This window comes from Stegodyphus dumicola, chromosome 2, assembly GCF_044657685.1.
Source record: "Stegodyphus dumicola isolate Sdum_Otavi_A_Nest chromosome 2, ASM4465768v1".
NCBI classification, from domain to species: domain Eukaryota; kingdom Metazoa; phylum Arthropoda; class Arachnida; order Araneae; family Eresidae; genus Stegodyphus; species Stegodyphus dumicola.
This window is the reverse complement of record NC_140769.1, coordinates 114,490,562-114,767,427: the sequence shown is the minus strand read 5'-3', so window position 1 is coordinate 114,767,427 and position 276,866 is coordinate 114,490,562. Positions and strand designations below refer to the sequence as shown.

The 276,866-nt window shown below is 33.4% G+C and overlaps 2 protein-coding genes across 2 annotated transcripts; one reads left to right on the top strand and one right to left on the bottom strand.

The window, feature by feature from the left end:
- Positions 1 to 53,582: 53,582 nt before the first annotated feature.
- LOC118198431 (uncharacterized) lies at positions 53,583 to 253,350 on the top strand. Its single transcript, XM_085811041.1, has 6 exons — positions 53,583 to 53,649; positions 161,408 to 167,766; positions 218,141 to 218,338; positions 222,326 to 222,546; positions 226,073 to 226,151; positions 245,320 to 253,350. The coding sequence occupies exons 2-6, from the start codon at positions 161,410 to 161,412 to the stop codon at positions 245,512 to 245,514; spliced, it is 7,050 nt and encodes a 2,349-aa protein (XP_085667167.1). The 5' UTR covers positions 53,583 to 53,649; positions 161,408 to 161,409; the 3' UTR covers positions 245,515 to 253,350.
- LOC118201383 (uncharacterized) lies at positions 75,870 to 85,915 on the bottom strand. Its single transcript, XM_085811043.1, has 5 exons — positions 85,282 to 85,915; positions 85,116 to 85,184; positions 83,680 to 83,757; positions 83,377 to 83,442; positions 75,870 to 76,044 (listed from the first exon to the last, which is right to left on the bottom strand). Exons 1-5 carry the CDS (start codon positions 85,425 to 85,427, stop codon positions 76,041 to 76,043), a joined length of 363 nt encoding a protein of 120 aa, XP_085667169.1. The 5' UTR covers positions 85,428 to 85,915; the 3' UTR covers positions 75,870 to 76,040.
- Positions 253,351 to 276,866: the final 23,516 nt, after the last annotated feature.

Below are 276,866 nucleotides of genomic sequence, written 5' to 3'. Positions count from 1 at the left end.
CAACATCATTCAAATGCTACAAAATCTAAAATAATGAAATTTTTGAAAAGATCTTTGATATCACTAGAAGGGAAAAGAATTTCCAGTGGCTGTTATTAGAACTTGTTAATGTTATCTATGATGTGTATGAAAGTTGCCAGATAAAACATTTAACAAAAGAGTGCAGAACAAACAAAAGATGTTTCAGGATTTTTATTTTTTGGAAATTTTTGATAGTGAGACAGAACTTTGGCATAAATTTGGGTATAGTAAGTAAAGATTGAAAACATAAAAGAGGTAACATTGGAAGTCTTCGTAAAAGGAGCAGTGATTTTTTCTTCCTTAAACAAGGCATGTTGTTCTTATTTCTTTGTCTGAACCGTGCACCACGAATATTAAGTGCCTTAAACAGGGCTTGAACAGAATAAAACTGTGGTTGCACTCTACTGTGACTCATGTTCATTTGGATGACTATATAATATATATATGTGTACTGGATATGGATATCGAAGATATTTCAGGAAAGAAAACCGAAATATGTAAGGAAGTCCTAAAGTGGTCTTATCTCAGGCAGAATTGAAATTATTGTGTAATTTGAAAGATGAATATTATTATACCTGTTTATTCAGTTGGAGGTAAAACATGCAATTGTTCGATTACAGCTGTCGCCTTAAGAGAAGAGATTTTTTGTTTTCATGAAGGATTTCTAATACTTACTGTCTCATATTTATTTTCACGGATAGTCGCAAGAATGAATGAAAATGCTTATGCAGCTTGCCATTTTGCCATGATTCAAACTCTTGAGGCAAATTACTAATGCTCAGCTGACTTTCCCACTTCGTCCACTAGTGGGCATATTCCAATCCAATTTAACTTCTGTATCTGAAGTTATTTGCCCCCCCCCCCACGGGCTCGGATCCTGGTTACGCTCATTGTTTCATAAGAATTTAATCTGCACCTTGGTTTGACCTACTTAAAAAAAAAAAAAAAAAAAAAAAGGCATTATATATGATCTTCCGATATTTAAACCTTCAAAGCATTTCAATGTAGTTGTAATTAAAACAAATGATACCTTACTATTTTATGTAGAATTGAATAATTTCTTACAAAATGATAAAAGTAAGTTGTAATATTAGTTGATGCTCTTAAGTCAATTTCAGAAAACAGTTTCTGTACTGTCCTTTAATATGAGGTGATTTTTTTTCTTCAAAGTATTTTCTGAATGCAATATTCATATTTATGTGCACAGATGTATTAAAAAAAAGTTTTTTTTTTTTTTTTTTTTTTTTTTTTTTTTTTTTAAGATAGTGTCTAATTTATTTCTTCACTTTTACATTTGAAGAAATTCATATTTACTAATTTTTTTTAAGTACGAGTATATGATCCTTAGAGATTAATTAATTTTCTTTCTCGTTCGCAATTCAACACTGAAAGTTCATGTATATGAGACTTTCTTAAAACCCTACTTTATTATTGTAAGAATCTTTAAAAAATGGAGAATCATTACATATATGAGGTTATCTTATATTCCTATACGATATATTTTTAAAGAAGTATAAAACGTTTGGTTCGTAATATGAAAATTTTGTGAATAGTACAAGATAATCTGTGGTATGTACATATGTATGTTTACAAAAGCACGTATTACAGCTTAACATATGTGTGGATATGGATAGGGAGAAATGTGTACACCCATTGTTTAACCATTGGCAATGTATATTGGCAATGTATTGGGTATTGTCCAGCTACACTAGATATCCAGATAAAAATTACACCTCACAGGAGTTACAGGAGATCCTGCCAGGCGTTGCTTGCAATGATTTGTATTTTACCACACCGCGGGCAGTGCCTTTCTTTTCCCCTTAAATATACATTTGCTTAATTCATGACCATTATAAATTTGTGATTGAAACGTGGTATTCTAAATGGGTATATACTACTAGAAAGCCCGGCGGTCATACGAAATGACCGCTGTTCTAGATATTATAAATTGTAATTAAAACGATTTGTGAAAAGGTGTCTGCTAATTCAAACTGAATTACTCAGTGCAGGCGGCGAGGACGCCCCTTTGCTTACTGCTCTACGGGGTTTCTCCCTTCTACTTGCTTAATCGCTTAGAGTGCAATGAAGGAAACCACTGGCGGTGCATTTCTTAAGAGCCACCGCTAGCTCAATAAATAAAGGTAATTTAATTAATAAAATGCTAATTCACATGTCAAAGATCTCTTTGCACACAACATTTCTTGTGTAGATCTTTCCATCATTTTTAAGCTCGCCTTGCAGAGGACCATCAATCATTTTTATTTTCACGTCCATTTTTTCACGAACTCTTGAACAGGAACTCACGAACTCTTGCGTTCAGTTGTAAACCGTTTCAAAAACAGATGATTGCCAATGTAAACAAATGTTCACGTTCTCCCTGACACGCTCAATTTGCATTCAGCTGAAAATTCATTTTAAAATACAAAAACAGATTTAATAATTTTAAAGGAAAATACATTTATTGGCAAAGATTTATTTCATATCTAGTTTTGGCAACAATAAAAGAAAATTCTGAACTTGAATTTGAAAACCAAATGTATGAGAAACCATTGGCTAGTACAGTTAAGCAAGCAACCAATAAACTATCGGCGACAAGCACTTAAGAGCATGTATAAGCTAATATACATAGATATAGCTGATGTGAAATAAAATATCAGAAAAGATAACTGTTTCATATTTCGTTTATAAAATTATAAGAAATCTCAGAGTTACAGAAAATTTCAGAAACAACGTTTCCTCAGTGTACCACTTAGCAAGCTGTTTCATTTAAAATAAAACTAAAGAAATTTTTGTTAAGTACAAAAATATGTACAGATTTTGGATTAAGATATAACATGGAGATTTTATGCTGTTTAAACATTTGTTATGCGGGTAACTATTCTAAAGTTTTACCTGAATTAAAAAAAACAGCATTGACGTAAAAAAATTCATTGATATGTTTTGCATTAGAAATACCGTGAATGCTGCTCGACAGTAGATACGTATATTATAATATGATAAAGCATAGGGAAGAAAAATTGTTTCTCTAAATATGTATTCTTGCATTCCCATATTGAAATGTTCTACGGTATATTCTTTTCCCATGCCAATTTTCAATGAATAATATAAGCAGTGCAAGTTTTTGATGATGGAAATGTTGTAAAATAAATAATTAATTTTTTATGAAGTTCCCAACATATATGTAAAAAGAATTAAAGAAAAAGAATTTTAGTAGGAGGTTGTGACATTTCTATATCGATGTGCAGCAGCAGCATTTAACTTCAGAGTGATATTTTCAAAGGAAATTAATTCATTAGTTTAAAAATTCTTACATTAAAAATGTAATTCTTTTAAAATTTAGAATTCTTTAATAGGCTTCACAAAAATTATTTTCAGATGCATTTATTGGACGTGCATATATTGATGCATGAAATATAACGGGAACACTTGGTATGTAACAATATTATTACAGATTAAGATCAATGTCTTTTTCTCATATTCTTTAAATAGAGAATATTTTTAATTTAAAAATCACATTATTCAGAAAAAAATAATTTGAAATTTAATGATTTAGCTTTTAAAATTATACAGAATTGATTATAGTTTTAGGTTCTTTAATCTTCAAACTAATACGAATTATCCCCTTTCCAAGTATTATAGGAAAAATTCTTTCGTCCTCACATTTAAAAATATTTTTGAAGTGTTTTGAAGGTTTTCCTACAAGTTTCTTGGGATATATGGGTAAGGGAAGAAATGAAATAATTACTTTGGAAAAAATATTAACTTCTGCCTCTTATACACAAATTGTCATTACATTTGATTTCTAGAAGTTTATTCCTCTCTTTCCTCAACTAAATATTCCAAAACGACAGATTTTGAAAAATGACATTACTAACGAGAAGTTTTTTATAGCATATTGAAAAATATATATGTGATAAAAAATTTGTAATGGACAAAGTTATTTTACAAGTTGTAAGTAATATCTGTTATTAAGAATTCTTGTGGTTGCTTAAAATAGAGAAGGGTCTTTTAACAAAGGTTTGAAAACTCGTTCAAAGACAGGTAAAAAAACACTGTATAAAATTTTTCGTATCCAAATTTTTAATCTTTTACTGTTTCTGGAGTCTGAAAGGTTATGCATCTTTAATAAGGGAAAATTTAGAGGAGTGTACTTGTGAAGCTTCACATCGATTTCTGGTATTATTGCAAATAACATTTGAATACATTCTCACACGATTGTGAGAATATATTCAAAGCTATTGTTTTGTTGTATTAAATTAAAAGTGTAAAAGTGATGGCATATTCGATAATTGAAATTAATAAGTAATGTGATTTGAATTGCTCATTAAACCTTCAGAAATGTAATTTAAAAGTTCCAAGTTAGAAATTTTGAAATAGATTTTATTTTCCAATGTAATTTTTGTGCGATTTAATTTCGTCAACCAATAGATGTCGCCACCAATAAGAACTCAAGAATTCCAAAACTGAAAATCACTGTTTTGATCATCGCAAATTGTTGAGACCAGAGTATAAAGGAGGTGAAACTTGTATTACCACTTTTTCCAAAATTTCCCATTATACTCCGTGACTGAGATATAATTTTTATTTATAAGTGAGAGGAACAGTAGTTTTTTTTTTTTTTTTTTTTTTTTTTTTTTTTTTTTTTTTTAAGTGAATGGCAACTATAATTGATGTTTAGTGTTCTAGTGCTATTTTAGTACCTTAGAAAAGTATTTTGACTCTGCATTTTGTGATGTTATTACGTAAAGCATATAAAGCTAAGTATGCTTTTCCATTTATTACAAAATTCTTAAATCTGTAGCTGTAGTCTGGAACTCAGACAGCTTAAATGAGTTTATTAGATCGACTCAAACAGTGTTATAGAGAGGTGCAAAAGATGAAACCATTTACTTACTCAACAGGATTAATACGAAGAAAAATATTTTTTGTTTCAAATTAAATTCTTAAACAAGAGAGCAAAAGAAAATATCCAGCCGTCCGAAAACGTACCGAGTGTTATTACTCGTACATGTATCTACAACGCGATAAAACAGACATATAAGTAGGTCAGTCAGAAAGTTTGTTGCACTACGGCGTAAACATGTTCCGTCTAAAACTATTTGGATGACACTGTGTGGCAATAGTTCAGATATGTACCTTTATCGCATGACGTAGCGGCTTCCCCGATGCAAGTTTAGTTTTTCTGAAAATCAGTCGCAAACATGTCTCGACAGCTGCAAATAGCGTCCAAATTGGAAATGCGTACACTGATTCGTTTTTTTGTGGGCAAAAAGGTGCAATTGCATTGAAATTTATGGGCAGTTGCAAGAAGTGTATGGTGAAAATGCAATGTCACTTCAAGCTATCGCGAAATGGTGCAACATGTTTGAGAATGGACGTACAGATATTGACGACGCTGAGTGCGAGGGAAGACCATCAACTGCAACAAATTCGGAAATCGCTGCTCGCGTGAATGAATACGAGGAACATAGAGGAAAGCGTGTTGAAAGTGCATTTGCATTTCTGCAACGTTACCAAGCGGAAGGAAATGAGTATTTGGACAAAATTGTGACTGAAGATGAAACTTGGATTCACCACTTCTCACCTAAAACGAAACGCAGTTTGCTCGAGTGGAAACATTGCAGTTCCCCGACATGAACAAAGTGTCGAACTGTTCCATCTGCAGGAAAGGTGATGATGACGCTGTGTTTCGACAGAGAAGGCGTGGTGCATACAGAGTTCATGCCGAAGGGTGCCACAATTAATGCATCTTCTTATTATGAAACACTAAAACGATTGCGACAAACACTTAAAAATCGACGGCTAGGTAAACTGTCGAACGGCAATGTGCTCCTGCATGACAATGCAACACCGCATGCAACGAAACAAACGTGTGACCTTCTGAAAAAGTTTAGGTAGGAAGTGTGGAATCACCTTCCATATAGCCCAAACCTTTCACCTCCTGACTTCCATTTGTTTGGTCCCATGAAACAAGAACTTTCAAAGCGACGGTACCATTCGGATGCCGAAGTGAATCTGCAACCCAAAAATGGTTATCGGACATTGAACGGGTTTCTTTGCAGAAGGCCTCGAAAAACTTGTACCACGCCTCGACAAATGCTTAAATAACGGAGGTAATTACGTTGAAACGTAGATTTTGAATGGAACTTTAAGATATAAATAAATTTATTATAAAATTTTGCTCCTCTTTGGTTTTCTTAGGCAATGCAACTAACTTTTTGACTGGCCCTGCGGACTGCAAGTCTTTCTGTCCGCAGGACGGAAAATCAATCTTGCGAAGGAAAGGCAAATAGAAAGAGGGCAGTTTTGTTTGAAAGAAAAATAATTTTGTAGTAAATTCGTTCAAATTTTTTGAAGCCAGGTAAAAACGAAGATTCAGAAAAAATACGACATAGACTATAAATAAAAAAAGTAATAGTTCTATAACTATTGCTATTAAATAAATAAAATAGAAAATCGCGAAATCACGAATGCAGCCTAATGTATAATGAACAATATGTCAAAAACTGGAGAAGTCCATGTCACCTAATAATGAAGGCCCTAATGGTACTTTTCTAAATATATACTAGTATGTTGAGTGAGGTCTTGAAAATACTAACCTAATCTAAATGAAAAAGGGGCAATGCTTCCTTCCAGTAACTGAGCGCTCCTGAAAATTTGTTTCTCTCTTATCAGAGGAAAAATCAAAGCTAAAAACGTCTGATCAAGAGTGTGGCGCTCTGAAAACTCTAAGTGTGCTTGAGCTAGTTGAAAGCACCTGCAAAGACAAAGAAAAAAAAAAGATCGAGGAGGGGGGTCCAATTTGATAACAATTTAAAATCTAGGAAGATAACTTCATGCTAAGACAGGAAAGCAAATATTAAAAAAAAAGGGGGGGTGGAATTTCAAACACGGATCTTCCAACGTGAGACACAGAGCAACAAGCGAACACAGCAAAAGACAAAAGTTAATTTTAATGCATTTTCTAGAGTGTTCAAAAGTCTGGCCACTCTAGAAATGCATTTTCTAGAGTGGGTAGAATCCATACACGATTCGGGACCGCATCAGTAAAGAGGAGAAAAGATATCTATGCATGGCTGCATTAGAAATAAATAGCAGCAATTTAGAAAGAACAGTAAAGCTTCAGATAAAATTATTCAATATTTAGTGAAATTCGAGAAAGTTATGAAGTAATAATAATCCTAAATAACGAAATCTTTATAGCTACAAAGATTCCTAAGAGTTAGAATTAAAAAAAAAAAAAAAAAAAAAAAAAAAGCAGCATATGATCAAGAAAAACCAGATGAAACAGTTCTGTGTAAGACGTCAAAAAATCAAAGAAAAAGTTTCCTGGCAATAAATCTAAATGAAAAAGTATCACGATTTTCAAAAGTTAAGCTTTAGAAACGGTTCTAATTCTTGCGGAGCAAACAATCATCCCTGCGAGTAAATTTAAGTACTGAAATTTTTATAACCAAATTAAATGAATAAGTAAAAGAAAAAAATCGCTTCATTTTCCTACAGGTTCCTAATTTCAAGAAGGAAAAAATTCTCTCTTTTCCCCTCTTGCAGCAAGTACTGAAGAATAACGAAATACGGTCTCTACCAAGAAAGAGTCTTTCTTCCCATTTCAAGACGGTGGTGAGGGGGAGTGATGGAGAAATATAGGAAAAGCTCCGATAGCATGGTTACGGACGTTATATAAAAAGGAGATATACGCATACAAAAAGCTTAAAAAAAAAATATTAAGATTATAAATGTTGAAGGAAATTAAAAAATCTCATCTTGACCGTGGGATCATATCAAGCATATCAGCATATCAGCATATGATCAAGAAAAACCAGATGAAACAGTTCTGTGTAAGACGTCAAAAAATCAAAGAAAAAGTTTCCTGGCAATAAATCTAAATGAAAAAGTATCACGATTTTCAAAAGTTAAGCTTTAGAAACGGTTCTAATTCTTGCGGAGCAAACAATCATCCCTGCGAGTAAATTTAAGTACTGAAATTTTTATAACCAAATTAAATGAATAAGTAAAAGAAAAAAATCGCTTCATTTTCCTACAGATTCCTAATTTCAAGAAGGAAAAAATTCTCTCTTTTCCCCTCTTGCAGCAAGTACTGAAGAATAACGAAATACGGTCTCTACCAAGAAAGAGTCTTTCTTCCCATTTCAAGACGGTGGTGAGGGGGAGTGATGGAGAAATATAGGAAAAGCTCCGATAGCATGGTTACGGACGTTATATAAAAAGGAGATATACGCATACAAAAAGTTTAAAAAAAATATTAAGATTATAAATGTTGAAGGAAATTAAAAAATCTCATATTGACCGTGGGATCTCTGTTTATATCCATAAAGGAATATTTTAAATTTTTGGAAGGAACAAAGACGTAAACAAAAGATTATCTTATTCTACAACTACTGGAGAATAATAATGCTTGTCAACGTTCATAAAATAATTAAATAAATAAATAATAAACTCCGATCTTAACTTCCAAGTAAGAAAGTTAAGAAAAGGCAAACTGAGGAACGACTCCAAAACCAAGGAGTTTAGAGTAGTGTCCAAGACACGTCCACACACTTTGCTATACTCGCCAGATCCGGTAAAACAGAAATCCACATAGACACATACTTTTTGTAGGGAATGATACAGCTACATATCACATATGGAAAATATTAAAACTGAAAATAAATTTAGTTTAAAAATAAATTCACATTATTAAAGCTATCAATTGTGAACAAAAACTATTTTAGTTATTTTTCTTAATTTAAATTTTTGCTAATTCCTCATGTCACTCATGCAAGGTTCAAATCTGGTGTGCTCAACTGGTGCAGCCATTTAGTGGCATTTGGCAATATTTATGTGCTAACATTACTTCTTTACCAGTAATTAAATTATGATATAAAGAAAATGTGGTAAGTAAGTCACTAGTAAATAAATTTCATCTTAATAATTGATATTACTATTTAACAGACACGGATTATAGATATGAAATCTGTATAATACTCAAAAACTTTATCATACTATTCTTAATTATCAGCGAGCATATGCAGCAGACTTATACTGTAAAAGCCCGAAGTCCGGTTAAGTCAAGTTTTACCGGTAAAACCTAGCTTTTACCAAAGTAGCTTGGTAAAAGTCCGAAGTATGCTTTAGTATGATTCCATTTCGGCTTTTTACCAAGCCTTTGCGGTAAAACCTAGGAGTTACCAACGCCTTCCGGTAAAAGCCCGAAACGAGGGATTTAAATCGACCCTGAATAAGCCTACGCCATGCAGTTTCCGTTGCGACACTGCAGTGTAGCTTCGAGAAAATTCAAACAAGTGTAACCGGTTCTGACCTAAACTAGAAGCAGTTTGTTTCCATTTTAACATATTTTGCGTTTTTTATTTTGCTGAAAGGAAATGAGTGATGTTATGCGGAAAAACGTTTTACATTTGTCTGAACCTGTAAAAAATAAGCACGATAACAGCTTTTGTTTAACAAATGAGAAATGCACTTCATCAATAAATGAAGTGAAAGAAGCAAAATGTGTGAAGGAAAAAAAAGTTCATTACAGAAGGTTGAAATTCTCAATATTGGAGGAGAGGACAAACTTATACCACCACTATCTGCAGGAAAAGCAGAAATCCTGTATTATGTTACAACTGATGAAGTCTTCAACGTCATTACACGACGCTCATATTGGAGTTGTCTATGGTGGAAGAACCCTTATGATTAAGGAACTTAGTCACAAGTACAACAATGTAACAGTAAAATCTATCGTCACGTATTTGAGACTATGTGAACCATGCCAGAAGAAACAGAAAATGTGAAAAAGGGAATTATAATTAAACCAATTGTGCACAGCGAAATGAATTCTCGGTGTTAAGTTGACCTAATAGATATGCAGTCCGATCGTAATATGAAAGTCACTTTAGTGTACCAAGATCATCTTGCGAAATTCGTCCTATTCCAAAGTTTACACAGTAAAAGAGCTGATGAAGTAGCATATCACCTTATGGAGATTTTCACAACTTTTGGAGACCCGAACATTCTCCATTCTGAAAATGGGAGGGAATTTTGCAACCAAATCATAAACAGTTTATGTGAAATGTGGAGTGATATAAAAATAGTTCAACGAGACCGAGTCAATCGCAAGGTTCTGTCGAACGGGCGAACCAAGACTTTAAGAACATGTTGGCAACATGGATGGAAACAAATAAGACAGAAAAGTGGTCGGAAGTGGGATTCTATATCCTCCCACCTTGAGTTGCGAGACTTCAAAAGTCAACAATCGCGTTACAAATCAAGTCTTTCTGGTATTTTGATACCTCTTCCAGATCGAGTTGTTACAATTCGTGTAATGAATTCTGCACGGTCTGCTACTCATGCCTAGGATACTTCAGAATGAGATACTTGCTTTATTTGAATTTTAGCTTGAACATCCTTAGCCATTTAACAAGTATTCTCTAACGGAAACAACCGTTGTAGAGGACTCATTATTTCTCCATGAGCTGTTCGAAGTTTCACGAGTCTGGTGATTCTTTCTTTTCCAGACAGAAACGTTCCCTCAGTTCCCACATTTTGAGTTCCCCCATGTCCATGTATGAAAAGAGAATATTAAAAGTTTAGAACCTGGTGGTTGAAAAGAGAGAATCGCAGGTCTCGTAAAAGAATGGATGTCTTCTCGACAGACAAATTTTGTTCTTAATCTGACGAGATCATTTTCATCTTTATAAACTTAAAGTGGTCTCAGTTTTTTTATCTTTCTTGTATAAGAATGCTTCTGATCTTTATTACTCTTTTCTCAGCTTCTGAGAATTCCTCTGTATACAGACCTTGTTTTCTCAATTCTTTTGATTTTCTCCAATTTTCCAAAAATCTCAAAAAATAGCCAATCAGGTGTACAATTTTCTCATACTCTGAAAAATAACGATAGTACTAGTCAGTATAGACATTTTTTATCTGAGTAGCCAAGCAGCTAGTTGAGCTAGTTGAAGATCAAACAACAGTTTTCTCCCGTTCCTTAAGAACTTCATCTTCATTCACAACAAAATCTGAAGAAGGCCATTTCTCAGTAGATACAAATAACCAAACAAGGCCCTTCCACCATTTCGACTTCTTCGCAGAACAGCCTCTGCTTACAACATCAGAAGAGTTTAATGCTCCTGGCCCATGTCTCCATTTCTCCTTGGAAGTCGAAGTCCTGATTTCAGATATTCGATTTTGAACAAAGGTTCCCCACGCTCCTTCTCTTTTAATCCATGTAAGTACAGTATTGGAGTCCGTCCAAAAGTAAACTTCTCCATGTGGAACCTCGCACACAATTGTAGAAGCAAGGCGAGAATTGTGTTTGCTAATAACTCTAATCTAGCAATAGTTGTTTTTATCTTTCCATTGGTGAAACTCTGGATGTAGCACTTAGCAACTGTACTTTAACATATTTACTATTTTCAACTCGAAAAAAGGCTAGAGTCGCATAGGCAAACATGCTTGCGTCACAGAAGAAATGTAAAGAATATTTTTCACTGTCATCACAGATTTTCAAATAGTGAGGAATGCCCACCTTTCCTAAATAAAAAGTATTTCTCATCCACTTCAGAACTTCTACTTTAATTTCAGAGTCAACCCCTTCCTCCTAATTCAAATTTCTCTCCCAAGTTCTCTGTAATAATAGTTTAGGTAACAATACAACAGGGCAAGTCACACCAATGGGATCGAAGATTCGATGAACAGCAGAAAGTATAATTTTCTTCGTAACCTTTTCCACACAAAGCTCCCTCAAACTAGTCACATTGGTACCCAACGTATCTGCATCTTTATTCCATTGCATCCCCAACTCATTTATAACGTGAGTGATTTCATCGGTGAAATTTGTACATTCCTAGCCTTTTAAGTCAAATTTTCGTTCAGCCATAACATCGGTTGCAACTTAAATGAAAAGCTTTAATTCTTGTTCCTTCGGCACACTTGTTACACAGTTATCCACATAGAAACTTTTCATCAAAACTTTTTAACACATTTTCTGGATATTCCACATCTTTACGGTCTTAAACACTTTGCAGATGATGTAGAATCACAAGCAAAATAGGGCTACACGACACACCAAACACCACACGGCGATGTCGAAATTGCTTGAGTTGGTCATTTTCTCCAATCCACAAAAACCGCAAATAATCTTTAGCTGAACATGAAATGCAAATTTGTAGAAAAACTTTGCGAATATCGGCAATATCACCAATTTTTTCCAATCGGAGACGATACAAAATATTTGGTATCAGCTCAATCAAATTTACTCCACGCTCTAAACAATCATTGAGACTCAGTGTACCTTTCTGTTTTGCCGAAGCATCAAAAACGGGTCGGATTTTAGTTGTGCTATTCTCCTTTAAAAGAGGGTGGTGAGGTAAATGATGTGCAGGGAGTCCCAATTCACCTTTGAGGACTTCTATAATATTTTCTTTTAACCATTCTTCAAACACCTTTCCGTATGAATAAAACAGTCCTTCTGTTTTAAGAATCTTTACAACTTTGTCTTTGTTCTTCACAACTTTGTCAACTAGTCTTTTCTCAGAAAGCTCGAAGTTATCAGGAAATGGGTGATGACCTTCAATACAAGATAAGTTCACTAAAAACCTTTCATTTTCTATCTAAACTGTGCCCAAGAAATGTTGTTTCGCTGCTTCTTGTAATTCAATCGCTGTGCTCTTTTCAGATTGTAAATTCTCAGTCAAAATTCTAAAGGCAAAAAGAAATCTCTTAATTTCTTACCTTTTGTACTTTCCGGGTGGCCGAGATTACGCCATTCTGAAAGAAATCCTAATTCAAAGATTCTTCAAAATACTGACACTTCTGTGAAATATAAACAGATTATATTTATATACAATTATAAGATTACATTTACATGAACATTACACGCTTTCCTTCATAAAATCTTTCTAGTTCTTTTTCTAGTTCTAATTCAAAGCAAATCAGAGTTTTGTTTACAGTTTTGTTAAGATTATTCTGGAGCTTGGATGTAACGGCGCTGATAGTCCAGAGTTTAGATGTAACATCTCATCCCACCATTGAGGTCCGACGGTGCGGTGGAACTCAATACACACAGGTCCAGTCGATGAGGGGGGCCAGAAACTCGTTCATCTCTGGTCATCACGTGAGGACTTGAGGCAGGTTCTGGAACACAAGCAGCTTGATCAGCCTGACTAGTCATAGGGTTGTTTCTATTTCAAGGTGTTCTGTCGGGGAACAGAGGACCAGTAGGTTCGAGAGTAGAGATCTCCAACGGGAAAAGCCGGGGCACTGGACGAAGCAGAGTTCCATTTCTTGTCTTGACCCTCGCTAGTCTAACTTTTCCGTCTTTACTGGGGAAAAGCTCGATTATCTTGGCTAAAGGCCAATGAAGCGTCGTCTCTGGCTGTCTTCCAACAAACCGACATCGCCTACTTGCAGCTGTTGAAACTTTTCCTTCTTTATCGCCTTTTGTCTTAACTGACCAAGATATTCACTACGAAATCTGTTTCATAGATCATGTCTTATTCTCTGCCGATATTTGGCTCGGTGGTTTAGTTCTTTGGAGTCTACGCAGTCAATATCAGGAACTTCTGATGACGGCAATTCTTGGAGGAACATATACGTATACGACTATCCAAGCTTTCGATACATCACGAAAATACAGAGGACCCGCTAGATCTACACCGACGACTTCAAAAATGGACTCTTCTGTAACTCTGCCTTCGGGTGGAAATCCTGACTCCTTTGTGTAACAAATCTTTTACATCTTACACATTTCCTGATAATATTTCAAATACTTTTCCTGGATTTTAATATCCATAATTTTTCTCTAAGATTTGTCATGAAAGTGACACCAGCATGATGGAGCTCTAGAAGTTTCTCATAAATTAGTATCTGAACAAGAGGGTGTTTTGAAGATAAATTGATAGGATGAGAGGACACTCCACCCGCCTAGCCACGAAGTGGCTTTATGAAATGACAGGATATCGAAAATTTTTTTCATCTTGACGCTGTAGGACGTTTGTTTCGGCTCTGAAAATTCCACTTCGGTCTACGATTAGTCTCAACGCACGAATAGTGGGGTCTTTTATGCCTGTAAATGATTCTTTCTATACCGATCTACATAGTATCTTTTTAGCGTTTTCAAATTCATCAACTGAGATATCAGGGGATAGGTTTTTCTCTTCGTTCTTCAAATTATGATAAAATCTGAAAATCCAAGCGATCCTTCTCAGGGTTTTCTATATGAAGAGAAGTACTTGTAGTAACAGTCCAAATCGTCTTCATGGTCCAGAAAAATCAAACTCGTTTTTCTTTTTTCTTTGTTCATAAGTTCTTCATCAGGCTTTTCTTCGACATAGGGCCACTCGTCTTCTGGAAGGTAAAGCCATCCTGGCTTAACCTTCCATAGCTATTACCTTACAGAAGCATCGGCATGGTGCATCGGCTTTACCCCCCACCATGCCGATTTCTGTAATTGCTCAATAGTACATCAGTAGTGTGAAACGGACAGTTCAACAACAGGAGGCGGTGCGCAGTGCAAGCTCGCAGGCAAATCACGCAGGCGAAGGGCGGAGCAAGTCCAGGGCCCGAAGGCCCAGCTAACGGATAAGAGGGAATGTTTATTGATTCTTCATTTAGCTGATAAGATGACGTCACAATTTGATAAGAGATTATCTTTTATTGATTTACTGGAGGTTTGTTAATCAATTTTTAGCCTTTGTATTTTTCTTATTATTCCAACTATTTTACTACCTATATGTTGTTATTTCCTAGATCCTCATAAGGGCGCTTATTTTCCAATTTAATGATTGATTCAGAAGGTCTTAATTTTAGATGTAAATGTTTAATTTTTCCTTATATTTTAAGCTTTCTAATTTCCTATATACTCAGAATTTTACCTTATTTCTTAAATCTTCTGTTCAAAACACCACATTTACTTTTCGTAATCTTAATTGCATTTTTATTATTAAATTCATTTTACCCAAAATTTTTTTCATACCTGTTAGCTAGTACTTTTAATGTTAACTTACTTGTTATATTTTGCGAATGTAATTACTAAAATGCACGTTTTTATTTATCATATGATTCTTTAGATATAATTTTTAACATTTTTTTATACTTTTTAACGTTTGTGATCTTCAACATATTCTGTATTTTAACTTATTTCTTATATTTTCTGATCATACATACTCATGACCTTTACTTAATTTTAGATGTAAATTTTTAGCCTGTTTTGTACATTTTTAACCTTCATAATATTTAATGTAACCTAATTTTTAACTAGTTTATATTTTCACGCTATATACATGACTTCTATTTGATTTCTTTCATACATTTTAACCTTCATAATTGGCAATAAAGTGCTAATTTTAACGTAATTCCTATTAAAAATAAAATTATTTTCAGATTATATACCTGCCTAATATTTAATTTTAAATGTAAACTTCAACTTCTTTTCTACTTTTTAATGTTTTTTGTTTCCAAAATACTCTGAATTTTAATTAATTTATTATATTTTCGCACTATGTACATGACTTTTATTTAATTTGTAACTAATTTCATACGTTTGAACTTTCGCAATTTCAAACATACTCTTAATTTTAGCTTAATTTCTCTATTTTCTGACCATATATATGAACTTTACTTAATTTTAGATGTTAATTAACTTGTTTCGTACATTTTAGACCTTCAAAGTTTTTAAAGTACTCTAATTTTGAACTTGTTTATTACATTTCCCCACCATACACATCAACTTTATTTAATTTTAGATGTAATTTTTATACTTTTTGACAATTTTTCTTTCTAATCTCAGACATACTCTAAATTTTAACACTTTTTTTTTATAATTTTTAATTATAATCATGCTTTTGGTTTTACTATTTCAGCTAAATTTACATATTTGAATTTCTTAAACATGCAGATAGTTTTCAATTAAGCATTTCATTTTATAACCGTTAACTATTATTCATATCCAATTCGTTAAATAGCCCTTACGTAGCCTATATTTTATAGTGCTATTTTAATTTACCAATTCTACAATTCATCATTCTGCAGCAGACTCACCATGAGGATTTACTATTTTACTTCATTACTAACTTCATTCGAATTTTCAAACTTAAAAACATTTCCTGCATATTCAGGCATTTCCTTTTAATTGCTAATATGGTTTATGTCTGAATACATGTTTTTAAGCTCTTCATTGTTACCAGTGTTCAGTTTAGAGGCTTGATTGCCATTAAGATAGCTCGATAAATTTCGAATTTTTAGAATGAAATCTCAATTTTCATTCATAATTTTAGAATCATGTTCACTGTTTCATGTACTCATACAGAAAGCTTTCTTATTATTTTGGACTCTTAATACCTTTTAATTCAGTATTTTTTGCTAATTGACAGTATCCTACACTTTAAATGTCTCGACTATGCAAATTTTCACTTTGTTACCTTTTTCCTGCACTAAGTACAGATATTTCTACCTTCATGGGAAACTTTCATGTGAAACTAACGATTATTTACAAAAGAACAAAACATGTACAAAGAAACAAAAATCATGAACAAATAAAAAACATGTATATGTGCAAAAGAAATTCCTAAGATGAACATTTCCAGTATCAGATATGAACGACCCAGCTTTCAATGATTTTACCCATCGGTTATCATTTCATCTCTTGAAATTTTGTTTTATTGATATAATTTTATTTCTAGCGAATAATTTAACACATTTCTTCGAATTTAGTTCAGTTCCAACTTAATTCACTAGGCAATTTCATATATAGTCTATTTTTTAATTTCTTATACTAGTATTTTCTTTCGTGAATGTCACTTTGTAGAGACATTAGATATTTTCTTTGGAAGCAAGAGAGATTGAAAAATTAGCAATCGCCTTCGCCGGGAATCGAACCACGGACCTCTGGAATACCGACCCAGTGTGCAGAACCACTACACCACGAAGGCACGCTAGGAAAGAGGGAGAAATACCTCATAAGTTTTCATTAATTTATTTACCAATTTATTCTGTTATAAACCAAATCTTGTAAAACATTGCCATACCTTTACACAACATGCATCATTACCACTATACACATATTTACAGAAGGAAATAAAGAAAGAAACAGTAAGAAACATTTTACCAAATTCTTCCCCATACTTTCTAAAATTTTAATTTTCATTCATCTCGACTACAGACATTTCTTCATAAAATACTCATTATATCAGTTAAATATCCCTTACCGATACCCATTTAATAAGGAATAACCCCTTTTCAATACAATATTACACCCAAATAATTATTCCATTTCCTTATAATTGTACGTGTAAGTTTGCATTATAGGAACTTTCTATGCATTTTCGAGAACTGTAATTTAATTTAATATTGCTAAATATTATTTTTTTCTAGAACGAAACATACAAAGACTATATAAATCATTTAACTTTTCCTGCAGAATTTCCTCAGTATAGAATACCTATCTTAGAACTATTTTCTTAATCTTAGAAACTAAATACAAAATAAGCATGCTCCACTGCAGAATATTACTCTTTTATCCAAAATGAGGTTAGAACCTTTACCAAATTTAAGTTATTTACCCAAAATTCCCAACAAGTTTTAGAAAATGTGCTATAGAAAATAACTTATTTACCTAAAAATGAGTCAAGAACAGATTCTTGTGGGCTTCAGATTTACTATCAGTGGGAAAAATCTGTTCACTATATCTAGCCTTCTCACTATACGCATAAAACCAGGAATCATTATGTAGTACAATCAGCATTTTAGATGCATTTAATACGGATTCAACTAATTGTAATTAACTTTCAGTTAGGATTTTTAAAAGATGAGCATATTTAGGCTAAATATTATTATATTAGTCAAGAACATTATTGGAGGAAAATGCAATTAAATATCCAAGACGCACATACCCACTAAGAACATCACACTCATTAGGAATAGTAAAATGTTTCCATATTTCCGCGAAATGTGAAATCTTGTAGTGCATCAGTATAAAACCTGAGTAACAAATATTTCCTATAAGCAGTATACGGTTAAAAAGAGTATTTTTATGATAACATATCAATCCTTAAGAAGTAAGGGTAAAGTAATGAAAAAATGTTTTTAGGGATTTTCTTTCATTTTCTAAATCTACTCTTTCATATGAAAAAGAAAGTTCAGTGGAACTCTCGTTTTTTTTTTTTTTTTTTTTCCCTATGAAAGCAGTCCCATTTCCCCTAACAGACGAAAACATGAATATTTCACTTTTCTATAGATTTTGCTTTAAACTTACTTTCATCGCAAAACGAAAATTATTGTACTTAAAACACAGGATATCTTCCAAAAAAAAACCTTGAAACAATCACGATCAGATCTATCTTCTTCACTCAGTGGTTTAGGTTCAAACCAAATTTTGATATTTTTTAATCATGCATGTAACGGTTTTTATATCCGAGTTAAATTTTATGATTGCAACAGATATTTCAGTGGCTATCGTACACACATTGTGTAAAAGACTTCTAATTTTGACTATTTTAGTTTACATTATTGATTTACACATTCATTATTCACAGAAAAATTCGTTTCAGAATCATATTTTACCACTCTGGAACTTTGGAAGAAAACACTCTCTACCATAACGACAACCAGATACCAGATTATTGTTTACAAAAATGGGAAAATCATTTCCGATTCCTGTTCTAGCGATACTAATAAATTCTGCTACAGAAAGAAGATTCAATTCCTATTATAACTTTAGATACTATTTGCAGTAAGGCGAATTATCTGCAGAGTTTTCAAATACAGATACATTTCTGAAAGAAACTACCCAACATGCTGCTCTTTTACTTCTAAATCATTTAAAAAAACCTAAAATTAATAAAGTATTTGAATTTTCAATAAACTTTAGTACATCTATACAGTTATTTGATTCATAAAATACCAAATATTGAAAATCATGAGAGTAAAAATATCATTATTTCAGAGTTGAGGAAGAGATTTTCAGTAATGAAAGTGAACATATACTGATCTTCATGCAAGATTTTTCTATCGTTTCATACCAAACATTTCACTATTTCGTAGGTTTATGGCTTTTGTCTATGGATGCCATTTTCGGGTAGCTACAGATAAAACGATGATAACCTAGCTCGATGATTTTTAACATTTTTATTTAACACTAGAAAAAGGTATATATTTTAACACAGTCACAATGATTACAGTTCGTACGATAAGCATTTTTATAGTTAGTAAGTCCACATAGGTGAAAAATCATGAAAGTGAAGCGGAAGAGAGGTGAGCGCATGCTCCACCGACGACAGCCAGGAACAGTATCCAGTCCGCATTTTCCCCTAGTGGAGAAGAGGGAGAAAGCTGGTAGCGCCCTCTCTTAGGACAGTGGACAAATAATAATAATAATAACAATGATAAAGAGTTCTCCACAGGTTCATAGAACATATCCCAATCTTTTTCAAAAGGATATATATTAATTCACATTAATTAGGGAGTGCCCTGAGAGTTTAACTGCAGGTTTTTACTGAATGATGCTAAAACTTTATCAATTCCCATAGAAAATTTTAGATATTCTTATCACTTATTTTATATATAGAATAGAAATATATTATAGAAAATATTAGATATTCTTATCATATATCTTATATCACTTCAGTCGAATTTGAAAACCAACCAGACTTATCACAGGATTGGATACATTTCGAGTATTTTTACCGAAAATAGAAATTTACATTTTTATATGCAAACTAGTACAACGAATCAATGACATTTTATACCCATATTACTTAACTTTTTTTTTTTTTTTTTTTTTTTTTTTTTTTTTTTACCGTACAAAACTATTACATTCTTATCATATATCTTATATCACTTCAGTCGAATTTGAAAACCAACCAGACTTATCACAGGATTGGATACATTTCGAGTATTTTTACCGAAAATAGAAATTTACATTTTTATATGCAAACTAGTACAACGAATCAATGACATTTTATAATACCCATATTACTTAACTTTTTTTTTTTTTTTTTTTTTTTTTTTTTTTTACCGTACAAAACTATTATAAGTGCCATATTCGAAGCTTAACATTCATAAATTTCACACAATACTACAGTTATACATTGCAAACTAGAAGAAAAGAACAAAGACTAGAATGCTCAAGGACCTATTTAAGGAATGCATTAAACTGTTAAAAAATTAATCACATTTTATATAATTCTATGCATATTTCATATATTAAACACATTTGACGTTTTTATAAATATAGCATCACGTTTTTCGAGACGATGTCAATGTATCCAACCTTATCAGAATGAATCATCTAAGGTAGGATACGGCCTGTAAAATTACCATAACTAGGATATGCACATATCCTAGCTTAACAAGTCCTCACTTCCCTAATCACTTGTTTACCATTAAAATTTTAGAAAATAGGAAATAAACAATAAAATAAATTCAAAATTCTGGTTTCCAGGTGTACATTTTAGGGTGGAGAACTATGTTATTTAAAATTTGATGGCTACCGATGCCGAACACGATGCAACGAACATATAAGATGTTCATGAAAACTTCCCCGTTATGTAAACCCCTAGCAGCTTATCCGCTCAACTAATATCAAAATGAAAATTCAGATATTATTTGAAGGTATGTACTCGACATTGTTATCTGGAGAGTTTTAGTAGATTTTTCACTTAAACAATTGGTTTATTATTGTTGTTGTTCATTTTATTATTATGTTGGTATTGTTATTTCTTTTATTATTATTGTTGTTATTGTTGCTGCTTTTACTATTATTATTATCATTATTTATTATTGTCATTATTCTTATTGTTGTTTTTACTATTATTAAATTATTATCTTATTGTTGGTTTTACTATTATTATTATTATTATTATTATTATTACTATTATTATTAGCATATTTAACCCAAAAGGGATGTTAGTCCCGAGTAAGATATTAGTCTCGAAACGGCATTTTACGTCGAAACACTTACATGCGTTCCATCACTTTTCATGTTTTTGCCACCACATAATATCGCGTTGTATTATATTTTTAAAAAATTAAATAATGAAGTATCTTCATTGAATGTATGTATGTTTCTTCCATTGTGAAAACACAACGGTACCTACAGCCATCAGATTTTGAATAACTGAAACCTCCAGCGGAAGATAGGCACATGGAAGCCCTAATTTTGAATTTCGAATTTGCTTTATTATATATGTCATATTTTGTAAAACTTAAATGAATTTTTGATTAGCAAAATCAAGTGAGCGGTGGCAACACTGCACGAACACTTTTATCCCCAGCGCGAGACTGTCTATCGGAAATTCTAAAGACATGCTGTTTTTAAATATTTTGTAATTTTGCTGAATCGAATTTAATGTGGCATAAGCGCTAAGAACGTCATATTTAATAAATAAAATAAACACAATAAACGTTAATAATAAAATGACAAAAAAAAAAGTTTTGTAAAGTTATCTCAGTAGGAAAACTGAACACTGATACAAAGAATTAAGAAAAGACTGAAAGAAACAAAAAAAAAAAAAAAAAAAAAAAAAAAAATATGTGCCAGCATATAAAGCTGAATTGGGAATATACTGCTATGCGACCTTTAAAATTTGTGTAATTTTGTTGTTGAATTATATACGGCGTAAGTTCGAAGAAAATGTTTAATAATAAAGCTAAAAAGACAAAAATATGGGTTAGTAGGAGGGAGTGTAACAGCAGACTTGTAGACTGAGAGGACATTGAGAGTGTAAGAAACGTTAACAAACCCTTTTGGGCGAACGTTGAAATCTGAAATCCTTCATATTTTTTTGTTGTTGTTGCTGTTGTTGGTTTACCCTTTATTATTATTATTATTTATTTAATAGACTACGTCGTAACATTTGATTGTTTCTCTACGTTTACCAAAACGATCAGTGTTTTTGATCCATATTCTCAAATAGCCTTGGATTTAATTTAGAAAATGCTTTAGATAATTCTTTTTTTTTTTCTATTGTAATTTTTTTTGATATTGATCCACTTCACCTTATTCGTTATTCCTTTACTGTAAGTGATATTAACCGCTAGATTAAACTTTCTTGAAATTTTAACATTTTGTTCTTGGTTCATCACATTAACGTGTTCCATCAAATGATTTGACAACAACTTTGTCTATCACATTTTAATGATTTGAAGGGCTTTTCAGCTAAGTCAGCACCTGCACCAACTACTCACCTTCAAACATTACCACAACTGTGGCGGCGAGTCATCGCCCTTAGCTTAATGTGGAGGCAACAAATACACAAAGGATATAAAAATTAACTTAACTTTCCTCACTACCCGTCAGTTAAATTAAAATAATGCAAACAAAATAGGGGAAAAAATTGAAAATTTCAGATTTTAAATTACGTCCAAGGAGGCGTTTTTTAATGTTTCGTGTGTTACCTTTATTTATTGAATATTTATGTTCTACGTACTCAAAACATAAAATTTAGTTCAACAGCAATATCGCAAAATAATTTTAAAATGAGCATATCTTTAGAATTTCCGATACACAGTCTCGCGCGCTAGAGATAAAACTTTTTTTTTTTTTTCCAGTACAGTGTTGCCATTGCTCGTTTTGAAACTTTTAAGTTTGTAAATCAAAAATTCGTTGAAATGTTACAAACTATGAAACCAATAATAAAACAAATTTAAAATTCAAATTAGGGCTTCCACATGGAAGCCCTAATTTTGGGAAGCTAATTCTAGCCTAATTCTGGGAATCTTACGTTATTCAATTTTTGATGGCTCTAGGTACCGTTGTTTTATCACAGTGCGAGAAGCATACATATATTCATACAGATTCTTCATTAATTAATTTCCTTAAATATAATACAGGGCGATAATATTTAGTGGCAATAATTCGAAACGTGAAACAACGCTTATCGTGAATCGACGCAAAATGCCAAAACAAAATTAATATTCCATCTGGGCAAATTGCCCCTTTGGACTAAGAAGTCGAAGTTTCCTGGACTTACAGGCAGTTACTGGTTGAAACGCAAAAATTTGATTGACTAGAATACCAGTATTTCTTCTTCAAGGCTTCAAATAATACTGTTGTCAAACAACCTAACTTAAATTAAAATAACAATTGCTACCCGTGAGTATTATCTAACGATTATTTTTAGTCCAACAGCGGTTTCTGAGCAAAGCAAGTAGGTGGCCATAGCAACAGCAAAACGTCTGTAATATAAGTCGTGGTTATGATTCTTCCTCTCAATTTAAAATGCAGTGGAACCTTGAGATACGAGTTTAATTTGTTCCAGCATTGACCTCGTATAGCGAATTTCTTGTATCTAGAAACAAACTTCCCCGTTGAAAATAATGGAAATCTAGTTAATGCGTTCCGCATAGCAAAAATATCAACATAAAAATAATTTGTTCTAATAAATAGCACTGGTAAATAATTATAACCGTAGTTCACCTGTATGATAGCTTCCGACACAGGCCTTTTAACTACTTCTCGTTAATCCACAGCAACAACAGCTTCTAGGAGTTTTAGACAGTGCTTGGAAGTAACGGTAACTCCTTTGGCTACATCAAGTTTCTTAATTTCTTCCTTCTTCTTTATCAGAATAGTGCAAAACGTCGATGCCGAAAGGCCGAAAGTCTTCTCCAATTCCGTTACTCTTATACCACGCTTATGTTTATCTGTGATTTCTTTCTTAATTTCAAAGGCCATGGCTTCCTTATTTTTCTTTGTAGCACAATTTGAGGCAACAATCTTCTTGGCGTCGTGAAATAATTATTTTCACGTTAAATGTAAAAAACAATTAACTCACAAGCGCACAAACACGTAGATCAAAGAACACTAACTGATCTGACGAAGAGATTCCTCGAGTCGAGCCGGATCGGGAAATGGCGCCACGCATACCAACAGCCTGGCTCATTGTTCGTTATTCGAGTTAATGCTCGTATTTAGAGACAAATGTTCCGCTCATACTTTCCTCGTATCTCGAATGTTTCGTATATAGATGCTCGTATCTCGAAGTTCCACTGTATACTGCTTGCCCATAAAATCTGTAAAAACCTCTGTACTGAGCGACTACGTGACAAAACGAAGCATAAAGGAAAGACGAAAAATTAACGTTTAACTGTTAGTTCCACTTAAATTAAATGTGGCAAGCACTATTACTATTTCAGCATTCTTCGAACTCTTCTGCCGGTATTAGCTTGTTCCAGATAAGTCGTACTCTATATCGCTCTGACATTTCTTTCATTTTGAGTTTCAGCATTCAGAAAATATTGGTGAAAATCGTAACTTTAAAGAGTTTAAAGAGGCCCTTTAATGGGTTGTTATCGTTGTTGCTAATGGTCTCTTGTAAGCCCAAGCCCCCGAAACTCCTCGTGGCAAAGAGCGCAAGTTTTTACGCTTGTCGTTGGCAACAGCTTTGAGTACCGTACAGGTGACAGGGCGATTTAGCTCAGTTCCGCCCCAAATTTTGATGCAGAACACCCCGGGGGACGGGTCCGAGGGTGTCCCATCCTTCTTCGCCTACCACCAATTTATCGAGATGACTTTCGGCTCGCCGCATATTTAGAGTACCCCATGTCGCGCGGACACTATGCATTTACTAAGATCCATGCCTTCTCCGGGATTCGAACTCGGGGCCTTCGGTACAACAGTCAGCGACGCTAACCGGTTACACCGGTTGGGCAGCCCTTTAATATGTGATCGGCCTTGTAAATCTCACCTATTTAAGCATTTTGCTGAACTGTAAAATTATTTATTCCGTCATTTCACTAAAAAATAAAGTATATAGGATTCAATATTTGAACATTTACTACAGGTCAAAAATATTCTCTCAAAAATAAGGGAAGTAAAAGAAATGTGATACAAAAATAACAAAACAACTCAGTTAAAATAACGCATACTTAGATGAAAAACCTAATCACGGTAATTTGGACAGCAAGAGAAAACTTTGGTTCCCGTTTTAAAAAGATATATTCTAACTTCTGTTTAAGAAAAAAAAAAAAAAAAAAAAACGAAAAGAAAGAATGAAAAGACGAGTATAATAATAAAAAAAAGTACGTAAAATAAAATTAATGGATCATATTTCAAATATCAAGAAGCAAAAAATGCATCACAGCATCAACAGCGGAGGGTGAAGAAGCAATAATTAGTGGCACACAAATTTTCTGCGTCTAATCAAGCATCGAGTGGCATCCATCTTTTAACGTAAGATTGTCGTTTGTACGTGGTACTCAGCTTCTGAAGTGAAGTTCCCTGTCTGGTGAAAATAAGCAGTAGTCGCGGTTGGACTGCAGTTGCTGTATTCGCTTTTGTGAAACATTTGCCTTGGAGCAATGCCAAGTTGCAATAAAAATGAAGATTTAAAACCAATATGTGAAAGGGCTATGCTGGAGCACTATTCGGCAGCAGTAAGATTTGAAAAGGAACTATTTTCGAGATTAATCGACCCTTGAATACTAAATCATGTATTGGAATGAAAACATTTTCAAACCCAATCTTTGAATATCAATTTCCAAGTTTCAAAATTAGACCTATAGTAAAGCGTAATCGTTTCCGTTGATATTTTCAGAAATCTAGGGTCTGAAGTTCGTTGAACAATAAAGCCCCCCAAAAGTTAGCGTCATCATTTCCTCCTGGCATGCTCTTCCAGACGAGCGTGGTTACTTCTGCGCTAAAAATGCCTCTGGCGAAGTTCCATCTTCACTTTTTATTATCCATTTTAAGATCTTCCTTGAAATTTTAAATAATTTTGAAAGTAAAACTAGCAGATTCTATCATTATTTATATATAGTGTAAAGTAAATCAGCGGTAAGAACTATAAAATATTCAAGCTTTTGTAACATTAAATGTTTGCTTATGTTTTTCCTTAAGATATCAGTTAAGCTACTTGATTTGAGAGGAAAGTTCTTATTCCTTTGCTAATTTATTCAAAGAACTTTTGCATTTCAAGTAGCGGTCTCCTTGTTCCTTCTTATAACTTCTTTAACAGCATCTACCCTTCTTGATTTAATTATTTTTGGGATATTTGAATACTATAGTCCTTTTTCATGTTACTTCTCCAGCGTTTTTCGCTTTGATGATTGTTTCTCTAAAGATCGTTTCAACATTCACGCTTAAAACTATCTCCGTCTTCCGATTCGTAATCGCGAAAAATTTCGGGTATCATATTTCAAAGGAAATATCCATTTTGACAGCTCCCGAATTCTTGTTCAGTCCAACGGCTATTAGTCTCGAAATGGCATTTTATGTCGAATCACTACAAAGGGCTGTATCACTTTTCAAACTATTGCCATCGAATATTATTGCCTTGCATTATATTTAACGAATATAAATAACGAAAAATCTGCATGAATGTATGCAATGCTTCTCGCACTGTGAAAAAACAACGATACCTAAAGCCATCAAATTTTGAATAACGTAGTCCTCCACCCGAATATGGGCAACAGGAAGCCCAAATCTTGAATTTCCAATTTGTTTTATTATTAGTCCTAAGGAACAATTTGCCCGGAAGCGCGATTAATTTCGTTTTGGCATTTTGCGTCGTCCGCTATAAGACGGCGTTTCACTTTTCAGATTGTAGCCACCAAATATTAGAGCCCTGCATTATATATAAAGAAATCAAATAATGAGGAATCTGCATGAATATATGTATGCTTCTCCCAATGTGAAAAAACAACGGTACCTAAAGACATCAAATTTTGGATAACACAGTTCTCCACTCGAATATGGGCGTCTGGAAGCCTAAATTTGGCATTTGGAATTTGTTTTATTCTCTATTTCACATTTTGAAAAACTTTAATAAATTTTGATTAACCAGCTCAAAGATTTTAAAGCGATCCATGGCAACACTGATCGAAAAAAAAAATATATCTCCAGCGTGCGAGACTGTGTATCGGAAATTCTAAAGATATGCTCCTTTTAAATATTTCGTGATATTGTTGTTATATTGAATTTTATGGTTTAAGTGCGAAGAACTTGATGTTTAATAAATAAATATAACACAGAAAATGTTAGAAAAATGCCCTTTAGGCGTAATGCAAAAGCTGAAAAGCTTTCAGATTTTTTTTCCTTATTTCATATTTTTTAAACTTTAAGGAATTTTTGATTAACAAGCTCAACGATTTCAAATTGAGCAGTGGCAAAACACTATACGGAATAATATATTTTTATTCCAATGTGCAAGACTGTCTATCGGAAATTCTAAAGCTATGCTGCTTTTAAAAATTTTTACCCCAAAGGGGCATTAAACCAAAATGTTCTCGAAACGTGTATGTTTGTTATGCAAAATCCCTTTGTGTGTGATATAAAATCTGAAAGCTTTCAGATTTTTTTCCGTTCTAATGTTGAGTGATGAATTCTTTTGTTTACATGTCTGCAGTCAAATGCCCGGTCGCAATTTAACCAAAACTAGCCTTTTTTGTTTGTGATAATCATTTTAGAAATTTTTTTCACAAGACACTTAATGTATGTACAGATAGAATAAAGGTTTTTTTTCCTAAACAGATTGTAAAGTGTGTTCCAGATATAATTTTTCGTGACTGTGTATGTACGTACTTATGTATCTCGCATAACACAATAACGATTAGTCGTAGAAAGTTAGCTGTTCGCCTCCTTTCTTTTTTATTGCAATCAGTAGTATCAAAAGTATATATACATGTAAGAAAAATAAAGAATATGTAAAAGATAAATTATAATTTAAAGTAGCAACGCAAATTAATTTCCCTTCTCTCTTCTAAAAATAGTAATCTCTCTTTACACTGTGTTATTGCGAGACTAATCCACGTCATATGACTCTTACATAATTCTGATGATGTAAATGGAACTAAAACTCGAACAGCTAATAATATTTTTACAGCAGTATTAATTATCCAATCAAAAGGCTTTGAGAACCAAAACTAACTCAGTCTGAATTAAGATAACATCCTGAACATAACTTGCTACTCTTCGGCTAGCTGGAAAGCTGTCTGCTGTTGTCTTTCTAAGTGCAAAGTTTCTGTCGCCAATCCTCTTTCTCTTTGAAGAGAGATATTTAACATAAAATTGTAAATCACTTTTATTATTTAATTTAACAGTAGCCTCTTAATTGCTCATCTTTAATTTGGGTATTTTGTCTCTCTATTCCAAAGATACTAACAACACTCCTGGATTTCGCCATTTATAGATTAATCTATGCCACAGATATTGCGCGACGCATGGACCTTATAGGAAGTTATACCTCTTATAAGGTCCATGGCTTGACGCTGATGACGTAGTTAATTCGAAACCTAAATTCTGAGAACTGAAACCTCTTTAACGTAAACCAAAACTTTTCTCTTAAACAGACTCCCATATTGGATAAAAGCGCACTTTAGCTTCACCCTCTGCGCTGCTTGTACGCAGTTTCGCAGTGCTCTCTTTCTATACAATAGTATTAAAAAAATATGTGTACACCACATGACTTCCTTCTACAGAATATTAAATTATACGCATTTTTTCTTGCATTTTATTTAAACTTATTAGATTGAATTAAACCTACTTCGCCGACAGCGCATAAACCACAATAGAATAAATGTATTCTTTAAAATTCACTTTGTTTACCATAGCGACACTCTGCCGCTAGGTTTACTTAACAGTATTATATTTCATTCATATTATAACTCAGAATGCACAAAATGTATATCATTTAAAGAATTATATAATCGTTGCCACATGATCTATTCAAATACTATAATTAAGCTAGAACTATGTATAAAAGAAATTAAGCAAGCAAAACAAAAAAGAAACAGTTTTTCACAGACGATTGAGTATTTCTCATTTAATTAATTCAGTTCTCACCTCGCGAGAAGGCAAAAATACATAAAAACTCAAAATATCTATATTAAAAATTACTAAGTAAATCTCAAACGCTTATTTCCTCGAAAAAATTCCAGAAAGAATTAAGCATGATTTAATTGACAATAATAAATGAATGCGTTATCTTTGTTGTTGCGAAGCTAAGTTTCTCTAGATTGGCAACAAATCCACTTGTCTCCTGCTTCAAATGTAAACATCAATGGCCGCCATTAAAAAAAGGCTTAGCGGCAATTAAACAACTTTAAAATTGCTGATAATTCTAAAAATATTGCACACAGATTTACTAAAGGCATAAAATCCTTAACCGGAAGATAAAAACAACATAATTCAATCATTTTTAAAGCAAAAAATGTGCAATTTACAAACATATAAGAGTAAAGAAACTGAGATCACTGAGCCGGGTAACAGAGTGGATATATATATAAATATATTTATATACGTTTGGTGCTGCCGATTGCAACCAAAATACGAGGTGCACATCTACATGTTATAGCAGTCCTATATACAAAATTTCAACGTTCTGAGGCTACTCGTTTTTGAGTTATGCGAGATACGTACGTACGCACGTACGTACATACGTTCGTTCAGACGCCACGAAAAATTCTCTTCAGAATTAATTTTAAAGCAGTTTTGTAATTTTTTTGAAGGAAAAGAGTATTTTATTCTGTCCTTACGTACAGATATCACGCAAAAACATCGTTAAATTGCATTCGATAGCGGTCAAAATGGATATTTTTGTTGAAATATGCTGCCTGAAACTTTTCGCGATTACAATAGTTCCTTTTTACTTCGTACAAGGAAGTAAAAATGTAAATATTCTGGAAATAGGCACGATTAGAGTACCAAGTGAATTGTGGCCACAAATATCAATTTAAATAAAATTCTGACGTGTACACCACGACTTCCTTGTACGGAATACTCCTTGAAGTAGATTCCCCTTTAAATTTTTGTTTTTTCCCCTAATTTCCTTCTTTACTTCTACATTTGTTTTCGGTGCTGATACAAGAAAATTAAGATTTTTCCATTGTTCAATAAATTTTGCATTCTTGTCAAATTTTTTAAAATATCAGTTGCATCAAATGCGTTTCAGCTGAAAACAACATTTCATTTTCTAGACATTTTAATTATAAATAAAGTTTAAAGCAAAGTCCAAAGCATAAATATTTAAATTAAAAGATTTTTGTTAAATGAGAAAGAAATAAACCATTCCAGCAGCGCTTATCCTGTACCACTGAGTAACCCGGTTCTTATATCTGGTGCAAACGATCTAAATCAGATTATTTAGAGTTTTTAAGCATAATAATTGCTATATTAAAGAACATGTTTTTTATATAATCTTCAACGCGAGAGAAAATTATTACTTAAAACATTCTTTCTAAGAGAATTAATGTAAAAATTTATATTTATACATATATACGAGCTCGTATTTTTTAAGCTGGGACATGACACAAACTGTCAACGTCCTGTTTGCTTAAAAAAATTGTGAAAATTAACATCAAACGAACTTTCTCGGTTTTAGGCAATTCAATTTAAATGAAATTAAAGTAAAGTAGGAGACGATAATACGGCGGAGGTAAAAATTTACTCTTACAAATATTATTTTTTTTTAAAAAAAAGGAAGAAAGAAAGGATTTTTTTTTAAGTAAAAAATTTCAATAATATCATCTGTAATTTAAAAAAATCTGGTGTGTACACCACATGACTTCCTTGTACGGAATATTAAATTATACGCATTTTTTCTTGCATTTCATTTAAACTTATTGGATTGAATTAAATCTACTTCGCCGACAGCGCATAAACCACAATAGAATAAATGCATTCTTTAAAATTCACTCTAGTATTTGTTTACCACAGCGATACTCCGGCGCTAGATTCACTTAACAGTATTAATAATTATATAACAGTTAACTTATATAATAATTATATAACGGAACTAAGTTAACTGTTATATAATACAATAATATTTCGTTCATATTATAACTCATAATGCAAAAAATTTACATCATTTAAAGAATAGAATTATCTAATCGTTGCCACATGTTCTATTAAAATACTATAATAAAGCTAGAATGATGTATAAAAGAAATTAAGCAAACAAAACAAAAAAGAAACAGTTTTTCACAGACGATTGAGTATTTCTCATTTAATTAATTCAGTTCTCACTTCGCGAGAAGGCAAAAATACATAAAAACTCAAAATATCTATATTAAAAATTACGAAGTAAATCTCAAACGCTTATTTCCTCGAAAAAATTCCAAAAAGAATTAAGCATGATTTAATTGGCAATAATAAATGAATGCGTTATCTTTGTTGTTGCGAAGCTAAGTTTCTCTAGATTGGCAACAAATCCACTAGTCTCCTGTTTCAAATGTAAACATTAATGGCCGTCATAAAAAAAAGGCTTAGCGGCACTTAGGCAACTTTAAAATTGTTGATAATTCTAAAAATATTGCATACAGATTTACTAAAGGCATAAAAACCTTAAACGGAAGATTAAAACAACATAATACAATCATTTTTAAAGCAAAAAAATGTACAATTTAAAAACATATAAGAGTAAAGAAACTGAGATCACTGAGCCGGGTAACAGAGTGGATATATATATAAATATATTTATATACGTTTGGTGCGGCCGATCGCAACCAAAATACGAGGTGCAACATCTACATGTTATAGCAGTCCTATATACAAAATTTCAACGTTTTTGAGTTATGCGAGATACGTACGTACATACGTTCGTACAGACGCCACGAAAAATTCTCTTCGGAATTAATTTTAAAGCAGTTTTATAATTTTTTTGAAGGAAAAGAGTATTTTATTCTGTCCTTACGTACAGATATCACGCAAAAACATCGTTAAATTGTATTCGATAGCGGTCAAAATGGATATTTTCGTTGAAATATGCTGCCTGAAACTTTTCGCGATTACAACACTTCCTTTTTACTTCGTACAAGGACGTAAAAATACCAACACGCTTAAGCGTTTGGCCCTCAGACTTATGGATGCTCATAGCAAAAGCAAGTTTTACAGGAAATTGTCTACGTCTCAATTGAAACGGCAACCCTGTGCCGTGGCAACTTCACCCCATTGGCTAGTACAGTTACGCAAGCAACCAATAAACTATCGACGACAGACACTTAAGCCGCATGTAATAAAGATACTTATTTGTTTCTCCATCCGGTTGCATATTTCCGAATTCTATTATATATAGATGATAAATTTATTTTCTAAACGTTAAATGCACGTGCTCTTGTATTTTTAATTTTTCCGGCTGAGCTTTCTCATAATATTCGTCACGCGCTGCACTGCACGGGGAATGAAACAATTTACAGTTACACAAGCAACCAATAAAATATCGACGACAAACACTTAAGCAGCATATTCATAAGATAAATATTTATTACACATCATTGAGGGGAAAAATTTCATATAATTAATTCTCCGTAAAAATTTACTTGATATTTAAGGCTAAAAATAGCTGTGGCAATTCAGTGTAACAAAATTCATACACCACATTTGGCGTTATTATCGCCCGCCCTCCCCCCAAAAAAAGACGCCAAATTTGAAAACGCGAAAATATGTATATTCGTGTATATCTTAGGAAATTTTGAATAAAAACTCTACTTTTTTGCAGGTATGCTTAGAAATATATCTACTTTAAGATGATGGTAAACAATTTGTAGGTTATTATTCAAAATTTTTTTCGAAAAAATTATAAAAATTATTTAAAAATACAAGTTTTAAAAATAAATCATAAAAAATGAGTGAATTTTATTTGGAATGAACTTAAATTTCGAAATACGAAAGGAAGAATCAAAAATGTTTCATAAAAAAGAGATATTAATAAATATATACCAGATTCAATTAACGTTGAGGAGCTAAAATTTTGAAAGCTAATATTTTAAAAACTACTCATGCGATTTTTACAAAACTTGGCAGTCTGGCATAATTTGAGCCGCAGAATCGAAATGTGTAAAAATATTTTTATGTTATTTCAGAAAAAGCCCGATTTTGTGTCAAAATACCTATATTAGAATGATGCTATATATAAACCTAATATATATCATAAGTCGCGCTTTCGAGACATGAAAAACGCAATTTGAATTTCGTCAATCGCCCCAGTAAAATGGGAAATATAGAACTGTCCTCTTTTTTTTTTTTTTTTTTTTTTTTTTTTTTTTTTTTTTGTGCAGTGTACCTTTCTTAGCCAGTGTAGTAGCGTTTTCATTGCCCATAATTTCACAGCTAGTTGGAATCCATTGGAAATAAATTAATTTTTATTAATTATATGTTTAAGCACATATGCAAACGCCCTTGTTTGACCACGCGAAAAACCTCATATTCTGCATTAATAAATTCCACTCCTGAGGACTCTCTGGGGCCGATTGAGACACAGTTGCGAACGGCCACCACAGACCGTGTTCAAGCAAAGGTAGCCTCAATCCTTGCGAACCCTGTTACCCTGCATGTAGTGGTAGCCTTGATCCTTGTGGACCGTGTTACCCTGCATGTAGTGTTATCCTTGTAGACCGTGTTAGCCAACGATTTCGTTCTTCAGTCCCTTAAGGTTGACCGAAGGAACTGCGCCCCTTTGGATCGCCACTAGAGGCGGATAATTAACTATGTATGGACGTAAGAATGCTTGAGTCTGGATCTACCGTCTAGTGAGATGTGAGCAACAATTATTCAAAAATCTGGTATAACTATATTTAGAATTATGAGTTAACTTGAAACGCTATGCACAATTTTACACACACTGTGATTATTCTTCCCAATTTTTTAGATATTTTGGCGAATTTGGGTGTTTTTAAATACAATGGAGCATTAGCTATGCAGTGGAGTAGTGAGCATAACTGGCCGGCGCCCGGGGCAAAATACCTTTTTGGCGCCCCCCCTCCCCCCGAACAAAACACAGTGATGTGATGAAAATCTTGTTTTGAGCATAGAGCTGTAATGTACTAGAGAGAGAAACGGCAACCCTGAAGGGGAACAGGAATGGGAACCACGTGACATTTGGAACATTTCCCAGATCGTATTTCCCGCGGATCTTCCTTACCATTACAGTTCTATGGAGAATTTGTGAGAAGCAAGTGTTTTGCGTGTACGCGCATTGTTTCGGACTTCAAAAATGGTACTTTCGTGCTCCGTATATGGATGTAATTCCAGATACGTGAAAGGTGGAGGAGTAACATTTCACAGGAGAGCTTTTTCTAATGTTTAAAAACCTAATTTTATAAAATGTAGAGGTTTTTTTTATCCACTCTACTTGCCGCTTTCTAATAAAAAATAGATTTTCTAATTTTATATAATATATGCATACTTGAAATAACATTTAAATAAAAGTAGCTTAATATATATGTATGTTTCTAATAACTGTGTTCTGAAAAAAATGTTAAAATTTTAGTAATATAATATAATTTTAATTAGTCTAGTATTCTGCTTTGGCGACATTTTTCCTACGCCAACAGACTGCTTTGAATGCGTTTGTTTAAATATTCTTTGTATGCGTTTGCTTATGCGGACATGTGCGAAGTAGTAATGTATGTATTTAATACTTGGTAATGTTCATGTAACACTGTGTAAGAACTGCATAAAATTATGTTTTTTTTTTTGGGGGGGACATGAATGACTTTATTTTATCCCCTTTTCTTGCATCCAAATATAACAAATATGTTTACTTTCAATCACTTATTTTCTTTCTTATATCATGTTTCTGGCATTTATTCAAATATTAAGAATTTGTTAAGTATTAAGAAAATAGTAATTATATAGCAGTTAAATTTCAAAACTTTAATAGTTTTAAGTTTCTTTTTAAAAATAATGAACATTATTTAAATTTTACCTTCTAAAATTATTTAAAATAAGTGCAATTACATTGTGCAACGTGCATAATATATATATATATATATATTTGCTAGTAAAAGGAAGTCTTAATTTACCACTTTTTTGTTTCATAATTTAATTATTTACCTCTCTCTCAATTCCTTTTAACTTATATCTGCTATATTGACATTCATTTTTAGTTCATTTAATTTAATATCTCACTTTGATTGGCCTACTCTGTAGTTCTCTGTAATACACCGTATTAACATTAAATTTCCTTTTCGTATAAATATTAAATTTCCTTTTTGTACAATTTTCTGTTTTCACTCATTTTTCTTATGTTATCTATTTTTTTTCTTTTTTATTCTGTCCTAAGTACTAAAAAAAAACCTTCTTTTTATTTATTTATTTTTTTCCTGACCCTTTTTTTTCCTTTTAGGTTTATAATTTTCCTGTTTTATTTTAATCCCTTTTTCATTTAAAATCATTTCTTAAATTATCTTTGCTCCTTGTTTATGCATTACAGTAAGTATATATATATATGAATTTTATTTATTTTTAATTTTTTAATTATTTTATTTTTCATCCACTATCTTTAGTATGTATTAATACTTTGCCTAAATCCCTTTTTATTTATTTATTTATTTTTAAATGAAAGAAATCTTTTTTTATATTTATTTTATTTGTATTTTATTTATTCCTATTACCATTTTTCCGATATATTGTATTTATTGCACACTGCTTCGTCTCATTCTGTTTTTGTCTTTTTTCTCTTTGTCTACCTTTGTGCTGCTAAGCTAGTATGACTATTTGTCTGGCTTAAATTTTAAAATAAAGTGTCCAATTTTAGGGAAATTATTAATTTTGGCTGGTGTTTATCCATCTAACCTCTTCTGCAAATTCAGCGGCAATGACAATGCGAAATGACATCTTTCCAAGTTCGCATTTCGAACTGAAAGAAAAGAGGGGGAAAAAATCACCAGCCATGGCGATAGTACGCCAAAGTCTGGGTTCAGTTCCATTTCATGCCCAAACTCCTGCAGCTCATTCCTGTGCCGCTTTTTCACCCGGTTTTGAATGGCGATGCTCCGTCTAGTATATAACAGGTCTATGGTTTTGAGGCCATTTGGCGCCCCTCTGGGCATCATACACACCCTTGCCCCCCCCCTGCTACGCATGGAGGTAGGAAGTAAGCCCTAACAAGTTTCTCCGTACCCTGCTCTGAAGCACCGGCGATCCCTACGTGGTGACCAAAACATTGGGTCATTTACCATTGAGTTCTATGGGATTTGACGCGTTCGGGTGTAAATATTTTGTAATTACGTCGCAAATCTACATATAAATGTATATATTTTCTTTTTCTACAACACTTCAGAGTCCTAAGTATGTGAAAACAACATATTTTTAAACAACATTTCATTCTGAACGGAATTAAATGCTATACTTTTCACAGGACAGTTTTCTCAGAATGGTTTAATTTGAATGAAATATTTTCACAAGTTTTCGTTAATTACATTAGAAAAAAAAATGAAGGTAATTCGATTTTATTCGGTTAAGGTACAAAAATTAAGATCAAAGTTTATTGTATTATTAATATTAAAATTATGCATTATTTCTTTTCTATTTATAGAGCTTCTTCCTAAAATACTTTCTTAAATATGACATGATTTCTTGGCTTCTTTTAAATCGAAAAATGTAAGTCAATTTATAATTAATGCTCTATTCGGTTCATTTTAAATTAGAGAATTATTAGGAAAATAGTATTTGACTTTCTCTGAACATTTCTGAAAGGGGATAAAATAAGTTTTTTTTTTTTTTTTTTTTTTTTTTTTTTTAAGTATTATTTAAAACTTGTAACTGAGTTATGAAATATAAAGGGAATAATTCTTTTAATTATACTTATCAGATTTTTTTTTACCCTTCATTTCAACAATACATATTCCAAAACTCTTTATTACGTTCTTAAGTGCGCATCTCATAGCATTTGCTTCACAATACCTTTTAACAGATTGCTTTCCAATACGAACAATTCTTGCTTAAATAGTTTTATAACGTATTTGTCAACAGGATTTTTTCAATTTATGTTTACAATTCAATATTAAGGTTATTATATATTTAGAGAACATTTATAATCATTATAAATTAGATACATTTAATCATTAGATTTCTTCACAGTACTATCACAGTTGTTTATAAGTGAATAAATTCTTCATTTCAAATACATTTATAAATAATTTAATGAATATTTAAGTATTTTGTCAAAGGCAGATACATGCTTTTTGCAAGCACATGCATAAATAAATACCCATACATATTTCCTATTTATCATTTCCGGCATGTGCAAATCTTTAATTTCTGTGCATTTTCGTGTAAAGTAATTTACACTAATTTAGCATACACCCGAAAGTTTTACATAAAAAATATATATGAATATAATTTGAATGAAAGTTATAAGTATTATTTTTAGTACCCACTCAAAGGTCAGTTTTTCTTCAAAATTCCCCCACGATGGCATCTCTCTCTTTAGGCAGATAGCCCTTGCATGCGTTACTCTATTTAATAAAAACTTAATCTGACCTATGTGCCTAATTACAAATATTTTAACATACATAATTTTATATTTACATTTAGCCATCAAGTTTCAAACTTTTCAAATCTTCTAGAAAATAAATTTTGGCAGATCTCTTTTAGCAATTTTCTTAAAATCTATATTTTTGTAGTGCAACAGCTTAGAATTTTATAAAACAAATTCATAATCAAAATCGCTGTTGTTAGTTATCGAAAAATAACCAAGATGTGATTTTTGCGTAAATGTCAGTAAACTATACAAATTGCTATTATCCATCACACTATGAATGTTTCTTTCATGCGAGAGTGTCCCTTTTTCGATTTCTATGGAACTATCGTGTGTCGAAATACTATCAGAATTTTGTCAAGCGAGCTTCTGAATGTAAACAAAAAAACACCCCGTCTGGTGACCCAAGCTTCAAAGCAGTGCTTCACTTCTAGCGCGGAATGGCCCCTCCTCCCTTTCCTACCTCCATGTTGCTACGCCACTGTGTGATCCAAAGAATAGTTCTCTCTGTAATACTGATCATACAGTAGCTGCGCCTGTGTATGGATCCAAAGAATCTTCAAACTTGTAGCTTTCTTTGCTGAGTCTTTGCTGCAATACCTCAAAACTTGCATAAATTAAAATACGTTTGATTTTGGTAATATAAATTATATACACGAACAGGCTTGTGTAGGGTTGCTTACGCTTAGTCGCCAATATTTTCTCCCAAGCCAACGGTACACCACTGAGCATGCGCAATAAGCGAAATTTGTTAACATTGTTCAACTCAATGTGCGGTTTACCATTTAGCTTCCGGGGTCAACTTAGATAAAACCTGAAAAGCTACTGATTAGGATCTGTACCTAATCAGTAGCTTCCCAGGTCACGGGTATTTAAAATCAGTCTCTACAGGACTGGAGTCATCACTGGCAATGGCTGTTTCAGACTCGGCAGGGACCCTATGGTACTGTCTTGTCCGTTCCGTTGGTTGTGGTAGAGCTATACAGTCAGATATCTATGGTTGTCCGAGGCGAAAAACCCCCGTCAATGGAGTTGGTGAATTCAGGGAGCCTTTAAACTGTTTGAGGTTATAAGGTATCTCTCCCGCTTTCCTAGCGTGCCTTCATGGTGTAGTGAGAACCACTACACCACGAAGGCACTACACCACGCTGGGCCGGTATTCCAGAGGTCCGTGGTTCGATTGCCGGCGAAGGCGTAGCTAATTTTTCATCTCTCGGGCTTCCAAAAAATACCTAATGTCTCTACAAGGTTTCCAGTGCGACTGGAGCTTCAAAACTGCATGTTCATGTCCTTCCTTGGTTTCCCCCCGGGGGCGCCTAAAGCCGACATCTGTATACCATGACGTAGTATTAGCAGGCCGAATCGGTGGCACGGTTTGTCTGACAGTGTTTAAGTGACTTCGTTCTGCTGTCCGGGGTTGGGGCTCCTGTTGATGACAGATGTTTTTACCATACCTCCAGAACAGGGACGTGGAATGTGAGTTGCTGAGTATTCCTGTCGAATCAGCATAGTCTTAGCTCGTCTGCTCGACCGAGAGCTTAGCAGCCTCTTGGATCGCCTTTAGGGGTTGGGGCGCTAAACTGTGTTAGGGCAGCCTCGAGCTTGCCAGCTCTAAGTGCCCTTTCCTCCTAGCACACTGTCTTATTTGACCGATAGTTATAACCAGGGCAAGAGTTCGTCTCTGGTGTTCTCTTCTGTCTTATTTGAACGTGCAAATACTTGATGCCGATGCGTATGTAAGGGTAGACGCATTCAACAAATTGCTTAATCCTTATTTTGTGTCTGCTGTTGCAAACATAGTAATTTGTGCAATATTTCTCTTTTTTTTTTTGTGATTGCTTGTTGTTTTTCTAAATAAAAAAAAAAAAAAAAAAAAAAAAAAGATAAGTGCAGTTACATATTATGTTAAACTTAGGTTAACTTTTCAATTCAGAGAAGCAGCGATTTGAGCATAATTACTCGAAAACTGTTTTACTCTCATGTTTGAACCATTGTCGTATTCTCGGCCGCGTAAATTTACTAGTATCTAAACCATTTTCCTCTAACGTCTTTGATAAGAACGTTGTTCGTCTTCCACCGGTCGTATCTGTTGTAATGCAACATACTAAAAATGTTTCTTCAATACTCATGTCTGTATTTTCTAAATTAAGATACCTCATACAAATTGATATCTGCTCTTGATGTCTGGCATCAGGGTTACAATCAAGTAAAATAGAAAAATGCTTTGACCTTTTGTTTGACCTTATTTAAAATAATTTGCTTTGTATTATTCCCCAATAAGCTAATAATTTTATTTCGAATTTTATCTCCAAGGTAATGATGCATATTTTTTTTAGGTTGAATTTTTTTAATATATACAGACATGATAGGGTCAAATATTGTGATCATTTCCATACACTTTAGAAAATTATTATTTCTTTCGAATAATTTCTTATTGGAACTACGGAAGGCTAAGTTTTGTTTGGCTAAAAACTGAATGCCATAGATAATTCTTTCAATAACATCACATCAATGCTTAGCCTCTTTGTTTTTTAAATAAAATTTGAAATTCCGAATTAACAGGTTTATTCTTTCGTAATCGTTCTATGAAATCGGATTAACTCTTTCATTCTTTGGTAAGATTCGACATGAGTGCATCCCAGGGCTTAATTTCTAAATTAATTAATAGCTATTTACTAATTAATGTTTATAAATTGTTATTTAATCAGTAATTATTATATAATTAAATAATTAAAATTAAATTAAATGTAAAGAGGTAAATTAAAATTTAATAAGCGATTTTTAATATAATTTTATTGCGAAAAATAAAATTTTCGAGATAAAATTTCTACTGAAATTGTTATTCAATTATATAAAAGAAGTGCCGCAACTTTCTTATTTAGGGCTCCGGTGCGCTCTGGCTAGAATTATGATTTATTACAAAAACTAAGAAGCATCGGAGCCGGAATCCCGTGGGCTCTGGCGCAATTTAAGCTCTGATCGTGTAGGGGGAAAAAGTTCTCTTATCATCACAAAAATTAAATATACTTGTAGAGTCATTAGGTTAATTGGAAGCAGAAAAGATGAAAAATATGCAACCGCCTTCGCCGGGAATCGAACCATGGACCTCTGGAATACCGGCCCAGCGTGCTACCGTTACACCACGAAGGCACGCTAGGGAAGTGGGAGAAATACCATATATACTTAAAACATAGCTGATGAAAATTCAGATAATTCTAAAAAGAGGGCGAAACTGAATGAGAGGGTGAAGGTATGAGTGGATGGAAACAAAAAATGAAGGAAATCTTAGTGAGAGAGAACGTTCTCTTTGACCGCGGCTCTCTGCTGACATAATTACAGGCATCATGCGGATGTGTGGCAGGGGTAAAATGAGTTCTGAATCTGACTCCTAAGGATGAATGCAAAGTTGCTGGTTACGATTTCCCCCCCCATATTGGGTTACATTAGTGAATACTCTGGGAAGACGATGTATAGGATGTGCTTGAGCAGTTTATCTCAGTATTTCACTCTTACTGCACTCGCTGTCACTTGACGCACATTTAAGAACACAAATTTTTCTTTCTGCGAGGATAACTAACTGTAAGCATCGATAACAATACACTAGATACGATGGCATGGCGAGAAATTTTACGCGTTCCTAAACAAACTCCCCCAAATTTATTGCCCTTTTTAAAGGGAAAGGTTTCCGCATGGGAGTGAGGGGACTTTACTGGAACGTCTCATGTTCTCATTAGCTCGTGTTTCTAGAGAAATAGAGTATTGCAAAGTCTGCGTATTGTTAAACTAAAACGTTAGGAATTCTAAATTTTATTTAAATTTATTTGAATTTATTTGAAACTGTGGCTCAGTTTTATAAAAAGAAGTACCGGAGCTCATCTTATTTAGGGCTCCGGTGCCCTCGGCTAAAACTGTAATTTATTTTAAAAATTCAGAAGTACCGGTGTTGGCGCAATTTAAGCACTGGTACATCCAAAAAAAATTACGTCCATTTTTGTCTTTTGGGAGACTGAAACTCGAAACCAAATTTGGGTAATAACGAAATAATTTCCTTCGGTTTTCCGCATAGCTAAAAATCGTAAAATGGCCAATTTTTGATTTCAGATATTGATACCTTGTATATTTTTACTTGACTCAAAATTTCAAATAGGTATATATTTTTAAATTCAGTGGTACTCCGTAAATATGTCAATCCTTTCTTCTCGAAAGATAATAGTTTTTAGTTTAATAAACAAATAGTTCATGTTAAAAAAAAAAAAAAAAAAAAATTCGAGTAATCATGCTCAAATCGCCGCTTTTCTGAATTAAAAAGCTAACCTAAGTTTGACATAATATGTAACTGCACGTAGCTTTTTCTACGTAGACAAGCAGTTCACCAATAACAGTAACAACAAGCAATTCACAAAAATAAAAATAATAAAAAACAAAATCTGAAATGTTTCAGATTTTAAATTACGTCCAAAGGGGCGTTTTTAAACATTTTGTGTGTTACCTTTCTTTATTAAATATCATGTTCCTCGCACTTAAACCATAAGATCCAGTGCAACAGCAATATCGCAAAATAGTTTTAAAACGAGCATATCTTTAGAATTTCCGATACAGAGACTCACGCGCTGGAGATAAAAATGTTTTTTTCTGCACAACGTTGCCATTGCTCGCTTTGAAATCCTTGAGTTTGTTAATCAAAAATTCGTCAAAGTTTTAAAAAATAGGAAATCGATCATAAAACAAATTTCAAATTTCAAATTTGGTCTTCCACATGCTCATATTCGTTGGAGGATTACGTTATTCAAAATTCGATGACTCTATGTACCGTTGTTTTATCACAATACGAGGAATATACATACATTTATGCAGATTTTTCATTATTTAATTTCTTCAAATATAATGCAGGACTCTAACATTTTGTGGCAACAGTTTGAAAAGTGAACCGACATTTATGAGACCGACGCAAAATGTCAAAACGAAACTAATAGTCCTTCGGGATTCAAATCCTTTTGGACTAATAATAATAAAAAAAAAGATAAATGTTGCCCAAATTACTACGATTGCAACAGCAGAACAAAATAAGGACTCAGCAATTTGTAGAACGCGTCTACGGCGCCCTCTGTACCCTTATATACGCATCGGCATCACATATTTTCGTTCACTTATATATACAAAATTAGCTCAAATTATGTCAAAAACTGCAAAAAGCATTAACTGATAAAAATCAAAGCGATATAAATAGTATAGATCTTATGCATGAACTGCAGTTTTTGCAAACCTTTTGGAGGAAATTAAGATAATAAATAGTGTTCAGCAATATATTTGCTATGCAATGCATTTAGTATATTATTTCGCTTCGCTTGCAGTGTTACTTTCTTATAACATATTGTTGTTAACTAATGCTCACTTGTTTGGCCTATACAGCCCAAGCCCTCGAAATTCTTCGCGGCAAGGAGCGCAAGATACGCCTGTCGTTTACCGGTTGGGAGGCTTTTTAGAACATAAATGAATGTATGAAATGAATATGTCTGAATGTGGTTTTTAACAAAGCACAAAATGTTTGCATATTTTGACAAAAGATAAAGTATACTTTTTTGGGGGAAGCTCATATTGTTATGTTAATAATGCTTCATTTTAAATGTTCATCATAAGCAACGTCTCTTTAATATCGTCACTATATAAAGGCGCTCGCTAGTCATTTACACGACGGCGCCGATTAGGCTAGGGGCGGGCCTGCTCATCAACGGTCTTTTTCATTTATAGCGATAACAAGATAAGCATTTTATTGACGCGTATATTCCTATACGTTTGCAGCTGTTGAGAAAACGCAACTGCTACATCTATTTGCTTTTAATCATTGGCGGAGCGTGCTTTATAACAGTTCTTTGATAAATTCGGATAGGGCATTTTGTGCTATGTTCTTCGGATTGTTTTCTGGAACTGAAGGTCTTTTTACAGTAAAGTAAAGAGAAAAAAAAAAAAAAAAGAAAGTAAGAAAAGTTATATTCCTAAATTATTTCCCTTTTTAATACAAATAACATAACGCATTTGAAGCTTCAGATATAAACAAACAATAAGGAAAATCTTTATAATACCTTTAAGAAATAAATTATTTTATTTTGTGAGCGATGTTGATAAAAGGTCTGCTTCTGGATTTATAATCTGAGAAGTGAGTATGAGTTTAATTTATTTATTTTGTAATATATACTTATTCTTTTGTCTTTGTAACAGAAAAAGTTTGAATATGTAACATAAAGAAAACCAGTACTTTGCCGTTATGCACCTGCCACGCCTTCTGGGGCCTTGGAAACAGAAAACAAACACATGCCGGAACCCAAAGATAAAGCCATCATTGAGCGGGACCGAATATTTAATTATATGTTTGCAATTAAAAAAAACCCACCAAAAAGCGTAGCAAATGCATAACGGAAAAGTACCAGGAAACCTTTGCAGAGGAAAAAGAGGACATCTAATATTTTAAGTTGTGAATTTAAATTCTGATAACATTTCCAGATTATATATTTATTTTGTATTCCAGATTAGGGAATGTGTAAAAAATATGCATTTGAAATTTTAGGATTCATTTACTATACTCCTAGATTTATCTACACATCTGGTTAAATACATGAACAAATTTAAAGAATATTGTGTTATAAAACGGCCACTTACATAATTAAACTAACACACCAAAAGTACAAATGTTAAATTTACAATAGCAATAAGAATCATTGGGGACTAAATTCGAAGATTTTAAAAATTTCATTCTTTGGCTGCAAGAGTGAACAAGACTAAAGGGAAGCAATATGCTCACGCAAAAATAAGAGGTAAAAAATTCGAAAATGTTTTCTGCTAAGGAAGAGAAAACACACCACATCTCATGATAACAAGTGAAAGAGTTATGGAATAATTTCTTTAAGAATAAAAGGTAAACACGAATTAAACTAAGGATAATTAACTAGAACTGAAAAACTTTTATGTATATGAAACGCTTCTAGGATATGTAATTCATCAACGGAAGATATTTTTTGAGTAATTTTGGCTTCAGACTGTAGGGATTTATATTTATTTTAAATAAGCAAGTTAATTTAATTTTATGTTTTTTTCCTGTAAGCCTTCATTCCCCTAAATGCCAATGCCAGAATATTTAAATTTGGTAGCGCGCGTGAAGGAATGCAAATTCTACGATGAGGGGGAAAATTTAAATACCGAGTTTTAGAAGGAAAGAGAGAGTTTGGGCTATTCCGCCGTCGCCTCTGTAGCGCGAGCCTCTGTTTCTGCTTGCTTGCTTAAATGCTAATTGCTTATGCTTATATTATCCCAGTTGAGCTTTAATAAGCTGTGTTGATCTAATCACCTAAGGACAATCAGAGTGTCAACTATCAGCTAGTTCTCAGCCTGGAAATCGGAGCAGGTAAGGAAAAGAGGCCCCATCGGTCATAGTGACAAAAGTCCAATCATCAAAGTAACTTAACTCTCACCCCTGAGACAAGAGTAATAATCACGTCTATGGAGCTACGAAGATGCAAAAGAAATGAAAATACATGAAATGTGCATATGATACAGTGTTAAACATGTAGTAAACCAATGAAAGTGAAGTAATGCACACATGAAAATGCGTTATTTATATATTTAAAAATGAGTGGGCTAAGAGACAAAATTGTGATCCCTCACTCTGGTGAGCCGTAAAAGGCCTGATATTGTAGTCCTCAGGAATACAGACATAGTTCAGTACAGCATTAAAGTTTCCTTTACTGCAATTCAAACCTTTGTCAAAGAACTTGCTGTTAAAGTTTTTGCAGATATTCTCAATATATTCAACTTGTAAATCATCGTGCAGGAGTTTGTTACGGATGTAAAAATGCGTTCCTGTAATGGTGCGTAAGATTGTGTTTTGAGTCTCCTGCAATTTGTTGATATCTGAGCTCGTACCAGTCGCCCAGACAGGGGACGCATAACACATTATTGGTCGTAAAATAGAAATATAAATCTGCCTTTTCCTTCTCAGATCTAACTGCGAGCTGCGCCCTAGCAGTACTTGTAATTGTTGAGCAACTCCTCTGGTCTTGTTTGCAATGTAATTGACATGCGTACTCCACGTGAGTCTTTGATTCAAGTAAACACTTAAATACTCGGCCTTGTTTACCATCGGGACACGTTGGCCGAATAGGTAAAGTGGCTGAACTGAGACCAGTATTTTCTTCCTTCTAACAAGAAGTAGCTGTGATTTAGTCGAATCGATGGAAATCTTCCACTTGAAGCACCACTCCTCAATGTCCATAATAATATCCTGCATAACAGAAATTGCCTTGTTAGGCTGAATAGATCTGACCGCTACAGCGGTGTCATCTGCGTAGCAAGCCAGCAATGTATTTCTGTTGAGTTTATCCCGCGGATAATCAGCCACATATAAAAGATAGAGTACTGGGCCAAGACAGGACCCTTGGGGAACGCCTGCAGCGATAGTTTTGTATCCAGAATGACTCTGCTTGCAGCTAACTGTAAAGTAACGATTTGCAATATAAGATCGGGTAAGTAAGATCAGTTCTCTAGGCAAATTCATCATTATCAATTTATATATTAAGTTCTCATGCCAGACGAGATCAAATGCTTTGGCCACGTCCAGCATGAGCCCTGCAGTACAACTCTTATGATGCAGAGCAAAGCCGATAAATTCCACAAGCGTAATCAGTTGTTTAGATGTGCAAAGTTCGCTCCTAAATCCGTACTAATCTTCCGGAAGTAACTGTAAATAAGGCTGGAATTTCCTTAAAATTATTCGTTCAAAGATCTTGCCTATATTAGAGAGCAAGCTTATGGTCCTGTGATTCTCCGCCATAGTGATGTCCTTTGCAGGCTTCGGTAGTAGGAAAACTTTTGTGTACTTCCAGCAGTCTGGGAAGTAGCATGACGTAATGCAAATATTAAAAATGATGGTGAGTCTTGTGATCCCACCGCGCGGAAGGTTCCTGATCATTAAGTTCGTAACTCCGTCAATACCCGGGGCTTTCTTGGGGTTCTGTTTCTGCAGTTGTTGCTGGTTTACATAGCATAACAGCTTTTACTTTCCTGCCACTAGTTTTCGACTAGTTACAGGAATTTGCTGGGCCCTGTAGAAAATTTCTACTACTTGTTAACATCTTTGAATTTTAGTTATTTCAGTTACCACCCAAATGAGGCGTAGTGTGTTAGCGTCAAGTCGACGCACTGTGAATTTTAAACACTGTAATAAAGGGTTCTTTTAACCCTTCTCCTGTGTAATTCCTGCACGCACTAACTACACGTGCAGGTCTCACTTAGACAAGTGGACCCTACAGGACAAAGGGAAAATGGGATTTTTGCAATATTGGGCAATAAAGAATTAATGTGTTTCTATTTTTCTAACGTTTGCCTTATGCTTCTCTGAGCGAAATTTCAAGCCTCTCTTACAAGGAAGGTCTTCGAACCTTGAATTCATAAATTTTCTAATATTATATATAGAATACAATATATATCTATATATAATATTATAGAGAATATATGTAATTATATATAGATAGAATATTATAATTATATATAGATAGAATATAGATATAGAATATTATAATTATATATAGATATAGATAAAGAATACTACAGAATTTTTTTTACAACAAAAATACCCCAAATCATTTTCGTTCAAATATTGCTGAAAAATTTACAAAATGAAATACAGAAATGCTGCTGAAATATTATAAGATTCTGGCTCAATTAAATTTACTTTGAAGGCTAGATCTTACTTGAACTGTGAAGCAACTATTCGCTAAATTCAGCTGTATCAGCAACAAGACGTGAGAAGGGGTAAGAACATTTTTGTTCAACTCAAGAAACGCATATACAGTTGGCACTCCTGGCGCTACAGAATTCGGCTAAAACTTGGCGGCAACTCAAAAAATAGAAATGTAAAATTAAAACTAAACCTGAGTTGAATAATCAGCCTAAAGTTGAACAGAGGTATTTCACGCGTAGTTGGCTCTTGCCCCTACCATGCATATTAATTACCTAACCAGCAATTAATATGCATGGCTGTAAAACAGCAAACTTAACTAGTAGAGAAAAACGTGGCCGAAAGGCAGAACATGCTCTGTCTGAAGTAACTCAGAAACCAGATTAAACAGTAGCTTTGTACCCTACTTTGCGTAATGCGCGAAACTGAAATCTTATTCTGGCAAGGAAACGGGGATTGAAAACGGTTGAAAGCGTACTCTGAAAACGGAATATTGAATAAGAAGAAAGGCTGCTCCCAACATAAAATTAACTGTTGGGAAAATTAAATAAATCCCCACATCTTTTCCTGCCAGAATTTAAATAATTGAAGGTTATAGAGTTCCTCACTCACTCTAAAAGAAAAGTATTTTTAAGGTCTCATTCAGTATTCTGCAGAGTTCTCCATACTTCACTGTAAGTCAGTAATGTATACAAGGATGTACATGGTACTAGAATGGAAATAAATTATATAGGATGTGAAAAGTTTTGAGGTTAAAATCCCATTTAACTTATTTACTATATCGATTTATTAGTCCAAAGGCACTTGAGTCCCGAAGGACTATTACTTTCGTTTTGGCATTTTGCGTCGGACGGATAAATGTCGGTTCACTTTTCAAACTGTTGCCATAAAATGTTAGAGTCCTGCATTATATTTGAAGAAATTAAATAATGAAAATCTGCGTAAATGTATGTATATTTCTCACATTGTCATAAAATAACGGTACATAGAGTCATCGAATTTTGAATAACGTAATCCTTCAACGAATATGAGCATGTGGAAGACCAAATTTGAAATTTGAAATTTGTTTTATGATCGATTTCCTATTTTTTAAAACTTTGACGAATTTTTGATTAACAAACTCAAGGATTTCAAAGCGAGCAATGGCAACGTTGTGCAGAAAAAACATTTTTATCACCAGCGCGTGAGTCTCTGTATCGGAAATTCTAAAGATATGCTCGTTTTAAAACTATTTTGCGATATTGCTGTTGCATTGGATCTTATGGTTTAAGTGCGAGGAAGATGATATTTAATAAAGAAAGGTAACACACAAAATGTTAAAAAACGCCCCTTTGGACGTAATTTAAAATCTGAAACATTTCAGATTTTTTTTTTTTTTTTTTTTTTTTTTTTTTTTTTTTTTTTTTTTTTTACTAATTATAATGGATTGAAATATTTGAATATGAATTAACTGAATATTTAAGAAAAATATTATGACTGCGAGAATATGTAAAACATTTTTTTGAATATTTGCTTTCTTATAGAATGCAGATGAATTCATTTTTACTCAATGAATATCAAAATTTAATAGCTAATTAATCTGTCCTCTACTGAGCACCTTAGTTCAGTGATCCGTAATAATGTGCCCGTTTTTTTTTAATTTAAATGCTTCAAGAATAATTAGAAAAGGACTTAATTCTCTTCTTATCCTTAAATTTTTCTCTAAAAAAACTGCATTTTCAGCTATAATCAGATGAAATAATTCTCTAAATATATTCAAAGCATAAAAAATAAGGTAGATAAACGGCTTGGAAATGGAACTAGCATTGAGATTCCCTTTAAGAAATATGGTGAAGCTTATAAAAAGTCTACGAAGCGAAGTAATTCCGAGAAATATTTTCTGACTCTTTATGATTAAATTGCACTCAATTATACTTTATAAACGATATGTAAATATGATTTAATGTGTATGTATGGACGTGTGAGTGGCTCACTAGCGGCTGAGCGGTAAAGTCGTTGAACCCTGGTAGGTCGATCCGGGGTTCAACTCCCGATGAACGGGATGGCTGTATTGGCGTTTTCGTGGTTTTCCGAATGTGTAACGTGCATGTTCTCCATGTAAGTTCTCCACGAGGCATCCTTACCCTTAGGCAAATAGCCTTCGAATGCTTTGCTATAATCAAACAAAGCAGACCTAACAAAATATATGTAGCTTAACAAACTGCTATATTTTATGTATACTTATAAAATAGTCTATAAATATATATGATTATTAAAAGAAAGGAAAAGTCGGATCTTAATTGATTGTATATAATTTAATCCCTATGAAGGCCCTAACAATTCTTTCTCACTTAAAGCCGTACCCAAAAGGAGAACAAATAAAATTAAACTTCAGATACGTATACAATACTGAATATAATACAAAAAATACAAAATATAAAAATAAATTATATATGTACGAAACCTAACTAATTATTTATATTGATATTACGTAAATATACGTAGAGTAATGAATATTGTATAATAAAGATATTTTTCTTTGATATTTTATACCTTGTTCTATATTTTCTCCCATTTATATATACCTATATATAGATATATATAATTTAAGGATTCCTTATTAACTACTACATATAAAACTCAACAGTGCATCAATAATGTATTTTTCAGTATTATTTAACTTCATTCTGAAGAATTTTCCGCAGTCTACTTTGCCTTATTTTATTCATAAGTCTCAAATAAAAACAATTATTGTTTATATGTCATTAGATAATTAACGAAAAAGCAGCGACCACAATGTAATTGAAAAACGGTCCTTAGACGTGAAAAGGTCAAAAGCCATTTGGGTTATGATTGTTTTCTCAGATACTCAGTTACTTCGCATACATGTAACATAGTATTCGAAACGAAAAACTCAATATTTACTACAAATTCATTGATGTAATAAATATCTGTCTTTCTGTTCCTATGGCTTTAAAAAAAAGATGTTATTTGCCTTACATTTTATCGTTCAATAATACATTTTCATCGTACAAAATTGCATGCATTCGAAGAATTCAATTTGTATTTTCCTCTGTATAAAACTGAATGTAGAGAAGTTAGATGTTTAAACGACCCCCATATTTTCTCAAGATTCCGAGCAAGATTATCCTTCCTTTTCAGTTCCCCCCGTGAAAAAAGGGGTTGTAAATCTACAATTTGACCGCATATAGGCTCATTTCAAAACAAGTGATGAAGTGAGAAAAGGCTTAAAATTGTAATTTTTCCCCTGTTTCTAAAAAAGATAATCAAGACGATCCTTAACCCCTTTCTTTAGTTTAACAGAAGGATAAAATATTGTTGCGAATGGCCCAGGTGTGGCAACACAGCTTCCCCGCAAAGACAGGTTGTGGCAAAGGGTTGCCAGAAAGAAACAAGGAAAGCCAGCGTTGACATATTTGGCGTGAAATACCCCATTTGGCGACAAAATTTGCGATATGCCATAGACGGAGCGAGAACATTCTAGAATTCTTATAGGTTTTCCCTGTATTGTGCTTGAAGGCAGGTCAAAAGCTATATATACTCTGCCTGACGCGGGGTAGTTGCTGTTGTTGAGTTCAGTAGTAGTGTCTTGAAATCAGAGATTAGCTCGAGAGCGATGGACTAAGTCGGGAGCTGTACTTTAGTGCTTTGCCGTGAAGCTGTCTTTCCCTTTATAGCCTGATAGCCTAAAGGCTGTGCTGCTGATATTTTCAGCGTGCTTGTCGTAGTTTTTTGACGACTGTAACGCGTCTTTGGAATTGTCTTGTGTAATACTGACGAATAAATTGTTTTGATTCTTCATCAAATGTTGTCATCAGTCACTCCAACTCCTACACTAAGGCCTAATTTTTAACATTTAGAAGTGCGGATCCCTATATGACAGATTAATTACAGATTATTACCCATAATTACAGATATCGCTGAATACCAGAGTAATTTAATATCTTTTTCAAATGTAAAATTTTTTTATCGTATGTCGCATATCTTTCTTTGTAAAATTTGCAACCACACTTTTTTTGTTGCTTTGTTCGAATAAGAAAAAGTTCTATTTCCTACCTTAATCTCTTGAAAAGTTTATTATACCACACAGAAGAGAAACTGTTTTTCTTGATTTCTGACTCGTATTTTACCAATCAGTTTTTTTTATTTTAACAGCCCTTATTTAACGCACCGCAGCGAGAGACATCATATACATTTACATGTTATATTATTTGTTTGGTTTATTTGTTCATGGAAAAGCATGTGAGAGCTATCTGCCTAATATGGATGTCTTCATGCAAAGCTTTTTAAGGGGCCCACCAGCGGCCGAGCGGTAAAATCGCTGAACACTGGTAGTTTGGTCAGAGGCTCGAATCCCGCGAACGGGCTGGCTGCATGGGCGTTTTCGTGGTTTTCCCCATGTGTAACGTGTATACTTGCCAGTTTCCCTGAGAAGGTCCTCCACGAAGGCAGATAGCCCTAGTGTGCTTTGCCATATTCTCAATTACACATACACACACCAAAACTTTTTAAGAAAAATTAGCTCATATTCACTTTACACATGGGAAAACCTGGGAAACGCTTGTGCAGCCAGTGCGTTTGCCTTAAATCGAACCCACGTTGAACTATCAGGGAGTTTACCGCTCGGCCGTTATCTTTTAGAAGACTTTCAAAAAGATGGGAGAAAATAAATAAGAACTAATAATTAAAATAATTAAAAATAAAAAAAATAAATAAAATATGAAAGGTTTCAGGTTTTAAATTACGTCCAACGGGACTTTTTTTGTAACATTTTGTCTGTTACCTTTATTTATTAAATATCACGTTCTTCGCACTTAAACCATAAAATTCAGTTCAAGAGCGATATCGCAAAATAGTTTTAAATTGATCATATTTTTAGAATTTCCGATACACAGTTCCGCGCGCTGGAGATGAAAAGTTTTTTTTCTTTTTTTTTCTGCGTAGAGTGTTGCCATTGCTCTCTTTGAAATCTTTGAGTTTGTTAATCAAAAATTCGTTAAAGTTTTACAAAATATGAAATACATAATAAAACAAATTTCAAATTTCAAATTTGGTCTTCCACATGCCCATATTCGTAGGAGGATTACGTCATTCAAAATTCGAGGGCTCTGTGTATCTTTGTTTTATCACAATGCAAGAAATATAGATACATTTATGCAGAATTTTCATTATTTAATTTCTTCAAATATAATTCCGGACTCTAACATTTTGTGGCAACAGTTTGAAAAGTGAAAAGGACATTTATAGTAAACCAACGCAAAATCGTAAAACGAAAATAATAGTCCTTCAGGGACAAAGCCCTTTAGACTAATATTTAAATTTAAATTAAAAGAAATATAAAGACATATATAAAAATTTAATAAATTATTAAAATAATTATAAATAGTTAAGTAAAAGCAATAAAATATCGGACCTCGTCTTACTTGGGGCTCCGACTGGAAATACAGTTTCCCTCAGAAAGTAACAGCTCAGCCGGCCTTCGGTGACATTTAAATATACGGTATAATGTACTGTTTCAAGGGATGATATGCCCCAAAATAATGCTTTTCCAACGTAGCTATGAAAAAAAGGAAAAACAATTAAATCATCACTAATGAGAACTCTTTCTGATCACGATGCCTTGCCGGTATCATTCCAGCAATTAAGCAGAAATTTCCTTTGAATCCGACCCGATAAACCTTAAATTCCCGAACGTGGAAACAAACGCAAGTCTGCTCTGTTTAAGTGACAATTGTCATCCCATGTGTTTGGTATCTGCAGTGGGAAGTCACTAGCATTGCATATGTAGGACGAGGGTGATGACTTTTAGCACTTTCAAGAACGAAAGATTTAGCCGCTGTGATAAATTCATTGCACTTCCTGTAGAATAAATCTTTGACATGAGGATCGAGGCTTTTCTTTCTTTTAATAAAGTTTCAACCTCTGTCCAATGTTTGTGTCCGATGGAAAGGCAAGCCTGCATTAAGTAGATATAATATATTTTTTAAGGCCTATTTATTTTTGAAATGAAATCTGTCTGCAAAAATTGTGGTTTACTTTGATAACAGAAGTGCTAATCTTTTTATTTAGGGTTCCTGTACATTCCGGCTAAAATTACGATTTATTTCAAAAACTGAGAAGCCCTGGAGCAATTTAAGCTCTGATAATACTGCATATGAAATAATATAGTGTATTTTATTACTACTTATTACTATCAATAATATTATACTATGCCAAATTCATTAGAAGTTGCACCAAATGTATGTTACACAAATATTCTGTTTTGAGTGTACTATTATATATGATTTCACGCATCTGCATGTCCTGCAACGGGGATGTTACTGTCCTTTTACTCGCGAGTACGGCGGTCGTAATTTAAAATCAACGGTTAGTCTAAGCAATAGTAAGAATTAACAGAGCGAAAAAAAAAAGAAAATAAAGAAGAAGAAACATTTTCAAGCAGGGCTAGTTCAAAGATACTGTCAACAGCTAAAGCGACAACAAAGTAAAATTACAATTTGCTTTGAATTATTTATGTTTAATTTACATGGGGTGCAAATTGTGCGGGCCACTTACAGTACCGAAAATTGCTGGAGCTGAGCCTGTGTCCATGGGATTCCAGCCTGGAAACACCCCAACTTTACGTCCGAGGAAGGGGGGAAGAGAGAGATGTATGCGCATGCGTTCTGTTCAGAAAGAGCAGCCTGCGCGAAGTTCCTTTTCGCAAAGGTAAGGGGAATTCCCTTTCTCTTAGTGGTAAAGCTGTGAAACGAAACCGAAACTTTTGTAGGTATGTAATATACCTGATATTTAATTCTTTATCAAAATCAGTTTCTTATAATTTCTAATAAAATTAGTGGTGGGAACGCAATGACATTCTGTGTTTGTGGTTTCTCTTTCTAAATTGCAATTGATGTAATATGCTGCGCAGGTAAACAAGTGTTCTGCGAGCATATGACAATCTTCTGTTTCCCACCTTCTTCTGAAAATCTGAATTTTCAGTAACTTCCGTTTGAGGAATCACATTCGGTATGTTTTAAACAGTTTAATTTTGATGTATCTGTACATTATTTAAAAGAGAGTGAAATGTCGAAGTTCAGCTCCATGATGATCGGCTGAAACCTTTTTCTCTCAAAACGTATTATGATTGTAATCGGAAATTCGAAATTCAGTAGGACGTATGGCGAAGTTGATGCTAGAAAAAAATTTTGAATGTAGCGTTAAGTGAATTTCGATTTTGATTTATGATTCGTAATGATGTATTAGCAGTGTATTCTTAATAGCGTATTTAAACAGATTCCATATTTTTGATAGTTTGCCATCTCTGTTAAAGTAATATGACAAATAGCATTATAATTCTACCCAGTATTTTATTTCACCTTTTAGATCACCAATATTCTAGGACATTGTTAGAGAATGTTTTTTTTTTTTTAAATTTTAATTCTTCATAAAAGTAACAGCATAGGAAAAGCATTAAAAAAAGAATGAATTAAAAGAATCTAAAATTTAATATGTTACTAATAATTTTATTGGTACTTTTCTGTTATCAGGGCCGGATTTAGAAATATATTTATGTATGCATATATGTAAGTACGAATGTGTGTGTGTACTTACACTAGTTTATCTAAACAGGTTATACCGTAACATATATATATATATATGTTACGGTGAAACACCGAAATCTGGAGAATGTCGACTTTCACCGGTGAATATCAACATTCACATAGTCGCTTGGTGTATCTCCGAAATATTTTCCAAATACTCTTATTTCTGACTTACACCGGTGAATGTCGACATTCACCACGTATTAATGGTGAATGTTGAACATATAAGAATATTATATTTCCTTTTCCGCACTTGAGACTCCGAATAAGAACTTAAAACACACAGTATATTCAAAATGAGAAAGGAAAATAATAGAAGTTATAAACTTACAAATTATGTGATTCAAATCTTATTTATTGCAACAACTTAAACTATTATGACACTTTGAATTGCACAAGAAGCCCTTGCTTTTACAACTGCATTTATTTGTGGAACACTTCCTTTTGGAATAGCAGCGTGTACATATACTCCTCTCTTTTCGACCTACACCAGAGCATATCTGTGATTGTCGACATACGCCTGCGAGGGTCTGAATGTACAAGAATGTAAAGAAATATTCAATCTTTCACCAACGTATTTGGTGAAAGTCGACATTCTCCAATTTCGGTCTTTCACAGTAACATATACATACATACACGCATGCATACATTCATAAATCCCGTCCCGATAACAGAACAGTACCATTTTACTATTGGCTGAATAATTTAAGTCATTTTTTATAAATGCTTTTCAGCTTAAATTAGAATAGCTGAACACCATATGTTTTTAATAAAAATAACTGTTGCTCACATTTGTTTTCAGTCACTTATATTTTCCAGTTTTTACTTGCAAATATCAATACAAAGTGCTAGCAAAATGACTTCTATTTTTTTTTCCATATATACTATGATCATCTTTTTATAAACCAGCTTGTTTTGCAAAAAATATTCGAAGTGTTTTGATAAAAAATAATTTATTCAAAACATTCTGAAAATGAACTCGCACCAGTATTTTCACTTTCAACAAACAGGTTATATTTAATAAAAACACATAAATAACAGGGCACTCAATATCTTTCTTAGATAGCCTTTAATTAAGATTATACTTATCATGCACTTTGGCATGGGTTCAGCTAATTTGTTTCCCTTAAGAATGTTCTGCTTTGCACTAAACCTTTGTAAAAATTGCATATAGTAGAGCATTCATAGAAATGCAGTCTTTCCGTGTTCCTTCTGCTACTCATTATGTTATGTTCATTAGATACAGTCAAAAATCATTAATTCGGACACCCATAATCCGGAATGATCTATAATCCGGACCTCAAAGCTACAAACTTTCTGCGCATGCGTCGCATTGACGCATGTGCTTAAGACCTTTACGGCTGCCAATATGCATGTACGCGTGCGCAAAATACGTTTACGAATGCGCATTTAATGTATATCAAACGGTATAAGCTAAGCTAAAATTGGCTGATCTTTGGAATATGGTAACTGGTAGTTTGGCGACATTTTGGAGGCGATAAAGGTTACTACCTAGGACTTTGGTAATAATGTGAGAAGCACTCAGTTCTGATTACGCATTATTTTGTGTGAGGGAAATGAGAGATCATGAGATATGTCATGTGACATTAATGGACGAATTACAGTTGTTTAATCGGAAAACGGGTGAAATCTGGAAATTTCATATTTAGCTATATTCTGTGTTGTGTGAAACGTGACATTAATGGACAAATTACAGTTCTTTAATCGGAAAAGGGGGTTAATTTGGAAAAGCTTCATTGTGTGTTGTGTGAAATAGTGTTGATTAATTTTCAGATTTCATGGCTCTATGTAAAGTGAATTCTAAATTTTTAATATGTTTATCTGATAATAATAATAAGTTGAGATTGTGTGAAAGGAAGGATATTACAAGTTTAAATGGCGGTGCAAGAAATATGGTGAAAATGGACATTTTGTGAAAAGGAGTGTAAGGAAGGGTACGTGGTTTGCTGAAAGTAGTCTGAGTATAGGTGAAATTTTATTAATTTCTTATTACTTGGTGAATAGACTTCCAGTTGACTACTGGATTTAGGATTTAGAAATTAGCAGTAGTACTGCAGCGACGTAATGAAGATTCTGAAGAGAATTAGGTAAGTTAGTACTTTTAATCATTTGAGAATATTATTTTTATACATTGTTCTAAATGTAAGGAGTAAATAAATTAAAATGGTATTATTTAAAAATTGTTATTAGCAATGATTTAGTTTAAAGTAATTATGATCGTAATCTAATTTTTATTCATTTAATGTATGTGCTTATTTATATTTTAAGTAGTGTTTTTTAATTTAATTATATTTTAATTTAATGATCGTGATTTTGTGAGTTATAGGTTTGTAGTATTTTGGAATATGTTTGACTAGTATATGTTGAGTATTTTCATGCATTTTCGTGAAATTTTTCTAATATATGAGAAAAAAGCAGTGTACATGGATATAGTGAAGAGTGTGCACAATGCCATTTTTGTGCAATTCTGGGATGTTTTTTTAAGTAAAAATAAGTCGACGTTTACATGGTTTAGTGATATTTTAATTAAATGATAGTTATTTTGTGAATTTTATTTGTGTAGGAATTTGGTATACGTTTTAGTTGAAGTAAACGTGCTTGGAAATAATTTAAATATTTGACACTAAGTATTTGTAGTGTTTGTGGTATGAATTCGTTGGTGACGTTTATAATATAATAGATAATTTAGAGGTAAAAGTTTTTGGATATTTTATTTATTTTATACGTGGAAATTTTCATATTTGGAAAGGGTATATACTTTTTCGTGATAAGGTAATTTCATATGTGTTCTTTTTACCGCGTTTAAAGATTCAGAAAATTGTCATGCATTTTCGTGAAATTTTTCTAATTTATGAGAAAAAAGCAGTGTACATGGATATAGTGAAGAGTGTGCGCAATGCCATTTTTGTGCAATTCTGGGATGTTTTTTTAAGTAAAAATAAGTCGACGTGTACATGGTTTATATGTATGTGTTATTGTGAAAAACGCGCAAGGAGTTTGCGATTGTGCACTTTTTCCCAATTTTGCAGTGAATATTTGTCATGATTAAGCAGTTTTGTTAGATAAAATTTCTAGTATAAGTGTAATTTGGCTAGTAGATTGTTGGAAAAAGTGTTCAGTAAATAAAAAGAAAAGAAACATGTCTTTACTTTGTGAAGACGAAATGGCGGCGGAAAAAAAAATAGAGGGTTGCTGTAGCAGAGTTGGTCGCCAAATTTTCGCCAAGAAATCGCCAAGTTACCATAATCCAAAGATCAACCCTAAAATTATCTAATTCAGTTAATGTTGCAGATTGCGTTGTTCCTTAATCTTTGAATTGGATTCGGCTTATTATTTTTTGCAGACTGTTAGAGCAATTTTATAAAAGTAAGCTTGAACTTTCGATTGTGTCAAATTGAATTTCTGATACAGTCAAAAGTCGTTAATTCGGACACCCATTATCTGGAATGATCTATAATCCGGACCTCAAAGCTACAAACTTCCTGAGCATGCGTCGCGTTGACACCTTTACGGCTGCGAATATGCGTGTGCGCATGCGCAAAATACGTCTACAAATGCACGTTTAATGTATAACGAACGGTATAAGCTAAGCTAAAATTATCTAATTCAGTTAATGTTGCAGATTGCGTTTTTCCTTAATCTTCGAATTGGGTCCGGCTTATTATTTTTTGCAGACTGTTAGAGCAATTTTATAAAAGTAAGCTTGAACTTTCGATTATGTCAAATGTAAATATTTTTGTATATAGGACTTGTGTATTAAGATATTTATCTCATTTATCCATATATATTCAAGAATATTGTGTATATCCAGGAAACTATGTATACAGCCATAATACAGAATTTTTTCATTCTTATACAAACACTTCTACTCATTTTCATGCTTCACTGCAATGCTCGCTTAGTCGCACTTTTAAAAGTTCTGCCGATGCAGTGTTCCACCTCATAGAACACCCACAGAATTAAAACGGTAAGTGTAATTTTTACAAAATTTTACCTGTATACTCCTTTAGGACTAAATAGACTGCATACAACTGTTTTTGCTGAAATTCCGATGTTAACGTATAGTGTGCCGCAGAGGGTTAATAAAGAGATTTTCCAATCTGGGGTGCTTGTCATTCTAATTTTGAACAGACTGCATTAAATTTCTGGAATAGAATCATTCTTCGCTTGTTTTGGTTTAGCCTGTTCAATCCAGATGGGAAAGTGACCCCCCCCCAAAAAAAAGTCCATTGATTGCTTTGCTGCGAACTGTAACGGTTTCAATATTCGCGATTTTGCGGAGAAAGGGGAGAACTCCCAACTTCCGTAATGTATAATGCATTGGGGTGGGGGGAAGAAAAGAAAAAAAAAATTATTTTGACTATTCGATTACTTTCACTTTATTTATGCCATTCTGAATATTATTCCTTTGAAAACTAATTTGTGTTAAAACACACCCATTTTTGAAGTTTATCTATACTTCAGCAGTTACTGCAAATGTAATATTATAAATATTCATACATAGACCGCTGTTCTAGATATTATAAATTGTAATTAAAATTATTTGTGCAAAGGTGTCTGCTAATTGAAACTGAATTATCCAGGGCAGATGGCGAGGACGCCCCTTTGCTTACTGCCCCACGGGGTTTCCCCCTCCTACTTGCTTAAAGTAGAGTGCAATGAAGGAAATCACTAGCAATGTATTTCTTAAGAGCCACCCCTTGCTTATTCAATAAAGGTGATTTAAATAATGAAATGTTAATTCACATGTCAAAGATCTCTTTGTACACAACATTTCTTGTGTAGATCTTTCCATCTTTTTTAAACTCGCCTTGCAGAAGACCATCCATTATTTTTAATTTTACGTCCGTTCTTTCAGGAACTCTTGAACAGGCAACATAAAGTTGACCATGTTCAAATGCAGGCTCAGGTAAAAAAATGCCAACATGCTTAAGCGTTTGGCCCTGAGACTTATGGATGGTCATAGCAAAGGCAAGTTTTACAGGAAATTGTGTACATCTCAATTGAAACGGCAAACCTGTGCCGTGGCAACGTGCCATTGGCTAGTACAGTTACGCAAGCAACCAATAAACTATCAGCGACAGACAGACACTTAAGCTGCATATATATGTATGGGGTGAAGTAACATCATCTCCTCTAAAACGGCTGACTCCCGGGCTTAGCGAAGTACACCGTTGCATTCCGCAGGTCCGTTGCACGCCATTTTGACCATTTGCGTCTTCTTGGGGCTTTAATTAGCCGAGATATTAATTAAAAACTAATTTTCCCCTACGTTTTCCCTGCATTTTCCACTTTCTTTCTTGGGTTTTCCCTATTACAGGGATTTGGCTACGTGCCAAATTCTTTTTTCTCGAATATCTATGAAACGGCGGCAAGTTGAAATTCGAGACGCATATCCTCATTCCAAAAAATTCTCCGAATCCATCAATACCGTTCTCATCTTCGTACGACTTTAATCGGCTGAGATATTAATTAAAAACTGTGGAAACGTTAATTTCGGAGCCCATTATTCCGAGTGGCAACAGTAAACTATTGGTGACACACATTTTAGCCGCTTATACATAAAGATATAAGCATACTGATCATAATGCAGACGAGAGTTGGAAGTGCTGGCATGAGGTGTTGATGTTGATGATTAGAGAAATTGTTCTTTCTGTCTATGGCATTGCTTTATTCCTGCGATTTTGTGAAGTAAGGGGAAAAGACATTGCTCTCACTGCTGAAGCTTATCCTGAGTTGCTGTCATCTCTTCTTGGTGTTCACGATAAGTATGTTTTCATTATTCTTTTCGCCATTAGGTTAAAAGTTAGGATTCATGCATATCATGGACAAGGAGGTGATCGAAAACCATATCAAATCTGTGTGTAATTACAGAAATCTGGAAGTTACCAGCGATAATTTAGAAAAACTTAAGCAACTTATGCTTTCTGAGTTTCATGCTTATCAAAATTCACTTAATCCAAATAATGCGACTGAAGTTCACTTAGCTCACGTCAATGCTATGGAAAAGGATATACAAATCTTAGAATTATACATTAGTGAAATGAAACAAAAAGAAACCCTAAATAATCCAACACAGGAAACAAGTCAATCTGATATTACTGCTAGTCAAAAATCTAGAACCAAAAAGAAAACCACAATAGATAAAGAAGGATACATAACCCCTAGAATAACTCATAAGAGAACTCTATCGAATTCTGAAATAGAAGAACCAGCTCAAAAAATAAATTCGAGGAACTAAACCCTGAAGACAATATGGAAGCTGAGGAAGGTGAATTTATTACACCCAACAAAAAAGCAGGACACATTCCCCCTATAGTCTTAGCAGACTCCACGGGGATTGGGATAAGATGAAAGATGATTTTGAAGAGCAATTAAATATAAAAAAATATCGTGGAAACCTAAGTGGAGGTACACTGACCATAAGAGTTTATGACTCAGACCACTACCGCACAGTTACTGAATACCTAACTAAACTGCATATTCCTTTTCATAATTTTAAACTCAACAGTGAAAAGCCTATCAAGGCAGTAATTAAAAAACTTCCAAAAACAGCTAATATGGAACTAATAAAAAAATTGCCCAAGAAGGTATCCCAATTCAAAAAATTCGACAAGTAATTCACACTATTGAAGGAAAGCAAGTTCATCTTCCTGTTTTTATAGCAGAATGTACTAGAAATAAAGAAGGTAAAAGAATATATGATCTAAAGAAACTCGGAGGTCTGTATGTCTTTTGCGAGCCTTTTAAAGCTTACCCTGGACCCGTGCAGTGCCGTAAGTGTCAAAGGTACGGGCACACACAGGACAAATGTCACTATAAACCTCGCTGTTTAAAATGAGCCTTATGAAACATTCACTTGTAAACAAACAAAAAAAATGACAAAAAGCCCCCTGTCTGTGCCCTCTGTGGGCAAAATCACGTTTCTTCCTTCAAAGGTTGCAGTAAACATCCTTATAATGTTCAGAAGCAAATCGAAGAATTTAAAGCTTTAAAAGAAGAAAAGAAAAAAGAACAATTTAAATTTAATAAAAAAAAAAAAATGATTTTCCTTCACTCCCTGAGAACAAACCAAAAAATGCATGGAAAATGAAAACAATAATAAAACAGAAGACACAAACAAACTCATAGTCAAATAAATTTTATCTCAGCTACAAATAGCTTCTTAAAGATTTACTACAATGCAAACGGCATCAGATACTAACAAGTGGAAATTTCAAATTTTCTTACTGAACATAACATTGATGTTATGCTAGTAAATGAAATGCATCTCCGGTCTTGCGACAAATTTAAAATGCAAGGCTACTGCATCTACAGAAAAGACAGAAGACATAATAGAGGTGGAGGAAACGCATTTCTCATTAAAAACCATATGAAAACAGCCAAATATGATTTACTCTGCTTATACTATAGAAAATACTGCAGTACTTATCTATAGTGGATTTAGATAACCTTTTCTTTTTATCTCCATCTACAATCCCCCCTCAAGTACTCTTGATCTTAATAATCTGAAACTACTTACTGAAAATAACTACCCCACCTTAATAGCAGGTGATTTAAATGCTAAACATTCCTCTTGGAACAATAGAGTCACAAATAGAAATGAAGAAAATTTAAACAACTTCATCCACAATAGTAACATCAATCTCATTGCTCCCAGTCACCCAACAAACTATATGCACAATGGACTCAGAGATATTTTAGATATAGTTTTGATGAAAAACCTTCCTAATATTCCTAATCTTGATGTTCTCCCAGAACTTTCGTCTGACCATCTCACTATAGGCTTCAATTTCTATGGATTTTATCCCCCTCTCCCTAAAGCTCATACAAAAGTTAATTGGTATATGGTTACTGAACAGCTAAATTCTGTAAACTGCAGAGCCAGACTTCGTTATGACTGTGATATTGAGCTGGAAATCACGAGATTAAACTCCAAAATTCAAAATGCTATCAATAATGCTACCTATACAGTCAAGAATAAAAGCGTTTGGTAAAGTTTTCGAACGAGTACTTAGTGCTCGGCTCACCAATCATCTAGAACGCCTTAATCTAATAGACAAGCATCAATTTGGATTCTGCAAAGGCCACAGTACCACACATCAAATATTAAATTTAGATCAATTTATTGCCCAAGAATTTACGAAAAGGAACGGAGTAGTGGCGTGCTTCCTTGATTTCGAAAAGCTTTCGATTGAGTGTGGCATGCTGGCTTACTTCATAAGCTATCTAACTTTCTTTTACCAAACAGCTTTATCAAGCTTATGCATTCTTATTTTAAACATCGTACTTTTCAAGTGCGCTGTGGTGAAGCAATCTGTTCAAAAAAAGTGATTTACAGTTGAGTAGCGTAGGGCAGTGTTTTAGGACCGAAGCTTTTTACAATATTCATAAATGATATGCCTCTACCTTTTCATTCTAATATACTCAAATATGCTGACGACACAGTCATCCTCACCAGTTCACGAAGTCCAAATAATGCTTTAGAGAAACTTCAGCTCCAAGTCAACATTATTAACAAATTTTGTCAAGACTGGAAAATCAAACTAAATACTGATAAATGCTGCATAGTTCTCTTCCGCAGATACTGGAAAAATATCTCAGTGAATATAAATATCCGACTCAATAATCAAGATATTCCTGTTGCCAACTCCTATAAGTACTTAGGTGTCTATATTGACAAAACCCTAAATTTCAAAGATCATATTCAATATGTTACAAATAAGGCTAACGCTGCTTTCATTGCTCTCTACTCATTAATTGGAAGAAACTCTAAGTTAAACCTCCGTACCAAGAAAAATATCTACATCTCACTTATTCGCCCAATAATCCTGTATGCAGTTCCAGCCTGGGCTGCTGCCCGAAAAATAGACAAACAAAAATTAAATGTTCTTCAGAACAAAATCTTACATAGCATAATGAACGCACCCTGGTTCGTGTGAAATTCTCAAATTCACAAAGACCTGGATATCAACCTAATTCACGACCAAATCCTAATTTCTGCACACAACTTCTTTGAAGATACGAGAAATTCTCCCTATGAAGCTATTAAATCGCTTACAGACTATGACCCTACTATTGAGCATGTAGTGAAAAGACCTCGAACGATCCACCACAATTCTAAGTGGTGCTAGTGTATATATTGTAAAAATATTTTTATTTTACTATTACTCTTCAGTTACTATTCAAGAAAGATGAACTTTAAAGTTAGGACTTTATTTTTCATCAATGAATTCTTCGTTTTACTACTTATTTAACCAAGATTTTTACTTTTACTTTTTATTTTTACTATTTCGTATCGTTTGTTTTAAAATCAAAATTCGTGGTCAACACCAAGTGCTTACTCTCACTCGTTAGCCCTAGTGAGCCACATGACCTCATTTTTGCCTCTTACAGTTTCTTATTCATTTAATGATTATATCGCAAGTTTAGATGATTTTCAAGCGTTTCAGAAAGACATAGAACTCTTAAATTCACAGATAAATGTTGCTTTTACTATATTCGAACTTCATTTATTTCCAAAAACTACAAAAAACATCATTTTTCGAACTCTTGACTCCTCGACAAATCTTAATGCCGGACGCTGATCACGTGTTTCTGCTCTTCTAGACTCACACAGAAGCTTAGACTTTCATTTCGTCTCTCGCCGCCATTGATATAATCCCCCATGATATGCTATGATATGCAATTTAGCAAAACTTATTTTATGAGTTTTCTCATTTACTGATCTCGCCTTCGAGCACAGTGTATTTTTAAATACAAAATTTTTAACTTTATGGCCTATGGTATAATGATAATATACTGGTAAGAAAGAGCTCCCAGTAGCTAAAGCCAGCAGTAAAGATATAATCCAAGATCCAAGACCGATCATAATAAACGCAAATATGAACTCACCACACGGAACAAGAATGTAAATTATTAAAATCTTGATAGAAATTCAAACGTGTGTAGTATTGGGTGGGAGCAAAAGAATATGGAATGTACCAGAATTTTCTACCGCTTTCGCAATTCTTTGACCAATAGAGCGACATGCACGTTATGTTAATGCAGAGAAAGGGGTGGAAAGCTATTTCTGGATCATGATTCACCATCTGACATTCCATATAAGTAAGAAAAGTTGTTTATTTAGTTTCGGCTTTGGTACGGAGAAAAAATGTACATTCGGTTAAAAAAAAAAGCTTTAAAAGCAAAATATAAGCACTAAAAAGAAAAAGTAAGTACTTTAGAGAAAAATAAGCACCTATAAGGGCTTTTATACTTTATTTTCAAATATAAGGTCTAATAAGCACTTGCAAGAACCGCTATGAATTCTGTAGTATAATTTCGGAGCCACTACTTGAAGTGTCAGAATTATAATTAACATTGTCTTCCACAATATCCTCTAACAATGAAAAATTAAGCACATCTTCACTATCACTCAATTCTATATTCTCATCACAATAATTATTTTTCTCCATGTTGCTAACCATAAAATGGGTCAAATAATGTTTCAATCGTAACAGTATCGAGACTAAGCACGTTTTAACTACAGATAACAATTGCCAACGCCGACAATTCCGTAACATCTTAAGCCTAATCATGCTAAAAACATTGGGCTCCGCAGCGGAGTCTATGGAGTTAAGGAACCAATGACGGACCACTCCGTAGCGGAGCCAACGGAGCGCTAAGGGTTAAATTTATTATGTAGTTGTTCCTTAATATCATTAATTACCTGACTATCTTTGCAACATATCAACAAATCATCAACAAATAAAAGAGTATATACAAATATATCATTTTCAAATTTTACATAAAAACAATAATCATATTTACTTCTACAAAATTGTAAACTCTCAATATACTCATTAGAACACTCATACCAAGCATATGGGCTTTCTTTCAACCCATACAGTGCTTTCTTTAATTTATACACTCTATTCAAATTATCATTATAACCTTGTGGTTGTTTAACATAAACCTCAGATACAACATAACCATTTAAAAAAGCAGTCTCAACATCCATTTGATGAATATTTAAATTATACTGACAAGAATATGAAAGTAGCAATTTTAAGGTTTGCATCTTAATGACAAGGGAGTAAGTATCGTCAATACTATCTTTTTGCTGGAAACCTCGAACCACTAATAAAACCTTGAACCATTAATAAAACATTACACTTTAAAAACATTACCTGGTTTTCTTTTGAATACCCCACTTCACATCTAGAATTGCTTTATCCTCTGGTTTAGTCACTAGTGTCCAGGTGTCGTTTTTAACAAGACTGCTCATTTCACTGTCCATTGCCTCTTTCCAATGTCCAGCCTCGCTGCATGTTGTCGCCTCTTTAAAGTTACCTGGAACTCTAGCATCACAAAAATTTGCACTAACACAATAGTACCCTAATTCTTCATGAAATCGAACTGGTGGAGTGATTTGCCTTCTTGTTCTCATTCCACTTTTTGTTTCATCTTCATTTATCACACTGTCCTTGGAGTTATCATTACTTAATTCATATGACACTTCTTAAGGTTCATTCTTATCTGTATCATCATTCTCATCTTCATCATCACAACCTACACACGTTATATCTTCTTTAATGATGTCAACATGCCTGGCAACTATTATTCTGTTATTCATCAAACCTGTATATCCAACTTCTCTATATCCAAGTAAAATTCCAAATTCAGCCTTTTTATCCCACTTAGACTTTCTCTTTCCTTCTAGTATTCTTACATACACTCTACTTTCATATGATTTCAATTCATTTGCAGATGGTTTCCCTATTAAAAAATATTTTATATGGTGTCTTCTTTGCAACAGTATTTGTTTATGTCCTGTTTCAAATAAGCAGCAGCTTTAATTACTTCAGGCCTGTAACATCTGTCAACTTTTGCTTCAGTTAAAAGACATCTTGCCATATCCATTATAGTTCTGTTGTAACGCTCAGTAGTACCATCTAATTCATATACATGTGGTGGGCATGACTTTATCTTGATACCTTTTTCTCTTGCAGATTTGTATGCATATCTTTCTATTCATATATTCACTGCCATTATCACATCTTAGTTCTTTGATCATCTTCCCTGTTAAATTTTTAATTTCATTTACATATTCAATTAAGCAATCAGAGACTTGATCCTTAGATATGATACAGTAAGATTTTGCCAACTTGCTATAATCATCAATAAAACTCACAAAGTATTTCTCACCATTACATTCACTTATTCTGTGAGGTCTATTTACGTCTCTATGTATAATCTCCAGAATATCTTCTGCTTTTCTTCTATTATTCTTGAATGGTAAATTGTGCATTTTATTTTCAATATTTCGTTTCTATTTCTTAAGGGATTCTTTCTAATTGTTGATCTTTGCACATAATATCCAGATATTTAAAATTTACATGTCCAAGTGAACGGTGCAATTTTTCCTTTAACGTTAACTTACTGTTGGCCAAATTTGCAAATATTTTACTATTTTTAACATAACACTTTATTTAATCTTTCTTCGTTATTGCTACTAATGAACCATTGACATCATAAATTTTAGAGAACTTTTCTTTTGAAATTATTTTATGATTATCAGTAATCTTCAAATAACTTAATAAACTTGCTTTCAATTCTTTTACGTAAAATAAGTTCTTCAATGTTACAACAAATTCAGAGTTATATACAGAAAAAGAAACTATTATATTGCTAACCTTTGTAGCTTTCAAAATCTTTCCATCACCGACTTTCACTTGAATAAGATCCTTCAAAGTGACTTGCTCTTTGGTCTGTGCATCCGCTATCCAGTAACCAACTGATTTCATTTTTATTCATCACAGTATTTGCACTGGAACTTGACGTTACTTTCGATAACAGTGGTGTGAAAACTTATCTTGATGACTGTTTATTCTGTGGTTAGAGTATGCTCCGTGTCCACGATGTCTACTAAAACCACGACTACGTTCTTCAACTTAATAAACTTGCTTTCAATTCTTTTACGTAAAATAAGTTCTTCAATGTTACAACAAATTCAGAGTTATATACAGAAAAAGAAACTATTATATTGCTAACCTTTGTAGCCTTCAAAATCCTTCCGTCACCGACTTTCACTTGAATAGGATCCTTCAAAGTGACTTGCTCTTTGGTCTGTGCATCCGCTATCCAGTAACCAACTGATTTCATTTTTATTCATCACAGTATTTGCACTGGAACTTGACATGTTACTTTCGATAACAGTTCGTAAACTTATCTTGATGACTGTTTATTCTGTGGTTCTGTGTGATGACTGTTTATTCTACGTTCTTCATTGTTTGAGGCACTTCAACCACGATAATTAGTGGAGCCATTACCACGATAGTTCCCTTGATGGACATGCCAACAGTTCTTTTTAATGTGACCAAATTTTCCACAATTATAACAGACATTCCCTTGTGGACCCGATTTGCTTGTTTCAGTTTTGAATGCATTTGATTTTTCTGTTGATGCACAATCTTCATAATCATTTTTCTCTTCAAGTAATTTTGATTTTCCTCTTTAGGTAATCGATTGTTCTGTTCTTTTCTGGTAATACATCTATTAAGTCACCGATGTGACTGTAATTTGAAGCATATAGTTCAATCTCTTAGCGTATAGTTCAATTTTTCTTGTTCCATCACAGTAGCTCCAGCATGTTTCAGCTCGTTCACATACTTCTCAGAATCATCGAAAAATATATTTACATCAGGAAAATTTTTCAGTTTTACACATTCTAAATTATTTTGACAAACAATTTGGAGAGAGAGATGTTGAAGTTTTTAAATACTTTGCATCAAATTTCATAATTATATCAAATGCAGTCTCACACTTGTGAATATATTCCAATTGCTTGTTTGTTAAGATGCCGTAAATGCAATTTGTAGCTTGGATATCCTTTTCTTTCCGTTTTTCCACGTCATCATTTTCACTAACTTTTCACTGAACTTTACATTTTTTAACTTAGAGAAATTTCATCATATGCACTTTCCAGTTAAAATAGTCCGATCCATCGAATAGCTGTCTGATATCACTGCTCCTTGCACATGCCATTTTTACGCTAGTACAGGTAACTTTTTAAACAAATTATAAATACTAAATTTTTCATTCATATTCACAAACGAGAACTGCTACCATGTTTAAAAAAACCAATATCATATCAAGAAGCAAGTCAAAAATTAAGAAACGTATGTTTTCGCATTTTTTATTGAAACTTAACAACACATGCACAACATTACACTAAGAAGCAAGTCGAAAATTAAGAAACATATCTTTTCACATCTTTTATTGAAACGTAACAACACGTGCACAACATTACACTACAACATCCAACATCGCACGGTTGGTGTTGCCAACAAGGTAATGATAAAAGAATTAAATTAACAATTAACAAATAAATTTTGTGGAAAGTTCAAAAAATAATCTCTCACAATTTCTTGCAAAACGTTTTGGAGCCACAATACGTTTTGTGCTGCGTGGCACAGCGTTAAGTAATCAGCTTCAACTGTTGACAATGCAGTCATCTGTTGCTTCTTAACTGCTCCACGAGACAGCACCACCTGCTAGCAATACATCATAGACTCTAAATGCTCTATCAGTCTTATCACCATCCCAATCGGAATCACAGAATACTTCCAAATCCTTTCCAGTCTTTTAGAAAGTCAGTTTTAAATCTTCGGTCTGCTGGACATTACAAGGAGGTAATCCATGTGAATACTTATGATTAACTCCTTTTCTTTATAAAATGCAAGTAAATGCAAGGGTCTGCTCTGGACCCTGCTCTGCAAGGGTTTTAAGTTAGCTGACTTCAGAAATTTATCAAAGCAGATGTTCCACTCTGTCCCTGACTGATGCTCTTTAACAAGTGAACTTCTCTATAGTTTCTCATGCAGATTGCTTGTGGCTGTTCCGTGACAATTGCCTCACTTGTTTCCCTTTTAAATAGGCTTCAGTAATGTCCAACTGATGAAATGCCAGTCTTGCTCAACTGAAAAAAGTTGTAGTTGACTTTGTTTTTATTTTAAGAGCGTTTAATACCCCTTTCTCATGTCGATTTTTAATAACAGATGGCGCTACGAACGTTGAGCGATAAAGACTCAAATCTGTAAGACTACCTACAGCCTGGTTACTATGGCAACGACGCTTCCTTCCTCTGTACTTGTTTGGCGGGAAAGTGAGTAAGCCATAAAACACATCCCCTCAGTTGAACAAAAGACCTGCTGTCATTTCTTCCGTCTGTGACTCAGACTGCAGGGTATGTTTTGAACAGGAATAGAACTTTTTCACCTTTGTGTTGAATGAAAGATATCTGTGAGATACGTGCAGCAGTCGCTATTTCTTTTCGCAAAATTTGTTCATCACGCTTTTCAATGTTGCGTAATGTTTCATAATTTGCCGTTATTTTGCGGAAGAAAACAAATTTCATCGCGACATAAAAATTATATATAAATGATTTTATACTTGATGATATGTGTATACATATATAGCATGCACATAATATTCCATTTACTCATCCATCCATAATATTTCATAAATTACCATCCATAATATTCCATAAATATGTGTTAGCACTTTCCAGAGCTTTATATATATTTTTTACTTGTATTATAAAATCGTATAACACTCCTAACTATTATTTTTTTACTTCAAAAGTGGATAAATCATTATCAAATTTTTCTAGTACACGGAGAAATGGTCTATGTATCCACACACATAAACGTAGTAAAAGATACTATTGTTGATTGAATATCTTTTGGCAGCAATATCAAGATGCAACGAAAATTCGAAATCAATTAATAACATGCATTTTATTACAAAAACACTAGCAGGACGTATTATTTGCACAAAAAACTTAGTGTGGAAATAATTTGCGGCACATTATCTGAGATCCGCTTCGAATGAATACATAAAGTGTTATAATGAACAATCAGTTTTAATATTTCACTTGATACTGAAATGCATAAAATCAAATTGCGTTTCTATGTTTCAGGTTTATAAAATACAGCTGATAATTGCAGGGGTATCAGGTTTAGCTGATAAAGTACAAGCTGATAATACATGATAAGGGAGAAGAAATTCCTAAATTACAAAATTGAATATTATATTTTAATAAAGTAAAATGATACATATTATAGATACATCCTAAAAAACGATAATATATATATATATTGTATATCGTTGTATACCGTATATATATATTATGTATTTATATGTATATCTACTCTTTTCCGGATGTAACTGTAATTACGTACTGTGCTGGTTTATCATCTTCCTGTAGCGATGCATTTGGATTTGCTGTGTATGAATCTGTTTCATTGAACAGGAACAAATAGGAAACAGAATATTGAAAATTGAATTTTTTTAAAGCATTAGTAATTTATATATATTAGATTGACTAAAAAGAGTATATTCATGCATAACGTATAAATATGCGAAGTGAATACTTTTTGGCAATCACCTTTCTAGGATGATCATTTTTAAAAATAACCAGTACTGTTGATAAAATAAACACCGGTACGATCTATCTGCCTAAGGGAAAGGATGCCTTTGTGGAAGACTTTCTAAGGGAAATTGGCTCCTAGACACGTTACACAGGGTAAAACCACGAAAGCGCAACCAGTCCCTTCGCGGGATTCGAAACTCGGACCGAAATACTGGTGTTCAGCTACTTTACCGCTTCATGCCTCATTTCAGAGCGGATTCGCTATATATGAAACAGAGTAATGTGCTGTTACCGTATTTAGCAGCCTGCCTTTTTCCTTGACCTACCATAAAAAAATAAAATAGCAAAATTATAACAGCATCTCTAAAAAGATGCTTTGCTATATTCTCATTAAATCTTTATCATTCTGCGCTACTAAAAACGAAGTACGATTATTTCAAATTCAAAATTTTATAACATTACTTTACAGAAAGCGATCTCATGTCTTCTAAAAATAAAACCCAACATCTGTTTCTACTCAAGCGCTTACTTTCTAGACAAAGTAATTTCAGTGTAACGTACGTTCAGTTTTATCTAACTTTGAACGAAAAAAAAAAAAAAAAAAAAAAAAAAAAACTATGTACATAACAGGCAAAGATATTAACAGCACATAAATTTAATCAATTATATTGGATTACCAGAGGAGAAAAAAATAATTCGATGAGATAATTCTCTGAGAATTCATAAACGCTAAATTAAGAATAAATTTTATAAAATGTTTACTAATGAATACCTGTATTTGCATAGTAAGTTTCCTTTTTTAAAAAATTTTTCATCTTTATCACGTTTATCGGAGTGTCGTATTTAACTTCACAATTATGCTCCGAAATTTCATTGCTGTAGATTGGATTATTACCAATATATAATTCTACTAGTAACCAGAGCCAGTATTAGAGGTTTTTGCTGCTCACTACAATATCTGTGGCTCTTACTTCTGCCACGCGCCGCCAGTGGCTGAGTGATTAAGAATATTGATTACTGGAAGTTCGACCTGGTTTCGGTTCGATCCCAGGCGAACCAGCTGGCTGCATGGTTTGTTTTCCTGTTGTGCAACATGAATACGACCCAGTTTCCTTCAGCAATTAGGCTCACCCGCGGCCGAGCAGTTAAATCGCTGAACACTGGTAGTTCCAACCTGGGTTCGAATCAAGGCGAACGGGCTGGCTACATGGGCGTTTTCATAATCTTCCCTGTGTGTAACATGTATGGGGAGCTTTGCCATAAACTAAACTAAGCCTTCAGAAACTTCCTCCACGAAAGCATCTGCTATCTGCCACCTCGTGGCTTTGCTATATTCAAAGAGCCTAACCCAATTCTAGCACTCAGTTCCTCTCTAAATTCTAGCGGGCGAGCGCTAAAGTCGCCTATTACTGGTAGTTCAACCTCGGAACATTATCTGAGTTCAGCTTTGAATGAAAACAACATAAAGTGTTATAATGAACGATTAGTTTAAAGATTTCACTTGATACTGAAATGCATAAAATCAAATTGCGTTTCTACATATCAGATTTATAAAGTACAGCTGATAATTGTAGGAATATCAGGTTCATAAAGAACAGTTGATAAATACATGAGAAGTGGGAAGGAATTCATAAATTACAGAATTTAATGGTTGTAACGAAAATTTTAAGCACGAACGTTCTTCATAAAGTTATGAAAAAAAGCAGTCAGTACCTTTAGTGCGGATAGTAATCACTACCAAAAATCTATGCTTTTCTGCCAATTTTTTGGTAGTTTTTCAAAACCTTCGGCTCGGAAACTTGGTGGCCCGAGTCCAAACACAGGTCAACCTCATTTCGGACGTCTTGTGCAGAAGTGAAGATAGGACCAGCAAGATGTAGCTGAAAGTCCGAACATGCGATGTCGGGGTTATATGGTGGATGTGGTGAAAGATCCCTTTCGAGTCCGTACAGAGGCTAGCCGGTGAATGCAGACACGTATGGTATTATCTTGATGGAACGTTACCTTTCTGCGCCGGAACTCAATTCGACTCTTTTCCTTGATAGCAGCGTCAACATGCACTAGCATCTCGTTGTATCCTTTACTGTCAAGGGTTTTACCTTTTTCCATATACTATTTGTGATTAATACCACGGCAATCCCACCAAATACAAAAGAATGATCTTTTTGTTAGTCAAATTACGCTTTACGATGCTGCCGACGGACTCACGGGTGCAGATCAACTAAATTTTTGGCCTATGTTGTTGAAATAAATTTATTTTTCAACACAAGTGACTATCCAGATCACCAGATCCAAAGCATGATCTTTTCGTTAGTCAAATTACGCTTTGCGACGCTGCCGACAGGCTCACCGGGCGCAGACCAGCTCCCTTTTCGACCTATATTGTTTGTGTAAACTTGTCTAACTTTGAAAGAAAAAAAAAAAAAAAAACTATGTATATAACACGCAAAGATATTACAGAACATAAATTTACTCAATTTTATTGGATTACCAAAGGAGGAAAAAATACTCAGATAACTCTCTTAGAATTCTTAAACGCTAAATTAAGAATAAATTTTATAAAATGTTTACTAATAAATACAAGTATTTTAAATAATAAATTTTTCCATCTCTACATATACCACGTTTATCGGAGTGTCGCATTTGACTTTACAATTAAGTTCCGAAATTTCCTTGCTGTAGATTGGATGATTACCAATATACTTACAATCCTACTAGTAACCAGGGCCACTATTAGGGATTTTTGCTACTCAGTACATTATCTGTGGCTCCTACCACACGCCACCAGTGGCCGAGTGGTTAAAACTACTGAATACTGGAAGTTCGAACTGGTTTGGGTTCGATGCCAGACGAATCAGCTGGTTGCATTGTTTGTTTTCACCGTGTGTAACATGAATACAAGCCAGTTCCCTTCAGCAATTAGGCCCTCCCGCGGTAGAGGAATTAAATCGCTGAACACTGGTAGTTTCAACCTGGATTCGAATAAAGGCTAACGGGCCGGCTGCATGGACGTTTTCATAATTTTCTGTATGTGTAACGTGTATGGGTTGTCAATTTCTCTAAGAAAGTTCAACATGAAGGCATCCTACTGTGCTTTGCCATAATAACCTAATCTAAGCCTTCAGAAAATGACTCCACGAAGACCTGCCATCTTAAGAAGGTAACCCTCGTGGCTTTGCTACATTCAAAGAGCCTAACGCAGTTCTAGCAAGCGAGCCGCCGAACACTGGTAGTTCATCCGGAGTTCAAGCCTCGATAACGAGTTGGATGCATGACCGATTTTGGTGTTTTCCAAATTCACCTGCTTTGGCGTAATCAAACTCTATAATTCTAAACAAACTGACGTTCGGTTCGGCTCCAACGGCTCTAGCACCACGTTCTAAATTATAACTACAGTTCAACAAATAAATGTCTGGCGTATACATTCGAATAACCTAAGTAAAAAAAAAAAGGGGGGGGGCTTTTTAATTTCTTCCACAACCAAGCATGCATGCATGCACATAAAGCGAATAAAGAAAAACTTATGGAGTGCAATAGGGTTCTAATCCATAACATATTTAGTTAGTGATCGCCATCATTGGGAGCTATAAATATGCTATATTGACGGGAAGGAGAAAATTTTACTTCCTGAGTTAGCTAATTCAGAACTAGTCATTATTTCATCTGTCATCTTAAATTTAGGATGTCAAATTACGTGACTAACAAAAACCTAGTATTTATATGAAGCTTGATAAAAATCAAAGTTTTGAAGACGGTATATGTGATCATGTTCGGTTGATTACCATTATGATCAGCAAATAACAACAGCAATTTACTGATGTCTTTCTTATCTTTATATTCAGATGTAGTTTTCAGGGCAACTAGAGAAAATTTATTAATTACTTTTATTATTTTTGATACTTTATACGTACGAAGATACATACTTGTAGGAAGAGAGATATAAATATCATATTCGAACAAATAAAAACAAATCGTGACTTGAAGACCCTAGAGATACGGCTTCTGATTGCTTTTCAAATTTTTACCATATTAGTAATGATATAATCGAATAATCTTTCAAAGATTATTGTTTACCGATTTTAGGTAACAACTAGAAAACATTTTTTCGAACTTATCCTCAAACAAGTTTGCTATTGGTAATGAATACTGCTGTATCATGAATCAGGTACGGCGCTATGCATTTTGCTGACTTTGTACGCAATAAATTCTGTTGTCAAGTGCCCTTCCCACAAAATTCTAAAATTTTATTGCTTGATGCTTCGCTGAATTTTACAATTTTGCTGTACGTAAATTCTGCTGTACCGGCAGTGATCATGATTTCAAATTCCCCCTCCCCGAGATTTACTGTGTTATCTGAAAAACAGCTCACAAGTTGCTAAAAATAGCTATAAAACTGGTTCCACAGCTTTTAGCAACGGCCTCCCGTTGTGCGTTTGGAAACTCAGCTTTTGAAAGAAAAGGAAGGGGAATAATTTCTCTCTGACTACAGTATAGATGAGGTCCGTGACTTTGTTTGAGCTACTGCAGAATGTTCTGAAGTACACTTTTTTCTGTTTCGGCAACATTCATCTTGAGAATTCAACACTTGTTCATTAGCCCTTAGTAATTGACAGAAATGCTTTTAGAAAGTAGTGGGTTCATTGATACCAACAAAATGGTTGGTATCAATAAACTGGGGATACGTTAGTTTCAGTTGTTGGGTTCAAATGAACCTTTCAAATACTAAAAAAGTCCTTTTGCATAATCGAATCCTTTTGCATAAAGAATTTCATCTGAGAATAATTTTTCTACTTAAAAATGAGTTTTGCAGTACTTTTTAAATACTACTTGTATTTTTATTTTCGAAAATTTTCATAAATATTGTAATTAATTATTTCCAATTTTAATAACTCGCAGAAAAAACACAATTTTCAAGAAATTTTTTTATTATGGTTATTCAAACTTATACTAATATACAGCATCTTTTATATTCCTTATACATTTGACACTGCATCCTTCAACCTGCATGTAAGTTTCTCTTCCTTAGTAACTCCTGACCCAGAGACGTCTCAATGAAAGCCAAATCATGCACAAAATTTTCACCTGAAAAGAAAAAAAAAAAGAAAGTGATAAAATATTTTTAACACCATATTCTCGACCCCCCCCCCAAAAAAAAGAAATTGCAAGAAATACAAATTTCTAACAGAAAAATGCATTTTCAAGCAGCTGAAATTGTTTCACAAATTAATAATGCAGATAGCAAATGTAACATATGGCACTATTGCCACTCAGTGCAATCTCTGCATATCCTAAATTCTGCTGACTGATGTCTTCGTAAGTTCTGAACATTTTTTTGCCTCTAAATTTTGCTGCTCAGTGCCCTCTGCTAAATTATAAAATTTTGACTACCACTGGTTGCACAGGCCCTGATCAAAGCAAAGAGGCAAGATGCTACCTGCTATTGATAAACTGCCTTATAAATACCACAAATCTAAATAAATATCAGTTTTATTTCCAAAACAGAATTATCTCACAGCTAAAGCATTGCCTTTGCAGAAAATCTTCTAAATGGAAATAGAATTGCATCCACATTACATGTGCAGAATCCCAATAATTCATTATAAACAGTTCCAAACCATAGTTAGGCTTAGAACTCACAACAGTATTCTTCTTGGAAGTCTTCCTAAGGAAATGGTAGTATATTCAGGGAACATGTGGGCAAAATCATGACAGTATATCACAAGCCTAATTCTTGACCATACATACTAGAAAGATCACAGAAATTCCTCACAGGAAGCTAGATTCATATAACAAAATTTCATGCAACATATGGCATATGGGAAAAAGCAAGGACATTATAATCACTAGCATAGTTTATACCCAAATGAGTTGCAGATGGTGCACTATGTGCTCACAGCTGATTATCACTAATGCAGATATATATTTACTAATATTTAGAAGATGATGAAGTATAGCAAAATATACAAAACATTAGTCCTTAAATCCAACACATTTTCTGATTTTCATACCATCTAGAATAATAGATTTGACGTTAGGTACAATATCAGAATTTTGGGTACATGAAATGTGAAATGGTTTTTTATTTTTAGTCACTGTTTCTAGTAATTTGTTCGAAAGTAACAAATAAGCTGGTTTCAGTCTGTCAATGAAATGTTAACTTGTCTGTCCTTAATTAAGACTCGGAAATATTTATCATATTTTTTCACCACAAAAAAATGGTCCCTCAATAAGCAAATTCAAGTGCTTTTTTCACACGATCAGTTCTCACAAACACATGAGAACATGATCTCAAGTCTTTATGCATAAATATTTTATGTTTGTTAGCAGTTGATAAACTGGTGCTGATCCATAAAAGACAGTAAATTTGTTACAAATGGTTCAGGTTTAGTTTTAGTGGTAGGTAGTCGAAAAACTCACATGGTAACCTTATTTGCATAAAATATACCATTTGAGCTACAGAGTGATTAGTATCAGGACATATTGCAACTCTGAATCCTAGAAGGATTTCTGTCCATCTGATGTTGCTGTGAGCCTTTATTGCATTTTTTTAAGTTCTGAGAAACTGCTCAATTTTCCCACTGCAATGTGGGTGGTATGGAGTGGAACGTAAAACTTTAGCACCACATACTTTTGCAAGGCTCTTGAAAGGCTGCGACTCAAACTGTCTTCCTTGATCTGAGATTATGGAACTAGGCACAACAAATCTGCTAATCCAATGATTGTAAAATGCTTTGACAACCATTTCTCTTGTGATATCTGGTAAAGAAACTACTTCTCCCTAACAGGAAAAATGGTCAATAAATGTCAGATAATACGTCCTACCAGCAGATGGTGGTAATGGCCCAATCAGGTCAACTTGCACAATACTTAATCTAGCATGAGGTGCTTGGAACTCGGCTATTTTAGATTTTGTATGCCTGTTGACTTTGCTCCTTTGACAATTAACAGGACTTTAAGTCTATTCGTGAATTTCTTTCTTTATATTTGGAAAGATAAATTTTTCAGTCATCTCGTTGACAGTTGTCCTGATACCAGAGGAGCAAAATTATGAATTTGATGAAACATTTGTTGTCTAAATTGCTTTGAAATAAAAGGCCTGATACTGGTTGTTGAGCTGTCACATCTTAATGTTTTCCAAAATGCTAATGTAGATGATTTAAATTTCAGTGAAGCACTACCTGTCATTAAATGTTGCAATTCTTCATTATATTCTTGAGCATCTGCTACTGCTTCATAGCCAGTAACTGAGACTACTTCAACTGCAACTAAATTTTCTTTGGCATCAATATGCTGAATATCAGTTGAAAATTCCGATATATACTGAAGTTGGTGTTGTTGTCTGGGTTATGCCTTCCCATTCTTTTGCTTCTATGCATATGACAGTGGCTTGTGATCAGTAAGTATGATGAATTTGCGTCCTTCCGATACATGTTTAAAATGCTTGACAGAAAGATATATTCCTAAGAATTCTCTGTCATAGGTACTATAAACCTTCTGTGCATTATTTAATGTTTTAGAGTAGAACACAATAGGTTTTCAGTCTTGTTCTTGTTCTTCCAATTGCTGCAATACTGATCCTATAGGAAAGTCTGATGTATCTGCACACAAAGGGTAATCCATTGGGAAACACAAAAGGGCACCATTGACTAAATCAGATTTGCACTTCTCAAACTGGTGAATTCCTTCATCTGTGCAGGCCTACCAGCGGCAGAGCGGTAAAATCGCTGAACACTGGTAGTTCGGTCCGAGGTTCGAATCCCGCGAACGTACTGGCTGCATGGGCGTTTTCGTGGTTTTCCCCATGTGTAACGTGTATATGAGCCAGTTTCCCTTAGAAAGTCCTCCACGAAGGCATCCCTTCTCTTAGGCAGATAGCCGTAGTGTGCTTTGCCATAATTAAATACACTAAACACCTTCATCTGTGCATGGAACTTTACAATGATCTTTTTTTTATCACCCTTTAACATTTCGTGTATGACTCCTTGAGTTTCTGCAGCATTTTTCAAAAAGCATCGATAAAATTTTATCATGCCCATAAATGAACAAAGCTCATGTATTGTCGGTAATTTACATTGCAGATTACTTCAACCTTTTCTGGCAGCGAACAGGAACCTTCTGTAGTTATGAGGTAACCCATAACTTATGTTTAATATGTAATACATAATGTAATATCCCACCACATTACCCATTTCCAATCCTCAGATGTCCAGTGTCTTTTCTCGACACCACTGAAAATGAAGTCTTGCATGTCGGCAGAACTGAGTGATTTTCTTACAGGCACCAAAACTATGCATTCCTATCCCTCTGCAATTCGCTGCGCATAGTTCTAGCTGAAATTTGTTGGGAAGAGCCTTGGTTGACGATTTGTGATAGTTGAATCCGTGTTCTGCCGTACAATTCATCGGAGATACCGCCGATCACTGTCTTTGAAAACTATGCTCGAACTGCAGTTACATTTTTTAGAGAAGGATTCGAAATCGATGCCCCCACTAAATGTGCACCAACAATAAGCCCCTTTTTCAAATGGTGAACGATCTGCCGCCTTTTTTCCCCATTTTACTTCATTCATCATGAAAAGCACTCTTACACCTTACTTATACTGGCATTTTAACCAAGTATAATCCACATCATAGAAAAAATTTGGATATTTCATCCCTAGCATGCATTCAGATGAAAATCTGAAAGGTTTCTTATTGATTGGCCAGTGTGTGTATTATTATATTATGCAACATGAGGCAGCATTAACATGTGGAGCTGGGAAGGCTTCTAATGATCACCTTTCTCTCTTGTGAGAGCAGGATGCACTGAAATTTGATGTCCTTATTTTTTAGAATGGTTATGAGTTTTGTAGACAAGTGGATCATCCACGTTCAAGATATAAGCAATCATCTTTCCACAATACTCAATTTTGTATGTCTTCTTCTCAAATATCATTGTATGGATGTCCTTCCAGCTGAATCAGGAGTCCTGAATTGTGATAGGATTAATGCAAGCCACTTGTTTGGTGTAGCAGAATCCGAGACTGCCTAGATACAGATCCTAGCCAGTAGCTTCGCAGAGTTCTCTACGTCAACCCCCGGGGGGGGGGAATGTCAGGCTGGGTACTGGCATTTCTATTTCCATCAGCTTTTTTGCAGCATCAAAAACCTTCATTCTCATGTTAGCAGACACTTTCCTTACTCTTTCTGGCTGGTGACAAATAGTTTTATTTCTTCTTGGCTCATTGCCGGAATCTGAACTTCCGCCGATCGGCTTATAGCAGCTATCATCATTTAAATTTTCTTGCCTGTCGGGTCACCAGATTTTATGACTTTCATCATCCCCAGGTTGCTGTTCAATGCTATCCGCTTGCTTTGAAGAGTTTGGAAACTTTCATCTCTGGATGCTCATTTTTGCTTCTGCAGGAAATCGTTATGAGCAAGCATTTTAAGGTGTTTGAAGAAATCAAGGTCACATTCTTCAGCAGCAGTGAGAGGAACCACTACTTTCGAATATATATTCCAAGTTTGTGATCTCAGAAACAATAAACTGGAAAAAATTGCTCATTAATAATGCAGAAATCAGTAAAAAATTCAATAAAACCATATGGCATACACGATATCAGTACTCTTCCCACTTCTGCTTCAATAGCTTGCAACATACCCGAGGAAAAAATTTCATTGTATGTGCTGTCCAACTCTGCACCTTTCTTTGCACAAAAAGCACTACAAGCATCATGCTTGCCAAATATATGATGTGGCCCATTTCTCAAGTCAGATACTAATGCATTAATAGCTTCTTGTGTGTGCTGATAATGGCTAGGTAAAGCATGAGCTTTTATAGCTACTCTAGCACCTCTGACTAACAGTGGCATTTTAATTTTCAGCAATTTACGGGCAGCAATTCCTTTAGCCCCGGGGAAGCGCGCAGTATTTTGCTGAAGTTTCTCAAGAGCTCTGCGATATCTTCGAACAGCATGGTTAGCACATTCTACTTTGATCACCCGTCCTCCATATGAAACGCTTTCTTTCACTTTGGCCATTGTGTTAGCATCTCCATCTCCAACAAGTCGAGTACAACGTATTTTGTGAACACACTGGAGATAATTCAGACCTTCCACAATGGCACTGCTTTCCATACCTGTAGAAGGCCCATTCCAATTTCGCCAACAAAGGTGCACTTTATTTGGCATCTTGCCATCTTCAATAGCACTGCATATAAGGCACACTTTGTTGCGAATTCCAACAAACAAAATTTTCTGGGTGACCATGCCTATAATAACAGATATGCCACTTGAAGCATTGTAACCATGCCCATAGCTTCTTTTACACCAACCTCCATCAACAATGACAGTTATACAGTGATAACCATCATTATCTTTATCATTGCGAAGTTCTGCCTGCCTTTTCTCCTCTTCTATAGCAGCACACATAGTTTCCTGTGCACATCCCTGTATTATTTTGCCAATAGTTCGCTCACAAGAAGCAAAGGTCGAGTTGCTCATATACGGAATTTCCATGATGCTAAACTTTTCCTCCTCTTGTGAAAATCCACTGCCAGTAGATAACGCACCTAATACTGCAAGCTGATTTAGGCTGCTTTTCTCCATATCAGAACAAATTGTTGCCATTTCCCCACATAAAATTTTATCACATACATAGTTATATGTAGTGACAAGACCACGTCGAATCACTTTGTTAAAAATAAATGATCCTCCAAATTTACAATTTAGGGAATGTTGCTCTAATGTCCTAGCCTGCACTATTACAAAAGACATATTGCAAATTGTTCTGCCAGATGGTAATGGATTTGCCTTTCGTCGATCTTCCCTTTCGATAATTAAAGGTCAATCAGGACACAGAAATTCATCATTAAGGTTCTCCTGAAGAGGCTCAGACTCCAAGCTAAAATATATATATATACAATATATATACATATATATAATTAATATATATAAATATTACAAATTAGGTTTAAATTTGGCTTATTTGATGACAGCAAAGCACTTGATCTTCCTAAGAGGAGGAATGCTTTCATGGAGGACTTTCTAAGGGAAATGGCTCATATACACGGGGAAAACCATGAAAACGCCCATGCAGGCAGCCCATTCGCAATTAGGTTTAGGAAATTTAGGCAACAGATAGCAAATAAATTAACAATAATAATACACTGGATTACCAGTATATTACTACAAGAAGATGAGTCATCTTCACAACTGCTGCTTCCATGCTCGCAGTGTCATTTGCTCGTGCAATATTAGTCACTACTTTGTGTGCCGGAGGTTTCACATGAAGGGCCTCTACACCTGAGTATAAAATGTTCGTGTTCCAGTAAACACTGAATTCAGAGGGGCAAGAATAACTCTTTCATGGTGGATAACTCAGTTACCAAATGGCTTTCTAAGGCTCTATTCAAGCCGTTGTATAAATGTCATAATTCCCAACTAACAACGCTTTGTAGTCAGACCTTGCTATGTCACAAAAACTAGTTTGGGCATTAAGCTTGAAGTTTTCAACTTTGTGCCGACTTGATATAAGAGTCGGCCAATCAGAGCATATACATAAAACCTATTGAGAGAGAAAGCTGTAGACACATACATGCATGCACAAATTTAGCTTCTCTAATTGGCTATGGCTTAGACCCTCTCTCGCAGGTGTGAATGGAACTCCCACATTTTGTGCCTTATGATTATGCGTCTATGACATTTATACCATCATGTGAACTGAGCCTTAGGATGGCATACTAAAAAGATGCACTGTCTTGTGGGGATAAGCAATTTATACTCCTAAGCCTAAAAAAAAAAAACTTGGAAAAAAAAGATCACGACTTAAATTTGTTGTCTAATTGCTCTAATTTGAGGCACATTATGAGAGGAAAGCAAAGGTAGTAATCAGAATTATTTAAAAAAATTTTATCCTTATATTTTTCTTAAAAATTCTGTAAAATAATAAAATTTGTGGTTTTCCTCAAATAAATATATATGGAAAAAATAACAGCCACATAATCACAGATTTCATTTTGTTATATTTTATTAACAAAATTTAAATTATTAAAAATCTCTTTCATGAAGGGAACATAAAACATCATGAAAACAATGAAAAAGAAGCAATATTTAAAAAAGATAGTAGGCTTATTGATGAGGCTCCCATCAAAAGAATCAAACCCCAAAATATTTTCATTTGCTTCAGTGTCCCGACTGAAAATTTCACTGATTTCAATGAATATATTTTTAAAAAAATCTTTTATTTTCAAGTTCTTTCATGCAAAACGTCCAAATTTGGTACAAATCAAATTCATCCCCCTCTTTTTGATAGCTACAATATTATATTTAACAGTTTTAATAGCTATCAGTATGTAAACAACATAATGTAACACCATAAAAGAAAAACATAAATGATGACATTTTAATTTTGGCATAGAGAAATACATATTTACCCCAAAAGAGAGCTTGTATTTCTACCTTCTACGTCAGAGTCAATAACTGAAATGTCCAGATCAGAACTGAGAAGAAAAGAACCATAATTAGTTTAATTAAGATACAATAACACACCGACCAAGTATTAATTTGAGAGTCAAGCAACAAAAATCAGCATCATATTTTGAAATATTCACTATTTGAAAATATAACGCTGATTTTGGTTGCTTGACTTCTAAATTAATACATAATTAGTTAACCATAATTAAGTAACTGTAATATCATGCACAGCTAATATCTATTTTAAAAATAAACCAACTTACCTCAGGAAAGCCTGGTTTGTCTTAGGAACATTAGCTGTAACTTCTGGCGTAGAAAAGTCAAATTTTTCACTTCCGGACCTAAGAATGAAAGAAATAAACTGCTATAACATAATTTAAAAAAAAAAAAAAAAAAACATGAATAAATAAATAACACATAACAAATTTAAGCATTAAGCTATGTATGACTACCACCCATCTCAGACAGTGCGACAGATATTGCTGTATACTGTTTCGCCATACCCTGTGTAGCTATTATATCATGCTGTATAACCACAGTTTAGAAAAATTACAAAATGTGTTATTTATATCTATCTAAAATGGTACATTACTACATGATTTGTAAGAATAAATTAGAGGGCTCTGCGAATGAAATTCCTTCCAATTAAAAAATGTAGGAATAAAGAAAATGCAGGAATTGCAAATGCAGAAATGAAAAAGGGGATTATATTTTTTGTACAGAATCCAGATGACATATTTTTCAACATTTTAGAAATTTCAATATTAATTTTAGGGGCATAAAATATTAAGCCCCTAAAAGCAGAATATAGTTTTTAAATGTTCAGATAATCTTCCTATGAGAAGAATTCCTTTGAGAAGTACACATCTGAACCACAATTAAAAAACATGTACAAGAACAGAGCTGAGGACTTCTGTTTGCAGAAAGTCTGTCACATAACATATGAAAAGTTTCTTATTGGTAGATTTTTGATCAGACGGATATTTTAATGTTATACAGAGAAAGCATTCACTCCCTTTATACTGGAGATAATTCAATTTGGACAATGGCAAAAAGGCTAAGCAAGCCTGAGCGTATTGGTCCCATTCTTGGCACTAGTTTGGTTTACGCTCAAAATACACAGCAGATATTTTCTAATTACCTGCATCCCAATATCAATTCAATTCAGCTTTTGGTGGAATTTAACATTTGTGACATATTTTTCAAAAACTACACTTCACAACATGCATACATGACAAATACACAGAACCATAAATAAACAAGCAATAATATATATTTATATATAAATTTTACTAAATGATCATAAAATGTTCCAACGCTAAAAGAAAGTTTTAACATCCAAGTAAATGACATAATAAAAAAAAGCAAGTTGAACAGCGAGCACATGAATAAATGTGCATACACCTGTTAAAATATACCATAGGTAACTGACAAAGCATTTCGTAGCAAACATATGACTATAAAATTTCCAATAATACATGTAATGATGGTGAATTCAATTTAGATCGCAAGAACATGCTCATACTTTTGAAAAGATTCAATTATTTCAGCAATTCCTTGTGAATTGGAATTTACCCTTTCAATATTTCCCAACAATTTAGTGTGAATGGAGGAATAAATTCTTATAACAGAATTGAACAATTATTAGCATCCCCTCATACACACACATACAAAAAAAAAAAAAAAAAAAAAAAAAAACTTTGTAAAAAAATCATCCGGGCAATGATTCTCCTTTGACACAGATGCAGTTGTATCAATAATTTCTGACCTTCAATAAAAAAAATACGCATATTTTACTTCGGAATTAACTTACTACGAAATCATAAACACGGGGTAGTCGATATAAAGAATAAATTATTTCTCACCTTTCGAAAACATCCGCTTGTTCGGAATCTTCCACATCTCGGGAATTTAATTTCATATTTTTTTCTTGAGCTCGACGTTTACGCTGAATTCTGGATCTTTTATTAAAACCAGGATGTTTTTTCGGTCGTCCTTGATATTTTCGCATATTTTTTGCAAACTGACCACAGTACAAATAAATGTAAACAAAACGAGTGCGGAATAGCAATGCAATAGGGTTGCCGTAAACGTCATTCTGCTGACAGCTGACAATGTTTAGTGAAAACTGTGTATAAAGGAATATATGAAACGCTTCTAAATATTATTTAGAAAAAAATATGATTTATAACTGATATCAAAATCAATTACTTCGTGAATTTTTGCAGAAATAAGATTACAATGTTAAATTTTAACTCGTAGCGCCATCTATTGATGGCTTTCCAAACTACACATTAAAATTACGTATTTCAAACTAATTTTTTTAAAATATAATATTTAAGTAAATTTCATTTCAAACCTGATTCTAACATTGTGATTCGAAAACTGACCTATTGCTTTATATTTCTGCCAAATTGCACGCAACATAGTTTCTTAATTAGCGATTCTGCGTGTAAAAAAATTTTTAGTATTGTAATGCTGCTGTAGTAGACCACCTTAAATGAAAACGTTTTCTTCAATTAGTCAATTCCTTCAACTTGGGTGTAGCCATGAGCAACTGAACAAGATTTATGTCCTTATTTTCTCTTAAAGACCCACTTGCATTTCACAACTTTCTTTTGACCTAGGCATTAATGACCCAAGTTTCATTTTCTTTTAAATTTTCCAACATTTCTGCCATGGCTAACTTCCATTTTTCTGCATCATTTGAGATTTCTCACCATTTTGAGAACTGTTCTGTTCAGCACTGCCATTTTGCTGTGGTGTATATGGAGCTGTCAGCCTCTGGGAGATTCTGTGCTTGTTGAAGATCTTTCAGCTTGCTTGGTTGTCAAACTTTCTACCATTGTCACTGGGAATTTCTTTAACTTAATGCTCTAAATTCCTAGCAAGAGCTATGAAATTTTCATGCACATTCTTTACTTCTCATTTGTGCTTTAAGGAAAAAACAGTATTGAAATTTGGTGTAGGCATCTTTGAAGACTGTGAAGTATCAAAAGTTCTTAAATGTTTCATCAAATGTCCCACAAATGATTGTTGAGAACAATTCTCCAGCTTTTGCAACCTCTTTTCTGTTTCCAAACTTTAAACAGTAACCTTTTCCCTATACACAGGCTTCACATAATTTCATATCATAATATTTGGTTTTGTTTCTCAACAATAGCCTTTACATGCTTTTTATCTTGGTGATCCTATTGTTCATGATAAAGTTGAAGAATTTGTTCATTGTTCTCAGTCACATTTAGATCAGTGTGAGTTTATGGAACTAAGGTCTTCATCATGGCTTTGAAGACAGTCAGCATTTTTTGTACCAAATAGCATTTATTGTACCATGCAGAACTATTCCTTCATCTGTTTTTAAATAGAATTCCTTAAATGCTGATTCAGATGTCCTGTTCTGTTTTTGTCTTGAGTTCCTAATACAGAAAATAGATTTTTACTTATTTCTGGAACATACTAAATATTTTCAAGATTTTTGATTTGATTCATCCCATTTACAATGGTCATTATCTCGATAGTACCTTTTTCAATTGCTGATAATGACTTCCTATTTGCTATATTGATGCCATTAGCAAACTCAAATTTTTCAAATCTATAAAAAATAGTGACCATTATTGACAATGTGTTTTGAGGCGCCATTGCCAATCAACCAGTCATCAGAATTTATTTCAGCAGAAAATGTTGCCTTATCTACTGCTAGGACTGTCTTATTTGCAGTAACATTATTCTTACTTGCTGTGTTTGGCCTTGTACGTGGACCAGGTTTTGGTGGTTTTCCATCAGCAATCCACTTTTTGCATGTTCTGACCCACTATCCTGTCTGGTGGCAATAATTACATTTGCTGTTTTCTTTCTTGTTAGGGGCTGATTTCAGCTTAAATTCCTAATTTACTATCAATGTTCCCTGATCTAAACTTTCTACAGAATTTGGATCTTTATATAATTCTTTTTCATGGGTGTATAGCAGTGTCGTTAATTCTTTTAGAGTTTTCTTTTCATTCCTAAGAAGTAACCAACTCGATTTGAAAGTACGGTAACTGGGGAGGGGGAATACTCAATATTTTCTAGAGCAATAGCATTTCTGGGAACCTTATTTTCTAGTTCACTGTTCAGTTCATTCCATAAATTTCTCAATTTTGGTAAATGAGCTGCTATGTCATTATTTGAAAAATTGAATTTGAAGAATTGTAAGCATATGGTGTAAAGTTGGTTATCGGTCAAATCTTCGAATATTTCATGAAGTTCGAGCCAAATATCTCTTGTACTGTCATCATAGGGCAATTATTAACTTTATATGAAACATTCATGTCATCTGTGCCTCTTTTGAATCTCTTCTGTGGCTGCTTGACCAGGGTCCACTGGCTTTTTCAGTTTACCTTCCATGTCTTCTAAAGCAGCTTTTTAGCAGCTTCATTTTTGCGAACGTATTTGCCAACTCATGTTAGGCTGAAGAATTTCCATGAACTGCCGCTAACTTTAATCTCCACTTTGCTTCTAATTTTTTTCTGTGCAGTTAGAGCATCCTGAGCCTATAGTCTGTTAGTCTAATGTTATGAATGGAGACAAATAAATAAGCAGAGATTCGTCTGGATTACTATATATTAAACAGAAAAATAATTATGAATATGGTAAGCATGGTAAAGTAAACACAGTGACAACTACTGAAAACGTTGCTGGAAACAGAAAAGTAAAAACCATGTTGTCACGCCAATTGCAAAATACAATGGGAAATGCACTCATAAATTAAAAGTTATTTGCAAGAAATATCACTGTGCTTCTTATGGACACTACATGCCAAATACTCATTCTTGAATCTTTACCTCATATCTTTTTTTATAATTTTTGTAAATATTCATATTTTTACGTCAAGCTATCAATGAATTTAAAATCTGCAACTTTGCTGTTAGAAACACCTTGCAGAACTACTACCGCGGCAGTAAATGTTTGCATCATTAGACACATAATTCAAAGTACGTCTAGAATCAATGACATTCTGATCTTTTATTCCTACCAGTTGCCTTACCATGTGGCAGAAGGGGGGGGATAAATTTCCACAGTATTTATTTAATGCTAGAAAAAGCTGTAATTTCATTGCAGCCTAATGACTACACAACATTATCTGTACGAATGAAAATAAAAAGTAGATACTGTTCCTCTGTCAGAGTAAAAAATAGATACTCTTCCTCTTCTAGAGATAAATCTTATAAGATTCTGTATAGCACAACTGAAGAAAGAGGATTGTGTCCTAAATGTGCTGCATGGTCAACACCATGATTTTATAACACTTTTCATGCCTCTTCATCAGAATTCGGATAAAGTCGACCTGCATAATCTGCCCTAGAAAGTTCAAAGGCATGTGTATGACCAATACAGTCTTTATGCAGAGGTGTGAATGGGACTTTAGATAAAGTAGTTTTATATCTTTTACATACAGCACAGTTTGAAATCACTTGCATCACTAGTTTGCTCATTTTCATTATCCAATAATCTTCTGTTAATCTTGCAAGCATGATAGGTAAGCCTGCATGAATAGCCGAATAATACACTTTTAAAATCATTCATGAAACTACATTTATGTTCATACAGTAGTAAAACTGGAGTTTTAAATTCTCTTTTTTTATTGCATTTTCATTGCTAGATATTTTATTTGGATTCTTAAGAAGTCATTTTTATCTTGAAAATTTGCATATTTGCAAAGGTTTCATTTTCTTCAAAAATGTTTTGACTGTACAGTTATTTTAAGCAATATAATGCTTAAAATAACTGAGGGTATTTGAGTTGACCTTTATGTTTACTCTTTAACATTTGTGATAGAACTAGTAGAGCCACCCAGTTGTCTACTTATTGTGTTGTAATTAAAAAAATTAAGCAGTCTAGCTGTAAATTCTTTTATCATGATGAATGACACTTATACTTTTAGCTAGTTTTCTTTTTTCTTTTTTCCTAAGGCGAATTCATCTTCAGAGACTTCAGAATCATCTTAAAACCACTATGTGGGATCTTCCTTAAGCCACTGGGGACCCTCTCCACAATTTGCTGAAGAAAAGAGCTTTAGGATTGCATCCACTCATCGGCAGATCAGTTGGATTTAAAATCCGAGGTAGTGATGATGCTGATTATCAGGATTACTATGCTAGTGTAATTCATTGTTATTAACAAAGGTATTCTATTCAGTTCTGCTTTTAATCTAGGTTAATACAGCTCACTCCAAATTGTGTTTAGTATTCTCTAAGTTCCATATCTTCTTTCATATAAGTGGACAGGACACCAGAATTTTACCATTGGCAGTATAGGTATAATCCTCGGCCAGTTTTGAGGAATAGCATCTTGAGGGATACCCTGAGGTCTTCCACCCCTATTCTTCTACAATCAGCGTCTTCTACAGTCAGCATATTCATGCTCCTGTAAGAGTTGCTAATAATTTTAATCTTGGAGTAGTTAAAGGTCTGATTAAAGCTATTCTAGTTCTTACTTGCAGAAGTTGAAAATAAACTTACCATCCTTCTCTGTCCTCAGAAAGATACAAGTAGCATATGCGTTTTTGCTTGAGTTGCAGAAAACTGAAGACAGACTCAAGTCAGCTGCTTTTAGATTATCAGGGGCAAGTCATCTTGAGATTTGACATCTGCTTACCTATTGAATCTCTTTCTGTCTCTATTTGCTATACAGATATTTCATCTCATATGTGCTTTTCCTTCCAAATTTCTTTAAGCAATTACTTTTTATGCGTAATGTTGGTGGGCAGGTAAATTCAATAGGAGTGAATATTTTTATTGGTATTGAAAGTGTCTTTTAATTACTAGACACTTTGATTACTTGGCATTGCAGTTAGGTTTATATCATAAAATATTTCATATAAGGAAACGTCTTGTAGCAAGCCTAAAATTTGAATATTTCCTTTCCCTGAAGATTCTGTCTTAGAATGTTCTTAGACCTGTTGATCCATCCTTCAAATGCAGGCTGTGGCATATGTATCACTTGCTCAGCTTCTGCGAATTTCTCCAGTTTTTTTTTTTTTTTTTCCATTTTCTACAATAGTGATAAGCTTAGCTAAATAAAATGGTTACAATATTGAAATCATTCTCCTAACATAAAAATCACAAATAATCTGACTTCTTTAGATAATTTAATTCATAGAAAAGCCTCTTTATGTTAAATACAGTCAAAAGTCGTTAATCCGGACTCGTCGGGACTTCGGCGATTCCGGATTATAGATCATCAGTTTAAATCTCGTAAGATGGCATGCAGAAATTCTAAAATTAAAAATATGAAACCGTAATGTATGAAATAAGGAACAATTATGATCTAAAGGGTATCAAAATTTGCCTAAAGAAAAAGCTTAATATTTATTTGTTTACTTTATTAAACATTTCTTTCAATGTAAGTTGTTTAAGTTTTGCTTCGTTTCATGTGATAATACTTTCTCTTTAATTCTATTAAACAGACATAATTTCTTGTTCAGTTACAAAGTTCCGCTGTTCAAGTCCTATAATTGCTGTGTCTAGAACACCGATTAATTTGTCAATCGAAATTTTTTCGTTTTCAATAACCTCTGTCACTTTCTTCGCTATCGAAAGCGAATTATAATGACGAGGAACTTGTTTTAAATCATATCAAAGACGGAGCATATCGAGATGAAATACTACATTTGGTAAGGAATTATAAGCCAAATAAAATAAAAACATCTGCGCTGAAGATAAGGATAGTGTTGACAGATCAACTTCCAATTCATTACGCGCCCGCCGCGGCGATCCCCCCCGCCGAGCAGCGTGAAATTGATAAACAGATTTCGGGTTTCAAAACATACTTTCGCTTTAGATCCTTTACATATTAACGAATATATATCGGAAATTCTATTTGATATAATCGAAAGTTTAAGCTTACTTTTATAAAATTGGTCTTACAGTCTGCAAAAAATAATAAGCCGGATCCAATTCGAAAATTAAGGAACCACGCAATCATCAACATTAACTGAAATAGATAATTAGATAATTTTAGCTTATACGTCCATTATACATAAAACGCGCACGCGAAAACGTATTCTGCACTTGCGCACACTCATATGCGCAGTCGTAAAAGGTCTTACGCGCACGCGTAAACGCCTATGCGCATGTGTCAACGCGGCGCATGCGCAGAAAGTTTTTAGTTTTGAGGTCCGGATTATAGATCATTCCGAATTATGGGTGTCCGAATTAACGACTTTTGACTGTATAACATTGGATCTTTCTGGAGCAAATTCTTCCCAGATTACGAGCCCACCAGCGGCCGAGCGGTAAGATCGCTGAACACTGGTAGTTCGGTCCGAGGTTCGAATCCCGCGAACGGGCTGGCTGCATGGGAGTTTTTGTGGATTTCCCCATATGTAACGTGTATACAAGCCAGTTTCCCTTAGAAAGTCCTCCACGAAGGCATCCCTCCTTTAGGCAGATAGCCCTAGTGTGCTTTGCCGTATTCTCAATACACATTTTTCTTCCCAGCTTACTTGATGTTGTTCCAGAAATGTGAAGTACAACATGAAGTTCCAACAGCATGGGGTGCCTGGTCATTTTGAACAGGCTATTCATAGGCATTTTAGCAGGCCATTGCAACATTGATGGATTGGCCGTGATGGACCCTGGCCCCACGTTCACCTGATTTATCACCTTGATTTCTTTCTGTGAGGAGCTCTTAAAGCTATCTAATGAAGTCTAGTGTTAGGAATAAAGACAAATAAATAAGCAGAGATTCATCTGGATTAACATATATTGAAATACAATATCACAGTAAATTTTACATCGTAAGTAAACCAGTGACAACAACTGAAAACATTGCCAAAAAGAAGAAATCAAAATCGTGTTGCCACACATGTTGCAAAATACAAATGGGAAATATAATCACAAATTAAAAGTTATTTGCAACACTCCCCCTTGATTAAATTTCTCTGAGTCCTACACTGAACCTTTGATTGAACAAGGCTTTCTTTCGCACACTCTTTGTCAACATGTCTGCTGCATTTGAACTAGAAGACACATAGGTAAAGTTCAACGACTTCTCTTCAACCTTCTCTCTGAAGAAAAAATGCCCGAGTTCAATATGTTTGTTATGCTCTGAAATGACATGGTTTTTAGCTAAAGAAATGGCATCCTGATCATCAACAAATAAGTTTTGGGGAAGGTTTAAAAAATGTTCTCCCACAATACAAAATGTTCTTCCACAATGTGCCCCTGCATGGCACATTGAGAGGTACTCAATATCAACTGTTGACAGTGCAGTCATCTGTTATTTCTTACTGCTAATTTTATCACTAGCCCAATCAGAATTACAGAAAACTTCCAAATCCTTTCCAGTCTTTTGGAAAGTCAGCTTTAACTCGAAATGTCTGTGTTAGGTAAAGAAGGATATGTTGTATGTCAGCCCAATGTTCCTTGCATGGGCAATTATTGAATTGGCTCACGTAAGTAGTAGCAAAAGCTAAATCCGGATTTGATCCTCCTGCTAGGTACAAGAGCCCTCCAACAGCCTGCCTATATTTTAATGCTCCTTCAGCATTCAACATGTTATCCTTAGTGGCTGTTGCATATCTCATACCTGTATCTAATGGTGTTGCTGTTCCTTTAACATCTTGCATATTAGTTTTTTCCAAGAGCTCACTAGCATAGATGCTTTGGTCAAAAGTCGCACAGCCGTCTTCCTTTCTGTTTAATCTAATTGAAAGAAGGTGATGTATTTCTCCCAAGTCCTTGATTTTAAATGTGGCTGCAATATTGTCCTTAAATTCCTGAATGATGAAATCTTTGCTGGACATACAAGGAAATCATCCACGTACACACCTACAATTAACTCCTTTTCTTTATCTAAGTAAACACAAGGATTTGCTCTGGACCTTGTTAGGTTTGCTGATTTCAGAAATTTATCTAGGCAGATATTCCACTCTTTCCCAGACTGATGAAGTCCATAAAGGCTTCTCTTTAGCAAGCAAACTTCTCTATGTGTTTTCTCGTGCAGACTCGTGGGTGGCTATTCTATGAAAATTGTCTCACTCAATTTTCCATATAAATAGGCTGAAGTAATATCCTGTTGATGAACCTGGCAGTCTTGCTCAACTGAGAATGCTAATAAAGTTCTAATTGATTTTGTTTTTATTACAGGAGAAAACGTCTCTGTGTAGTCAATTCCCTCGAATTGGGTGTAGCCACGAGCAAATAGACGAGCTTTATATCTTTCCACTTGTCCATCTTTTCTTGGTAATGTCCATCCTTAAGCATGTTCTGATAATTGACAGCAGATAGTGAATGAAATGTTGTGCTTTTTTACTTTATGTAACTGATGTACCAGATGAATCGCTCATTTAACATAACATCCAAATACCTTACCTTTTTAACAAAGGGGACTAGTTCGTTAAAGATGTAAAGTTGTCTGGTCACTGGACACTTTTTCTTGGATTGTTTGAGAATTAAAAGTTGGAACTTTTGTGCATTAATGCAGACCTGACATTTACAGCACCAGTCTTCCAGAACTGAGGGAAGTACGAATGAGGGATGCATTCTTACAATTTGTGCATTGCATGATTTACATTTGTGGACTTGCAGCTGTAGTTGTATTGTATTGTCTGTCTAGTACGCAAGTGTGGAATTTGCAGAGCAGTGAGTGTGGGGGGAATCAGAGACATAGAATAGGAAGATGATCGGTCTTAAGATGCTACCCTGCAGTTGCACGAAAAGGAGATTCTAAGATTTTTAATGGTAGTACAGAATTTATTGTCCATGGGGTCAAGACTTCGAATCTTATCCTTCTAGAGCTCACGTTTATACTGTTTTTATGCAGATTTAATAGCTCTGTTGAGACAATTTATGAAATGTTTCAGTTCCGGGTTCTAGCTTAGATAATAAAGCTTTCATTTCTTGTTTCTGTCTTGGATGAAGTCTCTGATGTGTCGAAGGAATTTAAACAGTCAGTCACTAATATTTACATAGCCAGATGAGTCGTACATAGCTTTCTTAATGCAACATGTGAGGTTCTTGATTGCCCAATCAATTCCGTGCTGGAAATTAAGGTAATGCAGAGAGTCATTCTCCATGAAATTCTGGAATAATCTCCAGTCAGTGATAGTTTTATGTGCGGGGATTACGTAGTTCGCTATTCCTAGGACTGCAATAAAGGGGAAATGCTCGTTAGATATGAGTTTAGCTCATGTTTCACACCAGTAGCTATGGGCAAGGACAAGGTGGTGAGCATGAGTTCAAGAATATCAGGATAATGGATGCTCACTGGTCGATAAGTATATTCTCTTGGAGCAGGACTATTCAGGACATAGCTGTGTAATGCTATTCCATTACAGTTGCTTTTGCAACAGCTCCAGTCAATATGTAGTTGGGTATGCTTAGATTAATCCCCGTGAAGGCATGGTTCTCAATGACAAAACCCACATTGATGTCATGATTGTACAGGAAAAGTTGTAGTTCATCTAACCTACTGTGAAGCCCACAGGCACTCCAGCATAAATGTGAATAGGAGTGCTGATGATGTTGTAGTTATCAATGTAAATTTACTTTATTGGCTTCTTCACGTATGATTTTATTATCTTGGTTCAGAGAGAGCAGGGGTATACCTGATGCTTTAATTAGATAGATATAGGTCTGAGAGATTTTTTTTGATTGAGAGATTTGGTCATCTGCCTGACAGATTCAACTTGGAAACGAAGTTCTGTAAGCTAATGTCGTCAGGTTTAATAAAAAACGTCATACTATGAATGACCAATTTTAAGTGTTTACTTTCAGGCAGCATGTAGCTATTAAAGCACACACCTTCATCTTTGAAAATTTTTGCCTTTTGGCTGTAGATGGTTAAATTTGAGACAGAGATCTTCGTACTATCTTTAACCTCTTAACGATTAATTTTCAAGAAAACGGTCATAAAGTGCCTATTTTTTTTATTCAAGAAATTTGTATAAAATTAAGTGTATGCACAATATATGTATTCATTTTTAATTTTTGGATTTTTTTTAAGATTGAAATTTAAAAAAAAAATTAATTTTTTAGTAAAAGCCAACGTTCAGGGTTATTGTGGTATTTGTTTTCCAGTAAGCTGGGAAAATTTAAGAAATATTTGTTTTAAACATTAAAAGAGAATTTTATTAAACTTACTCATAATATAAACAAAGATTAGTAATTTTTTCTTGTGTGATAAATTTCATAGCATGAGATGAAAAGGCCTAATGTCACAATCTGGACAGTAGTACCAAGTTTCCTTCCTGCATCTCTTATTGTCTTCATCTCTTCTGGGGCAACAAACTTTGCATTCTATTGATGGTTGCCTTTCTTATCAGTTGGAGGTATCTGTCTAATAAAATGCCTTAAAGGCCGGCCGAGCTTAGAGAATAATCCAATCAAACGGTTTGGATTATCTTGGCCTAATCTATCTAAGCTTGGCCGTCCTCTTTCTGGAATTGTGTCTGATGACTGATACATTTCAATAAGTTCATCTAATAAAGATAAACGAACCATCAAATGAGATTTTTTTCCCCACTTTTGTAAATAAGATACCAGTTCAAAATAGTTTGATCTAACAAATGAAAAAATATTTTCTTATATTTCTTTCCTCTTTTTCGAGCAATAGGGTAATCTCCAAGATATTGGTCTACAATAGCTACTGCTCCCATATTTTTACTGTAATCTGTGACAATTGTAGGTTTTTTGACAACTTTATTATGACACTCTACATCTACCATGTCATTTGTGTGGACTGTAGATAGCATGGTAACACTCTTTTATCTTTCCACTTCATGGCAAGAACTCTACCTCGACAAAAAAGTAACAATTTCATCTTTTGCGATTCTCTATTTATTGCCAGTTCATGAGATATTTCTTTTCGCCTTACTTTTACAATTCCATAAATGTCTGCTTGAAATTTTAAAAGCATGTTTGCCAATTCTGTTGAGGTATAAAAATTGTATGTTATCAGAAAATATCCTTGTTTTAGCAGGGGCTTAGTAAGTGAAATCACAACTTGAATTGACTGGGGCAGATCTTTATATTTTGCATAAAAAACCGTACCTTTTCCAGTATATGTAATTTGTCACCATATGTACTCTGAACTTGATTAACATAAGAAATACGATTTTACTCCAAAACGGGATCTCTTTTTTGGCATACATTGTCGCCATCCTAAACGACCTTTGAAGAGCATGAGGTTTTCAATCAGTTACAATATGACATCCAAGAGTTACAGCTCTTTGAAACAATTCTGGCCAGAGGTAGAGCACCTGAATGGTTTTATACAGCTTGGGATTTGGATGTGTGTTACTATCAAATGTTTCATTATCTGCAAAATATTGAAACTTGTGTATTTCAGAAAGTCTATTACAAGGCATTATGCTTCTGAAAAAAGATGTTGAAATTGAATTTTTTTTTTTTTGCTCCAATAGATTTTTGTATTTGGTTTTCCTACAATACCTTGTAAATTAACTATACTGAGAAATTTAAGAATTTCTTCCTTTGTGACAGGTATTCAAGGTTTTCTGTTGTTGGATAGGTGGAGTCATGGGGAATTTTGGCACTCTTCGGCTTGTCTATTTGTTTCCGAAACGATGAGATTCCATTTTGTAAATTGTCATTTACAAAATACTTAAAATACTGTAAGATGCCAGAACCTGGATCAAAATTTATGTCTACTTTTTGTGTTTAAAACATGTTTAAAATGTTGGGATGCATGATGTACTAAATTAGATACAATTTTAATCCAGGCAACAGTACAGATCCATCATCACTGCTCTCAGATTCACAAAAAAGAACTTTCATAAAAATCAGTTACTTCAGAATCACTCTCTGATACATTTATACTAAAATCAGAATCCAATTCATTATCTGAGTCTGACTGCGTAGTGCACAGAATATTAAAAAATAAGTATATTTTATCACACAACAGAAACCACCATGGTTGGGCTATGGTGTAAAACGAGACATATGCTGCCACACCACCAAACCGAGAACCCTATGAAGGAATTGGAATTTTGGAAATCTTTTTGCACCAAAATTCTTCAGTTAGCTTCAGAATGATGATACAACTCGTAAAATTTTAAGATTTCTTTTATTTAAGAAGTCCACAATTTGCAAGGAAGGTGAGGACGCTATATGCACACATCCTCTTTTGCTTGCATAAATAAACACAGCTGTGGGATTGTCCTCTTTTGATTGTATGAATAAAGACGAATGTGTGTATTTTTATGCCCTCTTTTGATTGTATGAATAAAGACGAATGTGTGTATTCTTATGTCCCCTTTTGATTGTATGAATAAAGATGAATGTGTGTATTCTTATGTCCTCTTTTGTCTGTACATATAAACACAACTATCATTAACAGTTCTTTTTTATTGCAAGAATAAACACAAAATATAACATGTTTAAAACCTTTATAACGCATTCCTTTAAATCACCTTGAGATGCAGGATTTACTGATTAATGTAATTAAAGGAGTAATTTATAATAGCGATTTTGAGAATCATCGGCCATTTAATTCTTCAAAATTCATCAGTTATTAAATAAAGACTAGTCCTTAGTGATAAATGTGAGTAATACTAAAATATACTAAAAGACTTAATCATTAGTTCCAATTATAGTTTCATATGATGTTAAAAAATCATATTAAACCGCAAAGATTAATAAGATTTTAGAGTAATAAGATTTTAGAGAAGATTTCACAATAATTAGATATTTTGCACTTTTAGAAAGTAATTTGAGGACTTAAACTTTTTTCCCATACTAATCTCTCCTATTGAATAAATACCTACCGGGAGAATAATTTTCCAATCTTTTGGAGTTACAAAGAGAAAAGCATAACACGAGCAGAGTAAAGTGACAAGACTTTCTTGAGTTTTAGGAACAATTCCTGCATTGCAGAGCTCCGATTTCGGATGCCTCAGAAAATGTATTTATAAAATATTCAGGCATTTTGCGAATATTTTGAATTTTTAAATGTAATTGACACAAATTTCGTATGCTCCTCCAAACGGTCATCCTGATGTTTTTGTGAGATTTTGAAATATCTACTAAAAATCAAGTAATCGTGGTTTCTACACATAACGTGTTCAGAACTTAAGTAATTTGATTGAATTCTATGCCATAGTCTATTTTACTTCTCATTCTTAACTTCAATGGAGACAGCTTCCACGCATAAAGAGAAATGTAACCTTATCATACTTTTATAAACATTTCCCTTCATAGACATTCGGTTACGCGTATGCGCAGAACGAAAAATTATTTGATTATTGAATTTATTTCTATTGTGATTTCAGAAAATAGTTACGTAATTATACGAAAGCGAATTCATGTCTTTTGTTTTCCCAAATCCAGAAAAATATGCAGCAATTTTCGGATGCAATCCTAAATGGAAACATTGTATTAAGGGTTTCAAGGTTATTCTTTATGTGATATTTTTTTTCGTGTACGAAGTAAAGGGAATATTGTAATGGAGAATAATTTCGGCTATCTTATTTCAACAACAATATCAATTTTGACCTCTTTCAAACCCATATGAATGAATTTTTTTTGTATGACATAGGTATACATACGGACAGAATAAAGCACTATTTTTTCCAATATGGATTATAAAATAGATTCTAAATGGATCCAGAAGGAATTTTGTCATAACGTCACTACGTATATATGTATGTATCTCTCTTGCCCAACTCAAAAACGATTAGCCGTAAAACGTTGAAATTTTGTATACAGGACTGCTATAACATCCAGTTATACACCTCATTTTTTGTTGTAATCGACCGCACCAAGCGTATCCCACTCTTTTACGCAGCTCGGATGAGCTCAATTTTTTATTCCATATGTTGGTAAATTGAGCATTTTTTGTTTGAAAGAGATAGAATTAGGTTGTTCTAATATTCCGGTTAAGGTTTTTATGCTTTTAGTTAATCCACATGAGATAGTTCTGGAATTATCAACAAATTAAAAGAGTAAGTGGCTGTCGACTATTTGTTTACATTTGAAACTCATAGTAGTATAGTGAATTCAGTCAGCTGGTGCTTCAACTTCAATGTCTTTTGGGACCAAAAGTTTAAATTTTTGTGCATCGAAAATATTGTTCTTCTCCACGCTGGATGAATTGATTAATTTTGCGTAGAAACTTAAATTTTAAGTGCAAAAATTATTTTTGAAACGGTTTTTAACTGTATTTTTTATTTTAGGTTTTTCTGTATTTTACTGTTTTTAATGACGATGTTTTGAATTTATTTATTTTTGCTTTGCCGCGAAGTGAGAACTGAATCAATTGAACGAGAAATATTATCTCTAATGAAATTCTAGGAAATAATAAGTTTAAATGAAGAGCAGCAAAAAATGTCTACACTTTAATAGGCAGTACAAGGAAGTTATGTGGTGCCCATATGAGATTTTTATTTTTAAAATTAATTTTCCACTAGATAATAAAAATGTCGACCTACTTAAAATGATACATATAGTAATAATCAACTATCAAAGAAATCTGAGAAGTTATATTTATGATGGAGAGAAAAACTGTCTAGTTTTCTAGTACTTGACGATTTGGAACAGAACACGAAATCATTCATTATCCAAAGCCTGAAGCACTCGCAGAATGCAGAATCAACTACATGTACTTCGCTTTCAGACTGTTTTGTCTAACACTCGCAAAGAGCATAAATGCAACATACCCCGCTGACCTACCCTATTAAACTGTTTTGATGCTATCCTAAACAAATTGTCAATTAAAATAACTCGCTTTTTTATCTGGAATAAAACTTGATTCGATGATTCATGTAGTAAAAGTCGAAATAACCAATATTGTGCGCTGGGAGAGTCGCTGTATTAGTATGTTCGCCGTCCGAATCTCAAGAGAAAGAACATTTAACACTAATGTAATAAAATTTACATCTTTTACATTAAAATGCAATTACGTTATTATTGGATATGAAGTGTATGTTGTTTATTGATATTCATTATAGTGTGTTAATCTAAATTAAATATAATATAATAATTATACGCTAGTATTTGCAGATCTTACTAGTTGTAATGATGTTTTAAACATTTAGATGTTAATGTTACTTTGATTACTTTGATCAAGTTCACAATTCATTCAGATTCGCTCTGTCTCTATAAAACTCTGAAAAACATTGATCTTGTAATCGTATTTCGATGCTTTAGAAATAGAATATTGTCAGTTTATTTGATAGTTCAGATATTTCTCAATTGTTTCAGGAAATATACTTCTAATTATTACGAAAACTACTTTCATTGTTGAAAATGCTTTAGCAGACAGCATAAGGGCTTTGGTTTTACTTTATTATGGCAAAGCAGACTAGGACTATCTGCCTGAGGAAATGACGCCTTCGTGGAGCGTATCTAAGGGAAACAGTCTCGTATACATATTATATGCTGGCAAAATCACGAAATGCCCGTGCAGCCCGTTCATCGGAATTCGAAACTGGGACCGAACTATCAGTGTTCAGCGATTTTAGCACTCGATTTCAAGAATATTTCAAGTGATGCTTCGTAAAATGTGTTACACGGAAGGAAAGTAAAATCGTTGCTTTTCATAATTTTGTTCCGTAAAGACGCTAAATGAATCGCTTTTGGTCTAATTTTAGTAGAGAATTCAATTAATATCCAAATGAGATTTATTAAAGAAACTGATATTATATTATGAAGCAGATTTACTAGAAAATTGCATACATATTTGATGATAACAAAATTTTTACCCATTTTTAAATAGAAAAGTTAGAATACCATGCATTAATGTAATTGCGGTAGTGTAGCAGCTTTAGGCATTTGCTTTGCAGTAAATCAATCCCTCGCTGATGAAACTATTCTGATTTATAGTTAAACAAATTTGTAATGAAGTTTTTACATCTTAGACATAATAAACAACAAAGGAACTCTGTAGTAATCGAAAAAATGAGAGTCCATATGAGCAAGGTCTGATGAGCACGCTGTGTATGGTAAAACGTCCAAATCAGTGTCAGCAAGCGTTACATTTAAGCATGGCCACTTACGTAAGCATGGCCACTAATGTAACACGAGTACCGTATTCTATCCAGCTATTGGCATTACATGTCAACCAGCATTAATCTACCCAGTTTAAAAAAATCTTTTTGGGATGCAATCATTTTGGGGAGAAAGATGGAGCAAATTCTGCGACATGACATGAAGTCCCAACCAGCTTGATATCACTTTAGATAAATAGCGTTTCCGCTGATTCCTCAACAGCTGGACGTTAGGCATTTGAACTAGATTTTCCTGAAACTACTGAGAAACTATCGATAGACATGAATCAAACTATTGACAGACAGTTTGTGGCTGGATTTTGTAGCTTCTGTCTTCGTCCCTATATTTTCAAAATTAGCGAAGGCATCTGTTATCGTAAACTCCCGGCATACTTGACGAAAATTTTGGTTTGCTAGGGCTGTAGAACTGCTTCTATCAAACTAGCACAGTCTGTCTAATATTTATTATTTAAATGCTAAATATCAGAGAGACTTGTCTTATTTATTATTATTTTTTTTTTTGTTACACACATGTTTATTAGTCAGACCTTCCACTCATCATAATGTCATGTATGTCTTTAAATCCACTTGTAATCTGCATTTTCAAAAATGGGTAGAATTGTTTAGCTCACGTAATTTATCTGTCTGGTGTCCAATATTCTGGAACAGAGACTTAAATTATAACTGTACAGAAAAGTGATGTTCACGATAATTACAGAAAATTACGTGTTTCACAGCAATGCATAGATTCGAATCATTGTAGATTTCTAAACTGGTCATCTTAGCACCTTTTTAAATAATTTCAGATACGTTTCAAATTCGAATACGTTGTCTATAGATTAAAACGCGGTTTATAGAATATTGAATACAGTCAATATATTGAAATCAGTACATTTATTCATTTGGATTATAAGAGCTTAAGTTAAGCAAAGCTTGCTTCTCTTCTTCGGATATGTTTTATTTTGTTTGTACCAATAGCATTTTACAGAATATCATGCCACCAGATCATATTCCAATCTGACTATTCATAAGAGTTTCTTCTTTTGAGATTTATTTAGCTAAGTTTAAAGGATGCATTTGTTTTTCTCGTTCATATAAACTGTAGCTCCGATTTCACTGCATACGTTTGCAATATTCTGCCGCCACAATTAATCTCAGAACTTTTACTTTTCTAAGACTGTTTGTTTACTTTTATGGCAGTCTTTAACTTTTCTTTAATTTATACCATGCATTACACTATGTAACTCATATACCTGATGCAAAGTGAATAAGATTTAAGGCTGAAACTCTTTGGCTCTATTGAAACTCTTTGGCTCTATATAATTCTTCAAGTATATTTCCGTCGTTACGTCGAATTACATAAATGAATAAATGGATTCCTAATATCACATTGCTCTCCTTTAACGTAAGTTAACAAATTATTCTTTTCTCCTAGGATAATTAAGTAATTACTTATCCTGCTTGCCAGCAACCAAATGAATGAGATTGCCGAATACTGTTACTTCAACACAAACCCGATTGTTTAAAAATGCTTATCTGTGAAAGGGCTAGTGTATGGGTTTTTTCGTAGATTTCTTTATGAAAAAGAGAATTTTGTTTAGGAAGTAATACAGAAAAGCTTCCTTAGAACTTCCTTAGAAAGTTCTTCACGAAATCATTCTTCTCAAATAGATAGTACTTACATACTTTTAAGCATTAAAATAAACTTTCTGGAGATATTTCAATTTTGAACACTTTTTCTAACAACTAAACAAAGCCTTTCTCTATTATTGTATTCGTATTCTTCTGTAGCCACGTGAGTAACACCCTCGAATACTGGTAGCTAGCCCTACATTCGGTTGTCTCTGAACAGGCTAATTTCAGGTGATTTTAGTTATGGATAAAATGATCAGACATCTTCGGATTGCATAAGACTGCCATGCATTTAAATGCAGTGTCTCATTTCGAGATATGTCCTAATAAATATCCATAGTGTGTAAACATTATCAGATTTTGTAAATAGCGTTGACATGATTTTGCTATTGCTGCTGTATATATATTCGATGCTTTTGTAGGATAAGAAATATAGTCAATGATCAAATAATTGTACTGTCTCGATGTTAGAAAATTCGCGACGTGCACAAAAAGTAAATGAATTTTTTATGAAAACAAATCGTGACTTTATATTTAAACTGCGTTTTATACTTCGAAAATGAACAATGAAATTAAATAAGTGAAGTAGTTTCAGTTGAATACTCACTGTAAATACTGGAAAATATAAAACTTGGAAGAGTATGGAGTTCTAATAACTTTCGGAAGTTAAAATTTCGACGAAACGTATTCATCTAATGACACATTCCTTTTTTTCAAAACATACAAAATGTTAAAGAATTCCTCAGAAATAAAACAAGAAAAAGTTTTCTTATAATCAGAGCACTCTTCAAATTTGTAACCGAACACCGCAGATACAAAAAAAATTGCAAAAGCAGAGCGTGTATTTCAGTAATGAGCATTGAAGTGAAACACATCGAAACCTCTAACGACAGATATCAACATTATTTCTCGTCTTTTAACATCTTCAACTGACATATTGTCTAAGGTGATGACCTACACAGAAAGCAGAAATAATTTGAAGCTATGAAGTCTGTGGTTCCACTATCATGTGTGACCAACTAAAGGAAACCAAACTCCGAAAGTTAATAGCCAGCTTCTACAAGAGATTTCTCAAACTAATATTATGTAGTTAAATTTGTTATGAGTAATGCTCTAAAATATCTTGTAAATTAATTATTTGTGATCAAGCTCAATGTCCATTACATGAAATGTGTCCTCAAATTCAAAAGTTGTGAGAACTGCTATTTTAATGCATCTAGAGAACTCATTTTGAAAACGGTCATTATACACGTTTATTTTTAGGTATATTTTCCTGGCATTCATTTGAATGAAAATTTGCATTTAATGTATTATTGTACAATTTCTTTCATATTCATACTAAAACTAAAATTAAACTCGACGGCACAAACAGCCTTTAGAGAGCCATGGCTGGCAGTTTCCTGTTATCTGCTTTCTAGAACGAGAGCCCCGAGCTGGTTGAGCATTTTGCCTGGACAAGTGGTCAGTTTGTCGCAGGCCCCCCCCCCGGTGTTTAGTCCCTAAGCGAACTTGGTACTCATTTTATCGACCCTCTCAAAGTCTGAGTCAACCTTGCTCAGCCCAGGATCGAACCCCGAACCTGTGCTGATGCTGCACGATACTCTAATATTCATACTAGGAATATCAAATTTCTTTGCGTGAGCTGGAGAGAAAATTATTTAGTAGGATAAGGACTATAATACGTAAATACATGGAATATTGCTACTGCGTTTATAGTATAAGGTATTTCTCCCACTTTCCTAGCGTCCTTCGTGGTGTAGTGGTTCTGCACGCTGGGACGGTATTCCAGAGGTCCGTGGTTCGATTCCCGGCGAAGGCGTTTGCTATTTTTCATCTTTTCTGCCCCTAAAAAAATCCTAATGACTCTACAAGTGGCGCCCGAACTAAAAGGGTTGTGGATGATAATTCTCCGCAGCCAAGATTTGGCGACGAGGTCCCCTAAATCCCTAGTCGCCCTTTAAAAAGTGGAGTATATAAGGTATTTCTCCCACTTTCCTAGCGTCCTTCCTTGTGTAGTTGTTCTGCTATGACTCTAAACTGGACTAAGTTGGTTCTTTTCAAAATGTGCAGTTTGTTTTAATCAGAGGTCTCATTTCGTGCTCTGCCTCAAATTACTGAGAAACCGCGTTTTAGATAGAGGATTTGTTTTAGAAGATGTAACTTTTAAATTTTGATATTATTAAAGAGGTTTTTAAATAGAGATTGAGAAGAAATCAAATTGTGTCACAAACTAAAACCAAATTATTTAATGGTCAAGGGAAACAAGAGACAAAAATTCGCTCCAGAGAAAACATTATTTTCAAAAAGTACCGCAAAAGGTATACTCTACCCCACAGGAAATCAGAAAGCATCTGACTTCTACGAGTTAATTGATAATATCTTCGGTATTATGAATAGTACCAAAATAATACCAACAAGAATAACAAGTATTTAACAAACTAATTTTGTTAAGTACTTGTTAAAGTTATTCTTATTGTATCCTTTGTAACTAATTATTGATTAGATTTTGTGCTAGATTAGCATTCTAGATAAAATATAATAGTATAAAACATCATAGTAATTGGCATATAAAGACCTGCTTCCTTTACTCACACTTTTGAAAAATTAAATAACTGTTTTAGGTACTCTGAATAAAGCTATTTTGTCAAAATTAAGGTAACAATCTTATATACATTTATTTAATTGTAATATAGATAATATCTGTTATATTGAATCGGAAGAGAATTATAACAATGTAAAATTTACAATTAGGCAAAAAATCAAACGTAGGTTAGCAGAAATGTTGCCATATATGTCATGTATGTTTAAACCTATGTCAATGTAAAGTTGTTTTTTGAGTAAATTTTAATAGCTGCTATTATAGTTATCTTAGAAGCAGTATAAAAATTCTCTCAGTTAGCATGCAAATAAAGAAATGATTAGAAATAAATGTGCATTAAATAAAAAAAAAAAACCTGCAAATAAAAATTAAAAAAAAACCACTGAACTTTATGTTAAAAAGAGTAGCACATTTTATCTATTATTTTAAAATTGAGTAAGCATTATTAAATTTTTTAATGGTTCAGTCTAAAATGCATAAAGCCTCTTCCAAATTATAGCTATCTTTCACACACCTCATTTTAAACGCTGGTTCAAAAACGCTAATTTCCAAGCTGTGAATTATATTGGCGCGCTCAGTGTCATTATGGCTACGTCATCACTTCTCACTTTCTGCTTCAGGGGGAAAAGCTCTATGAGCTAGCCCTTGGCTGTCAGTCAGTGAAATGGGAAGCAACGATCAGACGCTGAGTAATCCATGTTCAACCATCATCTTGGAGGAGGAATTAAAGCAGCAACTTGTCTCCCAAGGTAGTCAGTCCCAAAGGTGCTCTATTGGATTGAGATGGAGATTCCATCCGCTCCATACCACCCTCAAGATAATGTTCAGCAACCCGAGCTCGGTGCGGTCGCACACTGTCATTCATCAAAAGAAATCCAGGACCAATAGCAGAGGCATATGGGAGGCCATATTGATCAAGGATCTCATCTCGATATCTCACACCGATCAAAGTTTCTCCATGGAACACATGCAAGCCCAGCCCAAACCATTATTTCATCATCTCTGTAACTGTGTCTTTCCACAGTGTGGGATTAGTTATATCTGGTGCGTTGTTTGCTCCAGATCAGCTGACGACCTGAATCAGTGTTCAATGTGAACCTGGACTTGTCTGTGAAGAGACTCCCATTGTTGACTGGAGGAGACGTGTTCTCTTGACCAACATAAAAGGGCACCTCTGTGTCTTCGGGTCAAGGAAGGAACACAAACTACTGGTCGTCTTGCATACAGACCTGTATTGTGCAAGCGTCTGTGCGCTGTAGTAGCTGAGATTCTTGTTCCCATTGCTACCAAATGATCTACCATTAGCTCAGGCACAGTAACGTTACACTTCGTTTGGGACAAATGAACTAAATAACGGTCTCCCGCAGGAGTTATAACTCTAGGTCTGCCTGAAACATGTCTTCTAGAGACATTTCTCGGATTCAAACTGATTCCATAGTTGGTGGACCATACTACGAGAGACATTGAGACGTCTAGCAGCATCAGCTTGTGCCATCCCCATTTCCATCCGTCCGATCGACCGCCACATCATAGACTCTCCTGGATATTGTCCACGAAACTGTAATAGCAAATGAAGATCAACACTCGTGAACAAAAATTACAATCTTCGCATTTTTCTCCAACTCCTATATAAGATTCATTTCTATAAAATAAAAGTTGTAGCTATATTGTTTTTGCATATATTTTCTTAAACTTTTACTGTAATGCATATGAATTGTGAATTTTAAAATTACTGACATTTCTGTAGCGGTGAGCTTTGAAAAACATGCTGTTGCTTAACGTTTGGAGGGCAGTGTATTATTGATTGTCAGACTATAGGCATTCCAGAGAGTGTAAATGGAGATCTAACTTCATACGCAAGATTGCATCTTGTTGTAACATGTAACTTACTGTTTTCAAGTAGCCATTTTATGTAGTTAAAAGGATTTTCTACTGACGCGAGTTTACAGATATAATGTACTCTCTGATGACCTTGAACATGCTAATCGTGAGCTAAATGCAGTTGCCTTCGGTATGCTTTACTTCAGGTTTTTAATGCGAAGGACTGTCTTACGAAATAAAGTTCGAAGTGAGGGACATTTCTAAATATTTCTTTTTTCGAAGTGATGTACATATTTTCCAAACGGCATTTTACAGAAAAGAATTCGAGTTGTATCATGAATAAAATTATATTTCGTAATTATTAAATTAATCCTTACCATTTCAAAATTCATGGTTATTCTCAGGACCCAAACAAAGATTTATCTAACTGAATATTTCATTTAAACTCTACTTAATTTAAAAAATATGGCACTGAATTTAGGAAACAAGTGCTGCTTTTAAACATGTTACTGAATTTTGTGCTACATTTTAAAGTTGTACTAACTTAAAAAAGGGCAAAGCAGTTTAGACTAATGTTTTTTTTTTTTTTTTTTGGGCGCCATTGTTTCCGAAGATTTATTTGAGGATTTTCAATTTCTTTAAAAATAATACAGGGTCATAGCATTTCGCGGCAACAATCTGAGAAGTGATACAGGCGCTTGTAGTGGGCGACGTATAATCCCGTTTCGAGAATAATATCCCATTTGGCTAACGCCCTTTAGACTAAAAAGAGTTAGCTGATAACAGACTGTACAATTAAATTACTGCATTTGGGAAACAATGTAATTCAAATAGCGGTCAAACTATCCTAAAGCTGAAACCTGAGACAAAATAAATCGGAATGTTTTTTTTTTTTTTTTTTTTTTTATAATCACATTGTAGAGACATTAGTTTATTTCAAAGCGGGAGAGATGAAAAGTGAGCAATGCCTTCACCGGGACTCGAACAAAGGACCTCTCGAATACGCGCCGAGCGTGCTGACCATTACACCACAAAAGCATGCTAATAAGGCAGGAGAAATACAATTTATACTTTACCTTTTAAAGGGTGACTGAGGATTAGGTGACCGAATCGCCATATCTTGGTGGTGGAGAATCATTATCCAACACCTACGTTTTCAGTTCCGGCGCCACTATTTAGTACCGGCGACATTAGGTTATTTCGAAGCAGGAGAAATTAAAAATGAGCAATGCCCTCACCAGGACTCGAACCTCGGACCTCTCGAATACGTGCCGAGCATGCTGAGTATTACACCAGGAAGACCTTGCTAAGAAGACGGGAGAAATACCTTATATCTTTGAAATATGCGTCATTAATAAAGGGACTATGTTTAAATACAGAAAGAAAATGTGTATTTCGATAACAAAGTATACGCAGGAAACTGCAAGACCCAACAAAAGTTCAAATCTCTAAATTTTGCATAACAATCACGAAATTTAATACTGCTGAACTATGTAAAGTGTTCAGACTATCGATAACAAAAGAAAGAAATATTTTTGAAAAAGGCTCGCAGTGGATAAATTTTAAATGAAACCTTTAAATGTACAATGACGTTTTTAATGCCATGCTATTTTCTTATTTCTTTATAATGGAATTTGGGGGCATAAGAATTTTTAGTTATTGTTAAAAATTATAGTATTATGCTTCAAACACCTTTGTTTTTTCTTTAAAGTCACCAAAATTCTTTGTTTCCGAATCGCTTCGAAAACGTGTAATCATTTCTTCATAAAATAAAGTTCAATGAAACGGACAAGTATCGACTCGACTTTTTTAGAAGCATATATTTGCAACAAATATTAAATTGAGCAAAAAAACAAACTGAACAAATTCGCATTCAGTGTCATAGAATACCCAAGATGCATCCCTGACAACGTAAACATTATATGATATGGTAATAAAACGCCTCTTAACATATGCTATTGTACAGTTTCCTGTCTGAGAGCTAACCAAAGCTGGTTCGTCTTGAAATTAAAAACAAACAACAGCAACAACAACAAAATAAACAATTATATGACAACTAAATGTGGCATCAGGTACTTATCTGTGCACTGTGATCTTAGTAGTTCTGCATACTGATTTTGCTATACTGATTTTGCCAACTAAGTATCATAAAACGAACCTGAGATTGAAGAAATCCCGAACCACTCAGTAATTATGAGCCTATAATGTTTGTTTATAATCCTTTTTTCATAATAAAGCTTGCATTTTCATAAATCGTTATCGGTGGAAGCTAGGCTTTGTAGTACCACGTGTGATTGCGGTATTGCTGAACCTAGCTAACCGCCCTGCAACACGGGGAAGGTCTGAGGATCTCCCACACATCTTTCCACACTAGCTTCTCGCTAGGACTTCCAGCTCGCAGTATATTTTCAGTGTCCCTTACCGCACAGACCCTATGCGCTTACAAACATTCATGTCTTCTCCGAGATTTGAACCGGGGCCCATCGGTACGGCAACCAGCGTCAGTAACCAATATTATAAGGCCTGAGGCAGCTGTTATTATAGACATTATTACATCGGGTGCAGTACCACAAAACTGTAACGGAATTCTTGAGAACACTTAACAAACAGGGTTTGTTCGCAGCTGACTAAGTAAGAACATGAAACTTTGTATGATTTCGCTACCTCTGTTTATCATATAATAATAGATCCGTAATGCATGAGGCTAATATTTTTTTCGTTGATATATCTGAGTACTTTGGGAAAGAATATTTAGCAGTTATGTTATGTGTGAGTATTGCAACGGTATGTACACATACACAAAATCCTGTATCCGTATTTTTCAGAACATAAATTCGGATAAAAATGGATACAGGTTTTTAAAATTAAACTGTTGAACATAAACTTCAAATTAATTTTTTTTAAAGTAAGGCATAAAATTTTCTGAAACAAATTTCAGCTTTAGTCAGAAAACAATAATGTATTATATTTACAAAATATTTTATTTAAAATTCAACTTTGTGTCTCCGTAAACAAAATTTCTCGTTGGTGGAATGTTCATTTTCCTGAGTTAAACTGCATTTCTTTCCTATCTTCTTCACGAAGAAATTTGGAAAAGAAGTTGTTTCAGAGTCTATTACTGAGTAATTCTGAATGCATTGCATTTCAGATTTAGGGACAAATTGGAGATTGTTTTCGTACTGAAGTTTTTTGGTTCAATATTGGGTAAACAGCACTGGTTATGGTTAGTAAATAATGCTTAAAATTAATATTAGGATGTAGAAATGAAATGCGCACGTATCTCCATATCCATGATCTTGCGGAACATTGACTACAACTACATGCATTTGCCTTTTCGAGCTGTTTTTATTAAGCAGTGGAATGTCCATTACGACTATATTTGTTTTGAAGTAAAGATTATTTAAAACAAACTGTCTGTTAAAATAGCTCCTTTTTTTTCGCCGATCCATTTAGTGGGAAATGAGTCGAAAAGGTTTTGCCATGACATGGATGTAACTCAGCATACTCAAAGATTCACAGAAAGCTGCTTCTGTCAAAGATTTCCTTAACGTTTACGTATTAAAACATATTACGCGTTATTATTATTAATAATATGCGTACTGTACATCTTAATTACATAAAAAACATATTAATAAATTATTATTATCAATAAGTATGTGTACTGCGCATTTTCATCATCTATACATTTTTAATATATATTAAGTGTGTACTTAATATAAATAGTAATTACATAATAATGTATACAATATGTATTATTTGCTATGTTATCCGTAATATTTAGATATTAATGCTAAGCTATGGAACTCTGAATAATCATTCACATTTTATGCGTATTTGTTCAAACTCTAATGAAAGAATTCAAATAATGAAACCATTTATCGTATAATCTTCTTAAACTTCGTCAAAAGTGTTTTCTCAACCATAGAACGAATCTCATTTACTGACAGTTCGGAATATTTTTCGTTGTTTCAGGAAGGCTATTTCTTAATGTTAAAAAAACGCAGTAAAATCTATTGTAACGAGAACCAATTATCAGAAATATTAAAGTAATGGCCCTTTTAAAGGTTTAAATGCAAATCCTCAATTTAGGCCTAGGAAATAAAAAAATATGTATAGCCCTCCTTCTTGTCATGCCTTCGTGGTTTGGTGGTCTGCACGCTCAACGCGTAATTGAAAGGTCCGTGGTTCGATTCCCGGCGAAGGCGTTGTTATTTTTCATCTCTGCTTCTTCCGAAAAAATACCTAATATCTCAACAGATTAGCAATAAAATTATGTAATGGCCTAATAATCTAAAAATTTAAATGTATACACATTTATGTTATATTTTTACTGTCCAGTGTAACAAGTCCTATCTAACTAATTAATTATCCAGATTATAAAGATGAATAACTGCTCCCTTTTTATGCATCGATGTGTGAACTTTGAAGGAAGTGCCCATAAGTTTTAGAACTAATTCAACTGAAAAACACCATATTCCCTTTGGCTCTTGCTTGAAAAAATGTAAAAGACGTTGCTTTACATAGCTGTTATATATATCATTAAATAACTATAAACGCTTTCTAAATAATTTTTTTGCATATATTAGCAAAATTCCTAATTGATATAAGTTTTTGTTATCGGATATAATTTGGAATTTAAACTTAAATTTAAAATTCGGTGGCACGAACATCCTTTTAAATTTGAAAGTCAATGTTAATGCTTTTTTTAAGATTATATGATAAACGTTTTCCTCAAGTATGACATATATCTGAAGAAAGTGTACTGTTAATAGCTTGTGAGAAAACACTGAAACGGAGATAAACACGGAATATTTAAATGCATGCGATGAGACCATGCCATAAGATTTGTGTAGGTGTGAACTCATCATCAATGAGTTAAAAATTGTATCACATTTCCATATAAATATGCTTCTAACAAACATAGTTTTTAGTCGAATTACAGTTACACTTAATGTAACAATTTATTTTAATCACTGAATAAGTCGTATGCAATGCTACGAATTACTTTAGTGGTACAAAAATGGCCGAGAATGAAAAAAATGATCATTTCCGTTCCAAGCGCCCGTCGATCTCATCTGATGAAACGGATTTCGTTCCCGAAATCAGACCTCGAAGTCGGCGACTGGTTGTACTGGAAGGTTTCGATAATTGAAATATTTTAGCTGGATAGTATCATAACATTGTAACTGCGAAATTAAAAATGAATTGAAATATTGCAAAATTTATCTCACATAAGCTGAATGATTAGAAGAAATTTTCTTTGTAGTTTGCCAGAAATGATTCATCGTCTAAATGGGGACGAAAATTTCATAAAAAGATGGTTATGAGATGCAAGTTTACGACTTTTCAGCACTTTCGTTGTGCAGCTTCTAGTAGCTATGTAGAGAAGACATCTAAATTTTCCGGCATATGAAAGTAGGAAGTGTTCTGATTTCATACGTCGGTCTATGTGGCCTTTATGAATCCATTAATTGCTAATACTCATAACAGTCATTTATTCTGGACCAGCAAGTGCGCAGTACGATAATCAGCAGTCCCAACCGGTTGCAATTCCAGGTTAACAAATTTATCGTGAGCTTCGGTCGTTGTGCAGCAATTTTAATAGCTACTAGAATATTAAATACAATATGCAGCTCCTTGGTATATATTTGCCGATTGAATAGGCCTGTACAACACAATTTTAGCGGGGCCGAGGTAACTTGACATGTAGAAACTTCTAAAGGTTTGACATTCTTATTTTAAACTGCATCCACAGGACAGAGATTATAAACATTTATTTATTTTTTTTTAAAATTCGTTTTAAATTATTTTCAGTGTGATGAGATTACCCGTATAAAATACATTCAACTTATAATATTATTTTTTCTTACGTCTTCCATGCATTTACCGTATTTTCCTGCGTGCGTTTCCTCCAACTTCTTAAGTGACAGGTTCTGAAAATTAAAAAAAATATTCGCATCATTTTTGCCTTCCTCAAGCTTCCCTAAATTTTAAAATGAGTTCATCCATTTAGTTACAGTATTCGTCTTACTAACAAAGACAAATCCTCGCAAAATAACTGCGAAGGTCATGCCGAAAATTTCCCTTCTAACTGTTTAAACTTATGCTAGGCTAATACAAGAACCGACCAGTTCGAGCGAAGCAAACACTAACAGACATTCAATCTACTACTTTGCTCAGTCAGCTGCATATTCAACTTCTGTAATCCTTTATAGACGTTCTGAGGCATAACGAGTAGCAGAGACAACAATAACAATGGACGAGATTCATGTTACAAGAAAGTAGAAATGAAGATATCATATTAAATTATCTAATGTTAATATTACTATGCATTCTTGATGAAAAGTAGATTTCTTTAAAATATAATATTGTGATAGTTACCCGTAGTTTATCCAATGAATACTTTTATTTGTTATGTTTTTTCTGTAACCGCGTCCTTCAGAAATTAAAATATTCACATTATTTTCCGCTCTCGATTTCAGGACGGAAAATTTAATAAAAATGGGGGAAGTGCGAGAGGTAACATGGTATGCCTTTCAACGGCCAACACCTCTCAGTTCCAAATCTTCTAAACTGGAGTTTAATTTGCCATTAAAAATGGTTTTGACTGAATGAACACTGAGCTTAAACTCTGAATTTTTAAACTTTATTCAAAGCAGCTGTCATTCCATTTGACTACGTCGTAATTTTATTCAGACTCTCAGAAATAGATTGATCAAGTTGTACTGGATGAAAAACTATTACTTTAGCTTTCTTCTAATTGCGTGAAAAATTAATATAAATATAAATATAAAATTATATATATATTATTATTAGTTTTATTAATTTTCGACAAAAACGTATTTTATCTGCCTATCACATTTTCATCATTATTACGGTTTACTGTGCCTTAGAAGATCGGTACAGCTTTAGTTTAGACATAAAGCCTGTGTTAATACATAATAATATATTTTTTAGTAACAAAATTGGTCATAATCCGTATTTAATCCTGAAGAAAAAACACTACATATCTGTAAAAATGCGGTCATCGTTATACGCCTTTTAATAATCTAGTAATAATAAAATATTGAATGGTTTGTTTTGTTTCATTACTGCAATGCATATGAGGGCTATCTGTATGAGTAGTTTAGACATAAAGCCTGTGTTAATACATAATAATATATTTTTTAGTAACAAAATTGGTCATAATCCGTATTTAATCCTGAAGAAAAAAGACTACATATCTGTAAAAATGCGGTCATCGTTATACGCCTTTTAATAATCTAGTAATAATAAAATATTGAATGGTTTGTTTTGTTTCATTACTGCAATGCATATGAGGGCTATCTGTATGAGTAGTTTAGACATAAAGCCTGTGTTAATACATAATAATATATTTTTTAGTAACAAAATTGGTCATAATCCGTATTTAATCCTGAAAAAAAAAAAAAAAAAAAAAGACTACATATCTGTAAAAATGCGGTCATCGTTATACGCCTTTTAATAATCTAGTAATAATAAAATATTGAATGGTTTGTTTTGTTTCATTACTGCAATACATATGAGGGCTATCTGTATGAGTAGTTTAGACATAAAGCCTGTGTTAATACATAATAATATATTTTTAGTAACAAAATTGGTCATAATCCGTATTTAATCCTGAAGAAAAAAGACTACATATCTGTAAAAATGCGGTCATCGTTATACGCCTTTTAATAATCTAGTAATAATAAAATATTGAATGGTTTGTTTTGTTTCATTACTGCAATGCATATGAGGGCTATCTGTATGAGGGAAGCTTTCTTGGAGGTTTTTCTAAGGAAACCTTTCTCGTATACAAGTTACACATGGGGATAAAGATAAATCGACCATGATGTCAGCCCGTTACCCAGGATTCAAATTCCAGACTGAATGGCAAGCATTCAGCAACTTTACAGCCCGGCCGCTTGTGATCCCACCCCCTCAAAAAATATTTAGAATGAAAAACTTTACTACTTGCGATAAATTTGAAAAGAAAGAATAATAAACATTGTCAGAAGAACAAAAAATGGGAAATAATTTGTAGAGTAAATAGGATTTTTGAAGCAAGAAACACGAAAAAAGCCCTCACTGGGACTCGAACCTGGATCTCTCGAATACGGGCCGAGTGTGCTAATGCTACACCAAGAAAGGGGGGAGAACTAATATATACTAATTCAGAAAAAAGTATATTATTATATATACTTATATAAGTATAATTATATACCCATTTAAGAAAAATAGTGAGAAATGCACACTTGTAGTACTTTGAAAAACTGTATTTGTATGTTATTATTTTTTATTAACTGTTATGTAAAATCATATATATTATAGCTTTCAAGCTTTTTAGATGATAAATGTTATATTCAGCTTTTTAGATGATAAATGCTTAAGATTAATTAATTAAGATTACTAATTCATAATATTACAGAACTCTCCTTCAGATAATCCCCTCATGAGTATGAAATGAAAGAAACATGCTAATTCAGAAGCCAAACAACAAAAATCAGCGTTATACCTACAAAATTTTCACAGGACTAGTTTCGATGGTTTTACCGAACCATCATCTTCAGCTGCAAAACCACAAATGAACAAGATAGGAAATAATGATTAGATAAGATAAGAAAGCCTGGACAAGAATAAGCAAGTGGCGCCATCTGTTGGCGAAACCAGAACTAAAACATAATTTCTCTAAAAGCCGAAGGCAAATTTGGATTGGAATTAGGATCGTTAACTAGAACAGAAAGATTTTTATGAATGTGAAATGCATCTAGAAAATCCAGTTCTCCAATGGAAGATGTTTTTTGAATAATTTTGGCAGCAGAAAAATTGAAAGTGTGATTTTCGGACCAACAATGTTGAGCAACAGAAGACCTCTGTGTTTCCTTTTTTCTAACATATACCTCATGTTCTTTGACGCGAAATTTTAGGGCTCTCTTAGTTTGGCCAATGTAAATTAAACCACACTGGCAAGGAATCCTATAAATACCCCAGGAATTCATATCCGGAATGGGGTCCTTGAGTATAGAAGTTGGAATTTTATTGATGGGAGAAAAAACAACCCGAAAGTTAAATTTCTGCAAAATATGTGCAACTTTATAGCTAATTGATGGAAAGAAGGGAATGACAACAGAATTTTTATAATCTCCTAAAATAAGAGTGTGGCTTTTAGTGTGTTGAGATGAGAATTTTTTAACTGCTTGATTAATAATGTTGGGTGAAAAGCCCCTGTCAATAGCTATTTCTTTTAAATAATTTAGTTCTTCATCAAGGGCTAGTTTGGAAGAGCAAACTTGAAGAGCACGGAAAACATAGGAATAAAATGAAGCTAACTTTTGTTTAGTCGGATGACATGATTTAAAGTGTGGTGGAAGGCAAACCGATGAAGGTTTACGGTAAACTGTAGTACTGAAGTTGGATGTGTTACATGTGACCAGAATGTCGAGAAACGGAAGAGAATTGCAAGTCTCAAGTTCAAAAGTGAACTGAATAGCAGGATCAATAGAATTCATTGTTGAAAGAACTTTATTTAAATCATCTTTATTACCTTCAAACAGGGTAAAAGTATCGTCTACGTAGCGGAACCATGCCGGGAAGTTTAAAGTTTCAAACAATTTTGATTCATAATAATGCATGTAGATATCAGCCAGGATGGGACTGAGGGGACTTCCCATGGCTAATCCCTCAGTTTGCTTGTAATATTTATTTTGGAAAACAAAATGTGTTTGTTTCAAACAGAGTTGAGTGAGAGAAATTAGCTCATCAATTTCGATGCAAGAGAAATGAAATTCGCGAAGTCTGGTTTCTAGACATCTTAATGCACCCTCCACTGGGACATTGGTGAATAATGATTTTACATCAAAAGAAACCATGAGTAAATTACGAGGAGAAATGTTTTTAACCTTTTTTACAAACTCTATTGAATTTTTTATGGTGTAAATGTTATTGTCTAATAGAGTGGAAAATCTAGAAACTAAATATTTAGCTAAAGGATACGAGGCAGTACCTAAATTTGATACAACAGGGCGGAAAGGAATACCACTTTTATGAATTTTGGGAAGAGCATATAATCTGGCACAATTCGCAACAGATGGGATAAGCGAATATTTTAAGTTGCTTGAAATGATTTGCGAAGATTTGATCGCAGTTTTTATTTTGGATAAGTCCGAAGGTGAATGATCTTTAGGGATCGGATTATATGGTCCTTCGTTTAAGAGTTTAGTGACACCATCGATGTAAGTGTTCTTATCCATGACGACTATCTGGCCATCTTTGTCGGCCTTTGAAATGATAATATCCGGGTTAGAATGAATCTCGCGCATTGTAGCTCTTTCTCTCGCAGTTAGATTTGGTTTCAAAGGTTTATTATTGAATTTCACATTATGAGCGATAAGATGCCTAATCATTTCTTTCTGTGAATCTGAAACTTTACTGAACTTGAAAGCTTTTTCGATAGGAGCCAAAATCTTTGGAATCGAGGGTTTACAGGTTTGTGAGAAGTTAAAATTATATTTTAGAATTCTCTCTTGTTCTTCTGAAAGACTAACATTAGAAATATTAACTATTAGCTTGATGTTTACAATGGGAAGATTTTTTGAACTACTTGAACTGGAAGACTGTAAAAGAAGTTTTTCGAATTTAACTGCAAGGGTGTTTTTATGACGGTTAACTGCATTCTCCGTTCTAGACCAAGACTTTTGCTCAAGGCCAGTGAATTTTGGATATGATTTAGCGAGTTCCAGATGAAGCTTATAGAGTTCATGTTCAACTTTGGACAATTGTTGACGTGTATCCCTTATCACGTACCGAAGTAAGGCAAGCTTGCAATTTAACAGAATTCTTGAAACGCGACTCGAAAGTTTTTGATTAGATTTGATTTGAATAAAATTGGGGATCAATTTTTTACATTTACATTTAAGTAAAAAAGTCAAGATGATTCAGGAATTTTTGCCGTTTCAGGCGTAATTTAGTGAAACGATTAACGGATGAAGGCATGATAAACAATGCAGAAAATCAAACTAAATTAACTGAGCAATAATAAAGTACACACAAAACAGCAGAAAAATCCCTCACTGAAATGAATAGAAAACAAAACGTTTGTAAGCAAAATGCATGAAATCAGACAAGCAAAGCACAATATCCAAATGTACAAAACATAAACATAACTTGAAAATTGCAAAAATGTACTCACCGAAACTCCTACAATCACAAAATGGCGGCCACACCACGTGCAAAAAAGAAAGCAAAATGTAAGCCTGTTTGGGGCGTCTATAATTAAGACACAATAACACGCCGAATAAATACTAATTCAGAAGTCAAACAACAAAAATCAGCGTTATACCTACAAAATTTTCACAGGACTAGTTTCGATGGTTTTACCGAACCATCATCTTCAGCTGCAAAACCGCGAATGAACAAGATAGGAAATAATGATTAGATAAGATAAGAAAACCTGGACAAGAATAAGCAAGTGGCGCCATCTGTTCGCGAAACCAGAACTAAAACATAATTTCTCTAAAAGCCGAAGGCAAATTTGGATTGGAATTAGGATCGTTAACTAGAACAGAAAGATTTTTATGAATGTGAAATGCCTCTAGAAAATCCAGTTCTCCAATGGAAGATGTTTTTTGAATAATTTTGGCAGCAGAAAAATTGAAAGTGTGATTTTCCGACCAACAATGTTGAGCAACAGAAGACCTCTGTGTTATAGGATTCCTTGCCAGTGTGGTTTAATTTACATTGGCCAAACTAAGAGAGCCCTAAAATTTCGCGTCAAAGAACATGAGGTATATGTTAGAAAAAAGGAAACACAGAGGTCTTCTGTTGCTCAACATTGTTGGTCCGAAAGTCACACTTTCAATTTTTCTGCTGCCAAAATTATTCAAACAACATCTTCCATTGGAGAACTGGATTTTCTAGAGGCATTTCACATTCATAAAAATCTTTCTGTTCTAGTTAACGATCCTAATTCCAATCCAAATTTGCCTTCTGCTTTTAGAGAAATTATGTTTTAGTTCTGGTTTCGCCAACAGATGGCGCCACTTGCTTATTCTTGTCCAGGCTTTCTTGTCTTATTTAATCATTATTTCCTATCTTGTTCATTTGCGGTTTTGCAGCTGAAGATGATGGTTCGGTAAAACCATCGAAACTAGTCCTGTGAAAATTTTGTAGGTATAACGCTGATTTTTGTTGTTTGACTTCTGAATTAGTATTTATTCGGCGTGTTATTGTGTCTTAATTATAGAAGCCCCAAACAGGCTTACATTTTGCTTTCTTTTTTGCACGTGGTGTGGCCGCCATTTTGTGATTGGAGGAGTTTCGGTGAGTACATTTTTGCAATTTTCAAGTTATGTTTATGTTTTGTACATTTGGATATTGTGCTTTGCTTGTCTGATTTCATGCATTTTGCTTACAAACGTTTTGTTTTCTATTCATTTCAGTGAGGGATTTTTCTGCTGTTTTGTGTGTACTTTATTATTGCTCAGTTAATTTAGTTTGATTTTCTGCATTGTTTATCATGCCTTCATCCGTTAACCGTTTCACTAAATTACGCCTGAAACGCCAAAAATTCCTGAATCATCTTGACTTTTTACTTAAATGTAAATGTAAAAAATTGATCCCCAATTTTATTCAAATCAAATCTAATCAAAAACTTTCGAGTCGCGTTTCAAGAATTCTGTTAAATTGCAAGCTTGCCTTACTTCGGTACGTGATGAGGGATACACGTCAACAATAGTCCAAAGTTGAACATGAACTCTATAAGCTTCATCTGGAACTCGCTAAATCATATCCAAAATTCACTGGCCTTGAGCAAAAGTCTTGGTCTAGAACGGAGAATGCAGTTAACCGTCATAAAAGCACCCTTGCAGTTAAATTCGAAAAACTTCTTTTACAGTCTTCCAGTTCAAGTAGTTCAAAAAATCTTCCCATTGTAAACATCAAGCCAATAGTTAATATTTCTAATGTTAGTCTTTCAGAAGAACAAGAGAGAATTCTAAAATATAATTTTAACATCTCACAAACCTGTAAACCCTCGATTCCAAAGATTTTGGCTCCTAGCGAAAAAGCTTTCAAGTTCAGTAAAGTTTCAGATTCACAGAAAGAAATGATTAGGCATCTTATCGCTCATAATGTGAAATTCAATAATAAACCTTTGAAACCAAATCTAACTGCGAGAGAAAGAGCTACAATGCGCGAAATTTATTCTAACCCGGATATTATCATTTAAAAGGCCGAGAAAGGTGGCCAGATAGTCGTCATGGATAAGAACACTTACATCGATGGTGTCACTAAACTCTTAAACGAAGGACCATATAATCCGATCCCTAAAGATCCTTCACCTTCGGACTTATCCAAAATAAAAACTGCGATCAAATCTTCGCAAATCATTTCAAGCAACTTAAAACATTCGCTTATCCCATCTGTTGCGAATTGTGCCAGATTATATGCTCTTCCCAAAATTCATAAAAGTGGTATTCCTTTTCGCCCTATTGTATCAAATTTAGGTACTGCCTCGTATCCTTTAGCTAAATATTTAGTTTCTAGATTTTCCACTCTATTAGACAATAACATTTACACCATAAAAAATTCAATAGAGTTTGTAAAAAAGGTTAAAAACATTTCTCCTAGTAATTTACTCATGGTTTCTTTTGATGTAAAATCATTATTCACCAATGTCCCAGTGGAGGGTGCATTAAGATGTCTAGAAACCAGACTTCGCGAATTTCATTTCTCTTGCATCGAAATTGATGAGCTAATTTTTCTCACTCAACTCTGTTTGAAACAAACACATTTTGTTTTCCAAAATAAATATTACAAGCAAACTGAGGGATTAGCCATGGGAAGTCCCCTCAGTCCCATCCTGGCTGATATCTACATGCATTATTATGAATCAAAATTGTTTGAAACTTTAAACTTCCCGGCATGGTTCCGCTACGTAGACGATACTTTTACCCTGTTTGAAGGTAATAAAGATGATTTAAATAAAGTTCTTTCAACAATGAATTCTATTGATCCTGCTATTCAGTTCACTTTTGAACTTGAGACTTGCAATTCTCTTCCGTTTCTCGACATTCTGGTCACATGTAACACATCCAACTTCAGTACTACAGTTTACCGTAAACCTTCATCGGTTTGCCTTCCACCACACTTTAAATCATGTCATCTGACTAAACAAAAGTTAGCTTCATTTTATTCCTATGTTTTCCGTGCTCTTCAAGTTTGCTCTTCCAAACTAGCCCTTGGTGAAGAACTAAATTATTTAAAAGAAATAGCTATTGACAGGGGCTTTTCACCCAACATTATTAATCAAGCAGTTAAAAAATTCTCATCTCAACACACTAAAAGCCACACTCTTATTTTAGGAGATTATAAAAATTCTGTTGTCATTCCCTTCTTTCCATCAATTAGCTATAAAGTTGCACATATTTTGCAGAAATTTAACTTTCGGGTTGTTTTTTCTCCCATCAATAAAATTCCAACTTCTATACTCAAGGACCCCATTCCGGATATGAATTCCTGGGGTATTTATAGGATTCCTTGCCAGTGTGGTTTAATTTACATTGGCCAAACTAAGAGAGCCTTAAAATTTCGCGTCAAAGAACATGAGGCATATGTTAGAAAAAAGGAAACACAGAGGTCTTCTGTTGCTCAACATTGTTGGTCCGAAAATCACACTTTCAATTTTTCTGCTGCCAAAATTATTCAAAAAACATCTTCCATTGGAGAACTGGATTTTCTAGATGCATTTCACATTCATAAAAATCTTTCTGTTCTAGTTAACGATCCTAATTCCAATCCAAATTTGCCTTCGGCTTTTAGAGAAATTATGTTTTACTTCTGGTTTCGCCAACAGATGGCGCCACTTGCTTATTCTTGTCCAGGCTTTCTTATCTTATCTAATCATTATTTCCTATCTTGTTCATTTGCGGTTTTGCAGCTGAAGATGATGGTTCGGTAAAACCATCGAAACTAGTCCTGTGAAAATTTTGTAGGTATAACGCTGATTTTTGTTGTTTGACTTCTGAATTAGCATGTTTCTTTCATTTCATACTCATGAGGGGATTATCTGAAGGAGAGTTCTGTAATATTATGAATTAGTAATCTTAATTAATTAATCTTAAGCATTTATCATCTAAAAAGCTGAATATAACATTTATCATCTAAAAAGCTTGAAAGGTATAAAATATATGATTTTACATAACAGTTAATAAAAAATAATAACATACAAATACAGTTTTTCAAAGTACTACAAGTGTGCATTTCTCACTATTTTTCTGAAATGGGTATATAATTATACTTATATAAGTATATATAATAATATACTTTTTTCTGAATTAGTATATATTAGTTCTCCCCCCTTTCTTGGTGCAGCATTAGCACACTCGGCCCGTATTCGAGAGATCCAGGTTCGAGTCCCAGTGAGGGCATTTTTCGTGTTTCTTGCTTCAAAAATCCTATTTACTCTACAAATTATTTCCCATTTTTTGTTCTTCTGACAATGTTTATTATTCTTTCTTTTCAAATTTATCGCAAGTAGTAAAGTTTTTCATTCTAAATATTTTTTGAGGGGGTGGGATCACAAGCGGCCGGGCTGTAAAGTTGCTGAATGCTTGCCATTCAGTCTGGAATTTGAATCCTGGGTAACGGGCTGACATCATGGTCGATTTATCTTTATCCCCATGTGTAACTTGTATACGAGAAAGGTTTCCTTAGAAAAACCTCCAAGAAAGCTTCCCTCATACAGATAGCCCTCATATGCATTGCAGTAATGAAACAAAACAAACCATTCAATATTTTATTATTACTAGATTATTAAAAGGCGTACAACGATGACCGCATTTTTACAGATATGTAGTCTTTTTTCTTCAGGATTAAATACGGATTATGACCAATTTTGTTACTAAAAAATATATTATTATGTATTAACACAGGCTTTATGTCTAAACTAAAGCTGTACCGATCTTCTAAGGCACAGTAAACCGTAATAATGATGAAAATGTGATAGGCAGATAAAATACGTTTTTGTCGAAAATTAATAAAACTAATAATATATATATATAATTTTATATTTATATTTATATTAATTTTTCATGCAATTAGAAGAAAGCTAAAGTAATAGTTTTTCATCCAGTACAACTTGATCAATCTATTTCTGAGAGTCTGAATAAAATTACGACGTAGTCAAATGGAATGACAGCTGCTTTGAATAAAGTTTAAAAATTCAGAGTTTAAGCTCAGTGTTCATTCAGTCAAAACCATTTTTAATGGCAAATTAAACTCCAGTTTAGAAGAAGATTTGGAACTGAGAGGTGTTGGCCGTTGAAAGGCATACCATGTTACCTCTCGCACTTCCCCCATTTTTATTAAATTTTCCGTCCTGAAATCGAGAGCGGAAAATAATGTGAATATTTTAATTTCTGAAGGACGCGGTTACAGAAAAAACATAACAAATAAAAGTATTCATTGGATAAACTACAGGTAACTATCACAATATTATATTTTAAAGAAATCTACTTTTCATCAAGAATGCATAGTAATATTAACATTAGATAATTTAGTATGATATCTTCATTTCTACTTGTGTCTTAATGAAAGAAACATGTTCCGATTTTAAATAAAGTAAATCAAATCGCATTTGCAATAAATAAAGAAGTAAACTTTTAATTCCCTGGAAATGGTAATCGGCTATCTGAAATGAGAATTTGCATCAGACAGTAGATGTAAATTAATTTCTGCTGATTGTGCGATTATGGCGTTACAATAAACAGCGGGAAGTTGAAGTGTGGTTGAGAGCGTTCTACAAGGTCACTTGTACAAGTAAAGTTGCAATCTCTATTCCTTATACTTTTTTTTAAACATAGTTCTTTCGAGTAATGTGCTTAGGAGAAACCTCTTGCCGAGCTTAGCAAGTCTCCCATCCTGTCAAAAATTCGAAAAATACATATTCATTTACTTACATTTAGGTTATTTTTTAATGTGTTTTATAAATTAAACAAGAAAAAGTATTGAAAATATTTCTAAATACTATAACGTGAATAAAAGTAGTTTTCTATATTCATAATTTTTTTTATATAATAAACAAATATTTAACAAGGAAAAATTAATAAATTTTTATAAATTTAATAAATTCCAATTAATAGTTGGAGCTATCATCTGTGTATGGCCCTAGAAGTAAATATAGCACAGTGTTTCGAGAGAAACACATTTTACATCTAACATATGATATCAGAAAGTCTTGTACATTAGGTATTTTTTTTTTTTTTTTTTTTTTTTGGAAACAGGCATGATGTAGAGAAAAGTAGTGAGAAGAGAAATAAGTGATTCACATAGATCTGGACATAATACATTATTCGTACTTCTATCTTGATGTATAGAACATAACGTTTCCTATACAAGCGAAATTATGCTTAAAAATAGCTGAAACTTTATTCATAATTTTATAATTACTAACCACTGACAATCCTACAATATATTTTGCTATAATTATTTATAAGGTTGTAGAGACATTAGGTATTTTTTTTTTTTTTTTTTTTTTGGAAACAGGCATGATGTAACGCCTTCACCGGGAATCGAACTATGGACCTCTCAATTACTCGCTGAGCGTGCAGACCAGCACACCACGATTTGAAACATGCCAAGAAGGCGGGAGAAATACCTTATATACTCCCCCTTTTAAAGGGCGACTGGGGTTTTTAGGGGACCCAATCGCCGAATCCTGAGTGGGGAGGTTCATCATCCACCACCCTTTTTAATTCTGGCGCCACTGTAGAGACATTAGGTATTTTTTGGAAGCAGATTAAGCTGAAAAATATGCAACGCCTTCACCGATAATCGAACCACGGACCTCTTAATTACGCACTGAGTGTGCAGACCACCACACCACGAAGGCATGCCAAGAAAACGGGAGAAATACCTTAGAAGGTAAAACAATCTAATCCTGCCAGGCTTGAAAAATATTCGACATTCGTAAACTCGAAATTTCTCACTTTTTTCGTCATTCGACTCTGCTGAATCTCAGTAGTCGGAATTGCATTACGACTATTAGTGAAATGAATTATTGTTCCCGATCTAGAAACAAAGTAATTTTTTCACAAATTATTTCAAGACTTATTACAAATTGTTTATTGGTTATTGTGATTTTATAATATATTTGTTAACAGTCTTCTGCTGAAGTAATTGCTACAAAATGGTATTTTATGTTCTTACATAGTCAATTTTGACAATTTTCTGTAAGCATTATCCTGAAAATTATTTGTTAAAAAAAATCTCGAAATCATTTTGCTGGAACGTTGCTTCAGGTATACATCTGAGAGATCATTTTGCCCTCTAACTTAGTACATTTAAAAAAAAAAAGATAGCTATTGAATAAATTAATACCTCAGATTTAATCTGAACTTTTCGATTAGACACCACGTTTTTTTAAACGGCTGCGGGGATGTTTTCATGGTTTTCCCCATATGTAATGTGTATATGAGTCGTTTTCCATTCGCCTCCACGAAGGCATCTCTTTTGTTTGGTATATAGCTCTAGTGGACTTTTCCATAATCAGCTTAACCGAAACCATTTTACGAAGTATGAGCAAGCACTTTTATTGACGCCTTCAAAGTTTGTCAGAAGTCCTAACGATATAGATCAGTAAATAACATCTTCATTATTCCAATGAGACAATTAAAATAATAAAATTATTCATGTTAAATATGCATGCAGTTAGCGATTTACATCTCACGTTTTTAGTCGCTTTGAATCAAATCTGAGTTTGGACATTTTGAGAGTTTTGCCTTTCAACAGAGAAAAAATTAAGCGGGAATTTGCTTAGGAAACCAGAATTGTAACTAATAAATATTTTAATAAAATCTGTTGTTTACAAATTACCAATTAAAATTATTTCTTGAAATATCTATATTTAAGACAAATAAAAGAGAATTGAATTAGTCGTTACAGAATATAATTATTGAAAATAATTATAAAAGTGATTTTGATCGCTTTTAACGTTAAATATCCAGCTCTATCAACAACCATATTCTATCTGCACGCTTATTCAGAAATAAAATTTTTAATAAAGGAAAGTAATATGAATTAATCCCTACATTTGGATAGATAAAACATACTGTGTGATATTAAATGTATATCGTATGCCAAAGAGGAAACTATTTTTCACCTTAAGAAATAACCTTGTGGAGACATTAGATATTTTTGGAAGTAGGCAAGATGAAAACTTAGCAACGCCTTCATCGGGAATCGAACCACGGACCTCTGGAATACCGTCCCAGAGTGCAGAACCACTACACCACGAAGGGACGCTAGGAAAGTGGGATAAATACCTTATATACTCCCCTTTTTAAAGGGCGACTGGGGTTTTCAGGGGACCCATTAGCCAAGTCCTGGGTGTGGAGAAACCTCATCCAACACCCTTTTAGTTCGGGCGCCACTGTAGACTCATTAGGAATTTTTTGAAGTAGGCAAGATGAAAACTTAGCAACGCCTTCGCTGGGAATCTAACCCAGGACCTCTGGAATACCGGCCCAGCATGCAGAACCACTACACCACGAAGGCACGCTAGGAAAGTGGGAGAAATACCTTGTAACCGTATAAGCTAAACTTGAAACTAATCTCGAACTCAAAATGAGGGACAATTTTTTTTGTCCTCGTTTTCTGGATCTTTTTCTGGAGCTTCACTTTTTCACAACCCATATTAGTTTCTCTCAGATCCCGACAAATGAATCACGCAAACACTACGAGCTATTTCGATAAAAAAGTCGCTTAACTAAGCAGTTTTTAAAGCAGTAGCATGTAGTGTATGTGTAATTAATACTTCGCTTTTAATATAAACAGTTCGACACGAAATGCTTTTATTCAAAGTTCAAAAGTTGCAGCATTCACATATATGCGAATGAAAATATCGTCTGATTCTTAATATAGAAGCTCAGTTTCTATTCTAGAGATCATTCAGAAATTTGATAAAAACGCGTGAAGTATTTTGCTGTATTGCTTAAACTGAAATTAGGAATATTAATTTTCTCTAAATTTCAATACTGGTGATTAAAAAAAAGTCATATATTTTGCACTATTTTAAGCAACTTTCTGATAAAGCTGTAGAATAATAATGAAAAATAAAAATTTGTTATTGATAATGGGGGGGGGGGTGAATATTTTTGGGACCAAACTTTAGGTATAATGACCTAAGGGATAAAAATAACGTAGGGTATTAAAAGATGAACTTGCAATTTATTATCAACTTCCTCACTTTATGACCTTGTATAACAGATAGTACGTTCAGCTAATATATAAGTAAGCTTGTGTTTCAAATCCTGGCGAAGCATAGCTAGATTTTCACGTTTCTCGATCCGATTGCTAGCTTAAGTTAATAATTTCTATTATAGTGAAAGATACTAACTATGCTGCTTGTTTCTGTCAAAGGCCACAGCAACTCCTAGGTCATTTGCTTTTCAATGACGATAAGGGACTTTATCACGACTATTTGAAGAACACAACAAAGTGTTTTGTTTAAGAGAAATGTAATATTATAAGACAGGACGCTTATATGCTAACATTATTGTGGAGATAAAAGCTTTAATTGTAACCAAGTAGGAGTGAACTTTTAATTTATGACTTTGGCCCGCATGCTTATTGCAACCACGGCGATAACTCGGGAGACAGCAGAAATACCGTTAGAGAAGCATAGCTTGAAAAAACTTCAGCAGCAGATTTAATAAATAGCTAATAAATAATATAAAAATTTCAAACAGACATACATATTTAAAAATTCAAGAAAATATTTCTTCTGCCGGGAACAATTCAAATGAAAATACATCCCTGATCAAAATTTAATATTGGTTGGTATACTGCCTTCTAGAGAACATCGGTACATTTTTAGCTCAGACATAAAGCTTGAGTTAGCACAGATATTTCTTTGCAACAAAAATGGTCAACATCCATATGTGTAATCCTGAAGACAAAACAACCTATTTATCTATAAAACTGCGGTCACAATTATATACTTTTCATAATAAAGTATTATATATTTTATAATACAGTAAAATGTAGAATGATTTGGTTTGTTTGGTTACTGCAAAGTATACAAGGGCTGTCTGCATGAGGGTGGCCTTCGTAGAGGTCTTTCTAAGGAAAATTCGCTCATATACAAGTTACATATGGGGAAAACCACAAAAACGCTCATGCAGCCAGCCCGTTAACCGGGATTCGTACTCCGGACTGAACTACCAATATTCAGCGATTTTGCAGCTCAGTCGCTGGTGTCCTTTCAAACAAGTATGCCTAATGAAAAAGGTACTACTTGTGGTAAATTTGAAATGAAAGAATAATAAACATAAAAAAAATCTGAAAGTTTTCAGATTTTATATGTTTCGTTTACAGACGCATACATGTTTCTAAACCATTTGGGCTAACGGCATACTTTAGAATTTCCGATAGACAGTCTCGCGCACAGGAGATAAATGTTTTGCTCCTTATAGTGTTGCCATTGCTCGCTTTAAAATCGTTGAGTTTGTTAATCAAATATTTGTTAAAGTTTTACAAAATAAGAAATAGACAGTAAAACGAATTCCAAATTCCCAATTTAGCTTTCAGGTGCCCATTGTTCGGTTCGAGAATTACGTTGTTCAAAATTTGATGGCTCTAGTACCGTCGTTTCTCCCCAATGCGAGAAGCATACATGCGTTCATGTAGATTCTTTAAATATAATACAGAGCGATAATATTTGGTGGCAACAATTTGAATAGTAATTCAGACTTTTGCAGTGATTCAACGCTGAGACTAATAGCCCTTCTTAGCTAACGTCATTTGGGCTAAGAATTCATATTTTTTAAAGAAAACTGTAAAATATAAGAGAAATGACAATTTTAAAATCCTTTCTCTTATATTTTATGATTTTAGAGAAATCGGCATAAGACAGAGCAGTTATAAGCAAGTGAACCTTAAAGTATATTTTGAAGATTATTTCAGCCTCGAAGTATCTTCATCATTTTGTCTCTTCCACCACGATTATCGAGATTCTTATCTAGTAAGCTGTAAGGTATTTTCTCCCTCACTTCTGCATGCCTTCGTGGTGTAAAGGTATCATACGTGGCGCGTATTCGAGAGGTCCAGATTCGAGTCCTGGCGAGGGCACTGCTTATTTTTCATGTCTTCTGCTTCTAAATAACATAATGTCTTTACAGTGGCGCCCGAACTAGAAGGTGGTGGATGACGATTCTTCACCACCAGAATTTGGCGATTGGGTTCGCTAATCACCAGTCACTCTTTAAAAGGGGATTATAAAAGGTATTTTCTTCCTTGTTTCTAATTGCGGAGTAAAGACCTTCGGGTCGAAGACTCGTCACGACCGAAATTCAATTCAATTCAATTCAATTCTGTATGGGTTTGTTGTGTAACTGTAGCACTCTCGGCGCTTATTGGAGAGAGTCCAGTTTCCAGTCCCGGCGAGAGCATTGCTCATTGTTTACATCCGCTGTTTAAAAAGTCCTAATGTCCCTACAAAACACATCGGATGAAACTTTTATTGTATATCAATCATGTTTATAGGAATCATTCATCCAATATCACACAAGGCATCCTAGGCTGTAATTTAGGCCCCAAGCATAATTCCAATGTTTGTTTTCCTCATGTGTAACTTGAAGGAGCCATTTTATCTCAAAAAAGACCTCCACGGGGCATCCTTTCCTTTCCTTGTAGTGCCTAATGGCGGCACACGTAATAAGTTTTAAAAAATTTTATTGTTTCTGTTCATTAGCTAGGTAAATACGTATTCAGTAATATTTTATTTTTGAATTCATGCATTTTTTAAGGATATATGTTATTTTGCATCAAATGTTTCACTTCTTTGGAAATAATGACATATATGTAGTTGCAAAACCGTTTTCTTTTCTCGTTAAACACGATGTGTATCTGCGTTTCATGCCATACTTAAATGTGATAAATACTGGAAAACGAATCTGTTTTGTGACTGGTTAAAAACTGATTTGTATTTAGACATAAATATATATATATATATATATATATTTCTTCGATTGGTTTAAAATATAATAAATCTGAAATAAGAAATATGACTGGTAGAAAATTCAGTAATACGACTTAGGGAACATCTAAAAGTTTTAAAAAAATCCTGTGACATTTAACAATTTAAAGTAAGTACTTAAATTTCGGTCAGTAAAATAAAATGCTTTGCAGAGAATGCCCATGAAATAGAAAATATGCTGCTTCATTCCATGTTATATATGCATTAGACATAATACGGGCTTACCTGCACATTTTACCATTTTATATCACATTTACTTTTTATATCTTATAACATTAATTGCATCGATTACTTACAAATTCTCTTTAGATAAATATCTTAAAAAGAAAACTGATTACGGCGATTATTAAAAGAATTAGATTCAAATTCAATTGGTTGAAAATTAAAAATTGTATGTCTAAGTCTCAATCCATAAAAATTTTTATACAGGCGAAAAAAAAAATTCCTTAAAAAGGTGTAACACAAATACTCAAAAAACATGCTTATATTAAAATGTTCAACAATTCATATTTTTTAAAAAAGTGCTTGGATTTAAAAATTAAATCTAATTTATCCAGAAGCGGTACAGAAGAGATTATATTACTATTATTAATAAACATATTAACTTCTTTATAAAATGCTTAGCATACTTTTGTCGAATAACAAGGCTCCAGCAAAAGCATGCGGAGCCTTATTACTCAATTATTCTTCATATATGTAGTTGCAAAACTGTATTTTTTTAAAATCATACAGCCCGAAAGCTCCTAAATTTGAGCTTATATATGTTCTTGCATTCAACTTTGCATTTATCATTCAAGTGAATATTTTCACCTTGTCAATATGTGGAAAAGAGCAAACTTGTATGGAATGGTAGTGTTAAAAAAAATGAAAACAGCTTTTAATATTAAGAGAATGCTGGTATGATCATTACTTTTAATTATATTAAGGATTAATTTATTGAGGATGAAGGAAATATAATTAAGACACAAAATATACTTTCAAGTTCCGATATTATTTCTCAGAAATGTATTCAAACACTAAAAATTTAAAACTAATAGATATACGCAATGCAGTGCAGGTTATCCATTGGGCGCTTGGGGTGGGCTCCCAGGGATCCGGATAAGCTGGACCCAACCAGAATTTCTGGTTATAAATTTCGACAGTTGAAGCAGGGTTGCCACGCTACCTGGAAAACCTGGAGAACCGGGAAAAGTCAGGGAATTCGAAAATTGACCAAAATATTCAGGGAAAAGTCAGGGAATTTAAGTATTTTTGTCAAAATCTGGAAAAGTCAGGGAAGTTCATACAACGATCCAGCCAAAAAAAGCGATTTTTGCGCCGACGTCGGAAGAGGTAACTTTTTTGGCGAATTATGTATCACGTGAGTGTCATTCGGGTAGCTGGCATAGAGCCAATTTTCGCAGCTCCAATTTGATTGGCTTTTAGAAAGGCAAAGCAACTTTTGGTTTCCAATATTCTCGAGAATCGCATGTGCAGCGCATGAACTAAAGAAAGTATCTGTTCTCATATAAAACAAAATGGGTTTAATCCTAGTATACGGTACCATGGAGGTTAGAATCAAAGAATATGTATTGTAAAGAAGGAAAACCTCTCTGCAACAGACGTGGCTGTGGCTCCGTTCCATCATAGAGGGAAAACAGCTGTGCATGTCTGATATATCTGTTGCCAAAGCTCGAGACCGGTGTCGAAGTTCGAAGGTCACGTTATCAAGAGTTCATAAAATGAATATCGTTTAAAATTTCTTTAACCACTTGCGCTAAAAAGACGTGCCACGCACGTCAAGATGCTTTTGTCTCAAACCGCGAGCGACGTGAACACGTCGATAAGCATTTATCGCAAAAATGAAAATAACGTGGTGCACACGTCGCCTAACAACGAGATTGTTTATTTCTCGAGTTACAGCTCTGGATTGCACTCGCAGATGCGGAGCGGCGTAAATGAGACACTTTACCGCTTGTTATATTGTAGCGCACGGCACCGCAACCGTGAAGTTTAGTCTTAGCGCAAGTGGTTAAACTCTAAAGGAAAAGAAAATGTTTTTTGGCGCAAGTAAATTAATTCATGGATTAGTTATTTTCAGGGGAAAAAAAAAAAAAAAAAACTACGAAAATCCGTTTTTAAAATTATTGCGAAAAATCCAAGAAGAAACGTCCTTTGATAAAACGTTTCTTCTTGAATTTTTCGCAATAATTTAAAAACAGATTTTCGTAGTTTTCTTTTTGTCAAAAAGCGTTTCTTCTTAACACGTGTTTCTCAATTTCCTGTACACATCGCGGAGAGGGAAATTCTGGCCGCTAGGTTCCGTCGCCAAATCCCTTGGCAAATTTTCCCTCCGCATTCTAGCGGCGTAAGCATGTTCCTAAAACGTACTCGCCGTACCCCCTGCTGTGACAGTGCTGAATCACTATTGGCTGACCGACTTGCTACGTAAAAAAGTCACTTGTTTGGTCACGTGACAAGCCGATTGCATGGATTCTGAACTGTTGTGAAAGTGTAATTTGTAGTTTGCTGTATAAGACGTAATAAATTTTGTATGCATATACAATTCTGAATTAATAATAAACCGCTAAAAGGTACAGCTGGTAAAGAATATAGAACACAAACCTTTTCAGACATAACGCTTGAAGTATTTTATTTGGACGGCATAAGATATGTTTACTAGGAAGACAAATTTCGGCAAACAAAATATATAATTATGCAAAAGAAATTTCGTTACCGGAGCATAAAAGTATTTATTATTGTACTTTAGATTTTCAAATATCAGAGGTTGTGATATAATGTAAGAGAATTTTGATTTAACATTGGAGATTCAATTTTGAGGGAGTTGGAGCTTGGCATGAAGGGATTTTTTATTTATTTTTTAATAAAACAAGATTGGTCTTGTATTTTTGAAAATTTTTGACAGAAGAACAGTTTAATCTTTTAATATTTCATTGGTATGTTAATATTTTCTGGAACTAAAATTAAAAAATGGAGGACTGTTAATATTTGCAGTAATAACCGATATTCTGAAAAAGAATATTGTTTTCGATTATTTAAAAATATAGAGCAACTTCTGATGACGTCTGTCTTTTAAAAAGGTACAAAAAGGCAAACTAGAACACTACTTTGTCACAAGTAATGTATCAAAAAACATTGTTTCAGTTTTGGATGTGGGTATTCAGTTGCATACTAATTTATGTGAATCACAGGAAAAAAATAAGCATTCAAAAACTTGGAAACAGTCATAATGGTATTTCTAGGCAAAGTTTGGCATGGTGAATTAATAATTTCAAAAAGTTGTGTAGTGGATTTGTCATTCGGAAAGCACTTTGCAAGGTTGGAATGTGCTCAGAATATCATGGTATGCCTTGAATAATAAGAAGAAATGCTTACCAGCAAGGGTCAGAATTCAATAGAGCCAGGATTGTTGCCTATAGAGTGTGTGGATTATCAATCTGTGATATCGCCCGTTCCACTAGTCGACATCCAACCACTGTTAAGCGAATATGGCATGTATGGAATGCTGAGGATTATACTGAACGGCATGCAGGATCTCATTGCCGTCCCATGATTAATACCCGAAAGGACAGGCATATTGTGAGGTCAGTCCTCCAAATTTACAACCACATCACAGACCATTAGTCAGAAAACGGGCATATTTGCAGCATGCCCAGTATCTGCTCGTACGGTGTGTCAACGTTTGCATCAGCATGGACTATCAGCACAGTGTTTATTACTTTAGCTTTCCTTAACAATGCAGCACAGAGAAAGATGGCTACTGTGGTGTGTCCAACAACAAAGCTGGATATAGGAGGGGTACAATGTCGTCTTTTCAGACGAGTCCCGTTTCTGTGTGCATTATTCTGATGGTCGTATAAGTGTCTAGAGGCTCCAAGGAGACCGCACATCGCCTGGTTGCATTCAGTATCATCATAGGAACCCTAAAGTGATGGTATAGGCAGCCACTGAGCACATGGCACACACATCTTTAGTTCGGATCGATGGTAATTTGAATGCCAGATCGGTACATTTGTGACATCTTACATCCAGGGGTTGTGCCCTATCTTTGAGGCCTGCCAAATGCAATCTTCCAACAGGATAATTCAAGACCACATGTTGCACATTGTGTTCTGACCTTCCTCGGTATGCAGTGCATTTGATTGCTGCCCTGGCCTGTACGGTCTCCAGATCTGTCACCCATTGAAAATACCTGCTCATGGTTTGCTGAGGACTGGCCTAGCAACCCTCTCCATCTAATACGATTGATGAAGTGTGGCATGGACTTGAATCCGAATGGAATGAGATGCCGATTTCTGTCATTCAAGTGAAATTCTACTCAGTGCCTAACTGGATAAGGGCTGTTTTTAGCTGCCAGGTGGAGCAGTTGTTTCGACTGATTTCGCACCCTTGTAACCCCCCAAGCTGCTTACAAATTTAATCATTTTATCTTCATGCCATACTATTTATGCACAACAAATATTTTTTTTTATTTGCTTTCCTTCATGCTATAGCAATTTTAATGGCTATTAGTGTATTCTTGATTAACAGTTATCTAAGAGACTTCAAGAGTAAGTACTTTACATAGTTTATAAAACTATTGCATATTTCTGAATAAAAAATTATTGATGCAGAATAGATAGCGCCTAAAGACTTCATGCAGCCATCAATGGAGTTGACAACACATTCATATTAGATGATTTTCTTTTATACTTTTCCCAACCACCAGTAGATTGCAAATAAAAAACAAAGTGACTTACAATTACAACATAGCCAAACTGTCCTGAAGTAAACATTAACAATATATACAAAGCCAAAATAATTATATTCGCATAATATGTGTATGACACTTTGTTACTAATAAATATCAGAGTGTCTTGGATCAAATTAATATTTGAATATATATTAATTAGGGATATCTTTGAAGATATAATTAATAGCATCATTACAACAAGATAAAGTATAGTAAAACCACCCACTACTAGACAGTTACAGAATTGCTATATATGTGTACAGTGGTTCTCTGCTTCGAAATCAGGAACTCTCTATTTAATGGGGTATATCTGATAATGTGAAGTGTGCATTGCTGGAGGCTCGACTTACATTATCATCATGTTGGGAAAATATTTTCCATCATGACATAATTTGGTTTAATCCTAGTATCCGGTGCACACGGGATTTGGCTACTTTTGGCGACTTTTATGATGAGCAGTAAAAACGGGACATATACGATGAGTAGTAAACGGGTATTCAAAGAATATATATAGTTATACATAGTATATACTGTGTATATAGTGATAGTATATAGAGTATAGTATACTATCACTATATATACATAGACGTTCTTTTGGTAATTTTTGGTGTTGGCGATAATTTTCAAAATCGCGCCAAGGCTGCACCGTATACTAGGATTTTACCCATAATTTATGTGCATGATAAAGATACATAAAACTGTTTTGAGTGATATCTGCTGTAAATTTAGAAAGACACTTGGTACACTCCCTTATTAAAGTGGCTTTTCCATAGATCTTAGGCATTGTTTAAGATTACATAAAGCAGTCAAGTTGATTCATGATGAATTACTAACTCTATCTCAGATTTTATTATACTTATGAAAGCTACAGATCGTGTTTAATAAAAAACACCAGAAATAATCACTGTCTTATTGACTAGCCATTTAGTCGCTCTCATACCATTTGCCATTGTGCATAATGATATAAAACTAATGCCTTAGTAACATTGCTCAGTCAACATCATGATATTCATGAAATTTTCTAAGGGATAAATCAAACAAAAATGTAAGCAAAAGTCTTCTAAAAGATTATCTTCCCTAGAAAATACCAGCCAGATTTAAGACAAAAATACAGCATGTCTTCTGAGAAGAAAATAATTACTTACAAAATCATGTTTCCAACACTAATAAAAGCACCTAATTATATATTAAAATTTCAAAAGATCTACACAATTGATATTCAACTAAGTCTTGTATATCTATTATTTGGCTTCATAAAGTAGTATGTTGTCTAAAATGAAGTAGTCATATAAAAACAATATATTTTTCTTAATGATGGTTATATAAAATTTCTTAATAGAATGGTTTTTCTGAGTAAATGAATTAGAGTTTAAAACAATAAATATAATAGTGCTATAATAAAGCTTCGTAGGACTAAGGCTGGATTTCTTGCTAATTTGGAATTTAGATTTTTTTTTTTCTGCTTTGTGAAACTTTTCTCTTCTTCATAACATCATGCTTTTAATGTACCTTTAAAAGCTAATTAATTAATTTTGACAAGTATTTTGCTTGAGAGATGCTCTCATGGAAGCTACTAAATGATATTTGTCTCATACCTGCTTTTCTGAATAGAAAATACATGAAAGACCAAGCCAGCCATGACCTGCCTGAGATCAGTGTACAAATGTTTTGTGTCTTTAAATATGAAGCTAGGTTAAGTGATGTATGTTTAGTAAAACTCTTAATCTTTATAATAAAATATATCATAAATATACAGGGTGATTATAATTAAAGTTTAAGTTTCAAAATGCTATAAAAAAAGAACCACTCATGAAAATGACGTCAAAATTGAAAGGAATGTTATTGAAGAAAGCGGAAATCGTATGGCAGAAGAAAAAATTTAGTTTCAAAAGTTAGCAACAGATGGCGCTGCAAGCGGAAGAAGATGTAAATTAAAATGCTAGTTAAATTTCAGTGTTATAAAGCTGCCAGGTACCAGGCTGTTCCTCAATTCGCGTCTCAGATGTTCGCCATGGGTGTTTCACTGCAGGACCGCGCTCTGCTGGTAAAGCTGTATTACAAGAATGATGATTGTGCAAGAGTAGCTCTGCAAAATTTCAGGACACTGAAGGGTATAAAAGAAGGCGTTGGTCCAATGAGTGTCGTAGGTCTAAAGAAAATGATGCAAAAATTCGAAACGACAGGTTCGTTTGATGTGCAATCTGGTAGAGGGAGAAAACGAGTGCATTCGACGGTAGTTGAAGAAGTGGCCACAGCATTACAGGAGGGGTCGGCCGGTGGTGTGCAACCGTGCAGTGCACGAGGAATTGCTCGAACATTTGACAGGCCTACGAGCACGGTGCTGAAAATTGTACGAAACATCCTGCAATGCTATCCGTACAAAATTGGCCATGTGCAGGAGTTGTTTCCGTCTGACCTGACAGCTAGGGAGACGTTTACGTTAGAATTCCTGGCTCGCATGGAAGTGGATAATTAATGGCCGTGGAAAATTTTGTGGACAGATGAAGCCCATTTCCATCTGACAGGATACGTGAATACCTAGAATTGTCGAATATGGGCAACAGAAAATCCACTGGCAACGCACCCCGTACCACTTCACGGTATGGTGTGGCTTTACGGCATCATTCATCCTACAACCATATTTTTTCGAGCAGACGGGTGCTTCCGGTCCTGTTACCGAAACCGTCACTGGTCAGAGGTATGCGTCTCTTTTGCGCAACCACGTGATTCCAGCTCTGCAACAGCGTGGATGTGTGGATGAAATCATTTTTATGCAAGATGGCGCTCCTCCACACATTGCACATCTCGTGAAGCAGCTGCTGAGGTGCCATTTCGGAAATGCTCGAATTATCAGCCGTCATTTCCCTACAGCCTGGCCGTCCCGATCGTCTGATCTTACTCCATGTGATTTCTGGCTGTGGGGATATCTGAAGGATGTTGTGTTCCGTGCTCCAATTGCAAATTTAGCAGAATTAAAGGCACGCATTCCGCAACACATTCTGAACATCACCCCGGAGACACTGCGATCCGTTATGGAACATGCTGTTTGTCGCTTTCAACTTGTTGCACACAACGGTGGACACCATATTGAACATGTTTTGCGCCAGTCTCGCGACAGTTCCGAACTTCTTTGATGAATGGTTCTTATGCGGTATGTCGCCACAAAACTCTTGAAACCGATTTGTCCCTTTCAATGTGATATGTACAGTCATGCAAATAAAATTATTCAACAATTCTAATTTATCAATGCGTTTTAATGTGTAACTTCCACCTTAGCCGTTGTTTTAGGAATCATTTCTCGTTTCTCGTCGTGATTCTGTCGCTTACAGCGCCATCTGTTGCTAACTTTTGAAACTAACTTTTTTCTTCTGCCATACGCTTTCCGCCTTCTTCAATAACATTCCTTTCAAATTTCACATCATTTTCATCAGTGGTTCTTTTTTTATAGCGTTTTGAAACTTAAACTTTAATTATAATCACCCTGTATTATACCTACATAAATATGTATCACAGAACATTTGCTTAGATACAGCTAGGATAACTTCTCTTGTTAATGTTATTTTGCACAGATTTTTTAATCAAAATTGTCTCTAAAGTAATGTGCTATAGATTTGTTTTGAGATTTAGAATGATGTCAGACAAAACTGGGCAAACTTTATATTTTCCTAGATCCAAATTTTCCAACTTAATGGAAATAATGCTTATTCATCACATGAAGTAAAATTCTGAGAAGGAAAAAAAAAACTTATGAAAGCATTTTAATGAAAAATTAATAACAAACAGCAATACCGGTTTCTAGGAAATGATGATTTAAGTGAAAAAAATATTAATTAGAAAATATGTAAACTGACGTTTAACATGTATGTTACAAAAGTGCATAAAAGATAAGTTAAGTAAAATGTGTTTCATCAAAGAGTAAAATCTTCTATTAATGATTTACTATGAATAAATTATTAGTAGTTGTGTGTACATTTGAGAAAGAGTATGAAAATCATCAGTACAGCGAATATGTTCTACTGATATTATCACTTAACGCAGTTACCATTTGACTGTTAATAGACAAAAATATAAAAATTTCCTCAATTTATTTGCAGAATGAGTGTGGATGAATCTAAACAACATAGGAACATTTCTTTAGATCAGGGGTTTTCAACCATGGTATACAAAGAAGCAAAGTATTTTTAACTATTAATTAAAAAATTAAAACCCAACATCCTGATTGAGTTTTTTTTCTAACACTCGTAAATTTATGTGATTTGAGCTTTGTTCAGGAGTGGTGGTGATATTAAAGGTTTTCAATTTTTGTTTAGATGGTACATGTTAGTCAAAAGGTTGAGAACCGTTGCTTTAGATTAAATATTAGAAGAAAATGATAATTGCAGTTTGTCTAATTTGTAAATTTCCACAATGATTTAATATTTTGGGGGGTTAACATTAATATAAATAACTGTTGTAATCTTAAAACACTGGTGGCCCTTAAAAGCATAACATTATTGAAGATGGGAGATAAAGCCATATTTATTATACAAATAAATTTTAATACATGGTTTAACTATACATGTGTAAGCAAATCAGTTAGACTTAAAGTACATGGTTTAAAAAACAGTTAAACTTGGAGTATACCACCTCGTACAGCCATTGCATGAAGATAAACAGATACTGGATGTGCACCTAGAATATGTGAGAAAAGTAGATTTCAGTTATTACCAGTTTTCAGCTGATGTAGCCATGGGTAGACTGTGGTACATTAGTTTTTTTATAATCATAGGCCTGATATATTCAGTAGATAATAGATCTGATGAAATCATAGATCAAGGGATTAATAGATCAATAAAAAAAATGGTGGGAATTTAGGATTTGTTCTCTGTTATGTGCCATACATTCCTTGTTGATCACTAGTTCTAGACAACCTCTAAAGATAGACAGCAGTGAGCTTCGAAAACCTCAGAATAATAATAAATGATTCATCAGATTTTAAAAACACTGCCTTTTCATAAATGGTATACATACAATAATCAATTTTTGGAAATGAACTAGAAACTAAAAAATTACCTCGCATGCTACATACATTTTATGAACATTGATCACATAGCACACTTCCAAATGGCTATTGATTTCACATTTTTTGTACGAGTTTCCATACTGCATCATCTATCACATTTGAAGTCTTCGATTGGGCAAACATTAAAGAGTGCATTTTTGTACATAATGTACTGTTAATATGTTATGTACAAAATGCACCTGGTGCTCACATGGTATTTTTGTACATAATGTAGCTGGTGCTCACATAACATACACAGCAAAACATTTGTTGTACGTAAAGAAAATTTGGATAATTTCTCATTCTTTACTTGGATTCAATCATTATAATATGCATAATATTTTCAATATTAGAATTTTTAAATCTGATAAATCATTTACAGTAGCCCTAAACAATGGTGCCTGTTCAACTGCACATTAAACATGGAGGCTGTTTTTTTTGGGGGGGTGTTTAATTTATTTTATTACAGTATAGTAACTTGGCTAAGGGTAGAGGTACTTTCAAAGAGAAGTTAGCTTATACATATTTCATATATGCAGAAAACTATGAAAACACACGTGCAGCCAACCTGTTCGCTAGAATGTAAACCCAGGTCGAATTATCAGTATTCAACTACTTTACTGCTTGGCTGCTAGCGAAGCCAGAGCTATATATTTTATCACCTAAATAGAATAACTGCTGCTTGCAAATTATGCCTTCCAGTTCCTGCCAAAATTCTAAAAATTTTGACGCTCCTATGTCTTGCTGCCCATTGCACTCATACAGGTTGCCCTGGCCACCGATGAGCATTAAACGTGAAGGCAACTGGAATGTAATGGACCATACGATTACGCTTGGTTTCAGACCTGTATGGGGATGCATAATGCATGACATAACGTGGCATTTTTTTGATGCAGACCATGGATGTGATCCTTGATGGTGTTGATGTATTAAGATTCATCTGGAAAAAATTCATTTATATTATTTATCCTTCTATTTGCAAAGTTCTATGCACAACTATAGCTGTAGTCACTTATAATGTTCTAACGAGGGTTTGGTTAGGTTACTTGAACATGGCAAAGCATCTAAGGGCTGCTTATTTTTTCTACCAAAGTTAGCTGAAACAATGGTCACTTTAAAAAAAACTACTTTAACTTTTTGCTATGTAGCACTTACTTAGTTCTGAACTGAAGAATAATATAACTGTAACAGCCATACATACAGATTATGTTATCTTAATCAATGAGTCAAACTAGTGAGTTCATTCACCAACTCAGGTAGGAAAACCAGATCAAGTAGGATAGTGCTTTATTTTTTTTTTTTTTTTATTTTTTTTAACATAATTAAATATAAAGCATATGTGCTTTAAAAATGATAATTCAAATTGTGACAAAGGTATCTATTTATTATTAATACATGTCAGATTTTTAGAGGTAGTTATTTCCCAGCAATGATGTCTGTGTGTTTTCTTTGGTGGTAAAATAAAAATCTCATAGATTGAAATAATAATCATTCCAAAAGCATATTGCAATGGTAAAGTTCTGATATATGCAAATAAATCATTATGTGGAAGAAAGGAAATTGCTTTGAGGGAAGAACAGCTTATTAATTTTTGTTCATCACAGTTCACAAAGTGTATAACTTACTCAAAATAATTCTAAAATGATGAATTTTGGTACTTTCTAATTTTCTGAACCTCACCAGAATGCTGTGAAAAAGTATTGATGGTCTAAACCATGATGCGAAGAAAAATTTATGTGGCTACACATGTCACTAAAAATCATTTATATGGCAACCCAAGTATACACATAGCATTCTCCCAGACAGCACTTCTCCAGATATTTTCACCAGTGTGGTTGCAGATTATGATCCCTCCTATGGGAATTTCAGTACTTCAGCATTCGGGTGGACCACATACCGCAGTTTCTGTTGTCTCTGGTAAAATCTTTGGCGATGTTGCTTTCTGCATGCATACAACATAAAAGGCATCACATGCCTCTCTTTCCTTTCTCATTTTAGAATTCTGGTGCCAAAATTTTGCAATTTTCTGTTTTTTTTTTTATTAAAAAGATTTATAGGGAAAACAACGGTGAAAAAAAGCCTAGAATTGTGCGTGTCTTGTCTTGAAGAAGAAAAATGTAAAACAATAGGTGGTGGTGGATGCATCGTTGAAATAAATTTAAAGATATGCAAACAAACATCCCTCTCCTAACTCACCAACAAGTTTGCAAATGCTCTTCAAAGTTGCCAATGAGTTCATGACTTTTCAGTGCTAATGAGTTCATGACTTACCACATCTGTGGTAAGAATGTAAATTCCATATATTTTATGGCTGTTGTTAAAGATGGAATTAAACACAGGAATTTTAATTTAATAACTTATATTATTATATTTGTTTCCCTTAATGGGAGAGCAAACATAAATATTGGTGCAAAATGTAGTTTAAAATATTAATGGTAAATTTAAAATACATTCAAAATGCAATTTGTCACACTAGATCATCCCCATATTAAAAAAAAAAAAAAAAAAAAAAAAAAAAAAAAAAATAGATAATGGAAATGACACTGTGTATTATTTGTGACACTGTGTATAAATGAAAATTTAGGATAATCCAAGCAATGTTTATGTGTCTAAAAAGTATATTCCTTACTACCTAATGCATACTAAAAGTTACTGATAAAATTAACTGACAAGTTACTTTTAAAACAAGAATATTAAGAGCGATTCAAAGGTTATATTTAATTTAATGGACAGTAGGCAATGTAGGCATATATATTTTGCTGTAAATTGACTGGCAAATGTTATTAAGTAAAGGCAAAGATCCCACGTGTGCTTTCTCTATATAACTACTTTGATCTAGTCCATCATTAACAATATTTTTCCTGGGATTTCATCTCAGAGTGAAAACTGAGATAAATTTAGGTGTATAATTGTAAACTTTGTAATCTTGTTCTTAAAAATGTGGTTGTATCACGATAAAAGATTAATAAACTATGTTAAATATTGTTTTTCCAACATTCCATTAGCAAAATGCTATATGGATATAACCCTCTCAAACAAATAACCCATTTTCCTTCCTTTGTAATGATCCGGTATTTCTCAAGTGTGTATTGCATAAAGTGAAAATATATATTAACATATGAATTAATTCAGTTGTACATAAAATCACCTCTGACTTAACTGATTTTTTTAAAGGATTAAAACATAACCGCTCTAATCCGAACAAGTATGGCTGGAGTACGAGAAGCTTTACCACGTGACAAAACAAATGACGTCGAAAGCTCTATGTTACGTCTAAATTCTTCTAACCAATAGTAGCGAAGCAGCTCTCACAGCAGGAGGTACAGCGAGTACGTTTTAGGAACATGCGCGGCGTAATAGCATTTTACTGGTATGGAACCTTTTCTTCTTTACATAGACGTTCTTTGGTTAGAATAATAATGGAATTTGGCGACATCTTGATGCGCAGTAAACGGGTCATTTTGGTCTTGGCGACAATTTTCAAAATCCTGCCAAAGCCTTACCTTTTTTTTTAGAATTTTACCGCAAAATCTTTTTAAACCTTTTTTTTTTTCTTTTTAATAAATACCTTGCCGTTTTTCAGTAAAATAAAAAAATAGTAATCAGTCATCTAGGCTAGCCATGTAATATAACTATATTCGCTAAAATATCGTTGATTATTCTAATTCAATTTTTAAGTAATTATTTTTATGTTATTCATATAATTTAATGTCGCTTCTTCCCTCTAAATTTATTTATTATTAGTAAATAATATTTCCAAATTTCAGGAAATTTTCTCTGGCATAATCCTGAAATTAATTATAGCAGTATGATGACATACCAAATTTAATACAAATTTAATGCACACATTTTTTCCTTATGTATGCTGCGAAATAAATATAAAATACCTCAATTTATTGAAATAGATTTCTTTCTTTCGTTTAGCTGCAGAATGTCTGCAAAAAGAGCCTTATTTTATTCCAGATTGGGAAGATTCTAATTTCAATCTTCAGTGGAGAAAACAACAACTATTATAATTATATTTGTGTTTTCAAGTGTTAAGGTGCCTTTTAAGAACATACCTCACGCAAATTAAATTTACCTAAAATCTAACCTATTTAGCATTGCATTGTGATTTATAAGGACCGGATTACCCTTGTGTTGAACTGGTGATGATCATGAGTAATAATTAAATAAAACATACATTTGTTATCCAATATATATATCTTAAATTTTATTAAGTTTCTTAAGTGGAAAACTAAACAAAATTATCAAACAAAGTATACCAAGAATAATTAAGAATAAATGTCCTCTGGGATTTATTAAATAATTAAGTGAATTTGCTACACAATACAAGTAATACCATAATTAATTTACCTCTTAGTACAGCCAATGTACATTACGCGGATAGACTGGAATTTTCTTGAAACACACCTGGAAAAGTCAGGGAATTTCATTCTCCTGTTTGAGTGGCAACCCTGTTGAAGATAGAAGTTCTTTAGAAAAATAGTAAATTATTTTGCGAAAATAATCTGCGACTCTCACCTCCGCATCCATGTCGTATTGTCCGTCGATTTATATAAAATTTCAGTTTGTCCAGACGGCGAAAGCAGCTTTTCCGTATATTCTAACTCTATTGCAAATTTATTTAAATGCTAAATAAAATATCGCAAAATCTAACACAATGATATTTTGAATTTTTCTATTGAACCTGGAATTAGAAATAAACCCACTCATGGCTAGTGGGTTTATTTCTATTCCAGGTTCGAAAAACGTCGTAAAATTTGATTAAAAACCTAATTTTCATCTGTTTCTCATGCCACTATTTAGTAGGAGAATTATTTTGAATCGTGATTATTCACGCAATATTAACTCAGCTGCTATACAGAGACTGCAAATAGTTACCATTTTTTAAATCAATAATTCCTGATAAGATAAAAATATATGTTAAATGCAGAAATGTACACTTATAATCCTTTAAAAAATCTAATTTATATGTCCTTATTTTTAATAACTTATGAAAAACATAAGCATTAAGCTTCTCGAGCTTTTTAGATGATAAAATTATATTAATATAATGTTTAAGATTAATTAATGGAATTATAATAATTAGTAATATTTCAGAGATTCGCATATTACAGAAATCTTCAGATAATTCCTTCATGGGTATGACATTCGAGAAACATGTTCTCATTTTGAATAAAGTGAATCCAATCGCATTTCCCAGTCCTGCGCATTTCCGATGAATAAAAGATAGACTTCAAGCGCTGAAAAGGCAGTCAGATACTTGAAATGGGAGTTTGCCTGACCGTAGACGTACAATCATTTCTGCTGACTCTTCGCATATTTATGGCGTCACGATAAACAGCGAGAAACTGAAACAAATTTGAACGATGTTCTCTTAGGTCATTAGTGAAACTTGCGATCTTTGCCCCTTATGCTCTTTTAAAAATACAGTACTTTCGAGTAGTATGCTTACTGCGGGAATAAACGCTTCTTGCCGGGCTTGGGCAAAATATAAATCTGGGCTCTATTTATACAAAATGCTTCTGATAAAAATCTTAAATAATGCCGTCTAAAGGTTTTATTAGTTATAAAGAATGCAAATACTAATCCAGTGATTTTTCTCAATCCTTTTTGCCCCCCCATGCTCTTCTTTTACCATTATTTGGCGATCACCCCCCTCTCAAAAACTCGAAAAATACATATTCATTTATTTACATTCAGGTATTTTTTAACTTGTTTTATAAATTAAACAAGAAAAATATAGAAAATGCTGATAAATAACAAAACTTGAATAAAAGTAGTTTTTTATATTCATAAACAAAACATTTTTATATTCATAAGCTAAATATTGCGTAAATAAAAGGGTGAAAGTAAAAGAATGATTTCCACCTTGAAACTATGAAATTTTGTTTGAGAACCCCTGCACTAATAGAATACTAACTAAAACAAAGGCGTTTGTGGTATAAAAAAAACTATTAAACAGCCTTTTTTTCATTTTCATTTTTGTATCTTCATATCAGAAGCGTTAAAAATTCAAAATTTGATCAAAAATATCTTCGTAATCTAGCCATTGAAGTGTATCTATGGGAAGTATTGCTAAAGTGGAAAAAAAAAAAAAAAAAAAAAAAAAAAACAAGTATTAAAGAATATTCAGATAATTTTTAACGCAATTTAAAACAGAGAAAGATGAATGCAAATGATTGGATGATTAGATATTAAAACTGAACTTATAACGAACTTTCACCTTCCGTATTCTGTCTCCTGCTGTGTAATTAGTAGCAAGTTTAGCTGTTTGGATAATTCATGTTTCAAATCGCGGCAAAGGCACAGCTGATTTTCCACGTTTTTTGCTGCGAAAAAAAGCAATTTCTGTAGTGACACCGGACAAAAAATGTGGGTAATAATTCTTCGTACATGTGGTAACTGTGTCCGTGTGGTCCATGAATTTATTATATTATTATTTCTTTTATTATTATTTTAGAATAATGTGTTAATTGACAAGATTTCATGTACATTTTGAAAAGCTGGGAATCCTGAAGTCATTTTTCATGTAAATTAAGGTAGCTTCTTTGTATTACACTATTTTGGCAGAAATCTTTTCGCAAAGTAGAGGCAGGCATAATACTTAAAACATTATGCCATTATAAAAAACATAACTCATATTGCAATATTAAATTATGCACTAAAATTTATTATGAAATCATTTATGAAAAAGTAAATTGGTTGGTAATTCCAGACACAATTTACTTTCATTAAATCTGTGTATTATTCCCAAGTTCTAAATATTAGACGGCAAAGCTAGCTTTTCTAGCTGTAGAAGCAAATGTGCCGCTTCGGAATCACCCGGTATAGTAGACAGCATCGCTGACTGCCGTGCAGAAGGGCCCGGAGAAGGCATGGATGTTTGTAAATGTATAGTGTCGGTGCGGCATGGCGACACTCTAAATTTGCGGCGATCCGAAAGTCCTGTCGTGTGGTTTGGTGGAAGGGAAGAGGGGTGGGAGACCCTCGGACTCGTACCCCCGGGGTGCTCTCAATCAAAATTGGGGACGGAACTAAGCTAAATCTCACTTTCACCTGAATAGTGCTCAAGGTTGTTGCTAACGGCAGGAATAATCTAGCGCTCCTTTCCACGAGGAATTTGTGAGTTTGGGCTGACTATGTCAGACAAATGAGCATAAGCAATAACAACAAAAGTGAATATGCAAGTTTTGAACAGCGCAGCCTAGAACTCCATTGCTTTGGATGTAAATATTTTAGCATATTTATTCATTAGCTTTGTTTTCTGATACTACTTTATCCACTATATAGAATGATAATTCACCTATGATTTACGGTTTCGATTAGGCTGAATATGATTTTGAGGGAAATTGTTAAGATCATTTAAGTATAAAGGAAATTTTATTGTGATAAGAAGTTTCACCGATATTGTTGTGTTGATGGTACATGAATTATTTTTGTGTATTCCCGATACAGAAATCGATTTTAAAAAACAGACCCTGTTTCATTCCGTCATTACATTTATCTGTTGTAAGAAACGGTGCTTAGGTTTGTCAATTCGATTTTGCTCACTTTTTATTCTCAAAAAAAGATGTAAAAAATGGCAATATTTCCCTCTTACTGAAACAGTAATTAATGGTGAACTAAAAAAAAAATTATCATTAGGTTACTTCCTTTAAACAGAATTTTGACAAATTCATCATTTCTTATAATATGGTTTTTAATTAATTTAACATTATTTAAATCACTAGGAATTAGTAAATGTACATTTTCATAACACTGGCGAATATATTTTTATTCTATTGTTAAATTTTTTTTTTTGCATTTTGGAATCGAAATTTGTTTTTGGATATACACTGCATTTAAGAAACGGCATCGCTTTTTTCGTATCAGCTTTATTTTTCGAAATATGACATAACCATCTTAGATATTAATACAGAATTTGTTATTTATGAAAACTTATTTCCTTATTAAGGTAATAATGGATAAGTAATAAAAAAATTACAGTGATATCTAGAATTATATTTCACGTATTAGGGCATACAATTGAACTAAAAATATAACTATTGTTTGTATGGAATTCTTACACTAGCAATTCACTTATCTAGATTTTATGCAAAATAGGTGGAACTATCATCTGTTTATGTCCCTGGATGTAAATATTGCAAAGTGTTTCGAGAGAAACACATTTTATACTTAATATATGATATTAGAATATGAGGTAGAGAAAAATGGTAAGAAGTGAAATAAATGATTCACATAGATGTGGACATTGCATTATTTGCAATTTTTTCTTAATGTATATAACTTAACGTTTCCTATATGAAGAACATTTACGCTTCGAAACAGGTCAATCATCTTTGATTTGTACTAAACACTGCCAATCCTATTATGTGTTTTACTATTATTATTTTATAAGGTAAAACAATCTAATCCTTCTAGGGCTTGAATTCGAGATTCTTGAACATAAAACTTCTCACTTATTTTTCGTCATTTGACACTTCTGAATCTCAGCCTTAAAACCATAGAAAAATTAGTTTCCAATACAATATCGAAAACAAATATTTTCTATTGGAGCTAACGATTTGGCTATATTGGATGGAGGAAGATAAACTTGAAGCTCCTATTTTAAAGCAACAGATCATAATAGTGCTGTTTAACACATGACACATTTACTAAATTTCACATCAAGGGGAGTCTGAATTTCATTGGGAATATGAGCGAATAAAATTATTGTTCCAGATTTAGAAACAAAATAATTTTTTGCAAATTTTTTCAAAGTTTATTATATATTGTTTATAGGTTATTGTGATTTTAATAATCTATTTGTTAACAGTTTTCTGCTGAAATAATTGCTACAAATCAGTACTTTATGCTCTTAAATGGTCAATTTGGACAATTTTCTTTAAGCAAGATCGCATAGAGATATAACTCATGAAAATTATTATTTATTAAAAAAGTTCTCGAGATCATTTTACTAGAACATTGCTTTCAGGTATGCCGCTGAAAGATCATTTTGACCGCAATCTTAGTACATTTAAATCTGAGCACAGTTAAAAAAAAAGATAATTATTGAATTAATTACTATCTCAGATTTAATTCGAACTTTTCGATTAGACATCATATATTTTCAAATGGCCGCATGGATGTTTTCATGATTTTCCCCATGTGTAGCTTGTATACGAACCAGTTTTCGTTTGAAAGTCCTCCATGAAGGCATCATTTTCCTTAGCAAATAGCCCTAATGGGCTTTGCTAGTCCTCGTGAACTATCTAGATATAATAAGTAATTATAATATAAATTCTGTTTCCTTTATCATGCAATAAACATGAATGTGTACCACTTTTCTGTTTTGATAGAACTGCAAATAGATAAATGAAGCTGCTTTATACGGCCTGCTGAAAAAAGAGCAAACAAATAGTTCTACAATATACCGCTCACTTTTTTATCAAACAAAAACATAAGTCTGAAATGAATATCGGTTATATGAGCTAGGAAGTTGTTTATAATACACGATATCCTTGGAAAGTAAGCAGACAAATTAAAAGACGAAATAATAAAATAAAAAACTGGGAGATTAAATGTATAGAAACATCCCAGCTCCTTTTTGATAGTTTAAACTGGTTGTTTTATCGTTTCCGTATCAAAACAGGACTTATTTTCATTTAGTGAGACGACACACTGAACCAAAAATTTTGCTTCGAGATGGAACAAAATTGTAGCATTAAATTTTGTTACACATTAGGTAAATCTGCTACTGAAACGTTAGATGATTCGAACAGTATAGATTGATGTATCATTATCAAGATCGTGTATATGAGTGCTAAACCGCATTAAATGCGCGCGCGAAAGCGTTGAAGATCAATCAAAGATAGGGTGCCCTTAAACTTCAAAGATTGAGGAAAATATGGAGAAAATTCCTTCTTGGTAAAAGCTGATAGACGTATCAGCAAATTTCAGACAGCAAATTTTCACAGCAAATTTCAGACATGCTTGGGATAAGCAACGGAATCTGTAGGCTAATTTTAATTGAAAATCTGAAAATGAGGAACGTTTTTGGTCTATGTGTGACTCGGATTTTGACAAAGCAACAAATAGAAGACAGAAAATCTGTCTGTGAAGATTTGCTGACTTAGTGCGAGACAGGAGTTTAAATTCTTACAGTCTATCACACAGGATGCACTGCTCCCAGAAACTGCTCTCTGGTTTCCAAATATGAATTGAATTTTAAAATTAATATTAAAGATACTTCATTTTTCATCCGAAAAACTATATTTCCTCTTAATTTATTAAGTGTCAGAGTTTTTTCACTTTACCAGACTTTACCCTGAATATCGCCTTTTTGTTTACAATTACACAGCTCCATTTGAAGATGAAGGCTTCAGACAATAATAGTTAGTTTTCGTATGCGACGTGAGTACATTATGGTACGCCACGTAAATTTTATTATGTGCCTAGGAAGTAGAAAAATTTGTAAATTATTATTTAATCTCATTTTTATTTCAAATCACAATCTTTCAATTAAATCTGACAGATTTTTAATTAAATTATCTTTTTAAACCATAGGCACTATTATTCCACATAACCACTATTATTCATCACTTTGGCGACAAATAATAATAATTAAATTTAAAAAAATAAAAAAGAAGAGTAGTGATTTCCCCCCTTCCAGGTGTCAATTTTCCACGATGCTTCAAATGAAAGATTCGAATTTGGACGAAACCAACAATCTTTCTGACTGAAAAAATCCTTCTTATAATACTCGAGCCCACAGGGCTTACAAATGTGTTCACCAGTATATTTATTTAGCCTTATTTACTAGCAAGGCTAAAACGATTATAAAATTCAATACTTTAAATCAAATAGTAAAAATGAAAATTAAAAAAAATTATGACAATCATTTTAAAATTTTTCACACAGTTATGCTAAATTTAAATATTTTATTAGTTCCTTTTTGATTCGCTAGCTAAGTTAATAGTTTCTATCCTACTGAAAGGTAGCTTACCATACTGCCTGTTTCTGTAGAAGGCCACAGCAACTCCCAATCCATTTGCTTTTTAATGATGATAAGGGAATTTATCATGACTATTTGAAGAACACAACAAAGTGTTTTGTATGAAAGAAATGTTTTGGTAGTAGTATAAGACAGGGAGCTTAGTTGCTAAAATTATTATGGAGACAAAATCGATTTTTTATTTGTTGTACATTATTGCTTTAATTGTAGCCAAGCAGAAGTAAACTTTTAATTTATGACTTTTACCCACATACTTATTGTAACTACGGTGATAACTCGGAGACAGCAGAAATGCCATTAGAGAAGCATAGCTTGAAAAATACTTCGGCAGCAGATTTAGCAAATAGTTAATAAATTATATAAAAATGTAAAACATGCCTATATATTTAAAAATTCATGATATATTCCTTTGTCGGGAACAATATAACTGAAAGTACATCTCCGATCAAACTTTTAATATTGATTAAAGCAAATATTAGTGTTATGTTATCATACTTACACATATAATAGATATTTTCACCTATTAAAAGATTTTATTGAAATATAGCCCACAAATAAAGGAAATGAAAAACATGTGCTGAATAGAATGTTATACACAAAATGCCTTACTGATAACGTTAAATAATTAGCTTTTTGTATTCCAGGGAAACAAAGCGCGGCATGAAAAATGACTTTGATTATATAATAATAGTATGCATATTATGAAAAAGTAACAAAGGAAGTAAAAATTGCTTTTCGTTTTTATATAGTATTATAAAATTTACATTGAGAAAATTTAACAGACGTTAAAATGTGATGAAAGTAAGTTGTCTCAATATGGATTAGAAATAAGAGGGCTAAGTAAAGAAATTAGCCTGTTTCTGTTATATTGTATTTCTCCCGCTTTCTAGCACGCCTTCGTGGTATAAAGGTCAGCACACTCGGCCCGTATTTGAGAGGTCCCAGGTTCGAATCTCAGCGAAGGCACTGCTGATTTCTTCAATTTCCTTGCTTCGAAATAACTTAATGTCCCCACAGTGGTACCCGAACTAAAAACGATGGTGGATGATGATTCTTCACCACCAGGATTTGGCGACTGGGTCTGGAGTATATAAGGTATTTATCCCGCCTTCTTAACATGCCTTCGTGGTGTAATGGTCAGCACACTCGGTGCGTATTCGAGAGGTCCTAGGTTCAAGTCCCGGTGAGCGCATTGCTCATGTTTCACATCTTCTGCTTCCAAATATCCTAATGTCTCTACACTGTGAGAGAAACATATTGTTACGGATTTTGTATATAGTTGACTATTTTTAGTAGAATTGTAATTAAAATTGTTTTATACCCCTGTGCAATGCAGCACGAGACTTATTTTAAGAGAAAGCTACGCCGGAGAAATAAAAATACAGGAGCTTGTGCATTTAACATTTAATAAATAGATATCTCCTTATTTATATTTACATTGAGTGAATGCAATTGTGTGTTAGCTGTAACTGTAATTCCTTAAAATTTTTTCCCTTCCAGAAACCTCGAGGAAATAAAAATTACCAGAATGTTCTCGTGCATGATTAAAAAGCTTTAAAAAGCCAGAGAAAAACATCTCAGTTCAGTTCTTTACTAAGTTTTTGTTTTTGATTGTACCGAATTAGTGGTGAAATCGGATTAGCGGATTAACTTTCTCGGCGTTTTGGATTGCACTCTACAATATGTAACGTTTTAGTAGTTTAAAATATAACTATTGTGTGAGTTGTGATATTGTACGAATATCTGTGAAAAAACATTTCAGCATTTTGTTTTATTTTTTGTGATAAGAATAAATTTTATTAACTTTTTATCGGGCTTGTGCATTCAGTCTATTACAAACCCGTACGCAAGCAACAATATTCGTTTTAATGAGTTAAAAAATAGCAAATTACATGACACCTGTAAAGTAGATTACAATAGCAATTAGTGGTACCGTAGAAGTTACTTTATAACTATAACACGGAGCATGGCTAGAATTTTCTCTGTTAGGGAAATAAAAATTTTAGACTACCTTGTTGTACAGAATTTCATAACATAATTGCCATACAGTAACGTGATGGTCAAGAGCATAATTTTGAATCTCGCTGCTAGAAAACTGAGATATATAGAATAATTTGATGATGAAACAATCTTTGACATTTAGTATAAAGTAATTATTAAAGAAGAAGGGTGAATTTACTGAGAAAAATACCGTAGTTCTTTATAAAATAACCTAAACGGCGATCTGCATCCCGCTTGATTGACCGTCTTATTGCTAGAGACTTGACTTTCACAGCTGGTACCAGATTCATCTTTTAATTGCACCATATTATTTTTTCCTTTCTTGAAGTTATTAAAACAACGTCTTTTTTACCACTTATACTCGAAATACATTTGTGTTACGACAGCATGTTCGGATAGCAATTGAAATTTTATTCGATTTGAAATTAGGCAAAGCAACAACCATAGTTTGGAGTAGATTTCGAGTAGAACCCTATCGGTCTCAGGTTCCTCTTTGTCAGGAGAAAAAAATGCGTCTCCTGAAGAAGACAGACCTGTTTCTGATCGTCCTCAAAATCGATAGGGTTTTATTGAAAACCTACGCCAGACTAATGCTGCTGTTTTACCGAATTTAAAATTTTACATTGGTTATTTTATCTTCCACTCTTATCTTTATTACAATGGTATTTTTATCTTGCAGTTTGTCTAGATCTGTATTTTAGAGAGGGAAAACCCTCCAGTTTAGAGAATGCGATTAACCTTGTTTAGAAAAACCACTCATGGTTCCAGATAATTTTTAAATTCTGCGGAATTAGTTTTATTAGATTATTAATGTTAATTCATTATTGTCAGTTAATCATCCAAAAATTATAATGCGCTTTCAAAAATATTGGTGACTCTCAAACGGAATTACTGCCTCTAAAATTTATTCACTGCTATTTCTTCAATACTTCCAAAAAATTTCGCAGTATTATTATCTTTGATGTAAATTCACATTATTTGATAAATATCTGGCAGAAAAGGAATCATTATTAAAACTTTAACATTTTTTTTTATTCTCATAGTGAGTAAAAATAGAAGTTTAAAGGTAAGTTATCACAATTTTCATTCCTGCATACTGAAAATCAAATCCACGAAAATGATTCGTCACACGTTTTGGATACACTGTGTTGTAAATTTCCTAAGAAATGAAGACCCACCAGATAAGTCTTTACTCCTTTTCCGTAACAATGAAGGTTATAATAATTATCTTTTAACTTTCTTTTAGCAGTCCTCGGTGTTATCGTAAATGAAACTCGCAGAAAGCGCACATGTAATACATTGTATTATGACCATATATGGAGGAAATGGAAACACACAAACCTTGCCCTGATACCGCAGAAACAAGGACTATAGTAACAAGACCAAATAAGGTTAATCAAAAACACACTCGTTCTTAATCCGACACCGCATTAACGAGGACTAGATAGTATTCTGACCATATTTGGAATGCACATGTTCACTTCGAACAGCAGTAAGGAGAACTTGGTTTTTCTGGCATGGAATCGTGGCCCCAATTTTTGCACCAAGATGCACAGCCCATACACAGTTTTACACAGAAATAAACTACTTATATTCATACCGAGGACATAGCTCGGATTTGGCTCATAATTGGTTTCTACATGAATCCGAGGTCCCTGATTGCGATTCTGGCATTCTTGTCAACCGAGGATGTCCTCGGTTCTTCGAAAGTCCTCGGTTAGAAGGTGTGTATACATATTTCCGTACTCGTTTTACACCCTAGGCGAACACACGTGTATTCACAAAGAGATTGTCTAAGTAATTGGGCTAATGCTAAGATTACAAAATACATATCTTAAATGCACGTTTGATCAGTTCTGACATCTAGTTTAAAATAAACTGTAATTGCATAAAAAATATTATTCTGGTACTCCTATCTGGTGTGTAAAATGAGAAATAAAACTTTTCCGGGCAAAAAAAAATGAATTATTAATCTTTTTGGAACATTGCTTTTGAACAATCCAGCCCGTAAATATCAGGGGTAGGAGAAATAAAGAGCGAAACCTCATTCTGTCATTTTAATGGGAGCAAGAATGAAAGGGTTAATCATTTCTGCATAGAAGTAATTTCTATGGATAATGTAGAATTCCAGTAGATGCATCATCTTGTAACAATTATATTTATCATCTTTAAAGATTATCAGTGGCATTCTAGGATTCTTTCCTGTAGATGATGCCAACAGGAGAGTAATTTGCTCGTCAGCAGTAGCAGCATCAATGGTGAATTTCCCACTGGTTGCACACCGATTGGTGGATCTGCGCCTGCGAATCCACTGCTTTCATTGCAGCAGGGGTGAGCGATGGCATATCTTTGAGTTTAGCAGAAAGAGTGGCTAGTGTATGGCCAAAACCTCATTTTCATCTTTGGTTCTTTTAAAAAGCTGTGATGAGTCCACTTTCTGTTGACTCATCCTGGCTGTCCACATCAAGAGGAGTTTCCAGATTTATCCACACAAAACTGAAACTGATGGAGGCAGACGAATCATCCTCCTGCCTGGCGCTCAGCAATTGCTTGTTATTGACACAGGAAGACACTGTAATCATAGGTTTTAAAATGTCATGATTTCTTTGAGCACAGTCAGGATTTGGTTGTTGGCAGTCCTCTTTTTAAGTGCCGAAGACCACTTGGCATGGCATGGTATTTCCTCCTTTGCAGCAGCAGGCCATTAATGTCTTTATGAATAGAAAAAATGAATAGATTGAATTACATGAATGGATTCATGTAAAGAATTCAAGGTCTTTGCTATGAGCATCAATGGCATCGCCACCCTGTCCTTCTATGTCAGTAATGAGGGAGGCGAGGACATCCAGATGTTTCTCAATCATGATGACTTAGAGTATGATCTGTAACTTCTTGTTTAGTTGTTAGACTTAATAACTTCTATACTTAAAAAGTAGACTCAACTAATGAGTATATCTCAAGAATTCAAAATTTTTATTATTACATTTTTAAACAGTTCACATAACATTCAGCTAGCACAGTAACACGTGCATCTCAACAACGGAATCGCATAGCATGAGCGCCATTACAGTTATAGTTACTTACAGTTGCAGTTTAGTTATAGTTATTTTAAATATACATCACATCCCTTCCTCCAGTTTATAAACAATAATAAAAATAGCAAATAATATCAATACAAGTATATTCACAATATGACATACAATAAAAAAAGTTACATAAAAATGATATATGCAATATGTTACATTATTTTATTCCATGACAAAGTCTCTATATCTTGAAGGTTGTCTAATCAACCGTCCACTTCTTGTTATTGTATTATTGGATAGATTATTCTGTTGATTTCCTATATTAATAGGCACAGAAACATTCTCAGAGCTTCCATTTGAATTTTCCTCTTTATCTAATAATATATCATCATAATCATTATTAACTTTGTAAGGTGATTTTGAAAATTTTATATGGCGTCTGTTTCTTCTTAATATTTCCCCATTTGAATTTCTTACAATATAGGATCAAGGAGCTTTATGTTTTGAAATTATTTCGCCTTTATCCCATTGCCCAGTTCTAAAGTTGAACAAGGTTATACTATCTCAGGTTTTAACTCAGGCAGTTTCTGTGCGGTTCTATCATAATAATATTTTTGCCTAGCTTGAAGTGCACGAAATTTAGAATAAGGTTTGTTTATTTTGGTATTTAACAATTTATTACTGATAGGTAATTTTGTCCTTAATCTTCTATTAAGTAAAAGTTGTGCAGGAGACAAATTTATTCCACTAATTGGGGTATTTTGATATTCCATTAAGCCTACACTTATATTTTGCACTTTCCTCATGATATTTTTCACTATTCCTACAGCTTTTTCAGCCAACCCATTACTTTGAGGATATCTAGGGCTACTAAATTTAAGTTGAAATGAAATCCCAATCTGCAACAAATTTCTTAAATAAGTAGTTATTACAGGGATTATTGTCGCAAACGACTTCATTTGCAATACCATACCTGGCAAAGATGCATTTTAACTTTATCATAATTTCATTTGCTGTCTTATCTTGAATGATAGAAACCTCAATCCATTTAGAGTAATAATCGATAACTACTAAGTAATTTTGTCTAGCAAATTGCAAGATATCAAGGGCAATTTTTTCGAATGGTTTAGTTGGAATTTCATGTTGCATTAGAGGTTCTTTTTGATTTCTATTTCTGAATTTTTCCCATATTTCACATTTGGAAACAAGCTGCTCAATGTCATTTGCCATACCTGGCCAGTAAAAAATTTCACGGGCTCTACTTTTACATTTCTCAATTCCAAAATGCGCTTCATGAATTATTTGCAACATATCTGTTCTCAAACCATAAGGTACAACTAATTTTTCATTAATAAATAACAAGTCGTCATTAATATAAAGATCATTTTTAACTTTAAAGTATGTTTTTACACTACTATCTACTTTTTTTGTAACATTTAGGCCAGCCCTCTTTAATATATTTCATAACTATTTGCAAATCTGGATCTGATTCAGTTTCTTTCCTAAATTGCACCACTCTTCTTTCACTCATAGGCAAATATTTTGAAATAATGTGAACAACATTTAGCATTTCAGGATCATCACTAATAGTTTCATTCACAGGATATGCTCGTGACAAAGTGTCAGCAAAAAACATTTAATTACCTGGAACATAATTTATCTCAAAATCATACTTTAGTAATTTTAAGATCATCCTTTGCATTCTAGACGAAATTTTATGCAATGGTTTCTTAACAGTTGCCATTAACGATTTATGATCACTTTGTACTGTAACTTTCCATCCATAAACAAAATTGTGGTACTTTTCAATTTTTTTTTTTCTTTCTTGGCATTGTTTTCAGTTGTTGTCACTTGTTTACTTTACCATGCTTACCACGTAACATTTACTGTGCCTATAATGGTTTTGTATTTCAATATATGTTAATCCAGATGAATCTTTGCTTATCTATTTGTCTCCATTCCTAACACTAGACTGCATCAAATATATCACATCCATCATCCTCCCTTATATTTATTTGATAATGTCAATTAAATGGAAAATAACTAAATATTATTAATATATATAGTCTATAAATAAAAATAATAACTCAGTTTGCCACTGATTTTTTTCAATTAACATTAATTTCATTTCAAATTGAAACTGTCCAACAAAAACTAGAGTTGGAGTCAGTGTGTTTTCAGCAATTCCAGCTCTGACTGCATTTACCCAAAAATCTGGCCAACTCCGATTCCGACTCCACAGCCCTGGTTCTATCAGCTTATCTAAAATTGAGAGGCTTTGGTGACAAACAGAGATCACTAAAATCTTTTGACTGTGTGTGGTCTTAAAGTTATGACTGTTGTGATGCCAAGTGGAGGCGTTATTGAACAAATTATTGCTTATGCAGTGTCAGAGCATGTCATCTCACACTTAATCGTAAGAGGTCGAAGAACTTGTAGGGAGCTGCAGAGATGAATTTTTCATGTTTGTGTGGTTTGGCCGCATGGTGCAGTCATTGCTTGCAGATATTCAGCACTTGTTTTTAGCAGACTTGTTTCTGGTAACACAAAACTTGAGTTTGTTTCATAGAAGTGAAATACTGAACCTTGTCACAAAATTCAAGTAATTCGGTTCTTTTGAATTTGCGAGCATTGGCTAGCTTCGCAGACTGCCATAATACAAACCACACTAAAAAAGAGGATAATTTTGAGGTAAAGAAATTTCATTATAACAACGCTTTAATTTCTAATAAGCTTTTGAATAACAATGACTTGGAGCACATAGAGATAGTAATACAATACTATTCCATTTAGGGGACCATATGAAATCAGAACCAAAATATATGCATAAAAGCACCAAGTCTAGCAAAAGTGCTCCCTGCACATAAATTTAGAACAGGCAATCTTTTTTGTTCAAAATTTTTAAAGTCCCATTGGCATAGTGGTTTAATTAATTATTTTTTAAAATAATCTTTGGATTTAACAGTTTGGGAATTTTCCAGGGACAAAAAGTCTGTAATAGAATTTTTTCAAAGAAAATCTGTTATTCTTGATAGAAAATAATGCTCTAAGAAACACGAAATGAAATTGTGTTTTATCAATAGTGAACGTTTGTTGGGAGAATTACAGGTAAGAATCCTGTAATGAGATCTTTAAGAATCGAAAAATGAATTTTACTGATAGTGAAAAAATAACTTAAATATTGAATTTATGAAAAAGTCGAGAAATTTTGTAATTGATAGTAAATTTGAATAATTATTGGATACGTGTCAGCTAAACGTCACTGTCGGCTTAGTGTCCTGTTGACTAAATGTCTTGACAGTTAAGTACAGTCAAAAGTCGTTAATTCGGACACCCATTATCCGGAATGATCTATAATCCGGACCTCAAAGCTACAAACTTCCTGCGCATGCGTCAGCGCGTAACACCTTTATGGCTGCGAATATGCGTTTGCGCATGTGCAAAATACGTCTACAAATGCACGTTTAATGTATAACGGACGGTATAAGCTAAGCTAAAATTATCTAATTCAGTTAATGTTGCAGATTGCATTGTTCCTTAATCTTTGAATTGGATTCGGCTTATTATTTTTTGCAGACTGTTAGAGCAATTTTATAAAAGTAAGCTTGAACTTTCGATTGTGTCAAATTGAATTTCTGATATATATTTACTAATATGTAAAGGATCTACAAAGCGAAAGTATGTTTCGAAGTCCATTAAACAAAAAGTGGAATTGCTGCAAAAAATGGATAAAGGCATATCCTTTGTTTATCTAACCATTCTGAAATGTTTATCAATTTCACGCTGCTCTGCATGTGTGTGTGTGTGGGGGGGGGAACGTCGCGGCGCGCAATGAACTGGAAGTTGATCTTTCAGCACTATCCTTATCTTCAGGGCAGATGTTTTTATTTTATTTGGCTTATAATTCCTTACTAAATGTAGTATTTCATCTCGATGTACTCCGTCTTTGATATGATTTAAATCAAATTCCTCGTCATTATAATTCGCTTCCGATAGCGAAGAAAGTGACACAGAGGTTATTGAAAACGAAAAAATTTCGATTGACAAATTAGTCGGTATTCTTGACACGGCAATTATAGGACTTGAACAGCAGAACTTCGTAACTGAACAAGAAATTGTCTGTTTATAGAATTAAAGAGAAAGCATTATCACATAAAACGAAGCATCTTAAACAACTACATTGAAAGAAATGTTTAAAAGTAAACAAATAAATATTAAGCTTTTTTTTTTTTTTTTTTAATTTTGATACCCTTTAGATCATAATTATTCTTTATTTCATAAATTACGGTTTCATATTTTTAATTTTATAATTTCTGCATGCCATCTTACCAGATTTAAACTGATGATTTATAAACTGGAAAAATCGATAATCCGGAATCGCTGACAAGTCCGTATTAACAACTTTTGACTGTATCCCGTAGCTAAATGTCCTGACGGCTAACTTTTTGTGTCAGTTAAATGTCCTTTCGGCTAAATGTCCCTGCTGGCTAAATGTCCTGTCTAATAAGTGTCCCTGTTGGCTAAATGTTTTGTGGGTTAAGTGTCCTGTCGACCAAGTGTCCACAACCAATGATTATGGCTAATGTTTTCTTGTATAATATGATTTTAGAATTTTTTTAAAAATCACATATACTTCATATGGATTAAAATTAAGGAATTTTATGAAGAAATCTTGTCAACTTTTCTAGTTGGCAGCAAGCAGATGTGATGCCATTTTCACCATACTTTCTAACTTATTATTAATATTTTACTATTCGTATCAGTTTCATTTTAAACATGTAGAGTACATTGTCAAAATTTTTTAACTTAGTACATTGTCAAAATTTTTTAACTTGGACATTCTATTAATCTATTACACAAACATTGAGCTTGATATGTATTGCAAATATTTTTCATCTGCTAGTTTTACGAATTATTTCTTTAGTTAAATTTTGTGTTCAGTAATGTTTTCTAAACTGATTTTTTTTAGTGTGTGTGTTTATGCCTATAAGTGTATATTTTAAAAATTTCTGTCTTAACATTTAAATGCAATGCTAATAAATTGTCATTTATGTTATACATGTTTATAATTTTGATGAGCGTAGTATTTGAATTATGTTCTAAACATTTTAAATTTTCATTCCAGATATGAATTTTGGAGACTCTGGTAAGAAATTTTATGCAAAGCCAAGAAAGCCAAATGGCAGTACTCAAGATAAGAAAGATCAGCCTCAGAGGAAAAAGCATCTGCAGTCAGGAGATGTTCAGGGTAAAAACAACCAGCCTCAGAAGAAAAAACAGCCACAACCAACAGTTTCAGGAGAATTTAGATGTGAAAATTTTACACACCCTGGGAAACCTGAAAGTAATCTATCTTATCATGGTAAATATGGTGGGAAAAAACAAAATAATTCTGTAAATCAGAAAGAAATGTATAACAAAGAAATGCGTTACCGAAGTTCTCCAGGTTTATTATTTGAAACAGGTGTGAAATTAGATCAAGACTGTGATCATTCTTTGCTCTCTTTTTCTACAGGTTTTCAAAGCTCGAATCAAAATAGCCAGCATTTTCCATCTGCTCATTTTCCTGGTGCTTATAACCAGAAACCTCAGAGTTTAGCTAAAAGTATTTCCCCTTTAAAAAGCAATGTGAATGAGAAACAGAAGACAACATATCCATCTCATTCAGGTAATTATTCAAAATCCCATGGCACACATGACTCAACGCCAGCCCAAGTTCGTGTATTTCATGGTAATTATGAGTATGATTCATCCAAATCCACAAATCCTCAGAAAAATTCTCATCTCATGTCTCAAAGTATTTCTTCACATCAAAATTTCAAGCCACCGTTTGCTAGAAATATGTCCTCACCTATAAGTATGTCGAATATAAAGAACACTTTGCCATACACCAAAGGAAATACTAAATCTAGCCATTCCAGTAGTCAGAATTTGTCATCAGCACAAGCTGAGAAGCCTATTAATCAGCTCAGAATGTCAACTAATCTAAATAAATTTACCAATGTTCCAAACACTGTGACTTCAAGCAAACAGTTTCCTTTGAAAAATCCGGTTTTTAAACTTAAAAACAGTAATGCTGTCAAGCCTGAAAATAAAGCAAAACAAACTCATAAAAAGAAGAAAAGAGCGAAAAAAGTAAATTTTTGGGAAGATACGAAAAAATCAAATGTAAGTGTCACTCCTTTACTTTCATTTCAGCGTATGTCAGAAAATACTTCTCTGGATTGGACATCAGTAAAATCTAAAGAATCAGATGATGATGATGATAATGCTTCCATTTCTCATAGGTCATCTGATGGAAGTAATGTTTCAGATGTAGAAACAGATGGAACATCATCTGATGAGAGTGAATTTTCTATTGTGTCAAGTGTGAAAGACAGTGAAATAGGGTCATGCAAGTATGATTTAATGCCATTAAATGCATCCCAGACTGAAAAATTTGTCATTGTTTGTTGGGATATTGAAAACTGTTCCTTGCCATCTACAAAGTCAGCAGTTGATTTTGTTAATCATGTGAGAAATAAATTTTATGAAGGACGAACTGAAACTCAATTTATTGTTGCCTGTGATGTGTCAAATTTAAGTGATTCTATTGTAAAAGACTTGGATGAAGCTTCTGTTACTATTATTCATAAGAGTTCCCATAGTAAAAATGCTGCTGATCAGAAACTTATGATAATTCTTATGGACTTTCAAAATACACATCGAAGAAGTGACGCAGCAGTTGTGTTAATTTCAGGTGATTCAGATTTCGCTTCTTATTTAAGTGATATGCGTTACAAGCACCATATTTATGTTAATTTAATTTGCAAGAAAAACGCAAAACCTTCTTTAATATCTGCAGCAGACAGAGTTGTCTTTTTTGAGGATTTTATTAAAGATGTAGCTGAGCGATCCAGAGAAGAAGATACTCAGTTTTTTATTAATGTCTCAAATCTGCCCAAACAGATGAACAAGAAGTTTATAAAAAATTATTTAACAGAAAAAATTACAGGTATAAAGGGCAGAGTAAAAATGTTAAATGGATCATTAGCAATTATTTGTTTTCCTGATCTGTGTGCTAGAGAAAAAGCTATGTCACGTCTTTCGTCTTGTACTTTAGGTGACTGTAAACTTCAAATTACATGTTCAGAAGGTATTTTAGAGGGTAATAAATTAGGCACAGTTTATAAAAATGGTCATAAAAGTAAGCTTCTCGTTAGCAAAGAAAAGAGTTCAGAGAAGTTAAATTCTTCAGTTGATGATAATAATAGCAAAGGAGGTACATTATATGTTTATGTGAGTGAAAGAATTGGCGATATTGAGTATTGGAAAAATGAGTTGGGAAAACTGTGGAATATTAGTGATATGACATTGAATTGGGATGGAAACAGTGTAGAGGGTTGTTTCTTGGTTAATTTCAAAAGTTTAAGCAAAGCTCAAAAAGCTAAGAAGATACTGGTAAAGAAACAAATGAAAGATCCTATGGCTCCTAAATTTCTGAAGTTGGTGAAACATGATGAATTAGGATTTAATAATTTTTGTGTAAATGTATTAGATAATATGCAGGATTTGAACAAAAAGAAAATAAACGATTACATTTCCATGGTTGAGAAGAAAAAAAATTATTTTTTGAGCAAGCATCAAGAAGAAGTGTCTAAATTGAAGAAATCACCCATTCTTCAGGTACCAGGAGCAAAAGAAGTGCTGTCAGAAAAACTAAATGAGATGAATGAACAAAAGGTAACTTTTCTGAATTTCACATCAGAAATAATAAATAAATTAAGTAAAGCTGATATTTGTTCTGAGAACCTTGATCATTGCTTGGATGATATTTTACGAGAATATTCTCGAGAATGTAATTGTATTTCTTCTGCTCTACCAATTTATGCAAAGAAAAACATTATTCTCAAGAAAATAAAGAAGCATCAAGTAACTATAATTCGTGCTGAAACTGGCTCAGGAAAAAGTACTCAGTTAACCCAATATGTATGGCGAGAGCAAATCCTGTCTAAAAATGGAGTTATAATATGCACCCAGCCACGAAAAATTGCTGCTATATCTCTTGCTAAATATGTGAGTTCTCAAGTTGGTTGTAGTCTGGGTGATATTGTGGGATATGAAGTAGGTATGTCAACTAAAAAATCTATTAAAACAGCTATTTTATATGTCACAGATTTCACAATGTTGAAAATGGTAATTAATAATGACATAGAAAATGCTTCCTGTATTATTGTTGATGAAGCCCATGAAAGAACAGTTTATACAGATCTTTTATTAGGAATGCTTAAAAGTTATCTTAAAGCAAAACCAAGTTTAAAACTTGTAATTACATCAGCTACTATTGATACGTCTATTTTTCGTGATTATTTTAACATAACTGATGATGCTGTACTGCATGTGTCTGGCCGAATATACCCTGTTGAAGATATGTGGTTTAATGAAGATGTTTCACTTGGTTGGGATTTCTTTCAAAAAACTGTTGATACTGTACATGATATTCTAAATACAGAAAAAGAATCTGGAGATATTTTGGCATTTTTAACAACACCTGCTGAAACTGAGAAAGCTGTAGAAGCTTTGACCAAAAAAGTAAAAGATGAAAATTATTACAGCAAAATAAAAATTTTACAGCTTCATGGTAAATTAGATGTTCAGGAACAGCAAAAGATATTTGAGCGTATTCCTGTTGGTATGAGGAAAGTAGTTTTCTCAACAAATTGTGCAGAGACTTCTGTAACAATACCTGGAATTAGATATGTTGTTGATTGTGGTATGGTAAAGGAATCCCAGTATGATTCTGTAAGGAATATGAGCATTCTGTGTGTTGGCTTTGTCAGTCGAAGTTCAGCTGAGCAGCGTAGAGGACGTGCAGGAAGAACACAGGTTGGAAAATGTTTCCGGTTGTACAGTAAGAAAAATTACGATAATATGGTTGAAGGAAATGTTCCCGAGATTTTACGTGTTAATTTGGGTCAGGCATTATTAAAGTTAATGCAAATGGGAGTGAAAAATCCTGTGCAATTCGACTTTGTTCAGTCACCATCAGAAGAATCATTAAAATTAGCAATGGAACAACTCATGCATTTAGAAGCTGTGAATGAAACTGATTTGTCGTTGACTGCATTGGGAAGACAGATGTCCTATTTGCCTCTAGAACCTCGACTAAGTTTTCTGATATTAAAAGGCATAGATAGTAATATTGGATTTGAAGCAGTGTCCTTAGCGTCACTAATTACTGTTTCTCGAAGTATTTTCTTTCGTAATAGTGAAAACAAGAATGAGGCTGATAAGAAGAAAATGAGATTTTGCCAAAATGAAAGTGATTTTCTGACATATTTAGATGTCTATAAAGAATGGTTTAGTGTTCCAAAAATATCAAAATCCAAGTGGTGTGTGTTGAATTGCATAAATGCACAATCTATGAGAACTGCACATAATTTAGTCAATGAACTGATTTTAATTCTGACGAAGGAAATAAATTTGAAAATACCTGCAAAATTTAATGATGATTTACATAATGAGGAATTATTAAAAATCATATTTTATAGTTTTTCTGAAAATATTTGCGTTTTTTCAGGCCATGTAAGGTATGGTTATAGATCAGCCAAAATTCCAGGGGAGCTTATGATTCATCCATCCTCATCATTAAGCACCTTTGGGAATTGGAGGCCTCAATTTCTTGTGTATGACACTGTTCTGAAAACAAATACGACATATCTTATAAATATAAGCCCAATTACAAAAGACATGATTCTGGAAGCTATAAAATCACGTGCTTTAAAAATAAATTTAGAAGCCCTAGAATCATTGCAGTTAAGAAATTTCTGCATATCACCTATTGGTAAAACTGTTTTGTTGCGTGAAATAGTTGGAAAAAATGGTGTTCATCGTAAATTTCTTGAAAACAAATTAAAAATGCTAGTTGGAAGTGATTCTGTTATATTAGACGTTAATATCCCTAAAGGGGAAGTTAAAATATTTGCTCCAGAACCAAAGTTTGAAGTAGTCGAATCAGTAATTTGTCCCATTATTGAAAAAGCTAAAGAAACATTGGCAATTGAAGAAAAAGAATTCTGTCTTTTAGAGAACTCTGAATTAACTGGCATAGTATCAACTGGGGCTGAGATTAAAGATGTTGTGATACCTGGTGAATTCAGAGATCTTAAACTTATTATTAATAATAATGACAATATCCAAACTGTAGTTGAAAAACTTCAGATCTGTGGTACAATATCCACAGTTCGGGAATGGAAAAATTACTTTAAAATAACATTTCAAAGCCCTGTTCATGCCAAACAAGCTTTAAATATGTTCCAAAATGAACAGTCATTTTCCTTACAAAGTATAATTAAAACTACTGTGCCAGATAATAGACAGTGTATGTATAGGGTAGTAGTATCTTATATGCGACGACCTTGTACTGGTGAAGCATTTGCCAGTTTTGAATGTGCTGCTCTTTTACCTCTAATATCAAATAGTGTATGTAACAGGAGTATCACATATCGAAATATGCCTATAAAATGTTCTATCAGTAAGAAGTCGCAAGATTTGAGATTTTCTGGTCTTCCATGTGATACCAAGAGAGAGGAATTTGAAACATTAGTGAAATCACTAATGCCTGATGATATTAAATTAACCAAATGTATTATTGTGAGGAAAAAGGTGTATGAAAGCTCTCGAGATGAATTAGAAATTGTTAAGCAAGGCTTAATATCTATGTTTGGTGAATTTACTCCAAAAGATAAACTGCATATTGATCTTAAAAAACCATCTCCAAAAGATTTTACTTGGAATGCATTAATATTCTTTGAAAATGCCTATGATGGTGAAAATGCAGTAAATATGCTTAAAAACAGGTGTCATTTATATCCAGGCTTTGATATGAAGCCATATCTTCAGACAACACTGTTTTGTAAAACAGAAATTTTTTCAGCAGTTAAAGAACAAATTGATGAAGCCTTGAAGTTTTTCAAAGATACCTCAGACAGTGATAAAACATTAGATATAACAGCTGTGCCTAAGGACTCAAGCACTGTTAGAATTCAGATAGCTAGTAACAATGTTTCTGATGCCACTGATGCCAGAAGGGCAATTCAAAATATTTTGTATGGTGATCAGATTAAATGTGATGGTAATCCTGTTTTAGAGAGACTCTTTTTAGAAGACAGTCTGGTTTACATCAGAAAAATTTGTAAAGATAAACCAAACTGTTTTGTGGATGCTGATAAGTATAGGAAAGTTATATCAATTTTTGGAAGTGCATCGGTTTGTAATTCTGTCAAATTGGAAGTTAATTCTTTTTTGAATGCAATAGCAGAAGAAAGTGTAAGAGAAATTTCTTTATTGCCTAAACATGGAAAAGCTGGAGTAATAAAAGGACTATTTAAGAAGTATGGAAGTAATCTCGAGAATTTAGTAGAAACTAGCGGTGTTGCTGGAATCGATGTGAATTTATACAAGCATAAGTTGACTGTCAAAGGTACCGAAACATCAGTTTTTAAGGTTTGTAGCTTTTACATAAATTTTGAAACATTTAATTATACTAATTACATGCTTATAGTTGTGCATTTAAAGTTACTTATAAGAATGCCTGTTCATTTTTACCATTTTGTCGTTAAATTTATTTCATACGATGCTATACAGTAAAGTCCCATTTAACTGAATTCTACTTCTTTAGTTAAGATTTCTTTAACTGAAATCTTAACTACACTCATGTCCATAAATTAAGGATAATTCGGAGTAACACGGAAATCGAACTCTAAAATAAATATATCACCTGTAAAATCACTACACGCATCTTCAAGAATCATATGCTAATTTCAGGAAGTAACCAGATGACACCGATGGTACGTCACAGTGACGAGAGTGTAAGAGAGTGATAGATAAAGAATACAGGCAAAGAAGTAAAATTGTTTGCAGGCGCTTTATAAGCATTTCAGTGCAATAACCAAATAGTTATGACACAAAGGACGCATTTGGATGATTTTTTACGTGGTAAAATTATCGGCCGTCTGGAATGTGGACGTACCCAACTGGAAGTATCAGACGAACTTAGAATTGCCCAGAGTGTCATCTCCAGGCTTTGGCAACGATTCCAAGATGATGGTAATTTGAGTAGACGTTACAGCACAGGTCGCCCCAGAGTTATAACGCCGAATGAGGACCGGTATTTGGCAGTTACTGCCAAAGAAACAGGCGGAGCACAGCCTCAGACCTGTCTCGTCAGCTCTCTTCAGCCACTGGTACGACAATTTCAAGGCAGACCGTGTACAGACGCTTAGGGCAGATTGGTCTATATGCTCGTAGACCTGTCACAGGTGCGTTCCACTTACTGCAACTCACTGTCGCCTGCAGTTGGCCTGGAGTAGAGCTCATGCATTGTGGACACCGCAACAGTGGGCTTGTGTGATGTTTTCCGACGAGTCCAGGTTTAGCTTGCAGTCTGATTCTTGCTGGACTTTCATATGGAGAGCTCCAGGTACCCTTTATCACCAAGAAAACATCATTGAACAATACCGTTACGGTGGTGCAGGAGTGCTCATTTGGGGTGGAATTATTCTGGGTTCCAGAACTGACCTGCATGTTCAAATTGGAACCATAACAAACCAAATCTATCGGGACGTCATTCTGGAACAACATGTACGTTTGTTTCGGGGCGCCATGGGCACACAATTTGGGTTTATGGATGACAACGCTCGTCCTCACCGTGCAAACATCGTAAGTGAATGCCTTCAGTCAGAGGATATAACCCGTATGGACTGGCCAGTATTCTTACCGGACTTCAATTTAGTAGAGCACGTGTGGGACATGCTTGGCCGACGATTTGCAGCCCATCAACCTCCTCCTACATGTCTACCGGAACTTCGGAAAGCATTGCGTTTTGAGTGGTGTAATATCCCTTAAGATCATATCGATAATTTGATATTCAGCATGCCTAGGCGTTGCACGGACTGTATTGCATCGTCTGGGAGACATACAATGTATTAACAATCATACCAACCATGTAATATTGGTTTTTTGTAAATAGGTGTTTTTTGTAATTTGATCCAGGGAGAAAAAATCGCTAAATTTTTTAATAATATCAAACATATATCATCTTTTTTTGTTCTTTACCTTTTGTTTAATAAATAAGCTTTACAAATAAGTCAAATTTATTTTGCTTCGAACTCTTCCTTTGCCTGATTTTGCATTATCCTTAATTTATGGACATGAGTGTAAATTAATGGAGAAAGGTAATACTGAACAAGAGCTTAAAAACTAGTCAGCTCAGTTGATTTAAGTCAACATTTTTAATATTGTTTCATTATTTGTAATATGGAAATTTTTTGTCTCTAAGTAACTATGGAGCAGAGAGAACCGTGGGTATTGATGGAAAAACAAAATCGAATCTGATTAGCCAGAGGATTTCATAATTTAAATAGATGCTTATTTTGGTCTTAAAAGAAACAGCATATTTATTTTTACAATTTCCATTCCTGTTTGCAACATATTACTTATTTTTTTGGCATAAAAATATAACAAACTTTTAAGAAATAAGGCTTACACAACCCTTATGATGGAACACTCCAAGTAACGACTTTTTTTTAACTTAACTTGTTGCCTGTAAAGATTTAAAAAAAGGTGAATCAGAGGCCGATGATAATTAAGTAGAGGCTTTATTAAATGATGGAATTTCACGCACATGGAACAGCACGTTTCTACATATCAAACCATGACCAAGAACTACTACAACTGTTGCCACATCAACCTAAGCAAAACTATAAAATAGTTACGGTTAAAATACATGACATTAAAACAAGAACGGGGAGTACGTGTGATTATTCTCAACACCCTCCCTTAATCACATATTATTTTACATTTATCTTAAATAACATAATCTTGGTTTAGGCAAGCATTTTCTAAACAAATCAGCTAACTGATTTTCACTAGAAACATATACAAGATTTATATCATACAATTTTACAATATCCCTAATATACTTTAGTTTAATGTCCAAATGTTTTGGTCTAGCACAATTACTTTCATTCAATATTGCTTTAATTACAGACTGATTATCCTCATAAACTGAAACTTTAATATTGTCTACTCCTAAAATGTCTTTAGATACATTATAAAATACAATTAGGTCTTGAATAGCTTTTGCTAAAGCCAAAATTTCTGCCTCAGCAGAGGACAGAGCAATAGATGTTTGTTTTTTTAACAGACCAAGTTACAGGACAATCATTAAAGAAAATAATGTATCCTGAAATAGATTTTCTATCATTTGTATCTGACCCCAATCATCATCAACATAAACATTTATCATAATATCAACACTATTAGATTTACAAAATAATAATTTCAGTTCAGATGTCCCTTTTAAATATCAAAGAATTTGCTTCAGACCAGCCCAAGCACTGTTAGTGGGTTGTTCTTGTCTGACTCAGACAGTTCACAGAAAGCAGAATATCAGGACGAGTTGTCATAGATAGGTACAGCAAAGCACCTACAAGTTCACGATAAGGGCCATGAAATCTTTCACCATTCACAAAATTTGATGAAGTTGACTTAGGCACTAGAGGAGTATCAGATGGCTTACAATCTAACATTCTAAATCTATTTAACAATTTTTCAACATAAGAATTTTGGCCTAAAGTAAGTTTGTTCTGTGAATATTCAAAACTTATTCCAAGAAATTCATTTGCAACTTCAGCCTTGGACATCTCAAATTCATTTCTAAGTAGTTCAATCACAATTTTTACCTCTGAATCACTAGAACCAGCAATTAGCAAGTCATCCACATACAGCACAATAAATATTTCACTCTGTTTAGTTCTTCTCACAAAAGTACATGCTTCACAGTTTAGTTGTTGGAAGTTTAACTGAATTATAAAATCAGTAAATCTCTTGAACCACTGCTTAGGTGCTTGCTTAAGTCCATAAAGACTCTTAAGAAGCTTGCACACATGACCACTGTTGTCATTGTAGCCCATTGGTTGTTCCATGTAGATTGTTTCTTGGAGATCACCATTCAGAAATGCAGTCTTTACATCTAATGCATAGATTTCAAGATTCTTGTGAACAATGATAGTCAGCACAAGTCGAAGTGATGATGTACTAATTACAGGAGCATAGGTCTCAAAGTAATCAATGCCTGGCTTCTGTTCAAAGCCACGAGCAACCAATCTAGCTTTGTAAACATTGTTTCGTTTGATGCGCAACACCCATTTACAGGATATTGGCTTTTCATCCTTTGGCAAGTTGACTAACTCCCACACTTTATTTTTATTAAGAGAAGCTATTTCCTCATCCATGGCTTTCCTCCATAGGACTTGCTCTTCTTTTGGCAACAATGTTATATCCTCATATGTTACTGTATCAAGAGTTGCCACATTAGCTTCATACACAAAGTAATCATTCAACTTTACAGGTAATTTTATATTTCTTCTTTGCCTAGTAATTTCTTCATGACTTTCTTCAAGATTTCTATATTCTACATCATTTGAATCATATACTAATTCATCTTTAGCAGGATCTTTACTTTCTATGGAAAAATCATCTTGAACTGAGATACATTTCTTTTTCTCTTCATTGAACAATACATTTCGAGAAACACAACATGATTTGTGACTGGGTCCAGTAAACGATAACCCATGCTAGAGTATCCAATAAAAGTCATCTTTTTTATTTTGGATCCAATTTCTTTCTTAAGTTATCAGGAACTCTCATGTATGCATCATATCCAAACACCTTAATAATATTCAAATCAGACGGCTTCCCATATTTGAGCTTATAAGGTACATTTTCGACAGTCTGATTTGGAATTCTATTCTTAAGATATGCAGCTGTCTGTACAGCATAGCCCCAGAAGGATTTGGAAAGCTTTGCTTCACATATTAGAGCTCGGGCCTTCTCTAAAAGATACGTGTTGGTTCTCTCAGCCACACCATTTAAAGGAGGTGAATATGGAGGAGTAGGATCTATCATAACACCATTTTTCTTGCAATAACGAGCTAGTTCACCAGATACGTATTCCATGGCATTATCACACCGGATTTTGTAGACATCAAGATTCTGCTTTAGGAACAATTTAAACACTTCATTTATGTCACTCTTGTGCTTTAAGAGATGCACTTCAGTAAATCTAGAAAAACCGTCTATGATTGTAGCAAAATACTTTTCACCTTCCCTAGTGGGTGGATCAATGGGACCACATATGTCAGTGTGTACCATTCTCATCGGCACATGCTCTCTGCTTCTAGGACCCTTGTTCATAGGAGTGTTGGAATGTTTTGCTAATATGCACTCTTCACAAAAGCTTGAAGGTGACTCAGATACTGGCAAACCCATTTCTTTTAATATTTTATCAGATGAGTGCCCCATGAGCCTGTGCCATAATTCTGCACTATGATTTGCAATGTATGTTGAAGCTTTAACTGGTTCAAATTGACTCACATACTGTAAAGATTTAAAAAAAGTGAATCAGAGGCCGATCATAATTAAGTAGAGACTTTATTAAAAGATGGAATTTCATGCATATGGCACAGCACGTTTCTACATATCACAGACCATGACCAAGAACTACTACAACTGTTGCCAGAGCAACCTAAGCAAAAGTATAAAACAGTTACAGTTAAAATACATGACATTAAAACAAGAACGGGGTGTACGTGTGATTATTCTCAACACCCTCCCTTAATCACATATTATTTTACATTTATCTCTTAAATAACACAATCTTGGTTTAGGCAAGCATTTTGTAAACAAATCAGCTAACTGATTTTCACTAGAAACATATACGAGATTTATATCGTACAATTTTACAATATCCCTAATATACTTTAATTTAATGTCCAAATGTTTTGGTCTAGCACAATTACTTTCATTCAATATTGCTTTAATTACAGACTGATTATCCTCATAAACTGAAACTTTAATATTGTCTACTCCTAAAATGTCTTTAGATACATTATAAAATACAATTAGGTCTTGAATAGCTTTTGCTAAAGCCAAAATTTCTGCCTCAGCAGAGGACAGAGCAATAGATGTTTGTTTTTTTAACAGACCAAGTTACAGGACAATCATTAAAGAAAATAATGTACCCTGAAATAGATTTTCTATCATTTGTATCTGACCCCAATCATCATCAACATAAACATTTATCATAATATCAACACTATTAGATTTACAAAATAATAATTTCAGTTCAGATGTCCCTTTTAAATATCAAAGAATTTGCTTCAGACCAGCCCAAGCACTGTTAGTGGGCTGTTCTTGTCTGACTCAGACAGTTCACAGAAAGCAGAATATCAGGACGAGTTGTCATAGATAGGTACAGCAAAGCACCTACAAGTTCACGATAAGGGCCATGAAATCTTTCACCATTCACAAAATTTGATGAAGTTGACTTAGGCACTAGAGGAGTATCAGATGGCTTACAATCTAACATTCTAAATCTATTTAACAATTTTTCAACATAAGAATTTTGGCCTAAAGTAAGTTTGTTCTGTGAATATTCAAAACTTATTCCAAGAAATTCATTTGCAACTTCAGCCTTGGACATCTCAAATTCATTTCTAAGTAATTCAATCACAATTTTTACCTCTGAAACATTAGAACCAGCAATTAGCAAGTCATCCACATACAGCACAATAAATATTTTACTCTGTTTAGTTCTTCTCACGAAAGTACATGCTTCACAGTTTAGTTGTTGGAAGTTTAACTGAATTATAAAATCAGTAAATCTCTTGAACCACTGCCTCGGTGCTTGCTTAAGTCCATAAAGACTCTTAAGAAGCTTGAACACACGACCACTGTTGTCACTGTAGCCCATTGTTTGTTCCATGTAGATTGTTTCTTGGAGATCACCATTCAGAAATGCAGTCTTTACATCTAATGCATAGATTTCAAGATGCTTTTGAACAATGATAGCCAGCACAAGTCGAAGTGATGATGTACTAATTACAGGAGCATAGGTCTCAAAGTAATCAATACCTGGCTTCTGTTCAAAGCCACGAGCAACCAATCTAGCTTTGTAAACATTGTTTCGTTTGATGCGCAACACCCATTTACAGGATATTGGCTTTTCATCCTTTGGCAAGTTGACTAACTCCCACACTTTATTTTTATTAAGAGAAGCTATTTCCTCATCCATGGCTTTCCTCCATAGGACTTGCTCTTCTGTCGGCAATGATGTTATATCCTCATATGTTACTGTATCAACAGTTGCCACATAAGCTTCATACACAAAGTAATCATTCAACTTTATAGGTAATTTTATATTTCTTCTTTGCCTAGTAATTTCTTCATGACTTTCTTCAAGATTTCTATATTCTACATCATTTGAATCATATACTACTTCATCTTTAGCAGGATCTTTACTTTCTATGGAAAAATCATCTTGAACTGAGATACATTTCTTTTTCTCTTCATTGAACAATACATTTCGAGAAACCACAACATGATTTGTGACTGGGTCCAGTAAACGATAACCCATGGTAGAGTATCCAATAAAAATAATCTTTTTTGATGTTGGATCCAATTTCTTTCTTAAGTTATCAGGAACTCTCATGTATGCATCAGATCCAAACACCTTAATAATATTCAAATCAGGCGGCTTCCCATATTTGAGCTTATAAGGTACATTTTCAACAGTCTGATTTGGAATTCTATTCTTAAGATATGCAGCTGTCTGTACAGCATAGCCCCAGAAGGATTTAGAAAGCTTTGCTTCACATATTAGAGCACGGGCCTTCTCTAAAAGATATCTGTTAGCTCTCTCAGCCACACCATTTAAAGGAGGTGAATATGGAGGAGCAGGATCTATCATAACACCATTTTTCCTGCAATAACGAGCTAGTTCACCAGACACATATTCCTTGGCATTATCACACCGAATTTTGTAGACATCAAGATTCTGCTTTAGGAACAATTTAAACACTTCATTTATGTCACTCTTGTGCTTTAAGAGATGCACTTCAGTAAATCTAGAAAAACCGTCTATGATTGTAGCAAAATACTTTTCACCTTCCCTAGTGGGTGGATCAATGGGACCACATATGTCAGTGTGTACCATTCTCATCGGCACATGCTGTCTGCTTCTAGGACCCTTGTTCATAGGAGTGTTGGAATGTTTTGCTAATATGCACTCTTCACAAAAGCTTGAAGGTGACTCAGATACTGGCAAACCCATTTCTTTTAATATTTTATCAGATGAGTGCCCCATGAGCCTGTGCCATAATTCTGCACTATGATTTGCAATGTATGTTGAAGCTTTAACTGGTTCAAATTGACTCACATACTGTAAAGATTTAAAAAAAGTGAATCAGAGGCCGATCATAATTAAGTAGAGACTTTATTAAAAGATGGAATTTCATGCATATGGCACAGCACGTTTCTACATATCACAGACCATGACCAAGAACTACTACAACTGTTGCCAGAGCAACCTAAGCAAAAGTATAAAACAGTTACAGTTAAAATACATGACATTAAAACAAGAACGGGGTGTACGTGTGATTATTCTCAACACCCTCCCTTAATCACATATTATTTTACATTTATCTCTTAAATAACACAATCTTGGTTTAGGCAAGCATTTTGTAAACAAATCAGCTAACTGATTTTCACTAGAAACATATACGAGATTTATATCGTACAATTTTACAATATCCCTAATATACTTTAATTTAATGTCCAAATGTTTTGGTCTAGCACAATTACTTTCATTCAATATTGCTTTAATTACAGACTGATTATCCTCATAAACTGAAACTTTAATATTGTCTACTCCTAAAATGTCTTTAGATACATTATAAAATACAATTAGGTCTTGAATAGCTTTTGCTAAAGCCAAAATTTCTGCCTCAGCAGAGGACAGAGCAATAGATGTTTGTTTTTTTAACAGACCAAGTTACAGGACAATCATTAAAGAAAATAATGTACCCTGAAATAGATTTTCTATCATTTGTATCTGACCCCAATCATCATCAACATAAACATTTATCATAATATCAACACTATTAGATTTACAAAATAATAATTTCAGTTCAGATGTCCCTTTTAAATATCAAAGAATTTGCTTCAGACCAGCCCAAGCACTGTTAGTGGGCTGTTCTTGTCTGACTCAGACAGTTCACAGAAAGCAGAATATCAGGACGAGTTGTCATAGATAGGTACAGCAAAGCACCTACAAGTTCACGATAAGGGCCATGAAATCTTTCACCATTCACAAAATTTGATGAAGTTGACTTAGGCACTAGAGGAGTATCAGATGGCTTACAATCTAACATTCTAAATCTATTTAACAATTTTTCAACATAAGAATTTTGGCCTAAAGTAAGTTTGTTCTGTGAATATTCAAAACTTATTCCAAGAAATTCATTTGCAACTTCAGCCTTGGACATCTCAAATTCATTTCTAAGTAATTCAATCACAATTTTTACCTCTGAAACATTAGAACCAGCAATTAGCAAGTCATCCACATACAGCACAATAAATATTTTACTCTGTTTAGTTCTTCTCACGAAAGTACATGCTTCACAGTTTAGTTGTTGGAAGTTTAACTGAATTATAAAATCAGTAAATCTCTTGAACCACTGCCTCGGTGCTTGCTTAAGTCCATAAAGACTCTTAAGAAGCTTGAACACACGACCACTGTTGTCACTGTAGCCCATTGTTTGTTCCATGTAGATTGTTTCTTGGAGATCACCATTCAGAAATGCAGTCTTTACATCTAATGCATAGATTTCAAGATGCTTTTGAACAATGATAGCCAGCACAAGTCGAAGTGATGATGTACTAATTACAGGAGCATAGGTCTCAAAGTAATCAATACCTGGCTTCTGTTCAAAGCCACGAGCAACCAATCTAGCTTTGTAAACATTGTTTCGTTTGATGCGCAACACCCATTTACAGGATATTGGCTTTTCATCCTTTGGCAAGTTGACTAACTCCCACACTTTATTTTTATTAAGAGAAGCTATTTCCTCATCCATGGCTTTCCTCCATAGGACTTGCTCTTCTGTCGGCAATGATGTTATATCCTCATATGTTACTGTATCAACAGTTGCCACATAAGCTTCATACACAAAGTAATCATTCAACTTTATAGGTAATTTTATATTTCTTCTTTGCCTAGTAATTTCTTCATGACTTTCTTCAAGATTTCTATATTCTACATCATTTGAATCATATACTACTTCATCTTTAGCAGGATCTTTACTTTCTATGGAAAAATCATCTTGAACTGAGATACATTTCTTTTTCTCTTCATTGAACAATACATTTCGAGAAACCACAACATGATTTGTGACTGGGTCCAGTAAACGATAACCCATGGTAGAGTATCCAATAAAAATAATCTTTTTTGATGTTGGATCCAATTTCTTTCTTAAGTTATCAGGAACTCTCATGTATGCATCAGATCCAAACACCTTAATAATATTCAAATCAGGCGGCTTCCCATATTTGAGCTTATAAGGTACATTTTCAACAGTCTGATTTGGAATTCTATTCTTAAGATATGCAGCTGTCTGTACAGCATAGCCCCAGAAGGATTTAGAAAGCTTTGCTTCACATATTAGAGCACGGGCCTTCTCTAAAAGATATCTGTTAGCTCTCTCAGCCACACCATTTAAAGGAGGTGAATATGGAGGAGCAGGATCTATCATAACACCATTTTTCCTGCAATAACGAGCTAGTTCACCAGACACATATTCCTTGGCATTATCACACCGAATTTTGTAGACATCAAGATTCTGCTTTAGGAACAATTTAAACACTTCATTTATGTCACTCTTGTGCTTTAAGAGATGCACTTCAGTAAATCTAGAAAAACCGTCTATGATTGTAGCAAAATACTTTTCACCTTCCCTAGTGGGTGGATCAATGGGACCACATATGTCAGTGTGTACCATTCTCATCGGCACATGCTCTCTGCTTCTAGGACCCTTGTTCATAGGAGTGTTGGAATGTTTTGCTAATATGCACTCTTCACAAAAGCTTGAAGGTGACTCAGATACTGGCAAACCCATTTCTTTTAATATTTTATCAGATGAGTGCCCCATGAGCCTGTGCCATAATTCTGCACTATGATTTGCAATGTATGTTGAAGCTTTAACTGGTTCAAATTGACTCACATACTGTAAAGATTTAAAAAAAGTGAATCAGAGGCCGATCATAATTAAGTAGAGACTTTATTAAAAGATGGAATTTCATGCATATGGCACAGCACGTTTCTACATATCACAGACCATGACCAAGAACTACTACAACTGTTGCCAGAGCAACCTAAGCAAAAGTATAAAACAGTTACAGTTAAAATACATGACATTAAAACAAGAACGGGGTGTACGTGTGATTATTCTCAACACCCTCCCTTAATCACATATTATTTTACATTTATCTCTTAAATAACACAATCTTGGTTTAGGCAAGCATTTTGTAAACAAATCAGCTAACTGATTTTCACTAGAAACATATACGAGATTTATATCGTACAATTTTACAATATCCCTAATATACTTTAATTTAATGTCCAAATGTTTTGGTCTAGCACAATTACTTTCATTCAATATTGCTTTAATTACAGACTGATTATCCTCATAAACTGAAACTTTAATATTGTCTACTCCTAAAATGTCTTTAGATACATTATAAAATACAATTAGGTCTTGAATAGCTTTTGCTAAAGCCAAAATTTCTGCCTCAGCAGAGGACAGAGCAATAGATGTTTGTTTTTTTAACAGACCAAGTTACAGGACAATCATTAAAGAAAATAATGTACCCTGAAATAGATTTTCTATCATTTGTATCTGACCCCAATCATCATCAACATAAACATTTATCATAATATCAACACTATTAGATTTACAAAATAATAATTTCAGTTCAGATGTCCCTTTTAAATATCAAAGAATTTGCTTCAGACCAGCCCAAGCACTGTTAGTGGGCTGTTCTTGTCTGACTCAGACAGTTCACAGAAAGCAGAATATCAGGACGAGTTGTCATAGATAGGTACAGCAAAGCACCTACAAGTTCACGATAAGGGCCATGAAATCTTTCACCATTCACAAAATTTGATGAAGTTGACTTAGGCACTAGAGGAGTATCAGATGGCTTACAATCTAACATTCTAAATCTATTTAACAATTTTTCAACATAAGAATTTTGGCCTAAAGTAAGTTTGTTCTGTGAATATTCAAAACTTATTCCAAGAAATTCATTTGCAACTTCAGCCTTGGACATCTCAAATTCATTTCTAAGTAATTCAATCACAATTTTTACCTCTGAAACATTAGAACCAGCAATTAGCAAGTCATCCACATACAGCACAATAAATATTTTACTCTGTTTAGTTCTTCTCACGAAAGTACATGCTTCACAGTTTAGTTGTTGGAAGTTTAACTGAATTATAAAATCAGTAAATCTCTTGAACCACTGCCTCGGTGCTTGCTTAAGTCCATAAAGACTCTTAAGAAGCTTGAACACACGACCACTGTTGTCACTGTAGCCCATTGTTTGTTCCATGTAGATTGTTTCTTGGAGATCACCATTCAGAAATGCAGTCTTTACATCTAATGCATAGATTTCAAGATGCTTTTGAACAATGATAGCCAGCACAAGTCGAAGTGATGATGTACTAATTACAGGAGCATAGGTCTCAAAGTAATCAATACCTGGCTTCTGTTCAAAGCCACGAGCAACCAATCTAGCTTTGTAAACATTGTTTCGTTTGATGCGCAACACCCATTTACAGGATATTGGCTTTTCATCCTTTGGCAAGTTGACTAACTCCCACACTTTATTTTTATTAAGAGAAGCTATTTCCTCATCCATGGCTTTCCTCCATAGGACTTGCTCTTCTGTCGGCAATGATGTTATATCCTCATATGTTACTGTATCAACAGTTGCCACATAAGCTTCATACACAAAGTAATCATTCAACTTTATAGGTAATTTTATATTTCTTCTTTGCCTAGTAATTTCTTCATGACTTTCTTCAAGATTTCTATATTCTACATCATTTGAATCATATACTACTTCATCTTTAGCAGGATCTTTACTTTCTATGGAAAAATCATCTTGAACTGAGATACATTTCTTTTTCTCTTCATTGAACAATACATTTCGAGAAACCACAACATGATTTGTGACTGGGTCCAGTAAACGATAACCCATGGTAGAGTATCCAATAAAAATAATCTTTTTTGATGTTGGATCCAATTTCTTTCTTAAGTTATCAGGAACTCTCATGTATGCATCAGATCCAAACACCTTAATAATATTCAAATCAGGCGGCTTCCCATATTTGAGCTTATAAGGTACATTTTCAACAGTCTGATTTGGAATTCTATTCTTAAGATATGCAGCTGTCTGTACAGCATAGCCCCAGAAGGATTTAGAAAGCTTTGCTTCACATATTAGAGCACGGGCCTTCTCTAAAAGATATCTGTTAGCTCTCTCAGCCACACCATTTAAAGGAGGTGAATATGGAGGAGCAGGATCTATCATAACACCATTTTTCCTGCAATAACGAGCTAGTTCACCAGACACATATTCCTTGGCATTATCACACCGAATTTTGTAGACATCAAGATTCTGCTTTAGGAACAATTTAAACACTTCATTTATGTCACTCTTGTGCTTTAAGAGATGCACTTCAGTAAATCTAGAAAAACCGTCTATGATTGTAGCAAAATACTTTTCACCTTCCCTAGTGGGTGGATCAATGGGACCACATATGTCAGTGTGTACCATTCTCATCGGCACATGCTCTCTGCTTCTAGGACCCTTGTTCATAGGAGTGTTGGAATGTTTTGCTAATATGCACTCTTCACAAAAGCTTGAAGGTGACTCAGATACTGGCAAACCCATTTCTTTTAATATTTTATCAGATGAGTGCCCCATGAGCCTGTGCCATAATTCTGCACTATGATTTGCAATGTATGTTGAAGCTTTAACTGGTTCAAATTGACTCACATACTGTAAAGATTTAAAAAAAGTGAATCAGAGGCCGATCATAATTAAGTAGAGACTTTATTAAAAGATGGAATTTCATGCATATGGCACAGCACGTTTCTACATATCACAGACCATGACCAAGAACTACTACAACTGTTGCCAGAGCAACCTAAGCAAAAGTATAAAACAGTTACAGTTAAAATACATGACATTAAAACAAGAACGGGGTGTACGTGTGATTATTCTCAACACCCTCCCTTAATCACATATTATTTTACATTTATCTCTTAAATAACACAATCTTGGTTTAGGCAAGCATTTTGTAAACAAATCAGCTAACTGATTTTCACTAGAAACATATACGAGATTTATATCGTACAATTTTACAATATCCCTAATATACTTTAATTTAATGCCCAAATGTTTTGGTCTAGCACAATTACTTTCATTCAATATTGCTTTAATTACAGACTGATTATCCTCATAAACTGAAACTTTAATATTGTCTACTCCTAAAATGTCTTTAGATACATTATAAAATACAATTAGGTCTTGAATAGCTTTTGCTAAAGCCAAAATTTCTGCCTCAGCAGAGGACAGAGCAATAGATGTTTGTTTTTTTAACAGACCAAGTTACAGGACAATCATTAAAGAAAATAATGTACCCTGAAATAGATTTTCTATCATTTGTATCTGACCCCAATCATCATCAACATAAACATTTATCATAATATCAACACTATTAGATTTACAAAATAATAATTTCAGTTCAGATGTCCCTTTTAAATATCAAAGAATTTGCTTCAGACCAGCCCAAGCACTGTTAGTGGGCTGTTCTTGTCTGACTCAGACAGTTCACAGAAAGCAGAATATCAGGACGAGTTGTCATAGATAGGTACAGCAAAGCACCTACAAGTTCACGATAAGGGCCATGAAATCTTTCACCATTCACAAAATTTGATGAAGTTGACTTAGGCACTAGAGGAGTATCAGATGGCTTACAATCTAACATTCTAAATCTATTTAACAATTTTTCAACATAAGAATTTTGGCCTAAAGTAAGTTTGTTCTGTGAATATTCAAAACTTATTCCAAGAAATTCATTTGCAACTTCAGCCTTGGACATCTCAAATTCATTTCTAAGTAATTCAATCACAATTTTTACCTCTGAAACATTAGAACCAGCAATTAGCAAGTCATCCACATACAGCACAATAAATATTTTACTCTGTTTAGTTCTTCTCACGAAAGTACATGCTTCACAGTTTAGTTGTTGGAAGTTTAACTGAATTATAAAATCAGTAAATCTCTTGAACCACTGCCTCGGTGCTTGCTTAAGTCCATAAAGACTCTTAAGAAGCTTGAACACACGACCACTGTTGTCACTGTAGCCCATTGTTTGTTCCATGTAGATTGTTTCTTGGAGATCACCATTCAGAAATGCAGTCTTTACATCTAATGCATAGATTTCAAGATGCTTTTGAACAATGATAGCCAGCACAAGTCGAAGTGATGATGTACTAATTACAGGAGCATAGGTCTCAAAGTAATCAATACCTGGCTTCTGTTCAAAGCCACGAGCAACCAATCTAGCTTTGTAAACATTGTTTCGTTTGATGCGCAACACCCATTTACAGGATATTGGCTTTTCATCCTTTGGCAAGTTGACTAACTCCCACACTTTATTTTTATTAAGAGAAGCTATTTCCTCATCCATGGCTTTCCTCCATAGGACTTGCTCTTCTGTCGGCAATGATGTTATATCCTCATATGTTACTGTATCAACAGTTGCCACATAAGCTTCATACACAAAGTAATCATTCAACTTTATAGGTAATTTTATATTTCTTCTTTGCCTAGTAATTTCTTCATGACTTTCTTCAAGATTTCTATATTCTACATCATTTGAATCATATACTACTTCATCTTTAGCAGGATCTTTACTTTCTATGGAAAAATCATCTTGAACTGAGATACATTTCTTTTTCTCTTCATTGAACAATACATTTCGAGAAACCACAACATGATTTGTGACTGGGTCCAGTAAACGATAACCCATGGTAGAGTATCCAATAAAAATAATCTTTTTTGATGTTGGATCCAATTTCTTTCTTAAGTTATCAGGAACTCTCATGTATGCATCAGATCCAAACACCTTAATAATATTCAAATCAGGCGGCTTCCCATATTTGAGCTTATAAGGTACATTTTCAACAGTCTGATTTGGAATTCTATTCTTAAGATATGCAGCTGTCTGTACAGCATAGCCCCAGAAGGATTTAGAAAGCTTTGCTTCACATATTAGAGCACGGGCCTTCTCTAAAAGATATCTGTTAGCTCTCTCAGCCACACCATTTAAAGGAGGTGAATATGGAGGAGCAGGATCTATCATAACACCATTTTTCCTGCAATAACGAGCTAGTTCACCAGACACATATTCCTTGGCATTATCACACCGAATTTTGTAGACATCAAGATTCTGCTTTAGGAACAATTTAAACACTTCATTTATGTCACTCTTGTGCTTTAAGAGATGCACTTCAGTAAATCTAGAAAAACCGTCTATGATTGTAGCAAAATACTTTTCACCTTCCCTAGTGGGTGGATCAATGGGACCACATATGTCAGTGTGTACCATTCTCATCGGCACATGCTCTCTGCTTCTAGGACCCTTGTTCATAGGAGTGTTGGAATGTTTTGCTAATATGCACTCTTCACAAAAGCTTGAAGGTGACTCAGATACTGGCAAACCCATTTCTTTTAATATTTTATCAGATGAGTGCCCCATGAGCCTGTGCCATAATTCTGCACTATGATTTGCAATGTATGTTGAAGCTTTAACTGGTTCAAATTGACTCACATACTGTAAAGATTTAAAAAAAGTGAATCAGAGGCCGATCATAATTAAGTAGAGACTTTATTAAAAGATGGAATTTCATGCATATGGCACAGCACGTTTCTACATATCACAGACCATGACCAAGAACTACTACAACTGTTGCCAGAGCAACCTAAGCAAAAGTATAAAACAGTTACAGTTAAAATACATGACATTAAAACAAGAACGGGGTGTACGTGTGATTATTCTCAACACCCTCCCTTAATCACATATTATTTTACATTTATCTCTTAAATAACACAATCTTGGTTTAGGCAAGCATTTTGTAAACAAATCAGCTAACTGATTTTCACTAGAAACATATACGAGATTTATATCGTACAATTTTACAATATCCCTAATATACTTTAATTTAATGTCCAAATGTTTTGGTCTAGCACAATTACTTTCATTCAATATTGCTTTAATTACAGACTGATTATCCTCATAAACTGAAACTTTAATATTGTCTACTCCTAAAATGTCTTTAGATACATTATAAAATACAATTAGGTCTTGAATAGCTTTTGCTAAAGCCAAAATTTCTGCCTCAGCAGAGGACAGAGCAATAGATGTTTGTTTTTTTAACAGACCAAGTTACAGGACAATCATTAAAGAAAATAATGTACCCTGAAATAGATTTTCTATCATTTGTATCTGACCCCAATCATCATCAACATAAACATTTATCATAATATCAACACTATTAGATTTACAAAATAATAATTTCAGTTCAGATGTCCCTTTTAAATATCAAAGAATTTGCTTCAGACCAGCCCAAGCACTGTTAGTGGGCTGTTCTTGTCTGACTCAGACAGTTCACAGAAAGCAGAATATCAGGACGAGTTGTCATAGATAGGTACAGCAAAGCACCTACAAGTTCACGATAAGGGCCATGAAATCTTTCACCATTCACAAAATTTGATGAAGTTGACTTAGGCACTAGAGGAGTATCAGATGGCTTACAATCTAACATTCTAAATCTATTTAACAATTTTTCAACATAAGAATTTTGGCCTAAAGTAAGTTTGTTCTGTGAATATTCAAAACTTATTCCAAGAAATTCATTTGCAACTTCAGCCTTGGACATCTCAAATTCATTTCTAAGTAATTCAATCACAATTTTTACCTCTGAAACATTAGAACCAGCAATTAGCAAGTCATCCACATACAGCACAATAAATATTTTACTCTGTTTAGTTCTTCTCACGAAAGTACATGCTTCACAGTTTAGTTGTTGGAAGTTTAACTGAATTATAAAATCAGTAAATCTCTTGAACCACTGCCTCGGTGCTTGCTTAAGTCCATAAAGACTCTTAAGAAGCTTGAACACACGACCACTGTTGTCACTGTAGCCCATTGTTTGTTCCATGTAGATTGTTTCTTGGAGATCACCATTCAGAAATGCAGTCTTTACATCTAATGCATAGATTTCAAGATGCTTTTGAACAATGATAGCCAGCACAAGTCGAAGTGATGATGTACTAATTACAGGAGCATAGGTCTCAAAGTAATCAATACCTGGCTTCTGTTCAAAGCCACGAGCAACCAATCTAGCTTTGTAAACATTGTTTCGTTTGATGCGCAACACCCATTTACAGGATATTGGCTTTTCATCCTTTGGCAAGTTGACTAACTCCCACACTTTATTTTTATTAAGAGAAGCTATTTCCTCATCCATGGCTTTCCTCCATAGGACTTGCTCTTCTGTCGGCAATGATGTTATATCCTCATATGTTACTGTATCAACAGTTGCCACATAAGCTTCATACACAAAGTAATCATTCAACTTTATAGGTAATTTTATATTTCTTCTTTGCCTAGTAATTTCTTCATGACTTTCTTCAAGATTTCTATATTCTACATCATTTGAATCATATACTACTTCATCTTTAGCAGGATCTTTACTTTCTATGGAAAAATCATCTTGAACTGAGATACATTTCTTTTTCTCTTCATTGAACAATACATTTCGAGAAACCACAACATGATTTGTGACTGGGTCCAGTAAACGATAACCCATGGTAGAGTATCCAATAAAAATAATCTTTTTTGATGTTGGATCCAATTTCTTTCTTAAGTTATCAGGAACTCTCATGTATGCATCAGATCCAAACACCTTAATAATATTCAAATCAGGCGGCTTCCCATATTTGAGCTTATAAGGTACATTTTCAACAGTCTGATTTGGAATTCTATTCTTAAGATATGCAGCTGTCTGTACAGCATAGCCCCAGAAGGATTTAGAAAGCTTTGCTTCACATATTAGAGCACGGGCCTTCTCTAAAAGATATCTGTTAGCTCTCTCAGCCACACCATTTAAAGGAGGTGAATATGGAGGAGCAGGATCTATCATAACACCATTTTTCCTGCAATAACGAGCTAGTTCACCAGACACATATTCCTTGGCATTATCACACCGAATTTTGTAGACATCAAGATTCTGCTTTAGGAACAATTTAAACACTTCATTTATGTCACTCTTGTGCTTTAAGAGATGCACTTCAGTAAATCTAGAAAAACCGTCTATGATTGTAGCAAAATACTTTTCACCTTCCCTAGTGGGTGGATCAATGGGACCACATATGTCAGTGTGTACCATTCTCATCGGCACATGCTCTCTGCTTCTAGGACCCTTGTTCATAGGAGTGTTGGAATGTTTTGCTAATATGCACTCTTCACAAAAGCTTGAAGGTGACTCAGATACTGGCAAACCCATTTCTTTTAATATTTTATCAGATGAGTGCCCCATGAGCCTGTGCCATAATTCTGCACTATGATTTGCAATGTATGTTGAAGCTTTAACTGGTTCAAATTGACTCACATACTGTAAAGATTTAAAAAAAGTGAATCAGAGGCCGATCATAATTAAGTAGAGACTTTATTAAAAGATGGAATTTCATGCATATGGCACAGCACGTTTCTACATATCACAGACCATGACCAAGAACTACTACAACTGTTGCCAGAGCAACCTAAGCAAAAGTATAAAACAGTTACAATTAAAATACATGACATTAAAACAAGAACGGGGTGTACGTGTGATTATTCTCAACACCCTCCCTTAATCACATATTATTTTACATTTATCTCTTAAATAACACAATCTTGGTTTAGGCAAGCATTTTGTAAACAAATCAGCTAACTGATTTTCACTAGAAACATATACGAGATTTATATCGTACAATTTTACAATATCCCTAATATACTTTAATTTAATGTCCAAATGTTTTGGTCTAGCACAATTACTTTCATTCAATATTGCTTTAATTACAGACTGATTATCCTCATAAACTGAAACTTTAATATTGTCTACTCCTAAAATGTCTTTAGATACATTATAAAATACAATTAGGTCTTGAATAGCTTTTGCTAAAGCCAAAATTTCTGCCTCAGCAGAGGACAGAGCAATAGATGTTTGTTTTTTTAACAGACCAAGTTACAGGACAATCATTAAAGAAAATAATGTACCCTGAAATAGATTTTCTATCATTTGTATCTGACCCCAATCATCATCAACATAAACATTTATCATAATATCAACACTATTAGATTTACAAAATAATAATTTCAGTTCAGATGTCCCTTTTAAATATCAAAGAATTTGCTTCAGACCAGCCCAAGCACTGTTAGTGGGCTGTTCTTGTCTGACTCAGACAGTTCACAGAAAGCAGAATATCAGGACGAGTTGTCATAGATAGGTACAGCAAAGCACCTACAAGTTCACGATAAGGGCCATGAAATCTTTCACCATTCACAAAATTTGATGAAGTTGACTTAGGCACTAGAGGAGTATCAGATGGCTTACAATCTAACATTCTAAATCTATTTAACAATTTTTCAACATAAGAATTTTGGCCTAAAGTAAGTTTGTTCTGTGAATATTCAAAACTTATTCCAAGAAATTCATTTGCAACTTCAGCCTTGGACATCTCAAATTCATTTCTAAGTAATTCAATCACAATTTTTACCTCTGAAACATTAGAACCAGCAATTAGCAAGTCATCCACATACAGCACAATAAATATTTTACTCTGTTTAGTTCTTCTCACGAAAGTACATGCTTCACAGTTTAGTTGTTGGAAGTTTAACTGAATTATAAAATCAGTAAATCTCTTGAACCACTGCCTCGGTGCTTGCTTAAGTCCATAAAGACTCTTAAGAAGCTTGAACACACGACCACTGTTGTCACTGTAGCCCATTGTTTGTTCCATGTAGATTGTTTCTTGGAGATCACCATTCAGAAATGCAGTCTTTACATCTAATGCATAGATTTCAAGATGCTTTTGAACAATGATAGCCAGCACAAGTCGAAGTGATGATGTACTAATTACAGGAGCATAGGTCTCAAAGTAATCAATACCTGGCTTCTGTTCAAAGCCACGAGCAACCAATCTAGCTTTGTAAACATTGTTTCGTTTGATGCGCAACACCCATTTACAGGATATTGGCTTTTCATCCTTTGGCAAGTTGACTAACTCCCACACTTTATTTTTATTAAGAGAAGCTATTTCCTCATCCATGGCTTTCCTCCATAGGACTTGCTCTTCTGTCGGCAATGATGTTATATCCTCATATGTTACTGTATCAACAGTTGCCACATAAGCTTCATACACAAAGTAATCATTCAACTTTATAGGTAATTTTATATTTCTTCTTTGCCTAGTAATTTCTTCATGACTTTCTTCAAGATTTCTATATTCTACATCATTTGAATCATATACTACTTCATCTTTAGCAGGATCTTTACTTTCTATGGAAAAATCATCTTGAACTGAGATACATTTCTTTTTCTCTTCATTGAACAATACATTTCGAGAAACCACAACATGATTTGTGACTGGGTCCAGTAAACGATAACCCATGGTAGAGTATCCAATAAAAATAATCTTTTTTGATGTTGGATCCAATTTCTTTCTTAAGTTATCAGGAACTCTCATGTATGCATCAGATCCAAACACCTTAATAATATTCAAATCAGGCGGCTTCCCATATTTGAGCTTATAAGGTACATTTTCAACAGTCTGATTTGGAATTCTATTCTTAAGATATGCAGCTGTCTGTACAGCATAGCCCCAGAAGGATTTAGAAAGCTTTGCTTCACATATTAGAGCACGGGCCTTCTCTAAAAGATATCTGTTAGCTCTCTCAGCCACACCATTTAAAGGAGGTGAATATGGAGGAGCAGGATCTATCATAACACCATTTTTCCTGCAATAACGAGCTAGTTCACCAGACACATATTCCTTGGCATTATCACACCGAATTTTGTAGACATCAAGATTCTGCTTTAGGAACAATTTAAACACTTCATTTATGTCACTCTTGTGCTTTAAGAGATGCACTTCAGTAAATCTAGAAAAACCGTCTATGATTGTAGCAAAATACTTTTCACCTTCCCTAGTGGGTGGATCAATGGGACCACATATGTCAGTGTGTACCATTCTCATCGGCACATGCTCTCTGCTTCTAGGACCTTTGTTCATAGGAGTGTTGGAATGTTTTGCCAATATGCACTCTTCACAAAAGCTTGAAGGTGACTCAGATACTGGCAAACCCATTTCTTTTAATATTTTATCAGATGAGTGCCCCATGCGCCTGTGCCATAATTCTGCACTATGATTTGCAATGTATGTTGAAGCTTTAACGGGTTCAAATTGACTCACATACTGTCTTTTCTCATTGAGTTTAGCAAACTTAAATTTTTCATTCCTCTTTTCAATAACAGCTAGATCATTCTTAAAAATTACACTGTAACCTGCTTTTTGAATATTCTTTACAGATATTAATTGACCGTTCAACTCAGGCACATATAACACATCTTTAAGTAATATTTCTCTTCCATTTAATGTTCCAGGTACTGTACCAATACCTTCTACCTTTAAAACATCATTTTTCGAAGCACATGCAACAGTTCCAGAAAAAGGTTTAATTTCTTCAAACCACTCACCTTTATTACACATGTGTGTAGATGCTCCAGAATCCAGAATGAAATTTCCAACAGGCTCGCCAACCATGAATGTTACTGCAGCCAATTCTCTATAATCTCATTTATGCTTAAATCTGGAATCCTTCCTGTAATGCCCTGGGCGTCCACATCCAAAACAAACTAATTTTTTCTTGCAAAGCCTGGCAATATGACCTTTACTTTTACATTAGTGGCAGATGATATCATGCTTATCAGCGCTAAAAGCTACGTTATTACTTGAGCCAGAAATACGAGAATCGTAAGAATTTCTCTCACCTTGCAGTTCTTCAGCATTCAAGAGCCTTTGCATAACAAAGTCCAGCGTAAGCATTTCATTTGGCTGGTTCTCAATCGTCGATTTAATAATGTCGTACTCAGAAGGTAGTGACATCAACAAATAAATAATCACATCCATATCTTTGACTTCAGCACCCGAAAGCCGCAGTTCATTTACGATAGCCAACAGTTCGTTAATATGTGACTGCATACTGCAATCTCGGCGTTTCTTCAGTGTCGATAATTTCTTTCGTACTAATATTTGACTAACTGCACTCACCTTATGGTATTTATTCTTTAAACTGCTCCAAATTTCACATGCAGAAGATTCACTCGACATGGTCGCCAATATGGCATCATATAGAAGGGTTAGCAGCAATGCGTAAGCCTTTTTAGCATCTTTGATTTCAGCAACTTTCGTTTCATCTGCTTCAATGTCTAAATATTTATCAAGTTCTATGGCTGCAAACACAGCTTCTACACGGTGCTTAAACAGAGAAAGTTTTTACCGTTAAACAGCTCAACACAATACAGTCAAAAGTCGTTAATTCGGACACCCATAATTCGGAATGATCTATAATCCGGACCTCAAAACTAAAAACTTTCTGCGCATGCGCCGCGTTGACACATGCGCATAGGCGTTTACGCATGCGCGTAAGACCCTTTACGACTGCGCATATGAGTGTGCGCAAGTGTAGAATACGTTTTCGCGTGCGCGTTTTATTATAATGGACGTATAAGCTAAAATTATCTAATTATCTATTTCAGTTAATGTTGATGATTGCGTTGTTCCTTAATTTTCGAATTGGATCCGGCTTATTATTTTTTGCAGACTGTAAGAGCAATTTTATAAAAGTAAGCTTAAACTTTCGATTATATCAAATAGAATTTCCGATATATATTTGTTAATATGTAAAGGATCTAAAGCGAAAGTATGTTTTGAAATCCGAAATCTGTTTATCAATTTCACGCTGCTCGGCGGGGGGATCGCCGCGCCGTGGGCGCGTAATGAATTGGAAGTTGATCTGTCAACACTATCTTTATCTTCAGCGCAGATGTTTTTATTTTATTTGGCTTATAATTCCTTACCAAATGTAGTATTTCATCTCGATATGCTCCGTCTTTGATATGATTTAAAACAAGTTCCTCGTCATTATAATTCGCTTTCGATAGCGAAGAAAGTAACAGAGGTTATTGAAAACGAAAAAATTTCGATTGACAAATTAGTCGGTGTTCTCGACACAGCAATTATAGGACTTGAACAGCGTAACTTCGTAACTGAACGAGAAATTATGTCTGTTTAATAGATTTAAAGAGAAAGTATTATCACATGAAACGAAGCAAAACTTAAACAACTTACATTGAAAGAAATGTTTAATAAAGTAAACAAATAAATATTAAGCTTTTTCTTTTTGCAAATTTTGATACCCTTTAGATCATAATTGTTCTTTATTTCATAAATTACGGTTTCATATTTTTAATTTTAGAATTTCTGCATGCCATCTTACGAGATTTAAACTGATGATCTATAATCCGGAAAAATCGATAATCCGGAATCGGCGAAGTCCCGACGACTCCGGATTAACGACTTTTGACTGTACTTTGTGTTCTCATCACATGCTGCCATTTCAAATTTCACTTAACGCGCGATTCCGTTCCAAACAAATAAGTTCCACAAAACAAATATAAATGCTTTCCCTCTAGCGTGTTCAATATCAGAACCACGCTCTGCTGTAAAGATTTAAAAAAAGTGAATCAGAGGCCGATGATAATTAAGTAGAGGCTTTGTTAAAAGATGTAATTTCATGCACATGGCACAGCACGTTTCTACATATCACAGACCATGACCAAGAACTACTACAACTGTTGCCAGATCAACCTAAGCAAAAGTATAAAACAGTTACAGTTAAAATACAGGACATTAAAACAAGAACGGGAAGTACGTGTGATTATTCTCAACACATATTGTCCTTTCTCATTGAGTTTAGCAAACTCAAATTTTTCATTCCTCTTTTCAATAACAGCTTCATCATTCTTAAAAATTACACTGTAACCTTCTTTTTGAATATTCTTCACAGATATTAATTGACCGTTCAACTCGGGCACATATAACACATCTTTAAGTAATATTTCTCTTCCATTTAATGTTCCAGATACTGTACCATTACCTTCTACCTTTAAAACTTTACTTTTCGAAGCACATGCAACAGTTCCAGAAAAAGGTTTAATTTCTTCAAACCACTCACCTTTATTACACATGTGTGTAGATGCTTCAGAATCCAGAATGAAATTTCCAACAGGCTCGCCAACCATGAATGTTACTGCAGCCGATTCTCTATAATCTGATTTATGCTTAAATCTGCAATCCTTCTTATAATGCCCTGGGCGTCCACATCCAAAACAAACTAATTTTTTTTTCTTGCAAAGCTTGGCAATATGACCTTTACTTTTATATTTGTGGCAGATGATATCACACTTATCAGCGCTAAAAGCTACGTTATTACTTGAGCCAGAAATACGAGAATCGTAAGAATTTCTCCGGCCTTGCAATTCTTCAGCATTCAAGAGCCTTTGCATAACAAAGTCCAGTGTAAGCATTTCATTTGGCTGGTTCTCAATCGTCGATTTAATAATGTCGTACTCAGAAGGTAGCGACATTAACAAATAAATAATCACATGCATATCTTTGACTTCAGCACCCGAGAGACGAAGTTCATTTACGATCGCCAACAGTTCGTTAATATGTGACTGCATACTGCAATCTCAACGTTTCTTCAGTGTCGATAATTTCTTTCTTACTAATATTTGACTAATTGCACTCACCTTATGGTATTTATTCTTTAAACTGCTCCAAATTTCACATGCAGAAGATTCACTCGACATGGTCGCCAATATGGCATCATCTAGAAGGGTTAGCAGCAATGCGTAAGCCTTTTTTGCATCTTTGATTTCAGCAACTTTCGTTTCATCTGCTTCAACGTCTAAATATTTATCAAGTTCTTTGGCTGCAAACACAGCTTCAACATGGTGCTTAAACAGAAAAAAGTTTTTACCGTTAAACGGCTCAACACAATACTTTGTGTTCTCATCACCTGCTGCCATTTCAAATTTCACTTAACGCGCGATTCTGTTCCAAACAAATAAGTTCCACAAAACAAATATAACTGCTTCGCCTCTAGCGTGTTCAATATCAGAACCACGCTCTGCTGTAAAGATTTAAAAAAAGGTGAATCAGAGGAAGATGATAATTAAGTAGAGACTTTATTAAATGATGGAATTTCATGCACATGGAACAGCACGTTTCTACATATCAAACCATAACCAAGAACTACTACAACTGTTGCCAGATCAACCTAAGCAAAACTATAAAATAGTTACGGTTAAAATACATGACATTAAAACAAGAACGGGGAGTACGTGTGATTATTCTCAACATTGCCAAACAGTGAATCTTAATAATGATGCAAAAGCATTACATGATGTTGTCAATTAGAAAATCTTGACAATTATGCAAAAAATTAAATTATGTTCTGCTACAAAACTATATATACATTATTGATAAGTGAATATAGTGATTATACCAAAATTACCAAAATCAGAATAAACATAATTTATTCTACAGTACTAGCTATTATTCTAGATTACAGTTACGTATATTACAGTTATGGCCACATGTATTATGTTACAATATAGAGTTACATATGTGATATCTTTTTTTAACCAAAATAAGAAGTTATGTCTGTGTTAGAAAAATAATGTTAAAATTTTAAATCTTTTAAAAAATAATGTTTTTTAACAGTCCTAGATCAAGTAACACTGCTTTGTCCATTTGCAGAATTTGGCATTACTGCATCGCTTTCTGAACTTACGTCACAACTCTTCTGTTACATGCTGGAGAATTTATAGGGATATCTAAATTTGGAGTAGTCCTACTGTAGGTGATAAAAGGTTCATTCACATCTTCACCTTTCTAACAACTATTTTCCACTGTAAAATCTTTGATTAGTTCCCTTAAGAATGCCTCGTCTGTTCATTTCTATTATTCTTCTATCCATTTCTATAATCCTGTTTTGAACAAGGTCTTTCTGCTTCTCCTATAATTTTCTCACATTTTTTTAGTTTTTTTGCTTTTCTCATTTACGTATACATGATTTCCTAAGGCATCAATCCATTCATTTTTTTTTTCTTCAAATAATCAATTCTGAAAGTGTAATAAGCTTAAATAGATTTACAGTATTCTATTAACACTAAATATGGATCTCTGTTTTTAACTATATTTTTTTAATGTTTGCTGCAGAGTTTGAATATATCTTTCTACCATTCTGTTTGATAGTGTGTAATTTGAACTTGGCAGTTCTGGTTTCGAAAATTCCATTTCTTTACCAATTCTTTAAATTTCTTGCAATTATATCGTAGATCATTATTCGAATATTTATTATCGAATATTTTTGGGTTACCTATGTTTGCAGAAAATTAATTTAACTGTTTTATTACGGGTACAGGGTCTGTATGGTTCCTAAAAGTATTTAGAAGTCCTTAGGTTTTTTTTCGGAATCAATTTTTAGTTCTCAAAAGACTTTAATTTTGGTCAAAATTGGCAAAAAATCCTTAATTTTACTCATCTGACATTTATCTGTGTTTTTTTTATTGCTACTATTTTGAGTCTGAATTTGTGTTGTGAAGGGATATTTTTTGATGATGCATTGAGAAGTATAATAAATAATTTCTTTATTGCGAATGAAGAATTAATAAGATATCACATACAGAAAAATTTGGTGATTTAATTAGGAGCAATTTCTAGATCAGTTTATATGTAAAAATTTTTATTCAGAGATTTGTCACTTTTTTGTGATTTTTTTGCAAACATAACAACATTGATAAATATCATAAAAATAATAATTGGGCCCATCAGTAGCTCAGTAAAACTCATAATTAAATAAATCACTTTACCCAAAAACTCAAAAATGGACTGTCTACTAAAATTTATTAATTACTTAAAAAGCTGCATAGTTAGTTCACATCTCTCTGCGGCATCTCAGAACACTCCCTAACTCAGTACAAGTCGCTGCAAGGTGGCGTTTTAAACAAACATCAGCATCATCATTTCAGAATACAAATATTACATATTTTTCACAGATGGCACCTCTGACGTCAACATGCAGCCTGGCATTGAATGTTACATTTAACAATAAATTTAGAATGCAAGTTGAAGTTTGACTGGATCAGCTCCTCTTGTATGAGATCTGCAGGGTTCTGTTTAGATGGGACATGATGCCACTGTCACACCTCCGCCATTTTTTGAACCACCGCAACTCGACTAGCAACAAATGTTTTCATACGACAGGGCTCCTTTTTCAGCCAAGCCAAGACTATCGAAGAGCCACTCCAGAAAAATACATTATTCACACTAAGTTTCAGAGCAGATATTATTCGAGTCATTAACTTCAAGCAATACAGCTGCGCATAACTCTAATCTTAGTATGGTAACTTGATTTATAGGAGAAACTTTTTGATTTACTTGTTACCAGCCTTATCACCTCTTCATCATATTGGGAGATGGATTTACAATAAACTAGAGCTTAATAAGCTAACTCAGAGGCGTCACAAAATCCGTGTAACTCAATAACAGTTGCTTCTACGACAAGAATGCATCTGCTAATTTCTAATTTACATGTATGTGGTAGTTCAGAGAAAAACCATTGTTATTCTTTGGCTTCTTTATCAGGTAGAAGATCGTCTCAATTGAGTTTCAAAACCCATAGTCTCTGAAGAAATATTTTAGCTTTAGCTATTCATGGGACCCAATAAACCAAGTGGATGAAAGATTCTCGCTATTGTTGACAAAACTTGCCTTTTAGTAATTTTAGACTCATTTTCTAGTTTCACTTTAAAATTAAAACAATCTTTATCTGCTTTCCAGGAAACACCAAGGGCTGACACTTCATTCGCACACTGAAATGTGTATTCATCATTAACATTAACTGCGAGCTCCGGATTGTTGCTACACCATTTGTGCAGAGTCATAGTTGCACTTTTTAAAATCTCAATTAATTCATTCTGTAGCTCTTTTGCCGAACTCAATGAACTGGACACTGTTAGCACATCATCCACGTAAAAATCACGCTGTAGAACTGCAGCTGCTAATGGAAAATTTGTGAATTCATCTATAGCAAGCTGACGTAATGTTCTCATAGCTAAAAACTGTGCACTTACTGTGCCATAGGTGACCGTGTTCAACTCAAAAGTTTTCACTGGGCCATTAATAGACATTTTCCACAAAATTCTCTGTAACTGCTGTTGAGTAGGATGAATCGATATCATTCGGTACATCTTTCTGATATCCACTGTAAAAGCATAAATATGTTTTCGGAAACGTACCATAATTGAAAACAGGTCTTCTTGAATTACACCAGCATTATACTGAATTGAATTCAGCGAATTACCTTTTGACGTTGCAGTCGAAGCATTGAACACTACTCTCAAAGGTGTCGAACTTTTCTCAGGACGATAAATACCAAGGTGTGGAATATAATATTTCCCCTTTTGCTCATCTTCATCTTTCACTTCAGTCATGTGGCCTAGTTCACTATATTCATGTAGAAAAATCAGAGTACAATAATAAGTAATTTTTATCCTTACTTAAACGAGTTCACAACGAGTTCAACCTATTAAGGGCGATTTGTTTCGAACTCTCTAAACACAGTGGATCTTCCTTAAATGGTATCTTGACCACATATTTTCCGGTTTCAGTCCTAGAATAGTTTTTGAGAAAATGCTGTTCACAAATTTCTGCTTCTTTACTCTTAGAAATCTCAGACTCTCAGAAAATGCTGTTCACTAATTTCTGCTTCTTTACTCTTAGAAATCTCAGACTCTCTTTCTACGTTTTTGATTTAAAAAACCTCTCTTACTGCTCTTTCTAACTCAAAATTATCTGTAATAAGCCCACAATGTAATTTACTTTGCCCTTTAGCAGGAAGAGTCCCACTTACAACATAGCCAAAAACACTATTTTGTAATCTTAAATTTGAATCCTGAAGGGAAATTTGACCTGTTTTTAAAAGCTCATAGGAATGTGCACCTATAAGAAATTCAATTGGGCCTGGCTCAAAAAATTTGTCATCTGCTATATTGATGTTATCTAAAGATGAAACATTAATTTCAAGAGGCCTAGAGGGTGTATATTCCGTTATTTTGGAACCCTCAAAAAATTTTGACTTAAATCGAAACTCTTGTCTCTATTTAAAATAGTTGCACTAACTCTAGATTTTATATTCAAAGACAAATTATTTACTCTTGAAACAGAAATGTTAGTCATTTCTCCCTTTAATTGAAGCAAATCTGCTAACCTTTTGCTCATAAAATTTGAATTAGCGTTGACATCTAACAAACCTCTAACCCTAAAAAAGTCACCCGATGAATCTTTAATTGAACAAACAAAAGTGCTGAGTAAGACAGCTTTTAATTCATTTGCCAGATTGCACATTGTTGATAATAGAATTTGTTCAGTACTCGTTTTAGCTTGCAGAGATTCAAATGATGGAGCCAAAGCGTCCAAATTTGAAGGAATATTTTTATTTTCATGACTCACCACCTGCTTCGTTTATTTTTTGTTCGCGAGGGAAAATGAGTCACGTGATGTTTCTTTTTACAAATACCGCAAGAGAATTCGCGCTTCGCGCGCTACTCCAGCCATATTTGTTCGGATCGAATCGGATGCTGCAATTAATCACTTTATGATTTTCTAAACAATTGAAACATAGATGTTTCGATTTAACTACCCCAACTCTATCGCGAAGTGTCATGTTTTTATAAACAGGGCATTTGTACAAAGGATGAATTTCATTGCATGATAAAATGCATTTCGAATTTTTTACATCAGTTAGAAAAACCTTTGACATATTTTAGGATAACTGTTTTTATTACTTAGAATTATCCACTACATGTTTTCCCTTTGATGTATAATATAAATCTATCCCACTACAGGTTTTCCCTTTGATGTATAATATAAATCTATCCCACTACAGGTTTTCCCTTTGATGTATAATATAAATCTATCTCCTTTGGCAATTCTACAGATTTAAACCAAGAATTTCCCTGCCTTACATTTATAAAACACATAACCTCTTTATCAAGTGTTTGACATAAATTTATCAGAAACCATTAATTGTTTTAATCATTTACCTTTCTCAGTTTCAAATAATAATTCCAAAGGGTAGTTAATCTAGACCTGAACTGCACACAAGTTTCATTGTCATTCGTTGTGTCTTCCTAAAATTTTCTAAACAAATTTGGGGGGATGGTTCGAATTCTCTTAGACTATTTCTTTAACCTTCGAATAATCTCCTAATTTGTCATTAATGTATGTAATAACATTTGTGGCTTTTTCTCCCAACAAATTTAGAAGAATTTCCAATTTAAATTTCTCTGGAACACTTTTTGAAATGAACGCTCTTTCTAACGATGAAAAGAAATAACCCCAACATTCCAGTCTAATTGGAATTTTAGTTGTTAATGTGCGTATACTTTAAAGAGAGTCAAGAGATTCTATTTTTTCTCTTTTCTCGTATTCTATGAGGTTTTCACTCTTTGATTCTGCTCGCAACTTCGCGAGTTCTAGTTCTGATTTATAGGAATCTCTGTAAAATTAGGTTCAGGCAATGCAATTAAAGATGAGCCAATGAGAAAGTGAGGAGGTGTCAATGCCTCTACATCATTTGGATCATTTGATATGGGACAAAGAGAGTGAGAATTAAGTACAGATTCAATTTGAACAATTAGAGTAATAAATTCTTCATAAGTTAGAATTGTTTTTTCCACCACACGTTTCAAGTGATATTTAAGGGATTTCACACTAGTTTCCCAAAAACCTCCAAAGTGAGGAGTAGAGGGATGATTAAAATGTCAATTTATGTCTTCAGTAGCCAAATAACCTTTGATTTATTTCTCACTTTTATCCTTAAATAAAGATTTTAGAATCGCTCTTAATTCTCTATGAGCACCCACAAAATTTCTGCCATTATCACTGAAAATATTTGAGGGTTTACCTCGCCTGGAAAGCGTTTAAGTGCTGCTATAAATGCTGCACTTGGTAAATCATTTACAATTTCAAAGTGCAAGGCTTTCGTAGTGAAACATACAAAAATACATACAAATACTTTTCTTACCTGTTTACTTCTACCTACAAAATTTTTTGCCACAAATGGACCACAAAAATCGAGTCCTGTTCTAGCAGAAACTCTTGATATGGTCACTCTCGCAGCTGGTAAATCAGCCATCTGTTGCCGCGCAGACCTAGAATTTACCTTTTTACAAATCATAAATTAAATATAATTTTTCTAATTACATTTCTTGCAGAAACAATCCAGACTTTACTCCTTATAAGTGATAGGGTTGTTTCAGCACCTGCATGAAAATAAAGAACATGAAAATGATTAATCACAATTACAGTAAAATTATGTTTAGTTGGCAGAATCATAGGACGCTTTCTCATTTCACTTAAGTCACTGTTTTTCAGCCTGCCACCCACTCTTGCGTACTCCATCATGATCTAAAAATAGACACAAATTCAATAGTTTACCACTATTAGGAATAGGAGCACCCTTTTCTAAGCACTGGATTTCTGTCACAAATGAAGTCCTTTGAATGTTTTTCACAATACACAGTAATGCACTAGAAAGTTCACTGGTTGTCAACGTTCCACGTGTAGCATGCAGTGGATGCCTGGTGTTATGCAAGAATCTCTTGCACAAAGCCATTACATTTAGCAATTTGTTGTAAGATGAACAATTATTGATGACATCTAATGGCTCAGAAGTGTTAATAAGTGCACATATTTCACTTACTGCTGGTGGTTTTAATTCGCGAAGATACAGTTCTTCGGACTCCTCAGGGATATCATCTTGGCACTTAGTCATCTCAGGTTGAAGAAGAAATGGGGGACCACACCACCACAGTTAACACAGTTGTTACAATTAAGGCCACATACCTTCTATAAAAGAGTAATCCGCAAGTTTTCCTTCCATGACACTTGTCTTCCAACTTTGACACACAATTCGAACTCCGGCTGGGTAAGGACGAACAATGGGCTCGTCAATAGCTCAGTAAAACTCATAATTAAATAAATCACTTTACACAAAAACTCAAAAATGGACTGTCTACTAAAATTTATTAATTACTCAAAAAACCACATAGTTCACATCTCTCGGCATAGTCTCAGAACACACTCTAACTCAATACAAGTGGCTGCAAGGTGGCGCTTTAAACAAACATCAGCGTCATCGTTTCAGAATACAAATATTACGTATTTTTCACAGATGGTGCCTCTGGCGTCAACAACAACAATATGTTGTGACTTATCTCATATGTTTGACAGTAACATGCGAAGGAGCCCTTGAAATTGGTCATGGCAAGGAGTGCAAGAGTGCACCCGTCATAAGCAAGAACCTTGAGCACTATGCAGGAGACGGTTACGACTTTGCTTAGTTCCACTCCCAATTTTGATGGAGAGCACCCCGGGGTGTTGGGTCCGATGGTCTCCCTCGGCTTCACTTACCACCAGTCTCTCAATAGGAGTTTTGAGAAACACCATATAAGAATGCCTACATGCTGCACAGACACTATACACTTACAAACATTCATGCCTTGTCCGGGATTCGAACCCGTGCCCTTCGGTATGGCCTTTGCTAACCAATGCAGCACAATAATATATTAAACTGTATGTAAGAAATATCATTAAAATAAAAAAAAAAAAATTCATCCTGCTATATTTTAAAGATACATTACTTTCCATTTTGGTGACTTAAGAATATTTTTATTCTGAAAAATAAATAAGATAAATGCTATAAAGCACAGCTTCTTAAACACCCCTTAGAAAAACAAAAATGCTACTATGATTATTTAAAAGTTAATTTCATTGGTCGTCTTTTATATGTTTCCCTGATTCGAGGTTTTTTTTTTTCCATTTAATTGTTTCAGAATATTTAAATGTGTATAAGTTTTCTCTAGAAAATTCGCTTTACACTTTTCTGAATTAAAAAAAAAAAAAAAAAGAAATCTGTCCTTTTCTTTTTATTAGATAATAGGATTGAAGCAATCAAAGAAAACAACAGAATTGGAAACTTACAGTTTATTAAGAGATTCATTATTTGTGTCTTAGTGCACCTCACATATTTCAGTCCTGCCCTAAATCATAAAAATTCTACCATCCTTGTATTTTGTTGCTCAGTGTTTCACTCAGTTAAAAAAAGTATGCCACACTGGCTCTGGTACCAGCCCTGACTTAATATCATTTCATATTTATTCCCAATACTCATATTATTAAATAAATAAAATTAGCAGTTTCTTCTATATATTCTAAGTACAAAGAGTTCCTTAGAATAACAGAATTTTTTTAATAAAATCTAAAAATTCTAAAATGAAGAGGAAGCATATTGAAGAAGAAATTAAATTTATAAAAAGAAAATTATTCTTTAAAGATACATTGTTGAAACATCGACAAGTTAGGAGATAAAGCAGAGAGTAGTGGGAATATTGATTTGTTTGTTGAAACAAATAAACATAGAAAAGAGACTAAAGAGAAGGAAAATGATGTAAATTAACTAAAATGTCGGGAAAACTTTCAGAATGAAAAGATGCATAGAAATTTTTATCGTTTACTGTTGCTACAAAATCTATTTTTTTAGCTTTTAAAAAGTATAATTATTGTCCAGTGGCGGTGTAAAGCTATCTAATCAAAAGAAACATTTCATTCACAAATCTTATTTGGAGATGACCACAAACGGGAATCATTCACATCTCTATAGATAAATACGAGGGTTGGAACTTTAATAGTGGCAACTATTTATTTACAAGGAATACAAAAGTGATTCATGTCACCATGTTTTACAGTCCTTCAATATAGTCGCAGCATTGTGTACAACCCATTTCCAACGATGTGGAAGTCGCAGAATACCTGTAGCAGCGCCTGTTTTGTTGATAGTTTGAATGGACCGGTCTACTGCTGCAAGAATCTCAGGAACAGTTTGGAAGCGAGTGCCACGAAGGGGTTCCTTCATCTTAGGAATTAAGTCAGTCACAAGGGCTTAGATCTGGGGAGTATGGTGGATGGTTAAGCACTTCCCAGCCCCATCGCTTGAACAAATCAGTCACAGCTTGCGCTGCATGCGGCCGAGCATTGTCATGCAAAATAAGAGGAGCGTTTTGCAGAAAGTGTTGCCGTTTTTTTCTCAAAGCTGGTCGGAGATTGTGCTCCAAAAATTAGCGGTAATACTGCGTAGTGACGGTCTGCTGTGGGGGAACGGTATGCGTTAGGATGACACCATCACAGTCGTACATGAGAATCACCATAACTTTCACATTGCTGGGGTTCCGACGAAATTTCGAACGTCGTGGTGACCCGTGATGACGCCATTCGTTTGATTGGCGTTTCAGTTCTGGCTGGTACGATCGGGCCCAAGTCTCATCCAGTGTAATGATACGGCGTAAAAAAGCATCTCCTTCACGCTCATAGCGCTCCAGGTGGGTTCGGGCAGCATCGTATCGTAACCATTTCTGCATTTCTGTCAATTGATGCGTAACCCATCGTGAAGCAATTTTTCTCATGGACAGGCATTCCTTCAGAATGTGCAGCACAGTTGTATGCGCTGATCCTGTTTGTCTGGCCAGCTGACAAATCGTTTGGTGGCGATCACTGTCAATTAGTGTGGCAACAGCTTGCACGTCTGCATCGCTGACACTCGGACGACCTGGCCGCAGCATGTCTGCCACGTTTTGGCGTCCTTCATTGAATGCTTTCACCCATCTTGCTAGGGTTCTGTAAGGCAATGCAGATTCCCCACAAGCCCCTTGACGCCCTTGATGACACTGTCGTGCTGTACGACCTCTGACACATTCAATTTTTATCCAACATCGTTGTTCTTGTTTTGAAAACATCCTGACAATACTTACTTTAGACCGCGAGCTAATACAAGGATCCGTTCTTCGCATTACTCCGCTTGCATGTGACGTAGGCAGGACGAGTCTTTTTGCTGAGAGGTAAGGTAGGTATGTAGTTTACATGTGGTATACGCGATATTCTTTGGTTTTGTTGCGTAGCGTTTTTTCAGCTGTGTTGCCATTATTAAAGTTCCAACCCTCGTATATAGCATTTTTTAAAACTTCAAAAAATCCTATTATTCGTTAAAGAAGTCTAATATTTTTCTGGTATACATTCTCTATGGTGCCTCTAAGAAATTGCTACAAAAATAACTCTTGCTTTCGATAAACATTAATCCCACAAATCTAACCAAAGAATAAAAAAGAAATCATTCTTATTTTTTTAACAAAAAAAGAATTGGACCTGGACTAAAATATAAGTTAAATATAATTAACCTTCCAGCACGGGCGCTTGGCAATTTTACATGAGCACCCACACGCCGTATTTTTTACGACATCTAATATTTTACCATTCTGGGCATGAGAAATGACAGGAATGAGTAAATATTGATAATAAGAAATGAAATATTAACCTTGTTATTGCAAGATATGAATTATGTTCCATTGAAATGAAAATAAATTTTTAAATCCTTATATTAGTCAGGTGAAAAGGCAATGATGTATTTCATTATAGAAAATTTGAAATTTAATTTTAATAACTATATTTTAAAATCCAAGCTAGGTTTAATATTCATCTGTTTCTGTATTGTTGATTTATCATCGAATCGAAGACAACTTCTCAGAAATAAAAATCTTATATAGCTCATCACAGCTTTTGCTATTTCAGTTCCAGTGCCATCACTTGAGGACAATTCTTTTACATTTACATGCTGTCCTTTTTTTATTCCTATCATATATAACAATTCAAAGTATGCCATCATTTTCACTATTGAGGTAGCAATTCGTTCATTGTCTCTTTAGTATATGCCTTTTACCAAACTTGTATATTTATTTGTACATTCCAAAATTTCATCTAGCATATTTATATAAATTATTTTCAAAAATTATACTATTTCATTCTCTGTATCCTTGAAATGCTATTTTAGGCCAGGTAAGACTCACAATCTTCATCTTATTCGATTTTATTTTGAATTTATTCACCTTATTCGAGCAGTTTACATGCTTCTGTTTTCACCACTTAGAAGATTTATCCTTACTAACGTAGAACATATCATTATCATTCCTTTTTTCTATATCATTACAATCATCATCATCCGAAATTTATTGTTTAGAATCACTGCTGATATTATTTATCTCTATATTTTCCTTACTCAAATTGTTATTGTTCTCATATCCAAAGGTTTCCTTGTCTTCTTTTTCTGGATCAGATAATTCTTGAAGAATGCGAGCAAAATCAGCTGGTTGCACATATTGTTTTGCCGTGAAAATCGCTATAAAAATTAAGAGTCGAATTTATACAAATTAAAATAATATATGTCAATTAATAACACAAAATTACAAAATATTTTTTTTCCAAAAATATTTTTCGAATTTTTACCCACGAACACGTGCATGTCCTACAAAGAAGCTGCCACATAGCACAAAAGCCCAGTTAAAAAAAAATTTCCCATATGACTTCCTGTTACCACATTCTATGATGTGGGGAGGGGTTGAAAGGAAGAATAGAAATGACTTTCAAGGTATCTCAGTTGTGATATGTGAAAAATGTGCATTAAAAACCGAATTTATCGTAAACTTTGTGCATGATGCGCATGCTTTAAGGTTAAAACTACAAGATTAAGTTTATACTCTTCTGGCTCACATATTAGAAGGGAAAATGTAAAGATGTAGCTTCCAACAAATTGTTACCTATGTTAACTTTCAGAACATTTAAATCTGAAATATCCTCGATGTAGCAAAACAGAAATATTACAACATTATATAAGACAAACAAAATTCAACTCTAATATTATAGTAGACTAGCTCTAGCTTAATATAAATGCTAGTCCATACATATACACTCAAATTTACAAATCTAATCTTATAGGCATTTTAATAACATGTCCCTGTTTTTTTGCAGTACCTCAGGATTTTTTCTAGTTTTACAGTCACCATATTGTCTGTCTGTTGATTCTAAGCATTAGTATAACTGAAGAAATTACTCTTTGGATGATTTTCTCCGTTTTCATTGAAACTATTGTTTGGCAATTCTTTAGGAGGTAAATACAGCTCCCTGGGTCCTTCTCACCTCTTTGATTTCAATATGTTGTGCTGAACAACCTCTACTAGGTAAGTCAGTGAGATTCATCTATCCAGGGATATGGTTGCATGAACATTTGCCTATCAATTCTCTGATTTCCTTCACTTCATCATAAACAAAGCTTCCTCATGGTTCTTCTCTAGTGATTGATGCTAAGACAGTCAATGATACTGTCCAGTAGTAAACTTCATCATATTTTATCATGGGTAAAATAGTGGAGGTGAGACATGAGCCAATATTGGCAGTAAGAAGTTCCAGTCTAGAAAGTGTAATCTTTCCTTTTCCAGTAAGTGCCACTCTGCTTCTAGCGTAAAACAACCACACCCTAACACAGTTGGTTGTTTCTATTCATATAAAAGCTGTAACAGATGTGCATGTTTGTTTGCATCACAAAAGAACTGCACTGAACAGTGCTTAACCTCTTTTGCCCCAAAATCTCTCGGTAAAAGAATGTTTTCGAGGGAAATAATATTCCTAGCCCACTTCAAAAATTCATCTGTGATGTCAGAATGAAGCTCATCTAGCCATGTTACTTTCATTTTCCAAATGTTCTTCTGAAATTAATTTGGTAATTTAGGAATCAAAACTACAGGTGTACCTCTGTAATATAATTACGGTTACTTCCAAATCATTGAAATAAAATTGGAATAATTAAGTTGCACACCGCTATGAGTAAGAGAGGAATTAGAGAAGGTCCACTGTGGACAAAGTGATGACATCTTGCAGTGAGCCTTCTATAAAAGGGCATTGCCCTGTGGTAAGGCATGTAAGCAGTAATTGTAAAGTCAGATGGGTTAACAAAAGGCATGTGCCACATGCAGTACTGTCATGGAAATGAGAAGTGGAACTGCTGGGAGAGAAGAGCAGAGAAATCCGGTCTTCAGTAAAGTGCAGTTTTGCTAAGATTGTGTGGTTTCGCAATTCGCTCGAAAGGAGGAATAAAAATGACTTTCAAGGCATCTCAGTTGTGATATGCAATCAGTGCGGAAAGTGCGGTTTTGCAATTCGCTCAAAAGGAGGAATAGAAATGACTTTCAAGGCGTCTCAGTTGTGATATGCGATCAGCAGTCTGTTGAAAGGGAATTTGATCATTCACCTACTATGAGTGAAAATGAAAAGGAAGGATTGTGAGGAATTGTCAGTTCTTGGTTCTTCAGAAAATGTAATTTAAGAATGAGTGAGTTAAATGAGAAATATAGTGAAGTTTTCTGAAGTGTGTTTTGAACTTTAAGAATTTAAGACTTAAAATGTAAAAAGCTAATATTTGTTGAGGTTGGAAAGCTAGTTAAGTATAAATTTAATTAAGTAAGATTTGAGTGATGAATAAAACCAGTTAAAGTTACTTTAAAAATTTACAGTAATTTTAGTTCAGTTAAGATTAGATTAAATTAAATGAACACATTGTCTGGTGGGTCAAAGGAGAAGCCTAGGTAAACTGTCAAGATAATTCCTTTTAGTTACATGGCAGAATATGTTGCTAAAAGGATTGACTGATTAGATGTAGCTGGTAGAAGATGAATTAGTGAATTGCTGGTTTAGGCCCATGAAATGCTGGTAGTTTGATAGTAACCCTAGTCAAGCAAACAAATCCTTTTTGCCTTCCTAGGAAGGATGTCAGAGGATCTGTCCATGAAGACCCTAGGCGGCTTATCAGAGCTGGTTTCTGCCGGATCAAAAGCTGCAATAGAATGCACGACAGGGTGTTTACAATTCTTTCTGCAAAATATGCTGAAAGAATTTTGCCAAATTTTGATGCAAATAGTCATCAAGGGGTTGAATTGGGAAGTCAAAATGGAATACTTCATTCTGAACGTACCAGTAAGCATCTGAGAGGATCCAAAGAGTAACTTGTGCAAAACTTCGATTTTCTTGGATGTGAGTTTGCATCATGGACCATATGGGTGCAGCATAGGTGAGGTTGGGTTAGATGGTGCTTGAATACAGTAGAATTTTATTCATGAGAGATAAATGACTGGGGCCAGAACTTAATTTCATGTTGTTTGTTCGAACAGTTCTTGCTTTGGATATTACATGAGGAATGTGGATACTTGACAGTTGTTTTGCATTGAGGTGCACTCGGTACTTGTAGGATTCCACACAAGGTACATCTTCGTAGAACTTCAGTGGTTGGATTTTGTTGTGGACATTCATCTTTCTGGAAAATAAAATGGTTTTGGCACTCTTAGCAATGTTAATTTTTATTTTCTAGTCATTGAGCCAGGACTCTTAATTCTGGCAGGTACTACTAGAGATATGGAAGAGTAAGGTATAGTGAAGTGTTGTGAGGCGATGGCTGTGTCGTCTTCATAAATTTTAAGATCAACATTAGGTGATTATGGTATGTCATTCACATACAGTTTGGTAAGGCTCGATCCTAATAAATTGCCTGGCACACCAGCAAAGATAGGGTGGGGAGTTAAGAGTGCATTTTTCACTCTAATAGCGAAACAGTGATTAGTAAGGTAAGAGTGCATACTACGCATGTAATCAGTGGAAATCTACTAATCTAGATTTTTTTTAGCCCTGTTATTGGCTGAGTGGTTAAGGCAGCTGAATCCTGGTAGTTTATCATGGGTTGGAATATATGTGAACGGGCTGGCTGTGTGATTGGTTTCCATGCACAATGGTATTACAGTCAAAAGTCGTTAATCCGGACTCGTCGGGACTTCGGCGATTCTGGATTATAGATCATCAGTTTAAATCGTGTAAGATGGCATGCAGAAATTCTAAAATTAAAAATATGAAACTGTAATTTATGAAATAAAGAACAATTATGATCTAAAGGGTATCAAAATTTACAAAAAAAAAAGGCTTAATATTTATTTGTTTACTTTATTAAACATTTCTTTCAATGTAAGTTGTTTAAGTTGCTTCATTTAATGTGATAATACTTTCTCTTTAATTCAATAAACAGACATAATTTCTTGTTCAGTTACAAAGTTCCGCTGTTCAAGTCCCGTAATTGCTGTGCCGAGAATACCGACTAACTTGTCAATCGAAATTTTTTCGTTTTCACTAACCTCTCTGTCACATTCTTCATGTTTTTATCCATTTTTTGCAGCAATTCCACTTTTTGTTTGATGGACATCGAAACATATTTCCGTTTTGTAGATCCTTTGGGAGCTCCAGCATCGGAAATTCTATTTGACATAATCGAAATTTCAAGTTTACTTTTATAAAATTGCTCTTACAGTCTGCAAAAAATAATAAACCGGATCCAATTCGAAGATTAAGGAACAACGCAATCATCAACATTAACTGAAATAGATAATTAGATAATTTTAGCTTATACGTCCATTATAATAAAACGTGCACATGAAAACGTATTCTACACTTGCGCACACACATATGCGCAGTCGTAAAGGTCTTATGCGCACGCGTAAACGCCTATGCGCATGTGTCAACGCGGTGCATGCGCAGAAAGTTTTTAGCTTTGAGGTCCGGATTATAGATCATTCCGAATTATGGGTGTCCGAATTAACGACTTTTGACTGTACAAGCCAGAAAGTCCTCCATGAATGTAGCCCTCCTCCTTAGGCAGATTGCTCTCATGACTTTGCCATAATCCAGTAAACATTCTATGTTTTGAATGTTTTTAAATCTATTTTGCATGCCATCTTTCTTTTCTGTATAGATTTATTCGTACCTGATATACATACCCCAATGAAAGGAAAATCTCGTAAAAATCTAATCATAAAAGCAGCAAAGTTGAAATGAAAACCAGTCGATGCCAGAAATTGAGGCTATAGCTTTCATTCTTGAATTTTGCTGACCAAAAAATAGAGAAAAGTAATAAAAGAGTGAATGGCACTTGTGTACATGTATATTTAGACCCATACATCCTGCAAAAAGATTCTCTGTTGCATTTTCCACCTTGGTTTCTAGAAATGCTTGTTATATTTCTTAATAGCTAATCCAGCCCTGAGAGTATCATTATCATTGAAAAATTCTTGATTTTTTTTTTCACTTTTTGGGAGTGCTGTGAAGCATAGAGAGTGTGTGTAGTGGTTTTTTTGGGAGAGGGCCGTATTTGCCCATGAATTCTTACACCACTGCCTATATATATTTCTTTCAGAAACATCCTGATGTACTGATAACTGTTTATATATTTCCTTCAGAAACATCCTGATTTCATACTATTTAGTACTGAAAATGGATTTTGCCAGATACATATGGGGATTTACAGTACCTAAATTCACCTATCATCTGTGTGTCTGTCTGAAAGAAATCTCATCTGTGTGTGCTGAGGTTGTTTGTATAGTCATTTGATGATATGGGACTTAAATTGTATCAGTATCTAAAGTTAGTATTACAGTCAAAAGTCGTTAATCCGGACTCGTCGGGACTTCGGCGATTCCGGATTATAGATCATCAGTTTAAATCTGGTAAGATGGCATGCAGAAATTATAAAATTAAAAATATGAAACCGTAATTTATGAAATAAAGAACAATTATGATCTAAAGGGTATCAAAATTTACAAAAAAAAAGCTTAATATTTATTTGTTTACTTTATTAAACATTTCTTTCAATGTAAGTTGTTTAAGTTGCTTCGTTTTATGTGATAATACTTTCTCTTTAATTCTATAAACAGACATAATTTCTTGTTCAGTTACAATGTTCTGCTGTTCAAGTCCCGTTAATTGCTGTGCCGAGAATGTGTTGTATTTTGTATGTGTTGGGTACGTGCTCAGTGATGATTACAAGATGTACACAAACATCGTTTATTCTACATTACTCATCTACTATACTATATTACAGTCATGGTTAAAGATAATAACAGATACAGTTACAGTTACATATATAACATCTCCCTTTTTTATAAAAAATAATAATAGTAGTAAAATTTAACATATTCTTTTAAATAATAAGGTTTCTTAACAGTCCTACCAGATCAAGTGATGTAGTTATGTCCATTTGAAAAATTTGATGATACTATACCTCTTTCACTATTTGGTGACACAACACTTCTGTTAGATTTTGAAGGACTTACAGGCACATCTAAATTTGTAGTGCTCCTACTATTTTCATGTATCTCGGGTTCATCTATAACTTCATTCTCATAGTTGTTTTGTATTGCAAACTCTTCCTGATTAGTTCCTTTAAGAAGGTCTCTTCTGTTCCTTTCTACAATTCTTCCATCTGTTTTTATAATCCTATATGAACGTGGTCTTTCTACTTCTTCTATAATTTTCCCTCTTTCATTTAGTTTTTTCCCTTTCTCTTTTATGTAAACATGATCTCCTGTTTTCAGTGGTTTTAATGGTCTTGCATTCCTATCATAATAACTTTTTTGTAAGGTTTGTCTCTTCAGTAAATGTTGTTTATGGTCTTCATATCGTTTAGCTTGGACAAAATTCTCTTTTATAGGCATCAATCCATTTACTTTTCTTCCAAACATCAATTCAGAAGGTGACTTAATTTCATCTGAAATAGGAGAGTTACGATATTCCAGTAAAACTAAATATGGATCCTTGTCAACTACAGCTTTTTCTAACATTTGCTTGACAGTTTGAATATGTCTTTCAACCGTTCCATTAGATTGTGGATAATTTGGACTTGAAGTTCTGGTTTCAAAATTCCATCTTCTTGCAAAATCTTTAAATTTTCTACAATTATATTGTGGACCATTATCCAAATATACTATTTTCAGAATACCATGTCTTGCAAAAATTGATTTCAATTGCTTTATCACTGCTACACTTGACAAATCTTCCAAATGTCCAATTTCAACATATTTGCTAAAATAATCTATAACTATTAGATAATCCCTTCCTTGAAAGTAAAAGAGGTCTGTTCCCAATACTTCCCATGGACCATTAGGTATTTCTTTAGATATCATTGGTTCTTTAGTATTAGCTTTTTGTAAACTTAAACATGTTTGACAATTCAGTACCAAATCTTCAATTTCTTTGAACATTCCTGGCCAATATAATATTTCTCTTGCTTTGATCTTGCATTTTACTACTCCTAAATGACCATAATGAATTCTGCTTAACACATCTTTTCGTAAACTTCTTGGTACAACAACACAGGAATTTTTAAATATTAATCCATTTGCTTCTGATAGTTCTTCTCTGAAGTTAAAATATGGTTTTGCCAGTTCTGGAACCATACATTTTTCATCTGGCCATCCAGTTTTAATTAATTTTCTTAAAACTTGTAGTTCTTCATCTTTTTCTGTTTCCAGTTGAAAAACTTCCATTTTACCATTAGACATTGGTATACATTCTACAACTAATCCAATATGAGCTTCTATTTCTCCTTCAAAGAAATCAGATCCTTTATCAGTGAATGATCTTGATAATGCATCCGCTATAAAAAGTTCTTTTCCTGGTTTATATTTTATCTCAAACTGATATGGCTGTAATCTTATACGCATTCTTTGTAGTCTTACAGGGCATTTATTTAATGGCTTTTTAAAAATTGATTCCAGTGGTTTATGATCACTTTCCACAGTAATATTTTTTCCAAATATATACTGGTGAAATTTCTCACATGCAAATACAATAGCTAAAGTTTCCTTTTCAATTTGAGCATAATTCTTCTGTGTATCTGTTAATGCCTTAGATGCATATGCCACTGGTAAATTATTCTGCAGTAGGACTGCTCCTAGTCCTTCTTGAGATGCATCTACAGATAAAACTACTGGCATGTTTATATCATAATACTGTAAAGCAGGTTTATTTACCAAGACATCTTTTAGTCTTCTAAATGCTTTTTCATGTGTTGCATTCCAGTTCCAGATAACTTGTTTTTTCAACAAATCTCTTAAACATGATGTCAATTCTGATACATTAGGTATAAATCTAGAAACATATGTAATCATTCCTAGGAAAGTTTCTAATTCTTTCACATTTTTTGGTGGTTTTATATCTAGAATAGCCTTAATTTTGTCTTCATCTGGTTTTAAACCATCTTTAGAAAATATATGTCCCATATATTTCACTTCATTCAGCCCAAATTTAGATTTATTTAAATTTAATTTAATATTCTTTTCTCTGGCTCTGTCCAACAACTTCTTTAATCTTGAATCATGTTCTTTTTTATCTTTACCCCAAACTAATAAGTCATCTATATATATTTCAACTCCTTCTAAATCACTAAAAATTTCAGAAAAACTTCTGTGGAAAACTTCTGGTGATGAACTCAGTCCATATGGCAACCTCAAAAAACAATATCTACCAAACGGAGTGTTAAATGTTGTAAATTCACAACTTGAATCTGACAGTTTAATTTGCCAAAATGCTTTGTTTGCATCTAAAATACTAAAGACCTTTGCATTTGTCATTTGAGATGAAATTTCTTCATAGGTTGGTATGTGATAATGTTCTCTCAGTATATTTTGGTTAAGGTGTTGAGGATCTAAACACACTCTTAAATTTCCATCCTTTTTCCTTACTACCACTAATGAATTCACGAATTCTGTTGGTTGGTTAACTTTCTTTATAATACCATCTTTTTCCATTCTTGCTAATTCCTTTTTTAATGGATTTAATAAGCTAAGTGGAATTTTCCTACAGGGTTCTATTTTACCAACAGCTCCTGGTTTTAATTTAATATGATATGTATATCCAGTTAAATTCCCAGTTCCTTTAAACAAATCTTGGTATCTTTTTAAAGATTCTGGTAACTTTTCATTAGAATCAGGATTTACTGTACAAATCCTTTGTATTAGGTTTAATTTTTGCAATGTAGGTAAACCTAAAATAGCTGGAACAGTTTTATCACATGCTACGACTTGAAATTCTACTTCATCCTTGTCCCCTTTCGATGTTTCACATAATAATTTACATTTTCCAACTACATCAATTGTAGTACCATTGTAATTATTTAAAGTGACTTTTGATTTAGTCAAACATTTCTCTCTTAAATTTAATTGTTTAAATTTAGGCAATGGTAGCACATTACACTGAGCTCCAGTATCCAACTTAACAAATAAATATTTAGATATGTTTACTTTTAGTTTTTCAAACCATTCGGTTTTATTTTTAGAAAATGGATTTATATCTTCTACTGACCCTAAAATATATTCATTACCATTATTATGTAACTCATGTTCTAAATTATTCTGTACAACATTAACATTTTTAAAAGTGCACATTTTAGAAAAGTGATTTTTCTTTTTACAGTACAAGCAAATCTTATTATAAGCAGGACAGTTGTATAGCTTATGAAAAGTTCCACATTTTCTACATGGTTTTGGATTATTGTACTTATTTCCTTGATAGTTTGAAGAAGATTTAGTACTTTGTTGCTTTTGTTTTACATGAAAGTCTTTCTTACAAGGCTGACGTTTTTCCTCTGAAGGTCGAAATTTATTACGTTTGATAGCTTCTTTTTTATTTTCTTCAGTTAAAGTTTTCAGCTGAAGTTCTGCTAATTCAGAAGCTTTACACATTTTAATACATTTCTCCAATGTTAACTGATCTTCCCTTAATAATCTATCTTTGAGATTTTTATTTAGAATTCCACTTACTATTCTATCCCTTATTAAACTATCTTTTAATTCTGCAAATCCACAGTTGCTACTTAATTTCTTTAAATCGGTTAAGAAATCATCAAACGATTCACCTACATGTTGTGTTCGACAGAAAAATATATGTCTATCAACACTTTTGTTTGCTTTCGGTATGCAAAAATTTTCGAAAGCTTCAATTACTTTGTCAACATCCTTCTTATCTTCTTCACTTAAATTAAAAGTATTAAATTTTTCAAGTGCTTCTTCACCAATTATATGCAATAAAATAGCTACTTTAATTTCAGGTGATTTAGTAATACCACCAGACGCTAACATATAAATTTGGAATTTTTGTTTCCATTTCTTCCAATTTTCGCTTAAATTTCCTTCGAAACTTAGATTACTTGGTGGCTTTAATCCATCCATATTTAATTTAGGACTTTAAATAGTTTATATATACGTATTTTTAGCCACTTCCAATAAAAATAAACAACTCACTTACCAGCGATATAAGTTTCGATTTCACAGTAAACAACTTCCCATGATGTTTTTGTTTAGAACATCTTTACCCAGGCTGCATGGTTCTTCAAAAAAGATTTTCTTTTTTAATCAAGGACGAGCTGCGCCATGTGTTGTATTTTATATGTGTTGGGTACCTGCTCAGTGATGATTGCAAGATGTACACAAACATCGTTTATTCTACATTACTCATCTACTATACTATATTACAGTTATGGTTAAAGATAATAATAGATTCAGTTACATATATAACAGAGAATACCGACTAACTTGTCAATTGAAATTTTTTCGTTTTCACTAACCTCTCTGTCACATTCTTCATGTCTTTATCCATTTTTTTGCAGCAATTCCACTTTTTGTTTGTTGGACATCGAAACATACTTTCGTTTTGTAGATCCTTTGGAAGTTCCAGCATCGGAAATTCTATTTGACATAATCAAAAGTTTAAGTTTACTTTTATAAAATTGCTCTTACAGTCTGCAAAAAATAATAAGCGGGATCCAATTCGAAGATTAAGGAACAACGCAATCATTAATATTAACTGAAATAGATAATTAGATAATTTTAGCTTACACCGTCCGTTATACATTAAACGCACAGGCAAAAACGTATTCTGCACTTGCACACACGCATATGTGCAGTAGTCAAGGTCTTACGCTCAGGCGTAAAACGCCTGTGCGCATGTGCCAACGCGGCGCACACGCAGAAAGTTTTTAGCTTTGAGGTCCGGATTATAGATCATTCCGGATTATGGGTGTCCGAATTAACGACTTTTGAATGTAGTAATTAAATTGGCAATCAGAAAGTTCAAGAGAAACTGCTGTGTTTCTCTATGATTGGTTGGTATAGGTGCATTTTGAGCATTTGTGTAGGATCATTAGTGGAATGCTGTAGTGTGTATTACTAGATGTCATATGTGTAATTTGTACAGAAACCAAAAGTTTCTGTATAAATTAAAAATGCAACAAAACCCAAAGTTAATCTTGAAACTGTACATAGCATGAAATTGAATTTCAGCAATTAAGTATTTGAAGTAATATGTATATACACAGCTGGCCATTAAATTTGCAAAACCGGTAAGGAATGATCTGATGAACGTCAAAAAATCACCTGAAATGAAGAAGTTGGGATATGCAAATGAATAGTATTTCAGTGCATTTAGATGCCGCAGGAGGGAGAAATGACACCTGAAGCACTGTATAAAAGAAAAGTTGTGTTGTGGATTTCTCATTCTGGAGTTTGCTTAAAATATCATGTTAGGCCTTGAAAAGAAGTGAAAATGCTTACCAGCAAGTTTCGAAATTGAATAGAGGCAGGATCGTTACCTATCGAAAGTGTAGATTACATTTCCATGATATCACCGGTCGCACTAGTTGACATCCAACCACTGTCATACAAATATGGAAACAATGGATTGCAGAGGGTCTTACTAAATGGCATGCAGGATATCAGCGCCCTCCCATGATTAACGCCAGAGAGGACAGATATATTGTGAGATCAACCGTCCAAAACCGTACGACCATATCATGGACCATTAGTCAGGAAATGGGTATGTTTGCAGCATGCTGAGTATCAGCTCGTAAGGTGAATCGATGTTTGCAGCAACGTGGACTATCAGCAGGGCCACCATTAATTCGGCTTCCCTTGACATGGCAGCATAGGGAGAGACAGTGACTCTGGTGCACCAGATGATAAAGCTGGGTGCAGGAGAGCACAATGTCACCTTTTCAAATGGGTCCTGGTTCTATGTGCAGTATTCTGATGGCTGTATACGTGTCTGGAGTATCCGAGGAGACCCCCATGTCGTCTGCTTCCATTCGATATCAGTATAGGGCCCATGCACCTGGTGTGATAGTTTGGGCAGCCATTGAGTACATAACATGCACATCTTAAGTTCAGATCAAGGGTAATTTGAACGTAGATGGGTACATTTCTGACATCTTACGTCCAGTGGTTGTGCCCTATCTTCGAGGCTCTCAAACGCCATGTTCTAACAAGATAATGCAAGACCACATGTTGCATGTCGTGTTCTGATCTTCCTCGATACAAAGGGTTATTCTATTGCTGTCCTGGTCTTCACTGTCTCCAGATCTGTCACCCATTTAAAACATCTGGTTGTGGGTTGCTGAGAGACTGGCCCGCCCTCTCCAGCTAATATGGTTGATGAAGTATGGCATAGACTTGAAGCAACATGGAATCAGTTGCCCATTTCTGTCATGCAAGCCCAGTTTGACTCCATGCCAAATGGGATAAGGGCTGTTTTAGCTGCCGTGGGTGGCAGCAGTTTGTATTAATTTCACACCCCTGTAAACCTCCAAAATTCTTACAAATTTGTGTTACAAATTTGTACTTTGGTAGATGGTTGCACAGATTTTGGCAATTTGTGTTGGCACGATTTTTACAAACGTCAGCCATCTTGAAAAACGCTGTTTTTACGCATAGTAAAGTATTCGAAACTTTAAAAAAAAATAAATATCGTTAAAAGTAATGGATTAATATTTTGTTGAAAATGTCGCTTTTTAAGATGGCAGCAAGCGTAAATAAATACATTTACTATGAGTATAAAATACTAAAGTAAGGTTACTATTACTTTCATATAGCAAAGAGAATAAAAACACCGCTATAAAAAATAGTGTATTAATTTTTTCAACAAAAAATTGAAGTATGCAATTATAAAATAAAGGAAAAATATGTACTTACATTTTTTTAGTCATTTAACCTGTTGCTTATTGATAAGTACCACAAAAAAAATCAGAATCATAATTTAAATAACACCTTTGAAGACATCTTTCAAGGAATTCGGAGTATGCACAAATTTTCAGTAACCAATCAGGGAGCTGATTACAGCTCGTTAATGCACAAATATTCTATAACCAATCAGAGAGCTTATTACATCACTCCTAGAATTAAAATTATTTAAAAATTCATACACAATAAAACCATTTTTTAAAAAAAATGCAAAATTAAATTGTATTTTAATATTTAACAGCCGTAAATAATGTTTAAAACATTAGATTAAATTTATACATATAAAAACCAATTACTTTTAAAGTAAGGTGACGTCATTGGTTACATCATCCACAACATAAAATTTCATAAAATATGATAAACAATAAAGTTTTTATTTCAAATAAAAATGCAAAATTAAATTGATTTTTAATATTTAGAAGCCATAAATAATATTTAAAACATGGAATTTATGCACAATAAAACACATTATTTTTTAAATAAAATGACAACAAAGTATCGGTTACCATAAATAACTTATCCATCAATGGGTTCCATCAATGGGTTTACCATAAGTTGTATTACTCGCCAAAAGAAAAATCGCCAACAAATCGCCAAAATCCGTGCAACGGTCTACCGAAGTAGCACCACAAATTTAATCATTTTGTCTTCATGCCATACTGTTTACAGGCAGTAAATATCTTTTTTTATTATTTTTTTTTATTTGCTTTCCTTCATGGTGTTGCAATATTATTGGCCAGCAGTGTATTTTATATGTATTTGAAGTTTAAAATTTTAATTTGGTTGAAAATACTAAAGAATAATGAAATTCAAATTGCTCCCAATAAAGTTTTTGTAGGACTTTTTCATATTTATGCAAAACACTTAATATAAATGTACTATATTCTGAAATTTTTAATATCTTCTGACAGTGCTTAGAACTTGTAGAAGAAGTAGCCAAGGAGTTGGGTAACCTTGATGATGATGGTGATGATGATGAAGTTTGTGCTTTATGCTATGATAAAATTTTGAATGAATTTTATCGTTTGGAGTATTGTGGCCATGCTTACTGTAAAACATGCATCTTACATTTATTTGAAAATTCTAGTGATTTCCCATTAAGTTGTGTGGTAAGTTGGTAGTATTTTATTTTTTAGTGTGTTTTATGTGTTTCAATGTTAGCTATTTTAATTTTGAATAATGATATTTGTTTTAAAAATTATTTCGAAGGATGTCGGAGGAAAGGATACTAATAATTTCATGTGTAATTATTAATAGAAATTTTAGCACAAATATTGATTATCAAAAATGTTGGATTACAAGTAATAATTATCAAAATATTGCTTTTAAATAAAAGTTTTTATTGTTCTGTTGAATTCTGATGTAAATAAGTGTTTTTAAAATTAGTAATTCTTCAAAAATAGATTATTACCATTTATCACTATGTTAAATTTAAACTCTAAAAGAGTTTCGTATGTTAAATGCAACCGTAAAAAACTTTTTAAAATCCCTCCTCTAAAATAAGGAATTTTTTATGGTGCCATGAAATTAACCATTTTGACGCGATTTAAGGATATTTTCTTCTGTATTATGAAGAGATTTTATAACCCGTGATACATTTTTCAAGCATTCAAACTTGGATTTTGTAGTTTCTGAATTCAGATTTTTAACAGCTAAGCAATGGTTACTGCTTAGCCTTGCAACTCCATAGGGTAAGATCTCAGATTTGATGTTTCTCAAATTAATCCTGAAATTTTGGTAAAAATGTATCTTTTTACTTTTTTCGTAAAATCTAGAAAAATGATTTTTAGAGGGGTTTCTTTGAAATTATGCTGTGCTTAGAGTTTCAGATATTTTCATTCGAATGCTGAAAAAAGAAGGAAATTAGTAAATAATTTTGTTTAATAATTTTTCTCTGATATGTTTCATTGCATTTAATGGTTAGTAGAAGGAAACACTTGTTTTAATAGTAAATATAATTTAGTTTATCAGAACTTTTGAATTTAGTCTTTGTAGAGACATTAGATTATTTACTCTATGAAGGCATGCTGGAAGGAGGGAGGAAATATCTTATATACTTTGCCTTTTAAAGGGCAAATGGGGATTAGGGGAACCAATTGGCAAATTCTGGTGTTGATGCTATTGTATACCATCTTTTAGTTCGACCGCCACTTTTTAGAGTCACTAGGTATTTTGAAGCAGAAGCAGTAAAAAAATGTGCAATGACTTCCCCTGGGACTTGAATCTGGACCTCTCAAATATGTGCTCAGTATTCTACCGTTACACCACGAAGGCATGCCGGAAGGAGGAAGAAAGTACCTTATACTTTTTATGTATAATTTTGGCATCAGTGTTTCATGAAAGCTATTGTAAAAGTACCTATTTTCTTGCTGAACAACTTTAAAGGAATCAAGTTTTTAAATGAAATAAATATTTGATCTAAATCGCATGTAAACTAATGCTGTTACTTTTTTTTTCTTTTTGGCTTAATGACTTCCAAAATATCAGGATTTTTTCACTAGTCAAGTTTTGTATGCTTTAGTATGGAAATTCTTTAATGTTTCAGTACATCAAGTATCATGACATAAGGTACTTTAGTCTATCATATTCATGAGAATAAGCGGTATCACATGTGGCAAGGCAAAATGCTAGGAAAACTTTTCTGAGAAATGAGCTTCTTCTACCATTGGAGGGTTTCTAGCCAAAACTGATATTTTGAAACCGATATCCTAGTTAGGTATGGGGATATTTTGCAGCTGGACCAAAAATGTTTTGTTTGGAGCTCTGTCTCGCCTAGGTTTTTACCAAAGAACTTTTTCTGGATATTCAGACAATCAGAAAAGTGAAGATTCCAAGAAATATTTCTTTTGTCAAACTATTGAGGATAGCTTGTAGATGTGATATCAGTTTAAAGGATGATGTGACTCTGTGTGTAATTTTGAAATCACTACAGTGTGATCTTAGAACGAAGATCCATTATATTTGATATGTATTTGCTGGTGTATCTGATTAAATGAAGATCCTTTTTGTTCTAGGATAGTTCATAAGAGAATGTAGCTAATGTAACAGTTATTATAATATATTATGATAGATAAATTACACTCATGTCCATAAATTAAGGATAATCCAAAATCAGGCAAAGGAAGATTTAGGAGCAAAACAAATTTGACTTATTTGTAAAGCTTATTTATTAAACAAATGGTAAAGAGCAAAAAAAGATGCTATATGTTTGATATTATTAAAAAAATTAGCGATTTTTTTTCTCCCTGGAGCAAATTACAAAAAAAAAAAAAAAAAAAAAAAAAAAAAAAAAAAAAAAAAACCCTAATATTACATGGTTGGTATGATTGTTAATACATTGTATGTCTCCCAGACGATCCACAATACAGTCCGTACAACGCCTAGGCATGCTGAGTATCCAATTATCGATCTGATCTTGGGGGTTATTACACCACTCAAAAAACAATGCTCTCTGAAGTTCTGGTAGACATGCAATAGGAGGTTGACGGGCTGCAACTCGTCGGTCAAGTATGTCCCACACGTGCTCTACTGGATTCACGTCTGGTGAGAATGCTGGCCAGTCCATACGGGTGATATCCTCTGAATTGAAGGCATCCGCTTACGATGTTTGCATGGTGAGGACGGGTGTTTTCATCCATAAACACAAATTGTGTGCCCATGGCGCCCCGAAACAAACGTACATGTTGTTTCAGAATGACGTCCCGATAGATTTGGCTTGTCATGGTTCCACTTTGAACATGCAGGTCAGTTCTGGAACCCAGAATAATTCCACCCCAAACGAGCACTCCTGCACCACCGTGTCGTTCAATGATGTTTTTTTGGTGGTAACGGGTACCTGGAGCTCTCCACATGAAAGTCCGGCGAGAATCAGACTGCAAGCTAAACCTGGACTCGTCGGAAAACATCACACAAGCCCACTGTTGGGGTGTCCACAATGCATGCTCTCTACTCCAGGCTAATCGCAGGTGACAGTGAGTTGCAGTAAGTGAAACGCACCTGACAGGTCTACGAGCATATAGACCAATCTGCCCTAAGCATCTGCACATGGTCTGCCTTGAAACTGTCGTACCAGTGGCTGAAGAGAGCTGAAGAGACAGGTCTGAGACTGTGCTCCGCCTGTTTCTTTTCGCAGTAACTGCCAAATACCGGTCCTCATTCGGGGTTGTAACTCTGGGGCGACCTGTGCTGTAATGTCTACTCACATTACCATCATCTTGGAATCATTGCCAAAGTCTGGAGAGGACACTCTGGGCAATTCCAAGTTCGTCTGATTCTTCCATTTGGGTACGCCCACATTCCAGACGGCCGATAATTCTACCACGTAAAAAATCATCCAAATGCATCCTTTGTGTCATAACTATTCAGTTATTTCACTGCAATGCTTATAAAGCGCCTGCGAACAATTTTACTTCTTTGCCTGTGTTACTTATATATCACTCTCTTACACTCTCGTCATTGTGACGTACCATCGTCACAATGGTTCGTCACAATGGTACCATCGTCACAATCGTCACAATTGTACCATCGTCTGGTTACTTCCTGAAATTTGTATATGATTCTTGAAGATGTGTGTAGTGATTTTATAGGTGATATACTTATTTTAGAGTTTGATTTCTACGTGACTCCGAATTATCCTTAATTTATGGACATGAGTGTATATAAGATAGATAGTCGTATATAGATTTACTGATGTGCAGAAAATGTTAATAAAAAAATTTCCATTATTGAAAGCATATGTCTTTGTAACAGATAGATAATATGGTATATGTAAAAAGAATACAAAGACAATAAAAAGTAAAATCCTGCTAATTTTTATTTACTACCACAAATAAACATAAAATATATGTAAAAATGTAAATGTTAACAAAGAAAGTTTTTTGTTATTGCTCTTTCTTTTACTGGGTAGATTCTATTTTTCAATATTACACATAATTATACATTAATCAAATGATGATCAGAGAAATGTTTTGTTGTTATTTTGATGTACTTAGAATAGTTGAGAATTTTTTTTTTTTTTTTTTTTTTTTTTTTTTTTTTTTGCATAATAATAGTTGAGAAAAAAATATGCATAATATTTATTCTTTTTTTATTTTTAGGGTTGCAGTGCACCAATTGTGCTTGCTGATTTGTATTGGGCAACAAAGCAAGTCCAACTGCTGGAGAAAATTGTTTTAAAAAAATCATTGGACTTCTTCATCAGAAACAAGGATGATATTAGTTATTGTCCTAGTCCTGATTGTCCTATGATATATAGAGTTGCTAAAGATGGAAAGACTCTTTTTGAGTGTCCTATGTGTAGTAATGTTATATGTACTAAGTAAGTTTTTTGACCAAGCATTAGCAAAAGTTTATGTAAAATTTATTTTCATTATTTAAAATCTTTTTCAAATACCAACAGTAGATTTTTATAATATATATAATTTTCATTTAATTTTTTATGTATACTTATTATGATATTTGGATTATTCTGTGGTTTTTATGCACACATTTGTAACTAATGAACTTCCACAAAAAATATATAGAAAACTTCATGATAAAAGATCAGAAAACTTGGAGTTTTGAGTTTTAATGTTTGCTTAAAATTATACTCAATGATCACACATTTTTTCCTTGTTAAATATATATATATATAAAATAAAATAAAATAAAATAAATAAAATAACGTATGGTATAGAATCTTGATTTTTAGTTTGTTTGTTGCTATACCAAACTTTTATGAATGTTAATTTTTTAATGCAATAACTACAGTGAAACCTCGAGGTATGAGTACCTCTATATACTAGATGAGGAAAGTGAGCAAAAAATTCGTCACTAAATTCAAACTTTGACTCGAGTAATGAGTAATCAGCCAGGCTGTTGGTATGTGTGGCACCATTTCTCGATCTGGCTCGACTTGGAGAACCCCTTGCCAGATCACTCGGTGTTCTTTGATCTATGTGTCTATGCGATTGTGAGTTAATTGTTTTTTTTTTTGTTTTTTTACATTTAATGTGAAAATAATTGTTTCATGATGCCTCCAAAGAAGATTGTTGCTTCAGATAGTGCTGCAAAGAAAAAGAAGGAAGCCATGACCGTTGAAATTAAGAACGAAATCATAGACAAACATAAGTGTGGTGTAAGAGGGATGGAATTGGCGAAGACTTGCAGCCGTTCGACATTAATCTGCGCTATTCTGAAGCAGAAGGAAGAAATTAAGAAATTGGATGTGGCCAAAGGAGTTGCTGTTGCTTCCAAGCACTGCCCAAATCTTCTAGAAGATATTAAGAAACTGTTGTTGGTGTGGATAAACAAGAGGCAGTTAAAAGGAAAATCAATGTCGGAAACTATTATAAAGGTAAACTACGGTTATATTATTTACAAGTGTTATTTATTAGAAAAATTGATTTTTATGTTAATATTTTTGGGAGTGCGGAACGGATTAACTAGATTTCCATTATCTTCAGTAGGGAAGTTTGTTTCTACATGTGAGAAATTCGCTATATGAGGTCAATGCTGGAATGAATTAAATTCGTATCTCGAGGTTCCACTGTATCACAAATTTTATTAAATAGTATTCTTCTGCATAAGAATAAAACTCTGATATTCTCATCTATTTTAATGTATATATTCTTGACTATTGTTTTAAATGTAGTAAATCATTTCTCAAAAGAAGTGCTAATAAAGTTGTAATCAACTGAAACTGGACATAAAACAGAATGCTATGTGCTACATTGTGAGACCACCATTTAAACAAATAATAACTGTTGCTGTCCTATGTAATATAATTTTAATGCTGAAAATAATAATATTCACCCTTCTCAAAGGTTATTAATCAATAATATAGTCTGCCAGATAAGAAGGCTAACTGATGTCTCTGCCTTTTAGGATGCAAGGATTCACTCTCATGCAAGTAATCATCATTGCCTTGTGAATCCTCTTCGTGGAAATTCAGTTGATTTTCTAGTAATTTTTTAGGTGGATTCAGGAGCTTCAACCTCTAAATCTTTATTCCGTTGAACAAAATAATCTGAAAATTGCTGGTTTTCATCTAACCTTATATGATGGACATGTATAGGAGTATTTTCTGTGGGTGTCAAATGTCATATTGAAACATTGGTTTCATGACCATTGGAAGTTTAACATTTATTTACTTTTTTTTTATCCTACATCAGACCTAGGTCACCACATATATTGTCAATATCATGTATTGGGCAAGTTAGAGAATTTTCTAAACCAAATCTGTGTAGGTGTTTCATGAGGTAGTCATGTCCAGGTTTAATCTAAAATTAGTGTCACTGACAGGTCTAGGTATGTCATAAGGAATGGGATTCTCCATTAACGACCCAAAAGCTTCCTCTTCACAGAGTCCCCATTTTTCTTCTGAAGATGAGTTCCACATCTGGCCCCAATGCTTTTCATAGCATTGTAATAGCAACAGGAGGATTGGGTTGAGGAAGGACAGATCCAGCCTTGGCCAGAGTATCAGCAAATTCGCTATTTGTAAATCCACAATGACTTGGAATCCACTGCAGAGTAACATGGTGATCCTTATTTATTAGAAAATTGATCACAAGTTGACAAAAAAAGGGGGAGGGGAGAGAAGTTTAACTTAAGCATAATCTGAATTAGACTCAATGAGCTGTACTTCGTGCACAATAGGTTGATATTAGTTTGTCTATAGTTCTTCATTAATATTGTTCCAGGTTGTGTTAACCATATAGGTAAAAAGCATTCTTTGTTAAGATTTTTCTGGTATGGATGAACATGCGTTCATGGGGGTGTAGCTTTTGTTGTTGTTATAAGAGTGACCATATCAACTGGAAAACAAGCTGTAGAACTCCTCCTAAACTTTTGATTGCCATTTTCTGTGATTTTAGTGCCAGTTGTGCAGTTTTCCTTGTGATTCTATCATACCTCACAACATGGACACTTCCTATTAGGATTATATTCAGTTGTGTGACTTGTTGCTATACCAAGTAAAGTCAAAAGAATTTTAATTAATGAGACATAAATGAAGGTACTTTATTTATGTAGGCTGCCATTCCCAAAATTGAGAACATGTTTTGCAGATGAGCAATAACAATAGCAGATGACATATCAGGTCAGGGTATTGCAAAGCTTAAAAACTTGTCCACTATAGTAAGAAGAAAGTGGTTCTTGGAAACTATAAGTGGTTAATTTTTGAATTTAGGTTTAGTCGTATATGGTAGCCTATATACCTAGATTTAGTCATAGCCTGTATGATTAACCTTTGAAATCTAGATATAGTCGTTCAAAAGGTGCAGTTGCTTTAATCGTTCTTCTCATCTACAGAAGCAAGGTTTTGCTTCACTGTAGCATGAACATGAATTAACGTGTTTCTAATTTCATAATTCTAATAATTCATTCTAATGTCAGAATTTGTTCCATTTTTCAAAAAAAGTGAATCATAAATTAGTTTTAGTTTATTAAAATTTTGTAAATACAGTTAATCATTTCTCAAAAGGAGCTGTAAATAATGCTTTAACCATCTAAAATTGCTCATAAAACCAGTGGCGTAACTAGAGTGGGGCTAGAGGGGACATCTGTCTCCAGGCGCAGCATCGAAGGGGCATCAAATTGACACTGCAAAATTTTTTAATGAAATGTTTTCCATTCTTGGCACACAGAAGGGGCACAAATTCTTCAGTTGTCGTCCGGTGCTGGAAACTCTAGCTACGCCCCTGAATAATACAGAACATTACATACTGCATTGGAAGAGTATTAACAAACAACATTTAAACATACCAATCAGTGTAATATTATTTTAATGCTGTCTGTAATAATAATAATATCACTACTATATATCATCCATAATTTATATATATTGCATTTTTCTTAAATAGCTGTGGTGATTTATACCATTATGGAATGAGTTGCTCTTTATACCAGTGTAGCAAACATGATGATGATTATTCTTTAAAGGTAAAATTGAATATTTTGAATATAATATTTATTCTCTAAAACTGTTAATTGATTGATTGATCTCTATGTTGTAGATGGAGAAATCAGCTGAAAATTTGTTTGAATATTTTTAATTCAGGATTATTAATCAACATACCAACAAGTGCACAAGGTTTTAAATCATAAATGGTTTATCTATTCTAATAATGAAAATGCTCTTATTTTATTACTGGTGCATTAATGTTTGTGCTCCTAGTCATGGCATTTGTAAATTTCATGAAACTATAAATGTCCTTAACTATGTAGGTGTCGTATAAAGCTGCAAAAGAGGTTCACCAAAATTTTCCCCAAAACCCTAGAGGTTTAGGGAAAATGTTTGAAATTCTCAAGTGATGTTTAAAAATTGGCTGCGTTCAGTCTAGTTTAGTGTCTGTGGCATACCCTTATAGGTTGGACCAGTCTGGTAGCATTTCAGGTAGCAACTCTTGTTTGCAAATTTTTCACCTAACTTTTATTTAAAAGCATTGAAAGGGTTAACTGTTACCTCTTTTGAAAATGTGCACCATTTGATTGTATTTTGATTTTTATTAGAACATGTTATGATGAGGGTACATTGTTTCTGCGTGAAGAATGACCAGCTAATTTACATTCGTTTTCCTAGCTGTTTAAACACATTATGAACTACAAGCAGTAGGGCATACAAAAATTCTAATTTTTTTAAATATTTATAAGTAAAATTAGTCTGATATTTTAGTGTTATATTTTACTTCATGTTCTTGGAAAATATTATTGTGCTCTAAAATGACACCCAATGATTTCTATAAGTAAAATAGGTATTGTCCTTTTGCACTTCTATTTAAGCTACCCCCCTTCCCACTGTGCCATACAGCATTTTATTGAAATTTGGTAATATACATAAAGTGTATGTAAGAATGTAGCATACATAAGAATGTACATAAAATTTGTATGAATAATTTAGACGTATATACATAGGAGTATAAATTTAGCTTGAATGGGCATTGCCTTTGTATATTTCAAATTTTGATAAGTTCGTTGTTCTAGTTCTTAATGCATAGTTTTAGTTCATAGTCCTAGACCATGTTGAGTTCATATGTATATTCATATGTATGAACAGATAGTCGTCATGGATAAGAACACTTACATCGATACACATACATAAACTCTTAAACAAAGGACCATATAATCCGATCCCTAAAGATCCTTCACCTTCAGACTTGTCAAAAATAAAAACTGCGATCAAATCTTCACAAATCATTTCAAGCAACTTAAAACATTTGCTTAACCCATCTGTTGCGAATTGTGCCAGATTATATGCTGTTCCCAAAACTCATAAAAGTGGTATTCCTTTCTGCCCTATTGTATCAAATTTAGGTACTGCCTCGTATCCCTTAGCTAAATATTTAGTTTCTAGATTTTTAACTCTATTAGACAATAACATTTACACCATAAAAAATTCAATAGAGTTTGTAAAAAAGGTTAAAAACATTTCTCCTAGAAATTTACTCATGGTTTCTTTTGATGTAAAATCATTATTCACCAATGTTCCAGTGGAGGGTGCATTAAGATGTCTAGAAACCAGACTTCGCGAATTTCATTTCTCTTGCATCGAAATTGATGAGCTAATTTCTCTCACTCAACTCTGTTTGAAACAAACAAATTTTGTTTTCCAAAATAAATATTACAAGCAAACCGAGGGATTAGCCATGGGAAGCCCCCCTCAGTCCCATCCTGGCCGATGTCTACATGCATTATTATGAATCAAAATTGTTTGAAACTTTAAACTTCCCGGCATGGTTCTGCTACATAGACGATACTTTTACCCTGTTTGAAGGTAATACAGATGATTTAAATAAAGTTCTTTCAACAATGAATTCTATTGATCCTGCTATTCAGTTCACTTTTGAACTTGAGACTTGCAATTCTCTTCCGTTTCTCGACATTCTGGTCACACGTAACACATCCAACTTCAGTACTACAGTTTACCGTAAGCCTTCATCGGTTTGCCTTCCACCACACTTTAAATCATGTCATCCGACTAAACAAAAGTTAGCTTCATTTTATTCCTATGTTTTCCATGCTCTTCAAGTTTGCTCATCCAAACTAGCCCTTGATGAAGAACTAAATTATTTAAAAGCAATAGCTATTGACAGGGGCTTTTCACCCAACATTATTAATCAAACAGTTAAAAAATTCTCTTTTCAACACACTAAAAGGCACACTCTTGTTTTAGGAGATTATAAAAATTCTGTTGTCATTCCCTTCTTTCCATCAATTAGCTATAAAGTTGCACATATTTTGCAGAAATTTAACTTTAGAATTGTTTTTTCTCCCATCAATAAAATTCCGAATTCCGTACTCAAGGACCCCATTCCGGATATGAATTCTTGGGGTATTTATAGGATTCCTTGACAGTGTGGTTTGATTAACATTGGCCAAACTAGGAGAGCCTTAAAATTTCGCATCAAGGAACATGAGGCATATGTTAGAAAAAAGGAAACACAGAAGTCTTCTGTTGCTCAACATTGTTGGTCCGAAAATCACACTTTCAATTTTTCTGCTACTAAAATTATTAAAAAAAATCCTTCCATTGGAGAACTGGATTTTCTCGAGGCATTTCACATTCAAGAAAATCTTTCTGTTCTAGTTAATGATCCTAATTCCAATCCATCTTTGCCTTCGGCCTTTAAAGAAATTATGTTTTAGTTCTGGTTTCACCAACAGATGTCGCCACTTGCTTATTCTTGTTCAGGCTTTCTTATCTTATCTAATCATTATTTCCTATCTTGTTCATTTGCGGTTTTACAGCTGAGGATGGTGGTTCGGTAAAATCATCGAAACTAGTCCTGCGAAAATTTTGAAAATGTAACGCTGATTTTTGTTGTTTGACTTCTGAATTGATACGTATTAGTTCATAGGTTTAGGTTATGTAGGTTCATGAGTTGACAAGATCATTATTGCATTTTACATTTCAAGAATTATCCAAATTGAACACAGAACTGGAACTAATTTCATTATTGATTCTTTCATCTATGGGAATAACAACAGCGTAAATTTCAGCATTAAAAATTGCCATGTTATCTTAATTCTGTAAAGGTTCTTCTGAAATGAAACTATATTCAGTAGATACTCCATTGTTATCTGGAGTCTTCCTGCCTTCTGTATTTTGTTTATTTTTTGTTACTGAATACACATTGTGGAGTTTTCTGGAGTCTTCCTGGATGCGAGTCTAGATGAAGACCTATGAACGCATTTAACATTTTTATATCGGCACATTTGTGTAAACCCTGATACTTTTCTGGAAAAGTATGAAGTGGTAAATGCATGGCTTCTGTATTTTGTTTATTTGTTTGTCAGAATCTAGATTCATCATTTGAACTCATAGTTTTGATCTCAAGTTTATTAGTATGACTGCATTTAATGCCATCTGCTTTATTATATATGATTTTACATTCCAAGAATTAATCAAACTGAACGCAGAACTGAAACTAATTTCATTATCAACAATTTCGTCCATGGGAATAACAACAGCAGAGTTATCAGCAACTATTATTGCCATATTATCTTCATTCAGTAATAGGTTTTTTTTTTGGATATCTGTCTAGAATATCTAGGAATGAATTTATTGAATGCTTTCAAACCAAAAGCAATTGTGACCTCCTGAGACTTTTCTGGAGTTGCAGGAAGTGGTGAATGCAAAGATAGCTTCATTGTATTGTTTATCTGTTAGTGATTGTTTTCAAGTTGCTCTTACAGTGCCTCTAGATAGTAGGCAGTATTCCTGTATAGTTAGATTATATCGCTATATGCAGTTCTGGCTTTGATTTTCGTTATTTGTCTTTGGTATGTGGGGCAGTTGGGTGCATATGCTGGGTGACTGACATTGAAATTAGTTTTATTTACATAATTTGATAGTTTACAATTAGTACACTTGAGGTTGTTGGCATTGCATTGTGTAATATTATGGCTTCCTTTGCAAAAAGAACAGTAATTCCTATATTTGCAGTATTTGAAGGGATGTTTGAAGTCTTGACATTTGTAGCATCTTCTAGCTCCTAAAAATTCTGTTATTTTTTTGTCTTCTCCATCCACTGTGAAAGGTGCCTTTGTTCATTAAGATTTGGAATGGAGTACAGTCTGTTATCCATTTGTTGGCTGGATTTATTTTGTTGTTCAATTTAAAGGAAGGTTTAATATGCAAACTTCTAATTTTAACATTTTTAGTAATTAATTCAATTACATCTTTTTCTGTAGTATTTCTAGGTAAATTGCTGATGGTACATTTTGGTATTATTTTGGTCAGAATTTTTAAAGTAATTAAATGGTTGATTTTGTCGTTATTTTCTAAAGTTGAGTTGATTTTATGAATGTCTTCTTTGGAAGAACAAGAGACTGCTATTCCACCTTTTTTAATATGGATAATTTTGTTGATTTTCACTCCAGTATTTTTAATTGTATTGTATTTTTCTCATTTCTCTTGGAGTTCTGGATTAGTCATGTTTTCTTTGGGAAAAATTATTAGGGTAGGTAGTTGATTACGTTTAGAAATATTCATAGTCTTTAAAGCATCAGCATAGGATTTGTTGAATTATTTTCATAATCAGAAGTACTATAATTTCGGAAATTACGGAAAGTACTATAATTTCCGGAAGAAACACTGCGGCGTTTACGTGTTTAAAACTTAAATTTTCAGCGGGTGCAGCGTTTCTACCCATGTGGCATTTAGCCGCACTAATAATAAAATATTTCCTATGATGATCATTGAACATAATTTGAATAACTTTGTCATTGTATATAGTTTGGATGGCCTTGTCATTGTACATAGATTGGTACTTTTCCCACACAAAAGACCACTCAGTTGCATTTTGTGAACGTTATTTTGTTTACATTCTTTCCCTTAAATGGACATACATGCCTTATTCACCCAAAACGGGATCTCAGAACAATAACATTCTTCCCCCTTTCAAATCAGCATTCTCATCATTTTGAATAGTCTCTCTCCTCTGCCATTTGATGAATCTTCTAGGACCCATCCTCTCCCCACCCCTGCCTTTTCTGCAACATTACTCAAAGGCGGACACGACTCCACTTGCCTCGCAATAACGAACTCTGATGTATTTCCCCTTCAGCATGAATCGAATTTTCTTGGCGTTATGCCAGATACAGATCCCATCAGTTTGGGTACAAGTACTTGTTGGATAGTTTTTAAGTAAGAAAGGAGCGGAAAAATTTTTGAAAATGTCACCTAAATAGTACAGAAGTTATACTGCTGGTTTTAAGCTTAATGTAATTTCACATGCTGAACAAATTGGAAATAGAGCAGCAGCTCGAGAGTTGGAAGTGGACGAGAGATGTATTCGACATTGGAGAACTGAAAAAGAAGAACTTAAAAATATGCCACAACAGAAACGAGCCAAAAGAAGTGGTACTGTAAGGTGGCCGAATCAAGAGGATGACCTTGCAAACTGGATAAAGGAGCAACGAAAAAAAGGAATGGCAATTTCGACTGTAAAAATTCGCTTACAAGTAAAATTTATAGCAAAGCAAATGAACATAAATGATTTCAAAAGAGGGCCTTGCTGGTGTAGCAGATGTATGAAAAGAAAAAATATTTCTGTGTGTACTAGAACAACAGTCAGGCAACAGTTACCAATGGACTGGCAGGATAAAAAGGCATCTTTTCTAAAATATGTGACAGATATTATTGACCAAAAAAAAAAAAAAAAAAAAACTTCTTCAGTCACAGATAATAAATATGGATGAGCCGTTGTTTCTCCTGCAAACAGAACTGTTGATGAAACTGGTGCAAAAACTGTATCTGTGCTTACGACAGGGCCTGAAAGAACGTCATTAATGTGTGCGTTAGCTTATGCCACAAACGGTGACTAGCTAAAGCCTATGATCATTTTTAGACGAAAAACTATTCTGAAGTGAGATTTTCCTAATGACGTAATTATTTGTGCAACCAAGAACGACTGGATGTGCGAAACAGTCATGCATGTGTGGCTACAAAATGTTTGGCAGTGTCATAAGGGATCTTTTTTTCCAACCAAAAGGGTTATTAATAATGGATTCCATGCATGCTCATTTACTTGAGTCAGTGAAAACCAGATGTCAAAAATTGTGTACGACCGTAGTAATAATTCCTGGTGGTTTGACAAAAATCTTACAACCATTAGATTTGTCAGGTAATAAATCCTTCAAAACTGAAGTCCGAAAGCGGTGGGAGTGTTGGATGAGTGAAGGATTGCATACGTATACCAAAAGCAGTAAATTGCGTAGAGCATCTTATGAAGAAGTTGCAAAGTGGGTAGGAAGTGCATGGAAGTGGGTAAAAACATCGTCAATAATAGCAGGGTTCAAAGAAGCTGAAATTATATCCTTAGATAAGAAGACTGTAAACCAAGAGGATGAATGTGACGATCTGGAAGACTTGGACTTAGATCAGGATTTACTAAATCTTTTTAATTCGGGTAGTGAAGAATCAGATTTTGATGGCTTCATGTAATGTATAGTTTGCTGTAATTCCTTTCGTAAGTAAAATTTAAAATTTCCTTTTGCCATCCAAATTTAATATATCGTTGTTGCAACATTTTTTAAAATATAGTCTGAGTATTACAAATATGGACTTCTTTAGTGGGTAAATATAAGTATATTCATGAACGTAAATATATTTTCAACATTTCTTACCTTTAATTTATTTTTGAGTCATGGTTTCATTTCATGCATTTTTCTTAACTGATATGTCATATATCAGGACATAGGTTGAGATTTTGCATCTATACGGCCCACGACGATGTCACGTGAAATTTAATTAAATTTAATCTATTGTAGCATTTAAGCTGATGCAGCGTTTCTGTGTAATTTTAATTTTTTCCCCGCCATTTTTCTCAAGTGCGACGTTTACGCTGATGCGGCCTTTCTTCCGGAAATTACAGTAGATATTTTATCTTATGAAGTTAGTTAATTGGTACTCCTTTGACACAGTTTGTGCACTAAGGCAGCTTTCATGATGATGCTTCTTGTTTGTTGTCTGGCTTAGATAGTGATCATAATCAGTTGAAGAATTTAGGTCGTGAGCAGGTAAGGTGTGTTTGTTGGTTGATTTCTTCTTTATGTAAAGGAATTCCGTAAAGTGATCGGGAATGTTCTTTATTTGCATTTGGAGCATAATTATTGTCTGTTAGTTTAATGATCTTCTTTTTTCATTGATTGAGTAGTTGCAAAATTCTTGATCATCTTGCGGTAAATAAGAACTTGTATTCATAACTACTTGTTTTGATGATAAATTGTTCATTGGAGAGGTGGATGCATCATTTAAATGTGTTTGGCTTGATCCAGTTGCTGCTTCAATAAGATTTAGTAGAATAGATCCCAGGTTTGCAGTTGTATTGATATCTAGGGCACAGTCTTTTAGAAAGTTTTACTATTGTTTTGATTTTTTTGAATAGATCCTTTGGAAGATACCTTTTATGGTTATTGTCACTTTCCAATAATTTCATGCATTCATCATATGCATCTTGTATTTTCATTGCTCTTTGATTATTCTCATCTGAGGTGAAAATGGTGGCATTCTGATCAGTAGACATTGAAGACATGGTTGATGGTGAGAGCAAAATTGTAATCTAGCACTTAGAGTTTTGATAGAATAGTTTGTTGAATCAGAATTATTTATAGAGGATCTACTAGAGGATCTTTTGATATATTGTGCTTATGGATTTTGTTACTTGATACTTAATATAACTAGTTCTGGAGAGTACTTATATGAAATTAAAATTGTAATTAAAAAAAATATTGTGTAATCATTTATACAGATAATATATGAAGTAGATATTATGAAATAAAGTAAATTATAGTAACACGCTAATTTTTTTTTTGAACTATACAGAAGTGCAAGTTTAGTTAAATACTGCTGTTGGCAAAAAGAGATCAATAAATCTAAATAAAATTAAACATTTAGTATTGTTGAAATATGCAATGTTAAATTATAATGTAATGTTTATTTATTTTTGAGCAAGTGCTTAAGTTAAATTTATTATAAAGGTGTTGGCATCAATAGCGTTCTAAAAATTTTAAATTGAAATATAATAATAAAAATTCAAGAAAAACTATTTAATTAATGAAATAATTGATGATATTACATAAAATTTTTATGAAATAGTAGAGAAAATTTTTCTCTACAAGATCATATGAAATAATTCATAATATGGAATATGAGTTTTACAAGAATTAAGAAAGATAAAATAAGATATTTATAGTATCAATCATGTAATTTTAATAGCTATGAAATTATTTTGAAGATATATATATATATATATATATATTTTAGAATTTATTAAATAATTTATCAATTTCTGAGATATTATTTTTGGAAAAAGCAAAATTTCCTCTTATAAGATAAATATAAATATTAATTGTAAATCTTTACCTCCAGTTCATAATATAGTTATAAGGTCACATACCTGTGTTATCATTATTACAAGGTATTGAATATTGTTTAACGGTTGATTTCTCAAAACTTAAAAATAAAAATGACAATATTTTACAGGTGGTATGATGAATCCAAATGAAACTAGTATCAGTGGAAAGCTCTTCCATAGGGCTTTCAGGAGATATAAATCTTGACCAGAAAATGTCGTTTTATACGCAAACTGAATTTCTTCCTGTCGGAGTGCTGAAACATGCATCTTAGTACTGTAAGAGCAGTAGGTAGAACAGCCTAGACCTAGGACCTCGGAGCAGTAGGTAGGTTAGGATTAGGATTAGAAACGGGGAAGACAGGCACCACACCTTTACCATTTGGTTAATTGGTTTAGCACCATCTCCCCACTACGTGATCTCAGCCGTTTATTGAATGAATGCATAAATTACATAATAAGAGGCTATTTGTAAAGTTATTAATATTCTCTGTTGTTTCACAGGATTGAAGCTGTGTTACCATACTGGAAAGGTGTCCTCTTATACTCTCTGTAAATATTTGAATTTTCTTCCCAGGTGACATATCTTTTGATTATTACTGTAGATGAAACTTGTGCGATTTGGAAGATTATATATTTATGATATGAAAGACTGTATTCATCAGAGAATGTCCATTCTTGAATATATGATGCTAAGGATTGATTCGATATTGTTAAGTCAGGCCATCCTATTGCAAAAATACTGTATTTTGAGGCGATATAGTTTTCTAATTGGCGGCCTTTAGTATCTGCTGTATTGTAATTGTGGGCATTGAAATCACCGACAATAAGCTGATTAGTTGAAGTGTGAGAACGAAGAATGGAATTTAAAAACTGTATATCTCCATTAAGTGAAGCAGTAGGTGGTGAGTAGATTGAAATTAGAGCAATTGAAAGCCCAGTTATTTCTAGGAAAACCATTACATGATCTCTTTCTATTTTCAAGATTGACGGGGGTCCAGTCAAAGATACAAATAAGTATGGCAGCACGTGGAGGTTGTTTTATATCTGCGTTTTAGAAGATACCGCATTTGCAGTGGCAGATCAACTATTATTCCATCTCTAGTAAACAGCTCCTGAAGAAATAGGATATCAGCTTGATAATTGACAGCAAAGGTAGCATGTGTAGTTGCAGCTCTAGCTTTTTGTAAGTTTATTTGCAGGCATTTTATTTTATTGCAAAAATTTGCTTGTATGATATTTGTAGTTATTGGTTTCTTATTATATTTGATCAGAGGTACAGAAATGTTCTATTTAATTTTGATATTGAGTTTTACTACAGATTTCTATTACTTCTTCTTGGTAAGATGGACAATGCGGAGCATTTGCTGGATGATCACAATAATAATGCTTACTATAATATATATTATTTATGGTGCAGTTGGCAGTTGGTTTATTGGCAGGATATTCAACTTCTCTGTGTTTTTCACCTCAGTAAGTGCAGTGACAGTGATATGGACAATTATTTGTTATATGGTCAAAAGCTTGACAGTTAGCACATTGTCTGGCACCTCTGAATTCGAAGATATAGCAAGTATGCCAGCCATACTGAATTGTTTTCAATGAAATACATTTATGAAAGGTAACAGGTGTACATTCAATAATCCTTTTAATTGTATTATTTCAGTCTCGAACTTTACTCTTGAAAGAATATTTATAATGGCTTCTCCTGTTGCATTTAGTGGGAGTTGATGAAAGGTACATTTTAGTGGTCGCTTTTTTGGAATTCTATTCCAAAAAAGTTTGGTATGATATTATGCGCATGTTCAGATTGCTAGAGTAAGTTATTTAATTCTTCAACACCTTCTTTGGTCTTGCAGTATACGACAATTCCTCCTTTTTTAATGGGAACTATTTTCTTGAGTTTCCACTTTTTCAATTGGTAGTATGGTTTGCAGTTTATCAGGTAGTTTGGAGATGTGTCATACGTCGTTCACCTAGATTACTCTTGACACTAGATTAAGAGTACAGGATTATTTTGCTTTGATTTTAATGCCTGGGCATATGTACATCGGTGTTGTACTTCTTCGTTATTCTGATTTGCAATAACCTTTGATCTATTTTCCTCTACATTCGAAAGTTGTTGATGAGTACTTTGGATTGTGCACTGTTCCGTTATTGGTGTAGAAATAGGGATTTGCTGTCTTTCTTGTGGTGCATGTATCATGCAACTTGCTGAGCTAAAATTCTGGTGAAGTTCTTGTGAGGCAGAAGTGATAGAGTCACTAGTTGTAGAAACAGTCATTTGATATAGAGCTGTGAGTAAATCCTGTAGTTCCTGTCTTATGACTGTTGGTAGTACATATTTTGATCTGTATCTGTAATTGCTTATTTCCAAACATCTTGAATATATTTCGTAAGCTGCGGTGTTTGGTACAGGAGTGGGTGCATCAGTTTGACGATCACATTGGTCAGTGGTCGTGCAGGTAGAAAAATGATCTTCATCATGTTGGTCAACATTTAAAGACATTGAAGATAATATTGGTAGTTTGGAAGGATCAAATTGTTTGATAGCGGTCCTTAGTTAAATCAATGAGTACGTAGTTGTATCATTAAGAATTGTTGGAGAATTTTTCACTGAATTTTTGGAAGACGCAGCTCTAGGCATTGTTGTTAAAATGAAGTATTTCTTAATAATGACTAAGTTTTAGTTAGTAGTACTCTCACTTAGTAGTACTCTCACAGAGCATGTATGATTTCCCAGTGAAGGTAAATTTTGCTTCAATTGAAATATGTAGAAAAATATATAGTGTAAACAATAATTCAGTCAATATAAGATTAATACATAAAAATGCAGAGTCAGTTTATATACAATAAAATGGAAACAATTATAATTGCAGCTTCAAAAGTTGAGTAGTTAGGATCCTTTTATTAGAAGAAAACATTTTAACACAATAATATATATCAAAATCAAGTGTAAAAATAATTTATTTAAGAATCATAATATTGGCATGTGCAGTTTAATGTTACATGTTTAACAACAATGCTTTAGAAAATCTTTGAAATAAATATTAAATGAAATTAGATATTTAATTAATATTCCTCCCAATTATGAAAATATTTTAATAAAACCTATATGGCTAAAAGGAGAAGAAATTAAGCTTTAAGATGGCATACATATAATTATTCTTCAAAGTATTTAGCCCTATAAACTTTATTCAAGCTTTAAAAGTCTATTGCAATGGTTCCATGTTCCAACCATCATCGGCACAGCTGGTGGACTGTGGATACTTCCAGATGTGTGTTAGTTGAGATTTACTATATGGACCAACCTGCCCTTCTCAGTCCCATTGTAAAATTGTCTGTCTGCTGGAATTGCCTTTGTTGATGATGGCCTGGCATTCTCTGCTCTTACACGTGTCCTCCGAGACAAGAACAAATTTTCTATGATGATTTCTTTAGCAGAAATAACAGCACGAAAATCGACTATTCTGTAGGTTCCTTCCCTTGAAGCTTCTTCAACGTGCGCTGGTGCACATTTCATATCATTCCTATAACTCGGTGACATGTGTCTACCCTGAAGTTTGCATAATTTTTGGGCCAACCCTTCTTGGTGTTGCATTTTCAATGTCAGGTTGTGAAATTGTACTTTTCTTGTGGAACACAACATGAAAAGTCTCCAGAGAGAAGCTATGTTGAAATAGTAAGAATAGAGGAGAAAATGTATTTAACATTGAGTAAACTGGTATCTCGGTAATTTGGCGAAATTTTGTCAAACAGACAACTTTTTTGGTAACTTAGTTTTTCTCCAAATTTGGCTAGAAATTGCCAAAAATCAGCAAACTTGAGGGACCATTTGGTGACATTTTGGTCCAGTCCTGTATCACTGTAATAGGTATTGTAATTGAATAAATGTAATTGACCACCATGTTAGCTGTAACTGTAATTTGACCCTCATATTACTTTCCAGTAATTTCGAGATGCCGGAAGTACTAGAATTGTTTCTACTAAGCTAAAGGCTGGAGAGAGAGGAATTGATGCCAATTGCTTAGTTGTTAGTTCCACATGAACTGATATATATCTGAGTTAGCTTTCTCTTTAGATACACTTTGCATTGCATTGTGTTTAATGTTCATAGTAATTTGATACATAACTACTAATTGTACTTTGTGATACTATGAACTGTATTTCTGCAGAATATTCCAGAACTTTGAAGTGTTTCTTTTGATAAAAATAAATTTTATTAACCTGTCATTGTTGATGATTTGAAATCAAAAGATGCAGTGCTTCTTCAAAAAATGCATCTATTTTCACCTATAATAATAAAAATGTTTTTTATTAAATATTTTTCTGAGGAAACTATACATGTGTGTGTAACAAAGTGCAGAGATAGACAAGTTTATAAAATTTGATATTCATATTCTCTTTTAAGAAAACAGACGTGCCATTGTTTTTGAAGATATGCACATTGAAGCAGTTTTTTCAAAATTCAACAATTAGACTTGTTAAAATTTAATATTGAAGTGAATTTTTTATATAATTTTCATATTTCTGTTTGTTTAGCAAATGAGTTAATAATCTGAAAATTTTATTTTATCAGGCAGAGCAGAAAAATTATTTAAATGAAAATTTTCTGGAATCTATTATAGTTTACTAGTTTTTGATGAGTTTTCAAAGTTGTTAAATTTCTCCGACCTTAGCACATAAATTATTTTAAAATTTCAACATTTGAAAATGCTTCAATCAATAGGTTTGAAAATTTTCACAAATTATAAAGCAAATTTTTTTTTTCAAATTAAGAAAGGGATTTTTTTCTCTGTTTTAATTAAAAAGATAAAAAAGTATTAATTAGGTGATTTTGTGTATGGTTTTCTAAATATGAAGCTATGTCTGACAGCAGAAGTTGTCTTTTGTGTTTTATGATTGATACATAGAAATGGTTTCAAGCAATGTCGCATGATAATATGAATAAACATTTTCTTTTTTATATATATATTTTAGAGTCTTTAAATTTATTCATATTCAAGTATTTTTTTTCTAAGAAATTAGACTTAGCATTATGTGTCATGTAAATGCAGTTTGTTTCATAATTTTATTTATCAATTGATTTTCTTAGTTTGCATTTTATTATCATACCTATTATTATTAGTCCATCTACCTGAAATCCCAGATAGAATTTACATTTAGAGTTCATTACTTCTTATTTTTTTAACTTTTTTCTTCACTGTGTGATTTTTCTGATTTGGTTTATAAATGAACAGAATTTAAGAATCAGTATTCAGAATTATTTGCAGTGAAATCTGACTTGCCATTTATTTTCTTTTCCATGTGATAAGTTAATATACATATATACAAAGTGATTCTAAATTGTTTTTACAATTTAAGAGGGGTGATAGTACCTATCCAGACGAGCAATAATTACGATAGAACATAGAGTTGCATTCCACTCTGAGAGGCAGAAATAAGAAATATTAGAACTCTAGCCTGAACTTACAACATTGTGGGGAAAGTGAATGAACGAAACTAAAGGTTGCACAATGAGATTTATTGTTTAGTGAAAAACTCACAGAATGTGCTGAAAATGCCTACCACGTGTGTCGTTGCACAATTGACATTGGCAAAGGAACAAACAATTGGCGCACCTTTTTGAAGATTGTTTGTGTCAGGTTAATTTTGCCCACTGCATTTTTCGCAGATTTCATGTGTCCCCCCAGAAGAAAAACTCCAGTGATTTGAGGTCTGGTGAGCAAGGAGGCCAAGCCACAGGTCCGCCACCTCCAATCCATCATGAGGGATATGTGACATTCAAAACATTACAGACCATGGCAGAAAAATGTGCTGGAGCTCCATCATGCATAAACTACATGTCTCTGGCTGGGGAGTGCAACAGCCTGCAATAAACTCAAAAGCACTTGTTACAGTAAGATACGATATGTTGCGCCGGTTAAATGGTCTGACATGATGTAAGGGCCTGCCAGGTAATCAACTAAAATACCTACCCAGACGTTCACAAAAAATTTCTGCTAGTGTTTATGAGGGGTAGTGAAGTGGAAGATTGCTGTCAGACCAAACATGTTGATTATGTGCATTGAAAATGCCTTCTCTGCTGAATGTTGCCTCATCACTGAATAATATTAATGCAAGAAATCGTGGATTGCTTTTCCTCATTCCAAGCATCCACTGCACAAAGTCTGCCCTGCAGGAAAAATCATCTGTGTCCAAAGATTGCACTTTTTGCACATGGCAGGGGTGCATGTGTTCCTTGGTAAAATATGTCGCAGCACTGGCTAAGAAATACCTATTTCTTATGCCACCACTCGCTGCTTCAAATCTAATCAAAACTCGCTCTTCCATTTCTGGTGTTCGTGCATTTCATGAATGTCCTGCATTGCTTTTTGAGATGGCAAAAGAACTGGTTTCTTGCAGTCTTTGATTGACATTGGAAAAGGTTGGATGACTTGGAATCCGACTAGTTGGAAATTGCTGTTCGTACCCAACTAATTGGAAACTGCTGTTCGTACAATCTTCATGCTTCGTGTCCATTTCCTTTTGCTTTATCATATGTGAGGTGAATATCTGCCAGTTCCTCATACATGTACTCTGCCACAGCATTCACAAAAAGTTTCAGATGATGTTATCAGGGTAATATATGAAGCAATGATCTGCAGCTTTCACGGACAACGTTTGCTCCTTTGTATCTTCAGCGTGCAGAACTCTGTATCGGAAATTCTAAAGATAGGCTCATTTTAAAATTATTTTGCGACATTGCTATTGAACTGAAATTTATGGTTAAGTGCAAAGAACATGATATTTAATAAATAAAGGTAACACACAAAACGTTAAAAAAAAACGCCCCTTTGGACATAATTTAAAATCTGTAGCCTATCCGATTTTTTTTTTAAATTTTATTTTTTATAATGAATATAACATTTCCCTATATATAAATGTAGCTACTAGGAGAATGTACACAAAGTTAAATTTTGAAACTATTAAAAAAGTGACTTTTTAAGATTAAGAATTGCTTCACTGTTTGGGGAAAAAACTTGGATATTTGAATAATTTAAATCAGTTTTGTATGTGTAAGTTTATGTCTACAACCAACAATTGCAACATTAATACATTTTTTAAACCGCCTTTCATTTAAAAAACTGTTTCTTGGTGTTAATATTGCATATTAGTGATTTTTCTTAAATAGATTTCATATTTAGGCTTAACATCTTTTTATTAGCCTTATTTCTTGCTTTTGATTATATATATATGTAGAAGCTAAGAATAAGAACAACATAAATTTTCATTAAAAGTTATTGAAAATTTTAATGCTATTCTTTTGATGTTTTAGTTTGCATATTTCACTGAAAATAGGGTTGGAAAAATTACTGAGAATCAATCATTGAGTTTTAAAATGTTAAAATTTTCACTTATTTCCTTAGAAATATTCTTGTTTCACTTCTGAAAGATAGGAATTTGCATCAGTAATTTCTAGTGCATTACAAAAAGGATTTGTTTGGGAAGTGGCATAATAACCACATTCTATGTTGTTATGCACAGTGGTTTTTGACACAGCTTGGTTTTACTTGAAGTAAATGCAAAATTAAAGTTTAATTTCATCATTTATCTTATGACCTCAAACTCATATGGGCATGTGTAGCTTCCTAATTTCTGCATTAAGAAAAGGTGGAAGAAGTTATAAAAGCAGTTTTAACTATTGTAGGACTTTTTTGAGTTTAGCTTTATGGCCTTTTATTTATTTATTTATTTATTTTTTAAACCCATATATAACATGAGAATGGGCTAGAAAGTCTTCTTCAAAAGCATCCCTATTTGTGGGTAGATAGCCTAGTATTCTTTTTCATAGTATAATAAATTCAGTTTGGTTATAATTTAAAACCTATCATTTAATATTAAAATTTTGTGCTAGTGCACCAAGTTGTAATGTACGGCAAGTTAGGTAAAATAAATTTTGTAATGTTGTAATACATTACTAATATTGTATGTAATTGTAAATTCGAATTTAATGGTATTTCTAAATTTTTTACATTATATTTATTCAAACCAAGTTAATAAATTCAGAAGCCCTGGAAGGTTAGGTTAGGGTATTTGAATATGAGAAAGGTGCAAGGGCTATCTGTTTAAGGAGAGGAATGCCTTTATGGAGGATTTTCTTAGGAAAACTGGTTCATATTTTTGTTATACAGGTGAAAACTATCAGAATCAATCATGCAGCCAGCTCAGTTGCTTTGAACCCAGTGTGAGGATGCTTTCTAGATATTGCTGAATACATTTAACTGTTGTTATGGTGGAGTCTCTCCATAATGATATGTTGCTATTGAAAATTGGCTGTTTGTTTATTGGCACATTCATTTCGATAAATTTATTTATCAAAAACTTAATTTTCTGTAGGCACTCTGGATTGCCATGCAGCAAAGTTAACACCAAAATGTAGTCTGGCATTCTTGTCTAGATTTTAGGCAACCAGTAGCTGAGTGGCTAAAAGAATGAAATGCCATATTATATATATATATAGAATGAAATGCCAGATTATATGGATATTAAATTTTATTTCCAATGACAAGGCAAATTCAAAAGTACAGAGGTACAAACAAACAATAAAAGGCATAGATAAAAGTGACCTGAGTCATTGCCTCTCTACACATAAGTAAGTGCCATTTCAGAGTCACCAAGAAGTGAAGCACATTGATGAAGGCTATTCCAATTGATCTGTGAAATTATGGGAAGGGCAGATAGAATTTGAAAAGATTCCAGTAGAGGTGCTCTGCCAAGCAGTCGTATCCTGTCAGGAGCAAGAAAATTCTTCAGAAATTGTGGATGTTACCCTCTTCTGGGGATTTCTTCATTCTGTGGCACTCAGTGCCCATTCTAAGTTCATCTAGGGAAAAGGAACTGTAAAAATAGCTTGACTGTCATATGAACTGTTTAATTTTTATCTCATCTTCTCTAGTCTCTTTTTTAATACCCTATTTTTTGAATCTTAGTAAAAGCTTGGCCTGAAGCATTAGCCACAGTTTTATCTGAAGTTAAACTTGCCCCATTAAATGAGATAGGTTCGTTTTTAAGAGCTGTATCTTATTTTGCAAGGTTCACCAGAATTGATTTTGTTTTCTTAATATACCCATATATGAAAACATATAAATTCTTGTCAGCCTTGCAGAATAAGAGATAAGTTCTTAAGAAAGAACAATCACATTTAATGGCAAATTCAGATAAAGCTGTCACTAATGCTTTTGGCTAAGCTTTCTCTATGATTGAGAAAAAAGGGATGTTCTCCCAGAATATATAAAAAAAAATTAAGAAAGAAAAGTCAGAGAAGATGAGCAAATATTAAACAGCTTAGATGATACTCATGTACTCATGCAATTTTGGGTATTTAAAACAATTCATTGAATACTTGTGTCAAAAATGTCTTAACTAAGTTTTTATTTTTTTAAGGTGTTCTTTGGGCATTTCTTTGGAGTCAAAGAGTGTTCATTGAGCTGTCCCTAGTTTGTAGGTATTATAGTGACTGAATGGTCAGTTGTAGCTTTTGTTTTCCATGAGAGTGATTTTCATTCAATCTAATTTTGGTATTTTTCTGTTTCGCTGCTGCAACTCTTGCCAAGCAGACTTTTATTGGCGACAACATATATTATACACATAAAAAATTTTAAAAAAAATGTTAGTTCTAAGAATTTTTTAATTTGAAGGCATAAACATTTTAATATCATTTAAAATTTTGTGAAAAGCCAATAAATAAAGACAAAAACTTATAAAAAGACATTAATTTAAGAATTTACTATGCTATTATGGTTCAACATCCTGATTCGCTGGTTCATATCACGTGACGCCAAGTGATCTCATCTCACGTAAACTATGGTACAAAAATGTAATTCTCTCAGTAATTATCTACATTAATTTCAAGTTAAATCTTAATTTGGAATACAAGTTTAAACGCAAGAATTATTTCAAATTGTTCAAATAGCTTACTAAGAAATTGTGTTAACTGCAGTGCTTTACTTTGCTAGTGCATTCTCATTAGGATTGATGAATTTAACTCCTTGACTTTGCCTTTTCTATATTTTTGGCTTCGGATGAGCGGTGTGATTGCATCCTTGACTTAATTACTGCGAATGGCCTTAGGGCTTAAAATTTAACTACCTGGTAAAAATTCTATGTAATTGTATGCCAATATTAAAAGAAACAATCAATCTGATAAGAAATGGCTGTGACTTATTTTGAAAATGAGGCGTAAAAGGTAACCATCGAGGATATTCCGTTTGGCATCAGTTGTACCATTATTGGCGACTTTATCGCTTGCGCCAGCAAAACGGAAAAGTGCCCTAAGTTTTTAATGACTGAGCTGCATTCCAGTAAGTTATGCCTTTAGAAAATGTTTATGGAATTCATTTGCAACCTATAACAAATGTATTTAGTGAAATGCTCAATCTCATATCAAAATAAGTAACAAGTAAGACTTTCTTCTGCGTTTTTAACTCTATCAAAATGATCAACCTACAACTCATATCAAAATAATAAAAAACTCATCTCATATCAAAACAAGTAATAAGTAAGACTTTCTTCTCATTTTTAGACCCATTTTAACTCATATGAGTTAACACTTGAGTAAGGAAACTGTTATTTTACGATGACAGCGAGTTACATGTTGCACATGTACATCATATGCTTATGATCTGTTGTACTGTTTGTTTTAGTTCATGTTGTCTTTGCTTTAATGTGCTTAATTTCAAAGTATGCATTTGTAATAAGTTGATCTTTGACAGGTTTGGATGTTAGCAGATGAAGCTAATCGTAAGTTATGTCCATCTTGCTCTTCTCCAATTGAAAAGAATGAAGGATGTAACCACATGACATGTTGGAAATGCCGGGCTCATATGTGTTGGCTGTGCCTTCAAGTTTTCCCATCTGCATTATTGGTGTATAATCATCAGGCATTTTGTCCTAAGCAGAAAATGTAACATGTGACAACATACAATGCTATAGTTTTATATGAAAATGTTACATAATTTTGATGAGAAAAAGGTGATAAGAATTGCAACTTATTATTTGGAAAAGAAAAATTAGGATTTTAATTTTTTAAATTACTATTCTATATCTTTTAGTAATAATTATGAAGTAGGATGGTTTAAAAAACTGCATAAAATTATTTTCAGTAAAAATCATGCAGTTTCAGATTTTTTGTAATAATTTTTTTAAAACTTGTTTCAAGTTAAAATGTAGTGATGCCCACTGCAAGTACCGTATTTGACGGCATATAAGACGCACTTTTTTTTCTAAATTTGGTCTCAAAAAAAGTTACCTGTGTCTTATACGTGAAGGACACAGGTTAACTTTCAATACTGAATATTATTTTTAGCCCGGATAAAGGTCTAGACACACATAACTTTTTCTACATCTACATGTGTGTGGCCTCCTAAATAAGGGTGTGTCTTATATGCCAGTGCGTCTTATATGCTGTCAAATACGGTATTTTCCAAGGTATTATTTAAAACAATTTTTAAAACTATTTAAACAGTTTTTATTTACAAATTTTTATGATTATGAACCTGATTACATATAACATAAATATGTAGATGACTAATTTGCAGTGACTTCTCTTTATGTGCATTTTTTAAACAGTATTGTTATGATTCTTAGCGAATGATGCATGTCTTGGGAAAAGTTGAAGTATGTGTTTGTATGGTATGTGTACCTTATATTAACTGTAATTTTTTTATTTGCATGTTTATTTTACAAGAATATTGGTAACATTTTGATTTATTTCATATGGTATGTATGTGTGACTCATTTACAGTTAAAATAAGTTCTTGATTTTAAAATTTTAAAGTATTTTTATCATATTTAATTAAATTAAAAATTTTAATAAAAAATTAAAAATGTTGTGTTATTTAATCCTTAAAATTATTAATTAATTATTTCATGCTATAAATAATTCTAGTAAATACTTATTCTATTCAAGCGTTAAAAGTATAAGTATGTAGATTGAATCTTTTCTCATATTTTAAGTATATTTCATGAATTATTGTTTTAAGATTTCATGTTTTAAAATTTAAAAGCTTCTTTTTTATCTTAATGTGGCAATCATTAATGATCATTAGTAATTAATACTCTTAATTTTGAATTTATGGCTATAACTTACTTTTTGTTATGAAGACTAGTTAAAAAAGAAAAAGTACTGCATTATACTAATTTTTCATTTTCAAAAATAGAAAACAAAAACATGGCTACTTAAAAAAGATAATAAATTAGAAACTATCACTATCCAAAGGCAGATATTATCATATATTTTGGAAAACATGAAAGCATCTTTGTTTTTCATATCCATTTTGAGCAGTTCTCTCATGATATATGCTTAATAAAAGTTTTACACATGAAAAGCAACACTGAATTACCTACTACTGAAGTTGTCATTGAAATCATTGATCTTCTTTCATTCACTTTTGGTCATGGTCAATGATAATTTTCTTGAGTGCGATTTTATTTTTTTGGCGGGGGCAAATATATGTATAAAATTTAAAGTTAATGGATAAAGTATGTGACAGCATTTCAGGAGTTAAAAATATGCAAGTACTAGGAAGTAGGTGCCAGTTACATGAACTATTCTATCTTATGTTTACTGACTGATTTTTATGTGAACAAATTTTCAGACTATGTAATGGAAACAGGAATTTTGTCAAGTTTACAGTTTTGATTGTAATTTCTATGTAGGTCAGCTGTCACATTTTGTTGAACTTTGGGGTTTGGGGTCTGCTTATTGACTATGCCCTAGTATATGCCCTGTTTAAAGGTAAAACGCCTCTTCAAAGATTTAGCCATGTTAGTATGCTATAATAAATCTGAAAATTGGACCTTGCTTATCAGCATTGGAGAATATGGACTGCAGGATAATTTTGACTGTATGGAGGCATTTAATTAACTATGAAATATGCAAATTGAGTGAATATTTTGCAAAATTATTTTTTATCTATTTATGAGTAGAGTGTACTCTCGATTATCCGTGTGTGGCAGTGCCCACATATGCACACTCAGTGCTATGCAGGAGGGTGTGCAAAAACAAACCCATAAAAGCTTGAGTAGGCTCTAAATGCGGCTGAGTTGTGTCTACATTTAGTTTCAGTAATTACCATGTGCAACTTTTCTGTATGTGCAACTTTTCTGTAAAGATATCATTTTGGTTGATCATCAGGCTTTTTTTTGTTTCGTATGCATTTTCTTGCATATTTTCTTTTGACGCTTAAAAATCAGTTAAAAAAATGTGAATAATGAATATGCTACAAGTACTAAGTGTATAACAAAAATTTAAAAATGTAAAATTATATGAAAATGTTGACCAGGAAAACATTGAGGCATGGTTCGATGGGGATTAAACTGAGCAAAGCTTTTAGTGCTTGAGTGATACGGATATCATTTCAAATATCAGAAGAACAGTATCAGAGAGTGATATTGAAAATGTAAGGGAAGAAAGATACTGACAATTACGTTAGTCTTTTGACAGCAAAGACTTGTGTTGAACCTCTGTTGGACTTTGTCAATCAAATAAAATTAGAATACGGTGATGAAATAGCACTTTGAAAAATGCATGGGGAAATTCGACAAATATTTAAACATTCTGAAAAACAAAATTACTGATTTTTTGAAGAAATAAATACTGATTTTTTGTAGAAATAAATACATACAATTTGTATGAAAGTTGATAGTTTAGATTATCTGTGACCTACTTTCCTGGCATTAGCCCACATATTTGAGAGTACACTGTATTTAATGTGTAATGGCAGAAGTACCTGTGTCTCTTATATGCCTACTTAATTGCATTTGAATTAAAGAAAAACTATTTTGGACCAGTTATATATTGTGCATTGAGCAAATTATACTAATTTGTATTTCATGGCTAATAAGCTGAAAAAGGTAAAATACGTCTTGGAAAAATATATTTGGACTTGAAGAGCTTGTGTATATTTTTATTTCCTCGAGCATAAAGATACTTATATGGAACGAGTCAGTAAATTATGAGAAAAATATAACTAATTCAATGAAACTTCAATATTAAAAATGATTGGTCACTGGAACATAACATTGGATTCTCAGTCAATGTAAATGTTATTTCTGATGCATTTACATTCTTGAGAATTGAATGACTGATTGATAATATTTTAGAATTGCAGCAATGAAAGATAAAAAATAATATGAAGCTATTATGAAATATCCTTTATTAAATTATAAGTAACTAATAATTAATGTAGGAAAGATAATTTCATTTGAACTCAGATAGTATGTAGTTTATGCAAACAGTGGATTAGGTATCTACTTAATTAGCTATACTTACCTTAGATTTAGCTTAGTATTAAAAAGAGTTTTTTTTTTCTGGTGTTCTTTTGTCATGAATAATTCCTTGAAGGTAGTAAGCAATATTGTTTTACAATACCATGGTGAAAATATTTTGCAAAAAGCCTTCAAATATAAAAAATATAAAACTGTAATTATGTATTCTGTAAAATGTATAAATATAAAATATTTATGATGAAGTATATATTATGAAATTTTTATGAAATGCAAAAAAGTCAGATGCTCAATAGAAATATATATCTTCGATTTCAAGATAATTTTGTATTGTTCAGAACACTGAAAATCTTGATGATTTTATCATCAACTTTTGAATTCTGTGAAGTTTGGTTATGGAATTGTTTTAGAAATCCTAGCAGTTCTATAGTACGTGGCATTTTATGTTATTTTAAGTTAAGATAAACTTTTTTTAAAGCCCAGTAATCTGCCTAGTGAGAGGCAGTTTGCCTTTTAATTTTTCCTCACAGACTTGTTATTTGGTGCTGAATTTTAATTTGAGAGTTTTATTAATGTATATTCTTGTCATTTTTATATTTTGTTTCTATAATTACTAATGAATTTCAAATTGCTACTTATATATATATAAAGTCGTTTTATTCATGGTAAAAAAATTTTTCATTGTGCGAAAAAGTGCCAGTCTTCCTCGAGAGACTGACTAGATTTTTAATTTATTAATCTCCAAATTCTTAATAATGTATGAAAGAAAACATTATTGTAATGAAATACATGCTTTTATTTTAGTTACTGTTTTATTTTTCTCTCCACCATTGTTTTTCTTTTTTATTATTTTGAGTTTTTTATCAATAAAAATATGTAAGGCCTTAAATTTATATGAAAATGTAGCATTTTGTGTATGTAAATTTTGTGTTATGAAGATCTTTGTTGTGGGTTTGATTTGTTTAAAATCCCTTATTTTTTACAATTTCTCTTGGGTCAAAGGAGAATTTGGAAGTGATAGATAAGTCTTTTTTTTTTTTTTTTTTTTTTTTTTGCCATAAAGTTTTAAGGCAAAAAGTTTATGTCTTTTGCTATTACAGCTATAAATAAATGGGATAAATTTTGTTCTGAAATTTCAAATATGATTTTGTGGAAATGCAGTAAAAGCCCGACTATCTGGCATACAACTAAATGAAAAGCTCAAGTAACCGGAATAGTTAATTAAAGGAAAATTTTTCCCCATAATTTAGTAAATGTGAGATTTGCATTGTGGTTATAGAGCTCATAATATTATTAACATATATGGTTTAATGCCAATAATGGATAAGCACGATGTCACAAATAGTTTAAAAAAATTTTTTTTGGTGTAAATTCGACTAATTCTCAATAAGCTGGATTTACTTTTTGTAAAGATATACATTCTATTTTTTACTCGCATATGGGGGAAAAAATCATAGTTATTTGAGACTGCATTGTGAGGAGTATATACAGGACTGTAAGTTACAGGATCCGGCCATTAAACAAAGCCATGGTAAACAACTTTGAAGAGGAATAAACAATGGCAGTGAAATGTGAAAAATTGATAAGTGATTAAATTTTTTGTATTCTGTATCCGTAATTTTATCTCTTTAGTATCTAAATAATGAATGAGTTGTTCATTTAAATGCCTACTGGAATGATTGGCGACATCTTCACCAGCTTTCATATTCAGAGAATTTCATAATAATCAAAATATGTTGGCTTTTATGACTGAAATGCTTTAAAAAGTATTATAACAAAATAAAGTAAATAAATAAAATTAATTTAAAAATATATAATTTTAAAAGTAGTCTTTTGATATAAAATGTGGTAGCAAATAAGCTGATTGCTTTTATAAGTTTAGAGTAGAAAACGTTTTCCATTGTTCTGGCTTTTATATTTAAATTTCATTTGTTATATACATAACTGTCCAAAATTTTCATGAATCTGGACTTTGGCATTTTCCCTGTTTTCTGGATAGTCAGGCTTTTATTGTATTATAATTATGATGATTTTGATGAATTGGGTTAATTTTTGTTTGTTTGTTTGTATTGGAAATGGTGTTCAGAACATTAGTCTCTCATACCTTATAGCTGTGAAGCAATGCAAAAGATTAACAGATATCTGTGTTATACTCAGAGTCTGTTGTTATATATATTAGAAATAGTATGCTGAATTTCATTTCAGTATTCTGTTTTCTTAAAATACAAATTCTTGAATCTAAGAATTAGTAACTGTATGAAAAAATAAGGATGAAATGCATTTTGGTGTTTCGCTCTGAGTATAAGTATCTGAAGGTAAATGGTTTAACATGGCAATGCTTGTTAAACTGTTTTTTAGTTTCTAGGATCAGTGCATCTTAGAAACTGTATAGTACTGTACTTTCATACAGAGAAGAGGAGTACTTTCTAGATTAAAGTTTGGTTGTTTGTGCATTGCATTGCAGTGCTGTTATTTTTCATTATTGTGATAGTGCATGTCATAGCTGCACTGTGGAACTGACGAATAGTTCTTTTATGTGCATCGTGCATGTGTTGTTTTGACTTCTGCATTTTTAAATAGCTGCATGTCAGTAACAGAAAATGGGATTTAGCGTAGAAGGGCTTTAGTCCATTGTGTAGACTTTGCTTTACATCATATATAATCTTTATTAATTCCTTTTTCCATTGTGTAGACTTTGCTTTACATAATATATAATCTTTATTAATTCCTTCATTTTTTAAAAATTCGGGTGCGCTAGTGAGTTTCTTTATAGTTATTTCTGTGCTGAATTTGTGATGTCTCTAGCTTATGCTGCTTTCATGCATTTCATGATGTATTAAAAGTACTGTTGTACTAATTTGTTGTGCTATTGAAATTATATAGATCAGGGGTGGCCAAACTTCATGTCAGTAAGAGCCGCATGTTGGAATTCAGGAAAATTTAAGAGATACAACTAGAATATCCAGAATCCACAAGTCCATATTTACATCATTTTAAAAGTAAGGAATCAGGTTTCAAATGAAAAGAAGTGTATGATAACTTTGTAAAAAATTATAAATTTATAAAATTTGTAAAAATAAATTACTTTCTTTTGGACAGGGAATAGAAGAGCCATTGCCAAGCCACAATTTGGCCACCTCTGATATAGATATTCCCCGCTGTTTGATTATTCACTCTTTTACTTGTTTCATTTGTAACAAAAGCTTATATACAGTCAAAAGTCGTTAATCCTGACACCCATAATCTGGACCTCGACACATGCGCGTAATACTTTTATGCATGCGCATAATACATTTACACATGCGCGTTTAATATATAACGGACGGTATAAGCTAAGCTAAAAGTATCTATTTATCTAAATCAGTTAATGTTGCAGATTGCGTTGTTCCTTAATCTTCGAATTGGATCCGGCTTATTATTTTTTTGCAGACAGTTAGAGCAATTTTATAAAAGTAAGTTGGAACTTTCGATTATGTCAAATAGAATTTCCGATTCTGGAGCTACCAAAGGATCTACGAAGCGAAAGCATGTTTCGATGTCCATCAAACAAAAAGTGGAATTGCTGCAAAAAATGGATAAAGGCATATCCTTTTATTCTCTAATCATTCCGAAATATGTTTATCAATTTCATGCTGCTCTGCAGGGTGGTGGGGGGGGGAGGCGACGTGACGCGGAACGCAACGAACTGGAAGTTGATCTGTCAGCACTATCGTTTTCTTCAGGGCAGATGTTTTTATTTTATTCGGCTTATAATTCCTTACTAAATGTAGTATTTCATCTCGATGTACTCCGTCTTTGATATGATTTAGATCAAATTCCTCGTCATTATAAATATCACTAATACGAATCATATATAGTTTTCTGGTTGCAATTTTCTAATTTCGACTATGCGTAATGTATGCTTAACGCATGCACGTGTTGAAAGAAATGTTTAATAAAGTAAAAAAATAAATATTAAGCTTTTTTTTTTAAAAATTTTGATACCCTTTAGATCATAATTGCTCCTTATTTCATAAATTACGCTTTCATATTTTTAATTTTATAATTTCTGCATGCCATCTTACCAGATTTAAACTGATCATCTATAATTCGAAAAAATCGATAATCCGGAATCGCCGAAGTCCCGACGAGTCCGGATTAAAGACTTTTGACTGTATTCAATGTGTAATACACTCCTTAAATGTATTTTATGACTTTTTGTACCAGATCTGCTGAGATAGGAGACCCCAATTTTTCATCAAATCATTATCTCTTTTAAAATGTAGTTCTAGAAACTTTGTTAATTGTCAGATTTTAAAAGAAACTGAAACCCTATAAAAATTTTTTGATGAAAAATCCTATTAACAGTGCTAGGATATAAATATTGCCATTTTAAAATGGAACACTGTAGTCATACTGTGAAAATTCATTTTTTTTTGCCTTTAATTAATTTTCTGCGAAATTTTGTTGATAAGTCATTATTTGGTCAGAACTGTTTTATTACATTACTTTTGATAAATAAAGCTTTTTCCTTCTTTCTCGGGCTTTAATGAATATAGAATTTTAAGAGAATTACAAAATCAAATGCAATTAGCTTAGAGTTAACTTAAAATTTAGAATAAATTAGATATCTAAGTAGCACGTTTTAAATAAGAATTATGGTTCAATAACTGTAAAAACCTGAATTCTGCAATAGAATTAGCAGGTGTGATTGTGGTCGTTATAAAACAGGAATTCCAGATTTTAGTCTTCTTAGATTTATGGCATGTAGACTATCTTTCCCAAATTTAGTTTTAGAACAAATGTATCTTCCCAAGGTTACATAAATTTAAAACTTCAGGTTAATGAGGTTTACAATTTCATTTCAGATCAGAGAGTGAATTTCTTTTGCTTATATATGACTTACATGGAAAAGTTCTTTTTTTCCTGCTGCTTGGATTATTTTTTGCTGTTTAGAAATAGATTTGAAAAAAAATGTAAAAAATTGATTTTGTAATGTTTTGTGAAGTACCGTAATTTCGGGTAGATAAGCCGCCCTAGTGTATATGCCGCACACACGATAATTGACTGAAAAAAATGAATACTGATCCGATAAGCTGCACCGCCGCATACGCCGTAGCAAAGCACTCTGAAATAGGGCACTTAATATTCAGTAATTGCCCTGTCAAATTGATGTAAGCATCGTCTATAACATTTTATAATGTTTACAACATAAATATAATCAGTAATATATAAATAAATAATGAAGAAACATCTTAACCTTGAACTTGCTGAAAACAAACTCTGGTGATTTCTATTGTGTAATATTTTTATGAGTTTGATAAATTTCATTTATCACCATAAATTACCATATTGTGAAAAGGAATACATGAATTAGATAAGCAAACAGAAATCTGTAATTAAATTAAACTACATTTATTCATACAAAACCTTCAAAATTCGACTCATTGATGTCAGAATTAAGTAAATTTAACAAATGTCCATTTAAAGGTCAATTTCATCATTCTATTCTAAATAACGTCACTATCTCCACTTTAATTTTTTTTGATGATTTTCGATTTAATGAAAGCCAATCGTATCAGCTCGGACTGATTGCCATGCGTTATAGACCCATACAGCAGACAGCCTCCTCATATGAAGCTCTTCTCATTCGTCCGGAATTTGTGAAGGAATAGAGTCCACTTTGACTGCATTCAATTACTTTGCATCCATTTCTCCCACTGCTTTCATAGTTTATGCTTGAAAATTCCACTTATAGCGAGATCCAGTGGCTGTAAAATTTTTGTAAGCCCACTTTTTTTTGCTTCAGATCTTACCGTATCCGTTAAATAAGATCGCAATGAATCCAGAACAATGAGTCCTCCGGGGTTGGAAAACAGCATCTTTTCTTTTATGACAAACTTCTCTCCGCCAATCATCACTTCTTCGCATATCCGTCCTTTTTCGTTGGTGCAAATAATACTCCCTTAGGGAAGATTCCTTTCGGAATTGTTTTTCTTTTAAAAATTATCAAAGGGGTTAACTTTTCTCCATTGACGGCACAACTCAAAACACAAGTAAAAGAAGTCTTTTCATTTCCGGTTGTTAAAACTGAAATAATTTTTTCACCTATTGAATGAATACTCGGAGGACAGTAACGGATACTTTCTGCACATTAATTATTTGCCCTCTTTTCAAATTTTTTTTTTAAAATTTTCTTATATGTGTATTCCAAAAAGGGCTTTTTTTTTTTTTTTTTTTTTTTCCAAGCCAGTCCACAGGAAGCTTTTGTCCAACTGTTGTTTTGGGCCTGACAAATAATTTCTTTCGCTACATGAACCTGAAACACCAATTAGGTCCTCCAACAAACGCCGCTGACCTAAATTTTCAATGTTTAAACACATATAAGCTGCGGCTTATCTATCCGAAATTACGGTATTTAGATTAAACGAATATGAAAAATGGAAACATACAAGATTGAAAAAACTGATTAAATCTGTTTTAACTTGCCTGCATGGTACTGTTGTTGAAAGTTTAATTAATGAGTAAAATTATGACAGAAAATAGAACATCCTCGGAGGTTCAAAATCTAGTTGCTGGTAAATGTGAAGTATTTGGGTTAGAAAATCCTTTGAAGTCCCTATTCACAAAGATTTTAGGGATAATTTATTGAAAGGTTGGACAGCTTATCAAAATTCTTTACATTCCTTTCAACTGTTTCCTTTCTTCTAGCTCTTTCTCCTCTCCAAAACCTATTAATGATGCATGTTTAAAATATAATCTAATGCTTAAAGTATTAAGTGGAAAGCCGTTATTTGCATCAAAATGTCTTATCATATACTGAACATTGAGTCATTGGTAAAGAAAAATATAAAAACAAAAACTCTTTCCCCCCTCACAAAAAATTAACATGGCAATTATTTTTCAAATGTTCAGAAATCAAAAAGTTTGAGAGGTGTGTGAAATGATGTAGCAAAACATAAATAAATTTCTAATAAGTTTAGAAAAATTGCAATTTTTGTTTCACTAATAAAACTTTTCAAAATACGTATGTATGTGATTCACATTAATATTCCAAAGTATTTGAAATTAAATCAAATTTTTTCCCCATGGTATTTTTCAGGGTTTTTGAAATGGCATTGTAATTACTTCTGAATTAGATTTGTCAATGGAGGTTTTTCATGGTCACGTTGCCACATTGTGTTAAAGTCTTTGAGTTTATTTTATTTTAAGGTTAACAGATATAATGTACTTTCATGCATATGGTTTTTTTTATGAATGTATTAGAAAGACAAATATCACATAATAGATAAATCTTAATTAACTGTTGTGTATTTGTAGGTAATCTTTTTTATTTGCACTTTTGATGAGCAATACCCATGTGTAAGCTGAAAGAAAGAACAGGGTCCCCTTTTACAATTTTTCGGGTTTTGACACTAAGTGGCTTTCAATTTATCAGATTAGTGGAGAATGTTGTGTATTCACTACTTTCTCTATATGCATGGGTCATATTTCATCTTGTTAATTTGTTGAAACTTTGGGTACTGATTAAATCTCATCTGAGAATTCACTTATTGAGTTGTTTACTATGAGTAACAAACTTGATACAAATGCTAACTTTCTTTCCAAGAGAATGTTAGTGATAATGTGATATTACCTAAAGTGTTAATTGTGTGAACAGAATCTAGACTAGATAACTGCAGAAAGTTTTGGAATTTAAAAAAAAAAAAAAAAAAAAAAAAAAAAAAAATGCTTCCTCCAGATTATGCCATAGTTAGTAAGAATTTGAGCATTGCTATGTGTCACTTGAGTATTAGTTTAATCTTATATGAAAATACCCTACTGTGATTCCGGCAAACATGCTTAGTTCTCCTTGAAGTTGTTTTTATTTTCTGTTTACAAAATTATGTCTGTTTACACTAGATAAGAAAACTATTCCTTTCATCAAGGCACCTTTTAAACAATTGTGCCTGCAAATTACTTCTAGTGCATTTTAGATATCTTTGAATATATTCTGTGGTATTATTTATAATAGTACAAAACAGTCCATTATATTCATTAGTTAATTGTATATGAAAAAAAAATCTAAAAAATTTTTCTTATATTGCCTTTTGTAGAACTTTCTTTCTGAGCTATATGTTTTGTTTAAAATATTAAATGCTGTTTGTTATAAGAAATTTTTAAAATGCAAAAAAATCTTGGAAGTATTTAGTTTTTATAAATTTTAGTAATTTATTAACGGAACTATATGATTTTTTTTTTTTTTTTACTTAAATGGCTTAATTTTTATGACTTTTTTTGTTTTATTTTTTGACTGTAATATGGAAGGCATTTTTAAATGTCTTTAATTACTGAATATTGCACACTTAAGAAGAGAGACATATGTCAATCAACCTCTAAAGTGATTGTTTCATATAAAATGTATGCTAATCTAAGGAGATTTTCATTCAGATTTGTATGTAATCTGTTGAGTGAATGTAACATTTCCTAGAAGAAACCTAAAAGTTAATGGAATTTAAATTTTTGTTTCATTATAAAAATGACCAACAATACACCAAATTCCAGTTATGTTATTCACACAGCAGTGCCATCATAAGAAATCCATATGTAGTTGCTAAAGAATCGGCAACATGGGCATAGCCAGGGGGCGCATCTGAAGAATCAAAAATTAAATTAAATTAATAATTAGGGAAACCAAGAAAAGTGTAACTGTAAATGAAATAATCATTCACAGATTTGAGGTTTACCATTTTGACGCGATTTTTTAATTATTTGGGGTTTTCTTCCATCTGAAATTAGTCTTCACTTTCTTAGATATGTTTGGATTTCCCTGTGACTATAGCCCACCAGTGGCCGAGCGGTAACGTCGCTGAACACTGGTAGTTCGGTCCAAGGTTCGAATCCCGCGAATGGGCTGGCTGCATGGGTGTTTTCGTGGTTTTCCCCATGTGTAACATGTATACGAGCCAGTTTCCCTTAAAAAGTCCTCCACGAAGGCATTCCTCCCTTTAGGCAGATAGCTCTCGAGTGCTTTGCCGTAATCTAATAAACCAACCCGGTGACTATATAGATAAGAGAAAAATTTAACTAATTTTGCCTGTTTGGAATCCTGAAGCATGCCGCTGTGTGTCTTTCCATGTATAACGTGAATAGGAGCCAGTTTCCTTTAGAAAGACATCAACGGACTCATTTCTTTCCTTAGCTAGATAGCATTTGCATGCTTTATTGTCATCAAATAAATAAAATTAAAAAAAATCCAGTCATTTTATGTTACGTTACATTATTTTATGTGAATGATTTCTGTATGCTTTCTTTTCTTTTCTTTTCTTTTTTTTTTTTTTTTTTCTTTTTTTCTTTTCTTTTTTTTCAGGAACCTTATTACCATGTAAAAGTAAAATTTGGTGTGCTTATATTTTTATTTTCAGAGTTTCAATATTTTGCAATGATGTGAATATCTCTATGTTATTGTTTTTTAGCAGTTAATCAGCAATTTAAGCTAAGTTTCATATAATAATATGCTAATAATAAGTCATTGAAAGTTTTAATGTATACATCACCGAATTTCTGCATTTAGAATTCTTCAGCCATAGGTCATGTTTTATATTACCTTCTACTAATACTTTGCTATCAAGAAATGTGTGTATGCTACTATGTGTGTACTACATTAACAGACTTTTAACACTTTTGAAAGAAAATGGTAAAGCAAAAGATGTTTTATGTCAGGATATTCTTCCGTCCGCTAACTCTAAATATTTGCACTGAATTGCAAATACCGAGGATTTAAATTGTAAACATCGAGATTGTTTTACTGTATAAATATAGTGAAACATCATCATTCAAATGTACTATATAAATATAGTGAAACATCATCATTCAAATGCTACAAAATCTAAAATTAAGAAATTTTTGAAAAGGTCTTTGATATCACTAGAGGAGAAAAGAACTTCCAGTGGCTGCAGCACTTGTTAATGTTATCTATGATGTGTATGAAAGCTACTAGACAAAAGATGTAACGAAAGAGTGCAGTGTTTCAGGATTGTTATGCTTCAGAAATTTTTGATAGTGAAATAGAACTTTGGCATAAATTTGGGTATAATATGTAGAGACTGAAAATATGAAAGAGCTAACACTGGAAGACTTCATAAAAGAAGCAGTGATTTTTTTTTCATTCTGAAGCTAGGCATGTTGTTCTTATTTCTTTGTCTGAACCATGTACCACGAGTATTAAGTGCCTTGAACAGATAAAAATTTGGTTGCACTAAACTGTGACTGATGATCATTTGGATAACTATTTATAGGGCTTAATTTCTAAAATTAGAAGAGCCAGAGCCCTACCGTAGACCCTCGGGAAAGAGGAACAAGAAGAAATATCAATATAATTAATAAAATCATTAATCACTAAAATAATTAATGTTTAAAGTGATTAATAATTAAAGAAATGCAGTAAAATTTTATTTCTTTAGTGATTTTAACTATATATATTATATATTAGATTATTAGTCCAAAGGGACTTTGTCCCTGAGGGACTATTGCTTTCATTTTGCAATTTTGTGTCGAATCACTCTGATGTCCGTTTCACTTTTCAAACTGTTGCCACCAAATATTATCGCCCTGTATTATATTTGAAGAAATTAAATAATAAAGAACCTGCATAAATGTATGTATGTTTTTCACATTGAGATGAAACAACAGTACCTATAGCCATCCAATTTTGAATGATGTAATCATAGTGCGAATATGGGCATCTGGAAGACCAAATTTGAAATTTGGAATTTGTTTTATTATTGATTTCATATTTTGTAAAACTTCCATGAATTTTTGGTTAAAAAACTTAAAGATTTCAAAGACAGCAATGGTAATGTTGTACAGAAAATACATTTTCTCCAGCGCGTGAGACTTGTTTTGGAAATACTAAAGATATGCTCAATTTAAAATTATTTTGCGATATTGCTCTTGAAGTGAATTTGATGGTTTAAGGGCGAAAAACATGATATTTAATAAATAAAGGTAACACACAAAATGTTTAAAAAACTCCCCTTTGGACCTAATTTAAAATCTGAAACCTTTCAGTTTTTCTTTTTTGTCTTTTTTAAATTTATCTCTAATTTTAATAAATCTAATAAGTAATTTTTAATATAACTTTATTGCTAAAAATAAAATTTTTGAGTTCAGATTTCTACTGAAATTGTTTTTCAATTTTTTAAAAGAAGTATATTCTTATTTTTTATCTTCTTTTTTATTTTCTTAATTCTTTATATTTTTTATCTTCTTATATAGGGCTCCGGCTAGAATTTATCTTTATAACTAAGAAGTACCAGTGCCCGGCTTCATCGGGCTTCTGGCGCAATTTAAGCTCTGACTTATGTAGTATCTATATATGTGCCGAGTGTATATCGAAACTCTTTTTGGAAAGAAAACCAAAATATGTAAGGAAATCCTACAGAGGTTTTATCTCAGACAGGATTGAAATTATTCTGTAAGTTAAAAGATGAATATTATTATACCTGTTTATTTAGTCAGGGTAAAGCATGCAATTATTCAATTACAGCTGTCGCCCTAACAGAAGAGGTGTTTTTATACAGGATTTCTAATAGACACTGTCTCATATTTATTTTACACGGATAGTCACAAGAAATAATGAAAATGCTTATGCAGCGTACCATTTTGCTGTGATTCAAACTTTTGAGCCAAATTACTAACGCTCAGCTGACTTTTCCACTTCAACCACTAGTAGGCATATTCCAATCCAATTTAATTTCTGTATCTGAAGTTATTTGGCACCCTAACCGGCTTGGGTCCTGGCTACACCCATGGTTTGCACAAGAATTTAATTTGTCACTTGGTTTGACCTACTTCAAAAAACGGCATTATGTTATTTTCCGTTATTTAAACCTTTGAAGTCAATGTATTTCAATGTAGTTGTAATTAAAACAAATGATACCTTACTATTTTATGTAGAACTGTATAATTTCTTTCAAAATGATAAAAATTAATTGAAATATTAGTTGATGCTCTTAAGTCAATTTCAGAAAAAAACTTCTGTACTGCCCTTAATATGAGGCAATTTTTTTTCTTTATAGTATTTTCTGAATGCAATATTCATCTTTGTGTGCAGAGGTGTATTAAAAGAGTGTTTAAGATAATGTCTAATTTATTTCTTAACTTTTACATTTGAAGAAATCATGTTTACCAAGGTTTATTTAAGTATATGATCCTTAGAGACTAATGATTTTTTTTTTTCTTGTTGAGTAATGTAACATTGCAAACTCATGTATAAGAGACTTTCTTAAAGTCCTATTTTTTTATTGTAAGAAACTTTAAAAAATGCAGAATCACTACATATATGAGGTTATCTTATACTCCAATACGATATAGTTTTAAAGAAGTATAAACATTTGGGTCTTAATATGAAAATTTTGTGAATAGTATGAGATAATCTGTGGTATGTACATATGTATGTTTACAAAAGCAAAGTATTACAACTTAATATATTTGTTATCTTCCATAATTCATGACCATTATCTAAATGAATGTATACGATAATATATATAGATATAGGTGATATGAAATAAAATATCAAAAAAGAAAACTATTTCATATTTCTTTTATAAATTTAATTGAGTAAGAATATTCAGAGTTATAGAATATTCTAGAAGCAACATTTCCTCAGTGTTTCACTTAGGAAGCTGTTTCATTTAAAATAAAACTAAAGAAATTAAGTAGAAAGTGCATATATTAAGATATGCAGATACTGTTTAAACATTGGTTATGTGGGTAACTATTGTAAAATTTTACCTGTTAGCATTGATGTTAAAAAAATCACTGATGTGTTTTGCATTTGAAATACTATGGCTGCTGCTGGATAGTAGATACATATATTATAATACTATAAAGCATAGTGAAGATAAATTGCTTTTCTAAATATATATTTTTGGCATTCTCATATTGAAAACTTCCATGGTATATTCTTTTTCCATGCCAATTTTCAATGAATAGTATAAGTAGTGAGAGGTTTTAATGATGGAAATGTTGTCTAACAAAAAATTAATTTTTTGTATGCAAGTCTCAGCATATATGCAAAACAGAATTAAAGAAAGAATTTTAGTAGGAGTTGTGGCATTCCTGTATCCATATGCAGCAGCACTTAATTTCAGAGTGATCGTTTCAAAGGAAATTAATTCATTGGTTTTAAAAAATCTTACATTAAAAATGTAATTCTTTTAAAATTTAGAATTCCTTAATAGGCTTCACAAAAATTATTTTCGGATGCATTTATTGGACGCGCATATATTGATGCATGAAATATAACAGGAACACTTGGTATGTAACAATATTATTACAGATTAAGATCAGTGTCTTTTTCTCATATTCTTCAAATAGAGAATATTTTTAATATAAAAATCACATTATTCAGAAAAAAAAAAAAAAAAAAAAAAAGTTTGAAATTTAATGAATTAACTTTTTAAATTTTATAGAATTGATTATAGTTTTAGGTTCTTTAATCTTCAAACTAATATGAATTATCCCCTTTCCAAGTATTATAGGAAATATTCTTTCGTCCTCACATTTAAAAATATTTTTGAAGATTTTCCTACAAGTTTCTTGGGATATATGTGGAAGGGAAGGAATGAAATAATTACTTTGGAAAAAATTATTAACTTCTGCCTCTCATACATAAATTTTCATTACATTTGATTTCTAGAAGTTTATTCCCCTCTTTCCTCAATTAAATATTCCAAAACGACAGATTTTGAAAAATGACATTACTAACGAGAAGTTTTTTATAGCATATTGAAAAATATATATGTGATAAAAAATTTGTAATGGACAAAGTTATTTTACAAGTTGTAAGTAATATCTGCTATTAAGAATTGTTGTGGTTGCTGAAAATAGAGAAGGGTCTTTTAACAAAGGTCTGTACAGAAATGCTTTAAATGTCTGTCTTCAGAAAACTCGTTCAAAGATAGGTAAAAAAGCACTGTATAAAATTTTTCGTATCCAAATTTTTAATCTTTTACTGTTTCTGGAGTCTGAAAGGTTATGCATCTTTAATAAGGGAAAATTTAGAGGAGTGTACTTGTGAAGCTTCACATCGATTTCTGGTATTCTTGCAAATAACATTTGAATACATTCTCACACAATTGTGAGAATATATTCAAAGCTATTGTTTTGTTGTATTAAATTAAAAGTGTAAAAATGATGGCATATTCGATAATTGAAATTAATAAGTAATGTGATTTGAATTGCTCATTAAACCTTCAGAAATGTAATTTAAAAGTTCCAAGTTACAAATTTTGAAATAGATTTTATTTTCCAATGTAATTTTTGTGCGATTTAATTTCGTCAGCTACTTATAGATGTCGCCACCAATAAGAACTCAAGAATTCCAAAACTGAAAATCAATGTTTTGATCATCGCAAATTGTTGAGACCAGAGTATAAAGGAGGTGAAACTTGTATTACAACTTTTTCCAAAATTTCCCATTATACTCCGTGACTGAGATATAATTTTTATTTATAGGTGAGAGAAACAGTATTTTTTTTTTTTTTTTTTTTTAAGTGAATGGCGACTGTGATTGATGTTTAGTGTTCTAGTGCTATTTTAGTACCTCAGAAAAGTATTTTGACTCTGCATTATGTGATGTTGTTATGTAATGTGTATAAAGCTAAGTATGCTTTTCCACTTATTACAAAATTCTTAAAACTGTAGCTGAAGTCTGGAGCTCAGATAGCTTAAATGAGTTTATTAGTTCGACTCAAACTATATTGTAGTGAGGTGCAAAAGATGAAACCATTTAGTGACTCAGCAGGATTGATACGAAAAAAAAAAATATTGTTTATTTCAAATTAAATTCGTAAACAAGAAGAGAGCAAAAGAAGATATCCAGCCCTTCGACCCCCTAAAAACTATACTTATTCTAACCAAGGAGGTTTCCTTGATTCTAACCTCCTTGTGCCCTACGGGCTGCAAGTCTTTCTGCCCGCAGGGCGAAAAATCTGAGGCTCCTATATACCAGGCTGAATCATCAGGCATTCGCGCTCCCAAGTGGGAGATTTAATGGCGGCTGTGTAGTTATGGTGCAACAATTTTTTGTGTTTTTTTTTTTGTGTAAAATGGGCGGATGTACAGCTATTAATTGTTCAAATCATTCACGGAAAGGTCATACATTGGTAAAATTTTCTAAAAGTGAAGAAAGAAGAAAAATATGGGTAAATAATTGCCGAAGAGACAATTGTAAACCTGGTCCAGGCGCTGATCTTTGCTTAGTAAGTATAATGTTAATTACGCCTTCATTTAGAGTTTATATCTTCTCTGATGTTTATAATGTGCAAGTAAAGTGAAATTCTTGTGTACAATAACCTGAGTATCTGCTAATTTCTGTAATAATAGCTATAATTAAATTATTCTAGGGTTAATGTACCCGTCGCCAAACATCGCCAATGTAGATGTTTTGAATGTGGAAAAGAAATTTCTCTTCTAACATAAAGCGCGGATTTTGTTTTCTGTGCTATGTGTGGAATTTATACTAATGTAACATGAAAATCATTAGCATAATGAAATTTATTAAAAAATGAATAATAATTTGGAAAGTCAAGATAAAATCTGAATGTTTGCTAAAGATATATGTAACATTATACTATAGTTGCAATATCGTTGGAATGATATATAATTTTTTTCTTTATTTTATAATCACTATTGTTAAAAAGTTAGCTGAGTTGTTTATGCACGGTGCCCACTACTGTTTCTTGGTTAAAATAATAAAATCAGAATTTTGACATTGACATCTGAAGTCAATAGAATAAATTGAATAGTGTGAGACAAAATATATATAATCTGACTTCAATAATTGCAAGGATTGTGCAAGTTTATTTATAATCACAGTATTATACAATTTGGCAATGGAGTAAAGATTTAGAAATGAATGCAGAACATTCAAATTAGTATTTTCTTGTTTCTAATATATAGAAATATAGTCTATTTTCCAGTATAAAAGTTTTACTTAAAAGTATGGGAAAGCAGATTTGTTTCATGCATGATCCTTATAATACTGGTATGAAATGAATGAATCTTAATCTGTAAACAATTTTTTGTTTTTGCGTTTCTTTGGGTACATTTTTAGGCACTTGTGGATCATGTCAGACAACATGCAATAGAAAAAAGATGTCCGTGTGCATAAATTTTCCCATTGTGTTACTTCATTTTATCTAAATTTCAAGGATAATTCTTTTCATTTTTATATGGCATGTTATCAGTATAAAGGCTAGTGAAAATAAATTGGTATGTGTACCTTCAGAAATGTAATTTAAAAGTTCCAAGTTAGAAATTTTGAAATAGATTTTATTTTCCAATGTAATTTTTGTGCGATTTAATTTCGTCAGCTACCAATAGATGTCGCCACCAATAAGAACTCAAGAATTCCAAAACTGAAAATCAATGTTTTGATCATCGCAAATTGTTGAGACCAGAGTATAAAGGAGGTGAAACTTGTATTACAACTTTTTCCAAAATTTCCCATTATACTCAGTGACTGAGATATAATTTTTATTTATAGGTGAGAGAAACAGTATTTTTTTTTTTTTTTTTTTTTTAAGTGAATGGCGACTGTGATTGATGTTTAGTGTTCTAGTGCTATTTTAGTACCTCAGAAAAGTATTTTGACTCTGCATTATGTAATGTTGTTATGTAATGTGTATAAAGCTAAGTATGCTTTTCCACTTATTACAAAATTCTTAAAACTGTAGCTGAAGTCTGGAGCTCAGATAGCTTAAATGAGTTTATTAGTTCGACTCAAACTATATTGTAGTGAGGTGCAAAAGATGAAACCATTTAGTGACTCAGCAGGATTGATACGAAAAAAAAAAATATTGTTTGTTTCAAATTAAATTCGTAAACAAGAAGAGAGCAAAAGAAGATATCCAGCCCTTCGACCCCCTAAAAACTATACCTATTCTAACCAAGGAGGTTTCCTTGATTCTAACCTCCTTGTGCCCTACGGGCTGCAAGTCTTTCTGCCCGCAGGGCGAAAAATCAATCTTAGGTGCGAAGTAAAGACAAACAGAAAGAGGGCAGTTATGTGTGAAAGAAAACTAATTTCGTAGCATTTTATACGAAATTTTTCAAAGCAGGGTAAAAAAGATGATTAAGGGAAAAAAAAAATAAGACTCGGACTGTATCGAAAAAAAGTAATAGTTATGGGCCTAAGCAAAATAGAGAAGCGTGAATTAACCTAACCCTGAATGTGTAATGAGCAATGCGTCAGAAATTAGAGTAGTCTATGTGACCTGTCACCTAATAATGAGAGCCCTAACGTACTTTTCTAAATATATAGTATGTTGAGCGAGGTGTTGAAAATATTAACCTAATCTAAATGAAAAAGGAGCGATGCTTCATTCCAGTAACTTAGCGCTTCTGAAAATTTGTTTCTTTCTTATCAGATGAAAAAGCTAAAAGCGTCTGATCAGGACTGTGGTGCTTTAAAAACTCTTAAGTGTGCTTGAGCTAGTTGAAAGCGCCGGCAAAGACAAAGAAAAAAAGAAAGATCGGCGGGCCAATTTTATAATTTAAAATTTAGGAAGACAGGAAATGCTTCATGCTTAGACAGGAAAGCAAATATATAAAACAAAAGGGATGGGATTCCAAACACGGATCTTCTAACATGAGACACAGCAGCAACAAGTGAGCGCAGGAAAAGAGAAGTAAATTTTAATATATTTTGTGGAGTTGGGAAAAGTAGGAAACCATACACAATTCGGAACGGCATGAGAAAAAAAAAAAAAAAAAAAAAAGAGGATATCTTTGCACAGCTGCATTAGAAGTAAATAGCAAAAATATACTAGAATTAACAGTGGAGCTTCAGATAAAAGTATTCAATTTTAGGAGAAAATCACCAGAGTTACGAAATATTAATCCTAAATAACGGAATCTTTATAGCTACAAAGATTTCTAGGAGTTACAGTAAAAAATAAAATTAAATGATATAAGCAAGAAAAACCACGTGAAACACTTCCGTGTATGACTTCAACAATTATATAGAAAAAAAAAGTGTCCTGACGATAAATCTAAATGGAAAAAGTATCAGGAATGCACTAGTTAAGCTTTAGAAACGGTTCTAATTTTTACGGATCAAGCATCATCCCTGTGAGGGTGTGATGAAGAAAGGAAAATAGTCTTATCTTGACCATGGGATCTCTGTTTATATCCATAAAGGAATATTTTAAATTTTTGGAAGGAATAAAGACAAACAAAAGGTTATTATCTTATTCTGTAACTACTGTAGAATAATAATTCTTGTCAACGCTGATAAAATTATTAAATAAATAAAAAAAAACTCTGACCTTCCTTAACTTCCAAATAAGAAAGTTAAGAAATGAAAACTGAGGCACAACTCCAAAACCAAGGAGGTTAGAATAGAACCTACTTGTTCAAGACACGTCCACACATTTCGGGCCGATGCTATTCGCACCACCGGTGCGATTAGCCGCTTAAGCTATTCGCACCAACATTAACCACGCATGCGCATTGAGTTGTCAAAGGCGGATTTCTATCTTGGCGTAGTTTGTCATTTTTTAAACGTTGGCGACTTTCAAAAGTTTAGATAGGAAAATGGGTTCCTTTTCTCATAAAAAGAAGGAACATATTTCCTTTTATTAAAGTATATATAAAAAAGGGCAGATTTTCATGTTCGCAATGTTTATCCTTTTCCTGAACGATTTGAATAGTTTAAATGACTGATTTGAAGGGGGGGGGGCAAAATCGTGTTGACATTTTTTCTACTTCTTAGAATACACTTAGCTTTAAAGATGTGTTTTGCTCAATCAAGCTTTCAATTCATTCCTCTTTGAAAAATTTCGTCCCATAAAAGATACTAAAAATTAGACAGCGGGTTTCTGTGTAGAAAATTTAGACATGAAATAAATTAAAAGCGATTATATGAACTATTAAAGGAATTATTCTGTATGCCTGCTTATTTTTTTATGGACATACTTGGCATTTTCAGGACACAAAAAGTGCTTCAAAGAACTTTGTATTATTAGTTCAAACACATTAATCAATTAAATTGAAATAAATAATGGGATGTAATTTAAAAGACAGAAATAATTTAATGTAAGAGATTTAGATTTAAAAATTTGCACACACGAATCAGATTTTTTTATCAGATTTTGTAAGGTTTTATTTCATAAATAACTTTGATTTTGAAATATGGCATTTGAACCTATAAACCTGTGTGGATACTGAAAAAGTGATGAATACATAAGAATATTATCATTTTCAGTAAGTTTTCTTATTAAATAATAAATTCTGACAGTCCTATGCTATAAGAATAGGGTCTACGTTTGCATAAAAATTCCTCTGTTAAATAAAAGAATTTAAGTAATTTCTGTAGCCTTTTTGTCAATACACTAAAGATTTTTTAACTAATTACTCGTCCTCGCTTGCAATTAGAACCATCATTAAATCCCTATTTTATCTAATAATTTCCTGAACATTATCATGTATATAGATTGACTTCGTCTTTGTAACTGATAATTATTACCTGCAAATTATTCTCTTGCTGGTGAACTATTAACAACCCTTTCTATTGCTAAGTTAGGGTTAACAACCTTCGCTCTCACTACCGCTTGCCTTACGGAAATCGGCGTAAAATGCTGGTACCTGGGCTGCTTGTGCGCATGCGCGAACGTAGGTGGTGTGAATAGCCTGTTAGCTATTCGCACCTTTGGTGCGATTCGCCACTGCGCACATTTCGCTATCCTCGCCAAATCCGTAGAATTCTAACCTCCTTGGGTAAAACAGACATCCGTATAGATACATACTTTTCGTAGGAAATGATACAGCTGCGTATCACATATAGAAAATACCAGAACAGAAAAATAAATGTTGGTTAAAAATATAAATGCACACTGTTAAAGCCATCAGTTGTGAACAAAAGTTATTTTAATTTTTTTTCTTAATTTTTATTAATTCCTTATGCCACTCACATGCAAGGTTCAAATCTGTATGTGCTCAGCTGGTGCAGCCTGTAAATTTCAGCTTATTAATTGCTATTACTATTTCACAGACATGGATTATAGATACGAAATCTATGTAATAATCAAATACTCTATCACAGTTTTCTTAGATATTAGCGAGCATATGCAGCAGACCTATACATACAGAAAACGTCTCCAACTCAATCAGCATAAATTAAGACTTAATAGCAGTCATACAATTCAAAATTACATTATTTAGCTAAGTAATTGTTCAAAAAAAATTTAAATTTGAGAACCATTAACATTAAAAAAAACTGTCAGATGCTGAATATGAGTTCTTTAACAAAACGATAAATTATTTAGATGCAGATAAATCCAATTTAAATTAACATTCTAGAACTTTTCGCAGAAATATACTACATTACTAAAATTTTTTTGCAATTGAATAGTAATATGTTGTGTCAATATATACTTCGCAGCTTAACCATAATATACATAAGAATATTATAATTAGTAATGACTAACAGTTATATTTTTCAATGATATAGTTGATTTTGCAATAATACAATGTGAATTATTTTGTGCCACAAAAAATTTCTAAACAAAATTGCATTATTATCATTATTTTTGTATGTTATTAACATCTTAATATTATAAGAAAAAAAAAAAAAGAAAAATCTGCATAAAACAGAATATTTTATACAACACTATCTTGAACATAGACATTTAATACGTAATATTTTTGAAATTATTAAAAATTAGTTTTCTAAGAAGGCATGTACAATTGTTATTACTATTTCATTAAATTATTACTGGATATAATTCTGATGATTAGCTATAAAAGTTAGTTATCCAGTTTTAGATTAAGACCAATAATCTGATTAGGATAGCACTTACAGCACTGATTTTTCAACTTATTGCAATCGACCATTAACAGAATACAGAAAAATACATAGCATCTCATACCAAATAGGTTTATGTGCACTACACATAATATTGTATTGAAATATTTTAGCTGGAAACAATTACTATACGTTTAAGATAACTTCTAGAGGATCCTACTAGATGTTGTGACTAAGTAGAACAAAGTGTATTCCAAAGCACAATACAATAATGCCAACTCTTACACTGATACTTGAATATAAAATCTGAAGCAAAATTTTTAGAACACACACACACACACAAAAAAAAAAAAAAAAAAAAAAAAAAAAAAAAGATTATGCCTGAATATATTCATGAACAGTAGAACATCGCCCAATATTTATAAAAATAAATCTTTAATAATATGAAATATTGCAAAAATATTAAAATTAGAAGTTATAATACCAAAAATAAAACACTACTCTGAAAGAGATGATTAAGATATAAAATTAGCACTAAGTGGAAAAGTAGATTGTAAATCATAACATTTTATGAATACTGCAGTAACAAGAAATGAAAATTGTGGTTCAGTTTTAAGTTTCGATTCAGTTTCAAGTTCGAAACTTAACAGGAAGTTTTATTTTCCTACCACAATGAGGTTTTGTTGAGAGAAGAATATGCTTCATATTTTGTGAAGATCGTTCAACTACGTCAAGTAACTTATTGGGCTTTTCAAGGCATGCTACCTACATTCATAAGATAAGCAGTTTCGAGCCTATTGATGAAGATGCTAACATCCTTTCATTTTATTTATACCAAATAAAAAAAGTCTTGCCTTTCTGAGTCAGGAAATGCGTTGTCATAGATAGGCTGGAGTGGTGTATTCACTCGATCAACTCTCACAAAGACACGACAACAGGTCCTTAAATCTCTATGCCCAAAAACGTTTTGAGGAGATTGAGATGGATCTGTAGACTTCAATGTCTTTAGTAGTTCATACTGGAGATTATGCATAAATGTGTCAGGTTCAACATTGACACTAGGTTTCTTGAAAAATTCATCAGGAAGGTACCATATACCATTTGAGCAATAGAATGATTTGCACTATCTCTGATAGCTGTTGTTAGACCCAACAAAACAGTGGATAGAATTTCACTCCAATTGACATTATAATTATGAGTGTTTATTGCAGCCTTTAGTTTCCTATGAACACTCTCTAATTTCCCTTACACTGGAGATGACAAGGCATTGCATGAAGAATTTTAGCCCCACAAACGGCAGTAAGAGTTTAAAAGGAAACTGCTGACGACAAAGGCTGGACCAAATCAAGATAGATTACATTAAATCTTGCATCTAGTTCTTAATATGTATCAAACTTTGATTTGATGTGTCTTGTTACTTTAAAACTTTCTGACACTGCAGACGAGCTTTTGCTGGGTCACTCGTTTTGTTTCTTCACCTTGGGAAACTCAAGTCTGGCAATTATCAGTTTTGCAGTTGATCTGATACCAGGATTTACAAAACTATGGATATTATTATAAATTTTCTTAAGAAAACTTTAAGGTACATACGAATGAATATTGCTGACTGAATATCAGACCATAGGACATTTATAGACTTCTAGACTGTAGTATATATTCTTTAATATTTAGCGAGGTGTTATTTGCCGTTCTTTTAATTTAGGGTTATTTGTTGTGGCTTTGCAATTTCTTCATAATCGATTACAGATATTTCTTCAGTTCTGAAGAAGGTGTCTACAGTATTATCATTTTCACTAATATGCTGAATATTTAGAGTAAATTGTGATATTGCAATTGGCGCAGTTGCCTAGAAGAAGCTTTTAAATTTTTTTGGCTTGAATACAAAATTCAGTGACTTATGTTTGAAAATCTCTTTCTTCCAGCATCTATTTAAATTGCATCACAGAGTGACGTATTCCAAACAATTCACAATCATAAGTACTGTTATTTTCTTTGAGGCTCATTAGTTCCTTTGAAAAAAGGCAACAGTTTTCCATTTACAATCTGTTCCATTTACAGAGATAGTGGACATTCAGACTTGGAATAACTTAAGAGGGCAGTTAAGTCTGCTTTCCATTTTTGAAACTGCTTTATGCTTTCTTCAGTCCAAGGTACTTTTATTTATTTATTTATTTATTTATTTTTTTGTTCCCTTAAGCACTTCACGTAGAATAACCTTGGTTTGAGCAGTATCTTTCAGGTACTTTCTATGAAAGTTTACCATGCTTAAAATGTTTTTAGGCCGTGTAGAGTGGATGGTAGCTCATAATTAAGAATAGTTTTGACTTTGTCAGGCAGAGGTTGAGAGAGTAATGAGATGCCGCAAAAATTCAATAACCTCAAACACTGAACTGGATACATCTATGCACAGCTTATATTTATCAAGCCTGTCAAAAACTAAGTTCAGATGTGTTTAATGTTCAACTTCAGGTGACGAAGAAATTAAGATATCATAGACGTAAGGGAATGGGAAGCTTTACCATCGGACTACCTCATACACAAATTTTTAGAAGGTAGAAAAGTCATTTTGCACACCAAAACTCATAACATTGAACTCCTGCAACTGAAATGGTGTTATACTGGCTGATTTTGTTGGTCTTCCTCAGCTACAGGTATTTAATAATACGCCTTAAATAAGCCTAATTTTTGAGAAAACTGCTTATTCGCTCAGGATTATATGAAGGTCCTCAGATATCTTCGGATTCGGATATCTATCTGGAATGGTCTGTTCATTCAAACGTCTATAATCACTACAAGGTCTTAGATGTTCCTTTTTTCTGGGAAATGCAGAGGACTAGCCTACTGTGATTTAGATGGCCTGATGATACATGATTTACCATGAAGTATATGATCTAACATGAACTGGAACTTTTGCTTGGACAGATTCAGTTTCTTGGTATCAAGCACGAGAGACAACTGGCTGTCCTTTTGTAGCAATATAGTGTTGAACTTTATGTTTCACTTAGACGTTCAATAAGTTGGACTTATTAATGGTACTTTGCAAAAGTACTGCCAAAACACCTCAGTTTTTTAGCTAATGAGACACTGTGCTAATCGCATTATTTACAGATAATGACATTACATGCTATAGACACATATAATGTGACACCAGTACTATCAGTTAACTTTCTCCGGCGAATGTTAAGCAATAAATGAAATTTATGCAGAAAGTCGGCACCTAACTTGGCTATGCTTATGTTTGCTACGACGAATGGCCATTGGAATGGCCGACGCAGTCCCAAGTCGACGGTCAGCACTTTACTGCTGATAATTTTAGATTTAGTATCAGCCGGAATCAGATTGATATCAGTGTTCCACATTCAATAGGAAGTTTTATTCCTGATTTTTTTCATCTTTGACAAATAGGAGGAATTTACGGTAATTTGTTTCTTCAATAGCAGTACAACCTGCCGCAGATTCTACTGCTAATTAAGATTTCCGATTGCTTTCAACTGCAAGGAGGTTTGCATTTACCTGGACAGCATTTTTCTCAAATTTGAAATGGAAAAACAGTATTTTCTATCAGGGTCAAAATGTTTGTGAGATTTGCTGCTATTTATATTTATTTGATGGCTTCTATCTGTGATGAACCACAGAAAATCGCAATTTTTTGCTCAAGTGAAGAAATTTTTTAGCGACATATCATATGAAGCAGTTTCTTGAGCAAGACTAGGAAGCTCCATTCGAGAATTCATCTCCAGAATTCCTCAGAACTTTATCAAACATCTCAGAGGTTAGGAATTTTCCGGAGCAGCCGACTGCGTTTCAGATATTTTAATTCTAATCCAGTTAGCAATCGTTTGACACGTGTTTCCACTTTTTTTTTTTTTAAGTACTAAGAAGTCGCTCTTTACTCGTCGAAATATTTTCTCGGCGTGTCATCTTTAATGATGTTCCAATGGTTTTCCATGAATTGAGGTTTGAGTTGGGCCACCAGGTAATTAAATCTTATGTCGTCCGAAGTACTTCCACTTTCAAAAGCACTTACATTTTAAATTGTATCTCTCCACTAACAAACCACATTTCGGATTTCTCCACCCAAAACTCTTAAATCACCATAGAATCTTGACACTCACTTTATTCACTTCAAATTTTGAAGTAGCTGGCAATTCGTCGTCGCCTGGCATTTTTGCAATTTTTAAGTCAATTCAAAAGCACTTATATTCGTCAATAAAACACCCCTCACTAATTATTAGTTTGACTCAAACTGCATAATAGTGAAGTGCGAAAGAAAAACCATTCAGTTATACAAAAGGTCTGACACGGTGAAAAAACACTGTGTATTCATCGTTGCAAATTAATACATTCATGTACAACATACGGCACAACTTAGATATATAATTTTCACAGTCAATTGTTGCATATCAAATTTACAAAATACTAAAACAGGAAATAAATTCCGAAAATTAACAAACATGGATTTAAAAAAGAAATGCACACTATTAAAGATATTTTTTGTGAGCATTAAATTATTTTACTTTTTCTTAATTTTTATTAATTCTTGTGCAGTCATCAGGCTACTGACATGCAAGTGTTCAAATCTGTTATGTGGAATTGGTGCAGTCGTCAAGTGACATTTACCCAAGTTAATATTTATGTGCGAACAAGTTTATAGTTATTTGTGACGAATTAATGAAACAGAGATGTTCTGATAGAAATGCCGTGAATGAAACTGAAATTAAATATTTATTATTGAGATGTTAAAACATATTTTTTCATTTTAGGTATGGAAATTTTAAATAATAATATTGTTGAGTGGTACGGGTTCATAATGGATTGAATGCACAAGTCCGATGAAAAGTGAATAAAATTTATTCTTACCACAACAAATAAAAACAAAATGCTTACATTTCCTTAGAGATATTCATATAATATCGCAATATCTCACAGTACTTATCTTTTAAACTACTAAAACGTTCAGCAGAACTTAATTCAAAAAAGCTAATCGGATTTCGCCGCGAATTCGCTACAGTAAACAACAGCACTTATCCAAACAACAACTGAATAGAGATGTTTTGATCCCGCTTTTATAAGCTTTTTAAATGTGCACGAGAATATTCTGGTATTTTCTCGATCTTTTTCCAGAAAGCAAAAGTGAGCAATTACAAGATATCTCTTTAGTAAATGTGCGTGCTACTGTATTTTTAATTTTTCGATGTATCTTTCTTTTCAAATAAGTTTCGTGCTGCATTGTACAGGAATATAAAACAATTTTAATTATTTCTACTAAAATAGCTAAATAAATACAAAAATCGCAACAATATTATTTAAGCTAAAGCATTGTAACGGGAAATGAAAATATAAGTGTTATGAAAATTGAGCATAAAAAGAACTAGCATGGATTAAGAAAGACGATAAATCTCAACATATATTTTCTTCTAGTGATAAAAGTTCAGTTCATTAAATTGCACTAATTAAAAAAAATATGTTTGGTAAACTGTGTTCTGTAAATGAAACATTCTGATTAACAAAAATATACCTTGTTTCAATTTTTTTATATTAAATACTGTTGCGTGCGTATGGGTTCGTTACGAAATGAATGCACAAGTCCGATGAAAAATGAACAAAAATTTATTATTATCACAACAAATATGCTTAAATTTTCTCAAATTATCTTGCAGTATTACAATATCTCACAGTAGTTATCTTTTAATTACTCAAACGTTCAACAGAACTGAATTCAAAACAGTTGAAGAAAGCTAATCCGCGAATTCGCTACAATCAACATGAGCAGTTTTCTAAACAACAACAAACTAAGTAACTACTACGAACTCCAAGTTATTTATTTTTCAACATAGTCTCACTTTACTTCGGCACACTTCTCAGATCTGTCAGTTAGCAGCTCTGTTCCTTAGAAAAGTAATCTGAAGTTCTGTAAGTAGAATGTTACATAACAGCTATCTTCATCTCTTTACTACGAACTGAGAGGTTTTCCTCCTTTTATAAGATTTTAAAATCGCGCGCGAGAATTTTCTAGTACTTTCTCGAAATCAAAAAGAGATATTTATTAAATGTTACATGCACGCGCTCTTATATTTTCAATTTTTCGGTATAGCTTTCTTTTAATATTCGTCACGCGCTGCACTGCGCGGGAAATAAAACCATTTAATTTACAATTCAACTAACGTACGCTATTTAAATACCAAATCCGTAACACTGCTCCTTCCCAAGGACTGCACGTCCCGGGCAGTACAATCCCTGAACAGGAAGGCAAACTTACACTGTGGCATAAATGCAATAATAAGCATTATATTACAATAATAAACAACATGAACAATAAATGCAATAAATAAAACAAATCAAAAGCTATCAATTACAAATCAAATACAAAAGTACAAATCAAATACAAAATACAAATCAAATACTAAATACACATTTAGAAACAAAAAGGGCCATGGTCTTACACTATTTACAATTATTTACATTACGCACTATGGCCATAGTAATGAGTTAACCTGTCGTAATGAATGTACTTCAGGCTTAGAGTTCGAAGACTTACGGATCCGAACCACGACGTCAGTCAGCCTGTATAGGACTCCGACTTGTGCGGACCATCCGAAGGTGACTGTAATTCAGGCCTGACTTCTTTTCGTCGAATCGGGTTCCACAAATACACCTTGTCTCCTTTGTTGGATCTATGTCCAGTAGTCTTTGTTGGAACATGTCCGAGATACGTCACTTCCTTTCGGAACAATTTGCATTTAGCGGGACTCAGCTTCAGATTGGCTTCTTTCAGTTTCTGAAACACCTTCCTAAGATTTTCTAAATGTTCTTCAAAACTCTTTCCGACGATGATGATGTCGTCAAGATATATCAGGCAGGCTTCGTAGGAAAGATTTTTCAAAACGGTCTCCATGAGGCGTTCGAATGTTGCCGGCGCATTGCACAGTCCAAACGGCATCACCTTGAATTGCTAAAGCCCTTGTCCCGTAGTACGACGCAAAATCTTGTTGAGCCGTCTTTCTTTCTGACGAGAACGATGGGAGATGCTCATGGACTTGCTGAAGGCTCGATGACATCGCCTTCTTCCATATCTTTTAACAGTGTTCTCACCTCTTCCTGTTTAGCAAACTATAGACGTCTTGGATGTTGCTTGATCGGGGGATGATCGCCGGTATCTATTCTATGTTGTGTCAAACTAATTCGACCCACGTCAGAAGACGAAAGGGGGAAAACAACTTGAAGATCTTTAATGACGCGATCGGCAGCATTTCTCTCTTTATC

Excerpts from the sequence above, each read along its gene's own strand:
- LOC118198431 (XM_085811041.1), top strand. The coding sequence starts at position 161,410 with ATGAATTTTGGAGACTCTGGTAAGAAATTTTATGCAAAGCCAAGAAAG. Across the intron at positions 167,767-218,140 it reads CCGAAACATCAGTTTTTAAG|TGCTTAGAACTTGTAGAAGA; the intron begins GTTTGTAGCTTT and ends ATCTTCTGACAG. Across the intron at positions 222,547-226,072 it reads AGTAATGTTATATGTACTAA|CTGTGGTGATTTATACCATT; the intron begins GTAAGTTTTTTG and ends TTTCTTAAATAG.
- LOC118201383 (XM_085811043.1), bottom strand. The coding sequence starts at position 85,427 with ATGCGAAAATATCAAGGACGACCGAAAAAACATCCTGGTTTTAATAAA. Across the intron at positions 83,758-85,115 it reads CCGGATGATTTTTTTACAAA|GTCCGGAAGTGAAAAATTTG; the intron begins GTTTTTTTTTTT and ends TTTCATTCTTAG. Across the intron at positions 83,443-83,679 it reads ACAAACCAGGCTTTCCTGAG|TTCTGATCTGGACATTTCAG; the intron begins GTAAGTTGGTTT and ends TTTTCTTCTCAG.